This window comes from Artibeus jamaicensis, unplaced genomic scaffold (assembly GCF_021234435.1).
Source record: "Artibeus jamaicensis isolate MK-2021 breed Jamaican fruit bat unplaced genomic scaffold, CSHL_Jam_final contig_463, whole genome shotgun sequence".
Lineage (NCBI taxonomy): Eukaryota > Metazoa > Chordata > Mammalia > Chiroptera > Phyllostomidae > Artibeus > Artibeus jamaicensis.
In genome coordinates, this window is record NW_026521841.1 from 2,017,620 (window position 1) to 2,261,412 (window position 243,793).

General features: G+C 40.6%; 3 protein-coding genes, 1 non-coding gene and 1 pseudogene across 4 annotated transcripts; 3 read left to right on the forward strand and 2 right to left on the reverse strand.

Annotated features, from left to right (window-relative positions):
- Positions 1 to 11,508: 11,508 nt before the first annotated feature.
- LOC128627622 (translation initiation factor IF-2-like) lies at positions 11,509 to 18,805 on the reverse strand. Its single transcript, XM_053666548.1, has 3 exons — positions 18,778 to 18,805; positions 18,043 to 18,642; positions 11,509 to 11,949 (listed from the first exon to the last, which is right to left on the reverse strand). Exons 1-3 carry the CDS (start codon positions 18,803 to 18,805, stop codon positions 11,855 to 11,857), a joined length of 723 nt encoding a protein of 240 aa, XP_053522523.1. The 3' UTR covers positions 11,509 to 11,854.
- Positions 18,343 to 20,511, forward strand: TMEM185B (transmembrane protein 185B). Its single transcript, XM_037146244.2, has one exon. It carries the CDS (start codon positions 18,804 to 18,806, stop codon positions 19,854 to 19,856), a length of 1,053 nt encoding a protein of 350 aa, XP_037002139.1. The 5' UTR covers positions 18,343 to 18,803; the 3' UTR covers positions 19,857 to 20,511.
- Positions 20,512 to 66,136: 45,625 nt separating this feature from the next.
- Positions 66,137 to 243,432, reverse strand: EPB41L5 (erythrocyte membrane protein band 4.1 like 5). The gene is made up of 25 exons (XM_037146265.2): positions 243,271 to 243,432; positions 235,056 to 235,243; positions 220,856 to 220,960; positions 203,500 to 203,542; positions 202,469 to 202,547; positions 201,227 to 201,271; positions 200,994 to 201,046; positions 195,367 to 195,487; positions 195,144 to 195,231; positions 194,302 to 194,390; positions 191,172 to 191,241; positions 179,295 to 179,464; positions 178,172 to 178,278; positions 176,811 to 176,838; positions 173,588 to 173,621; positions 173,197 to 173,312; positions 122,390 to 122,553; positions 110,722 to 110,819; positions 105,388 to 105,516; positions 99,800 to 99,864; positions 91,635 to 91,725; positions 87,756 to 87,830; positions 78,436 to 78,477; positions 77,953 to 78,083; positions 66,137 to 70,858 (listed from the first exon to the last, which is right to left on the reverse strand). Exons 2-25 carry the CDS (start codon positions 235,233 to 235,235, stop codon positions 70,792 to 70,794), a joined length of 2,190 nt encoding a protein of 729 aa, XP_037002160.2. The 5' UTR covers positions 235,236 to 235,243; positions 243,271 to 243,432; the 3' UTR covers positions 66,137 to 70,791.
- LOC119050249 (heat shock cognate 71 kDa protein-like) lies at positions 93,906 to 95,835 on the forward strand (annotated as a pseudogene).
- Positions 234,172 to 234,355, forward strand: LOC119050256 (U2 spliceosomal RNA). The gene has a single exon (XR_005082716.2). It is a non-coding gene; the product is annotated as a U2 spliceosomal RNA (small nuclear RNA).
- Positions 243,433 to 243,793: the final 361 nt, after the last annotated feature.

Below are 243,793 nucleotides of genomic sequence, written 5' to 3' on the forward strand. Positions count from 1 at the left end.
TGTTTCCTTAGTTTTGTTCTGTTCTTTTTTTTTTAAGATCTAATTGGTTTTATTAAGAAATTCATGAATCAGGGACATCTGTCTAGCAACTGGAAGGGTTTTCCCTATTATTATTAGTTTTAATAAAATTCACCATCTCAACCATTTTTAAGTGGACAGTTCACTGACGCTTAGTACATTCGCATCGTTGTGCCACCACCACCACCCACCTCCAGAACTCTTCCTTTTCCCACACCAAAACTCGGCCCGGATTGAACCAAACACTGACTCCCCACCCCTGTCCCCCGCCCCTGATGGTCACCATTCCACTTTCCTGTCTCTGTGAATGTGACTGTCCCAGGTACCTCCAGTCAGTGGGCTCACGTAGTAATTGTCCTTTTGTGACTGGCTTCTTTAAGGTGCATCCTCACTGTTGCATATGTCGGAATTTCCTTCCTTTTTAAGGCTGAATGCTATCCCACTGTATGTACAGACCACATTTTTCTTATCCATTCATCCATCAGTGAACACTTGGTGGCTTCTACACCTTAGCTACTGTGAGTAATGCTGCTCTGGACACAGCTATGCTAATATCTCTTTGAGATCCTGCTTTCAAATATGTGGGTGTATATCCAGATGTGGGGTTGCTGGGTCACACGGCAGCTCTATTTTCTGAGGAACCTCCATACTATGTCCCACTGTAGCTATACTAGTTTATATTCCTGCCAACTGTGCACAGGAATTCCAATTTCTCTACATCCCTGCCCACACTTATTTTCCATTTTCCAATAGTAGCCATCATAATGGTGGGAGGTGACCACCTCCTCTCTCTCTAGACCCTGCTCACACCGAGCAATCTGTGGTGTTTGATTTTGTCCTGAACTTTCTCCCCTGGTGGTCAGGCTCCCTGGGAAGCAAATGGCTCTTTTCCTCCTTGTGGAGGACCTCAAGCCTTGTGATTTCCAATGACCTTTTACAACCCAGGCCACCTCCGTCCACCCTAACAGAGGGCAGCCACAGAGCATGGGGTTCTCTCTTGGCTCCTGAGGCTTTCTCTAATGGTGAGCACACCTGATAAACCCTGTCGGCTCTGACAGCCAAGGACAAACTCAGCCCTGTGACTGAGAGGAGTCAGGGGCCCTGTGGCTGCTGTTCCTTTCCGGCTACCAGCACTGACTGGTATCTGCTCCCGGTTCCCAGGAGATAGGCGTCCCTCCTCCCCCGGGGCCTGGCTCTCACCACCCCACCCACAGGCAGAGGCGGTGGCAGCCTGAAATCCCACCCTGAGGGCGATGCTTCCTGGAGGCCCCACCTCTCACCGCGGTGTCTGGAAGCTGGCCTCTCCCTGGCTCAGCCACACATGCAGTAGCAGGCATGAGTGAGGAGGCCAGGGCAAGGAAATGGTGAGTTCTGATGGAGGGGAGCGGAATGACCTAGAACAAGAGTGGGGAGGGCAGGCCTGTGTTTATTCTGCTGTTCTGCCCATCAAGGGGGATGCTTCAACATGGCTTTGGAGCCAAGAGACCTGCGTCAAATGGCAGCTCCATCAATACATGCTGTGTGACCTTGGGCAAGCCCCTTCACCTCTCTGAGCTTCTTCTATCACATGAGGATGATAACACCTGAATCACAGGGTCACCGTGCAGCTTTGTGGGCCAGTCTGGGCCTCCCTCAGCGCACTCACCTGACCGCCATTATTTAATGTGGAAACCCACCTTCTTCCATCCCTCTGCCCAGCCCCTCCTACCCCACACACACTTAGACCACCGGGTTGGAGGAACGAAACATGAGATTAAAGGACAACAGCCTTCCTTTTTCTGTCAGGAGTTGGCTTATTCATCAGGGAAAAAAACACCCTGCTCCAAACACCACCTCCACGCCATCCTTTCTTTGTGTTTGGGCTTCTAGGGAAACAACAGGCTGGTGCTGGTTTCCTTCCGGGATCCCCCACCCACCCAGAAATGCCCCAACGGCAGCCAAGCTCAGTGATAAGAAAAGTAAGCAATTTCCAGAAATAGGTCAGCACATTTCAGAGACCTGGAATGGAGGCAGCGCCTCTCCTGCGCCCCACTCCTCACCTCTGCACACAGATTTGGATCACTGGGACCACACTCGCATTAGCGCTGGACCCGGGATGCACCAAGGAGGGATATGTGGGCCAGATAAACTTTGAGGAGGATTGAGATGGTCCTTGCCTCCACTGCTTGTCACAGGTGGGGGAGGGGCATGTATTGGGCACCCACTATATACCGGGAACTTGGAGACACAGAGATTCTGGCATCCCACCCATTCACGTAACGATTCTTACTGACCACAAACCAGCCGATGGGTATTGTGCTGGGTATTAGGTCACAAGAGTGAGCAAACAATTGTGGGACGCTGGGATGGGAGCCCAAAGGAGGGCAAGGCCACCTTTCCCCACCCCCATGTTGCCGATCTTCAAAGCTCTCCACCCTCTGCTTCAAACTGCCTCAACTGGGGGAGCAGTGAAAACAGTGGGGAAAGAAACTGAAGACCCAAGTCCATGAAGGAGAACCCGCCCAGTAAAACAAACACGGTGTTCAGTGTAGAATTTGATTAAAACCACCAATGCAAGGAAGTAGGAACACACAGCGAAATGAAACCAGGGGCCCTAGGGAAGGTCCTGCCCACCTCCCTTATCCAGGCCAAGTTCAAAATAACTCCAAATAGAAAATCCAAACTTTCCACCGTTTATTCCAGGAAAAGTAATGTGAGGCTGCAGGGGTCAGAGAGGCCGGAACCAGACAGGGTCTCGAACAAAGCCTGAGTCAGGACCACCTGCAGGCGGCCTCCCCTGGGCTTGGCGCCCTCCCTCCTCCTCCCGCCCTCCAGGGTCTGCCTCTCCCAACCCACTCCACATAGAATTAAGAGCAGGTGTTTCCCCTCAACACCTTCGGTGACTTCCCCACCTCCCGGGTAGAGTCCAGGCTCTCAGCCACTGCAAGGCCCAGGCCACCAGCCTCCAGCCCAGCTGCTCCCGGACAGCACCCAGCACTCCGGCCCCTTTCCCCAGACATTTCGAACCCCCTCCTCCTTGCACCCTGCTGCCTTCCCTCACTCCTACCACCCTAGTCCCCTCAGTCGTCTCCACTTGTTCTTCAGACTCAACCAGAGCCTTCCCTGCTGCCCCACCCCCTCCCCAGAAGTAAGGTGCCCCTTCTCCCAGCTTCCTTAGACCTGAGAGGCCAGAGACTGCATCTTTTCTCCCTACCCCTGTGCCTGCAATAGAACAGGAAAAGAAGTGAAGCATTTATGGAGCATTACCTACTATGTAATTACTTACATAGTAAGTAGTAAGCATTACTACTTACCTACTAAGTAAGCATTACCTACTATGTGTTGGCCACTTTCATGAATGTCATCTCAAATAGTGTTCACAACAAATTCATAATACGGTACTGTCCCATTTTATAGCTAAGGAAAGAGCCCTCGGAAGAGAGAACTTCAGAGGACTTCAGAGCCAAGAGCCATCACAGCAGAGTGAAGCAGACAGCCAGATGTGTCCAGAGAGAGGTGGAGCTTGAACTAGGCTTTAAAACTGAAGGGGATTCTGGCAAACACAAGGTGGGAGAGAGGGAAGGAGAAGGAGGGCATTTAAGGCAGCGGGTATGGAGAGAAACAAAAGCCCAGAGTGAGGGAGCTCAAGAAGTGATTGGCAAGGCTGAATGGCACAGCTTAATAAAGGATTTGGGGGTTTATTTAGGAAAATTCATCAGGAGAAGAAAACAACAACAGGGTGAATATGAAAACCTGGCCTGCCATGGAAACAGAAGTTTCTGAGCAGGAATAGGTGGTGTTTGACAGCGGAAACCCTTATGACAGTCTCCCCGTGGCAAGCCCTTCCCAGGAGGTAGGGGGCCAGCACAAGACACCCTGGAATCTCAGCCTCCAGAAATGGCTCTGGAAAGCTAATCCACTGCCACCATCCTTCCATGCCTCGCCTCTCCTCCCCTCAAGCTGAGTACTCTTTAACCAGGCTCCCTCAGTCCCTGCTCTGGCTGGGGTCAGTGTTCCTTAGGAGAGTGTGTGCACACACACCCGCCCGTGTAAACCAAATGTGGGGCTGTTACCCTCTTTCTCTGAGGTCCACCAGAGATCTGCACAGAGTTCTGGCTCCTCAGAAGCTGGCTTGCCTAACTGGCTGCAGCAAAAGCCCCCAGAGCTCCCCAATCAGTGGGGTAACACAGGCCCTAAATCTGGAGAAGTATATTGAAGCCCTCAGGGAAATGAGGACTAGCAGCCCCATGACTGATGAGGCTCACCTGTCTTGCACTAGCTGTCAAACCATCCAAAGGAAAAACCACCCTAATGGATAGAGGAAGACCCCAGACAGTTACAATTTGAGGGCACCCCCAACTCCTACTTATAGCACTTGTTCCAGAATGATCAGAAGGATTTGTGGTCTGGCTCTGGCTCCCTGGTTCCAGGTTAGCCCCAGGGTTCCTGTGTACCCCAGAGACTGAGTCTGTGAGGAGGCCAGGCCAAAAGCTGACCACTGCCTCTGCCGGCCAAGGCTCTTCCAGGCACCTGGCTCTCACCCTGGCTGACCCCTCAGCTCTTGAATTGACCATGTGATGTGGCACTTGGAACTCCCAGCAGGCTGAAAGGGGACTGTTGCTTGATGTGCAAGAAAAGTGGGTCTGGGGGAACCTACAGAGGAGATGCTGCTGCCTCGAGGGCCCCTTGCCCCAGATGCACCCCCACTGCATTTGGGAAGGAGGACAGACTAAGTGAGAAGCACTGCTGGCGGCCCATCCTACTTGGCCACAGCCAGTGCTGAGGGGCAGACAGAGCACACTACCCGACTCTTCTATCCTAATAAGTGATTGAAGATTTCGCCAAACCACCAGTCAGGCAGATTTTCCCCTAACCCCCACATTAATTGGTTTTGGAATTCAGCAACCCAACCTGCCAAGTTGAAGCATCCCACAAGGCCTTGGATGCGGAGGCCAGGATCCTGAAGCCAATGCTATCACACCTGTGCTGCACCTGCCTGTGCAAGCAGCTGGGAAAAGCAGCTCTGGGGCCTGTGCTAGAGGTGCCCAGGCTGGCAGGCTTCTGAGCTCAGGGAGGCCCTGCAGGAGGAGCTGTCAGCCAACCATCCTGATGTCTGCTAATGAGCAGATGTGTTCCAGGTTCTCTGCCCAGAGGGACAGCTGCACTTGGGCTGGGAGAGCTGAGGTCACCTGGGGCTCTGCAGCTTCTGCCCTCTCCCTGGTATGGCTCTGCCAGGCCTAACCCCTACAGCTCCCTGTCCTATAGCTCCAGCCCAGCAGAGGAGGGCAGAGCCACCTGCTGGCCCCCTTCTCCATTTCTCCCTCTTTAATCTTCCTTGGGAAGGAGGAGTTGATCTGGGATTTAGTTATATATTCCTCCATCATGCTTGGAACATACGAGGTGCTCAATAAATGCTACTTTCTCCTCAGTTGGTGGGGGGAGGCTGCATACTGATGTTCAAAGCTGGACTCAAGGCAGTGCACCTGTGCACCCAGCTCTGCTGCTTTGTAGCTGTCTGAGCTTGAGAAGCCACTAACTGCTCTGAGCCTCAGGGTCCGCTTGTGCAAACATTTAGACAATGATCATACCGACTGTACTGTGCAGTATGTAATGTGCACCCACGTTTTTGACTCAAACTTTCATGGAAAAAAATGCTTCATTTTAATTTTTTATTCAATTATGTATTTAATTATATTTAGAAACAAAACCAATTATCATATTCCAGGGAGTTATTTTGCATACCGATACCATTATTCTAGAGTACACTTTTAATGCACAAGCGTAAGTAAAAGAATTAAAAACATTTACATAGGTACAGAATTAGTTCTACCCATGTATAATATGCATCCTTATTTTTCTCAATAATTTGGGCAAAAAAGTATGCATTATACATGACAAAATACAGTACCTCATGGCCTGTAACAATATGTGGTTCATAGTATAAGACAAATAGGTGTTCAATATTATTTATCTTGAGAGGAATCCAGCTGTGTCCAAATGAGGACTTAGGACAAAACAAAAGCTCGAATCCAATTTTAGGAGGTGGGCACACGGACCCTCTGGGCCTCCTTCCCGACCACTGCCTCTCCCCTCTCATATGCCAACTAGAGACAGAGGGCTCCTGGCTCTGAGAAGCAATCCCGGGTGTTGGCACCAGCCCTACCTCCCTGGTGGAATGCGGCAGGAAGTGTGCCTTTGTCACACAACGGTGGGCAGCTTTCAGCACAGATCCAAACAGTAGGTAACTTTTCCACTAAAGAGGCAATAAAATCATACTCCCTTCTCCAAAGCTGAATACAAAATGCTGATCTTGACAGAGGTTAGAATGCAGCTTTGGAAGACTTCTTCCTAATCCAAGAAAGAAAGGGATCGGGTTGGCGAGGAAGCATTTCAGCTGGCAGTCAGCATGCCCCAGACTTTGTCAAAGGGAATCACTGGATAAAGACAGAAAGAGTGATATAACAAAACCCCCTTCACTGGCCCTGGCTGGTGTGGCTTAGTGGTTTGAGCGCCAGCCTGCACATCGAAACGTTGCCAGTTCAATTCCCAGTCAGGGCACATGAACAATGATCTCTCAAACACTGATATTTCTCTCCCTCTCTTGTTTTTCTCCCTCCCTTCCCCTCTCTCTAGAAATGAGTAAATAAAATCTTTTTAAAAATTAAAAACGATAAATAAACCCTTTCTAAGTAGGGGAGCGGCTAACAGTCAGGGAAGGCTTTCCACCTCCCAGCACTGGTCTGCACGTCCCAGACCCTACACTCAGCCCATCACGGTGGGTTCCAGCATCACCCACTTTACAGTAAGAGAAAACAGAGGAGCACAGACCAAGCTGTATGCCTCGGCGCTCACAGCCCGTAAGCAGCAGGGGTAGGATCAGACCAGGGCTGCCCTGCAGAACGCCAAGGCTTTAACTCACGACCCTACATTGCAAACACAGGCAAGAAGCCACCACCCCCAAGGACACCAGGCCAGGAAGCAGTCTTGCCAGCAGACAAAGGGCAGGACAAGAAAACCAGGGACACAAAAACTGGACCTAAAACTGTGCCCTGCCAGCTCTGCTGAGGGCGTCTGCTCTTGCTGCGGGCCAGGGGCCTGGCCCTGAGTGGGTATGCCTTGGGCCAGCTGTAGTGTGTGGGTTCTTGATCTTGTATAGGAAAGATATTACAACATGAGTCCAGGTGACCATGAAGTTACACTTATTAAAGCTGAGGACAGTAGGACAAGGACAGGCTTAGCACAGAAGAAGCAACAGGAAAGCCCAGGCTGAGCTGCCTTAGCTCACTGGGAAGTCAGAGACAAGGAGCCCTTGAGGAGAGGTTCGTAGGATTAGCCTGGTACAAGCCGCCAGCTGCCCCTTGCCTAAGAGTTTAGGAGACTGTGCCTCCTGGAGAAAGAAGCACAGGAGAAGGGAAAGGAAACAGTGTAGGTTGCAGGTTGTCCCCAGAGAGAGTGCACACTGGGTCCTTTGTCTTGAGGCTTTCATCTCTCTTTTGCCGGCAGGAGGCTCAGGAGAGGCTTCAGGGGAGAGTTTCAGCAGAATATTCACCAGTCTTCCGGCTGTGCCCTTTGAGTGTCATGGACTCACTGATTGGTCAGTGACAGGGCAGGGGGGCCTTCAGTCATTGCAATTGGCCCTGGCATTGCCCGCCTGGTTTTGCAGCTTTTCTGGCCCTGGAGCTGAAGTACAACTGAGGCCTAGATGTCATCTCCAGGGAGGAAAGGCCAGGGGAGAAGCAGTTACCCTGGGGTGAGGTCCTGATTTCCCCAGTGCTGCCCCCTGCCAGGCACTGGGGCCTTCTGCCCTGGTGACCACCTGCACCTGGCTATAAGCTGCTCAGCCACTGTGTTCAGCTCTCTGTCTCAGTTTCCCTATTCCATTTGCCAAGGAATTTTCCTAGCTTCTCACCATCCTGTCTCACTTTTAGAGAGAAGAACTCAAAGCCCGGTACCAGCGCCTGCTGTGCACGCACAGGGAGCAGACCCGACCCCGGACAAACACCCCACTCCCTCCAGCATGTCTTGTTCGGTCTGCATGTTCCGGCGGGGAATGGAGGGAAGAAATGACTGGGTGATTACGTCCAGATTTCCGCACTGAAAGATTAGGGCAACACAGGAACTACTACAAAGCCTCGCTCCCAGAAAGTATACGGAATCTGCTGGTTAGATTTGTACTATCCATGATTTCAATGCTCTGACCAAGATCACGAGAAGAAAAACCAGATGCCCAGAGTGCGTCACCCCCTCACTGCCCTGCCGCCTGGCCACTGGCCTCACCCAACTTGCCACTCCTGGTGACTGTGATGAGTGAACAAGGCCACTGACCAGCCACATGTTCAGGGGCCACACGCTGAGGAATGGGGCAAAGTCCCCTCCAGCCATCTTTCTAAAACCCTACTCCCAGGAACTGCCTAAATCATTACATCTAAAGGGGGTTCTTATCCATCCACTTCTCCATTCACCCAAGGTCCATACACACATTTCTGTAATGGCTAGGAATGGGTGACTTCAGAAATAATTCTTTAAAACCAACTTCTAACCAGCTGTCTGGCAGAAGCCCTCCAGAGTTCTTCCTAAATGTACGTCCAAGTAGATGTCATCCCATCTCGTTCCCTGCACTATTGTGGGGACAAGGTGGTGCGGTGCAGGAACACCTGGACTCAAATCCCGGCTCTGTGACTTCGGTCAGGCACTTGGCGTCTCTGAGCCTCAGTCTCCTCCCCGTGACGTGAGCAAACCTCCCACCGCACACAGCATGCTGAATAAGCGGTGCTCTTCTTCCTGTATCATGCCATTGTCATCATTTTTCTGGTGCACACTGAAGACTGTTTTCTTGCTTCCCACTTTCAAAGTCCCTTTCAGCCCAAAGGTGGAAAATTGTGGCCTATATTTATTTCTAAATGTGGTCCTGCTTTTTGTTGTTGTTGCTGTTAATTTTTTTTTAAATCCTAGGTATTTTTCATACCTCTGCCCCACACACCCTCCCCAAACCCCCTACCCTCAGCATATAATTTATGATGCTATCTTTGCTGATACATCTGTGGTTTTGGTACTAGTGGTCACATACAATTTTTAATGAGTTTTTTAATCACCCACTTAGAAAATGTAAAGTCCAATCTCTTTCTTCAACCCCTCTGCTCTGTAAAAGCACTTGGAGTTAAGAAATGACCCGTCTTCATGGGGAAATCTGGGAATGATGGGTTTGCAACAGGATTCAGTACATGAACAGGAACTCACCACTCTGAAGGCTCCCTTTAGGCTGTGAAGTTTATTGCTGTTTCAGGCAGTTAGGAAAGAACCTCAGCAACAGTAAATAACTCTCGTGTTCGTGTAAGAGAATAATCTAAGCCTAGCAGGAACCCCACAGAATTTCACTTTCTTTCTTGGGTAAGAAGCTGCTACATAAGAAGGAAAGGATTTCTTGGTTTAGGTGTTAATCCTATACTGTATCTTTGTTTGGCCTTAAAGATTTCTTTTCAGTTTACTTCAGCTGATATGCATTGAAAAAGCATCCCAGGTCTCAAGGTTCCTCCAGAGCAGGGTACTGAACAGGTGGTGCTCAAGATTTATTCTAGACCAAGTCCCAGCTTGTGGTTTCTGATCTCATCATGAGTCAGCACCAGAGGAACCTCCTAGCTGTGGTGAAAGCAGGAGCTGAGCCCCAGACCAGACACACTCAGTAAGACGCCCCATGGCGTCACGAGGTAATCGATGGGGAAAGAAACACAGACTGTCGAGGCTACAAACTTTGTTTCTCCTTCTTTTTGTTTAAAGAAAGGGAGAGAAGCATCAATGTGTGGTTGCCTCTCGCAGCTCCCAGCCCAGGATCAAGCCCACAAGCCAGGCATGTGCCCTGACCGGGAATCGAACTGGTGACCCTTTGGCTCACAGGCCAGCACTCAATCCATTGAGCCTCAGCAGCCAGGACAGGGCTATAGGCTTTTCAGGGACCATCAGGCTGAGGGTTCTGAAGCCTGGCTACACACTGGAATTATCCAAGGAGCTTTAAAAAGTTTGCATTCCAGGTCCCAACCTCAGGGACTGTGATTTGACTGGGTTGAGGCCTGAGGACCTGCCTGTGTTTTGCCGGCAGCGCTGCATTTGGATTTGCACTTGGAGACCCCTGACCCACCCACCTCCTTAATTTATAAAGCAGAACTGGGCCCAGGGTAAAAAAAGTACCCGTCACCTGGGGCATTTATTTTAGTTATGTAACTTAAGTTCTCCTTTAGTCACAACCCATCGGATACTGATGCAGAGCCGAGGGTGACCCCACGTCCTTCCCTGACAGGCACTCCTCCCTCCTGCAGCCGGGCGGGGAGAGAGTGAGAGCAAGAAGAATTATGCCAGGCTCTACACCTCTATTACTTCATCTCTACCCTTGAAGCCGATATTATGAATCCCGTTTTACAGATGAGAAAACCTAGCTCAGAGGGGCTGAGTCATTTGGTCCAGGACACACAGCTGATGAAATGACAGTTCTAGGATTTGAATCCAGGTGGTCCCTTCCTTGGATCGTGCTTAAACACACCAAGGGACTTCTAGCACTGGTCTAGTCTGGAGTCTGTTACAGCCAATAGCCCAGCCTTCTCCCCATCACCCAGGTGGCCCAACCTTCCCCCTAGAGTTCATTTCCAATGCTGCTTTTGTCTAGTTTTTAGTTGACTTTTCATTGTTCAGTGTCCTCTGGTGTGTTCTCTTGCTCTTTCACGGTTGTTCAGTGTTTCATGTTTGTGCCCTTTGGCTGTATGCTGTGGACGGGTGTAACCAGTCCTCGGGATGGGGGGCAAGGGCCTCGCACATGCTGGGTCCCAGTAGACAGTCTGACTACAGCAGGTGAGTGATGAATGAATGTCTTGAAGCATGGCTGCAGGCCCTGAGGCTCTCTAAGTTAATATCTCTGCAATAAAAGCATCTGCCCAGGCTCACAGATCAGGAGTAGCAATGGGTCTGAGGGTGTGAGGAAAAGAAAGAGGCTGGTGTGGCCCTACAAGCCCAGCAGATGGTGAGATAAGGCCAAAAAGATGGGCTGAGGCCAGTCAACCAGGGCACTGGAGGGCGAGGGAAGGTATTTGGATTTTGTTGTAAGAAATGAGAAGCCACTGAAAATGTCGCACAAGGAGTGTCGGTGCCATGCTGTGCCGTGTCCTGCACTGCTAGCCTGACAGCCCCTGAAGGGCCAGAGTCCCGTGCTGTTCATTGGGAAACTCCAGGGCTTGGCGCTGAGTGAGGTGCAGAGGTGTTTAATTTATGTTTATTTGTTTATTTCTGTTTGCCATTTTGTACCAGTCAATAAAAGCATTAAAGGCAACTCAGAGTGAAATTAGGATTAAAATTCTACAGGTATATCTTTCTGCTCCAGTAAACTCATTCATCTACAGCAACTATCTCGAAATTCACAGAAAGATCCAGAGAAAAATCCAGAGAAAGCTGAACTGAGGATTATCTTTGTACAATAAAAAATATTTTGCTGAATTAACTAATAGTGTGAACAAGAATGGGGGAGAAAACTTAAATTCTACAGGCAAACTGCTCAAAATATTAGTAATGCCAATTTAAACACAAACAATTGATACCTGAATGCCTACCATTTGTTTAACAATACTCCACAATTCAGGAAGCTTCCCACCCATACCCACAAAAAATCAGTTTAAATTACTAATACTTAACTGTATTTGAATGCCTAAATTAATTTTTACCAGTGCTCTCTTTATGGGTCCATATTTGGAGGTTATCGTGATCGACAACAAATCAGCCACCAACTCCACAGGTGCGCCCACACACATCAAAACCAGTTCTAGGTTTTAGCTGATGTTGAGTCTCATGCAGCCTTTTTACCTTGGGCCATGTTCATCGTTCACCTTTCTGCAGGTTTCCAGACCAAAAAGCATTCACCTGGTGCTGTTGGTAGAGGCAGATTCACACCCCTAACTTGTGGCATGAACTCCATTTCTGCAAAACAACATACAAGGGGAAAAAATTGACCTCTAAAAACACTAGTCTTTTATATATCAAGTCTTTAGAATATTCATTACTTCAACCTGGTAATTCAATCTCTGGGAAATGCGCCGAAGGACTCATCTAAATAAGCAGCTGGGTGTAGTGAGAAAGCCCACAGTGCTCCTTCTCTCAGAAAAGCCCCGGAAGCACCGTAATACAGAGTGCTGGGACGGGTGAGCAAAGTACTGGACAACTCTGTGATGTACCATCGTGTGGCCACTAGGAAGAAGCTCCCAACGTGGTTATGGTAATCTGAGAAATGTTTCTAGTTGTTACTTCACCACGTTTCAGACACCTGCTAGACATGCCACTATATCACAGGTCACGAAGGAAGAGAAAGTACCCAGTGCGGGTTATCTAACACCAGGCATTTAAGCTGGGACCCCAAAGGGCTGGCCATTCCCTCCATGTAAGGTGAATGACAAGCAGCCATCAAGCAACCATCATGTCCCATCCTTGGCCCATGCAGGGCAGAAACAAAACCACCCAACAAATCTGTACTCACAGAGGCTGGAGTCTGAATTTACACTACAGATGTGTTCTCAAAATACCTCAAGTAAGTGCTATAACTGAATTTATTATTATTATTTTTAATCCTCACCCACAATTACATTTATTGATTTGTAGAGAGAGAAAGGAAGGAAGGGAGAGAGAGAGAGAAACATCAATCAGTTGCCTCCTGCATGCACTGACTGGGAATCTAACCTGTAATTTAGGCATGTGCCCTGACCAGAAATTGAACCCATAACAGTTTGGTTGTATAGGATGACGCTCCAACTTAGTGAGCCATCCATCCAGGGCTGAATTTAATTTAAATTTAATGTAAAGTCTTCTCAAGGTAGCAATATCCCAGGTGACCATCAGAAGCAGACAGGAACCTTCTTTGAAAGAGCTGAGTTTCAAAACAAGCTGGCAGCACCTGTGAAACACTAGTCATGCAGTGCAAGATCTAAAGATGTGAAAATAAGCAAATCTTAGGATTAATGTTAAGCAAAAAAAAACCAGAATAAAATATGTGGGCAATGACATGTCTTTACAGAGGCGATCAACTGGAAGAAACTACATTAAAATGTTAACAGTGATTTTCTGTAGGTGGTAAGACTAAAGATTTAATTTTTCTTTAAATGACTGCATTTACCAGATTTTCCTATAGTGAGCATGTATTTAATGGCCCTCTAAGAAACAGGGGAAATAAAATAGGGTGACATAAATAGGAACAGGGACAACTTTAGGTGAGGTGATCAAGGAAGGCATCTTGGAGGAGGTGACACTGGACCTCAGAAGGGACCAGCATGGGAGAAGCTATAAGAACTGTTCACTGCTGACAGCTGGGCCTAGGTCAGAGGGCAGATAATTGACACACATTTGCTAAATGAATAGTTGAGTTAAGGAAAAGCTGCTAAATCTCAAGGGGTCCCAACCAGAGTCTGGCTCTTCAGGGGGGCTATTTTCACTGCAGTGAGCTGGGGAACAGGGCCAGGTACCAGATAAACCAAGAGCAGGGCTCAGCTGAACATGTGTGCAGTTGTGAGTTTAGCAGAAAGCATGGCCACAGTATTAGTCCTCGTTTCATCTATTTTCCCCATTGGCGAGGTTAGTGCCTTTGTCGCCACACTCCCTCAAAGTTAGCTTCAGAATTCAGTGCTGTGAAATATGGGGCCCAGTGCAGCACGAATGGCTGGTGTGCTCTAGGTCTCCTTTCAAGCCCAGCAACACCTCCCTGCAAACCCGAGCTCTACTGCCTTTAGACAGGCTGTCCTGTCTCCAGAAACTGACCTTGCTCCACTGCTTACCATGAGAGAAAGATGCCACATCAGCTCCAACCTTTCTACCGGCCTGTGATTTTCTGGATAAGTTTACTACTAATGAGCCTGTGCCAGAACCTGCAGATGCAGAAATGAAAGAGAAGGCCCTTTCCTTGGCACAGCCGCCATGTGCCTGGCACAGCCAGAGTAGCAAACAGAGGATCACGACCCCTGAGAGAAGACAGGCTTCCTGAAAGAAGGGATGCCTGATCTACTGCCAACACAGTAACAACAGCCGCCAGCAGAACAATTGTGCATATTCTGGGTTTTCATATATTGTTTCATTTCACCCTCACAGTTGTGAGATTATCTCCATCTCACAGAGGGAACTTGAGGCTCTGTGCTTGCCAAGGTCACAGAGCTTGTAGATAGCATTCACTTGCACCTGGGCCTCGAGGACTTGGGAGACCTTGACCCTGAGCACAGTACCACACTGAGGAGTCGGGGGCATGGAGGCAAGAAGAGTGGGAAGGAGGCTACTGCAGGCAGAGGCAAGAGCCCGCTGCATTTATGGACTAGGGACCAAGAGTGACAGTGGGGGCTAAGGCTGACAGAGGGCCAGGAGAGCTGGGCTTCCTTGTGAAGAAGCTCATGGAAACAAACTGGCAACGAGGTGTAGAAGGGAAGATGTTCCTGGGCTTTCTTTTTCTTTTTTTTAATACTCACCCAGGTATGTTCTTATTGATTTTAGAGAGGCAGGGAGAGAGAAACATTGATGGGCTGCCTCCTGTATGTGTCCCAGCTGGGGCTCAAACCCACATTTTAGTGCACAGGACAACACTCCAAGTCACCCAACCAGGGCTCCCCAGGCTTTCTATACAGGTCATCCCCTTGCCCATGCTGTGCACTTACAGGACATTCAGCAAGGCAATCCGGTCTCCAGGGCCAGGGGACCATGACTGAATCCTGACTCCAGCCCAGGTTCCAGCTGCTCAGGAGAGCACCAGGATGTCACCAAGGGCAACCAGGGAACCCAGCGTTATCACCTTGGTCTGTGTGGAGGGCACTTGGCAAGTGCTCCTTCTGGAAAGCTGGGTTTTCCCAGAGAAGTGGCCCCCCCTGAAGCAGGCCGTCTCCAAGCTCAGGGTAGGGAGAACTGTGCGGGGCCTAACAGCAGCTGCTGAGCAGAATGCTAATACTACCCCGGCATTCCCACCCACCTCCCCAGGTTACTCAGTCCAACACTAACAGAGGTACTGCTGTGAGGGGACTTTGCAGATGGGATGGCGGTTACTAACAAGCTGACCTGAAAATAGATTAGCTTGGATTATCTGTCTGGGCCCAAGTACTCACATGAGCCCTTAAAAACAGAAAACACAGGAGACGCAGCCGAAGGGTCGGCTTGAGTGGTTCAAAAGCATGAGGGCTCGATCCATCACTGTGGCTTTCCAGAGGGCCAGGAAACGTGCGTGGCCGAGACTGACCCTCAGCTGATAGCAGGGAAGTGGGAAGCTCGGACCTACAACTCCAAAGAACTGAGACTCAAGCTGAGAACCAGCTGAACGACCCTGTGCTCAGACTCTCAGACTTACACAGACTGCAAGGTAATAAGTGGGCATTGTTTTTGTGGCAATTTGTCACAGCATTGATTGGAAACTGATAACTAATTCGTGAGCAGACAGATCACCCTGGCCATTGTGTGGATGATACAGGGCCTGGGATGCTGGCAGTGAGCAGACTGACTGATTCCACACTGTTCAGAGTGAGGAAGGAAGCGAACCACTGGATCTAGGATCTGGAACAGAAGTACCACAGGCATTATTAGGGTCACATGAACTCACACATTTCCTCTAGCAACATTTCTCAAGCACTTGCTATGATGAGTTCTGGTTGGATGTGTAGAACTCAAGTCTCAGAGGGAGAAAGATGGCCAAACAGACTCAACCCAGTGGAATGAGTCCCATGGGAGGTCAGTGAAGGGTCACCAGTCCACCAGATGTTGAGCAGGTTTCCCAGAGCCTGAGGCCCTGTCTTGGGTCTTGGTGGTCCAGGAAGGAGAGAGGCTAGGTAGAGACAGGCTACTCTGGAACAAACAGCAGCACCGTGCCTAGAACATTCAGAGGAAGGTTAGCAGACTGGCAGGAAAGGGACTTAGTCAGCAGGTGGACAAGGGCCAGCTTAGAAGAACCTCCTACGTTAGAAAGGGAAGTTGGGACTGAGGATGCTAAGCACTAGGGAGACATCCCAGAAGCCCATGCTCCTTGACCCTGGATACAGGCAGACCTGTGCTGGTGGATTGAAGCACCGACACCCCTACAACCCCTCTGTAACTGTGGTTTGTGTACAGCCTCGTGGGCAGCTGTGTCCGCACCTGGTACATAGTAAACAGTCCATGTGAACTTTAAAAGTAAATATAAAGACAAAGGCAGACCTCTGAGAGACTGACCACACCAGGGACAACAAAGAAGAGTGTCCAATGTACAGAACCGGGTCCAGCCTGTGGGCACGGGAAAACCAGCTGAGGAAATGGCAGACAGAAGGCCCTCTCTACCTATGGCTTTGGCACAAACCCAGAAGCCGGCTCTGACCTCCCTCAGGGGTAGGGCAGCAGGGGTAGATCACATTGTGACAGGCCACCTCACAACCCCCCTTCCTGGATGAAGATAACCAGGCATTGGTTTTAAATAGAAATCTTGGAATGAGAAAACACACCCTAAACCCCTGTCTGGCACAAAGCTGGCAGCAGAGGCCCTGAGGTTGTTTGACAGCAGAAAGGAGACTTGGGAGGATTTGTGACTGTTCCAACAGAGGACCTGGCTCTGCAGCAGCTTTCCCACGGAGCTGTAGCAGGTCCCCACCCTCCTCGGGCTTTACTTTGCCCAGTGTGGTCATATTCATTGCTCCCACTTCTGGAAATACAAAAGTGCTTTCTGTGCATTGATTCCTCTCAGCCTCAGAACAATCCTATGTCCTTTTATTAACTGTTTTCATAGTTGGGCTGAACACAGGAGTTTTTAATTTTAAATTATTTTTAGTTGGCAAATCCCTACTTGAAATAGTAAAAGAAAAATCCATATACAAAACAGACTACGGCAACTCTGGAGCAGCAGAGGGAGGAAGGCTAGAGCCTCACTTGGCTGACATTCTCCCTACGATGACTCCCAAGGGGTTCTTTGGAACCAGGGGCCCTTAAGACACGTCCACAAGATCTTAACCCTGAGGACTGGCAGGGCTCACTGAGCTGGAAGTCCCTTCCCCAGGACTACCCAACTGCCCCAAGCTAAGGTGGAAGACAATGAAGTTGTGGGGAGATCCATGAGGGCTTGGACTGTCCACCCCACATCACACTACCTGCACATCTTGCTGACGCTGGCCAAGGGAAAGCCAGCTCCTGAATCTAGACCAAGACCCCCATTTCTATCTCAGGAAGCCCTTCCTCGTTACCCCAAAGAGCCCCTGACACCAGATGTGTTCCTCTGATGGCCTCCCCCATCTGAGGCCATTACTGTTGGCATTCAACACCTACTGCAAGGAATGGGACTACATGGGACAAGTCAAGGCTGAAAGGCAGTAAGGAGAGCAGCCAGGGCTGCCCTGAGCAGGGGAGGAGTGGAGAAGAGAGGGGGTAGTTCTCCAGGGCCTGCCCTGCTGGCCAGAGTGGTGGTGCTCCACATCACAGACCTGCAGCAGCACTGTTGGCCCTTGGAAACCCCTCAGGCCAGCCCCTAATTTAACTGCCCAGCAATCGAGACCAAGACAGAAGTGGGCGAATTTGCTCAGGTTTCTCAGGTGGTTGAGTGACAAGACCTGGACTAGAACCCAAATTTCTTAACCTCTGGTCCAGTGCCCTCTTTCCAACTTTGTTCTGCTAAAATCACACTGCGGCAGGACCAAATAAGCCAAAACGAGGATTAAGGGCATAAAGTCAAAAGCCCTGAATCTGAGTCCTAATCTGCTGGGTGACCTGGGGGCAGAAAGGACCTGCTGCTCTTTCGATATAGTTCTCAACTGCTCCCCCAAACTTTACCTAGTGCCCCTTCGGGGTCTAAACACCGTCCCCCTCAACACCCACTGCCACCTCTGAGGTGAAAGGGGCTGGTATAAGTCGAGCTGCTGCCCAGGCGCTCTGCCTAAGCCATTTCATAGGCAGCATGAGCGGTCAGCTGACCCACCAAACGCAGTCCAGCCCTGGGAGCCATCTATCGCAGGCAAAGCCCCTCACCTTCCCCCTTGCATTGATTCCCCACTCTAGCCTCCCTTCTTGGCTCAGGGACAAACCCACCACCTGACTTGCACACACCTTCGGTACACCGCCCTATGCATTCCTGGTTACTCGCACCCACTGCCTCGCTCACAAACTCCCACACTCTTCCCACCAGCGAGTGAAGATTCGTGCCCACGCTGCTCCCTTCCGCAAAACCGGCGTAAGAGCCCCACCACGAGACACTGAACCCCGAGGTCTGCAGCGGCAACGGGCCGGGCAACCGAGGAGGGCCGTGCCCCCGCCAGCTTCCGGTCCTTCTCGGCCCCGCCCCCGCCTGGGCCCCGCCCCCAGGACGGCGGGGAGGATGTGAGCTCACTCCCGGCCCGGTGCTCGCGGCGCGGCCAGGAAGCGTCCGCGGGAGTCGTAACCCGCTCGCTGCCAACAGGCCGGCGGGGTAGTCAGCAGCGCGCCACGCCCCGAGCCGAAGCCGACCGGCCCGGTTCCTCCCAGCACTCCGCGCAGTAACGGCCTCCAAAGTAGGTATGGAGTGAAGGCGGACGGCAGCAGGGCAGAAGCGGCGACCCACTCTCCGGGCGCCGTCCGCGTCCCGAGGGTAGCTGGGACGGTGAGGGCGTGCATGCCGCGCCCCACTGCGCTTCCTGCCGGTCCGCGTGACCGCGTGCGCACGTGCTTCAGCTTCTCAGCCCCGCGGGCAGAAAATTCGGCCTGGCTACCCTCTGCTGCTGCCCACCTGGAGGCGAGGCGGGGAAAGCGGCGGGCCTGGGAAGCGTTGGAGCCTCACCGCCCGTCAATCAGGGCGGAGTAGCTCGCCCTGGTGGGCAAGCAGCGGCTTTGCCATGAACCCCAGGGGCCTGTTCCAAGACTTCAACCCGAGTAAGTTCCTCATCTACGCCTGCCTCCTCCTCTTCTCCGTGCTGCTGCCCCTCCGCCTAGATGGCATCATCCAGTGGAGCTACTGGGCTGTCTTCGCTCCCATATGGTTGTGGAAGCTTCTTGTCATCGCAGGTGCCTCGGTGGGTGCGGGCGTTTGGGCCCGAAACCCTCGCTACCGCACTGAGGGGGAGACTTGCGTGGAGTTCAAAGCTATGTTGATCGCTGTGGGCATCCATTTGCTGCTGCTCATGTTCGAAGTCCTGGTCTGCGACAGGGTGGAGAGAGGGACCCACTTCTGGTTGCTGGTCTTCATGCCACTCTTCTTCGTATCCCCCGTGTCCGTGGCTGCCTGCGTGTGGGGATTTCGACATGATAGGTCACTTGAGCTGGAGATACTGTGCTCTGTCAACATCTTGCAGTTCATCTTCATTGCTCTAAGGCTGGACAGGATTATCCACTGGCCGTGGTTGGTGGTGTTCGTGCCCCTCTGGATCCTCATGTCCTTCCTCTGCCTCGTCGTCCTCTATTACATTGTCTGGTCCCTCCTGTTCCTTAGATCTCTGGATGTTGTGGCCGAACAGCGGAGAACGCACATGACCATGGCCATCAGCTGGATCACTATTGTTGTGCCCCTGCTCACTTTTGAGGTTCTGCTGGTTCATAGATTGGATGGCCACAATACCTTTTCTTACATCTCCATATTTGTCCCTCTTTGGCTTTCATTGATAACTTTAATGGCCACTACATTTAGGCGAAAAGGGGGCAACCATTGGTGGTTCGGTATTCGCAGAGATTTCTGTCAGTTTCTGCTTGAAATTTTCCCATTTTTAAGAGAATATGGGAACATTTCATATGATCTACATCATGAAGATAGTGAAGATGCTGAAGAAACATCCATTCCAGATGCTCCTAAAATTGCTCCAATGTTTGGAAAGAAGGCCAGGGTAGTTATAACTCAGAGCCCAGGAAAATATGTTCCCCCACCACCCAAGTTAAATATTGATATGCCAGATTAAACTCGACTTCGAGAGTGCCCATAAGTGTTTAGAAATCAGACACACATGACCGAAACCCACCTTACTTTTGCCTTTTTTAAAAATCCATCCCAAACCTAAAACTGAAAACAGGTTCCAAACACCGTCATCTCCTGCCTTGGAGTTTGATGCCTAACGGTGACTCATCAGTATTCGCCATAGACATAGAGGGTTATATGAATATATAGTGACGTGTGAGAGAATTTGCTGTCCAGGTGGGTGCTTAAAGAGCTAGCTGGGAGCAGTAGTTTGAATTGTTTTGAGTAGTAGGTCCTGAAATGGAATAACTATACAGCTAGGATTTTGGTTTCTTTTAAAGGGGTACTACAACTTATCAAAAGTTGTTATAAAAATATTTTTATACACTGCTAGACTAAAATTGTATTTCAGATTGTGCCTGTTGTGACATAATTGATAGCAAATGTAAAGAATTCTCTCTTCATTTCTTGTTTATAAACCTCATAGTTGTTATTTTTAGTGTTCCTACTGTTAAGTTTTTTTGGTCTTTACTGATACTGGTGTTTGATAGCCTAATAGAATTTTTCTAATGCGGTGAATTCATACATATATGATATTTATATAAATATTTTAGTAATGTAATATATTATGTTGAATTATAGTTCTATACAGTACAATATATTATGTTGAAGTGTTTTTTAAGTTTACATGTGAAGATATATGTCTATTGCAGATGTTCTTAAAGGTCGCTTAAACCATTCATGTGTATCCAGTGTAGGGTCTGTCATAGTACTAGGCATGAATATAGGGATTGAAAATCCCAAGGATCTTAACAGTCAGGTGTGAGATGACTCAGTCTGCCCAGTTTTAAGTTTCCTCGTAGGAGAAGAGAGACCATCATCTTTTGGGAACAGAGGACATGCTCCCGTGTAGTGCCAGGCTCTAAAGTGACACCGAATCAGCACCTGGAATTTTCACACACAGGTGGTAACATCTGTTCAGAGACAACTGAAGTGAGCAACACATGGTGTGGCATTTCTAAGGATTTACAGTATTAATTGTCTATAATGTAAAGTGTTACTTGTTATTGGACAACTTGAGATAGTGGCCTTAACCAGACATGGCCAGCGGGGTCAGGTATTATTTTAAGGTCCAAACTTTTTGAACTGTCAGCAACAGGAAAATAATAGTTTGAGGTTTTTGTTTGTTTTTGTTTTCTGGGGGCTGTGTGTGTGTGTGTAGTAAGTTTAGTGTTTCTGTAAGTACTGGTGATACCCAGGGAGTCAGAAAGTCAAAAACCAGATCCTGGGAGAGTAATGTTCTTCTGACTGAGAACAAATAAATACTTTCAAAAGGCGATTAAAATAAAAAGATATATTGGTACTATTATGGGGAAGAAGCCTGAAGAGAATTCATTTTTATTAGCAACCTAGTAAAAATGATCTAAATTGAGCTCCATATGAATTATGTAAATAAGTTACTGGGTGAGGGGGCATGCTAGCAACAAAGTCTAGCAATAATAGTCAACCGTGGGAACCTGGGTACCTGAAAGCCTGAGGGTGCTGCAGCTCAGTGTACTCGGCTAGGACTGAGCCAAGGGCACATACGTGCACACACTGTCAGTTTACACCAGCTGTCAGAATGTGGGAAGTAGGCCTGAACTGCAGTGGATATAACATTTTGTAAGCAAAGATTCATTCATTTATTTTCTCAAATATTTGTTGAGAACCTACCTACTCTGAGCCAGACATAGTACTAGGAAGTGCAGGTACATTGGAGAGCAATGAGAATGTGGCTGCCCACATGCACAAAGTATACGGTTAAAAGTGGCAAGAAGATAGGGCCGATCACAGCTGTCTACCTGTGGAAGGTAAGCCATGAGCAGGATATGCGAAATGCATGGAAGGATGCTACTGCCTTGGGGTGACCTTCAGACCCATCTTTGTTTCCAGGAGCCCAGGATCCCTGATCACCCCTCCATCCACAAATCATATCTCAGACATGGACTTACTCTTCAGTAAGGTTTAGGAGTAGAAGAGGAGGTTGCTGGAGCAATCAGTGGGCAGATTTGGGAGCAGCATGGAATTACCAGTACCTCCTGGCCAGTGTTGTGCTAGAGGCTTACTGGGCCTGCAACACTCTCCTAACCTGACCTGCCTTACCCCCTCTACCCCAAAGTGACCTACTGTTTGAGAGCCCACGGTTGAATGTAATTACAAGCTTTCTTACTCAGGTAGGTCATCCCTTGTCAGACCCCTTTCCTGTCTCAAGAAAGTTATTCAGTCTGCAAATTAGTGCAGTTTCAGCTGTGCCTGGGCATCTACCTGATTGCCAAGCATCTCTGACTGTTCACAGTATTTAGCGTGTGTCAATTCTGTGACTAGTTTTTCCTATATGATGCTGTATTAGTCATATTTTGCTGCAAGATAACCTCAAAAATCTTAGTGGCCCACCATTACAAACTCTCGCTCCTGGGTCTACAAGTTGGCTGCAGCAGTTACACTACAGGCAGTACATCTGTAGTGTAAACTACAGCATCCCTATTCTATTCTGAGTTCCCAGTGAAGGAGTAGCACTCCCTGCAGCTTGTTCTTTCTCATAGCAGAAGCACAGATATAGCCCCTGCTCACATGTGATATGTGTTGAGTGTACTTGTTCTCTTGGCCAAAGCACAAGGCCAAGTCCAACCGTAGTGGGGTGGGCCAGTATCTACCCAAGGAACAGTAGTAGTACAGTTTGCGCAGGCATCATGAGGTCATTTTAAAGACAGGAAAGGAATCACAAAGTTTGTGGTAGGTCATGAATGATTTTTCCTTTCTGTTTTACAAACATTCTGTAATTGTTGGAAGTTAATTGTTAATTACTGTAATCATTAGAAGGGCAGGGGATAGGAAATTTGAGGCAAGGTGAGGAAGACTGCATTCAAACCCCTTGTAGACTGAAAAGGCACAGGTGCCGTACAGGAGAGTTTTGTGACAGTACCATCCCCAGGGCTGCAGGATGCCTTGGAAAGGTCAAGCCTGGGCACAGGCAGACCAGCAGGGCAGGAGGCCCTGGGACTCGAGGAAGAAGCAGTCTAGACAGGCCTGGCAGCACACTAGATGAGGGAGGCAGGCCTTTCCAGCCAGCCCTCCTCAGCAGTCAGCCAGCCCTCCACATGACATGCCCACCTTAGTAAACTGTCGGGAAGGTAGAGGTGGCTTACAGCCTGACAGGAAGGCTGGGCTCTAGGTCAGCGAGCACACGGGGATTGAGAGTTGTGCAGCCAGAAACCCGGGTAAGGTTGAACCTCGGGGACCACTGGTGGGGATGCTGCGGCTGGTGCCCCACCACTGGCCATATGACACTGCCACCTAAATAATGCCACCAGTGTCACCCCCTCCTGCCACAGTTACTCCTCATTTGTGTCTGCCATGTGAGCGCAAGATTAAAATACTACCAGGAAGGAGGATGTGATTAGGACACCTCAGGAATGCATTCATTCTGTAGCTCCTGGAACAGAAGGAGAGATTGTCCGGCTGCTTTAGCTCAAGGAGGAGGCAGACTCTTCCAGAACACACTCAGTGGGGGATTTGCCCAAAAAGAAAGGGTGTCCAGATGCTGGGTAACCAAAGAAAATGACAAAGGTGTGTTACACCGAGTCCCTTGGCTGCCTGACACACATCCTTCCCCTATTTCACATCCCAAATCCTCTCTCATCTAGCATGCAGCGACTGACCTCACCATTGAACTGTGGCTTGCCCTTCCAAAAGGGAGAAGGGAGTGTCAGGAGCTGATTCATCAATCACTTCATCCAACTCTTAATCTAGGACATTTGGAGTTGTCTCTTCCTCTTTGTGGTTCTCTCCATATATTCTACAATGTGTGGCTTAAAGCCGACCACTACAGCATCCCTCCACGGTGTGGTCCACAAACCCCTGGAGTCCTCCAAGTCCATCCCCAGCTACACTTCTGACAGAAGCCAGCTCTCTTGGTCGTCTTTAACCACGACCACATACTGCAGCAGACGGAGTGCACAAGCAGACAAGAGAATGCACCCGCTGTCTATTAAGCCAGACATTAAAGCTTTGCACAGACGTAAAACCGATGCCACTCTTCTACTCACCAATTTCTTTTATATTTGGAAAATATGGTTATTTTTAATTGTATAAAAAGTGAATATGTAATGATTTATGGGTTTTTAAATGAATTAATACATTTTTTAATGCTATTGGGTTTAATTTCTGCCATGGTAAATGTTGCTATAACTTATGTAAACAGAAGGTCATTGAGGTCCTCGGCAATTTTTATGAGTGTTGAAGGGCTCCTGCTGCCCTGTATTAAAGTGGGGAAAAGAGAGAGGAAAGGAAATGAAAATGGGGTGAAATATATTAAAATCCATATGACATACCAGGGGAGAAGAAAATAAGAGACCACCATCCTTTCTGCAAGAGATCAGAGAATGGTTTTGTCCTCAGAGAAGGTGACACTCCATTGTCCTCCACCAGCACCTTTGCTGGGTGGGTTATTTCACTCAGTGGTGTAACTCATACCTTCTTTCCTGGGGCCAGGAGCTTTTCGCTGGTCCCGCTGGTATGTCTCACTTGATTTCACCTAGAACTAAGAGGAGCCCTAGGGCCTCCTGGATTCTGGCCTTGAGCCTCCCTCCATTTTGTGGCAGCAACACTATTTTCCCTAGACAGTCCTTTGAAAAGGATGGTGGTGCTGGCTGGGTGATTGACCCTGACTACCAAGAGGAAATAGGGATAGAGAGTCACTCCCCCCCAGGGAGTGACTGTCACAGGCCACCCTCTGTATTTTCAGGATGTCCTGTCCTGTTTGCTAAATAGTTTCGCAAAAGGGCAGAGCAGGGGAAGGGAAGTGGTTTTGAAACTTCTTTCCATAACAGCAGCTCAGAGTTCTCTTGTCAGCCCCAGCGTGTATCACTGTCCTCTCGCTCTGCACCCAGCCACAGCCAGACACTCAGGGGGCTTGGGCCTCCTTCTTGGGACATAGCAACACTCATGCAGAATCTGAGGTCACATGGGCCCTCATGTCCTTTGTCCCACCCCAAGCCGTTGCTGGTCCCGTTAAAGCCTTGTCACAGGAGCCTGCCCTCCTGGTCGAGTGCCAGCCCTTACCCCCCAGAATCACCAGCCCACCTCAGGCCTCCCCTCAGCCTGAGCAGCTCTCTAGGGTCATACATGGCTGAAGTCCCTCCCCTCTTGGCCACTCTGGCATTTCAACCTGGTCTTAGTAGGCTTTAACTGAAGGTAGCGAGTAGTGTGGGAAGTTCAAAGACTCAAGGGAAACCTTTCCAGGAAGCCAGTTCCCCATCCCTGCCCCACCCATCTCAATCCCCTCCCCTGCCACACACACACACACACACACACACACACACACACACACACACACACACACACACACACACACACACACACACGCTAGATAACCAACCACCAGTGAAAACAAGGCCTAGTTCCTCCTTTTTGTGGCAATAGCCCCGGTCCTGGGCTGATACCCAGACAGGGCTGCCCTGACCTGTCACCCCAAAACCTGACCTCCCCCTTTCCAGCAAGTTTAATGACAGGACTGTCTGGTTGTGGGGTGGTGTTGTTCTGGTTGTTAAATACTTTGAACATTATTTAAGGTCCTTTCTCTACTCAAGGCTTGCTTGCCCTTCTCTCCATTCCAACTCTGCTTAGTCTCCCACTTCATCCTTGGTCCTAGATTGGCTCTTGTCCCCTGGGACAGGACACCTGAGCCTGGTCTCTGGCTTACCCTGAGAACCATGCTGGACTCTGCTCTACCCAGGGGTGCATGCTGTGACTCGCGAGGGCTCTATACACATCAGGAGCCCTCCCAAGAGCTGGCAGATCAAGGCCATGGCCACCTTGACCCAGGCCCCAGCCTTAGGAGGCCCAACAGTGTTGGAACATCCAGTCTTGGGTCATCTCCAATGGCTACCATCCTCCCAAGCTTTGGGCAGAAGTCATGAGTGGGAGGCAGGGCTTTGCCTGGGATGTCCCCGAGGCCCCACCAAGCCAGACCTTGCTTAAGGAGCCTTAGCAGGTGAGAAGAGGGCATTTCAGAACCAGCCGTGCAGGCTGCCCAGTGCTCTACTGATGGCCTGGGCCAGCCCTGGGGATCCAGAGAATGGAAAGGCCCAGGAAAGAGGGTGTCGACCCTTCCTCAGGAGGACAGCGACCCTTCCTCAGGAGGACAGCATGCCCCTGCATCACGAGGTCAGGTGACAGCCGTGTGGAAAAAACATTCTGTCAGCTTTGGCTGCCATAACAGAACCATGCACTGGGTGTGGTATTTTTGTTACCATACAAATTTATTTCTCAAAATTCTAGGGGCTGGAAGGCTGAGATGAGGGTGGTGGCATGGTCAGATTCTGGCAAGAGCTTTCTTCCGGCTCGCAGAAGGACACCGCTCACTCTGCCCTCACAGGCGAAGAGAGAGGAGCAGGCTCTCTGGCATTTCTTACAGGAGCGCTAACTCTGCAACGGGGCCGCCTTCATGGCCTCACTAGAACTGATTCCCTACCTTCCAAACACCCCATTTCCAACTACGATCACATTGGGAGGCAGGGCTTCAATTTATTAGTTTGGGAGACAGGGAGACAATTTAATCCATTGCACACAATTTAATCCATTGCACACATGAAGCACAGAAGGTCCAAAGAAAGGGAACCAAGCCTCACATTCACTCAGCTCACATGTCCCTACCACCCACTGTGTACCAAGGGTAGTGGTGGTCCCAGATGTGAGGTAACAGAAAAGATTGGTCTCCGATCTAAGCTTCTGGCCCAGGGCTCCTAAATCCCTTATAGATTCCCAAGTGATAAAGAGTACATTTCTTGTTCATTGAAGTGACCCTGGGTGGGACACTGGATGGGGGCTCATCACCAGAAGGACCAAACTATGGGTAGAAGCTTAGAATTTTCAGCCTCCACTCCCACCCTCTCGAGAGAGAAGAGAGGCTAGAAATGGGGTTCATTATTGATCATGCCTACCTGGAGAAGGCTCCGTGAACTCCCAGTAGCACGGGGTGCAGAGAGCTGTTAGGCTAGTGAGCATGCCCGCCACAGGACGGCGGTGCACCCCAGCTCCACAGGGAAGAAGTTCCAGCAGTCAGGACCCTCCCAGGCCCCCCACTGCATCTCTTCATGTGCGTCCTTCACCAACCACATTGTTTAATAAACCGGTAAGTGTGTTCCCCTGAGTTCTGTGAGCCGCTCTAGTAAATTAATTGAACCCAAGGAGGGGGTCATTAGAACCCACCACCTATAGCTGATTCACCAGAAGCATAGGCGATAACATAGAATTGCAAGTGGCATCTGAGGGGAGACTGAGCCCTTCCCCAGTGGGAGCCGGTGCTGTCTCTGGGTAGATGGTGTCAGAATTGCATTGAATTGTAGGACATCCAGCTGGTGGTGCAGAGAATTGCTTAATGTGGGGACAAACCTTCTGTTTAGTGACCGGAATTGTCAGAGCAAAGTGTTTTGTGTGAGTAGTAAAGGACACTGACAGAAAAGAAAGACAAGGACAGACTGAGGTGAGCTTTTCTGTTACATGAGGGGGCTCGCCACAAACAAGACATGGCTGCTGCCCTGGAGAAATTCCCAGTCACCCACAGGGCATCCAGGCCAGAGAGCTGACACAGAATTAGTGACACAGGAGCTAGGGAAGCAGAAAGGGATGACCTGAAACCCAGCAGTTCTCAGAGGGCGGCCCCAGGAGGCAGGAGGGGGGCAGTGCTCAAGTGGGAGCAGGGCCAGCCTGGTGAAGACATGGAGGTGTCTCAGCATGGGTGGTTCGGGGCCGTGAAGAGAGAGGAAAGATCTGTCGGAAAGCCTTGGCAGTAATTAGTAGTGTTAAACAGTAAGTTATGTCCTCAGAAATCCAGAGGTAGAATGATCATTGAACAGCATTCCCTGATCAACAGTTCACCAAGGAAGGCCGCTTTTGGTGGTTCTGCTGTGATGCCCTCACCCTCAGCTGTGTTGAGATCTGCCCCCAGGGTCCCCAGACACAGTCGCAGGTGTCACAGACAGACCAAGCGGTGGCCCATGCAGGGGAGCAGTAGTTCCCCTGTGTGTCTCTTTTTATCAAGGAAGCGAAGTTTTCCCAGGGACTCCCCTGCCATTCTGCTAGGCCAGGCGTGGGACACAGGCCCGAGCCCTGGCAAGGGCGCGCTGCCCCGGTGGGGGCGCGGAGCAGTCTGTCAGGTCCCTGAGCCTGGAGGTGAAGTTGGGGGCAGGAGAGCATTGGGGTGTTGCGGGCCCTTCCATGGCCCTTGGGAGGGACCCAGCGCTGGGGCAGGGAGCGAGCTGAGGGAAGGAAGGTGGGCAGGTCAAGACTGGCCTCGTGAGCGAGACGTTGAATATCCAAAAGGCTGTGGAAAGTGCCAAAGGATTTAAGCAGATATATGTTTTAAAGATCATTCTGTCATAGCAAAAAAAAAAGGAAAGAACCTAAATGTCCAAGAATTGAGGATTAGTTAAATACATTACCCATACAGGGGCTGGAATATTATGCTATCTCTTAAAAAGATGTTTTACAAAGGATCGTCAGTGTTTAAGAAAATTCAATATGATACTAAATTGGAGGTGAGCAGGGAAGGAAATGCCACATGCAATAATATTTAAAATATTTATAGGAAAAATGCTGGAAGGAAATAAAGCACCGCCCATGCACTTTATTGTTCTACTTTTCTGTACAGTGTGTCTAACTTGAATAATCAGAAAAGTGAGTAATTTTGAATCTTGACAAAGTCCAATTTTCCAGGGGACGGTGAGTAAAGGAGACAGGGAAAGGTATGAAATATGTTTATGTGGCCATCTGAAAGGAGCGTGGGAGGTGGGAGAAAAAGTGAGGAATTTAGGGCAGGCTGAGTTTGAGATGTGACCCAAGGGGTGAGGTGGGGGGCAGACAATTCAGGAATGCTTCCTGGTGGGGGAGGTGAAGGTATGTTCAGTCAGGGACCACCATGTGGAGGGTGGAGGGCAGCAGCAGCCCCCACAGGGACCCTCGACCCTGGGTCCCTGTCTCAGATTTCCCCTTCTGCTCCCCCACTGGCCTTCCTTCCTCTGGTTAATAAATAAATAAATAAATAAATAAATAAATAAATAAATAAATAAATAAAGCGACCGAGTCACCTGAAATGGCCAGCCTCTGGTGTCGCCTGCAGTTAGTACCTCAGAGAGAGTCTCCTCTTCACCCCCTCACTTCCAGGACCCCAAGCCCAGCCCGAACGCCCCAGATCCTCACGAGTCCTGCTGATGTCAGCCCCGCCCCAAAACACTGGTTCGGAGTCCCTGAAGCAGTTTGTTTGGGCCCCGGAAAGCATGGCCGACATGGTTCTCCGAACTCCTGAGAGTCAGGGAGTGGAGTCCGGGCACGCTGACTTGTGCTCCTCCGTTAACTTTGGCATTCGCAGGCCATGCAGGTGCAGCCATCAGAACTCACCTCTACCACTCCATCCAGTGCCACACAAAGGTCTTCCAAGACAGAAAGAACTCTGGTCAGGGGCAGGAGGACAGGGTTTAGACCCCTCTGAGATCCTCTGACCCAGGACAGGCCGCTGACTTGCCTGAGCCTTGGGGTGTGGATAAAAGGGCATCCACCTATGGAAAAGTTTTATGAGAATTGATCTGAGCCGAAATTTTGAGAATATGCCTGGTTGTAAGATCTCAATGGACGGAAGAAATGTGCCAGAGAATGGCATTTTTGCCATATAAGTTTATTTTATACATTTCATAAATTATTTAACGGATTAATCTATCCGTTGGTGATAAATTAAGGAAGAGGGAGAAAGCAAAGCAGAGCAATCTCTGAAATGAGATGAAAAGCGAAACGGAGATGGGTGGGTACAGGGTAGTTCATCATGAACATTTACAGCACACGGGCTAACAAGGGGGAAACGAGGCGTTCTGTGGTCCAATGCTTCGCTGTTCCTGTGCTCTGACGCCAGTGCTTGTGCCTGCCAAGGTTCTAACAGAGAAAACTACTCCGACCTTTCAAAGGTATGTTATCCTAGAAGTGCAAAAACAGTGAGCTGGGCTCACTGAAGGGCAGCACTGACCTTTGCTAAGGAAGCTGTAGGCCTGGGACCTGACTACCCACCCACCATGACCTGCCCCGTTAGGAACTTGAGGTCAGCCCACCCCATGTGGTTTCCTCCAGTCACCGAGCACGCCAGGCCTGCCATGTGGCCCCCCGGAGCTCACCAGCTCTATTACACGGCCCTTTTCTCATTCGGGGATCAACTTTGTAGGATCACCACAGTGGTCGCCACTGTGAGCAGTGAGCCAGGCAGCTCAGTGAGGGGGGTGGTCACTGGGAAGCCTGGTGAGCTCCCCACCAGGCACGCCCACCAGCAGGCCCTGGGCATCCCCTCCAGCAGGCTGAGACTTCGCCTGCCAGTCCAGGGCCCTCCCCAGGCAGAGCACTCCCGCACTTGTTTACAGCACCCACGTGCCTAGTTCTGGCTTAGGTCAGGGCCTCCCGGGCTTTCTCTCACTCCCACCCCCACCACCGCCAGAGTGGCAGCTGGCCTTGCCTTTGTTCAGGTCTGCACCCTACTGTGCCTGCAGCCCATTGTGCCTAGAGCCCAGTAGTTGTGCAACAAAAAATTCTTGAGTAGGAGAAAGGAACTGTTGGTGTGAGCCCCATCCTGGGGATCCAGGTGACTCTGGCAGACAGACCCCCAAAGCTGGCTACCAGGACAAGGGACAGAGGCAAGGCCAAAGGCAGCTCGCCTTAGATGTGTATTACTTTTTTGTGGTGGCTGTAACAAAATACCAAAACTGGGTGACTAAAAACAGACACTTATTCTTTCAGACACGGTTCTGGAGGCTAGAAGTCCAAAGTCAAGGTGTTGGCTGTGCTTCCTCTGAAGGCTCTAGAGAAGAATTTTCCTCACTTCTCTCCTAACTTCAGGTGGCTTCTAGCAACTGTTAGCATTCTTTGGCTTAGAGATGCATTTCTCCAATCTCTGCCTCCATCATCTTACGAGTTTCTCTGTGTTTGTATCTCCATGTCCAAACCTCCATCTCCTTTCTCTTACAAAGACCCCGAATCCATTAGGACCTCACCTTAACTTGGTTACACCTGCAAGGACCCCATTCCAAATAACACTGTAATCCCAGGCCTGGGGGTTGGGACTTGAACAGATCTGTCTGGAGGACACAATTCAGCCCCCGCAGGAAGGGTCACAGTAAGCGGCCCCATCTTCAGGGATGAGTGAGCAGCAAGATTTCTGTCAGTCTGGGGACACCATCTCTACTGGAAGAGCCACCTCTCTCCCAGCTTGTCTGGGGACCCTGCTCTCGTTTCAGGTTTCCCTCCCCAGCACGGGGCAGCAATAGGGTGAGCCAGGCTGGGCTTCTCTGCTACTTTCATCTCCCTCAAGTCCCCGGACAGCATCTGCTCACAGCACACGGAGCAGAGAGCACCTGCCTGACAGAGGATTCACTGCTGGCCCTAAACAATGGCCGTCCCCTTCACAGACGGTTTGCATTTCACCTGAGGGCCCTGCAGGTAGGACACCTTCACCTGAGGGGCACTCTGATTGGGAACCTCAGGCTCCCGGGTTGCCCTCTAGTGGAACTATGTTGGGTCAGGAGGTCTTTTTGCAAATCCCATCCAGGTAAATTCAGTCCCTATTATCAAACTGGGGCAGTGAAGAGACAGGGCTCCGGGACCAAGCAAGGCAGTCAGGTGATGGATTGCATCCTGTCTGCAGAAGTGCCAGGAGGAAGCCCTGCGTCACACGCTCACCACATCCTTCGTGGCCCGAGCAATTGGCGGAGCCGCGCTCAGAGCTCCTCTTCCAGATTGTTATCAGCCTCACCCTTTTACTAATGATGGCAACTTCCAGAATCTGGCCATGCCTACAAGGCCCAGGACAAACCTGCAGGCCTCACCCCAGTACTATCTGTTTCGGTACTACTAAAGGTCAGCAGGTGTTAGTAAGAGTCTAGCTCTTCCTTGAAGTCTCAGCTCCAGCACCACCTCCAGGAAGCTTTCCTTGGCACTCCTGCCCACTTAGAATGCATGACGCGTCTCTGGCTTCCTCCCCTCAGAGCACTTACCCTGCTACAGTCACCCAATCTGCCTCCTTCCAGGGCAGGGACCTCCTCACGTGCCTGGCTAACACTGCCATCCCTAAATCAGTTTAAGAGTAAACGGATGGGTGAAGCAGTGCACTCTGCCAGGTCCTGAGTCACCTCTGGATTGTCCAAAGGGACTAAGAAGTGAGAAGATGGAACAGAGACAAGGGGGGCCAGGGGGAGCAGGAATGGTGAGAAGCACCCAGAGTCCCCCGGCAGAAAGTCAGGCTCAGCAGGCAGGGCAGGGCAGTCACTGGGAGTGGCAACGGGAGGGCAAAGTGCGATGCCACAGGAGGAGATGGGCAAAGGCCAACCAGAGCAACAGACACCTAAGTGCCGGGCACAACCAGGTACCTCCCAGGGGTTGGAGGGTGGGATGGAGCTGCAGAGGGCTTGCTGCTTCCACCCCAAGAGGCCTACCAGAGACTGAAAGTTTGTTTCCAGGCTCCAGGGACAGAACCAAGCCCAGTGTCCTTCAGCACATTCTGGACCTTCCATTTCCATGGACTGAGAGGCCTCTGCTGTGGTACACAGACCCTTCTGGCCAGAGGGAGCTATGGTTGGGGCTGAAGCTGGGGCTGACCCTCCAGCCATAGTGGAGCTGGGCCTGGACATAAGCAGCCTACCCCTGAGTGTCCTGTCTACCTACGAGTTATGGCCAAGGCCTTCTGGACTCTCCAGACCCAGGGTGGCCGAGGCTCCTCAGCTGCCCCGCTGTGGTGAGTTGTGGCTGCACTGCACCGCCACACCTGCTGCCCCGCCCTGGAAGGCCGGCCGCCTGGGTTCCTCAAGGCTTCATCTCAGCAGCCCCCGAGGCCAGGATTGGCAGAGTGCTGCAAAGTGCCCAGTCTCAGTGCAGGGTGTGGGGACCAGGAGCAGCCCAGCAGCCCTTCCCACACCCACGTTCCCCAAAGGGGACCCGCTGCACCTCTGTCTCAGAGACCATGCTTCTGTGTCTTGATGTGCTAGTCGGGCTCAGGTCAAAGGCCTAGGAAGATCTTGGGAACGTGATGGCCACCAGGGACCTCGAGAGGGATTGTTTGCCCTGGCAAACCAGCCTGGACAGGAAGTCCCTCTGGGTCAGTGACCTCTTTCCTGCTGCCACCTGTGACGCAGGGGCTAGACTGACTTCTGGTCCCTTGGGAAAGTTCACCATAGGCCACAGGTCGCCCAGCCCTCCTACTCCAGCTGGAGAAACAGGTCAAGCCCTTGGGTGGACAGTGACCAGCACCACCTCCTGGGTGGCTTACAGACTCCAGAAATGAGACTACTCACAGGGTTTCTCTTGTTCCACCCACAAGCCCAGGGCCTATACCAACCATGATGTGCAAGGCGGGAAAGTACGTTATTACGTCAACCCCATTTTATCCTTCAGCTCTGAAACTGGAGGCCTCTCTCTTCCCCAGAGCTCCCTTTGGGAAGACGCCCCACATTTCCCCTAATCACTTGTGCAATTTCTGTCTTCCCCCAAAGTCACTCTGGGAGGGCAGGGACCAATGCTCTGGAAAGACTGGCTATGCATGAAAATTCATTTCTTTTCTGGATGAGTTCAGGAAGGACTCAAATTTTCTGCCAGAGCAGTTTCTGCCTCCTTTCTTTCTAATTGCCACGTTTCTGAATGCAGTGCCAGTTTCTCAGCTTGGAGATTTTAAATAAGATTTTGAAATGATCCATTATTCTCTCTTCTTCAGTTCGTTGTGTGTGCATTCAGTTTTCTTTTTCAACAATTTTCAAATACACTTAACCCAGCCGCATCAACTCATTTCTTCCCAACTGCCTCGGTTCATCCTCCAGGACACGCCTACCGCAGCCTCCACTCCCAGGCCCGCCCCCTACCTTCCGTTCTGGGTCCTGAGTTTGTTCACTCCTCTTCTGCTTCCACGAGAATGGGGCTTGTCCTCCAAAGCCTCTCTTTGTGTTTCTATGGCCGTTCTTTCTTCTGAGGGCGTTTGAGGGCTGTTTTGGTTGCAGCCACATGAAATGTGATGTATTTTCACTCACTCCCTCCATCTTCCTAGTAAGGTCAGCCACAGCCTTGTCTGAACATCTCCATTTCTCATCTTTCAGGTCTCTCTGAAAATTCTCTATTTTAAGCTCAATTAAATAGTCACAGTTTTGGCCCTGGCTGGTGCAGCTCAGTGGATTGAGCATGGGCCTGCAAACCAGAGGATCGTGGTTCGATTCCCAGTCAGGGCACATGCCTGGGTTGCAGGCCAGTTCCCAGCAGGGGACTCACTAGAGGCAACCATGCACTGATATTTCTCTCCCTCTCTCCTTCCCTTCCCCTCTAAAGATAAATAAATAAAATATTTTTAAAAATAGTCACAGTTTTTGAGCTCTTTATCAATTACCTTTAGTGTTTGTGTTTTCTGTGTAAAAAACAATAAGAAATTTATTATCTTACAAGACCATAAATCCCACGAAAGGACTGACTTCATAGTCTATTGGCTCACTAGCTCCACGACCACATCCAGGACCTCCGTCTTTCCATCACTGCCTTGTCAGCGCAGGTGCTGGGCGGCCACAGGGGTCCGGGTGCCAGGTGCAGAGAAACGGGAGCATCTCATCCCTCGGCTCCCTGCTAGCAACGAGGAGATGTTTTTGGAATACCAATTCTTTTTGTGTTTTTTAATCGTGCTCAATATTTATATAACATAAAATTTTCCATTTTAACAACTTTTAAGTGTACAATTTAGGAGGATTAAACACATTCACACTGTTGTGTGAAAATCAACACTATTTCCCAAACCCTTCCTCTCCCCAAATAGAAACTCTGTAGCCATCCAGCGATCACTCCCCAAACCTCGATTCTACTTGCTGCCTCTATGACATAATTTGCCAAATTTAGATATTTCAGATAAGTGGAATCATAAAGTATTTATGTTTTTGTTTCTGGCTTACTTCACTCAAGTCTTCAAGGTTCATCCATGGTATAGCATATATCATAATTTCACTCCTTTTTATGGCCAAATTTTATGTCATTATGTGGGCAGATCATACTTTGTTTATCCATTCACGTCAGTGGATGTTTAGGTTAGGTCTGCCTTTCAGGTATTGTAAATAATGCTGCAATGAACACTGGCATGGAAGTGCCTCTTCAAGTCCCTGTTTTCCATTATTTTGAGTACATACATTCCTGGGAGGAGAATTGTTAGATCATGTGATAATTCCATCATTAGCTTTTTGAGGACTGCCAAACCGTTTTCCATAGTGGCTGTGCCAGCTTACATTCCCACCAGCAGTGAGTGAGATTTCCATTTTCTCCACATCCTTGTCAACACTTTTTTTATAGCCATTCTTGTAGATGGTATCTTATTGCGGTTTTTCTTTTAATCCTCACCCGAGGACCCACCCACTGATTTTAGAGAGAGGTGAAAGGAGGGAGGGGGGAACATTGCTGTGAGAGAGAAGCATCAGTTGGCCACCCCCTGCATGTGCCCTGACCAAGGGTCAAAACTGCAGCCCAGTTGTGTGCCCGACTGGGAACCAGACTTGCGGCCGTTCAGTGTACAGGACGACACTGAATCATACCAGCCAGGGCTTATTGTAGTTTTGATCGCTTTCCTTGTGATAAAGGTATTGACATCTTTTAATGCACTCACTGGATGTTTGTGTGTTTTCTTTGGAGATATGTCTATTCAAGTCCTTTGCTCATTTTTATTTGGATTTTTTTTTATTGTTGAAGGTTAGTTCTTCACACATTCTGAATAGTAATCTCTTATCAGATATGTGATTTGCAACCCATTCTGTAGGCTTACTTTCCACTGTTGATAGTATCCTTTGATGCACAAAAGTTTTTTTTAAAGATATATTTATTTTCAGACAGAGGAGAAGGGAGGGAGAATGAGAGGAAGAGAAACATCAATGTGTGCAGTTGCCTCTCACGTACCCCAAACGGGGGACCTGGCCAGCAACCCAGGCATGTGCCCTGACTGGGAATTGAACTGGCACAGGCCTGCACTCAATCCTCTAAGCTACACCAGCCAGGGCAAAAGTTTTTATTTTTGATGAAGTTCAATTTATCTATTTTTCTTTTGTTTGCCCATGCTTTTGGAGTTGTATACAAAATTCAACTGCCAAATCCAAGGTCACGAAGGCATACACCTAAATTTCCTTTTAGGACTTTTATGGTTTAGTTATTAATAGTTCGGTCATTGACCCATCTTGAGCTGGTTTTTGTACTTACTGAGATTCAATTTTTTTCTTTTGCAAGTGAAAATCCAGTTGTCCCAGCCTCATTTGTTTAAGAGACTATCCCTTCTCCATTGATTGTTCTTAACATCCTTGTCAAATATCAAGTTCTACTGGACTGTCAATATGTTTATCCTTATGCCAACACAATACTGTTTTGATTACTCTAGTTTTTTTTTAATTAATTTATTTTTTAAATTGATTATGCTGTTACAGTTGTTCTATTCCCCCCTTCATTCCCCTCCACCCTGCCCCCCCAACCCCACCATTACCCCCCTTTAGTTTATGTCCATGTGTCTCAAGTCCTTTAGGTTCTATATTTCCCATGCTATTCTTGCCCCCCCATCTATTTTCTATCTACTGTCTATGCTACTTATTTTCTGTACCTTCTCCCCCCATCTCCTCCTCCCACTCCCCTGTTGCTAACCCTCCATGTGATCTTCATTTCTATATTTCCACTCCTGATCTAGCTGTTCTTTTAGTTTGCTTTCGTTTTAGGTGTGGTTGTTAATAACTGTGAGCTTGTTGTCCTTTCACTGTTCATGTTTCTTTAACTTCTTTTTCTTAGATAAGTCCCTTTAACATTTCATATAATAAGGGCTTGGTGATGATGAACTCCTTGAATTTGGTCTTATCTGAGAAGCAATTTATCTGTCCTTCCATTCTAAATGAAAGTTTTGCTGGATAGAGCAATCTTGGTTGTAGGTCTTTAGATTTCATGACTTGGAATATTTCTTTCCAGCCCCTTCTTGCCTGTAAGGTCTCTTTTGAGAAATCTGCTGACAGTCTGATGGGGACTCCTTTGTAGGTGATTGTCCCCTTAGCTCTTGCTGCTTCTAGGATTCTCTCCTTCATTTTAATTTTGGCTAATGTAATTATGATATGCCTTGGTGTGTTTCTTCTTGAGTCCAACTTTTTTGGTACTCTCTGGGCTTCTTGGATTTCTTGGAAGTCTATTTCCTTTGCCAGATTGGGGAAATTTTCTTTTATTATTTGTTCAAATAGTTTTTCCACTGGTGGTTGTGTCTTTCCCCCTTCTGGTACCCCTATAATTCGGATATTGGAGCGTTTAAAGATGTTCTGGAGGTTCCTAAGACTCTCCTCATTTCTTTGAATTCTTGCTCCTTGACTCTTTTTTGTTTGGCCATTATTTGGTTTCTTCTGGTCCACTCCATTGATTTGAGTCCCAGTTTCCTTTTCATCTCTATGGGTTTCCTGTGGAATTCCATTCATTTCCCTTAATTTAGCCTTCATATGTTTCTCTAATTTGTGGCTATAATCAACCAGATCTGTGAGGAAGCTGATGACCAGTGTTTTAAACTGTGCGTCTGAGAGTTTTGCTATTTCTTCATCGCTTAGATTTATCTCTGGGGCTTTGAGGTCTTCCTGCGACATTTTTGGTCTTTTCTGGCCCTTTAAATGTGAGAAACTGCGCCTTGGACTCCCAGGTCGCTGGGTTGTGACGCTGTATGTGGGGGCGTGGTCAGAGTGGGGAAATGGCGGCGCCCTCTCTCGTCGTGCAGCGGTCCAACCGCCCACTCCCTCGCTCGCTCGCAATTAGGCAACCGCAGTCAACTCGCTGCACCGCCTCCCTACTGTCTCCTCTGCAGTCGCTCACCCGGTGGGTTGTTCGGTCGCTCACTAGGTTTGGAACCCGTGTGTCTGGATTCGCGCGTCTGGATTCCGCGCCCGGGTCCGACCGAGCCCTCCTTTGCAACTCCTCACCAGACGCCGGTTTCGCCCCTTACCAGTCGGGCTGAAGAATTTGTTGTTAGCGGACTTCCGAAAAGTTCAGTTTTCCGTGTTCTGGTTGTGTTTTCTGATGCTAATATTTAGTTGTCCCTAAACTTGGTTGTGTGAGGAGGCACGGCACATCCACCTAAACCTCCATCTTGGCGGAAGTCCCTGATTACTCTAGTTTTGTAGAAACTTTTGAAATCAGTAAGTATGAATCCTATGACTTTGTCTTTCTTTTTCAACATTTTTTTTTTTTTTTTGGCCACTTGAAGGGCCTTATAATTCCTCGTGATTTTTTTCCATTTCACAAAGGGAGCTGTTGGAATTTTGTTACAGATTTTGTTGAGTTTGTAGATCTCTTTGGCTAGTATTGACATTTTAACAGTATTAAATCTCCCTACCCATGAATATATCTTTCTACTGATTTAGTTCTTCTTTAACATCTTTCAAAAATATTTTTTTAGTTTTCAGTGTAGAAATTTTCCATCTTCTCGGTTAAATTTATTCTTAGGCTTTTATTCTTTTAGATGCTATTGTAAATGGAATTGTCTTGTTAATATTTATTTTGGATTGCTTTCACAAGTTAATGGAATCATAGTGCATTTTTGTGTGTTGATCCTATGCCCCACAGATTTGCTGAATTCATCTATTAGCTCTAGTAGCTATCTTGTCAATACTTAGGATTTTCTATCTATGGGATCATGTCATCTGCAAATAGATAATTTTACTTCAATGTGTATGATGTTAATTTCTTTTTTCTTCTCTGATTTCTCTGGCAAAAACTTTCAGTATACTGTTGAATATCAGTAGTGAAACTGGCAACTTTGCCTTCTTCCTATCTTAGGAGGGAATCTTTCAGTCTTTTACCATTGAGTATGACAATAGCTGGGGTTACTACTATAAGGCTTTATCATGTTGTAAAAATTCCCTTGTACTTCTAGTTTTCTGAGTGTTTTCATCATGAAAAGGTGTTGGATTTTCTCAAATGTTTTTTTGTGTCAATTAAGATGATTATGTCTTTTTTTTCTTTCATTCTATTAATGTATCATATTACATTGAATTTAAAAAAATATTTTATTTATATAGTTTTAGAGAAAGGGGAAGGGAAGGAGAAAGAGAGGAAGAGAAGCATAGATGCACAAGAGAAACATCAATTAGTTGCCTCAACCCAGCCTGCAACTCAGCCCTGTGCCCTGACTAGGAATTAAACTGGCAACCTTTTGGTTTGCAGGACAACACCCAACCCATTGAGCTACATGATCGGGGCTACATTAATTTTTTTTTTTTTTTTAGTGTTGAACCACGCATGCATTCCTGGAATAAAACCCACCTGGTTATGATACATACTCTTTTAAATATGCTGTTATGTTCAGTTTACTGGTATTTTTATGAGAATTTTTATATTTATTAATCACGAGGGATATTGGTCTTTAATTTTCTTGTGATATCATTTTCTCTTTTTTTAAAATAAATTTCTACTTCAAAACTTTTTTATCTATTATTTAAAAGTTTTGATTCTCTTTTTTTATTTTTTTAACTTTTTTTATTGATTATGCCATTACATTTGTTCTATTCCCCCTCCGTTCCCCTCCACCCTGCACACCCCTCCCCCACCATTCCCCCCCTTTAGTTCATGAACACGTGTCTCAAGTTCTTTAGATTCTGTATTTCCCCTACTATTCTTACCCTCCCCCCTATTTTCTATCTACTGTCTGTGCTACTTATTTTCTGTACCTTCTCCCCCCTTCTCCTTCTCCCACTCCCCTGTTGCTAACCCTCCATGTGATCTTCATTTCTATGGTTCACTCCTGATCTAGCTGTCCTCTTAATTTGCTTTTGTTTTAGGTGTGGTTGTTGATAACTGTGAGTTTGCTGTCCTTTCACTGTTCATCTTTTTTTTATCTTCTTTTTCTTAGGTAAGTCCCTTTAACATTTCATATAATAAGGGCTTGGTGATGATGAACTCCTTGAATTTGGTCTTATCTGAGAAGCAATTTATCTGTCCTTCCATTCTAAATGAAAACTTTGCTGGATAGAGCAATCTTGGTTGTAGGTCTTTGGTTTTCATAACTTGGAATACTTCTTTCCAGCCCCTTCTTGCCTGTAAGGTGTCTTTTGAGAAATCCGCTGACAGTCTGATGGGAACTCCTTTGTAGGTGACAGTCTCCTTATCTCTTGCTGCTTCTAGGATTCTCTCCTTCATTTTAATCTTGGCTAATGTAATGATGATGTGCCTTGGTGTGTTCCTTCTTGGGTCCAACTTCTCTGGGACTCTCTGAGCTTCCTGGATTTCCTGGAAGTCTATTTTCTTTGCCAGAATGGGGAAGTTCTCTTTTATTATTTGTTCAAATAAGGCTTCCACTCATGACTGTTCCTCTTCCCCTCTGATACCCCTATAATTCAAATGTTGGAACGTTTAAAGATGTCCTGGAAGTTCCTAAGCCTCTCCTCATTTTTTTTAATTCTTATTTCGTCATTCTTTTCTGTTTGGTCATTTCCTTCCTTCTGGTCTACTCCCTTGATTTGAGTCCCAGTCTCCTTTCCACTACTGTTGGTTTCCTATGCATTACCATTCATTTCAATTAGTTTAGCTTTCATATATTTCTCTAATTTGTGACTAAAATCAACCAGTTCTATGAGGATCCTGATCACCAGTGTTTTGAACTATGCATCTGAAAGTTTGGCTATTTCTTCATCACTTAGATTTATTGGCTCTGGGGCTCTGAGTTGTTCTTGAGCCATTTTTGGTCTGTTTGTGCCCGTTAAGTATGAGGAGCGGAGCCTTAGTTGTTTACCAGGGCGGGGCCACTCAGGTCACTGGTTTGTGACCTCTATGTGGGGGCGGGGTCAGAGAGCAAGCAATGGCAGTCCTCTCTGCTCGCCCAGTCTGTCCTACAGCTCGCCCCGGCCTGTTTATCCGAGCAGAAATGTGCGAGCCCACCGTCCTACGTCGTACAGTCTCAACGCTCGCCTCTTCACTGGTTTATCTGCACACAAATGTGCGACCTACCCCAGACAGCCAGCTGCGCCTCTTCCCTGTGTCCGCCCGTAGATAGCCCGCACCTGGGATCTGCGCCCTCAGCTTCCTGTGCACCACCCTGGTCGGGGATCTTTTTGGCCAACCTGCTCTGCTGCTGGCTTCGCTCCTCTTATCGTTTTAGCTGAGCATTTCATTGTCTTCGGACTCCGTATTGTCGATATTCTGTGTGGTTTGACTATGTTTATTGTTGTTAAACCTTTTTTAGATTTGGTTGTGTATGGACACAAGGTGTTTCCACCTACGCCTCCATCTTGGCAGAAGTCCTTTTCTCTTTTTTTAAATTTGTTTTTATTTTTAATTACAGTTGACATAGAATATTATATTAGTTTCAGGTGTACAACATAGTGATTAGATATTTATATAACTTATGGTGAGTGATTACCCTGATAAGCATAGTACTCATCTAATACCATACATAGTTATTGAATTACTGTTGACTTCTTCACAATCTGTGCTTCTTTTTTCTAAATATATTTTACTGATTATGCTATTACAGTTGTCCCATTTCCCCTTCATTCCCCTCCACCCTGTACACTCTCTCCCACCCACATTCCCCCACGTTAGTTCATGTATCATAAGTTCTTTAGCTTCTACGTTTCCCATGCTATTCTTGCCCTACCCCTGTCTATTTTCTACCTACCATGTATGCTACTTATTCTCTGTACTTTCCCCCTCTCTGCTCCTCCCACTCCCTGGTTGATAACCTTCCGTGTGATCTCCATTTCTATGGTTCCACTCCTGTTCTAGTTGTTTGCTTAGCTTGTTTTTGTTCTAGGGGTGGTTGTTAATAATTGTGAGTTTGCTGTTATTTCACTGTACATGTTTTTTATCTTCTTTTTCTTGGACAAATCTCTTTAACATTTCATATAATAAGGGCTTGGTGGTGATGACCTCCTTGAACTTGACCTTATCTGAGAAGCACTTGATCTGCCCTTCCATTCTAAATGAAAGCTTTGCTGGATAGAGCAATCTTGGATGTAGGTCCTTGCCTTTCATGACTTGCAATACTTCTTTCCAGCCCCTTCTTGCCTGTAAGGTCTCTTCTGAGAAATCAGCTGACAGTCTGATGGGAACTCCTTTGTAGGTTACTGTCTCCTTATCCCTTGCTGCTTCTAGAATTCTCTCCTTCATTTTAATCTTGGCTAATGTAATGATGATGTGCCTTGGTGTGTTTCTTCTTGGGTCTACCTCTTTGGGACTCTCTGAGCTTCCTGGACTTCCTGGAAGTCTATTTCCTTTGCCAGATTGGGGAAGTTCTCTTTCATTATTTGTTCAAATAAGTTTTCCACTTGTTGTTCTTCCTCTTCCCCTTCTGGTACCCTTATAATTCGGATGTTGGAACATTTAAAGATATCTTTGATGTTCCTAAGCCTCTCCTCATTTTTTAAAATTCTTGTTTCTTCCTTCTTTTTTGTTTGGTTGTTTCTTTCTTCCTTCTGGTCCACTCCATTGATTTGAGTTCCCATTTCTTTCTCATCACTATTGTTTCCTTGTGTGTTTTCCTTCATTTCACTTAGTGTAGCCTTCATTTTTTCATCTAATTTGCAACCAAATTCAACCAATTCTGTGAGCATCCTGATAACCAGTGCTTTGAACTGTGCACCTGATAGGCTCGCTATCTCTTCATCGCTTAGTTACATTTGCTGTGGAGCTTTGATCTGTTCTTCCATTTGGGCCTTTTTTTTGGTCTTGTTGTGCCTGTTACGTATGAGGGGCAGAGCCTTAGGTGTTCACCAGAGCAGGGCAACCCAGTTGCTGGGTTGTGACGCTGTATGTCAGGCGGGGTCCAAGAGGGAACAATGGTGCTTGCTCCACTCTGTCAGATTACAGTCCCTTCTGCCACTTCCCCCAAGGAAACTGGGTCCTTCTGGTGCTGATTCCTGTGTAGGTGGGTTTGTGTACATCCTGGGACCCTGTGGGTCTTTCCAAGGAACTTTCCTGTGAGGCTGGGAGTTTCTCCTAGCACCTCAACCTCTGCAAGTGTTTTTAATTGGTGTTTTGAGGCTTTATTTCCCAGCGCTGGAGCCCTGGGTTGTGCGGTCTATCTTGCTCCCGAGTTTCGCCTGGCTTATCTGCACATGAATGTGGGACTGCTCAGTCAGCCAGCTGCCTTGCACTCTGTACCCCGCTTCACAGTCGCTGCCTCACTGGGTCTGCCCATTGCCACCCTGCGCCCAGGGTCTGCCAGCCACCGCCTGCACGCCCAGGGTGCACCTGCTGCCATTTTGCACACCTGGGGTCCATCAGCTACTGCCTCATGTTCCTGGTGCCACCAATTTTTTGCTGCAACCCCTCTCTACCCAGCTGTTGGATTCTGTCTTTCCTACCAGTCTGGATAAGTGTGTCTATTTTAACTCCTTGATTGTTGGACTTTCACACAGTTCAATTTTCTGTCAGTTCTGGTTGTTATTTTGTTTCTAAATTGTTGTTGTCTTTATTTTGGTTGTACGAGGAGGCACTTCTGGCATGCCTCCATCTTGGCCAGAAGTTTCTTATGGTATCTTTATCTGGTTTTGGTATCAGGGTAACATTGGTCTCATGGACTGAATTAGGAAGTATCTTCTTTTATTTTTTTGGAAGAATTTGAGAAAGATTGGCATTAATTTTTTTTTTAAATGTTTGGTAAAATTCATCAGCGAAACTGTCTGATCCTGGCCTTTTCTTTGTTGGGAGGTTTTTCATTATTGATTCAATTTCCTTACTAGTTATAGATCTATTAGATTTCTATGATTTTTTCATGATTCAGTTTTGATAGATTGTGTTTTTCTAGACATTTTCCCAATTCATCTAGGTTATTCTGTTTCTGAGCATGAAGTTTTCCATAGCATTCTTTTATAATCTTTTTTAAAATTTCTGTTAGATTGGCAGCAATATTCTGACTTTTATTTCTGATATTAGTTATTTGTGTTTTCTCTCTCTTTTTTTAGTCTAGCTCAAGTTTCTTATTAATTTTGTTGGTCTTTCAAAGACCAACTTTGATTTCATTAATTCTTTTTATTGTTTTTCGATTCTCAATTCTATTTATATCTGGTCTAATCTGTATTATTTCCTCCTTTCACAAGCTTTGGGTTTAGTTTTCACTTCTATTTCTTCTGTCTCAAGAAAGTAATTACATCTCAAGATGTAAAATAATTGATTTGAACTCTTCTTTTTTAAATATAGGTATTTACAGCTATGAAATTTCTCACAGCACTTTGTTGCAACATCAGATATGTTTGGTAGGTTGTATTTTTCTTTCATTTGTCTCCATGTTTTATTTTTTTTTTAAATCAGGACAAATAGTAATTTTTAAAAATTATGATTCAGTAATAGTAATATAGGTACATATCTACCTACTTTTCCCAAATCATTTGTCTCCATGTTTAAAAAAAATTTCACTTGTGATTTCTTTTTCACACATTGGTAGTTCAAAAATGTAGTTTAATTTTCACATATTGATAAATTTTTCAATCTTTCTTGACTGATTTCCAGCTTTGTTCCATTGTGGTAAAAGAAGATACATTTTATGCTTTCAATATTTCTAAACTTATTGAGACTTGTTTTGTTGTCTAATATATTGCAGACTCAGGAGACTGTTCCATGTACACTTAAGAAGAATGCTGCATCTGGTGCTGTCAGGTGGAATGTTGTCTGGATGTTTGTTAGGTGTAGCTGATATACAGTGTTGTCCAAGTCCTCTGTTTCCATATTGATCTCCTCTCTAGATATTCTATTTATTATCGGTATATTGAGTCATTATTTATTTAAATATCTTTCAGTCCCTTCTCTTTTTCTTCTCCTTCTGAGACTCTCATGGTATATTGAAGTCTCCAATCATTATTGCAGAACCACCAATTACTCCCTTCAATTTTTCATATGTTTTCTTTCTTTTGGGGAGGAGGTTCTGTGGCAAGGTATGTATATATTTATAACAATTGTACCTTCTTAATGCATTGACCCTTAAATTAATAAAAATATTTGTAATATCAACCTCTGTCTCTTGTACCAGTTTTTTTTTTACTTTAAAAGTCTATTTTTTTCTAATAGTAATATAACCATCATAGCTCTCTTTTGGTAAGCATTTGCATGCAATATCATTTTCTGTCATGTTAATTTTAATCTATTTGTGTCTTTAGATATAAAGTCTCTTAGAGAGAGCACATAGTTGAATCATGCTTATTTTTTAATTTATTCTTCCAATCTGCTTTTTAAAAAGTATATCTTATTGATTATACTATTACTTTTTTCAAATTTCCCTCCTTTAGCCCCTCTACCCCCCTCTACCCTGCACCCTGCACCCTCCAACCCTCCAGCATCCCCCCTCTTAGCTCATGTCCATGGGCTGTACATATAAGTTCTCTGAATTCTCTGTTTCCAATACCATTTTTGACCTCTCCCCATCCATTTTATGCCTACTAATTATGCTTTTTCTTCCCTGCACCTTCCCCCCATTCCTCCCCTCCCCACTGAAAACCCTCCATGTGATGTCCATTTATTTGATTCTGTTCCCGTTCTAGTTGTTTGCTTAGTTTTGTTTTTGTTGTTTCACTTTTTGTAGGTTCATTTGTTGATAGTTGTGACTTTTTTGTCATTTTACTGTTCATAGTTTTTTTATCTTCTTCAGTGTCTTAGATAAGCCCCTTTAACATTTCATATAATAAGGGCTTGGTGATGATGAACTCCTTTAACTTGACCTTATCTGAGAAGCACTTTATCTGCCCTTCCATTCTAAATGAAAGCTTTGCTGGATAGAGCAATCTTGGATGTAGGTTCTTGCCTTTCATTACTTGAAATACTTCTTTCCAGCCCCTTCTTGCCTGCAAGATTACTTTTGCAAAATCAGCTGAGAGTCCCATGGAAACTCCTTGGTAGGTAACTGTCTCCTTTCCTCTTGCTGCTTTCAAGATTCTCTCTTTATCTTTAACCTTGGGTAAATTAATGATGATGTGACTTGTTGTGTCCTCTTCGGGTCCAACTTTTTTGGGACTCTCTGGGTTTCCTGGGCTTTCTGGAAGTTTATTTGCTTTGCCAGATTGGGGAAGTTCTTTTTCATTATTTGTTCAAGTAAGTTTTCAGTTTCTTGCTGTTGTTCTTCTCCTTCTGGCACACCTATAATTCAGATATTCAAACATTTAAAGTTGTCCCAGAGGTTCCTAAGCTTCTCTTCATTTTTTTTTTGAATTCTTGTTTCTTTATTATGTTCTGGTTGGATGTTTACTTCTTCCTTTTGTTCCAAATTGTTGATTTGAGTCCTGGTTTCCTTCCTGTCACTGTTGGTTCCCTGAATATTTTGCTTTATTTCACATTGAGTAACCTGCATTTGTTCATTTTGTGACCAAGCTCAAACAGTTCTTTGAGCATATTGACTACCAGGGCTTTGAACTCTTCATCAGATAAGTTGGCTATCTCCTCATCACTTAGGTCTCTTTCTGGAGTTTTGCTCTGTTCTTTCATTTGGGCCATATTTCTTTGTCTCTGTGCACCTGTTATATTGTAAGGAGGGGGGCTTTAGGTATTCGCCAGGGCAGAACAACCATCCTTGCTGCGCTGTGCTGAGGTGCTGCCTATGGGGGAGGGGCCAGAGAGGAAACAATGCAGCTCACCTGCTGGGCTCTAGCCCCACTTTCCAACGAACTCTGGTACTCTGGTGTGGGACTGGGAGTTTCTCCCACCACAGCAACCTTGCCATAGTTCACAGTCAGCTCTGAGTCTCAGTGTCCCATTCAGCCAGCCCCACCCATACGATCCACTGCCTTATTGTGGGTTCTCTCCATTTGTCCATCTTACCAGTCAGGTTCATCTGGTTGACTGTTTCTCTAATTCCTTGGTTGTTGGAGTTCCATGCAGTATGATTTTCTGGCACTTCTGGTTGTTTATGGATTTTAGATTGGTTGTTCTCTTCCTTTTGGGTGTGCAAGGAAGTGAAGGATTTCTAAATATGCCTCCATCTTGGCCAGAACTCCTCCCCAGTCTGCCTTTTGATTGGAAAGTTTAAGCAGTTTACATTAAAGCAATTAATGATAAGGAAGAACTTACTTCTGACATTTTGCTATTTATTTTCAGTATGTTTAATATATTTTTGTACCTCCTTTTGTTTATCACTTTCTTTTTTTGTGTTTAGTGATTATTTGTAGTGAACCATTTGATTCTTTCTCATTTTCTTTCTCTTTTTTTTTGCATATTTTAAGATAATTTACTTGTGGTTACCATTGAGCTTACATTTAATATCTCATATTTGTAACAATCAATTTTCAGTTGAAACCAACTTAACATCAATGGCATATTAAAACCTATGCTCCTATATAGCTGCATTCTAACCATCTTTCATGTTGTTATTGCCGCAAATTTACAATGGGTGCAATTTCATTGATTTAGAACTATTTTTATGTGTCTTTTAAATATTGTAGGAAATAAAAATTAAATTACAAACAAAAAAATTATAATAACACTTGCTTTTATATTTGTTTACATATTTATCTTTACCAGAAGCCTTTATTTCTTTTTTTAAAGTATATTTTATTGATTATGCTATTACAGTTGTCCCTTCTTTCTCCCCTTTATCCCCCTCTGCCTGGTACCACCCATTCCCTCCAACATTCCCCCACTTTAGTTCATGGCCAGGGGGTGTACATATAAGTTCTTTGGCTTCTCCATTTTCTATACTATTCTTAACCTACCCTGTCTATTTTGTACTTACAATTTATGCTTCTTATTCTCTGTATGTTTACCCCCATTCTCACTCCTCCCCCTCTCTGCTAATAGCCCTCCATGTGATCTCCATTTCTGTGAATCTGTTCCTGTTCTAGTTGTTTGCTTAGTTTGTTTTTGTTTTTTAGGTTCAGTTGTTGATAGTAGGAGTTTGTTATTATTTTACTTCTCATAGTTTTGATCTTCTTCTTTTTCTTAGATTAATCCCTTTAACATTTCATGTAATAAAGGCTTGATGATGATGAACTCCTTTAACTTGACCTTATCTGAAAAGTACTTTATCTACCCTTCCATTCTAAATGATAGCTTTGCTGGATAGAATAATCTTGGATGTAGATCCTTGCCCTTCCTGCCTTTGAATTCTTCTTTCCAGCCCCTTCTTGCCTGCAAGGTTTCTTTTGAGAAATCAGTTGATAGTCTTATGGGAACTCCTTTGTAACTATTTCTCTTTTCTGGTTGCTTTTAATTTTTTTTATTTTTAATCTTGGATAATTTAATTATGATGTGTCTTGGTGTGTTCCTCTTAGGGTCCAGTTTATTTGGAACTCTGAGCTTCCTGGACTTGTATGTCTACTTCCTTCACCAAATTAGAGAAGTTCTCTATTATGTTTTCAAGTAAGTTTTTGATTTCTTGCTTTTACTTTTCTCCTTCTGACCTCTCTATGATTTAAATGTTAGAACATTTAATGTTGTCCTGGAGGTTCTTAAACCTCTTCTCACTTTTTCAAATTCTTGTTTCTTCATTTTGTTCTTGTTGAATGTTTATTTCTTCCTTTTGCTCCAAATTGTTGATTTGAGTACCAGTTTCCTTCCCTTCACTGTTGGTTCCCTGTATATTATTTATTTATTTCATTTTTTATAGTCTTCACTTTTTTCTTTATTTTGTAGCCATATGCTATCATTTCTGTGAGCATCATGATTACCAGTGTTTTGAACTCTGCATCTGATAGGTTGTCTATCTTCTTAGTTGCTTAGTTCTTTTTCTGGAGTTTTGCTTGGTTCCTTCATTTGGGCCATATTTCTTTGTCTTAGAACACCTGCTATGTTGTAAGGGGAAGAGCCTTCAGTATTTGCCGCATTAGGGCAGCCCACTTGCTGCATTGTGGCTTTGTATGTGGGAGAGGGATCATAGAGGGAACAATGCCACTTGCTTGGCTCCTGGTGGCTTTCAATCACTTCACCCACTCACCACAACCTAATTTTGCCCTTTCAGGTGCTTTCCTTGTGCTGATTCCCAGATGGGTGGGCTTGTGTACATTCTAGAACCCTGTGGGCCCCTCCAACAGACCATTCTGTGAGACTGGCAGTTTCTCCTCTGACTGCAACCCCCAGATTTTTACAGCCAAAGATTTTGATGCTTTATTTTCCCATGCTGGAACCCTGGGTTGTGTGGTCTGTCTCACTCCCCAGTTGTTCCTTCCAGTTTATCCACACTCAAATGTGAGACCACCTGATCCACCAGTGCTGTCTCACCCATGCAGTCTGCCAGCTGCTGCCTTGCCTCATGTTCTCTCTGCCCCAGCAGCCTGTTTTCACCCCTCCTACCAATCTGGATGAATCTTTCTTGTTTAACTGCTTGTTTTTCAAATTTCCATACAGTTCAGTTTTCAGTCAGTTCTGGTTATTTGTTTGTTTGGTTTTTGATTGGTTGTTGTCCTTCTTTTGGTTGTGCGAGGAAGTGAAGCAGACCTACCAATGCCTTCATCTTGGCCCGATTCTCCCTTTTATTTCTTTACATGGTTTTGAGTTACTGTCTAGCATCATTTAACCTGAAAACCCTTTTTAGAATTTATTGTAGGGAAATGTAGTGATAATGAATTCACTCAGCTTTTGTTTTTCTGAAAATATCTTAATTTCTTCTTCATTTTTGAAGGGCAGTTTTTCCAGGTAAAGAATTCTTTGTTAAAAGTTTTTCTTTCAGCACATCAGATATGTAATCCCACTATCTTCTAGCTTCCATGTTTTCTGATGAAATGTTGCCTGTTCATCTCATTGAGAATCTCTTTTGTAGTAAATTGCCTCTATTGCTGCATTCAACATTCTGTCTTTGGCTTTCAGCCATTTGATTATAAGTGTCACTGTGTGGATCTCTTTGAATTCACCCTTTTGGGTGTTCATTGAGATTTTTGGACTTGTAGATTTATGACCTTAACAAAGTTGGGGTATTTTTCAGCAATCGTTTCTTCAAATACCTTTCTCCCTTTCTCTTCTTCTTATGGAACTCTTATGCATATACTGGTCTGCTTCCTAGTGTCCCACAGCTCCCTTCAAATGTATTCACTTTTCTTCATCCTTTTTTCTTTCTATTTCTCAAATTCAATATCAATGGTCCTATCTTAGAGTCCAACGATTCTTTCTTCTACCTACTTAAATCTGTTGTCAAACCCCTCTAGTGCATCATTCGTTTCAATTATTGTATTTTCAGCTCTGGATTTTCTGTTTGGTTTCTTTTTATAATTTCTGTCTCTAAATTTATATTTTCACTTTATTCATAGATTTTCCTGACTTAATTCAGTTCTTCGTCCATGTTTTACATTAGCTCTGAGCATAGTAAAGACAATTGTTTGAAATATTTGTTTGCTGTTCTATGTATGCCCAGACACCCTCAGAAATTATTGCTGTTGACATATTTTCTTTCTTTGAATAGGCTGTACTTTTCTATTTCTTTGTATGCATTGTGGTTTTTTGTTGACAACTGGACATTTGAATATTATAATGTAGAAACTCTGGAAATCAAATTCTCTCCCCTGTCCCTAGGGTTTACTGATTTTTTAGTTGTTGAAGAATATAGTTGTTTATTTGTTTAGTAACTTTTCCAAACTATTACTATAAAGACTATTTCTTTTGGGGTATGGAAACGTGTTCAGTTAGTGTTTTTTGACAGAAATTATTTTGAATTCCAAGAACCAAAGCAAAACAAAACAAATAGCAAACAAAACAACAAACAAACAAAAACAGAAAAAGTTAAAAAGGACATCTTCCAGTCTTTTCAGATTGGCTCTGTGCTAGGGGTTCTCTTTAACAATTGAAAATAGGTTCTAAGTCTAGAATCAGCCCAAGGTGAAAGCTTGTATCTTTTCTGGGTATGTGTCTCGCCATCAGTATACATAGCTGCTTTAGAATATCCTAATTCCCCAAAGAAAAATTTTGACTTTGGGAGTCTATTGTGTTTCAACAGTGATATTTGGCCCCAGGCACCCGAGGATTGGTAATTGGGCTTGTAGCATTTTTGATCAATGCCATTCTGAATTCTGAGTTGGCTGAAATAGAAATGAGCACCTTGCATTAGTCCATTAGGTAGCCCACAGGCAGGTTATAATAGATGTACACAATACTTTGTCAGTCCTCTGGGTGAAGTAAGGCCAAAAGTCAGCAGTGGGGGCTAATGACTTCACTCTTGGGGAAACTAGGAGAAACGATCTGTGAAGTTACCCAGAATGCAGAGCATGCCTTTGGCCTCCAATCTTGCCTAATTGCTGAGACCGAAATGGGGACAGCAGTGGAGTTGGCCTCCTTGAAGATGCAATATCTTCCCACCCCTGGAGCTGGTTCCAGGGTCTACTGGTCACTCACTCCAGAGCTCCTGGATATGTCTTTCTTCCTGGGACCTCTTCAGATCTCACAATCCTAGAGTTGGGGCTCAATCAACTTCCTCCAGGGCCTGGAATGAAGCCAGTGACTTGGGCAAAGCCACACCTTACTCTGGGCCTAGACTGGACTTGATGACTCAGGTATGAAGGTGGGACTCTTTGTTTTGGAAAGCTGGGAACCATCTTGCTGTGGTAATATTTTTTTATGATGATGTCACTTTGTGGCAAAAGAATTTCATTACGGGGTAGGTCCATCTTACCTATTTTGTTATAATATGAATGTTCTTGAAATGTGCCATCCAAGTGGAAAGTACTTCTAATAGATAGAGGAGAATAGTCTGTGGGATTTATACAACAGCATGGGAGTGTCCTAAGAGGCAAGAGAGGACAAAGTGGGGAGTGTGGCTACTTAAGGACTGATTAGATACAAATATCAGGTTTCCTGTGGGTTTCGCAAACACTAGTTAAGGCAGCCAGCTCTCCTGCCCCAGCCCAGGGTCACTGTAATGATGTCACTGCCAACCATGCCCAGCTCAGGCTGATGTAAAACTTTGGTTGGAGAGCATCCATGGGCATGTCCCAGTCCTCACTAGAAATACAATTTGTCCAAAACCATATGCTTTGTGTGTCCCCTGGAGTGGGGACTCAGCAGTCTACTCCTGAGTGCAGCGTTGGCAACACGCAGTGGGAGGTGGGGCTTGTGGGACCCATGTGGCTTCTCTCCAGACATGGTGCCAGCTGGGCCTCCAGCATGACCTGTCTGAGGACACTCCTGACTCACAGGCTGGGCCAGTCTCAGCTTCCCTCAGAAAAGTGACCTCAGAGCTCCTTCTCTCTGTATCACTGCCAAACAGGCCACTGTCTTGGAACTTGGGGGAACTTCTCCCTGTACAGGGCCCTCTCTACCACCTCAGATGAGAGCACATAAGCCCCAGGACCCTGAGAGATCCAGGCTGGCCTATACCAAACTGCTCTCGGGCCTCCTTCTGTGCATCCTGACATTCAGGGCCCAAGCCTTGGGGCAAAGCAGCCCACCAACAAGCTCCCCTTTAGATTTGTGACCAGATAGGTAGTAGGAAACAAACCTCCTTACTTCTCATGGTCCTGCCCTGGTTCCCTCCCTCAGTAAGGATGGGACAGAGTATCAGGTCAATGACCCACTGTGCACCCCCAGGTGTCCAGGGTAGAGAGGAGAAACAGACATCTGATGATCCACTTGCTCTTGTGACTTAGTGACAGAGAGTGACAGGCCTTCTGGAATAACCCAGCTGCCAGGGGAGGGTGGTACTTCCCTGCAGTTTCTGCATAGTGGTCATCAAACCTGACTTTTTCATACAGCTCAGAAATAACTTCAAGCCTCCTCTGCACCCCAAGTCACAGGACATCCCCGCCCTGGGGCTTATGGTCTGATGCCCTGGGCCCTCTTCTGGGCATCCACTCAGTCCCAAGTCCTGGGTTGAAAAGAGCTCTGTTGTTCAAGTTGGGTTTGATCTCCTTATGTTAGGGTGGGTTGTGAGACTTGGGGTCGCTGGTGGAGACATGTGTAGCCCTAGCACAGGATAGCCGGGAACCTCAGAGATGCTCTATCCCTACCTGCCCAACTCAAGGAGTGACTGTACCTTGGGGTCAGAAAAGCAAAGTTCTACCTACCTGCCTTGCTGGCCAGATATAATGGGCTTCACTCTTGAGATTGTGGGAACCTGGAACACAGCGAGAAAAACAGGTCTGTCTGGGACGGCAGACCATGTAGGTCTTGGGGGCTCATCAGTTTCTCTTGGAACCTGGCCTTGTTCCCTAGCCAGGAATCCTGGAGATGGAGGTGGCCGGCATGGATGGCGAGGCCTGGAAATCCCAGGCTCCCTCTAACCCTCACTGGATGCTGGCCTTCAGTGTCAGGGGAAGGCTTCGGCTCTGTCTGTAGCTTGGGGTACACAAGGCAACGTCAGCCTGGGCTTTCTGACTTTGCTTCAAAGACAGCTAGTTCAAAGATGTCCTCACTGGGCTGGTGCTCAGCAAAAGACTGAGGTGTCTCTAGGGCAAGAAAGGGTGCACATGACCAAAACAAGGCAAGTGACGTGGGGAGGCTGACCACCAGACAGCCTGACATGATCTTGGAGCACAGGGCCTCTTCCAGACCAGCTGGAAGCTCCCAGAGCCTCAGGCAGGAACTGACCACCTGGTTCTGACAGCATTTCAGTGCTGCTAGCTGGCTGGTTGTGCTCTGAGCAGCTGGAGGATGCCGGGCCCCGGCAGATAGAAGCCTGAGCCCTGTCACCGGCAGTCTGCCAAGGCGAATGCGAAGAGCCCAGCCTACAGGCAGGGACAGATTGGGGGAGATGGTGTGAGATGAGGTAAAAAAAAGTGTCCCCATCCCCCAGAACCGCACCCCAGTCAGCCCTCCACAGGGACTCCTCCATAGGCTATCTCTGCAGCTTGGGGTCTGGGGTCACTGCCTGCAGCGCATTCTTTGTACAGTCTCAGGGGTGGGAAACGTCTGTCCTCTGAGGAAGGATTGATGTTTTGAAACAACCAAAAATCATCTGGAGCTAAGTCCAGCGAGAAAAGTGTGGGATTGAGCTGTAAAAAACTGGAGGTGACAAAACCTGGGGATAGCTACCAGCTTTACTTGAGCCTGAGGAGAAGGGAGGAGGCGAGAGGCCCAGCACTGAGCAGAACCTGGAAGGAGGCTCTGTAATATCTGGAGGTGGGCTGTCAGCCCTGTGGGGTCAGCGCAGCCTCAGGGACCACTCTGAAGGGCACTGGCGACATGGATTCTTCATGCAGACAGGACTATCATGGAGTGTGCTCACTGCTGTGTGCTAGGCACCTACTGGAGAGCCTGGCACGTGCTCAATAAACAGTTGTTGAATGAATTAATGAGCACAAACTTGAAAAGTTCAGAGAATACATCCAGTATGATTCTATCTATGTGAAGTTCAAAAACAGGCAAAACTAAACTCGCTGTGTGGGGAAGCATAGATTGTATTCCCTTTGGGGGCTGAGGAGTCTGGAAGGGAAGGAAGGTCTGGAGTCCCCAGTGTTCTATTTTCTGTCCTGCAATGTGGTCACGGGAGCATGTGCCTCATAATATGGAGTTAGATTGTGCCCTTATGCTTGTGCATATCTTGGTATTATGACATATTTAATAACAAAGTATTTAAAGCCCCTTTCTATTTAAAAAATCAGCCTTGTGACCAGACACACTATTATCTGCTGGAGACACTGTGGCCAGTGTGGATCGAAGTAGGTGCATTGTCTGCAGACCCAGTGTCTGTCCCAGTGGGAAGTTCAAGGGTTCTGAGGCCCAACAGTGCACCCCACCTAAACCTAAAGCTGGGGTAGCCCCTTGGGAGATTGAGAGGGGAAGTGGGAGAGCCCAGGCCTGGGGGTGTTGGGGGTGTCCAGGGGAAGGATTTGGGGAGAGGAAGAGCCACCAAGCCGGCTCCGGGTGTTAGAGAGAAGAATCAGAGACTAGAAAGACACAGCCCTGAGATTTGGTTGCATAAAGCAGGTGTGCAGTTCCTGGTGCTAAGGAGCCCTACCGCACACCTGGCAGAAAGGCCAGTGAATGCCTCCAGGACCCAGGGACAGCACTGTCTTGGGAGCTTTTCCTCCAGGACCTTCCCCTGGACCCCACCCCACATACCCAGCAGAGCTGGTTTTACCTCTCCATAATGGTAGATAAACTCTGGCACATTTGCGCCAATACCCAATTCTATAATATTCTCTCACTTTCCCAGTGGGCCTCACGCCCTACAAGGGCTGCGCTCCTGCAAACCGGAAGTGATTTGGAACAAGAGAACTTTCCTTCCAGCTGCACCAGGCCTTTTCAGTGATGCTGTGCCCCTCTGTGGCCCCAAGGACATCATGGCCCAGGTAGTTGTAAGGCCACCTGGTCCTGGAAGAGACCCCTGAGCATTTCTGGGCTTCTGTTCTAAGCAGCAGACTGTCAGTGGGGGGTGGAGGGGTGCAGGGCTCTTGCAGGTCAGTAGGCTCACTGCAACCCCCAGGCTCCCCGGTCAGGCCTGGAGGTGTTCATAACAGTGCCAAGTGGGCTGGCTGTGATGATCGTGACCCAAGTCCCACCCTCAGACCAGGGCACCACATCCAGTCCTCAGGAGTGGGGACGAGCTCGGGTGATGAGGGAGGTGCATTGGGTGCAACATGTAAGGAGGCACTTACTTGCCAAGTTGTGCAAGTGCAGGATGGGCTGTAGGCCCTGCCCTCATCTCACCCCAAGCTGAGCCCTGCTCAGAAAAAGAAGTCAGAGAACACTGCAAAGCCGTGTGCATTCACTCTAACGCTGAATGGCAGGGCGAGCTAGTCTTGAGTGTGTTCCACTGAGGCAGAGCTCCCCACCCTGTCCCCAGGAATGGGACTGGTGGACATGGCTGGTTAGACTGTAGGCAGCTATTGGATGACGGGAAGTGTCAAGGCAGAGGTCAGAGGACTCAGGACAAGAGATCTCAGCACCCTGAATGAGAAGGTGGCTGACAGAGAGTTCTGAGGCTAGCCCAGGTCACTCTGGCCTTCATAAGGAGCTGGGCCCTACCTGGCTCTGCTGGAGATAGGCCATGGCAGATCAGGGTTCATGCCCCGACTGTGACAAGTGCCAGTTGTGTGGTCCAGAAATGCTGCTTACCAGCAACGCCTACACACACACAAGCTTTGTTAATAGGTTACTCACTGGTATCTTAGTAATAACAGGAGAGAACCTACACACCACAGTGAGCACTGACATGCAGAAGCAAGTGACAGGAGGGCCAGCAAGTGCTTTCCTGGGAGAGCTCAGAGGCCAGAGAACAGGCCCCGGGTCTGGGGAAGCACAGGGCTGGCCAGGGCCTCCAAAGTGGACAGGCTCACCCACCGGCTGTGTGGGATGGCTTTATGGGATACACAGGTGAACCACTTATCATTTTAATAATTGTGTTTATTTACTGCACGCTAACAAAACCATAACCAGCCAATCACAACAGCGATTTACATTTTAGGATAAGGCCATGTAAAAGCAAGTTGATAAAAAGATAATGCAATGATAAATACCAACTAACTCACACAGAGATGTGGCAAAATTGTGAAGGTGGTCTGTTAATACAGTGACAAGTTGTTCCCTGGGTGCCCAGGACTGTCCTGGCTTTAGCACAGCGAGTCCCAGGTCCCAGGAACCCTCTCAGTCCCAGGGAAACCAGGACACCTGGTGACTGTGTGAATGCCTGAGGTTTGGGAAATGAATCCAGGTATCAAAACAGACCTGGAGCAGCTCCTGGCCCAACACCTACTGGCAGCCAGGCTTCCTGGCTCCTTGTGAGAACCTAGAGGTGTGGTAAGGAGAAAAATGGGAAACCGAAATTAAGGACCTGGCAGGTTCCATGGCACATAGTGATTGCTTAATCTGGCATTCATTCACCAAATATTTGAGCACCACCTGCACACCAGGCAGTGTGCCAAGTGCTCCAGAGGCAGGCAGGGACTAGCTTTCATGACCAGGGAAGACATTTACCAAGTACCTCACAAAGGGTAGTGACCGTGGAAATGGGCTGATCTTAGGATGCACACAGGACATCCGGAGGAAGTGAAGCATGATGTGAGCCCTCAGCAAGGAGCCTCAAGGTGAGGGGCCTGGGCACACCCTGGTACTGTCAGAATGAGGGGAGGCCCAGTGCAGGCCACTCTAACAAGTGGAAGCCATAGGCCATCTGGGAGCCAGCAAAGGAATTTGAATTCTGTGCCCAGGGCAGAGGAAGCCGTTAAGGCTTCAACGCAGAGGTGCATGGCTTCATTTCTAGCGACAGTTGGAAAGTGGAGTCACTCAACTGATGAATACAGGGAACCAACAGGAAGGCAGCTGCAGGAGCTCAAGGCAAATTTCAACTTGGGCATGGGGTGTAGAAATGAGAAGATATTTCAGAGACAGACCCTGGGGAACTTGAAGACTCATTGGGCACAGGACATGGGAGACAGAGGAGTGAAGGGCGAATAAATAACTCCCTGTAATCAGGATGACTGAGAAGCAGCTATTTGGGCACACGTGGGGGCACATATTGGGGTGTTTCACAGAATATTGTAAGTTTGGTAGAGTCTGGGGTGCTTGTAAAATATCCAAATAGAGCTAGGAGGGGGGGTCTAGGGAGAGATCTGGGTTGAAGACAGTGATTTTACTGTTCACTCATTTAACCTTCACCCCACCATGAAGCAGATATTAGTCTCACTCCCAGTTACAAGGACAAGGCAGAGGGGCTGATGGACAGGGTTCCAACAGGGTAGATTTATATATTATTATAATTCAGTAAGAAATCATACAAAACTGCTGGTTTGGTGCTGTGTTCTTTAATATTCTAGGTAAGAACTCTCTGCCTTCCAATCTTCAACAAATGTGCATGTCCCATGGCAGCCTGCAGCTGCCCCAACGTTCTCATCGTTGATCCAGAGCAGGGGCTTCCAACCCGAGGATTCCTAGGGGATCAGTGAGCACATGGAATTGGGTGTAAAACTGCCCATGTGTCCAGATCTGCAAGAGTCCCTAACTTAAAACCAGATTAAGAACCAGTGGCGTTACTCAACAGTATAGCTGATTATAACAGCCAAGGTGTGGAAACAACCTAAGTGTCCATCAATGAATGGGCAAAGAAAATGTGGTATATTCCAATGGAATATTATTTAGCGATGAGAATGAAGGAGATCCTGCTACTTGTGGCAACATGAGTAGATTTTGAAAGCATTATGTTCTAAGTGAGCTAAGTCAAACAGAGAAAGAGAAATACTACAAGATCTCATTTCTATGTGAGATCTGAAAAAGCTGAACGCACAAAAAGTAGAATGGAGGTTGCCAGGGGTTGATGGTTGAGGAAATGGGGAGAGGTTAGTAGGAAGGTAACAAACGTTCAGCTATAAGATAAATGTCTGAGAATCTCATGTAAAACATGATCCTTTCTTTTGAGTGTTAAAATTTTTGTACAGGAAAAAAAAAAAGAACCACTGGCAAACTGTGTGAGGGTTCCCTGGGGCATATGTAGGACTACCTACAAACACCCATCCTTTCTATTCACCAGCTGGCTGTTACTTGGAGCACTTGAAGGGATGGCACAAGGGGTTTTCAGGATCCCAGGGTGAATGTGGAGAGACCACTGTGAGATAGAAAATATTGGCTGCAACCCAATAAGAGGGAAGGGCTGTTTATTCCAGGACCTCTGCGCCTTTGAAGAATGGCAGAAATATGTGGGTCTCTCCAGATCCATGCTGTGGTTTTCTTTTTGAGAGGTTTTGCTTGAGGCCATGGAGATTTGAAATGAAGAAATTTCTCCAGTGCAAATCCTGGACCAGGAAGGAAGGGCTTCAGGGGTGCAGCAGAAAGTGTGGCTAGCCTTTGTGGTAACTCTGAGTGAGGGAAGCAACCCGGAGGATAGTCCCATGGAAGCTGAGACCTGAGTTCCTGTGCTTATAACCTGGGCCAGTGCCTTTTTCCCTTGCTGGACCTGTTTTCTCTCTTTTTAGTTGTACTTTATTGATTATGCTATTATAGTTGTCTCCATCCCCCCCCCCCATTCCCCCCTTCTACTCAGCCACCCTTACTCCCTCAGGCAATCCTCACACCATTGTCCATGTCCATGGGTCATGCACATATGGTCTTTGGCTACTGTGCTCCCTATGCTGTACTTTATATCCACACATCACTATTCTGTAACTACTTATTTGCACTTCTTAATCCCTTCATTTTTTTTTGCCCATTCCCCCATCTCCCCCTCCCATCTGGCAACCATCAAAATGTTCTCTGTATCTGTAATTCTGCTTCTGTTCTGCTTTGTTTTTTAGGTTCAATTGTTGATATATATGTATTTGTTGCCATTTTATTGTCCATATATTTGATTTTCTTAAAGAAAATACGTTAACATTTCATATAGTTCTGGTTGGGTGGTGATGTATTCCTTTAGCTTTTTCTTGTTTGGGAAGCTCTTTATCTGTCCTTTAATTTTAAATTACAGCTTTTCTGGGTAGAGAATTCTTGGTTGTAGGTCCCTGCCTTTCATCACATACAGTTATTTGTTGCCAGTCACTTCTGGCCTGCAAAATTTCTTTTGAGAAACCAGCTGTCAGTATTAAGAGGGCTCCCTCGTTGGTAACTTACTTCTTTTCTCTTACTGCTTTTAGGATTCTGTCTTAAACCTTTGGCATTTTAATTATGATGTGTCCTGGTGTGGACCTCTTTAGGTTCATCTTGTTTGGGACTCTCTGCACTTCCTGGACTTGTATGTCTATTTCCCTCACCAAGTTAGGAACTGTTATCTTTCATTATTTTTCCCCATTTTTATTTATTTATATATTTTAAAAATATATTTAATTGATTATGCCATTAGTTGTTCTATTCCCCCCTTCATTCCCTCCACCCTGCACACCCCTCCCTCACCATTCTTCCCCCTTTAGTTTATGACCAATTGTCTCAAGTTCTTCAGATTCTATATTTCCCCTACTATTCTTGCCCTCCCCCTATCTATTTTCTATCTACCATCTATGCTACTTATTTTCTGTACCTTCTCCCCCCTTCTCCTTCTCCCACTCCCCTGTTGCTAACCCTCCATGTGATCTTCATTTCTATGGTTCGCTCCTGATCTAGCTGTCCTCTTAGTTTGCTTTTGTTGGTCATTGGTTTGTGATGCAGTATGTGGGGGTGGGGCAGAGAGGGAGCAATAGTGGTCCCCTCTGCTGCTTCCCGCTGCTGGGGCCTGCCCAATCTGTCTCACTGCTCGCTCCTTCGCTGGTTTATCTGCATGCAAATGTGTGACCACAGTCAGCCTGCCGCCTTGTGCCTTCACTGGGTCCGCCTGCCACTACCCCACATCTGGGATCTGCCCTTGGCTGCCTGCGTACCTGGGTTGGGGGATCTTTTTTGCCAGACTGGCTCCACTGCTGGATCTGCCCCTCTTACTGGTCTGGCTGAGTGTTTTGTTGTTGTCGGACTCCTGTATTGTTCAATTTTGTGTGCTTTAGCTGCGTTTTTTGTTGCTAAAACTTTCTTGTTTTTAAACTTGGTTGTGCAAGAAGGCACAGTGTTTCCACTTATGCCTCCATATTTGTTTTCCCTCTTTTTTTCAAATAGGTTTCCAATTCCTTGCTTTCTCTTCTTCTTCTGGAACCCCCATGATGCAAATGTGTGTATGCTTGAAGTTGTCCCAGAGGCTCCTTACACTATCCTCATTTTTCTTATTACTTTTTCTTTTTGCTGTTCTGATTGGGTGTTTCTTTTTTTTTTTTTTGAGATTTAAAAAAATATATTTTATTATGCCATTACAGTTGCCCTATTTTCCCCCCTTCATTCCCCTCCACCCTGCACACCCCCTCCTATATTCCCCCCTTTAGTTTATGTCCACGTGTCTCAAGTTCTTTAGATTCTATATTTCCCATACTAATCTTGCCCTCCCCCATCTATTTTCTACCTACCATCTATGATACTTATTCTCTGTACCTTCTCCTCCTCCTAACCCCCTGTTGCTAAACCTCCACGTGATCTTCATTTCTATGATTCCACTCCTGATCTAGCTGTACTCTTAGTTTGCTTTTGTTTTAAGTGTGGTTGTTGATAACTGTGAGTTTGCTGTCCTTTCACTGTTCATATTTTTATCTTCTTTTTCTTAGATAAGTCCCTTTAATATTTCATATAATAAGAGCTTGGTGACGATGAACTCTTTGAATTTGTTCTTATCTGAGAAGCACTTTGTCTGCCCTTCCATTCTAAATGAAAGCTTTGCTGGATAGAGCAATCTTGGTTGTAGGTCTTTGGATTTCATGACTTGGAATACTTCTTTCCAGCTCCTTCTTGCCTGTAAGGTCTCTTCTGAGAAATCCGCTGACAGTCTGATGGGAACTCCTTTGTAGGTGACAGTCCCCTTAGCTCTTGCTGCTTCTAGGATTCTCTCCTTCATTTTAATCTTATCTAATGTAATTATGATGTGCCTTATTGTGTTCCTTCTTGGGTCCAACTTCTTTGGGACTCTCTGAGCTTCTTGGATTTCCTGGAAGTCTATTTCCTTTGCCAGATTGGGGAAGTTCTCCTTTGTTATTTGTTCAAATAAGTTTTCCACTTGCTGCTGTTCCTCTTCCCCTTCTGGTACCCCTATAATTCAGATGTTGGAACATTTATAAAGATGTCCTGAAGGTTCCTAAGCCTCTCCTAATTTTTTTTGAATTCTTGTTTCTTCATCCTTTTGTGTTTGATCATTTTTTTCTTCCTTCTGATCCACTCCCTTGATTTGAGTCCCAGTTTCCTTTCTATCACTATTGGTTTCCTGTGCATTTCCCTTCATTTCAATTAGTTTAGCCTTCATATGTTCCTCTAATTTGTGACTAAAATCAACCAGTTCTGTGAGCATCCTGATCACCAGTGTTTTGAACTGTGCATCTGATAGGTTGGCTATTTCTTGGTCGCTTAGAGTTATTGGTTCTGGGGCTTTGAGTTCTTCTTGAGCCATAATGTTTTAGTCTGGTCACATCTGTTACCTATGAGGGGCAGAGCCCTAGGTGTTCAACAGGGTGGGGCAACTCAGTCACTGGGGTGTAACGCTATATGTGGGGGTGGGGTCAGAGAGGGGCAATAGCAGTCCCCTCTGCTGCTTCCCGCTGCTGGGGCCTGCGTGGTCTGTCTCAATGCTCGCTCCTTTGCCTGGTTAATCTGTGCACGAATGTGTGACCGCAGTCAGCCTGCTGCCTTGCACCTTCACTGGGTCTGCCTGTCGCAACCCCACGCCTGGGATCTGCCAACTGCTGCTCGTGCCCCTGAATCGGTCTGGCCGAGTTTTCCTGTGAAATCCGCTCTACCAGTTGCTGGTTCTGCCCTTCTTACCAGACTGGTTGAATGGTTCATTGTTGTCGGACTTCCATATAGTTCAATTTCCTGTGTTTTGGTTGCATTTTTGTTACTAAAACTTTGTTGTCTTTAAACTTGGTTGTGAGAGGAGGCACAATGTTTCCACTTACACCTCCATCTTGGCCGGAAGTTGGGTGTTTCTTTAATTCCAAATCGCCGATTTGACTCTAAGCTTCATTCATTCTACTGTTGATTCCCTACATATTGTTCACTTTAATTAGTGTTTCTCTATTTCTTACTGGTTCTTTTTTATGGTTTCCATGCCCTTTTTTATGTTGTTGAAGTTCTCACTAAGTTTACTGAGCATCCTTATAACCAGTGTTTTGAACTCTGTATCTGGTTTGCTTGTCTCCATTTGGTATAGTTGTTTTTCTGGAGTTTTGTTCTGGTTGTTCATTTGGGCCATGTTTTTTTGTCTCATTTTTGCAGCCTCTCTGACCTGTGTTTATTTCTATGTAATAAGTAAACCTGCTATGTCTCCCAGGCTTTGTAGAGCTGCCTAATGTAGCAGGTACCCTGTAGGGTCCAGTGGTGCTGCCTCCCCAGTCACCCAAACTGCATACTAAAGGTGTGCCCACTGTGTGGGCTGTGTACATACATGCTCCTGTTACAGTTGAGCCTTGATCATTATTGGCACATCCAAGGTCAACCACGGCTTGGGTTCTGTCTGGGTTCACAGAGTGTAAGCTGCAAAGTAATCTGCAGATGGCTGCTACTTGTGCTGGGCTTGGAGGTGTTCAGGTGAGGCCAAGCTGTGAACCAAGGCCAGCTGCTGCTAGTGCTGAGCCTGGAGCAACTTACTGAGAGGTGTATATTGAGAGTTGCCTCCCAAACAAGAGAATTTTATGAAAATCTGAAACATGGGCCAAGACAAGCCATTCATATGGGAAAGTTAATGGAGTCTCAGATATGGCACCTGCCTGTTGCCTCTGTGGGGAGAGGGCTCGGTACAGAACAGTGGCTTTTGCCAGCACTTTTGTCTAGAAGAAAGCTGCTCCTCCAGCTCTTGCACTGATGCCAGACACTTCAGTTCCTCCCTGTATGTTTCTCATGCCTTTCAATCTGCTGCGCCCACACTGGAGCTCAGAGGGAGTGAGTCAGGGTAAGTCTGTGCACAGGCCCTTTAAGAGGAATTGCCAGAAGTCCAGCATTTTGTCTTCCACAGAGTCAATTCTCACTGGTTTTTACAGCCATAAGTTATGGTAACTTCTCTTCCTAGCACCAGAACCCTGGGCTGGGCTGGGACCCTTGACTCCTTAAGATGTCCTGTCCTATTCTTACCTGCCTCATGTGGGTATAGGTTCAGTCTGTTCTGTGTCTCTGCCCCTGCTACCAGTCACAGTGTAGTTTACTCTTCAATTCCATTCAGCTAAATTTCTAATGGTTCTGAATAATGGTTGTTCTATAGTTTAGTTGTAATTTTGATGTGGTTGTGCAAGGAGGCAAGCATGTTTACCTATACTGCCATCTTACATCTTGACATTTGTCAAGTCTTTTTTTCTTTTTTTTTAATTTATTTTTTTATTGATTATGCCATTTCAGTTGTTCTATTCCCCCCTTCATTCCTCTCCACCCTACCCCCCCATACCCACCATTACCCCCCCTTTAGTTTATGACCATGTATCTCAAGTTCTTTAGATTCTATATTTCCCATGCTATTCTTGCCCCCCCATCTATTTTCTATCTACTGTCTATGCTACTTATTTTCTGTACCTTCCCCTCCCTTCTCCTCCTCCCACTCCCCTATTGCTAACCCTCCTGGAGATCTTCATTTCTATGTTTCCACTCCTGATCTAGCTGTCCTTTTAGTTTGCTTTTGTTTTAGGTGTGGTTGTTAATAACTGTGAGTTTGCTGTCCTTTCACTGTTCACGTTTCTTTAACTTCTTTTTCTTAGATAAGTCCCTTTAACATTTCATATAAGGGCTTGGTGATGATGAACTCCTTGAATTTGATCTTATCTGATAAGCACTTTGTCTGCCCTTCCATTCTAAATGAAAGCTTTGCTGGATAGAGCAATCTTGGTTGTAGGTCTTTGGAGTTCATGACTTGGAATACTTCTTTCCAGCCCCTTCTTGCCTGTAAGTTCTCTTTTGAGAAATCTGCTGACAGTCTGATGGGGATTCCTTTGTAGGTGACTGTCCCCTTAACTCTTGCTGCTTCTAGGATTCTCTCCTTCATTTTAATCTTGGCTAATATAATGATGATGTGCCTTGGTGTGTTTCTGCTTGGGTCCAACTTCTTTGGGACTCTCTGAGCTTCCTGGATTTCCTCGAAGTCTATTTCCTTTGCCAGATTGGGGAAATTCTCCTTTATTATTTGTTCAAATAAGTTTTCCACTGGTGGCTGTGCCTTTCCCCCTTCTGGTACCCCTATAATTCGGATGTTGGAGCGTTTAAAGATGTCCTGGAGGTTCCCAAGACTCTCCTTATTTTTTTGAGTTCTTGCTTCTTCACTCTTTTCTGTTTGGCCATTATTTGCTTTCTTCTGGTCCACTCCATTATTTGAGTCCCAGTTTCCTTTTCATCGCTATTGGTGTCCTGTGCAATTCCATTCATTTCAATTAGTTTCGCCTTCATATATTTGTCTAATTTGTGGCTATAATCAACCAGTTCTGTGAGGATCCTGATGACCAGTGTTTTAAACTGTGCATCTGAGAGTTTTGCTATTTCTTCATCACTTAGATTTATAGGCTCTGGGGCTTTGAGATCTTCATGAGCCATTTTTGGTCTGTTCTGGCCCTTTAAGTGTGAGGAGTGAAGCCTTGGACTCCCAGGTCACTGGGTTGTGACGCTGTATGTGGGGGCGTGGTCAGAGCAGGGAAATGGCGGCCCCCTCTGGTGTTTTGTGCAGCTGGGTGAGGAGCAGAGCCTTCGGTGGTTCACCAGGGCCGGGCCACTCAGGTCGAGGGGTTATGACGCTGTATGTGGACGTGGGGTCAGAGCGGGAAAATGGTGGCGCCCTCTGCTGCCGCTTGCCGCTGGGGCTGCTGGCTCTCGTCCAATCGCCCACTCCCTTGCTTGTCTATCCACACACGAATGTGCAATCACAGTCAACCCTCAGCCCTCCTCCCTCACTGTTTCCCCGCGGTCGCTTGCTGAGTTGCCCACCAGGTCCAACTCTGCGCCTGGATTCCTCGCGCCTGAGTCCGTCTGACCGAGTTCTCCTGTGCAACCCCGCTCCACCAGCCGCTGGTTTCGCCCCTTACCGGTCAGGCTGAAGAATTTGCTGTTATCAGACTTCCGAAAAGTTCAATTTTCTGTGTTCTGGCTGTGTTTTCTGTTGCTAACATTTAGTTGTGTCTAAACTTGGTTGTGTGAGGAAGCATGGTGTCTCCACCTATGCCTCCATCTTGGCGGAAGTCCCCTTGTCAAGTCTTGACAACCAATTTAAGCAAAAAGATTTTGTTTGGTTACTGCCAAGAAAATTCTATTTAGGAGAGCTTCCAGCACAGGTGACTGAGCCCAGGTTCCTGCTTCTCCCCTCATACCTTTTCCTAAGAAAATCTCCTTGGTTTCCAAGGCCCAGTGCTGCCTGCCTTCCAGGCAGAGAGAGGAGGGGAGAGGGGAAAGATGAGACTTTCTCAGGAGCCTGGCCGACACCCCACACTGCTGACTCTGTCCAGCACAAGTCCTGAAAAACAAGCAAGCAGCACTGTCTTCATTGGGATGGTGCCATACACACCTGGAGAAGCCTGAGGGTGGGGAGGGGAGGGGGCAGGCACTGCACCATACTCTGAATGGATCACTTAGGAAAAGCTACAGAGGCACAGCTTTATTAAACACTGATCTAGTCTCAGGGCTATTAAGTTGTAGAGCCGTGTCTACTGTTCCACGCTGCTCCTGGGAATCACCACTGTGACCTCCAGGATATATTGTGTATAACCAATGAGGTTCTTAAACTGCCAAATGCCTCTATTCCCAAGTTCACAGCAAACATACTAAAATGAATACCCCAAACCATCATTCTACTTCTGTTTACTCCTTCATCTATCTTCCTATTAACAGCAACTCTGATGTAACAGTTCTGTTGAGAGAAAATGGCCAACGTGTTGGTATTACACTTCCAAGAAACAGAGATGGCTCATAAAAATGTAAAGTGTTTCAAAAAAGCTTTATTGTGGACACAGCTATAGTTGTAACTCTAGCATACAAACTCACAGTTCAGTGCAGTGCTTCTAATATATAAATCTGTGGACCCAATGAGTGAATAGTGCACTTGATGTAAAAATAAATTACACTTTAAAAGCTACTGCAAAGCTTTACACATATAAAAAGTAAACGCAAAATGGTTAGTGAGGTCCTAATTACTGTCTCTCCTATCCAGATATGACGATAAAAAGAGCCAAGGATCTGTTCTAAGATGCCTCTCGGGTAAAGAAAAATCCTTGGAATTGACTAATTGTCTCAAGCAATGTGATAAAGGGACCTGTGAGCCTCTGTATTAGAACTGGAAACAGTCATAGCTCTACCAACATGATAGCACAGCAGAGTTCAGCTCAGGGTATGTTTGTATAATCCTAACAAATTTTCTTATCCTGACTAAGAGTATGAAAATCTTTCAACTTTCTTCTGATCAGTCAAGAACCAGAGTGTTTCAAATTTTGAGGGGAGGAAAAGGACAAATTATACAGAAATAAATGTACATTCTTTAGTGTACAGAAGATTCCAGCTTTCTAAGCAATTAAAAGGCTAAGAGCAAGATGAATGAGAAACTGGTGACTCCTCGCAAAGACCCTCAGAGCTAGAGGCCCATGACTACATCTTGTTCATGTGTGAGGGAAGATCCAGCTCTAGAAATGTCAGGTGCCCCAAAAGGCAGATGATGCTGAAGAATGTATTTGAGTAACTCCCTGACTCCCAGGGAGCCACTCCACCAACCTACAAAGCTTGAGATCAGGAATCAGCACCTATTTTTGTAAATGAAATGTCTCTGGAACTCAGCGGACATTTCCATTGCTTCAGCTACTTCTGCACCAGAGCAGAGTGAATTGTAAAATGTTAACTACCCCTGCTTTCTGCAAGAACGTTCTTAGAGCAAGAACGTTCCCTGACCCTTGCTCTAAATGAGAAGACAAGAACTTTGTTACTCAAGACCCTTACCTATAGAAAAATATCAGAGATTTGTAAGTGACTGCCAAATACTTCTGCTCCAACAAGATTCCTGGGGTGACACTTGTGCTTTCATTCCAGGGCTCATCTAAGAGAGAAGGCAGAGGGCTGGTTTTAGTCAGACTGAGAAGCACATGAGGATAAGCAGTCATGATGCAGCCACCACCCAGGGCTTTCATCCTGAATTGTCCACAGAACAACTGGGATTGTGCAAAAGAAGACAAAAAGTTAGCAGACTGAAAGGAATATTATATTTCTAAAAAGAATTTTTCTTAACATAAACATTTTAGGAAAGCTGCCAGTCTAAATGTATCAAGATCAAAGGAACCTAATCATTTCTTTGTTCAGTAGTTTCCAGGAAGGCAGGAATGAAAAGAACGGTCAGCCCTCCTTTGTGCACAAAGGCGATACTCCCAACAACTAGTAAGAAACAGGATCTTCTCTTCTTCGAATTCTGAAGAAGAGTCTAGGGCAGAAAGCTGAAACCTACCAATCACACCCACAGGCCAACCCAGCCCCCCCCCCCCCTCGCCAGGCTGTAGACTAGAGTGGACTGCTCTGCGGTTCATGTCCTTCCTGCTCTGCCAGGGCTGGCTGTGGCAGAGCACTCGGTGAGTGTTCCCAGAGCAGTGCACACAGCAAACCACTAAACAGCAGTGACCGCAACACCTCACAGACCAACAAAGCAATGGCCAAAAGAACAAAAGTACCACCACTTTCTAAGCACCTGCCTAAAATCCACTCCTAGTCACAGATTATTTATTCTTAATAAGTTACCAGAGTCACATTGTTATTCTTAATCAGTTACCAGTACTGGAAAATCTGGGAAGAAAGTAACCATAGAGTAGTTGAGTCTGTGTGATATTTTGTGATTTGGCTGTCACCTCAGCTATAAATCACCTCCAAGCTGCCTTCCACTGGAGGAATTTGAATAGCTTTCTAGCTAGAGTGTTCAAGCAAGCTATTGTTCTTGCTCTTTTCAAAGATGTTCTCAATACTCCTGACTGAATTAAACGTTGCCATTATTTCTTTTTACCTACATATATTGTCTACTGAATGAGAACCTCATCTAGATACAGAAAAACTACCTGCCCAACTCAATCATTTTGAACAGTAAGTAGGGCTCTTTTCCTCACCTGAGGATCAGACCTTTATTTAGTTCATCAGGTGATATACATGTGCAGTGGGTTGTAACCTTTTGGAATGAGGCACTATGCCCAGAAGGTCAGCCTGTAAAGCCACCACAGCTGTCCCTCTTCCCACTTCAGTGTAACCAGCCTGCCCTCTTAGCCAGCATTATCTCAAACCCCCCTCTGCTGGCATCCCGTACTGAGAGAAGCCCATACTGGCTTCCCTCTCCTCAGAAACAGACTTCTCCCATCCCCTACCTGACACATTCACAGATATCCCCAGTCCTCCCCTCCGTCCTTCCATTCTCCAGTAAGCAGAACAAGATGAGCTTCACAGCAGCTCTGGGATGACAGGAACAGCAGGTATGACAGGAAAGGCACAGCTGATCTGTCAGGGCTAATTCATCATTCAAGTGTTCACTTCTGTGTTTACCACTTCATGTCAGGACATGAGACAAAATTTCCTCTTAGCTTGAGATTCACATGAATTGTAAGAAAGTTCCTATCAATATCTGGACTGGCAAGAATACAGGTACCTGAAGACACAAAGGTCATAGAATATTTCCAACAATTTAATTCCTAAACTTTAAAGTTTAAAATGAGGATGGTCTTACTTTATATATTGGATAGAAAATTTAGGCCTTCCAAGCTAGTCATGCCTTAGGTCGTTCTGTAGTTAGAATTACAATGTAAGCCTTTCAGTACATCCTAGTTGTCAGCACACTGAAAATTTGATGTCCAGTCCAGTATGTCCTGGGCCAAGCCCCGCATTCTAAGTGTCACTTGCAGCTGCAAGAAAAATTTACAATGAAGAATTGACAAGAGCTCCACCAGTGAAATCCACAAGCTTGGCATAATGGCTAAGGGGAGGCAGCCAGCAAGAAGTGCCAACTTTCTTCCCTTCAGCAAAAATGCTTTGTGTAAAAGTGGTTTCCAGTCTCTACAGATCCCTGGGAAACAGCACAGATCAAAATTCCTGAGGTTTCCAATCAGATGCTACTGTGTGCTTGCCTGAGCACATGAATAGATCAGGAAAGTCCAAACCATGAGTTTTAAAGATCATAAACTGTGTTCTTTTATGCTGAGCAGCACAAATTAGCACTTAATTACACATATTTCACAGGGTGGAAAGCTAAAAAACAAATTCCAGGAGGTACAGTTTAACATCAGTCCTTGACAACCAGGATTAACAATGACTTTACCAACATGGTTTCCACATCATCCTCATTCCCAATTGAGGTTTGCATTATGCATTCTAAGATTTAAAGCTAAACAGTGTTTTTCTAGATGTTGGAACTTCATGTGCTTATTTTTACACTTTTCTCTATTTTCTATAATGGGCATGCACCACTTTAACAGCCAGAATTGTTTTGTACAGACCAAAAGTATGAGGAAATTCTAGAGGACTTTTAAAAAACTAACATAAAATTCCTAATATGGGATGTGAGTTCTTTCAGTATGTAGTATATATTTTAGACATGGTATGTGTTCAAGGAACGAAATTCCCCCATGCCCCAATTCCCTATTTCTGTCCTGTTGTTTTGTTTCCCTTTCTTCAATTTGTAATCTCTAAACTTACTCAGTTTATATTAAAAGGAAACGGAGCGTATGTCCCAACAGGCACCTGCATGGAGCAGTAGCAGCCCAGGGAGAGCTGGGCTGCTCCTCCATCACCTGTCAGTGAGGGCTGCACTTCCCACCTGGCTCAGGAAGAGGTCTGGGGGCCTGAAGGTCAATGTCCGAGGGTTTCCTTAGTCTACTCTACCCTCTGGGCTGAACAGTTAGAGAAAATGTGTGTTGTGCACAACAGTGCTTTCTGCAGGAAGGCAGAGCTAAAAATGACAGGCACTTGATTGCTCTGTAGCTCTTCTCAAGGTGTATCTTATCTTGATGTAAACTGGAAGTACTAAGAAAGCTAATCCAATAAGAATTCAAAAGTATGGGCAACATTTGAAAACCCTCTAGCATTCTAAATTTCTTTTTAATATTGTGATAATTGTAAAAAAAAAAAGCTAGCACTTCATCTACCTACATAATTTCCTCATTAACTTCCTAAATTCTTTATTTCCAGTTAACGCACAGAAAAGCACAATTTTTCCATCAGGTTAATAACCCTCACCCTGATACTAGAGAAAGAAATAACTTTTGACTACCAGAGACTGCCGCATTACAGAGGCTTTGTGAACAATTACAACCACTAGATGGAGCTAAGAGCTTGAGGGAAAACCACAGGGAAAGTAATTCCCTTGTTTCAGGAATTTAAAACGTCAATAAAATTAAAGAAAGCAAAATACCAGATATCCTCATTTGGGGAAATATGCAGTGTAATTAAACCCTTCCAGTAGGACAAAATTGTAGCTGTTTTTTTTATGGAACTGAAGTCAAATCTAGGCAAACTTTTTTTAGGAGACAAGTAAAGGGCAACCTCCTGAATCCAATACATTCAGCAGAAATTGGTTTCTGGAGAAACTGCTGGAGAGAGCTAAACATTCCAGTTACAGGAAAGGAGGAGGCAACCCCTTAGAGCTCGGTTGTCAGTAAACACTTCTGCTTCAGGATGGGTTCTTCAGCTAAAGTTGGAGCAGAGCTGAAAGAAGAGAATGAATTAATTCAATTAAACCATTTGAAATACAAATAACATGCATTTCTTCCCAAGTGCCACATACAACATGATAAGAGTAAATTACAAACCTAAATGACTAGGTTGTAATGCCTAATTTAGCAGTGAGATATTCCACAGAAGGGAATTTTTCTAGATAACTTACACATATTTCATCCTGAAGTAAAATTTAAAGTTATTAATTTCCCTTACTTGCTTGAATAAAATATACCAGCCAGACACTTACACAGTTCTTAATGAGTCAGAATTATTACAAATATCGAGAACAGTACTGTGCTGAGCGTGGCAGCAACCTGCTCAGGAAATACCAAGTGTGCTGTTCTGTGCTTCTTTACGTCTTAGATGGCTGTGTCTCCATCCCTATGCCAGTTAATAACTTTTGTTAGAGCTATGAGAAAAACAAAAGTATATGGGCTTTGCATGAGGGCCCAAGAGTCTCTGCTGTAAGTGAGGAACATGAATTTAGGTGCAAGGATGTAACAAAAAAAAATCAAAATATAAGGTACAAAGGACATATAGTTGACCCTTGAACAATACATGGGTTAGGGGTGCCAACCCCCATGCAGTTGAAAATGTGTATATAACTTTTGACTCACCCAAAAACTTTACTACAGCCTCTCAGTGTTTATGGGGGATTGGTTCCAGGACCCCCGTAGACACCAAAATTCCACAGATGCTCAAGTCCTTTATATAAAATACTATAGAACAATGCATACAGTTGGCACTATGCATCTGTGGATTCTCAACTGCAGAAGGAAAATGCTGTTTACCATCTGCAGTTGGTTGAATCTGTGGATGAGAAACTCAGAAATATGGTTGGCTGACAGTATATTTATTTTTAAAATCTGCACATAAGTAGACTGGTGCAATTCAAATGCATGTTGTTCAAGGGTCAACTGTAGTTTAAAATATCAGAAGGAGGCAGCATTCACTTATATCACTCTCTCCATTCCTACTACTCAGAGATGAACACTTTCAACTGTATAGTTTAGACACAAAACTCTAGGTGACAAATGATTTTCCTCCAGAATTCTGAAGGCATTGCTCCATTATCTTCTAGCCTTCAGTTAAGTCTGCTGTCTTTCTGATTTCCTATCCTTTGTATGGTACTCTACCCCATCCTCGGAAGACTTATGTCCTGTCTTAACTCTGACATTCTGAAATTTTATGATGTTCCTAGGTCTATTTTTATTCTTGGTCCTGGGTACTCAGTAGGCCTGTTTAAAACTCAAGTACTTTTGTTATAGAAAATCTCGATTCCTTTCTTTGACAATTTTTTCACTTTCATTTATTCTGTTCTTCCTTCTGTATCTTTGATGACTCATACATTGGATTTCCTAGACCAATCTTCCAATTTTCTTTTTTCTGGCAGTTTTCATTTTTTCTACTTTTTGGTAGATTTCTTCAATCTTATCTTCCATGTATTTTTTAAATTTTATTTTAACATGATTTATAATTTCTAAGAATACTTTGGTTTCTGTTCCTTTTCTTTCAGATTTCCTGTTATTGTTGCATGGATGCAATATCTTTTCCCTCACAATACTATCATTTTGTGAACTTTTACTTCCTCATTTCTTTTTCATTTAGTTTACCTGTTTTGGTCCTTCCTCAAACATTTGATAATCTTTGGCTCCTGTCACATTCAAGAGGGAAGCACTGGGATGCTGTTTGGAAACTACTGATATGGGCAAAAGTGATAAACCAATGGGCTTCCAGGTAGATTAGGCAGATTTCATGGCAATTCCATCAGGAGATCCACAAACAGTCTTGTGGGCCTTTTCTCTTTCGTTGGCCAGTTTCTCTAGAATATACTCCTCTCAAATTTTCATCTGAGAAATGTATACTTAGCCAAACACACTCTGGAAGCTGAAGAAAGAAGGAAGATTGAAGGACTTCCGCCAAGATGGAGGCACAGGTGGATGTGCTGTGCCTTCTCACACAACCAAGTTTAGAGACAACTAAATATTAGCAACAGAAAACACAGCCAGAACACAGAAAATCGAACTTTTCGGAAGTCTGTTAACAACAAATTCTTCAGCCTGACCGGTAAGGGGCGAAACCAGAGGCTGGTGGAGCGGGATTGCTCAGGAAAACTCGGTCAGATGGACTCAGGCGCGCGGAATCCAGGTGCAGGTTTGGACCTAGTGAGCAACCGAGCGAGCAACCACGGGAGAGACAGCAGGGGAGCAGGGCTGCGTGTTGACTGTGGTCCTGCATTTGTGGGCGGATAGACAAGCGAGGGAGTGGGTGACTGGACCGGAACCCAGCGGGTCCCCAGAGCAGGCGGCAGGGAGGGCGCCGCCATTTCCCTGCTCTGACCCCACCTCCACATACAGCGTCATAACCCAGCGACACTGAGTGGCCCAGCCCAGGTGAACCACCTAAGGGCTGCTCCTCACCCAGGGTCACCATTTCCCCACTCTGACCACGCCCCCACATACAGTGTCACAACCCAGTGACCTGGGAGTCCAAGGCTCCACTCCTCACACTTAAAGGGCGCGAACAGACCAAAAATGGCTCATGAAGATCTCAAAGCCCCAGAGCCTATAAATCTAAGTGATGAAGAAATAGCAAAACTCTCAGATGCACAGTTTAAAACACTGGTCATCAGGATCCTCACAGAACTGGTTGATTATAGCCACAAATTAGACGAATATATGAAGGCGAAACTAACTGAAATGAATGGAAGTGCACAGGACACCAATAGCGATGAAAAGGAAACTGGGACTCAAATCAATGGAGTGGACCAGAAGAAAGCAAATAATGGCCAAACAGAAAAGAGTGAAGAAGCAAGAGTTCAAAGAAATGAGGAGAGTCTTAGGAACCTCCAGGACATCTTGAAACACTCCAACATCCGAATTATAGGGGTACCAGAAGGGGGAAAGACACAGCCACTAGTGGAAAACTTATTTGAACAAATAATAAAAGAGAATTTCCCCAATCTGGCAAAGGAAATAGACTTCCAGGAAATCCAGGAAGCTCAGAGAGTCCCAAAGAAGTTGGACCCAAGAAGGAACACACCAAGGCACATCATAATTACATTAGCCAAAATCAAAATGAAGGAGAGAATCCTAGAAGCAGCAAGAGTTAAGGGGACAGTCACCTACAAAGGAGTTCCCATCAGACTGTCAGCTGATTTCTCAAAAGAGAACTTACAGGCAAGAAGGGGCTGGAAAGAGGTATTCCAAGTCATGAAATCCAAAGACCTACAACCAAGATTGCTCTATCCAGCAAAACTTTCATTTAGAATGGAAGGACAGATAAGGTGCTTCTCAGATAAGATCAAATTCAAGGAGTTCATCATCACCAAGCCCTTATTATATGAAATGTTAAAGGGACTTATCTAAGAAAAAGAAGTTAAAGAAACGTGAACAGTGAAAGGACAGCAAACTCACAGTTATTAACAACCACACCTAAAACAAAAGCAAACTAAAAGGACAGCTAGATCAGGAGTGGAAACATAGAAATGAAGATCTCAAGGAGGGTTAGCAACAGGGGAGTGGGAGGAGGAGAAGGGGGGAGAAGGTACAGAAAATAAGTAGCATAGACAGTAGATAGAAAATAGATGGGGGGGGGCAAGAATAGCGTGGGAAATATAGAATCTAAAGAACTTGAGACACATGGTCACAAACTAAAGGGGGGGTAATGGTGGGGATGGGGGTAGGGTGGAGGGGAATGAAGGGGGGAATAGAACAACTGTAACAGCATAATCAATAAAAAAATTTAAAAAAAAGAAGAAGGAAGGTTGAATGTCTCACCTTTCAGTGTGTGAACTTTGAGTTAATATTCCTGTTTTGAGTTCAGGGCCTTATTATAAAAAGAAACACCCAAACTCAGAGCCTCTCTGGCCCAGTACCTCCAGAGGGAATTCTCCAGAATCATACTACCATAGGTAGGTGAGGGAGGGGGAGTGTTTATTTTTTTCACATTTTTTAAATTGTTGTCCAGGTCAGTTGTCTCCATTTCCCCCTCACCACTTCCCCAATTCCAGGCATCCACTCCTCCCACCCTTGATCCTATCCCCCTTTGGCTTTGTCCATGTGTCTTTTAAACATGCTCCTGACAACTGTTCCCCCATTATCCCCTCCCACCTCCCCTCTGGTTACTGTCAGTTTGTTCTTAATTTCAATGTCTCTGGTTATATTTTGCTTGCTCGTTTGTTTTGTTGATTAGGTTCCACTTATAGGCGAGATCATATGGTATTTGTCTTTCACTGCCTGGCTTATTTCACTTAGCACAATGCTCTCCAGATCCATCCATGCTGTCATGAAGGGTAGGAGCTCCTTCTTCCTTCCTGCTGCATAGTATTCCATCATGTAAATGTACCACGGTTTTTTGATTCATTCATTTTCTGATGGGTACTGAGGTTGCTTCTAGCATTTGGCTATTATAAATTGTGCTGGTATGGACATTAGGGTGCCCAGGTTCTTTTGGATTGGTGTTTCAGGGTTCTTAGAGTATAGTCCCAGCAGTGGAATTACCGAGTAAAAGGCAGTTCTATTTTTAGTTTTCTGAGGCAATTTCATACTGTTTTCCAGTCTGCAGTATGGACTAGTCTACTGCACCAGTCTGCAGTCCCACCAACAGTACCCTTTTCTCCACATCGTCTCCAATACTTGTTGTTTGTTGATTTGTTTATGATATGGTTTGTCTTTTTTATTTAATACATTTTATTTTCAGAGTTTTTAAACTGTAAAATTTACATGCAAGTATAACATGTTATATATCTCCCATATAACCAAGTTGAAGAAATAGATATTATTAGTGCCAGAAACCCCTACAAAGCACCCACTTCCCTACTGTATACATCTCTTGATTTGGCCCTTCTCCTAACAACTGTCCTATCCAAAACACAATTATATCTTTTGTGATAATCATTGAGTCCAATTTTTCTTTGTGGCAAATGCTATGCTGAAATGAGTGTGCAGCAGATTTCAGTAAAAGCTATCTCAGAACCTCCCCTTGGGAATCTTCTTCACCTTATTGACAGATAACATAATAGTAAAGCATGAAAGGAAAAGACTAATCAATGTGCAAACAAATATAAATTCTAAAAGACAGAACATTTTTATCCAACAAAGACTTCACTAAAAAACTATAATAAGGTCTACTTCATAATTTTATAGAAAATTGTTACAAAAAAAGAGAAAACTGTTCTAGTAATAGAGAAAAAGAGTTATCCAGTTTCAATTAGGTTGAATTAAGGAAGAGTTGACATTATTTCATTAATATATTTCATTTTATTTTTTCTACAACAGATGCCTAAGAACTGCAATTGAGAAAATTTCCTGAGTTCTAGCCAAGATGGAGGTGTAGGTAGAAGCCCTTCACTTCCTCGCACAACCAATCTAAAATCAATAAACAGCCAGAAGTGCCAGAACATGAAACTGAACGGAACTCCAACCACCAAGGAATTATAGAAACAGTCAACCAGACTAACCAGACTGGTAAGATAGGCGGACAGAGAGAACCTGCAGCAAGGTGACGGACCTTAGGGACGGGGCTGGCTGAATGGGAAACTGAGACTCAGTGCTGACTGTGGACTATGACAGGGGTTGCCACTGTGGGAAAAATTCCCATTCTCACACAAGGGTTCATTGAAAGTGGGGCTAGAGTACAGCAAGTGAGCTGCATTGTTCCCTCTCTTGCCCCTCCCCCACAGACAGTGCCTCAACACAGCACAGCAAGGAGGATTGCCCTGCCCTGGTGAATACCTAAGGCCCCACCCCCTTACAATTTAACAGGTGTACTGAGGCAAAGAAATAGGGCCTAAATGAAAGCACAGAGCAGAACTCCAGAAAGAGAGCTAAATGATGAGGAGATAGCCAACTTATCTGATGAAGAGTACAAAGCCCTGGTAATCAATATGCTCATAGAACTGATATGCTCACAGAGCTGTTTGAACTTGGTTGCAAAATGAAAGAACAAATGCAGGATACCCAAAGTGAAACAAAGCAAAATATTCAGGGAACCAACAGTGACAGGAAGGAAGCCAGGACTCAGATCAATGATTTGGAATAATAGGAAGAAATAAACATCCAACCGAAACAGAATGAAGAAACAAAAATTCAAAAAAAATGAAGAGAAGCTTAGGAACCTCTGGGACAACTTCAAGTGTTCCAATATCTGAATTATAGGTGTGCCAGAAGGAGAAGAACAACAGCAAGAAATTGAAAACTTACTTGAATAATGGAGAACTTTCCCAATCCGGCAAAGGAAATAAACTTCCAGGAAGCCCAGGAAACCCAGAAAGTCCCAAAGAAGTTGGACCCAAAGAAATTGGACCCAAAGAAGAACACACAAAGGCACATCATAATTAAGTTACCCAAGATTAAAGACAAAGACAGAATCTTAAAAGCAGCAAGAAGAAAGGGGACAGTTACCTACAAAAAATTGTCCATCAGACTATCAGCCAATTTCTCAAAAGAAACCTTACAGGCAAGAAGGGGCTGGAAAGAAGTATTCAAAGTCCCAAAAGACAAGGACCTATATCCAAGATTTGCTCTATACAGCAAAGCTATCATTCAGAATGGAAGGGCAGACAAAGTGCTTCTCAGATAAGGTCAAGTTAAAAGAGTTCATCACCACCAAGCCCTTATTATATGAAATGTTAAAGGGACTTATCTAAAAAATTGAAGAAGATCAAAAACTATGAACAGTAAAATCACAATATAATCACAATGATCAACAACTGAACCTAAAACAACAACAAAAACAAATACTAAGCAAACAACTAGAACAGGAACAGAATCAGAGAAATGGACATCACATGGAGGGTTTTCCATGGGGAAAGGGAGGGAAAGAATAGAGGGAGGAAGGTACAGGGTATAAGAAGCATAGTTGGTAGACATAAAATAGACAGGGAGAGTTTAAGAATGGTATAGAAAACAGAGAAGACAAAGAACTTACATGTACAACCCATGGACATGAACTAAGGGGAGGAGGGATGCTGGAGGGTTAAGGGGTACAGGGAAGATGGGGGATAAATGGGGAAAATTGGAAAAACTGTAAAGCAGAATCAATAAAATACACTAAAAAAAAAGAAAAGAAAAGTTCCTCACCTGGTCACAGCATCCACCAAGAATGGTGCTGGGGGAGAGATCAGCGAGGTTCCATCTCTATTACCATGTCCCTCACTCTCCACTAAGGACGGTCCATTTCCTGTGAGTCCATTAGAAAGAACACCACTCTGCTGAGGGAGACATACAACATGTGTGAGTAGAGGTGACTTACCCAAGGGTCAGCACTTCAGCATGACATGTGTCATCTTCCCTAATGAGTATGGTAATAAGGAAGATGATATTGATGATCATGATTGTTTTGGTCTGTCTTTAACCATCCTTCCCTTCAGATTTTTGTTTATACTTTTGTCATCATCTGTAAGCATTTAAAACAGAAAAGTTAAATCACTAGTTTGAAGCCATTAAATCAGTTAAGAGAACTTTGATAACCACCTCTGTTTTTAAAGAAATACAAGAGCCTGATAATCCTTTAGGCCTCACTCTGAAAGGGTAACCAATAGAAAATTACAAATATCAACTTACTGGCACAATCCACCGGGGTGTGATCTTGGATGTTGAAGGTACCTAAAATAAATTTTATATGTGTATTTATTTTTAGGGAACACTTGAGTTATTTTCATAATTATACTCATCACCCTTTCTTCTACTATGAAAGGGACCATTAAGACTATGAAAGGGACCATTAAGTCTTAATGGTCCCTTTGAGCTGACAGGAGCTTAATCCAAGAACCTTTCCTACAACACAGATACCATACCTCACCATTTAAAAGACTCATAATTTTGAGGCTCTCTTTAATCTAAAAATTTACTACTCTAAGAACGCTACTACTTTTAGTTCATTTATTTTTAATTATTTTATTGTTGCTCAGTTACAGTATCTGCATTTACCCCTCACCCCAGCCAAACCCACCTCCCTCCCTTGCTTTCACCCCATCCATTGGTTTTGTCCATGTGTCCTTTAAACATGCTACTCACAACCATTTCCCCTGTTATCCCCTACCACCTCCCTTCTGGTTACTGTCAGATTGTTCTTAATTTCAATGTCTCTGGTTATATTTTGCTTGCTTTTTTCTTTTGCTGATTAGGTTCCACTTAAAGGTGAAATCATAGGGTATTTGTCCCTCACTGTATGGCTTATTTTGCTTAGCATAACACTCTTCAGTTACATCCACACTGTTATAAGGGTAGAAGCTCCTTCTTTCTCTCTGCTGCATAGTACTCCACTGTGTAAATGTACCATAGTTTTCTGATCTTCTCATTTACTGATGGGCACTTAGGCTGCATCCAGCACTTGGCTATTGTAAATTGTGCTGCTATGGACATTGGGGTGCACAGGTTCTTTTGGTGTTTCAGGGCTCTTGGGACCCAGCGGTGAAACTGCTGGGTCAAAAGTTAGTTCCATTTTTAGTTTTCTGAGGAAATTCCATACTGTTTCCACAGTGGCTACACCAGTCTGCATTCCTACCAAATGTGCACCAGGGTTCCCTTTTCTCCACATCCTGTCCAACACTTGTTTATTACTTTGTTTATGATTGCCATTCTGACTGGTGTGAATGGTGTCTCACTGTGGTTTTAATTTGCATCTCTCTGATGGCTAATGATGCTGAGCATCTTTTCACATGTCTCTGGGTCCTCTGTATGTCCTCCTTGGAGAAGTGTCTGTTCAAGTCTTTTGCCCATTTTCTAATTGGGTTTTTGTCTTCGTGAAGTGGAATCATTAGCAAATATGTTTTCCCATATAGTTGGTTCTCTTTTCATTTTAATACTGTTTTCTTTAGCCATGCAGAAGCCTTTTAATTTGATGAGGTCCCATTTGTTTATTCTTTCCTTTATGTCCCTTGCTTTAGGGGACATATCAGTGAAGATGTTGCTATGTTAGAATGTCTGAGATTTTCCTGCCTATGTTTTCCTCTAGGACTTTTATGGTGTCATGGCTTATATTTAAGTCTTTTATCCATCTTAAATTTACTTTTGTGTATTGTGTAAGTTGGTGATTTTCATTTTTTTTTGCATGTAGCCGTCCAGATCTCCCAACACTACTTGTTGAAGAGGCTATTTTTACTCCATTTTATGCTTCCTCCTGCTTTGTTGAATATTAATTGACCATAGAGACTGGGGTTTATTTCTGGGCTCTCTGTTCTGTTCCATTGGTCTATGTGTCTGTTCTTATGCCCGTACCAGGCTGTTTTGATTACAGTGGCCTTGTAATCAGTATGATATCAGGAATTGTGATCCCTCCTACTTTGTTTTTCTTTCTCAAAATTGCTGAAGCTATTCAGGGTCATTTATAGTTCCATAATTTTTGAAGTGTTTGTTCTATATCTGTAAAATATGCTATTGGTACTTTAATGGGGATTGCCTTGAATCTATAAATTTCTTTGGGTAGTATGGATATTTTGATGATGCTCCTTCTTCCAATTGATGAGCATGGTACATGCTTCCATTTACTTGTGTCTTCCTTAATTCAGTGTGGTGTAGTTTTCTGAATACAGGTCTTTTACCTCCTTGGTTAGGTTTATCCTAGCTACTTTAGTTTTCTTTATGCTATAGCCAATGGGATTTTTTCCCTGATTCCTGTTTCTGATATTTCATGTTTGGTGTACAAAAGTGTCTTTGATTTCTGAATATTGACTTTGTATCCTACTCTTTTGCCAAATTCACTTATTAGGTCAAGTGGTTTTTTTGTGGAGTATATAGAATTTTCTATGTACACTATCATGTCATCTACAAACAATGACAGTTTTGCTTCATCTTTTCCAATTTAAATGGCTTTTATTTCTTTTCTTGTCTGAGTGCTGTAGCCAGAACTTCCAGTACTATGTTGAATAGGAGTGGTGAAAGTGGGCCTCCTTGTCTTATTTCTGATCTTAGTGGGAAAACTCTTAAGTTTTTGCCCATTGAGTATGATGTTTGCTGTATATGGTCTCTCATATATGGCCTTTATTACGTTGAGGAATGCTCCCTCTATTCCCACTTTGCTGAGTGTTTTTATCATGAATGGGTGTTGTACCTTATCAAATGCTTTTTCCGCATCTAATGATATAATCATGTGATTTTTGTCTTTGCTTTGTTTATGTGATGTATTACATTTATTGATTTACGAATATTGTACCATCCTTGCATTCCCTGGGATGAATCCCACTTGGTCATGATGTATGATCTTTTTAATGTATTGTTGGATGCAGTTTGCCAATATTTTGTTGAGGATTTTAGCGTCCATGTTCATCAGCGATATTGGCCTGAAGTTTTCTCTCCTTGTATCTTTATCTGGTTTTGGAATTAGAATGATGCTGGTTTCATTTTAAAAAAGTTGGGAGAGTCTTCTATCTTCTTGGATTTTTTTGAATAATCTGTGAAGGATAAGGGTCAGCCCATCCTTAAATGCTTTGTAGAATTCTCCTGTGAAACTGTCTGCTCAGGGCTTTTGTGTGTTGTCAGGAGCTTTTTTATTACTGTTCAATTTCATTTGCTGTTATTAGTCTGTCCAGGCTTTCTGCATCTTCTTCATTTAGTTTTGAAAGATTATATTTTTCTAGAAATCCGTCCATTTCACCTAGGTCTTCAAATTACTTGGCATATAGTTCTTCATAATAATTTCTTAGAATCCTTTGTATTTCTGTGGTATCAGTTGTAATCTCTTCTCTTTTGCTTCTGATTGTGTTTATTTGGGTCCTCTCTCTCTCTTTTCCTTGATGAGTCTGCTTAAAGGCTTGTTGATTTTGTTTATCTTTTCAAAAAACAGCTCCTGGATTTCTTGATTCTTAGAATTGTGCTTTTAGTGTCTATGTCATTTAATTCTGCTCTGATCTTGGTCATTTCCTTCCTTCTACTTGCTCTTGGCTATCTTTGTTGTTGTTCTTCAAGTTCTTGCAGGTGTGGGGTTAGGTTGTTTATTTGAAATGTTTCTATTTTTTTTTAGGTAGGCCTGTATAGCTAGGAACTTTCCTCTCAGGACTGTTTTTTCACTGTGTCCCATAAGTTTGGGTTGTTGTGAGTTCACTTTCATTTGTTTCCAGAAACGTTTTGATTTCTTCCTTGATCTCATTCTTGACCCATTCATTGTTTAGTAGCATGCTATTTAATCTTTATGAGTTTGAGTGTTTTTTAGCTTTTTCCTTGAGGTTGGTTTCTAGTTTCAGTCCCTTGTGGTCAGAGAAAATGCTTGTTGATATGATCTCAATTTTCTTGAATTTGTTCAGGCTTGTTTTGTGTCCTATCATGTGATCTATCTTTGAAAATGTTCCATGTGCATTTGAAAAGCATGTGTATTTTGCATCTTTGGGATGAAAGGCTCTCTCTATATTAGTTAAGTCCATTTGTTCAATGCCACAATATCTCTGTTGATATTCTGTTTGGAAGATCTATCCATTTTTGACAGTGGGGTGTTGAAATCCCCTACTATAATTATGTTGCTGTCAATATCTTTCTTAAAGTCCTCCAAGATATTCTTTATGTATTTGGGTGCATATATATTTACAATGTTTTTGTCTTCTCAATGGATTCTTCCCTTGAGTATTATAAAGTGACCTTCTGGGTCTCTTTTTATGGCCCTTGTTTTGAAGTCTGTTTTATCTGATATGAATATTGCTATCCTGGCTTTTTTTCTTATCCATTTGCTTGGAAGATTTGTTTCCAGCCCTTCACTTTCAGTCCATGTAAATTTTTTTTTCTGAGGTGGGTCTCATGTGTGGGTCATGATTTCTTATCCATTCAGCTATTCTATGTCTTTTGATTGGAGCATTTAATTCATTTATGTTAAAGGTTATTATTGATAGGTACTTATTCATTGCCATTTCAATTCCTTCATACCTGTGTTCCTCTCTGTTACACTCTCTTCCTTTTGTTAAAGCAGACCCTTTAGCATCCCTTGCAGTGCTGGTTTGGAGGAGGTGTATTCTTTGAGGCTTCTTTTGTCTGCGAAATTCCTTATTTGGCCTTTAGTTTTCATTACTTAGAATATTCCTTGTAATCTCTTCTGGCTTGGAATGTTTCCATTGAGAAGTCAGCTGCTAGCCTTATTGGGGCTCCCTTGTATGTTACTTCCTGCTTCTCCTTTGCTGCCTTCAAAATTCTCTCTGTCTTGGAATTTTGCCATTTTAATTATCATGTCTCTTGAAGTGGGCCTCTTTCAGTTCCTTTATATTAGGATTCTCTATGTTTCCTGGATTTGTGTGACCTTTTATCTCATCAAATTAGGAAAGTTTTCCATCATTACTTTTTGAAACAGGTTTCCTATCCCTTGTTCTTCTTCTTCTGGTATCCCTATAATACGGATATTATTCTGTTTCTCATTGTCTTGAATTCCCCTTCCCACCTCTTTGTTCTTTCTGAGTCTCTTTTCCTTTTCTTGCTCTTTCAGGGTGTTTTTCTCTACCTTGTCCTCCAGCTCGCTGATTCGATCCTCTGCTTTATCTAGGCTGCTTTTGATTCCTTCTACTGTGTTCTTCAATTTAGAAATTGTATTCTTCATTTCCTCTTGGCCCTTGTTGATAGTTTCTATTTACTTTTTCATGTTGATATAGTTTGCACTGAGTTCATTGTAGTTTCCCATCATTCTCTGTGAGCTCACTGAGCTTCTTAAAAACCATTGCTTTAAACTCAATATCTGATAGCTGACTTGCCTCTATTTCATTTAGCATTCTTTCTAAGGTTTCCTCCTTTCTTTTCATTTGAGGGTTCTTTGTCTTCCCATTGTTTGTGAGACTCTTCTTGTTAGCCTCTTAATTAATCTGTTCTGACTCCCTGGTTTTATGGTGTGAACTTCTATGACAGAAGACCTGTGAGATTCAGTAGTGCAGTCTCCTTGATCTCCTGAGCTTGCTTGTCTTGGGCTGTTGATTATGTTGGCTCTCCATATGTCGTTAGGTTTTGATTGCTGTTAGTGGGTCCTGCCCTCCAGGTGCTTAACTGAGGGTCACTCCATCCACCACATCCTGTATTCTGTTGTGCAGGTGTGGACAAGTTGTGTTGAAAGTGGTTCTTCTGTCTGTATGAGGTTTTGAGGCTTCTCTCTTACTATTGTTCAGTTGTTTGTTTTGGGTAATTTCTCCACCATTCAGTTGTATTTCCAGATCAGTCCTGGATGGAGGTTATTGTGGCTTCCACTCGCTCCTTCACCTTCTTCTGTTGTTATCTGTTGTTGGTTCCTTTGTTGGTGGGTTTCCTCTTCCATTAGGTATACTGGTGTTCATAGCTCCAACGTACTTTCTATTCCCATCCTGCTCCCAGCTTGGTAGTAATTTGAGGACAGTGGCATGTGGTTCTCTGTATGGGACTCTAGGTCTCCAGCTCCAGAGAGAAAGAGAGAGAGAGAGAGAGAGAGAGAGAGCGTGAGCGCAGACCTTGCTCTCTAAGTACTGAATCTGTTGGTTTTGACCAGTCTGGGGGCTGCCTCTACTTTCAGTTGTTCATTTAATAGAACTTTTCCCCACTGGAGCATCAATTTAACATTTTATTTTCTGAAATTTTAGTTCATTACAAATCATAGCCTTCTTAGTAGGATTCTGAAGAATGAGTTGTTACAAATCAAAATGAATAAAACAAAACATACATAGGAAAAAAAATCTGTTTACATATTGGTATGTGTATAGGTAACAGCAATAAGAACACCCATGTTGGTCCTGCTTCATAGGGCCCTTTTTAGATTCATTTTAATGTTTAATTTTCTAGATCTTACTTTTATTTGTAGAATTATAAGCTAATAAACTCCTCCACTTCATAGAAACTTAGACTAGACTTTGCACTGATAATCTTAATAGTCTTCTGATAAAAAAAATAAATATAAATCCAGATCTTGATGAGTTGGGTAATCATCAGAGGAATACAATTACAAAGCATGATTTTCCAAATAATATTAAGAAATGGACTTTTACCACAGGACATAAAAGAGAGAGAGAGAAAAAAATAAACAAACAAAAAATAGCCTGGCAAACATAGGTCCTATAATTACCTTACTTAAAGTAAACATAAGTGGATTAAACTCAGTCAGAGAATGCAGACTCTCAAAAATATTTTGAAAACAAGATCCAGCAAAATATTGTTCACAAAAGGTCCATTTAAAACCAAGAGATCCAGAAAGATTGAAAATAAAAGGACAGAAAACTATATATAAGGAAATACAAACTTAAAAGAAAGCTAGGGAATTCAGACTTCTGGCTAAGATGGAGGAATAGGTAGAGACACACTGTGCCTCCTCACACAACCAAAACAAGCACATCAAAAATTTAGAAACAAAAAAGCAACCAGTACTGAAAGAAAATTGAACTGTATGGAAGTCTAACAACCAAGGAGTTAAAGTAGACACACTCATCCAGACTGGTAGGACTGGTAGGAGTTGGGTGGCTGTGAGGAGAGGGGTCGCTGCAAAAAACGTGGTGGCTGGCGAACCCCAGGCCCAAGGCAGCAGCTGGCAAACCCTGGGCGCATGCGCAGCAGTGGGAGGACCCAGCAACGTGGCAGATTATAGAACATGGCACGGTGTGCAAGGTGGCTGGTGGACCATGTGGTCCCACATTCCTGTAGAGATAAACCAGGCAAAACTGGGGAGAGAGACAGACTGCACAACTTAGGGCTCCAGCATGGGGAAATAAAGCCTCAAAACACCAACTGAAAACACCTGTGGGAGTCTCTTCAGTCTCACAGGAGAATTCGTTGGAGAGACCCACAGGGTCCTAGAACATACACAAACCCACTTACACAGGAATCAGCACCAGAAGGGCCCAGTTTGCTTGGATGAAGTGGTGGAAGGAACTGAAATCTGGCAGAGAGAGGAGCAAGAACCATTGCTCCCTCTCGAACCCTTGCCCCACAGTGTCACAACCCAGCAACTGGGTTGCCCTGCCTGGGTGAACAACTAAGGCTCTGACCCTCACTACATAATAGGCACATCAAGAAAAAAAATGGCCCGAAAGAAAGAACAGATGAAAGCTCCAGAAAAAAATACAACTAAGTAATGAAGAGATAGCCAACCTATCAGATGCACAGTTTAAAGCACTGGTGATCAGGATGCTCACAGAATTGGTTGAATTTGGTTGCAAATCAGATAAAAAAATGAAGGCTATGCTAAGTGAAATGAAAAAAAAAACATACAGGGAAACAATAGTGATGAGAAGGAAACTGGGACTCAAATCAATGGAGTGGACCAGAGGGAAAGAAAGAAACAAGCAAACAGAAAAGAAGGAAGAAACAAGAATTCAAAAAAAATGAGGAGAGGCTTAGAAACCTCCAGGACATCTTTAAACACTCCAACATTTGAATTATAGGGGTACCAGAGGGGAAGAGAAACAGCAGCAAGTGGAAAATTTATTTGAACAAATAATAAAGAAGAACTTCCCCAATATGGCAAAGGAAATATACTTCCAGGACGTACATGAGGCTCAGAGAGTCCCAAAGAAGTTGGACCTGAGGAGGAACAAATGAAGGCACATCATCGTTACATTAGCCAAGATTAAAATGAAGGAGAATCCTAAAAGCAGCAAAAGAAAAGGAGACAGTTACCTGCAAAGGACTTCCCATCAGAATGTCAGCTGGTTTCTCAAAAGAGACCTTACAAGCAGGAAAGGGCTGGAAAGAAGTATTCCAAGTCATGAAAGGCAAAGATCTACATCCAAGATTACTCTATTCAGCAAAGATTTCATTTAGAATGGAAGGGCAGATAAAGTGGTTCTCAACTAAGGTCGAGCTAAAGGAGTTCATCATCACCAAGCCCTTATTACATGAAATGTTAAAGGGACTTATCTAAGAAAAAGAAGATAAAAAAATATGAACAGTAAAATGACAACAAACTTAGTTATTAACAACTGAACCTAAAAGAAAAGAAAAAAAACAAAAAACCCAAAAATTAACTAGGCAAACTACAACAGGAACAGAATTACAGAAATGGAAATCAGATGGAAGGTTACCAGCAAGGGAGTTGGAAGGGAGAGAATGGGGGGAAAGGTACAGGGAATAATAAGCATAAATTGTAGGTACAAAATAGACAGGGGTAGGTTAAGAATAGTATAGGAAATGTAGAAGCCAAAGAACTCATATGTATCAAAACCACAATTGCTATCCCTTCCCCCAACTCTCAACCTGTTCAAATGGGTTAAAATCCTAAATGTGAAAGATGTAATAAAATTATAGCTAATATAGAAAAACTAAAAGTTTCTCGGGCCCCATCCTATACTTACCAAATCAGAAACTTTGAGGGTAGAATCTAGCAATCAGTGTTTTAATTACTTGCAGGTGATTCTATTCCCTACCCAAGCTTGAGAACTAAGGATCTAAGCAAACATCCAGCACCATAAAAAGTACCATCTGTACTTCCAAACCTTTGGAATGATATCTAGTTCCTACAGGAATTCCTGTCATATTACTCATAAGGCACTAAGTGAGTTATCTGTATACCTTTCATCCAACAAGGTTTTAAGTTTCAAGGGGAAAGGAACTATTGTATTATGGTCACAGTACTGCACATGGCATCTCCCATACTGCAGCAATGATCAATATGTTCAATGCCATCCATTCTTATGCTCCCAGCTTTCTGTAAATTAAAAAAAAAATTAAACACATCCTCATTGTCTTAACTCTTTTGAAGCTGGTTTGTCACCACATTTCCTCTGTTATTTACAGTATAGTGCTGAATTACAAATAGGCTTATTGTGTGACACTGCAGAGTGCCACACACAGTCGAACTGGCAGAATTTTACAACACAGAAGGCGATGCTAAGTGGTTACTGAAATATGAGCTCTTATTATGTAAGAGGCTTTATTAAATTGTAAAAAAGGCAAAAATTGGAATATAGTGGCAACATTTTCAAAACAGAAATTCCTTTCCATTCGCTCTTTTAAAGAATATTTACCTGAGGTGTGACTGTATGGTCAATTAGGTTCTCAGTTAAAGATAAAAGCAAAGCATCCAATTCATCTGCGGCATCCTATGGAGACAAAATATATATAGTTGTTAAATGACACACTAATCAATCATCAGACAAATTTTTTCACATCCTTTCAATTTATAATTCTGACCCAGGTTTAACTGGTGCTAAACTTTAAACAAACAGGGACATTCAGGAATTAGGGTTATTATGGATTCCACTTTTGCTTGGAGGGGAACCTAGACTACAATCAGAATATTAAAAAGCTAGCTGTTATGTGAATTTGCAGATACTATTCCTTTTGGTGAGACAACACTTGGGAATGGTTGAGTGTCAGGCTCCTAAACTAGAAGAGAGAGGTAGGAAATTCAGCACAGAAGACAGGTGAGTAAGGAGATGCTTCCTCTTCTCTCTTTTTTTTAAAGGAGATGCTTCTTTATCCAGATGCCTGGGAGCTTCACTGTTTTTTGAAAAAGAGGACAATATAAACGTCTCCCATTAAACTTTAATGAACACATTTGTTCAATTATTATTTGAGGCACTTTATGGAAGATGTAGTTCTGTACTGCAGAGCGTGTGTGCACATGTGCATGTGTGTATGTGTGTTGTTTGTAGGGACAGAAAGAACTTTAAAAATACAAAAGATAAAGTTCCAATCTGGAAATAAGGGACATAAGCACCTAAAGTATAGTACATAACAAAAAAGGCCTTTCATTTATACAATTCCATTTCTATCTACTCACTTTCAGGCCATGGTGAATTTCCTGTTCATGTTTCAATGTCCAATTTTAATCACAAAATGGAAAAAGTTCTGTTTTCTTTGTCTCCCTCCTCCTATCCCATGCCCCCCACCCCGTGGCCCGGGTGAGTGTTCCAAAACAGCGTGTGCAGACTTCTACCACAATGTATTAAAATTCTCCCTCCCAGGGGACTATAAGCCAAAAAAAAAAAACAAAAAAAACAATCCATGTTTCATTCGATTTTAATTTCCAAAGCCTAGCATGATGTCTAGTATATATTACATATGCACAAATCTTTTAACTAAATGTTCTTCTCTATTCCAAAAACTCTTAGGTTCCACCTAACATTTTCAATGATCTGTCAAAGATGTCAATATATCTGTTTAGAATTCTAATTAGCAGAAAGGAAGCTCCTGGTTGTTTCATTTTTTAACCCAAAATTCTGAAAAATCATACACCTAAATGATAACTAGACTATTTTTGGGTAGTGGGAAGAATATATTGATTTCTACTTTTTTCCTTTTTTGAAATAGTTGGTAAATTTCTTTTTTTTTTCCTGTGATTGTTAAACTTTTAATGGATTAGATGCCAGTAATTTCTTATAAGCAATTATTTCTTGCCAAAAAGTACAAGTATGTGAAATTTTTTTTTTGGCTGTTTTTTTTTTAATTTTATTTAGTTATTTTTCAAGTACAGTTTTTTGTCTATTTTTCCCATCCCAGCCTCCCCCACCCCTTGCTCCCCACCTCCTTCCCATTTCCACCACCCCCCTTAGTTCTCGTCCCTGTGTCCTTCCTATTTGTTCCTCCAAATCCCTCCCCCTTTTTCCCCTTAACTTCCCTTCCTTCTCCCCTCTGGTCACTATCCCCTTGTTCTCTATTTCATTGTCTTTGTTTTTTGGGTTTTTTATTTTTTCTGCTTGCTTGTTTGTTTTGTTGTTTAGCTTCCTGTTAAAGGTGAGATCATATGGTATTTGTCTTTCAGAACCTGGCCTATTTCACTCAGCATAATGCTTTCCAGTTCCATCCATGTTGTTGCAAAGGGTAGTAGCTCCTTCTTTCTCTCTGCAGCATAGAATTCCATTGTGTATATGTACCACAATTTTTGGATCCATTCATTTACTGATGGGCACCTAGGTTGCTTCCAACTCTTGGCTATTGTAAATTGTGCTGCTATGAACATTGTGGTTTATAGGTTCTTTGACATTGATGTTTTAGGATTCTTAGGATATAATCCCAGCAGTGGAATTGCTGGGTCAAAAGGCAGGTCGATTTTTATTTTTCTGAGAAAAATCCATACTGTTTTCCATAATGGTTGTACCAGTCTGCACTCCCACCAACAGTGAACTAAGGACCCCTTTTCCCCACAACCCCTCCAACATTTGTTGTTTGTTGCTTTGTTTATGATAGCCATCCTGACTGGTGTAAAGTGGTATCTCATTGTGGTTTTAATTTGCATTTCTCTGATAGCTAATGATATTGAGCATCTCTTCATGTGTCTCTGAATGTTCTGTATGTCCTCCTTGGAGAAGTGTTTGTTCAAGTCCTTTTCCCATTTTCTAATTGGGTTGGGTGTCTTCTTAGAGTGGAGTCGTGTAAGTTCTTTGTATATTTTAGAGATTAAACCTTTGTCTGAGGTATCATTGGCAAATATGTTTTCCCATACAGTTGGTTGTCTTGCTAATTTAATACTGTTTTCTTTAGCCATGCAGAAGCTTTTTATTTTGATGAGATCCCATTTGTTTATTCTTTCCTTTACATTCCTTGCTCTAGGGGACATATCAGTAAAGAAGTTGCTGCCTGAAATATCTGAGATTTTCTTGCCAATGTTCTCCTCTAGGACTTTAATGGTATTATGACTTACATTTAAGTCTTTTATCCACCTTGAATTTATTTTGGTGTATGGTGTAAGTCTGTGCTCAAGTTTCATTTTTTTGCATGTAGCTGTCCAGTTCTCCCAACACCATTTGTTGAAGAGGCTATCTTTACTCCATTTTATGTTACTGCCCCCTTTGTCGAATATTAATTGACTGTAGAGAGTTGGGTTGATTTCTGGGCTCTCTGTTCTGTTCCACTGGTCTATGTGCCTGTTTTTATGCCAGTACCAGGCTGTTTTGATTACAGTGGCCTTGTAATACAGTTTGATATCAGGTATTGTGATCCCCCCTACTTTGTTCTTCTTTCTCAAAAGAGCAGTTGCTATTCGAGCTCGTTTATGGTTCCATATAAATTTTCGAAGTGTTTGTTCTATGTCTGTGAAATATGCCATTGGTACTTTAATAGGTATTGCATTGAATCTGTATATTGCTTTGGGTAGTATGGACATTTTGATAATGTTAATTCTGGTAAATTTCTACAATAAATGTTCTTATGCAATAAAAAAAGCATAAAGGTAACTGTTCATTTATAAGAACAATTAAAATTTTTTTTATTTATCTGCAGAAGGGAAGGGAAGGAGAGAGGGAGAGAAATATCAATGTATGGTTGCTTCTTGTGCATCCCCTGCTGGGAACTGGCCCCTGCTGGGAACTGGCTTGCAATCCAGGCATGTGCACTGATGGGGAATCGAACCGCGATCTTTTGGTTTGCAGGCCCGTGTTCAATCCATTGAGCTACACCAGCCAGGGCCCATTTACAAGAACAATTTTTCATTTAACTTGCAAATTAAAACATTCACTGGGCAGTGAACTAGGTTCTATGATGTCTGAATTGGTGAGGGTGTGGCAGCTCTGATGAGCTGGTTACACTGCAACATGATGACAGGTTGCTGCTATTTCAGAAAGTTTATTTCTGAATAATTAGTGTCTACTATGTGTCACGTACAGTTTGAGACACTAGGGAAGTACTGCCAGCATCCAAAAAACCAAAAACCAAAACAAACAAACAAACAAAGGCCGCCCCAAACCCAAAACACCAACAAATAATACAAAAACTGGAGAAAAATCCCTGACATCTCATGGTAAGGGATTTCACAACAGGACTCTCCCTAAAGAATTCAGGCTCAATGGTTTTCTCATGACTTAAGTTCTGGTGTGAATCAGAAATCACCAGATGTCCATGGTTGTACTACAGGATTCAAATCAGTATGGTCTTTGGGGAAAACCTTAAAAACTAAGCATTGTTACCTTTAGAGCAGAACCACTTCCTGCAGGTGTGGTGTGCACTGGAGCAAGAGAATCTTCAGGAAGGGGCATATGATTCTCATTTAATATGGAACTGGGAAGAAAATATAAATTCATATTATGGATGACCTATATGGGTATAAGCATTATTTTCAAAGAAAAGGTTTGGGAAAGAAGTATAACAAATTCATTGGGAGAATAAGAAATTATAATTTGTGAGGAGCATGATAACAGTCAAGGTCATACTAATATGCTTCTGTGAAACCCTTTCCCACCCACCACACAACAGTTTCAAATCCAGGTTAGACTCACTCACAGATCAATCAAAGTGTGGGCTACTTTCCCTCCTAAATCTCACTGAAACAACAAAAAAGATTTATCTTGAAAAGAAAGGCAGTTACACAAAAAAGACAGATCAATAGATTGATTTTTAAAAACTGTTACCAAAGACATGAATGAGAAAGCTCAGTGGAACAGAAATTATACAGAATACCTCAGATATGGGAGAACTGCCAGGAAATCATAAGGAGAAGCCCCCATTTAAGGACAAAGGTTGGAGACCTCTGCTGAGAAAGAAGCAACACCTAGAATGCTCTGTTACAACAGGACCAGCCAGGGGAGAAGATGCCAGAGAATGTTACTGGTAGGCTCGGTAGTAATGACAAGGGGGTCTAACCCCAGATAAGAACACGAATAGGAACAATCTTACAGACAGATTAAACACCAGGGATAAAGAGGGGAAATGTACAGCCAAAGGTCATCATCTAGCAGGAAATCCCAGTCCTCTCCAGTATCATTGAAAAGTGTCCAAACAATAGGAGCACTTCTGTCCAATCCTATTAATGAGACCGTGAAAAACAAGAGATAAATCCTAGGTTGGAAAAGTCAGACATAATTAGTGAAGTGAAAGCTAGGACTGTTGCATCCATAACACTAAGGCAAATAGAGGCAAGGAGATAAAAAGAAAGAAGGAATAGTTATGAAAAACACAGAAGATATTTCAACTAATGGATATTCAAAAAAATAATGGCTTATGATTTTCCAGAACTGAAAAAAGACACAGGTCTTCAGATTAAAAATACCAACAAGAATTTTAAAAATAAACCTATTTTTGGGCATACAGTAATGAAAATGCAGAATGTCAAGAATAAGAAGTAAAATTTAAAGGCTACCAAAGAGAAAGAATGACTTTGTGCTTTGGAAAGAACAGTTTGGACAAAATAAGTTGATGTAAGAAACAGTGGGCATTAAAAGAAGTGAAGTACGTTTTACAATGAATTCTCCCAACTCTTGGACAAAAGATTAGTCCCAAGTAATTTACACTGTTGCCAAACATGGAAGGAAGCAGAGGAAAAGCTTCTGCATCCATTCTGCTCCTAGGTACAAACCTTAAATAATCCTCATAACAGCCCTTGCCAGTGTGGCTCAGTTAGTTGGAGCACTGTGCAGCAACTGAAAGGTTGTGGTGCAGGTTCAATTCCCAGTCAGGGCACATATCTAGGTTGTGGGTTCAATCTCTGGTCTGGGTGCAGATAATCCCCAGTCCAGTATTGTACAGGAGGCAGCCAATTGATGCTTCTCTCTCGCATTGCTGTTTCTCTCTCTCTCCCTAAAAGTAATTTTAAAAATGTCCTTGGGTGAGGATAAAAAAAAATCCTCCTAACACGTGTGTATACAGAGGAACACACACAATGTTAACTTGGAACAAACATCTGTCCATCAATGAAAGAATGAATAAAGTGTGCCAATGACTTAAGTGTCATTACTCATGTAATGGCAGTTAATGTGAAGAAACCAGAGATAATTTTAAAAAATACAAATATGTAAAAATCCCCCACTGAATTTTGCACTTTATGTGGGTGAATTGCATAGTATTTGAATTATACATCCATAAAGCTGTTAGTAAAAAATGATCTGAATAGAATTTCTCAAACAAGAAAAGATATTTGATATCTTTAGTCCTTGGGTAAATGAAAATCAAAACTTTAAGGAGGCGCCACTTCATATTCACTAGAATAAATATGATTTTAAAAGTGGAGAATAATAAGCATTGGCAAGGACATGGAGAAATTGGACCCCTTGTACATTGCTGGTGGGAATGGGAAATGTAGCTGTTCTGGAAGAGAGTCTGGCAGTTCCTCAGAACATTAAACATAGAGTAATCACATGATTCAGCAATACCCCTCCTGAGTATATATTAAAAAGAACTGAACACGGGGATAGATGTTCCATCCAATCTGGGTCTTTGCAAGCCCTACGTGCACTGAAGCAACCATGTTTAAGGGAGCTGCAGTTGGTATTGACCCTGGCACCACCTACTCTTCCGTGGGTGTCTTCTAGCATGGAAAAGTAGAAATAATTGCTAACAATCAGGGCAAATGAACCACTCCAAGTTATGTCATTTTACTGATACTGGATGATTGAATCAGTGATGCTGAAAAGAATCAAGTTGCAATGAGTCCTACGAACATGTTTTTTTTGATGCCAAAAGCTTAATATGATGATGCCGTTGTCCAATCTGACATGAAGCATTGGACCTTCATGGTGGTGAATGATGCTGACAGGCCCAAGGTCCAAGTAGAATAGAAGGGAGAGACAAAAAGTTTCTATCCATAAGAGGTGTCATCTATGGTTTTGACAAAGATGAAATCACAGTAGCCTACCTTGGAATGACTGTTACCAATGCTGTCATCACAGTACCTGCCTACTTCAATGACTCAGCATAAGGCTACCAAAGATGTTGGAACTACTGCTGGTCTCAATGTACTTAGAATCATCAATGAGCCAACTGCCACTTTTGTTGCTTACAGCTTAGACAAAAAGGTTGGAGCAGGACTGGAAAGAAACATGCTGATGTTTCACTTGGGAGGTGGTACTTTCGATCTTTCAGTTCTCACAATTGAAGTTGGAATCTTTGAGGTCAAATCTGCAGCCAAGAACACTCCAGTAGAGAAGACTTTGGCAACCAAATGGTCAACTATTTTATTGCAGAGTTCAAGGGCAAGCATAAGGGAGACATCAGTGAGAACAAGAGGGCTGTTCATTGCCTTTGTACTGCTTGTGAACGTGCTAAGTGTACTCTCTCTTCTAGCAGCCAGGCCAGTATGAGATTGACTCACTCTATGAAAGAATCAACTTCTATACTTTATCACTCATGCCCGATTCGAAGAACTGAATGCTGACCTTTTCCATGGCAGCCAGGACCATGTAGAGAAAGCCCTTCAGGATGCCAAGCTTGACAAGTCCTAGGTCCATGATGTTGTCATCATGGATAATTCTACCTGTATCCCCAAGATTCAGAAATTCCTGAAGGACTTTTTTCATGGAAAATAGTTGAATAAGAGCATCAGCACTGATGAGACAGTTGCTTATGGTGCAGCTGCCCAGGCAGCCATCCTCTTTGGAGACAAATCCAAAACTACTAAAGATTTGCTGCTGTTGGATGTCACTCCTCTTTCCCTTGGCATGGAGACTGTTGGTGGAGTCATGACTGTCCTCGTCAAATGCAACAGTACCAGTCCTACGAAGCACCCACAGACCTTCACTACCTTCTCTGACAACCAGCCTAGTGAGCATGCCATGACCAAGGATAACAACTTGCTTGGCAAGTTTGAATTCACAGGCATCCTTGTGCATCTTGCAGTGTTCCTCAGACTGAAGTCACTTTTAATACTGATGCCAATGGCATCCTCAATGTCTCTGCTGTGGATAAGAGTACAGGAAAAGAGAACAAGATTACCACCACTGATGACAAGGGGCATCTGAGCAAGGAAGACATTGATCCCATGGTCCATGAAGCTGAGAAGTACAAAGCTGAAGGTGAGAAGCAGCGGAACAAGGTGTCTTCCAAGAATTCACTCAAATCTTATGCATTCAACATGGAGATGAAAAACTTCAAGGCAAGACTGATGATAAGGGCAAATAGAAGATTCTTGTATGCAGTTAAATCAGCTGGCTTGATAAGAACCAGACTACAAAAAACAAAGAATTTGAACAGCAGCAGAAAGGGCTGGAAAAAGTCTGCAACTCCGCCAGTACCAAGCGGTGTGAGAACGCAGAAGGCACCCCAGGAGGAATGCCGGGGGTGGCACGTCCTAGTGGTAGAGCCCCTCCGTCTGATGGTGCCTCCTCTGGTTCACCACTGAAGAGGCTTATGAAGCCAACCTTAAGCACAGACTTAGCACTGTTCCACACAAAACACTGAAAGTATCAAATTGTAGCAAATTCCATACCAGTTTTAGAGTTGAGCTGCTGTATAGTACATAACCTAGCATTCTTGATCCCTGAACATGGACTATATGCTTCAGAAAAGGAAATAATGCACTTTATAGTAAAGTGAAAAATGGAATGTTTTAAATAAAACAAAAATTGGCACCATTAAAAAAAGAGAACTGAACACATGTGTATAAAAATTCTTATATGTGAATGTTCAGAGTAGCTTTATTCATCATAGCCAAAAAGTGGAAACAACATAAATGTCCAAAAGATGATAACCAATGTGTTATATTTATACAATGAAATATTATTCCACTACAAAAAAGGGTGAAGTACCAATACATACTACAATATGGATGAACCTTGAAGACATTGTGTTAAATGCAAGAAACCAGACACAAAAGCCACATACTGTACGACTGCGTTTATTAGAACTGTCCAGAGTAAGCAATTCCAGTAGAGGCAGCTGATAGAACAGTGGTTGTAGGAGCCGGGGCAGGGGTGAGGGGAGAAGGAATGTGGGGAGACCAAATGGGTATGGCGTTTCTTTTACCACCAGAGGGGTGATGACAATATTATGGAATTAGACAGTGGTAATAGTTGCAAAATTCATTAGTTTAGTAAAATGCACTGAATTTTATACTTTTAAAAGATAAATTTTAAGTTTTATGGAATGAGAATTACAACTCAATAAAAAGATAAAAGAATAAATGGTCTAAATCTACAATAGCAAAATGTGAAAGTAAGATAAAGCTTGGTATTTGGTACACAGATATGTATTATATAATCTCCATAGTTTTCTCTATGACTGAAACATGCATTTCTAAAAGGAGGACACAGTAACTTTTTAAAAAGTGTGGTATGGTACAAACAAAAATACCAGTTTCACAGAAGAAGAATAGGTCTAGAAATAGACCAATGTTTAAATTAAACAAGAACTTAGTATAAATGAGTACTTATTTTAAAGGATGCATTTCGAATCCTAGCAGAAAAAGATTATTCAAAATATCAACAGCCATTCAGAAAAACAAATCTGGAAGTACATTCTATGCTCTGTCCAGCTTTAAGAGCTTGATAAAACTGGGAAGCTCTATCCCCATTATCTTTCCCTTGGCCAAAAGAAAAAAAAAGTAATGAGGTTATTCTAAAAGGCTCTGATAATAACAATAGTATTAAAAATGTTGTGGGTCAATTGGTTTACTGGAGTGAATTTAAAGGTTAAGTTGAAAATCCAGTTTTACACTGACTACTAATTAGTATGTTTGTTGAATACTAACTACAAAGTCCTGTATACAAAGCCTGCTATATTCTTAAGTGTTATATGCATTACAGTATCTGGAACCAAATATAATCAGAAAACACTCCACTGAGTAAGTTTATAATGAGGAAAAAACATCATTCATTCATTCATTCATTCATTCAACACTGTTTAGCATCAACTAAGTACAGAACACTGGATACTCAGTGATGAAACAAAATGGCATACAGCAGGGAATAAAAGCCTAGCAAGATGAATAAATAGCATAATACTCATTAAAGAAAAGAGAGACAGAATAGAGCTTTGAAAGAAAAGCAGAAAAATGTGCTCAAATATGAGAACCCATAGTCAAAGAATTTTTTTATAAGAACAAGGTCATTGTGAAGACAGGATGGCACTGAAGTTAACTACTATACTTAAGAGAAATAATACATATTCCTCCCAGGTACCTAATAAGATTAAAAATACCTGCAGCTTGGCTGGTGTGGCTCAGTGGGCTGAGTATCAGCCTGTGAACCAAAAGGTCACCAGTTTGATTCTCAGTGAGTACACATGCCTGGGTTGCAGGGCAACCAATAAATGTTTCTCTTTCTCTCTTTCTCCTTCTCTTCCCCTCTCTCTAAAAAAATAAATAAAAATCTTTAAAAAATATCTGTAAAAGATGTTTTTGCTCTGTAGTTTAAAGCAACTGAGGAGAGACTTCCGCCAAGATGGAGACGTAGGTAGAACCACCTTGCCTCTGTGCACAACCAAATCTAAGAACAACTATTTTTAACAACAATAAACACAACCAAGCCACACAGAAAATTGACAATACGGAGTCCAAAGACAACTAAATGCTCAGCTAAACCGGTAAGAGAAGCGAAGCCAGCAGCGGAGCAGGTTGGCAAGAAAAAATCCCCGGGTGGTATGCGGTGCGCAAGCAGCCGAAGGCGCTGATCGCGGGCTACCTACCGGAGCACACAGGGAAGAGGCGTGGCGGGCTGTCTGCGATCAGATAAACAGGCCCGGGGCGAGTGGTGTGACTGGACGGACTGGGCTAGCCGAGAGGACCGCCATTGCTCCCTCTCTGACCACGCCCCCACACACAGCATCACATACCAGCGACCTGGGTCGCCCCATCCTGGTAAACAACTAAGGCTTCGCTCCGCTTACTTAACGGCATGAATAGACCAAAAATGGCTCTAGGACAACTCAGAGCCCCAGAACCCACAGATCTAAGCGATGAAGAAATAGCCAGTCTTTCAGATGCACAGTTCAAAACACTGGTTATCAGGATCCTTACAGAACTGGTGGATTTTAGTCACAAATTAGAGAAACATATGGAAGCTAAACTAATTGAAATGAATGGTAATACAAAGAAAACCAATAGTAATGGAAAGGAAATTGGGACTCAAATCAAGGGAGTGGACCAGAAGGAAGAAAAAAATGATCAAACAGAAAAGAATGAAGAAATAAGAATTCAGAAAAATGAGGAGAAGCTTAGGAACCTCCAGGACATCTTTAAATGCTCCAACATCCGAATTATAGGGGTACCAGAAGGGGGAAAGGCACAGCCACCAGTGGAAAACTTATTTGAACAAATAATAAAGGAGAATTTCCCCAAGCTGGCAAAGGAAATAGACTTCCAGGAAATCCAGGAAGCTCAGAGAGTCCCAAAGAATTTGGACCCAAGAAGGAACACACCAAGGCACATCATCATTACATTAGCCAAGATGAAAATGAAGGAGAGAATCCTAGAAGTAGCAAGAGCTAAGGGGACAGTCACCTACAAAGCAGTCCCCATCAGACTGTCAGCTGATTTCTCAAAAGAGACCTTACAGGCAAGAAGGGGCTAGAAAGAAGTATTCCAAGTCATGAAAACCAAAGACCTACAACCAAGATTGCTCTACCCAGCAAAGTTTTCATTTAAAATGGAAGGACAGATAAAGTGCTTCTCAGATAAGATCAAATTCAAGGAGTTCATCATCACCAAGCCCTTATTATATGAAATGTTAAGGGGATTTACCTAAGAAAAAGAAGATAAAAAAGATGAACAGTGAAAGGACAGGAAACTCACAGTTAGTAAGAACCACACCTAAAACAAAAGCAAACTAAGAGGACAGCTAGATCAGGAGCAGAACCATAGAAATGAAGATCACATGGAGGGTTAGCAACAGGGGAGTGGGAGGAGGAGAAGGGGGGAGAAGGTATAGAAAATAAGTAGCATAAACAGTAGATAGAAAATAGATAGGGGGAGGGTAAGAATAGTAGGGGAAATACAGAATCTAAAGAATTTGAGACACGTGTTCATGAACTAAAGGGGGAAATGGTAGGGGAGGGGTATGCAGGGTGGAGGGGAATGGAGGGGGGGAATAGAACAAATGTAATGGCATAATCAATAAAAAAGTTAAAAAAATAAAAAGCAACTGAAGAAGAATGAGAATGTAGAGACTAACTAGGAGTATCTTCAAATAATCTAAAACTAGGTACTAACCAGCTGTGTAATGGAAAGAAGAGTGAATTCAAGCTGTATTTCAAACAGATATCCTGAAATATGTGGTAATAGAGTGGGAAAGAAGAAAAAAGGCCAAAAGAAAAGTTAAGAAGGATATCATTTAATTCAGTCTAATCATCTGGTGATAGACTGAAGAGGAAAAAAGGCCCCCCAAAAAGAAGGAAAAAATCATTTAATTCAGTTTAACCAAAACTGTACCTTTTTGTGGCAGCATCCTGAACATTGGTGTTTTTATGACTTAATAAGCTATCATCTCTTGTAACCTAAGAAAATGAAATAATAAATATTAAGTCTTTGTTGAGGACACTAAAGTAATAAGAAACTTATATTTCTTTCCTGTAAAAATAGAAATGTTCCAAAAGAGGTAATCATACCTTATTTACAGAAATATCAAGACTACACCTAGTGCAATCCCATCCCGTATCCATGCTTCCACTTCAATATACTAGCATACAAGTCCACACACTTTACTAGGTAGTTTTCAATGATTTAAGACATCACGATATGTTAGTCTATAGATACAGATTCCCAAAATATTCCATGCCAGAATTCTTCAAATATACATGATAAAAAGAAGAAACAGATGTTAATGTATACATTTGGCTTTTTATTTTCCCTGAATGCAAGGAATATTTTAGGAGTGAATTCTAAGAAAATTTTCTGAAGACAAAAGTTTTTTTCCTTCAACTTTATTAAGGTATCATTTATATGTAGTAAAATGCACACATTTTTAATGTGCAGTTTGATAAATTTTAAAAATATATACAGGTGCATAACCAACACTATGATGAACATATAAAACATTTTTACTATCCCCAAAATGCTCCCTTGAGGCTTCCAATGCAATCTCAAAACCCTAACACATGGTGCCCTGGCTGGTGTGGCTCAGTTGGTTGGAGCGTCATCCTGTAACTGAAAGGTTGCAGGTTTGATTCCAGGTTGGGGCACATGCCTGGGTTGTGGGTTCAATTCCCCATCTGGGCACCTATGATCACCAGTCTGGGTGCCTATGGGAGGCAAGCAGTCAATGCTTCTCTCTCACATCGCTGTTTCTTCCTCTCCCTTCCTCTCTCTCTAAAAGCAATGAAAAAATGTCCCCAGGTGAGGAAAGAAAAGGATCTTACACGTGGCAAAGAATGATCTGTACTTTCTATAGTTTCCTATAAATTAAATCATTATACCTATCTTTCATGTCTACCTCTTTAGAATAGCATGATGCTTTGGAGATTCATCCATGGTATTACACTTATCACTAATTAATTTATGTGCTAAGTAACATCCTACTGTATGTATACACCATAATCTGTTTATCTGATAATGAATATTTGGGTTGCTCCTAGTTTTTAGCTATTACTATAAAGCTCCTAGGAACTTTCCTGTACTAGTATCTGTTTGAACCTACATATTCATTTCCCTTGGATAAATACCTAAAAGTGGAACTGCTGGATGATATGGTAAGTATATGTTTAATACACTGCCAAACTCTTTTCTCAAGTACTTACTAAGCATTTCTTATTCTTATCAGCAATATACCTTGCAGGAGCTCCACCACTGACAACATACAAATGGCCAGTTTTTAATTTTAGCAGCCATTTTAGTCAAAGTATCTTTCGCATGAAGTATGATGCTAGCTGTAGATTCTTTTCAAAGATGCCCTTTGTCGGCTGAAGAAGTTCCATTCTATTCCTAGTTTGCTGAGTTTTTATTATGAAGGTAGGGTGGATTCTGTGAAATGTCTTTTCTATAGGACTTGAGAAAATTTTCTTATTTTTTAGTATGGTGAACTATACTGGTATACGAGTGACAAACCAATTTTCTTCCTGTGATAAACCCTATTTGGTCATGATGTACTACCCTTTACATAAATTGTTGAATATGATTTGTTTATATTTTGTTAAGGACTTTTGAATCTATTTTCAAGAGGGACTAGTCTATAGTTTCTTTTCTTGTAATATCTTTTTCTGGTTTTGGTACTGGGGTAATACTAGTCTCATAAAATGAGTTGGAAAGTGCTCTCTCCTACTTCCTTAAAGAGTCTCTGTAGAGTTGCTATTATATCTTCTTTAAGTGTTCAATAGATTTCAATGATAAATGCATCTTGTCCTGGATTTTTATTCATGGGAAGGTTTGTAACTATAAAATAAAATCTTTTTCATTAAGAGCTAAAAGACATCCAGTGTATAACTGAAATGTAAGGTAGTAATGACTGCTACTACCACTTGCAGTTCCAACACGACAACATGTAGTTCCAACACTGGAGATCAACACATTAAATGTTCATTGCATGCCAGGCACTATTCCATGTCTTTTACATTTATTATCCCATTTCATCCTTATAACCCACCTTAAGGTAGGTACCACTAGTATCTTTTTTAAACATAATTAAACTGAGGCTCAGAAAAATTAACTAAGTTGCTAAGTCACAAAGCTGGTAGGTGGTGGATTAAAAGTAGGATTCAAGTGCAAGTTGCCTGATTCTGGAGCCTGTACCATCATATTTTATTAGGTTGGCCAAAAAGTTAATTTAGTTTTTTCTGTAAAATAAAAGACACATTTTTCATTTTCACCAATAACTTTATTGATTTGGATATTTTGAGTATGTTGGCTGTCTCCTGCTATTGGCTTTTAGTGGGTAGAGGCCAGGGGTGGTGCTTATGCTTCCAAAGCATAAGACAGCTTTACAGCAAAGAATTATTTGGCAAAATTCACAAACCACTCTTGACACGTTCAATCAGTCACAGCACCTTCTCCATACACTGCAAAAATCTCTTTTTTGTTTCATTTTTACCTTTCTTGAAATAATAAAGCATAATATGCTGAAAACTTTGTGTATCTTCTTCCATCTTCGATATTAAAATGGCTGCCCCAAAATACACCAATTTTTATAAGTTATTTTTAATGCATGCTGATATGACAGCTGTCATGATACAACCTAATAAAATTGTTTTGAATGAAGTTAAAAACAACTAAGTGCTACTAGAGCCATTGTATGGAAGAAACTGAATGAACTTTCTGGCTAGCCCAACATATTTATTTTTATATGTAAATATTATATTTTATGCTTATATTGGGGGAAGAAGATAAATAAAAAATACAAACAATATTCTTCAAGTACTGTCAAGTTCTTTCCAAGGCTTGTGCCTGGGGACAGGATGGATAAAATACATCTTCTCAACACCGTTTTGAAAATCCTAGTTGATTTTGAAATCCTAGGTGACAACATGACTTGTGAGACAGGTTTCTGTCCTGGTTTACTATAGAGGATAAGTTTGAAAGTTAGGAAGAGCCATGGAAAAACTGATTTGGGGATCATGAATGCCATAAATTTCATGGGGGTGGTCCCACCCCAGTACACCCTTCACTATGTCACAGTCAACTCTTTCATCTTGTTACTTCCACTCCTGTTGCTAATAACATCATTATTTTGCCAAACTGGGGGTAGATTGGGAGGGTGGTGGGGAGTAGAAGATTAATGGAAAACCCCTAAAATGATAGACTTAATATTGACAGGACAGGAGCCTTATAATCTCTAGAGTTTTTGGCTATAAAAGTAGAAAAGATTAGGGATTCACTTCTGTAGAAATTTTACCTTTTAAAAAAACTTAAAACTGGAAACATTCTTGGGTCTGGTGAAGATGGAGGCATAGGTGGAAATACTGTGCCTCCTGCACAACCAAATTAAGGACAACAAAGATATAGAAACAAAAACACAACCAGAACAGACACAGGAAATTGAACTGTACTGAAGTCAGACAACCATTCAACCAGACCAGTAAGAGGGGCGGAGTCAGCAGCCGGAGGAAAGGGATCACAGCAGAAAAAGGCAGTGACTGCCAGACCCGGGAGCGTAGGCTGTGTGGGGCTGACCACGGTCACACATTCATGCTCAGATAAACTAGGCAAAAATGGGCAGCGTGACAGAGCGCACAACCCAGGGCCCAAGAGATGGGAAATAAAGCCGAAAAGCACCGATTGAAAAGGTGCTGGGAGAGACTCCCAGCCTCACAGGAGAATTTGTTGGAGAGACCCACAGGATCCTAGAACCTACACAAGTCCACCCATCCAGAAACCAGCACCAGAAGGGCCCAATTAGCTTGCAGGAAGCGGCAGAAGGGACTGAAATCTGAGAGACAGCAGAACAAGGGCCATTGTTCCCTCTCTGACACTGCCCCAACATATAGTGTCACAACCCAGTAACTGGGTTGCCCCACCCTGGCGAATACCTAAGGCTCTGCCACTCATACATAACAGGTGCAACCTGACCAAAAATTATGGCTCAAACGGAAGAACAGCTCAAAGCCCCAGGCCAATACTTTTAAGTGATGAAGAGATAGCCAACCTATCAGATGCACAGTTCAAAATACTGGTGATCAGGATCCTCACAGAACTGGTTGATTCTGGTCGCAAATTAGATGAAAAAATGAAGGCTACACCAAGTGAAATGAAGGAAAAAGCACAGGGAATTAATAGTGATGGAAGGAAAACTGGGACTAAAACCAATGGAGTTGACCAGAAGGAAGGAAGAAAAAAACAACCAAACAGAAAAGAATAAAGAAATAAGAATTCCAAATAATGAGGAGAGGCTTAGGAACCTCCAGGACATCTTTAAACATTCCAACATCCAAATTATAGGGGTGCCAGAAGGAGAAGAGGAAGAGCAACAAGTGGAAAAATTATTTGAACAAATAAATAATAAAGAAAAACTTCCCCAATCTGGCAAAGGAAATACACTTCCAGAAAGTCCAGGAAGCTCAGAGAGTCCTAAAGAAGTTGGACTCAAGAAGGAACACAATAAGGCACATCATAATTATATTACCCAAAATTAAAATGAAGGAGAAAATCCTAGAAGCAGCAAGAGATAAGGGGACTGTCACCTACAAAGGAGTTCCCATCAGACTGTCAGCTGATTTCTCAGAAGAGACCTTACAGGCAAGAAGGGACTGGAAAGAAGTATTCCAAGTCATGAAATCCAAAGACCTACAACCAAGATTGCTCTATCCAGCAAAGTTTTCATTTAGAATGGAAGGACAGATAAAGTGCTTCTCAGATAAGACCAAATTCAAGGAGTACATCATCACCAAGCCATTATTATATGAAATGTTAAAGGGACTTACCTAAGAAAAAGAAGATAAAAAAGATGAACAGTGAAAGGACAGCAAACTCACAGTTATCAACAACCACACCTAAAACAAAGCAAATTAAGAGGACAGCTAGATCAGGAGTGAACCATAGAAATGAAGATCACGTGGAGGATTAGCAACAGGGGAGTGGGAGAAGGAGAAGGGGGGATAAGGTACAGAAAATAAATAGCATAGATGGTAGGTAGAAAATAGACGGGGGGAGGGCAAGAGTAGTATGGGAAATATAGAATCTAAAGAACTTGTGACCATGGACATAAACTAAAGGGAGGGATGATGGGGAAGGGGTGTGCAGGGTGGAGAGGAATGAAGGGGTGGAAATGGGACAACTGTAATGGCATAACCAATCAAATATATTTTAAAAAATAAAATAAAATATAAAAAAAACAAAAAAAGCCTTAAACCCTTGAGTGTCTTTACTTTTACTTTTTGTCTCATGACTGTTCCCTCTTAATGTAGCTTGCATTTAAAGCCCATCTTGACCATGTTTCTTGGTACTACTCTCTATCTCTAATCACTAGCTAGGTTCTTCTTGCTTAACATTCATGTATTTTACTCATGTATTTTATTTGTTCTTCAGAAACTCTGGACTCTCAGTTTCATGTTCTTTTTACTTCAGCAGAGCTATCTCCATTAAAGGCAGCTTACCTTATGCACTGCTTCTACTTGAGCCTTCAAAATGTTACTCTTCAAGTCAGGAGGAACTCTCCTAGCATTCAATCCTGGGCTCTCAACGGCATTATTAAGACATTTCTCAGTCAACTTCACCACTTCCTCCTAGGTATTAAAAATATACTATAAGCAACTCTGATACTTATATGGAAATAGAGAAGGGACTGATGAAAGTTCATCTTTAGATAATCAGGAAATCACATGACTTAAACAATCATGTGTTTTCAAACTAATGCTCAATAATCACAATCATGAAATACAAATTCATAGGGACCTGTAGAAATCTAGGCCAATTTCCTGTCCCTAAGCAACTGAAAAACCAACTATGTTATCTGGGACAAATGCCTGAATTAACCACACATGAAGAATGTGTGTCATTCGCTGTAGGGTAGTCCTCCCTGATCCACAGAGGATATGCTCCAACAACCCCACTGAATGCCCAAAATGACAGATAGTACCAAATCCTCTATACACTATTTTTCTCCCTACATACATACCTATAATTGGGTTTAATTTATAAATTAGGCACAGTAAGAGATTAAAAATAATATCAATCATAAAATATAACAATTATAATATACTGGAATAAAAGTTACGTGAATGTGGTTATCTCAAAATACCTTACGGTAGTATATAGACCTCTTCACTTAAAGGAAGCATTTTATGTCTTTTCTTTGGTATATCTGAATTGCCAGAATCACTATTCTCGCACTTTGGGGCTATTATTAAATAAGTAAGAGTGTTCTTTGAACAGAAGCACTGGGATACCATGGCAGTTGATCTGATAACTTAAGTGACTATCAGGTAGCATATACAGCATGGATATACTGGACAAAGGCATGATTCACATCCTGGGTGTGACAGTGTGTGTGAGAGTATATCACTCTTCTCACACTGGCATGCAACTTAAAACTAATATATTGTTTATTTCTGGATTTTTCCATTTAGTATTTTTGGACTGCAGCAGACCATAAGTAACTAAAACTATGAAAAGCAAACCCACAGATATCAGAGGACTACTGAAATTAATTTCAACCTGATTTTGGCTTACCCTAATCCCTATAATTCTGGAGGTGTCACCAGGTAAATGATTATGTTTATTTTATTTTTTAAATATATTTTATTGACTATACTATTACAGTTGTCCCAATTTCCCCCCCCTTTGCTCCCCTCCATGTGGTATCCCCATTCCCTTCAGCCATACTCCACCCTTAGTTCATGTCCATGGCTAATACATATTAAGTTTCTTGGCTTCTCCATTTCCTATACTATTCTTAGTATCCCCCTATTTTGTACCTACCGACTTGTACTTCTTAATACCTGCACCTTTTCCTCCATTCTCCTTCTTCCCCTCCGCTACCGATAACCCTCTAAATGATCTCCATATCTATGATTCTGTTTCTGTTCTGCTTGTGTTGATAGATATGAATTTATTGCCATTTTAATGTTCATAGTTTTGATCTTCTTTTTCTTATATAATTCCCTTTAACATTCCATATAATAATGGCTTGGTAATGATGAACTCCTTCGGTTTTACCCTGTGTGGGAAGCACTTTATCTGCCCTTCCATTCTAGATGGTAGCTTTGCTGGACAGAATAATTTAGGTTGTAGGTCCTTGCTTTTCACAACTTTGAATACTTCTTGCCAGTCCCTTCTGGCCTGCAAAGTTCTTTTGGGAAAGCAGCTGACAGTCTCATGGAAACACCCCTGTAGATAAACCATATGCTTTTCTCTTGCTGCTTTTAAGATTCTCTCTTTATCTTTAAATTTGGCATTTTAAGCCCTGGCTGGTGTAGCTTGGTGGATTGACTGAGGGTCTGTGAACCAAACGACTGCAGTTTGATTCCCAGTCAGGGCACAGGCCTGGGTTGCAGGCCAGTTCCTAGCAGGGGCCTCACCAGAAGCAACCAATCATTGATATTTCTCCCCCTCTTTCCTTCCCTTCCTCTCTAAAGACAAATAAATTTTAAAAAATAATAAATTTGGCATTTTAATTGTATTGTATCTTGGTGTGGTCCTCTTTGGGTCCATCTTGTTTGGGACTCTCTGTGCTTCCTGAAATTGTATGTCTATTTCCATCACCAAATTAGGGAAATTTTCCTTTCATTATTTTTTCAAAGATAAATTTTCAATTTCTTGCCTCTTCTCCTGCTGGTACCCCTATTGTCCTCTTCTAATCATGGCTAGTTAACTCCATATAATCCAACAATCCCACTTCTAGGTATATACCCCAAAGGAAACAAAATCACCATCTCAAATAGATATACTCCCATGTTCACTGCAGCATTATTCGAAGTAACCAAGATATGGAAATAACCTAAGTGTACATTAAAGAATGAGTGGATAAAGAAAATACAGTGTGTAACTGTGTGTACACACACCAAATATTATTCAGCCTTTAAAAAGAAGGAACTCCTGACATTTGCAACAACATGGGTGATGCTGGAAGGCATTATGCTAAGTGAAATGTCAGATAGAAAATGGCAAATATTGCACGATATTACTTATATGTAAAATCTAAAAAAAAAAAAATTCCAACTTGTAGAAACAAACAGAGTTAGAATGATTACTGCCAGAAACTGTGTGGTAGTGGTGGGGACAGGGAGAGGGTTCAAGCTTTCAGTTGTAACATGGATAAGTTCTGAGGATCAAATGTATAGCATGGTGACTATAGTTTATTATATTGTCTGTACACTTGAAATCTGCTAAGAGAATAGATGTTAAGCATTATCACCAAAACCAAAACAAAAAATGGTAACTCTGTGAGGTGATGGATGTGTAAGAATCATTTCACAATGTGTATATGTATCAAATCACCATATCATATGCTTTAAATATTGTATATTATTAATACAATTTTATTTGTCTACTTCATTTCAATAAAGATGGAAAACTAGCTAGTTCAAATGCTCTGACATTTTCTTTTCAGAGACAGTTATGTTGTAGACTTTAGATGACTTATTAATCATATTATAGGATTCTCAGAGCAATCTGCCTCTGACATAGGCAGATATTCTTTTTCTGCCTATATTAAAAACAAAAACAATAATTTAATAAGTATATCAAAGGTAAAAGTATTAACTGTTAGCATCTTTCTGGAAGGCCATTTTGCAAAGGTACCAAAGACTTTCAAATTCTGCCTGTACTTTGACCTACCACTATACTTCTCAGGAAAAAGAAATCAATGACTGCAGATATTTATATAAGACTGTTTGTCACCACACTGATTATGACAATGAAAATTAGCAAGAATCTAAATGTCTAATAGGGGCTGAGTGAACACATTGATGACACACGCATTCAATTTAATTATTGACTGTAATGTCACTGAAATAAAGAAAGATGTTTACAACTGATAGACTTTAAAAAGCAGTGTTACTGCATTTTAATTTTTAAAAATATATCACATTAAATGTTTAAAAGGATGTACCTTAAAACTGTTAACTATAGTTACCTCTTAGTAGTAGGATAATGGAGGATTTATAATTTCCTGCTTTTTAAAATATGCTTTAGTTTTCTACAATTGTCATATCTGTGTGTGATAGGAAAAAATTACTGAAATGCAAGTGGAGTAATAGCTTTAAAATATTTTCACTTTATTTGCTTATAGTACATAACTCCAGTGGCACCTGGTTACTATGCTACTGATATATCTGTCTTGGATGGCCAAAATGTGGCAAGCAGAAGTTCAAAAAGGATTAAAAGGACACCCTGATTCCTATATACACCAAATTAGACCTAAACAGAAATGACTATGGACATTCAAACCCTCCTGTAGAGCAGTCCTTGGCTGTCAGGGTCTGCTGAGTGAGGAGCATATGTCAAGGGTTAAAGGCAATCCAAAGTCTGCTAAGTTCTCAACCAGTGTAATGGACAATCATGCTTCTTCTCCCCTCCCCAAGATGCACAAGGCTTCATTCTTTTTTAGTTTCACTCCAGTCCTCCACTAAATTTGTGTGAAATTGCTAATCATCTAGAGCTTTCATCTAAACTTTCAATTAACCCTTCTGCCTCTGACTCTGCATTCCCCTACTTTACAGAGGTAGTAAAAAAAAAACCTGACAATGTGAAAGCAAACTAACTAATGTAATTAAAAATATTGAGGGGGTTGAGAAAATAAAAGCCTTCCTGAAATCTAATCATTTTCTAAAAGACATTTCTAAGACAAAAATACATTAAGAAAAAAAGACTTGGATTCAAAAGGATAGCTTTAACAATTACTATGCAAGAAGGGGAAAAAAACACTCTCTACACACTGGTCTCCAAAAAAAAATTCCAGTTAGTTATTCAAGGATGAAAGAACTGCAGATCAGCTGTTCCCTTTCCTCTTTAAAACCAAACTAAAACAAGATTCATTGAACAGATCCTTGCTATCTGTTGTCCACATATACAGAAAATAAGGATGTCTCCAGATCATTACCTAAAATTGATTCTTCTATTTAGTGAGGACATCTGGTAGCTAATACATTTATTTTTATCTCATTCAATTGATTTTAGATATTTTATATAGAAATAACCAAAATTTTAAATAATTAACTAAAATTTAATTGGTATCCTCTCCCCCTCAATGCCTTAAAAAGTCAGTGGAAAAAGGGTGGTGAAAAATGTGAAAGACGAAGATGAAGCACCTGAAGTTCTATTCTCTTCCTTGTTTATACTATGGAGCAGTTCCTTTCAAACCAATCCTCCTACAATTTCAAAAGGCATTTGCCAAGTTCTATTAAATCAAAATCCATTGAATAGAATCAAGAGAAAGGATAGGCTGAATCAAAATAAAAGGTTAAACACCCATATCACTTTTGAATGTGTCTAAAAAATTATTGAGATGATCTTACAGTTCTTACTGTTTTGCCCAAAGTTCTACTATCTCTCTTAAACATCTACAAATTTCTTCTTCTCCTTTTTCTTCATTATTATTATTACTATTGTATTAATCCTTACCAGAGGATATTTTATTATGGATTTTAGAGAGGGAAGGGAGGGAGAAAGAGACAAAGAGAAACATCAATTTGTTGTCTCCTGGATGCACTCCAACCAGAGATCAAACCCTCAGTCTAGGTATGTGCCCTGACCAGGAATCAAAATGACAACCTTCTGGTGTACAGGATGGCGTTCCAAGCAAGTAAGCCACCTGCTTACTTGCAGGGCACATCTACAAATTTCTCCTTTTTAAAAGACAAAACAGGTTTATAAGAGTTCAGCACAGGCAGATTTATTAGCAAAAGAAAGAAAGTATTAGCTCTGGAGAAAAAGGATTTCTGAAAGGCCTGGGGGTGTGTGACAGGTATACAAAGGAGAAATCAAAATACCTGGTTATTGATGTTAACATCAACGTTGGGACATGGAGACAGCAGTGAACTGTTTTCCATCTCAAGGAATTTCAGCTTCTCTGATGTATCTTTTAGTGCTAAAAAAAATGGCAAAATAGTACCTTAGTCTGCTGTGCTCTCCATAGCTGGGTGAGGGCACCATCAATTAAAGGTAAGAATCCAGATGACCACAGAATAAATATATTTTCTTACTTTAACCAAGTAACTCTCCCTTAATTTGATTAAGACTAAACTGATAAAATAAAACCAGAGGCATGTAACCAGAGGATACATGAAACAGATGGACAGCTCTCAGAGGGGAGAGTGTAGGGGGACTGAGAAAGACTAAAGAACACATATGCACGTATGCACAGCCCATGGACACAGATGACAAAGTGGTTGAAGGCCCAGGGGTGGGCAGGGGCTGGGTAAAAGGGAGGAAAGAGGGGAAAATATCAACAATAAAAGATAAAATAATATATATATTACATTTTATAATATATATTATATTATATATTATATATAATATATATTATATATTATATTTTATATATATATAAAATGAACAGTTGTATTGGAGACTTTAACAAACCTCTCCCAGAAACCAATAAATAAATTAAACACAAATAAGAAACAATTACAATAAATAGAAACATTGGTCCGTATCTGCACTACTCCTAAAAGGGGATTTTCAGATATGGAATTTCAACAGCAGGTGTGGTTAAGGAGGCTTACTTATCAAAAAATTCAATGAAAAGGCAGAGACACCTGTGCAACATTCCTTTCTTTCATAACCATAACTCAAGCTCCTCATGCCAAACCTCAATACTTTGCCATTTTCCCTCTTGGCCTGGAATACACACAGCCTAGAACTAAATTATAGGGAGCAAATTGATGAAGCAAAGACAATTATTCATTCTCTGATTCAACACAATACATATCGGTAACATCAGGTGTGATGCAGGACAAGCATTTTGTCTTCATTATGTTCCACTTTAGCAGCAAAACACATTATAAATAAAGCCATCTAACACTGAAAAGATGATACATTAAACACAATTCAGCTTTAAACGAATTCTACTTAAATTAACCACTCTGTAATAATTTTACACGGGGACTAATTTGGTATGAGTTGGATTTTTACATGACCACATGACAAAAAAAGCTGTTGAATGCCTAATAATTCTATATAATCAGACAGAAGAAAAACTTTGAAATCATTTCCTCCTGGTCAAAGGGATCATCTAAAAGTATCCACCAGACTTCTGGTCAAGATGGAGATATAAGCAGACAAGCTTCTCCTCCTCATGCAACCACAGAAAACATTACAACCAGACCTCAAAACAAGTAACACACAAAACTCAGAAAATTGAGTTGTATGGAAGTCTGACAACCAAGGATTTAAAGAAGCCACATTCATTCAGATGGGTAGGAGGGGCAGAGTTGGGGACATGGACAGAGAGGTGTGAAGACTATAGCACAAAGAGGCAGCTGTGGTGACAGAATGGATAGTCCTACATTCACTTATGCTGGATAAAAATCAGGAGGAATACCTTGGGAGTGAGTGATCCCAACCTCAGACCAGAATGCACAGCCCAGGGTTCTAGTACCAGGAAGATAAATCTGGCTGTAAAAACTAGAGGGTGCTGGGGCAGCAGAAGAAACTGCTAAACTTTCAGGAGACTCTGTTTAAGAGGCTCAGAGGGACTTACAATATCCACAAATCTACCCACTCTGGCATTCAGTACCAGTGCAATAGGGCAACCCCAGTTGCATACAGGAAGTAGGAGAAGTGACTGGAAATGGAATGAGTACTAGGCAAACTTCCAGAATCCAGACAGCAGCACTGTTCCCTCTCTGAGACCTCCCCCAACACAGAGCCAAAAAGCAGTGAAGAGGGTTGCCCCACCCTAGCATTTACTTAAGACTCCACCCCACAAAACTTATTACAGGTGTCTTTTCTACAATAGGCCACCTATTAAGACAAGAAGTCAAAGCAGCTCTACCTAATATACAGAAACAAACACAGGAAGGTGGCCAAATTGAGGACACAAAGAAACATGGCTCAAATGAAAGACCAGAACAAAACCCCAGTACCAGGACTAAATGAAACAGATAACCAACCTATCAGATGCAGATGTCAAAACACTGCTAATGAGGATGCTCAAATAACCCACTGAGTATGGCAACAACGTAAAGGAAGAAAGAAAGCTTGCACTACATGAAATGAAGAAAAATCTTCAGGGAACCATCAGTGGAAGGGAGGAAGCCATGATACCAATAAACAATTTGGAACATGAAGAAACGAGCATTCAATGAGAACAGCAAGAAGAAACAAGAATTCAAAAAAAATGAGGATAATATAAGGACCCCCAGGAACATCTCCAAACACACCAACATCTGAATTATAGAGATGCCAGAAGGAAAAGCGGAATAGCAACAGGTTGAAAACTTATTTGAAAAAATAATATAAGAAAATTTCCTTTATTTGGCAAAGGAAATAGACATACAAGTCCAGGAAACACAGAGAGTCCCAAATAAGTCAGGCACAAAGAGGACCACACCAAAACACATCATAATTAAAACGACAAAGTTTAAAGATAAAGAAAAAATCTTAAAAGCAGCAAGAGAAAAGCAGAGAGTTACCTACATAGAAGTTCCCATAAGACTGTCAGCTATTTTTTCAAAAGAAACTTTGCAGGCTAGAAGAGACTGGCAAGAAATATTCAAAGTGATAAAAAGCAAGGACCTACAAGCTAGATTACACCAGCCAGCAAAACTATCATTTAGAATGGAAGGGCAGATAAAGTGCCTCCCATACAAGCGCCTCCCATACAAAACTGAAGTTCATCATCACCAAACCATTATTACATGAAATGTTGAAGAGACTCTTACTGAAGAAAAAGCTCAAAACTATGAACATTAAAATGGCAACAAATTCACAACTATCAACAAATGAATCTAAAAAGGTAAACTAAGCAAATAACCATAACAGGAACAGAATCACAGATATAGAGATCATTTGGAGGGTTACCAGTGGGGAGGGGGAAGGGGGAGAATAGCAAATAGGCATGGGGATTAAGAAGCGTAATTGGTGGACATAAAATAGACAGGGGGAGGTTCAGCATAATATATGAAATGGAGAAGCCAAAGAACTTCTGTGCACAACCCATAGACACAAACTAAGCAGTGAGGATTGCTGTAGGAAATGGGATATACCAGGCAGACTGGGGCAAAGGGGGGAAAACTGGGACAACTCTAATAGCATAATCAATAATATATAGATAGATGGATAGATAGATAGATAGATAGATAGATAATTTTTAAACATCCACCAATTAGATCAGTGGCTTTCTCCATTGGCTAAACATTAGAATCAAATGTGGAGCTTTTAAGTAATACTGATTTCCAGAGCTGACCTCAAACAATAATATCAGTAGTTCTGTAGGTAGTTTTCTGGCATTTGTAGATTTTAAAGTCTCGGTTTTCCGGACTTCCGCCAAGAAGGAGGCATAGGTGGAAACGCCGTGCTTTCTCACACAACCAAGTTTAGAGATAACAAAATATTAGCAACAAAAAATACAGCCAGAACACAGAAAATTGAACTTTTTGAAAGTCTGATAACAACAAATTCTTCAGCCTGACTGGTAAGAGGGGTGAAGCCAGCAGCTGGCAGAGCGGGGTTGCACAGGAAAACTCGGTGGGCAGATCCCAGGTGTGGGGTTGCAAAGGGCAGACCCAGTGGGCAATCCAGTGAGCGACCAGCAGACCCAGCAAGGGTGCAGGGCGGTGGGTTGACTGTGGACTGTGCATTTGTGTGCAGATAGACCAGCAAGAGAGTGGGCAGTGAGACAGGACGGAGCAGGCCCCAGCAGTGAGAGGCAGCAGAGGGGGCGGCCATTTCCCTGCTCTGACCCTGCCCTCACATACAGTGTCACAACCCAGCGACCTGGGTGGCCCCGGCCTGGTGAACACCTAAGGCTCCCCTCCTCATACGTAGCAGGCACAAACAAATAAAAACATGGCTCAAGAACAACTCACAACCCCAGAGCCAATAAATCTAAGCGCTAAAGAAATAGCCAAACTTTCAGATGCAGTTCAAAACACTGGTGATCAGGATGCTCACAGAACTGGTTGATTTTAGTCACAAATTAGAGAAACATATGAAAGCTAAACTAATTGAAATGAATGGTAATACAAAAGGAAACCAATAGTAATGAAAAGGAGACTGAGACTCAAATCAAGGAAGTAGACCAGAAGGAAGGAAAAAATGACCAAACAAAAAAGAATGAAGAAACAAGAATTCAAAAAAATGAGGAAAGGCTTAGGAACCTCCAGGACATCTTTAAACGTTCTAACATTCAAATTATAGGGGTACCAGGAGGGGAAGAGGAACAGTCACGAGTGGAAACCTTATTTGAACAAATAATAAAAGAGAACTTCCCCGTTCTGGCAAAGGAAATAGACTTCCAGGAAATCCAGGAAGCTCAGAGAGTCCCAAAGAAGTTGGACCCAAGAAGAAACACATCAAGGCACAACATCATTACATTAGCCAAGATTAAAATGAAGAAAAAAATCCTAGAAGCAGCAAGAGATAAGGGGACTGTCACCTACAAAGGAGTTCCCATCAGACTGTCAGAGGATTTCTCAAAAGACACCTTACAGGCAAGAAGGGGCTGGAGAGAAGTATTCCAAGTCATGAAATTCAAAGACCTACATCCAAGATTGCTCTATCAAGCAAAGCTTTCATTTAGAATGGAAGGACAGATAAAGTGCTTCTCAGATAAGATCAAATTCAAGGAGTTCATCATCACCAAGCCCTTATTATATGAAATGTTAAAGGGACTTATCTAAGAACAAGAAGATAAAAATATGAACAGTGAAAGGACAGCAAACTCACAGTTATTAACAAACACACCTAAACAAAAGCAAACACACCTAAAACAAAAGCAAATTAAGTGGACAGCTAGATCAGGAGTGAACCATAGAAATGAAGATCACGTAGAGGGTTAGCAAGAGGGGAGTGGGAGAAGGAGAAGGGGGGAGAAGGTACAGAAAATAAGTAGCATAGACAGTAGATAGAAAATAGATAAGGGGGAGGGTAAGAATAGTAGGGGAAATATAGAATCTAAAGAACTAGAGACACGTGTTCATGAATTAAAGGGGGGAATGGTAGGGGAGGGGTGTGCAGGGTGGAGGGGAACAAAGGGGGGGAAATAGAACAAATGTAATGGCATAATCAATAAAATAAAAAATATATTTTAAAAAATCAGAGCAACAAAAAGAAAATATAGGTAAGAAGAATGAAAATAGTTTAAGGGAACATTGAAACAACATAAGCATAACAGTATCCGCACCACAGGAGTACCAGAATGAGAAGAGGGACATCAAGGGATTGAGAAGCTATGACAAAAAATATGACCAAAAACTTCCCTAATGTGGTGAAGGAAAAAGACACACAAAAACCCAAAGAGTCATACCATAATTAAAAACAGTAAAGGTTAAAGACAAAGAGAGAATCTTAAAAGCAGCAAGAGAAAAGCAGGTATTTACCCACAGAGGTAGCTGTCGTAAGACTGTCAGCAGACCTCTCAACAGAAACATTTCAGGTAAGACGGGACTGGCATGAAATATTCAAAGTGATGTAAAACAAGGATCTAAAACAAAGACTACTTTACCTAGCAAGGCTATCATTTAAAATTGAAGGAGAAATAAAGAACTTTCTAAACAACAAAAAAAAGCTGAAGGAGTTTGTTACCAACAAACCATTATTACAACAAATGTTGAAGGACTTGCTTTAGGAGTAGAAGAAGGGATAAAAGGAACAGAATTAAAAGATAAAATGGCACCCTGGCTGGTGCAACTCAGTGGATTGAGTGGGGGCCTGCGAACCAAAGGGTTGCTGGTTCACTTTCCAGTCAGGGCACATGCTGGGGTTGTGGGCCAGGTCCCCAGTAGGGGATGTGCAAGGCACAATCACACACTGATGTTTCTCTCCCTCTCTCCTTCCCTGCCCCTCTCTATAAAAAATAAAAATAAAAAAGATAAAATGGCAATAAATAAATACCTATTAATAACCACTTTAAATGTAAATGGCTTAAAAGCTCAAATCAAAAGCCGTAGGGTAGCTGAATGGATAAAAAAGCAAGACCCATACATAGAGTGTAGCAAAAGTAGGTTTACAGTTGTGAGTATGCAAAATCAGAGTTTACTCTTTTGTTTTGTTTTTTAATTTTTTACTTTTTCATTGCATTTTTCCATTATCACTTTGTTCCCTTATACCTCTCTCCCCTTCTGCAATCACCACACTGTTGTCCATGTCCACGAGTTCTTTTCAGAGTATATTCTTGTACTACTATTTATTAATTATTGTATTATTTTTGCCTGTGAACAACTATAAACCTACTTTTGCCCCACCTGGTATATGCTTTCTACAAGAGACACACCTCAGAACAAAAGGTAAACAGAAACTACAAGTAAAAGGAAGGGAAAAGATATTTCATACAAATGGAAGTAAAAAAATGCTGGGATAGCAATACTTATATTTGACAAAATAGACTTTAAAACAAAGGCTATAGTAAGAGACAAAGAAGGACACTCCATAATGATAAAGGGAACAGTCCAAGAAGAGGATATAACTCTGGTTAACATTTATGCACACAAGATAACAGCATCTAAATATGTAAAGTAAATCTTGATGGACATAAAGAAAAAGATAAACAGTAGGGGATTTTAATACCCTCTCTCTGTGTCTCCCTTCCTTTTTCTAAAAATTAATAAAAACATATCCTTGGTTGAGAATTAAAAAAATAAGGAATAAAAAGATCAATGAAACCAAGAGCTGGTTCTTTGACAAGATATACAAGATTGGCAAACTTTTTTTAAAAATTAATTTATTTTTTATTGATTATGCCATTACAGTTGTTCTATTCCCCCCTTCATTCCCCTCCACCCTACCCCCATCCCCACCATTACCCCCCTTTAGTTTATGACCATGTGTCTCAAGTTCTTTAGATTCTATATTTCCCATACTATTCTTGCCCCCCCATCTATTTTCTATCTACTGTCTATGCTACTTATTTTCTGTACCTTCTCCCCCTTCTCCTCCTCCCACTCCCCTGTTGCTAACCCTCCTGAAGATCTTCATTTCTATGGTTCACTCCTGATCTAGCTGTGCTTTTAGTTTGCTTTTGTTTTAGGTGTGGTTGTTAATAACTGTGAGTTTGTTGTCCTTTCACTGTTCATGTTTTTTTAACTTCTTTTTCTTAGATAAGTCCCTTTAACACTTCATATAATAAGGGCTTGGTGATGATGAACTCCTTGAATTTGATCTTATCTGAGAAGCACTTTATCTGTCCTTCCATTCTAAATGAAAGTTTTGCTGGATAGAGCAATCTTGGTTGTAGGTCTCTGGAGTTCATGACTTGGAATACCTCTTTCCAGCCCCTTCTTGCCTGTAAGGTGTCTTTTGAGAAATCCTCTGACAGTCTGATGGGAACTCCTTTGTAGGTGACTGTCCCCTTAGCTCTTGCTGCTTCTAGGATTCTCTCCTTCATTTTAATCTTGGCTAATATAATTATGATGTGCCTTGGTGTGTTTCTTCTTGGGTCCAACTTCTTTGGGACTCTCTGAGCTTCCTGATTTCCTGGAAGTCTAGTTCCTTTGCAGATTGGGGAAATTCTCCTTTATTATTTGTTCAAATAAGTTTTCCACTGGTGGCTGTGCCTTTCCCCCTTCTGGTACCCCTATAATTCGGATGTTGGAGCATTTAAAGGTGTCCTGGAGGTTCCTAAGACTCTCCTCATTTTTTTGAATTCTTGCTTCTTCACTCTTTTCTGTTTGACCATTATTTGCTTTCTTCTGGTCCAATCCATTGATTTGAGTCCCAGTTTCCTTTCCATTACTATTGGTTTCCTGTGCAATTCCATTCATTTCAATTAGTTTCGCCTTCATATGTTTCTCTAATTTGTGGCTATAATCAACCAGTTCTGTGAGGATCCTGATCACCAGTGTTTTAAACTGTGCATCTGAGAGTTTTGCTATTTCTTCATCACTTAGATTTATAGGCTCTGGGGATTTGAGATCTTCTTGAGCCATTTTTGGTCTGTTCGTGCCCTTTAAGTGTGAGGAGCGGAGCTTTGGACTCCCAGGTCGCTGGGTTGTGACACGGAGGGGGGGCAAGCGGGGAAAGCGGCCCCCAAGAGCCTTAGGCACCAGGCCGAACACTCAGATCCACTTGTGGTCACGGGGAAATGGCAGAGCCCTCCGCTGCCGCTTGCCGCGGGGACCCACTGGGTCCCGGTAAGATTGGCAAACTTTTAACCAGACTCATGAAAGAAAAAAAGAGAGAGGATCCAATATATATAATCATAAAAAAAGTAACAACTAACACCAAATAAATACAAAGAACTATAGGAGAATGTTACAAACAACTATATGCCAACAAATTGGACAATCTGTAAGAAATGAATAAATTCCTAGAAACATACCATTTTCCAAAACTGAATCAAGAAGAATCAGAATCTGAATAGACAGATTACAACGGATGAAATTAAAACAGTAATCAAAAAACTTCCAACAAACACAAGTGCTGGACTGAATGGATTTATAGGGAAATTTTACAAAGAAGAGCTAACACCTACCCTTCTTAAACTATTCCAAAATAATTCAAAAGGAGGAAAAATGCCCAAGCTCATTTTGCGAGGCCAGCATTATCATAACTCCAAAACCAGATAATGACACCATAAAGGAAAAAAATATTGTTTTTTCAGCATTGTTCCCTCTTGGACCCCTCCCCACATACAGCACCACAACACAACAATGGTGGTTTGCACTATGTTGGTCAATACCTAAGGCTCTGCCCCTTACCATGGAACAGGCATTCCTAGACAAAGAAATATGGCCCAAATGAAAGAACAGATCAAAACTCCAAAAACAGAACTCAGTGATGAAGAGATAGCCAACTTATCAGATGCAGAGTTCAAAATACTGGTAATCAGGATGCTCACAGAAATGGTTGAGTATGATCACAAAATAGAGGAAAAAATGAAGGCTATAAAAAGTGAAAAAAAAAAAAAAGAAAATGTACAGGGAATCAACAATGACAGGAAGAAAACTGGGTCTGTAATCAACAATTTGTACCAGAAGAAAGAAATAAATATTCAGTCAAAAAAGAACGAAGAAACAAGAATTCAAAAAAAGGAGAGGCTCAGGAACCTCTGGAACCACTTTAAACATCCCAACACCCAAACCATAGGGGTGCCAGAAGTAGAAGAGGAAGAACAAGAAATTGAAAACTTATTTGAAAACATAATGAAGAAGAACTTCCCCAATCTGGCAAAGGAAATACACTTCTAGGAAGTCCAGGAAGCTTAAGAGTTCCAAACAAGTTGGACTCAAGGAAGCACACACCAAGGTACATTATCATTACATTACCTAAGATTAAATATAAGGAGAGAATCTTAAAAGCAGCAAGAGAAAAGGAGATAGTTACCAGAAAGGAGTTCCCATAAGACTATCAGCCAATTTCTCAAAAAAAACTTTACAGGCAAGAAGGGGCTGGAAGGAAGTATTCCAAGTCATGAAATGCAAGGACCTATATCCAAGATTACTCTATCCAGCAAAATTATCATTTAGAATGGGAGGGCAGATAAAGTGCTTCCCAGATAAGGTCAAGTTATAAAAGTTCATCAACACCAAGCCCTTATTTATATGAAATGTTAAATAGACTTATCTAAGAAAAAGAAGATAAAAAATATGAATAGTAAAGTGACAACAAACACAATTATCAACAACAAACCTAAAAAACAAAAACAAAAACAAAAACGAATTACACAAATAGCTAGAACAGGATCAGAATCACAGAAATGGAGATCACATGGAGGATTATCAGTGGGGAAGGGTAGGGAGGAGAACGAGAGCAAAGGTACAGGGAATGAGAAGAATAAATGGTAGGTAGAAAATAGACAGGGGGAGGTTAGGAATAATATGGGAATGAGGGTGGGAGTGGGCGTACAGGGTGGAGAGGAATAAAGGGGAGAAAAAATGGGATAGAAATAATAGCATAATCAATAAAATATATTAAATATATATTTGAAGTACTTATACAACTCAATACCAAGAAAACAAATAATCCAATTTTAAAAAATGGGTAAATGATCTGAACAGACACTTCTCCAGAGAATACATACAGCTGGCCAACAGACACATGTATAAAATGCTCAACATTACTAATCATCAGAAAGATGCAAATTAAGATCACAATCAGATATCATCTCACACCTGCTGGAATGGCCGACAACAATAAAGCAATAAACAGCAAGTGCTGTCAGAGGAGTGGAGAAAAGAGAACCCTAGTACACTGTTGTTGGGAATGCATACTGGTGCAGCTGCTGTGGGAAACAGCATGCAGTTTCCTCAAAAAATTAAAAATAAAACTGCCTTGCCCTGACTTCTGTGGCTTAGTTGGTTGGGTGTCATCCTGCATAGGAAAGTGTTGCCAGTTTGGTTCCCAGTCAGCGCACATACCTAGGTTACAGGTTTGGTCCAGGTTCGGTCCAGGACACGAACAAGAATCAAGCGGTCAATGTTTCATTCTTACATCAGTGTTTCTCTCCATCCCTTCCCACCCCCCCTTAAAAAAAAGAAAAAAGAAGCTCTCTTGACTCAGCAATCCAACTGCTGGGAATATATGCTAAGAATCCTGAAACACCAATTCTAAAGAATGTATGTACTCCTACATTAACTGTAGTATTATTTACAATAGACAAGATGTGGAAACAGCCCAGTGTCCATCAGTAGAGGAATGGATAAAAAACTGTGGTACATTTATACAATGGAATACTATGTGGCTTTAAAAATGACAGAAATCTTACCTTTTGTGACAGAATGGATGGATCTGAAGATTATTATGCTAAGTGAAAGAAGCCAGTCAGAAAAAGACAAGTACCATATAATCTCACTTATATATGGAATCTAGTGAACAAAATAGAAACAAGTAATGGACACATGGCACGGACTGACAGCTGTCCGAGGGGAACTGATGAAAGAAGGTGAAGGGATTAGCCGAAGATCATATATACATAACCCAGAGACGCAGACAACTATGTGGTGATGGCCAGAGAAAATGTGGGCTGGAGGTGGGTAGAGGTAGATAAAGAGGGAGAAAATGTGAACTCTGTAATAGTGTCAATGATTTAAAAAAATAGATAATGTATCATTTCCTTCTAATATTTAAAAAAGTAAGGAAAGAGCTTTCTTTCTGAATTATTTTTGTGGTTCTGTACAACAATAGTCCTCATTACAACAAAATATTTTCTAGGAGCTAACAGGAAGTCCTAACATGTATTCAATCCTGTGCCCTAAATATCTTTAAAGAAAAATTTTCTTTTAACTTTCACTCAAGGAGCAGTGAAAAGGCAAGTTTGAAAATTCATAAATATTTAATGATTTATAAATGATACAAATGTTTAATGGTCTCGGTTATATAATATTAAATATTTCAATGCATCCTTAAGCAGAAAAGAAGCAAGAAGGCACAACTCTTTTACATTAAATTTAAAAATTCAACTATTACATAAAATATTCTTGAAGGAACTGACTTAAATAGCTCATTTAAAAGGGAGATAAAATAAAAAGATGACACATGTTTTACAGAACATTTACTTACTTCTGCCTCCAACTTCATTTTCCTCTAATCCAGTTTGCCTGGGGGCTATGTTAATTTCATCTGGTGATTGTGAAGTTTCCAGAGTATCAGGTGTTTCATTTACAGCATCAATGGTTGCTTCCAATAAAGCTGGACTATCTAGCAAATCAATATTCAGAGGCAAGCTGTAAAGGTAAGAGAAAATTTACTTAGACCGAGAAATTTATCATAAAAAGAATTTAAAATAGTAACAAAAATCTTTGTTGGAAAAAATTTCATAAGAGTTCATATCCCAACTAGTTTATTCATTTGACAAAACATTTTGGGCAGATTTTTGTTCCAGCCAGGATGGAATAAATGGCACTGAATTTCATTTCCTATTTGAAATAATCTAATGGGTGTGGGGGTGTACTGTTTCAAGACATCAGATATCAGAAGTGATCATGAAATTTAGGAAATAAATTAGGTGATCTCTACAATGACCTTGAGAGAATTTCCATGCTGTGGTGCAGAGAGTGTGATATGAGACAGAGCAAGAGGACTCCCTTAGTCATCTTCTCAATTAAGAAGATGAAGCTAAGAGTCTAGGATCAAAGGAGCTAGAGTTCACAGAACAGAGTGCTAGTCAGGAGAAAGCACCACTTAAAAAAGGGACTTTTGGAGATTTGCAGAAGTTCCCTCTCTCAAGTATTCAGCAGAGTACTGATCAGAGAATGTATGTCAAGAAACTGAGGCTAAGGAAAGAACCATTCAAAAGGATTTCCTCCTCCCTTTTGGATGGGGAAAGCACTAGTGGCATTCATACTGGGCCACAGGGCATGTTTCTAAAAACTGTAAGAACATATAGTTCACAGGGCATCGAGTATTCAGGAAGCTCTTCCCTAAGGAGTAGAAAATAATTAACTTAGACTGAGCATGGCCACGAGCCAACCTACCACATCATAAAAGAAAGACCCCCAAAGGATCAAACTATTTCCAATAACTTAACTATATACTAAAACAAAGCTCAAGAAGATTTAGAGGAATATAAAGTTATCTAGCATCAGGCAGGAATGTTAAGTTTGTTAAGTGAAGAACTTGACAGAATGTCAAGTATTCACTCTAAGATTACCAGAAAGTAAAGAGGCAGAAAAAGACATTCCCACACCAAAGAGAATAATCAACCAATAGAAACTGAATAGAATTAGCAGAGAAGGACATTAAACAGTTATTATAACTGTATTCCATATGATAAGAAAGTTAAGCAGAGACATGCAAAATATAAAAAAAACAAATCAAAATTCTAGAGCTGAAAACTACAATATTTGAGATGTAAAATGTATTAGATGGAATTGACGACAGATTAACATTAGATAAAATACTGTATTTGAAGACATAGCAACAGAAACTATCTGAATTAAAATACAAAGAAAAAGAATCCCCCAAAACGAAAAAAGTATCACTTAGCTGTGGGACAATTTCAAGTAGACTACTGTACAGATAAATGGACCTCCAAAGTGAGACTGCAATAGAACAAATATCTAAAGAAATAATTGTTGGGGGAGGAAGAAGATGGCAGCAAAGTAGGTGGGAGCTGAGTCCACTTGTTCATGCACCTAACTGGGACACTTAGCTGATCTTGTGAAAAACAAAGAGAAGGGCCAACAGAACCTTAGCTGCTTTCAAGTTTGGAAGCCAAAGTGTGCAGAGGATGCCTCAAAACAGGCAGTAAGGAGGTTGTACAGGCAGACAAAAAAAGTCCAGGGGCCTAGCGCCAGAAACCACAGCTGTGGCAGTAAAAACATTGGAGGAGAGCAGGTCAGTGATAGCAGCCCAGTGGCTCCCTCCCCTCCCAGGGGGGGCAAATCACAGACCAGCACCGGGAATGACTTGAACATGTAAAGTCCCCAGGGAAAAACAGCACACACGCACAGAGCTGGTGGTGCACCCAAGCTGGGGCATGGGTCCCTGGCCAGGATAGTTCCAAAGAGTTGGGGAGATCCTGGCAGCACCTGGAGCTGGGAGAAGGAATGGGCAGCGACTGGCCCTGACTGAGACAGACTCTTGACTTGCCAGAGAGTTGGAGTGTGTGGAAAGCCAGGCAGTGGTTCCTAAAGGCAGAGTGCCCACAGATACTCTTTTCAAAAGGGGAATTGAGGTATGCTGGGCAGGGACCTTGTGTACACAGCTGCCCAGCCAACAAGGAGGGAGGGTTGTGGGTGCAGTTTGTTCCCACTCAATGCACCCTGTGGACTGATGAAAGGGGTGCAAAGCAGTGGCTTATCAGTGCAAGCCAGGAGGAGAGTGGAGACTGCGTGCTGCACAGTGCAGTGGGCTAGGAACTGAGCACCTGTGATTATTCCAGCTCAGACTGAGGCCTTCCTTGGAGGAACCACCGGAAAGGGAAAACTGAGGCCAACCCCCCCGCCCATTGCCTGCATGAGCTGGGAACATCTGCAAAACTGGGTGAGCAGGCTTAACAACCAACGCCGCCCCCCCCCCCCCTGTTTTGAACTCCCCACAGGGAAACAAAGTACCTGGGCCCTAGGTCCCTATTTCACTGAGGCCATCAAAACAAGAAGTTAAGAAAGCACGCAACGAGGGGGATTCACAGCATCACCCAGACTTCCCCAGCATGCAGAGCTATAGACTACACTAAGCAGGAGACAGCTGATGCTCTTACATGGATTTTCCCCCCTGCCCTGCCCGCTCCCCATTGAAACAGACAGCTATTTAGGCAGAAGCTATACATTTTTGGAAATAAACTGGAACAGATTAAGATGGGAAGAGAGAGGCAGAGGAATGCACCCACAATTTTCCCAGAAGACTGAACAGTGCCTCCTAGGTGAGACACAGACCTCCCAATTACAACAGAAGTTCCTCTAGAGGCAGAGGACTAAGATACAGGCAATGTTGCCCAAAGTTAAAACAACCCACCTGGGATCTGGAGCTGAGAGAAAACCAGAGACAGATCCAGAAAAAAGACAGAAGGCGAACACCAACAGCTGAGACAAACCGTACCTCACTCTTCGTCGGAACTTGCTTATTTTATTCTTTCTTCTTTTCTTTCTTTTAGTTTTGTCTGTTTTTGCTTTTTTTGTTTGTTTTCCTGCCTTTCATATTGCGTTTTAATTTTTCTTCTTTCACTTCACTCGTATGCCAAATAACATTACTCCTGATCTTTTCCTTTTTATTCAGATCACATATTTTTTCATATTACTGTTATTCCAAATCCCACACAGAACCCTCTTAATCCACTTCACCATCTTTCTGAGCTTTATTACTGTGGTTGTAAACTTTATTTCTCACACTGCACCATTTCCCTATCTCTGACTCTCACCATTTCTCTTCCATCTAATCTCCCATAAGTGCTCTTCTTTCTTAAGTCAGCTCACATTCTTTATCCCCTTATGAGAGTCTTATCTCCTTTCCACCTTTTATAAACAGTGGCTAGTTGGGCGAAATACCATGGTTATTGCTATACTTCTATGGAAACCCTATTTGTTCACTATTTGTTTGTATTTTAAATCCCATAGAATACTCTCCCCATCCTACTCTATTTTGCCTTCTGCCTGCCCCAGTCAGTTGAGTGAGGAATTTTATTTCATTTCTTTCCTCTTTCTACCTAGGCTTTATTCCCTATTCTTACTAGTTTGCTTTCCCCATCCTCACAAAATCATTTTTCTTTACTGTAAATATTTCATATTCACATTTCATATTTGTACAATATTCTTGTACCTGTTCCACCTTTATTAAACTTCATTCAACTGTTGTTGCATTCGACCCTGTTGTAACTTCTCTGCAATTTTGCTCCCAATGGTCCAATAACTTTTCAATTTTACTTCAAACCTCATAGTATACTCTTCCATTTTCTTATCCCATTTCTCCCATCGCCCTTCCATGTTATATGTATGTTTTAAATTTTGTTTTCTACATTTCTTCACCTCGGTTCTATCCCTACTCATCAATTTCCCTCCCTTTCCCACTCAATAACATTTTCCCCTTTTAGTCATCCCGTATTTCCATTGTCATATCTTACAATATTTGTAATGTCTCTTCACTTTTATTAATTTTTGCTCAATTGCAGTTGAGATTGCTGATGTGGTAGGGGGATTCTTTTGCTGGCATAGGTTTTGTTGTTTGGTAATCCTGCTTTGTTAACCAACACCCTGTACAACGGCATACAAGACGAGGCAGGAGTTGTGACTATTAGTAAGCCTACTGGAGGGGAGAACCCAATAACAACAGGAGAGCTGACACAAAGAGAAGAAGGGGCAACCCCAGAGCATCCAGACAAGAAAATCAAAAAGGATGTACCACTGAGTCCCACAGAACTCCACCCCACAAAGACAGGCAGGCAAAGCCTGGGGAGACATAGAAAGAACCCTCAATTGAAAAGAAAGGCGGGACCCCTGGAAAAAGAGCTAAAGGAAATCGAGGCAAGCAATCTATCAGACAGAGTTCAAAAACAATGGTGATAAGGATGCTCAAGAAACTCAGTGACAATTACAAGGAACTGAGTGGGAAATTCAACAGCATGAAAAAGGAAAGAGAAATAAACGATAAATAAGAACCAGGAAGAAATGAAGAATACAGTATCTGATATAAAAAATACAGTAGAGCCCTGGATGGTGTGGCCCAGTGGATTGAGCACCAGCCTACAAACCAAAGGGTTGCGGGTTTGATTCCCAGTCAGGGCACATGCCTGCGTTTTGGGCCAGGTCCCTAGTAGGGGTGCATGAAAGGCAACCACACATTGCTGTGTCTCTCCCTCTCTTTCTCCCTCCCTTCCCCTCTGTCTATAGATAAATAAAATCTTAAAAAAAAATACAGTAGAAGGAATTACAAGCATGCTGGATGAAACAGAGAACTAAATTAGTGACCTGGAAGACAAGGTAGAAAGAAATAACCAGGTAGAACAACAAAATGTAAAAAGACTAAAAAAGTATGAGAGTAGTTTAAAGGAATTTCAGGACAAGATGAAATGTAACAACATACATATCATAGCAATACCAGAAGGAGAAGAAAAGGAGCAAGAGTTAGAAAAACTGTTTGAAAAAATAATGACAAAAAGCTTCTCTAACTTGGAGAGGAGAAAAGCCACACAAGTTGAGAAGGCAGAGAGGGTCTCAATCAAGATGAACACAAAAAGGCCCATTCTGAGACACATCATAATTAAAATGTCAAATTATAAAGGCAAAGAGAGAACCTTACTAGCAGCAAGGGAGAAACAGGAAGAAACATACGAGGAGCCCCAATAAGGCTAGCAGCTGACTTCTCAATGGAAACACAACCAACCAGAAGGAAATGGAAACATTCCAAGTAATGAAAAGCAAAGTTCTACAACGATGACTAGTATACCCAACAAGGCTGTCATTTAAAATGGAAGACAAAATAAGGAGTATCCCAGACAAAAAAAAGTTAAAAGAATACACTTCCAGTCAAACCAGCACATCAAGGGACTGTGTTAGGAAGATGAAGAGAGAGAGAGAAAGATAGAAACACAGGTACAAAATGAAAAAATACCAATGAATAGGTATGTATCAACAGTAACTTTAAATGTAAATGGACTAAATGCTCCAATCAAAAGACACAGAATAGCTGAAAGGATGAGAAAACATGACCCACAAATATGCTGGCTACAAGAGACCCACTTCAGAACAACAGACCTATACAGACTGAAAGTAAAGGGCTGGAAACAAATATTCCAAGCAAATGGACAGGAAAGAAAACCTGGGTAGCAATACTTATATCAGACAAAATAGATTTCCAAACAAAAGCCATAACAAGAGACAAAGAAGGTCATTTCATATTTCAAAAGGGAAGAATCCATCAGGAAGCTATAAACATTGTAAACATATATGCACCCAATTTAGCACCACCCAAATATATAAGGAAAATTTTGGAGGACTTCAAGAATGAGATAGACAGCAATCGAGACAGTAGGGATTTAAACACCCTACTGTCAGTAATGGACAGATCTTCCAACAAAGAATCAACAAGGACACTGGCACTGAACAACACATTAGATTAAGTGTGCTTAACTGATATATACATAACCTTTCATCTTAAAGAAGCAAAACACATTCCTTTCAAATGCACATGGAACATTTTCAAACATAGATCACATGATAGGACATAAAACAAGCCTCAACAAATTCAAGGAAATTGAAATCGTATCAAGCATTTTCTTGGATCACAATCACTTGAAACTAGAAACCAACCACAAAAAAAAACCCCTCAAAAACACTCAAATACATGGAGACTAAATAACATGTTATTGAACAATGAATGGGTAAACAATGAGATCAAAGAAGAAATAAAAAAAGTTTCTAGAAATAAATGAAAAAGAACACACAACAACACAGCAAAGGCAGTCCTGAGCTGGAGTTAATTGCCATACAGGCACACCTAAAAAAGATAGGAAAATTTCAGTGATTTTAATTTGTATCTCTCTGATAGCTAGTGATGCTAAGCATCCTTTCATATGTCTCTGGGCCCTCTGTATGTCCTCACTGTGTGTGAGTTCTTCAAATATTTTGGAGATCAAACCCTTGTCTAGGGTACCATTGGCGAATATATTTTGTGTATGGTTGGTTCCCTTTTCATTTTGTTGATGTTTTCTTTAGCTATGCAGAAGCTTTCTAAAATCACAATGAGATACCACTTCATACCAGTCAGAATGGCCATAATAAAAAAATCAAGAAACAAAAAGTGCTGGCAAGGTTATGGAGAAAAGGGAAACCTAGTGCACTGTTCTTGGAACTGCAGACTGGTGCAGTCACTGTGGAAAACAGCATGGAATTGCCTCAAAAAACTAAAAATGGAACTGCCTTTTGACCCAGCAATCCCATTGCTGGGTTTATACCCTAAGAATCATGAAACACCAATTTAAGAAAACCTAGGCACCCCAATATTTATAGCACCAAGATTTACAATAGCCAAGTGCTGGAGGCAAACTAAGTGCCCCTCAGTAAATGAGTAGATAAAAAAAAAAACTATGCTACATTTACACAATGAAATACTATGCAGCAGAAAAAAAGAAGCAGCTCCTACCCTTCATGACAGCATGGATGGAATTGGACAACATTATGCTAAGTGAAATAAGCCAGGCAGTGAAAGACAAATACCATATGATCTCACCTACAGGTGGAAACTAGTCAACAAAACAAACAAGCAAGCAAACTATAACCAAAGACAATGAAATAAAGAACAAACTGACAGTACCCAGAGCGGAGGAGGGAGAAGGATAATGGGGTAAAGAAGGTAAAGGGTCATCAAAGAACATGTATAAAGGACACATGGTCAAAGCCAAAGGGGGTAGGATTGAGGGTATTAAGTAGGAGTGGGTGGGGGAGAGTGTAGGAAAAAATGGATACAACTGTACTTGAACAACAATAAAAAAAAAACAGATAGAATAATTTCAAACAAACAACCTAACCCTTAATCTACAAAAACCAGAGCAACAACAAAAAACAAAGCCCAGAGTAAGTAGAAGGAAGGAAATATTCAAGACCAAAGCAGAATTAAATGACATAAAGGCTAAAAGAACAATCCAAAGGATCAAGAAATCCTGGAGCTGGTTCTCTGAAAAGATAAAAAGAATCAACAAGATTTTAACCAGATTCATTCATTAAGAAAAACAGAGAGATGACCAAAATAAATAAAATCAGAAATGAAAGAGGAGATGTTACAACCAATAGCATAGAAGGGTTGTAAGAAATTACTATGAACAACTACATGCCAAGAAATTGGAAAATGTGGGCGAAATGGACAAACTTCTAGAAACATATAATTCTCCAAAACTGTGTCAAGAAGAAGTACAAACCTGCATAGACTGATAACAGCTAGTGCAATTGAAGCAGTAATCAAAAAACTCCCAGCACAAAGAAGCCTTTGGTAGAACAGATTGGCAGGAGAATTTTACCAAACACTGAGAGAAGAAGCAACTCCAATTCTTCTCCAACTATTCCAAAAAACGCAATAAGAGGGAAGACCCCCAAGCTCTTTTTATGAGGCCAATATTATTCTAATTCGAAAATCAGATAAAGACAAAAGAAAGAAAACTACAGGCCAATACCACTGATGAACATAGATACTAAAATCCTCAACAAAATATTAGCAAACTAGATCCAGCAATACATTAAAATGATCATACATCATGATCAAGTGGGATTCATCCAGGGATGCAAGGATGGTACAATATATGCAAATCAATAAACATAATACAACACATAAAATGAAAGACAAAAATCACACAATCATCTCAATAGATGCTAAAAAAGCATTTGGTAAGGTGCAGCACCCACTTATGATAAAAACACTCAGCAAAATGGGAGTAGATGGAACAGTCCTCAACATTATAGAGGCCATAAATGAGAAACTTACAGGCAATATCATATTAAATTGGCAGAAACTAAAACCTTTCCCCCTAAGATCAGGCATAGGGTATCCACTTTCACCACTTATATTCAACATGGTATTGGAAGTTCTAGCCACAGTAATCAGACAAGAAGAAATAAAATGCCTCCAGATTGGAAAGGAGGAAGTAAAGCTGTCACTGTTTGCAGATGACATGATAGTGTACATAGAAAACCCTATAGACTCCACAAAAAAAACCTGCTTGACCTAATAAGTAAATTTGGCCAAATGACAGGATACAAAGTCAATATTCAGAAATCAAAGGTATTTTTTGTACACCAACAATGAAATATCAAAAACACAGAAATTAGGAAAAAAATCTAATTTGATATAGCAACAACAAAAAAATAAAGTATCTAAGAATAAACTAGAACAAGGAGGTAAAAGACTTGTACTCAGAAACCTACAGAACACTGAAGAAAGAAATTAAAAAAGACACAAACATATGGAAGTATGTACCATGCTCGTGGATTGGAAGAAGTAGCATCATCAAAATGTCCATACTACCCAAAGAAATTTATAGATTCAATGCAATCCCTATTAAAGAACCAATGGCATATTTCACAGATATAGAACAAACACTTCAAAAATTTATATGGAACCATAAACAACACCAAGTAGCTGCAGCAATCTTGAAAAAGAAGACCAAAGTAGGAGGGATCATAACACCTGATATCAAATTGTATTACAAGGCTATGTTATCAAAACAGGCTGGTACTGGCATAAGAACAGACACATAGACCAATGGAACAGAATAGAGAGCTCAGAAATAAATCCAAATCTCTATGGTCAACTGATATTCGACAAAGTGGGCACAAGTATAAAGTGGAGTACAAACAGCCCCTTCAACAAATGGTGTTGGCCTAAAACAAAACCAAAAACAAACTAAGCAAACAACTAGAACAGGAACAGAACCACAGTAATGGAGATCACATGGAGGGTTATCAACAGGGGCATGGGAGAGGGAGAGAGGGGGAAAATGTACAAAGAATAAGTAGCATAGATGGTAGGTAGAAAATAGTAGGGGCAGGTAAGAATAGTATGGGAAATGTAGAAGCTAAAGAACTTATAAGTATGACACATGGACATGAACTAAAGTGGGGGAATGTGAATGGGAGGGGGTGTGCTGGGTGAAGGGGAGTGAAGGGGGAAAATGGGACAACTGCAATAGCAAAATCAATAAAATATATTTAAAAATGGTGTTGGAAGATCTGGACAGCTACATGCAAAATAATTAAACTCAACCACCAAATTACACCATACACAAAAATAAATTCAAGGTGCATAAAAGACTTAAATATAAGTTGTGTCACCATAAAAGTCCTAGAGGAGAACATAGGCAGGAAAATCTTAGATATTCCATGCAGCAATAGTTTCACTGATATGTTCACTAGAGCAAGGGACATAAAAGAAAGAATAAGCAAGTAGGATCTCATCAAAATAAAAAGCTTCTGCACAGCTAAGAAAAACAGCAAAATAAAAAGAAAACCAATCATATGGGGAAATATATCTGCAAATAATATCCCAGAGAAGGGTTTGATCTCCAAAATATATGAAGAACTCACATGACTCTACTCCAGGAAGACAAACAGTCCAATTAAAAATTGGGCAAAGGACCTAAACAGATACTTCTCCAGAGGGCCCAAAGATTTATCAAAGGATGCTCAGCATCACTAGGCATCAGAGAGATGCAAATTAAAACCACAATGAGATACCACTTCACACCATTGAGAATGGCCATCATAAACAAAGCAACAAAGAACAAGAGTTGGAGAGGATGTAGAGAAAAGGGAACCCCAGTGCACAGTCAGTGAAAATGCAGACTGGTGCAGTCACTGTGTAAAATAGTATGAAATTTCCTCAGAAAACTAAAAATAGAACTGACTTTTGATCTAGCAATTCCACTGCTGGGATTATATCCCAAGAACCATGAAACACCAATTCAAAAGAACCTATGCACCCCAATGTTCACAGAAGCAAAATTTACAGTAGCCAAGAGTTGGAAGCAACCTAAGTGCTCAACAGTAAATGAATGGATCAAGAAACCATAGTACATTTACACGATAGAATACTACACAGCAGAAAGAAGGAATGAGCTCCTAATCTTAGCTACAACATGGATGAAAATGGACAGCATTATGCTAAGTGAAATAAGCTAGGCTGTGAAAGACAAATACCATATGATTTCGCCTATAAGTGGAGCCTAATCAACAAAACAAACAAGCAAGCAAAACATAAGTTGACACATTGAAATTAAGAACAAACTGACAGAAACCAGAGGGAAAGTGGGAGGGGATAATGGGGGTAAAAGGGGAAGTGTTTTCAGGAACAGGTACAAAGGACACATGAACAAGTTCTGCCCAAGTTGGAGGTATAGGTAGAAACTCTTTGTTTCCTTGAACAACCAAAAGAAGGATAACAACCAATCTAAAATCAATAAACAACCAAAGTTGCCAGAAAATCAAACCCAGTGGAACTCCGGCAGCCAAGGAATTAAAGAAAAAATCAATCAGAACAACCAGACCAGTAAGGTGGACCATGCTGGCCAACTAAGAAAAACTGAGGTGGGGTGGCTGAGGGGTGGGGCTGACTGCCGACTCAGCAGTGCTGTACACGAGAGACTGACTTAAGGAGAAAACTGAGACTCAGAGCTGACTGTGGGCTAAGGCTGGGGTTGCTGTGGTGAGAGATAGTTCCAGTCTGACAAGAGAGTCTGTTGGAAAGTGGGCTACAGAGAAGCAGGCAAGCTGCATTGTTCCCTCTCTGGCCCCTCCCCCACAGACAGCACCCAAAGCAACAAAGAGGGTTGCCCTGCCCTGGTGAATATCTAAGGCCTCACCCCCTTACAACCTATTAGCTGCACCAAGACAAAGAAATACGGTCCAAATGAAAGAACACAGCAAAACCTCAGAAAGAGAACTAAGCGATGAGGAGACTGCCAACCTATCTGATGGAGAATTTAAAGCCCTGGTAATCAAAATGCTCACAGAACTGATTGAGCTTGGTCAGAAAATGAAAGAACAAATGAAAGATAAACAAAATGAAATAAATCAAGATATTCAGGAAACCAACAGTGACAAGAAGGAATCCAGGATTCAAAGCAACAATTTGGAACAAAAGGAAGAAATAAACACCCAACTGGATCAGAACAAAGAAACAAGAATCCAAAAAAATAAAGAGAGGCTAAGAATTCTCTGGGACAACCTGAAACATTCCAATATCCAAATTATAGGGGTGCCAGGAGGAGAAGAATAGCAGCAAGAAATTGAAAACTTATTTGAACAAATAATGAAGGAAAACTTCCCCAATCTGGCAAAGGAAATAGACTTCCTGGAAGTCCAGGAAGCCCAGAGAGTCCCAAAGAAGTTGGACCCAGAGAGGAACACACTAAGGCACATCATCATCAAGTTACCCAAGATTAAAGACAAAGAGAAAATCCTAAAAGCAGCAAGAGATAGGGAGACAGTTACCTACAAAGGAGTTCCCATAAGGCTATCAGCTGATTTCTCAAAAGAAACCTTACAGGCAGGAAGGGGCTGGAAAGAAGTCTTTGAAGTCATGGAAGGCAAAGAACTACATCCAAGATTACTCCACCCAGCAAAGCTTTCATTTAGAATGGAAGGGTGGATAAAGTGCTTCCCAGATAAGGTCAAGTTCAAGGAGTTCATCATCACCAACCCCTTATTATATGAAACATTAAAGAGACTTATCTAAGAAAAAGAAGATAAAAAATATGAACAGTAAAATGACAACTCACAACCATCAACAAATGAACCTAAAAGAAAAGAAAAACAATGAAAACAAAAACTAAGCAAACAACCAGAATAGGACAGAATCAGAGAAATGGACATCGTAGAGAGGGAGTTCAGTGGGGAGGGGGAAGGGAGGAATGGGGGAAAAGGTGCAGGGAAGAAAAAGCAAAATTAACAGGCATAAAATAGATGGGGAAAAACAAAAAATGGTATAGGAAACAGAGGACTCAAAGAACTTATATGTACAACCCATGGCCATGAACTAAGGGGGCAGGAATATTGGAGAATGGGGGGGGCGGGGTGGAGGGGAGATAAAGGGGGAAATATTGTGAATAGCATAATCAAAAAATACTTTAAAAAAAAGGACACATGGACAAAACCAAAGGAGGTAGGATCAAGGGTGGGAAGTGGGGATGGCTGGGGTGGGGTGGAGTGGTGGGGGTAAAGTGGAGACAAGTATACTTGAACAAAAATTTAAAAAATGTGAAAAGTAAATAAATAAACTTTAAAAAATGGGCAAAGGACCTGAACGGATACTTTTCTAAGGAGGAGATACAGAGGGCCCAGAGACACATGAAAAAATGCTCAACATCAAAAATGCTCAGCCATCAGAGAGATGCAAATTAAAACCACAATGAGGCCCTGGCTGGTGTAGCTCAGTGGATTGAGCGCGGGCCTGCCAACCAAAGCATTGCTGGTTCGATTCCCAGTCAGGGCACATGCCTGGGTTGCAGGCCAGGTCCCCAGAATGGAGTGCAACCACACATTGATGTTTCTCTCCCATTCTTTCTCCTTACCTTCTCCTCTCTCTAAAAATAAGTAAATAAAATACTTTTTTCAAAAAGTCAAGGAGCACAACTAAAAAAAAAAACACAGTGAGATTTCGCACTGGTCAGAATGGCCACCATTAAGAAATCAACAAGTGCTGGTGAGGCTGTGGAAAAGGAACCCTAGTTCACTGCTGGTGGGAATGCAGACTGGTGCAGTCACTGTGGAAAACAGTATGGAATTTCCTCAAAAAACTAAAGATGGAACTGCTTTTCGACCCAGCAATCTCAAAACTGTAACTATACCCTATGAATCCTGAATCACCCACCAACTGAGAAGGACCTAGGCACCCCAATATTCATAGCAGTGTTATCTACAATAGCCAAAGGCTGGAAAGAACCTAAATGCCCATCAATAAATGAGTGGATAAAATAACTGGTACATTTACATAATACTACGCAGCAGAAAGAAAGAACTCCTACCTTTTGTGACAGTGTGGGTAGAACAGGAGAGCATTATGCTAAGTGAAATAAGCCAGGCGGTGAAAGACAAATGCAATATAATCTCACCTAGAATGGAACCTAATCAACAAAACAAACAAAGGAGCAAAACAAAACCAAAGACTTGGAAACGAAGAACAAACTGACAGCAACCAGAGGGGAGGCAGAACGGATATAACGGGGGGAAAGAAGGGGAATGGGCAAGCAAAGGAAAACAAATAGAGGACTCTTGGGCATGGACAGTGGGGGGGTTGACTGTGGGGGCTGACTGGTGGCAATCGGGTAGGGGAGAGCAAGGGTGAAAAAAGTGGGGACAACTGTAGCTGCACAACAATTTTAAAAATTAAATTAATTTAAAAAATAATTGCTGAAGTTTTTTCAAATTTGACGAAAACCGTAAGCCCACAGACCCAAGAATCTCAACAAACCCTAAAAAAAGAACATAAAAAAAACTACAGCAAAGCATATCATAATCAAATTGCTTAAAACTAATAATAAAAAGAAAATCTTAAAGGCAGCCAAAGACATCATATGTTCAAACAAAGATAAGAATGATAGCTGACTTCCCATGAAGAACAATGCAAAGTAGAGGACAGTGAATGAACACCTTGAAAGCACTGAAAGAGCCCTGGCTGGTATGGCTCTATGGATTGAGTACTGGCCTGAGAACCAAAGGGTTGCAAGTTTGATTCCCAGTCTAGGGCACATGCCTGGGTTGTGGGCCAGGTCCCCAGTGTGTGTAGTGGAGGGAACCACGCATTGATGTTTCTCTCCCTTTCTTTCTCTCTCCTTTACCCTCTCAAAAAAAAAATTAAATCTTTAAAAAATTAAAAAAATAAAACACTGAAAGAAAAAAAAACTATCAACCAACATTTTATAGCCAGCAAAAAAATAAATAAAAGCCTTAAAAAGCAAAGAAAAACCTAGGTGTACACCAAAAAAAAAAGAAAACACACATCCACACAAAAATGTGTATATAAATGTTCATAGTAATATTATTCACAAAAGCCAAAAGTGAAAATAGCTTAAAGACACATTAAATGAGGAATGGATACATAAAATGTGGTATATCCATACAGTGCAATACTAATCAACAATAAATGGAGTGAAGTACAGATATACACCACAACATAAGTAACCCTTAATAACATATTAAGGGATGAAATCCCGACACAAAATATCACAAAACATTATATGAGTATATTTATAAATGTCCAGACTTAGAATATGCATAATGACAGAGAGTAGATTTGTGGTTGCCAAGTGCTTGAGGAGGCACAGGTGAGGAATGATTACTGACTGCTGTGCTGTAAGGTCTAAAATTAAGATTCAATATTAAGTGCTGACTTGACATCCTTCAGCCTCACAGGGTCCCCCAAAGGCCTAACCACGAGTTCCTGTGCTCTCACCAGATTATGTTCCCTCAATCCAGTGGAAGAGGTTCCCTATCGAGTTAGTTGTGCTCTCAACTGTACCAGTTGCATTATACCAGCTTTTTAACCTAGCAACTTAACTCCCTTGCCAGCCCATAAAATTATTCAAACAGGGTAATCACATCCTCTGGTAGAAACTAGGGATCACCTCCTCCTCATGTTATTATAAAGCCTGACTGCTTCAGCCCATGTTTGTCCACCTTGCTCCCAAGAGCAACACTCACGTGGCCCTATATGTTATGAGGTTTCCTCCTACCTTAAGCTATGAGTATATGTGACCAATAAACTGCAGTCTACCTCACCTGTCCAGTGTCTGGTGCCATGTGTTCCATTACCTTGCAGTATTTACGGTGGGTGGTCCCTCCCCCACCAAAAGGGTAAATAGCGGGTATTTGATGAGAACAAATGCTAGTGAGTAAGGGTTTCCCTTAGGGGAAAACAAAAATGTTGTAAAATAAAATTCTGATAAAGGTTGCACAATCCTATGAAGGTACCAAAAGTACTGACTTGTTCATTTTATTTTTTTTTAATATAAACGGTTTTTTCCTTGATACAATGTTATTATTCATCTTTATTTTTGAAAAAGATTTTATTTATTTATCTTTAGAAGGGAAGAGAAGGAGAGAAGGAAAGAAATATCAATGTATGGTTGCCTCTTGTAGGTTTGCTGCTGGGAACTGACCTGCAACACAGGCATGTGCCCTGACTGGGAATCGAACTGTGATCCTATGGTTCACGGGCCAACGTTCAATCCACTGAGCTACATCAGCCAGGGCTTGACTTGTCCATTTTAAATAGGTGACTGATATGGTATGTAAATTATATCTTAAATCAGTAAAAAAAAAAAGCTGAAATAAACACAGTTATTCATACAAAATAATTAATAACTGAAAGACCTGTATTAAGAAAATGTTCAAGAAACTGACTGGCAGAAGTAAAATGAACAATGTATTACGAGGTTTAAAACGTATAAAAAAGTAAAGTGCTTGACAAATGACAGTAAACAGCCTGGGTGAGGAGAAATGAAAATACACTACTGTAAGATTCTTACACTCATATACATGAAGTAATATAATACCTCTTGTACACATTGATGAGTTAAAGTTGTACATGCTAAAGCAAACATTAAAGTAAAATTAACAAAGAGTCAAAGCTAAGAAGTAAAGAAAGGACACATACAGAATACTTAAAAACACCTGATTAATGAAGGAGACAGAAAGAGGGCAAGACAGGAACAAGAAACATTTGGGAGAAATAGAAAACAAATAGCAAGAGACAGACTCAAACTTAGTTGTATCAATAATCCCATTAAATAAAAATGGTCTGAACACACCAATTTTTAAATAGTAACACTGTCAGTTAAAACTATGTAAGAAAAAGCCCATTATATATGGCCTATATAAAACATAAATATAAAGAAACAGAAATGGAAAATAAAGGATAGAAAAAGATATACCATGCTAACACTAGTCAAAAAAAACTAGTCAATATATTTATATCAAAGGAGAGTTTAGAAACAAAGAACAGTAATTAAAATAAAGATGATAACTGGATAAGAATAAAGGGGTCATTAAGAACACATCCGGAGAGTTCCAACCAAGACGGAGGCATAGGTAGACATACTTTGCCTCCTCACACAACCAAAAGAACAACAAATTTAAAAACAAAAAATAACTGGACTGCCAGAAAATCGAACTGTATGAAAGTCCAACAATCAAGGAATTAAAGAAGAATCATTCATCCAGACCGGTAGAAGAGGTGGAGAAGGGTGGCTGGGGTGGAGAAGATTAGTGGCAAGGTGTCAGCTGGAAGACCAGGGCAGGCAAGGAGGAGGCTGGCAAAGCAGGCAGTCCCACTTTTGTGTGCAGACAAACTGGGAGGAACAACTGGGGAGGGGGACAGACCAGGCAACCCAGGGTTCCAGTGCCAGGAAATAAAGCTTCAAAACCTCTAACTGTAAAAACCTGTATTGGCTGTAGCAGTGGGAGAACCTCCCAGCCTCATAGGAGAGTTCACTGGAGACCCACAGGGTCCTAGAATGTACACAAGCCCACCCAGCTGGGAATTAGAACCAGAAGAGCTCAATTTGATTGTGGGTACTGGGTGATGTGACTGAAAGCTGGCTGAGGGCTGAGCAAGTGGCATTGTTCTCTCTCGGACCCCTCCTCCACATACAGCACCACAACACAGCAATGGTGGGTCGCACCACCTTGGTCAATACCTAAGGCTCTGCCCCTTACCAAGCAACAGGCGTTCCTAGACAAAGAAATATAGCCCAAGTGAAAGAACAGATCAAAGCTCCAAAAACAGAACTAAGTGATGAAGAGATATCCAACTTATCAGATGCAGAGTTCAAAACACTGGTAATCAGAATGCTGACAGAAATGGTTGAGTATGGTCACAAAATCAAGGAACAAATGAAGACTATGAAAAGTGAAATAAAGGAAAACGTATAGGGAACCAACAGAGACAGGAAGGAAACCAGTACTCAAATCAACAATTTGTACCAGAAGGAAGAAATAAATATTCAATCAAAAAAGAATGAAGAAATAAGAATTTAAGAACCCCTGGGACAACTTTAAATGTCCCAACATCCAAACAATAGGGGCGCCAGAAGTAGAAGAGGAAGAACAAGAAATTGAAAACTTATTTAAAAACAAAATGAAGGAGAACTTCCCTAATCTGGCAAAGGAAATAAGGAATTATTTCCGGACTTCCGGGAAGTTCAGGAAGCTCAGAGAGTACCCCAAAATTTGGACTCAAGGAAGTATACGCCAAGGCACATCATAATTACATTACCTAAGATTAAAGATAAGGAGAGAATCTTAAAAGCAGCAAGAAAAAAGGAGACAGTTATCTACAAAGGAGTTCTCCTAAGACTACCAGCTGATTTCTCAAAAGAAACTTTGCAAACAAGAAGGGGCTGGAAAGAAATGTTGGAAGTCATGAAAGGAAAGGAAAGACCTACATCCAAGATTATTCTATCAATTATTCTATCCAGCAAAGCTATCATTTAGAATGGAAGGGCAGATAAAGTCCTTCCCAGATAAGGTCCAGTTAAGGGAGTTCATCATTACCAAGCTGTTATTATATGAAGTGTTAAAGGAACTGATCTAAGAAAAAGAAGAAAATAAAAAATGTGAACAGTAAAATGAAAACAAAATCACAACTATCAACAACTAACCTAAAATAATACAAAACCAAAAATGAACTAAATAAACAACCAGAACAGGAACAGAATCACAGAAATAGAGACCATGTGGAGAGTTATCAGCAGGGAGTGAGAGAGAGGAGAATGGGGGCAAAGGTACAGGGAATAAGAAGCACAAATGGTAGGTAGAAAATAGGGGGAGGTTAAGAATAGCATGGGAAATAGAGAAGCCAAAGAACTTACATGCATGACCCATGGATGTGAACTAAGGTGGGGGAATGACAGTAGGAGGGGGAACAGGCAAGAGGGGAATAAAGGGGAGAAAAATTGGGACAACTGTTAATACCATAATAAAAAAAATATATTTTAAAAAAGAACACAACAATCCTAAATATTTATTAACTTAATGTCAGAGCTTCAAAATACATGAAGCCAAAACTGAAAATAACTGCAAAGAGTAACAGGCAAATAAATAATTATGAAGATTTTAAAATTTCTTTCTCAATAATTGATAAAACAACATGGCAGAAAATCACCAATGATATATTAGACTTGAACAACATTAAGCATACCCTTTAATTAACAGTTATAGAACATTACACCAAAAAGAGAAAAATACACTTTCTTCTCAAAGTGGACTCAGAAAAATCACTAAAATAGACAATGTTCTGGGCCATAAAACAAAAATTATTAAATTCAAAAGCATTCAAGTTATATAAAGTATGTATATTCTTTGACCAGACCGTAATTAAATTAGAAATCCAAAATAAAAAGAGCCTTGGAAAAATCCCCAAATATTTGGAAACTATGTAAGACACTTCTAAATGGCCTCTGGATCAAAAACGATATTGAAAGGGAACTAGAAAGTTATTTTGAACTAAATGAAAATGAAAGCACAACATTAAAATTTGTAGGAAGCCATTATAATAATATTTAGAGGAATATTTATAGCACTAAACATCAATAACAGAAAAGAAGAAAGTCCTCAAATCAATGACTTAAGCTTATACCTTGATAAACTAGAAAAAGCAGAGCAAATTAAATGCAAAAAAAAAAAGGAAGCTAAGAAATAAACATCAAAGGGAAAAAACAATAAAGGAAAAGAAAATGAATTAAACCTAGAGCCACTTCTTTGAGAAGCTCAATCTAATTAACAACTCTTACTAGAGTGATAAAGAAAAAAAAGAGAAAATACATATTTACCAAATAACAGGGATGATATCTTAAAGATATTATAATTGTATAAGGAAATATAAACTTTATGCCAACAAATTCAACAATTTTTTTTTAAAGGAGAAGGTGACATTTGGTTTCCTACATCTTTTTAAAAATATTTTATTTATTTATCTTTACAGGGGAAGGGAAGGAGAGAGGGAGAGAAACATAAATGTATGGTTGCCTTTCCTGTGTCCCCTGCTGGGAACTGGCCTGCAGGGAACTGGTCTGCAACCCAGGCATGTGCCCTAACTGGGAATCGAACCACCATTGTCTGGTTCGCAGGCCCATGCTCAATCCTATTTTTTAAAAATTTTATTGATTATGCCATTACAGTTGTTCTATTCCCCCCTTCATTCCCCTTCACCCTGTAACCCCCGACCCTTACCATTCCCTCCCCCCTTTAGTTTATGACCATGTGTCTCAAGTTCGATTCTATATTTCCCATACTATTCTTGCCCTCCCCCTATCTATTTTCTACCTACCATCTATGCTACTTATTTTCTGTACCTTCTCCCCCCTTCTCCTCCCACTCCCCTGTTGCTAACCCTCCACATGATCTTCATTTCTATGGTTCTGCTCCTGATCTAGCTGTCCTTTTAGCTTGCTTTTGTTTTAGATGTGGTTGTTAATAACTGTGAGTTTGCTGTCCTTTCACTGTTCATCTTTTTTATCTTCTTTTTCTTAGGTAAGTCCCTTTAACATTTCATATAATAAGGGCTTGGTGATGATGAACTTCTTGAATTTGATCTTATCTGAGAAGCACTTTATCTGTCCTTCCATTCTAAATGAAAACTTTGCTGGATAGAGCAATCTTGGATGTAGGTCTTCAGATTTCATGACTTGGAATACCTCTTTCCAGCCCCTTCTTGCCTGTAAGGTGTCTTTTGAGAAATCCTCTGACAGTCTGATGGGAACTCCTTTGTAGGTGACTGTCCCCTTAGCTCTTTCTGCTTCTAGGATTCTCTCCTTCATTTTAATCTTGGCTAATGTAATTATGATGTGCCTTGGTGTGTTTCTTCTTGGGTCCAACTTCTTTGGGACTCTCTGAGCTTCCTGGATTTCCTGGAAGTCTAGTTCCTTTGCCAGATTGGGGAAATTCTCCTTTATTAATTTGTTCAAATAAGTTTTCCACTGGTGGCTGTTCCTTTCCCCCTTCTGGTACCCCTATAATTCGGATGTTGGAGCGTTTAAAGATGTCCTGGATGTTCCTAAGCCTCTCCTCATTTTTTTGAATTCTTGTTTCTTCATTCTTTTCTGGTTGGTCATTTTTATCCTCCTTCTGGTCCACTCCTTTGATTTGAGTCCCAGTTTCCTTTCCATTACTGTTGGTTTCCTGTGCATTGCCATTCATTTCAATTAGTTTTGCCTTCATATGTTTCTCTAGTTTGTGACTAAAATCAACCAGTTCTGTGAGAGCATCTTGATCACCAGTGTTTTGAACTGTGCATCTGAAAGTTTTACTATTTCTTCATCACTTAGATTTATGGACTCTGGGGCTTTGAGATCCTCTTGAGCCATTTTTGGTCTGTTCGCTCCCATTAAATATGAGGAGCGAAGCCTTGGGGGGGCGGGGCCTTCAGGGTGGGGTTGCTGGGTTGTGACGCTGTATGTGGGAGCAGGGTCAGAGCCGGGAAATGGTGGCCTCCCATCCCTGGGACCCACTCAGTCCTGTCTCACTGCCCACTCCCTCGCTGGTCTATCTGCACAGGAATGCGGCCAGCACAGTCAACCCACCGCCCTTCACCCTCGCCAGATCCGCCAGTCGTTCACTAGGTCATGCTCACTTGGTCGCTCACTGGGTCGGCCCTTTGCAACCCCACGCCTGGGATCCAAACGACTGAGTCCGTCTGACCGAGTTTTCCTGTGCAACCCTGCTCCGCCAGCTGCTGGTTTCACCCCTCTTACCGGTCAGGCTGAAGAATTCGTTGTTATCGGACTTCCAGAAAGTTCAATTTTCTGTGTTCTGGCTGTGTTTTCTGTTGCTAACATTTTGTTGTCTCTAAACTTGGTTGTGTGAGAAAGCACAGTGTATCCACCTATACCTCCTTCTTGGCGGAAGTCACAAATTCAACAATTTAAATGACATAGAAAAATTCCTTTGATGACAAGAACTACAAAAGATCATTCCAGAGTAAACACAAAAATCTGAATGGATCCAAAGTAAATAAACTGAGTTAGAAATTAATAATCTCCTCACAAACAAAAAGCTTTGTCAGAGATGAATATCCTGATTAATTCTCCTGAATCTAAAAGAAGAAATAATGCCAATCTTCAAAAAATTATTTCAGAAGTAGAAGAGGTGGCAACATTCCCCAAATCATTCTATGAGGCCATCATTCTGCTGATATTGGTGAGGTACCAAAGACATAGCAAATAATCAAGCAAGAATAAAAAGGACTGCCCACCATGAACAAGTGGGATTTATCCTGGAATGCAAAGTTGGTTTAACATTCCAAAATCAATTAATGTAATGTGCCATATTAAAAGAAGAAAACCATATGATCATCTTAATACATGCAGAGGAAGCTTCTGACAAATTGAACACCATTCATGGTAAACACTCTCAACAAACTAGGAACAGACAGGAACATCCTTAATCTGATAAAAGGCATTTACAGTAAACCAACAGCTAACATCAAATTTAATGATAAAGAGCTGAATGCTTTCTCCCTTAAGTCAGGAACAAGATAAGGGTGTCTATTCTTCCCGTTTCTATTCAACATTTTACTGGAGGGTCTAGCTTTTGCAAGGAAAAAAAAAAAAGGAAATGAATCAAAAAGAAAATCAAACCTCCCCATCTAAAAAAGAAAAGGTAAAAAGAGTTTTTTATGTGCAGATGACAGAATCCTGTATATAGAAAATGCAGTGGAATCCACCAAATGTTACTTGAGAATAATAACTGAGCTCAGCTGGGTTAACCAGGTAGTATACGAGATCAAGATGCAAAAACTAGTTATATCTATAGACTAGCAATTAACAATGGGGAATTGAAATTAAAACTATTTCATTCACAACAGCATCAAAAAGAACAAGAACTTTGGAATAAATTTAATAAAGGACATGCAAGACTGTACACTTAAAACAATAAAAATTTAAGGAGATCTAAATACTTGGAAATATATTTCATGTTCATTCATTGGAATACTTAGTACTGTCAAGAGGACAATTTTCCTGTAACTGATCTATAAATACAATGCATTGACCATCAAATTCCCAACAGGCTTTTTTTTTCCCCAGAAATTGACAAGCCGACCCTGAAATTTATATGGAAATACAAAGGAGCTAGAATAGTTAAAAACAGTTTTAAAACAAGAACAAAGTCAGAGAATGTACACTACTCTATGGTAGTGTACTACTTTACAGTAAGTAATTTCAAAACTTACTGTAAAGCCACAGCAACCAAGACAGTGTGGTACTGGCATAAAGACAGGTGTACAAATCAACAGAACAGAATTAAGAGTTCAGAATTCCTCACATTTATGGTTGAATTTGCCAACATAAATAATGGGGAAAACAGTCTTTTTAAGAAATGGTGCTAAGACAAGTGGATATACATGGAAAAATATTATTTTATATCCTACCTCATACCATACATAAAAATTAAATCAAAATGGGTGACAGATGTAAGCATTAAGAGCTAAACCTGTAAATATTTGAAGAATGCATAAGGACAAAAACTTTTGTGACTTTGGGTTAGCAAAATTTTCTTATATATAACACCAATGGTACCATCTATAAAAAAACTTGATAAACTGGACTTCATCATAATGAAATATTTGTGCTTCAAAAGATACTACTATGAAAAAGAAAAGGTAAGTCACAGATTAGAAGAAAATTTTTGCAAACCACGTATCTAATAAGAGACTCGTATTCAAAGTATATAAAATACTCTTAAAACAATAATAAAAAGAGCATATTAAAATGGACAAAATGTGTGAATAAACATTTCAGAGACAATATACGAATAGCTGATAACCACATGAGAAGATGCTTGCTAGCGCTCAGGAAAATGTAAATTAAAACCACAGTATACATCACTAATCACACACTATAATGGCTATAATAAGGCAGAAAATAACAGGTGATGAAGAAGATATGGAGATATTGGAATCCTCATGCATTTCCACTCTGGAAAATAGTCAATGATTTGAAAGTCAAAATACAAATTTACCATACAACTCAGCAATTCTCCTCCTAGGAATCTATTCAAAATAAATGATACCTATGTCCAACAGACACATACAGTAATATTCATAACATTATTAATAGTAACCAAAACATAGAAAACACCCAAATTTCCACCAACTGGTGAATGGACAAACAAAATGTAAAATATCCACACATGGGACTATTACTGGGTAATTAACATAAATAAACTAAGATATATAGGTGAACATCAAAACATTTTTCTAGGTGAAGCCAGATTAAAACTCTGTATTTTGATGAGTCCATTAGTATGAAATGATTAGAAAAGGCAAATTTATAGAAAATGAAAGCAGATCAGTGCTTGTAGAGGGGATGGGAGGGTAGGCGCATGACTTAACTACAGTCCAACATGAGGAAACTTTTTAGGATGATGAAAATGTTCTGAAAGTAAACTGTGGTTATGATTGTACAATTCTATATATTTCTAAAAACCATGGACTTCTATACTAACAATAGTAGATTTTATGATACATAAAAAATCTCAATAAAGTTGTTTAAAGAAAAATCTTAGAGGGTGGTATTAGCACTACAGCATGAGTGGACCCCCCAGTCTCTCCCCTTAAAGTTACAAGTTAGCTACAATTCAACAAAGGATCCCCTTTTAAACACAAACATATCCGAGTCATTGCACAGAGAGATATATAGGTGAGTGTGTCTGAGCTGGATGGGACATGGAAGGAGAAGATGTAGAGAGACAGGAGCCATGCAGCCCTGCATATGCTGTAGACCCAGTGGACACAAGAGTAGTTAAGGGCTGGGCTGCAGCTCTCACTTGGCAGACCAGACCAAAGGGGCAAGACACAGCAATCCAGCCTGGATAGCTGCTAAACACTGAGGTTGGGCAGAGTGAGGGGCAGAGAAACATGCCAAAAATACTGCAGCACTCCAAAGCCTACCAGAATCAAATAGATTCCACAGCTGGGGAATTTGCCCACACCATACCCCTGTGCCACCCGAGGGAGCAAAATCTTTTCTTGGCAGGTTGTGAAAGGGCTGAAAAATAACTTTCAAGCTTAACTGATCGGTACTCATTGCAGCTAAACCCATGAGGAACAGAACCAAGGACACCTGAACTCATTTCTCCCCACCTCCATACATGCTGCACAGCTTAGTAGTAACAGGTGGGTCCACTCAGAACAACCTGCTGTGGCTTCTGGCTATAGGAAGGCGGTACCAGGAAAACACAGGAAACACACAGCCTGCCCCTTCCAACCCATGGGAAGTGGTATTCTGAGACAGATGTCACCAGGCCTGAAAGGGGACCCCCCACCTCTGAGGAACACCAAGTGTTTTCCACAGTTGAGGTGACAGATCCTTTTGGAAAACACAGTTAAGACCTCTAGTTAGCAACAAAAATTATTTTTAAAAAGCAGCTTTCTTTTACACAAATGACAAGCAGAGAAAAAAAATCCATCAAGCACAATGAATAACCAAGATACTAAGGGAATTCTGAATGAAAATTAAAATTTTCCAGAAAATAAAGTTAAATAAAACTATGCGATTTAGATGACAGAAAAATCAAGATTGCAGTTTTGAAAAACTCAATGAGGTACAAGAAAACTCAAAAAGACAATTCAATAAACTCAGAAATAAAATCAACCAGTACTTCATCAAAGCAAGTGAAACTAGAAGGAAGAACCAAACAGAAACCCTGGAGCTGAAAAACTCAATAAAAGAAATGAATAAACTAGAGGGCTTAGGAGAGGGAGCAGACCAAATGAAGAGTTAGTGATATAAAAGAAAGAAATCTAGAAATGACTCAAGTCAAAGAAGAGAATCAATAGAAAAGAAAAAGAAACAAAGGAAGGAAGGACTCTAAAGAATGATCTGACTTTGTTAGATAAAGCAATATAAGAATAATGGATATACCAGATGAAGATCAAGAGAAGGGAACAGAGAGCCTATTTAAACAAATGATTGATGAAACCTTCCTAAAACTTGGATCCTCAGATACAATAAGCTAACAGAAAAACTGTCTCAACCCAAAAAGGCCTTCTCCAAGGCATATAATATTAAAACTGTTGAAAGTTACCAATGGCGGTAGGTAAACATGGCTCACCTCCTCACACAACTACATCAAAATTACAACTAAACTGTAGAGCAACCATTACTCATAACCATCAGAAATTGAGTAAATTGAAGTCCTACAACTACAGCATTAAAGAAGAAACCAAATCAAAACCAGTAATGGGTGGGGGGGGGGGGGGTTGCAGAAAAGACTCACCCTACACCCATGTGTGGCAGATAAAAAATCAGCAAGGGGTCCCACACTATGCTCCTCAGTACAGGGTTCCAGTGGCAAGATGATAATTATCCAAAACCAATGGGGACTGAGGCTGTGAAAGACAGAAACTGAAATCTCAGGTAGTTCCTTTTAAAGGGCCCATGCATGGATTTACTTGGACTCACTTCCTCAGAGCTCCAGCGTGGGGTTAGCAGATTGAAAGGCATCACAGACACATGAAGAACTAAATTGTCCAGCAACAGGGAGAAAGCTGTAGGGAGTAACTTTCTCCCAGAAAGAAATGCTTGCAGAGGCCATTGTTTCTTTTCAGAGCCCTTTCCTTACAGAGCCAGAGAGTCAGCACACAGGTGCCAGAGCTGAGACTCTATCAACCTGGCTCACTCTGCCCTACCCAGGTGATTCCCTGGCCCATCCAACTTTCTGGGCCCACCCAAGCTGTTTCCAATGGGTTTTCCATACGAATGGCATGTATTGGCTCATGCTTCAGATATTCCTAAATTCTCTCAGACAAGCACTGTCTGGCTTCAACAAGCCCTGTATCTCTTGCTAAGTGGTACCAGACCCAGCACTAGCAGAAGGCAGCATTGGCTTACAGCTTGGCCTTGTCTGAGCACCTCCAAGCCTAACACAAATAGAAGACATCTGCAGATTGCTTTGTAGCTTATGTTATGTGATCCTGGATAGAACACAGTCAGTGGCTGACCTTGGATGTGCCCAAAACAATCAAGGCTCAATTATAAGAGGATAGTGTAGAAAGCCCACATAGTGGGTACATCTTGAGTACCCAGTTTAGGAGAGGATGTGCTACTGGACTTTAGAGGGCACTTCCTACATTAGGCCATTCCATCACACCTAGGAGATGTGGTAGCTCTATCTAATACATAAAAACAAACACAGGGAGGCTGCCAAAATGTGACAAAGGAACATGGCCCAAATGAAAGAACAGAACAAAACTCCAGATAAAGAACTAAACAAAATGGAGATAATCAATCTACTAGATGCTGAGTTCAAAACTTAGTGAGGACCTCAACAGCGTAAAAAAAAATCAAGTCAGAAACAAAGAACACAGTAATTGAAATAAATAATTTACAGGGAATCAACAGTAGAGTAAATGAAGCCAAGGATCAAATCAGCAGTCTGGAATATAAGAGCAAAAAATCAATCAGAACAGCAAGAAGACAAAGAATTTTGAAAGTGTGGATAGTCTATGGAACCACTGGGACAACTTCAAGTGTATCAACATTCACATCATAGTGGTGTTGGAACGAGAAGAGAAATAGCATGAAATTATGAACCAGTTGAAAAAAATGATGAGAGAAATCTTCCCTAACTTGCTGAAGGAATTAGACATATAAGTCCAGGAAGTGCAGAAAGTCCCAAACAAGGAGAACCCAAAAAAGGTCCACAGCAAGACATACAATAATTAAAATGCCAAAGGTTAAAGAAAAAGAGAGAAGCTTAAAAGCACCAAAAGAAAAGGAACTAGTTATGTACAAGGGAGCCTCCATAAGGCTGTCAGCTGGTTTCTCAAAAAAAAAAGGAAAAAAAAACTTTGCAGACTTGAAGAGATTAGCAAGAAATATTCAACGTGATGAAAAGCAAGGACCTACAACAATGATTACCCATCAAAGCTATCATTTAGAATCTAAGGACAGATAAAGTGCCTCCCAGAGAGGAAAAAGCTACAGGAGCTCATCACCACTAAATCAGTATTACATGAAATGTTAAAGGGTCTTCTTTAAGAAAATAAAGAAGCTCAAAACTATGAATAAAATAGCAATAAATACACACCTATCAACGATTGATTTTAAAAAACAAAATGGAGAGAGAAGATGATGGTAAGGTATGTGGGAGCAGAGCACATTTGTGCCTAGCTGGAACACTTAGCTGATCTTCTTAGGAACAGAGTGAACAGCCAACAGAATCCCAGCTTATATGAAGTTTGGAGGCAAAAAATTGCAGAGGACATTGAAAAACAGGCAGTGAGGAGATTGCACTGGGACAGTAAGGTCCCTGGGATCTGCGTGGGGACCAAGGCTGCTGTGGCTCCTAGCCTGTCACCTTCCTCAGGACAGCAGGAGAGTTAGATCACCCGCTCCCTCCCCTACCAGAGCAGGGAGGGCACCCCAGCATCAGGAAAAACCTGGATGCTGTAAGTCACAGGGGGTGGGGGGGAGGATAGAGATGAACTGGGAGACACACAGAGGCAGTACACATCTGCTGGGGCTGTGAGCACTGGCAGCAGAGAAATTGAGATGCCAGGAGACACCTGGAGAAGGGAGGAGTTAGGCTGTGTTGGACCCTGACTCAGACAGACTCCAAACTGGCTGGAAAGTTGGGCTGTGTGAACTTGTTAAGGAGCTTGTTAAGGACGGTGGGCAGCTGCTTTGTAAGGAACTCTCAGCAGCAGCTGGCACACCCCAAGAAAGGTTTCAGCTGCATGGGCCCAGAGACTGAGTGGCTGAGCCACCATATGCACCTGGCGTGCCTTGGGCTTGGTGCCCGAGATTGACTCATGCTGTGAGCCCAAAGACTGAGTGGCTGATTTGAGCCTGGCAGCTCACAGAGGACCTGGGCCAGAGGCTGAAACCCACACCTGGTCCTCACCCTCTCAAAGCCATATGAAGAGAGAAAAGCAAAGCCCATCCCCCCTCTTCCTGTGGCATCTAGGAAGACCAGCAGAACTCGATGAACAGGTTTAAAGTCAGCAGGCTTATTATTTTTCATTTTGGATCCTCTTTCTTTTCCTTTTTTTCCCCTTACCCCAAGTGAGACAGTTAACACGTGGAGTTACTAAGGGTCCAGAGGGAAATCAACAGGGGGAACACAAGGCTAACCCCCCAAAACTGAGAAATTGAGACAAATGTCACTTTGCTATGTCACAGACCTGGCATTTTATTGTTTATGTGTATTATTATTATTATTTCATTATTTCTACCACTTTTATTTTATTAGTATTTTTTAAATTCTTCCTTATGTTTAGTTTTTGTTTTCTCTTTAATTGCATTACTTGACTTGTTTTCCTTATTCTCTCTTTATTGTATTTTAATTTTCCTTCTTTCATTTCACCCATGTTCTAATAACACACAACTCTTGATCGGGTACTTTGTATTCTGGTTACTGAAATCATTTATTACTTATCATATTATTGTTTTTCCATTACTATCATAAATAATTCTCGTTCCATACAATTGTACACACTACACAGCAACCCTTTATCTTAGCCCACTTCATTTCGATCCTGAGCATTATTATTGTTGTGGTCTCACACTATGCCTATTTTCTATCCATTAATCTCACTATATCTCATCATCTAACTTGCACAAGTGCTCTGTTTTGTGGATTCAGCTCACAGTCATCCTCCTCTCTAACAAGAGTCTATCTATTCTTTCACCTTTTACAAAAAGTGGCTAGTTGGGTAAAATATCACATTTTAACGCTCTACTTATCCAAAGAATCTCCTATCACTTCTCTACTTGTTGGTACTTTAAATCCCATATAATACTCTCCTGCTATCTAAATCCATTTTGCCTACCCCCTGCCACTGATCACACACAAGAATATGTGGGAGCTGTGAACATTACTATACCTGCTGGAGGAGAAAAACCACGAACAAAGTAACCATTAAAAGGTAAAAACCCAGGTACAATAAGAGAGCCCACACAAACAGAAGAAAGGGCAAACCTGGAGCGTCCAGACAAGGAGATCCAAGAGACCACACCACTGAATTCCATAGAATTCCTACCACAGAAGTTCACCCTACAAAGACAGCTAGCAAAGTGAAACATCAGGAAGTGCAGAAACAAACAAAGAGTCATCTAAAAAGAGGAGACAAAAAAGAATATGCAATCAAAACAAATGAAAGAATCCCTACTAAAACAGCTAAATGAAATGGAGATAACTAAACTATCAGATACAGAATTCAAAATAATGGTTACAAAGATGCTCAAGGAACTAACAGACAACTACAAGGAACTGAGTGAGAACTACATAAGCATGAAAAAGGAAATACAAACTACAGACAAAAACCAGGAAGAGACTTCCGCCAAGATGGAGAAGTAGGTGGAGGTTCCACCTCACCTCTGTGTACAACCAAATCTAAGAACAACTATTTTTAACAGCAGTCACAACCAAGCCACACGGAAAATCGACAATACGGAGTCCAAAGGACAACTAGAAACTCGGCTGGACCGGTACGAGGGAGCGAGGCCAGCAGCGGAGCAGGTTAGCAAGAAAAAATTCCCGGGGTGGACCGCGGGAGGGCTGATCGCCAGAGAGCTGGCTGCCGGAGCGCACAGGGAAGAGGCGCGGTGGCTCGGTCGGTCGCGCGCATTTACGTGTGGAGAAACCAGTGAGAAGGGAAACCCGCGCGGTGCAGCAGGCTCGCAAAATTAGGATCGATAAGCAAGCCCGAGGCATTTGAGTGACTGGATGCGCTGGGCTAGCGGAGAGGAACGCCATTACTCCCTCTCTGACCCCGCCCCCACACACAGCGTCACAAACCAGCGACCTGGGTCGCCCCGTCCTGGTAAACAACTAAGGCTCCGCTCCGCTCACTTAACAGCACGAATAGACCAAAAAATGGCTCTAGGACAACTTAGAGCCCCAGAACCGATAGACCTAAGTGATGAAGAAATAGCCAGTCTTTCAGATGCACAGTTCAAAACACTGGTTATAAAGATCCTTACAGAACTGGTGGATTTTAGTCACAAATTAGAGAAACATATGGAAGCTAAATTAATTGAAATGAATGCTGATAGACAAAAGATACCAATAGTAATGGAAAGAAAATTGGGATTCAAATCAAGGGAGAGGACCAGACGGAAAAAAAAAATGATCAAACAGAAAGGAATGAAGAAATAAGAATTCAGAAAAATGAGGAGAAGCTTAGGAACCTCCAGGACATCTTTAAACGTTCCAACATCCGAATTATAGGGGTACCAGAAGGGGGAAAGGCACAACCACCAGTTGAAAAATTATTTGAACAAATAATAAAGGAGAATTTCCCCAAGATGGCAAAGGCAATAGACTTCCGAGAAATCCAGGAAGCTCAGAGAGTCCCAAAGAAGTTGGACCCAAGGAGGAACACATCAAGGCACATCATAATTACATTAGCCAAGATTAAAATGAAGGAGAGAATCCTAGAAGCAGCAAGAGATAAGGGGACAGTCACCTACAAAGGAGTTCCCATCAGACTGTCAGCTGATTTCTCAAAAGAGACCTTACAGGCAAGAAGGGGCTGGAAAGAGGTATTCCAAGTCATGAAAACCAAAGACCTACAACCAAGATTGCTCTACCCAGCAAAACTTTCATTTAGAATGGAAGGACAGATAAAGTGCTTCTCAGATAAGACCAAATTCAAGGAGTTCATCATCACCAAGCCCTTACTATATGAAATGTTAAAGGGACTTACCTAAGAAAAAGAAGATAAAAAAGATGAACAGTGAAAGGACAGCAAACTCACAGTTATTGAGAACCACACCTAAAACAAAAGCAAACTAAGAGGACAGCTAGATCAGGAGCAGAACCATAGAAATGAAGATCTCATGGAGGGTTAGCAACAGGGGAGTGGGAGGAGGGGAAGGGGGGAGAAGGTACAGAAAATAAGTAGTATAGACAGTAGATAGAAAATAGATAGGGGGGAGGGTAAGAATAGCAGGGGAAATACAGAATCTAAAGAATTTGAGACACATGTTCATGAACTAAAGGGGGAAATGGTGGGGGAGGGGTATGCAGGGTGGAGGGGAAGGGAGGGGGGGAATAGAGCAAATGTAATGGCATAATCAATAAAAAAAAAAAAACCAGGAAGAAATCTCAGAAATAAAACAATAAAATCTCAGAAATAAAAAAACAAGGGAAGGAATGAAAAGCAGGCTGGATGAAGCAGAGGATCCAATCAGTGAGCTGGAGGACAAGGTAGAAAAAAAAGCCCAGAAGGAGCAAGAAAGGAAAAGAGACTCAGAAAGAACAAGCAGGTGGTAGGGAACTGCAAGACAACATGAAACGTAATAATATCCGTATAATAGGGATACCAGAAGGAGAAAAAGAGCAAGGGATAGAAAACCTGTTTGAAAAAGTAATGATGGAAAACTTCCTAATTTGATGAGAGAAAAAGTCAAACAAATCCAGAAAACACAGAGAGTCCCAATCAAGAGGAACCCAAAGAGGCCCACTTCAATACACATCATAATTAAAATGGCAAAATTCCGAGATAAAGAGAGAATCTTAAAGGCAGCAAGAAAGAAAAAGGAAGTAACATACAAGGGAGCCCCAATAAGGTTAGCTGCTGACGTCTCAATGGACATGCTCCAAGCAACAAGAGAATGGCAAGAAATATTCCAAGTAATGAGAACCAGGGGCCTGCAACCAAGGCTACTTTACCCAGCAAGGTTCACAATGAAGATAAAAGACCAAATAAGGAGCTCCCCAGACAAAAGAAGTCCAAAAGAAACATCGCCACAAAACCAGCTGTGCAAGAGATGCTAAGGGGACTGCTTTAAGGACAGGAAGAAAAAGACTGAGAAACACAGGTAAAAAAAAATGGCAACGAGTAAGTATCTATCAATAGTAACCTTAAATGTATATGGATTAAATGGTCCAATCAAAAGACATGGAGTAGCTGAATAAATAAGAAACTATGACCCACACATATGCTGCCTACAAGAGACCCACCTCAGGACAAAAGACCTACAGAGACTGAAAGTGAAGGACTAGAAACAAATTTTCCAAGCAAATGGACAAGAAGAAAGAGCCAGGATAACAATACTCATATCAGACAAAACAGACTTCAAAACCAGGGCCATAAAGAGACCCAGAAGGTCACTTCATAATACTCAAGGGAAGAATCCATCAAGAAGACATAAACATTATAAAAATATACGCACCCAACATAGGAGCACCCAAATACTAAGAAAATCTTGGAGGACTTCTGGAAAGATATTGATAGCAACACAATTATAGTAGAAGATTTCAACATCCCACTGTCAAAAATGGATAAATCTTCCAAAGAAAATCTCAACAGAGATGCTGTAGCACTGAACAATGCCCTAGATCAAATGGACTTAACTGATATAGGGAGGCTTCCATTACAAAGAAGCTAAATACACATTCTTTTCAAATGCACATGGAACATTTTCAAAGAAAGATCACATGATAGGACACAAAACAAGCCTCAATAAATTCAAGAAAATTGAAATCACATCAATAAGCATTTTCTCTGACCACAAGGGACTGAAACTAGAAATCAACCTCAAGGAAAAAAGCTAAAAAACACTCAAACTCATAAAGATTAAATAGCATGCTATTAAACAATGAATGGGTCAAGAATGAGATCAAGGAAGAAATCAAAACGTTTCTGGAAACAAATGAAAGTGAACTCACAACCCAAAACTTATGGGACACAGTGAAAACAGTCCTGAGAGGAAAGTTCCTAGCTATACAGGCCTACCTAAAAAAAAAACAGAAACATTTCAAATAAACAACCTAACTCCAAACCTACAAGAACTCGAAGAACAACAACAAAGATAGCCCGGAGGAAGTAGAAGAAAGGAAATGACCAAGATCAGAGCAGAATTAAATGACAGAGACTAAAAGCACAATTCTAAGGATCAATGAATCCACGTGCTGGTTTTTTGAAAAGGTAAACAAAATCAACAAGCCTTTAAGCAGACTCATCAAGGAAAAGAGAGAACAGACACACATAAACACAATCAGAAGCAAAAGAGAAGAGATTACAACTGACACCACAGAAATACAAAGGATTCTAAGAAATTACTATGAAGACCTATATGCCAAGTAATTTGAAGACCTAGGTGAAATGGACAGATTTCTAGAAAAATATAATCCTCCAAAACTCAATGAAGAAGCAGCAGAAAACCTGAACAGACCAATAACAGCAGATGAAATTGAAGCAGTAGTAAAAAAAAAATGCCAGCACACAGAAGCCCTGAACCGGACAGTTTCACAGGAGAAATCTACAAAGGATTTAAGGAAGAGCTAATCCCTAACCTTCACAGACTATTCCAAAAAACCCAAGAGATAGATGGAAGACTCCCAAACTCTTTTTTATGAAGCCAGCATCAGAAGCCACCATCATCCTAACCCAAAACCAGGTAAAGACACAACAAAGAAAGAAAACTTCAGGTCAATATCGCTGATGAACATAGACGCTAAAATCCTCAACAAAATATTGGCAAACTGCATCCAGCAATACATTAAAAAGATTATACACCATGACCAAAAGGAATTCATCCCAGAAATGCAACAATATTTGCAAATCTATAAACATAATACATCACACACAAATAACAAGTCACATGATCATAGCACTAGACATGGAAAAAGCATTTGACAAGGTACAGCACCCAATTGTGATAAAAACACTCAGCAAAGTGGGAATAGAAGGAGCATTCCTGAACAAAATATAGGCCATATATGAGACAGCTACAACCATCACACTCAGTGGGCAAAAATTAAAATCTTTCCCACTAAGATCAGGAATCAGACAAGGTTACCCACTTTCACCACTCCTATTTAACATAGTATTGGAAGCAATCAGACAAGAAAAAGATAAAAAGGCATCCAAATTGGAAAAGAGGAAACAAACTGTCATTGTTTGCAGATGACATGATACCGTACATAGAAAATCCTATAGAATCCACCAAAAAAACTGCTTGACCTAATAAATGAATTTGGAAAAATAGTGAGATACAAAGTCAATATTCAGAAAATAAAGGCATTTTTGTATACCAGCAATAAAACATCAGAAACACAAATCAGGGGGGGAAAAATCCCATTTTATATAGCAAAAAACCCCCACAAACCTAGGAATAAACCTAACCAAGGAGGTAAAAGACCTGTACTCAGAAAACTACAGAGCACTGAAGAAAAAAATCAAGGAAGACACAAACAAATGGAAACATATACCATGTTCATGGATCAGAAGAATTAACATCATCAAAATGTCCATACTACCCAAAGCAATTTATAGATTCAACAAAACACCTATAAAAGTACCAATGGCATATTTCACACATATAGAACACTTCAAAAATTTATACAGAACCAGAAACAACCCCAAATAGCTGCAGTAATTTTGAGAAAGAGCAAAGTAGGAGGATCACAATACCTGATACCAAACTGTATTAAAAGGCCACGGTAATCAAAACAGCCTGGTACTGGCATAAGAATAGACACAAAGACCAATGGAACAGAGTACAGAGCCCAGAAATGAACCCAAGACTCTACAGTCAATTAATATTCGACAAAGGGGACAGAAGCATAAAATGGAGTAAAAATAGCCTCTTCAACAAACAATGTTGGGAGAGCTGAACAACTACATGCAAAAACATTAAAATAGACCACCAACTTATACCATACACAAAAATAAACTCAAGGTGGGTTAAAGATTTAAATACAAGTCACGACACCATAAAGGTCCTAAAGGAGAACATAGGCAGGAAAATCTCAGATATTTCACACAGTAACATTTTTACTGATATGCCCCCTAGAGCAAGGGACATAAAGGAAAGAATAAACAAATGAGATCTCATGAAAATAAAAAGCTTCTGTACGGCTAAAGAAAATAGTATTAAAATAAAGAGAACCAACTGTATGGGAAAACATATTTGCCAATGATACTTCAGACAAGGGTTTAATCTCCAAAATATACAAAGAACTTACACGACTCCACTCTAAGAAGACAAGCAACCCAATTAAAAAATTGGCAAAGGACTTTAACAGACTTCTCCACGAAGCACATATAGAGGGTCCAGAGACATGAACAGATGCTCAACATCAGTAGCTAACAGAGAGATGCAAATTAATACCATGATGAGATACCACTTCACACAATTGGGAATGACCGTAATAAAGAAAGCAACAAATAAGTGTTGGAGAGATTGTGGAGAAAAGGGAACCCTAGTGCACTGTTGGTGGGAATGCAGACTTGTGCAACCACTATGAAAAACAGAATGAAATTTCCTCAAAAAACAAAAAATTGCCTTTTGACCTGGCAATTCCACTTCTGGGATTATACCCTAAGAACCCTGAATCACCAATCCAAAAGAACCTATGCACCCCAATGTTCATAGCAGCACAATTTACAATAGCCAAGTATTGGAAGCCACCTAGGTGCCCATCAGCAAATGAATGGATCAAAAAACCATGGTACATTTACGCGATGGAATACTACACAACAGAAAGAAGGAATGAGCTCCTAATCTTTGCTACAACATGGATGGAACTGGAGAGCATTATGGTAAGTGAAATAAGGCAGGCAGTGAAAGACAAATTATCATATGATCTTACTTTCTTAACAGGAACCTAATAACAAAATGAACAAGCAAGCAAAGACATTGAAATTAAGAACAGGCTGACACTGACCAGAAGGGAGAAGGGAGAGGATTATACAAGAATAGGGTGAAGGGTTTTGCAGGAACAATTACAAAGGACACATTGACAATAACAAGGTGGGGTGGATACAGGGGTGGGGAGGGCTGGGAAGAAAAGACAGAAAACTACTTGAACAACAATAAAAAATGTTAAAAAATTAAAATAAAAAACAAAAAACAAAATAAATAAGCAGAATGGAAACAGAATCATAAACAAAGGACATTTTGAAGGTTTCCAGATGGGGCAGGTAGAGGAGATGGGTGAAAAATGAAAAGGGATTGACGAGTATGAATTGGTACAGAACAGTCATGGGGATCTAAAGTACAGCATAAGAAATAGAGTAGTGAAAGAATATGTATGCTTGGTCCATGGAGACGGACAACAGTGTGGAGACTGCCTAAGGGAGAGGCAATTGCTTGAGATTGGGCATTGGATAGAGGGGGGCCAATAGAGAACAAACTGGGACAACTGTAATAGCATAAACAATAAAAATAATTTTAAACAATTATCAATAGCATATTTCACACAACTAAAATTTATATGGAACTACAAAAAGCCCAAATAGCTACAGAAAACTTGAGAAAGAACAAAATTGGAGGAATCACTATACCTCATATCAAAATATACTACAAGGCCACAGAAATCAAAACAGCCTGGTACTGGCATGAAAACAGACATATAGATATGGGACAGAATACAGAACCCAGCAATAAACACATGCCTTCATAGTCAATTAATGTTTGACAGAGGAGGGGAAAAGATAAAATGGGGTAAAGATGGTCTATTCCATAAATGGCTTAGGGAGACTGAATAGATGGATGCAAAAAAGTAAAACTAGATCACCTTCTTACATTATATGTAGGAATAAACTGAAAATGGATTAAAGACTTAAATGTTAGGCTTGAAATAATAAAAATCATTTTTAAAATAGGCAGTAAAACCTCAGACATTACTTGTAGCAATATTTTTGCCCAATATCTCTCTTTGGGTAAGGGAAACAAAAGAAAAAAAATAAACAAATGAACTACAACAAACTAAAAAGTTTTCCTTGCACAGCAAGGGACACCATAAACAAAATGAAAAGACAACCCACTGAATAAGAGAACATATTCACCAATGATAATTCTGATATGGGGTTAATCAGCAAAATTTATTTAAAAAAACTTACAAAACTCAAAACCAAAAATATCCGATTAAGAAATGGGCAGAGGACCTGAGTAAACACTTCTCCAGAGGACACAGAGATGGTAGCCATTTGAAAAGATGCTCAATGGCAGTAATCATCAGGGAAATGGAAATTAAAGCCACAATGATTTATCACCTCACACATGTCAGAATGGGTGCCATCAATAAATCAACAAGTGCTGGTAAGGCTGTGGAGAAAAGGGAACTTTCGTGCACTGTTGGTGGGAATATAGGTTGGTGCAATCACAGTTGAAAGGAGTATGGAGTTACCTCAAAAATGAAACTGCCTTATGACCCAACAATTCCACTTCTGGGAATATAGCCAAAGAAATCCAAAACACTAATCAGAAAGAATATATGCACCACTATGTTCATTGCAGCGTTATTTGCAATAGCCAAGATCTGGAAGTAGACCAAGTGCCCATTAGTAGAAGATGAGTGGATAAAAAAGCCGTGATGCATTTATACATTAGAATACTATCCAGATGTAAAAGAAAAAAAAAAAAGAAGGAAATCTTGCCCTTTGTAACAGTATAGATGGACCTGGAGAACATTATGCTAAGTGACATAAGCCAGTCAGAGATAGACAAGTAAGATATGATTTCATTCTTATGTACAATCTAATGAAAAAGTGATCAAGCAAAATAGAGACACACCCATAGACAGAGGAATGGAATGGCTAACATCTGTTGGGGAGGGGGTGTGTGTTGGAGTGGGGGAGGGGTGAAGGATTTCAATGAAAAGAAAAAAAACATGAACAATGGTGTGGGGATTGCTAGGGAAATTGTGGGGAGTGGTGGAGGAGGGTAAAGGTGAGATAAATGGTGATGAAAGAAGACTTGGGATGGTAAGCACACAATACAGTGTACAGATGATGTGTTGTGGAACTGCTCACCCAAAACATGTGTAATTTGGTTAACTAGTGTTATCCCAATAAATTAAACAAAAAGGAAAAAATTACCAAGGCAAAAAGATTTCTAAAAGCAGACAGAGAAAAGATGGTAATCTATAAAAGAAATCCCACTAGATTATCATCAGATATTTTCAGCAGAAACTACAAGCTAAGAAAGAGTAAAATCAATTATTTAAATTACTGAAAGAGAAAAATCACCAGCCAAGAATAATATATCCAGCAAAGTTATCCTTAGGAATGAAAAAGAAATAAAGACCTTTCCAGACATGCAGAAGCTGAGAGAATTTACCATGAGAGCACCATTATAGAAAATACTGAAGGAAAAAAGGACAAAAAAGATACAAAAGTATGAGCAAGATGACTGACAGATGGGGAAATTGCAACCCTTGTTCAGAACAGGGTATCAACTACTTAAATATAAGAGAAAAATTAAAGGAGCTAAAGACATTTCAAGAAGGAGAAAATAGTTACTGCAATTGAGAATTGAATGCCCAGCATAGAGGGACAGTTGTGACAAGAAAAACTTAAAAAGCGTGGAAGTAAAAGACTGAACTGGCACAGGTGAATGGAGATAAGGTGCAGGGAGAAGAAAAAGCATTACTGTATACATGAAACTTGCTTTTCCATAAACCTCACAGTAACCCCCCCCACACACACACACAATCTAGAACTGAAAGATAAAAAGAAAATGAAGAAAAAATCAGAATACCACCAAACTAAAACAGAAACACAAGGGGGAGAAAAACACAATAGACACAGAGCTACTAGAAAACTAAAGATAAAATGGCTATTGGCAATTCTCATACACCAATAATTATGCTAAGTGTAAATGGAATGAACTCACTAATTAAAAGGCAAAGTAGGAGTTTCAGCCAAGATGGAGTAGGCAGAAACACTTTGCTTCCTCGCATGCACACGCACACACACACACACACACACACACACACACACACACACAACCCCAACTAATTTAAAAATAAAGAACAATCATAACTGCCAGAAAACATTTACATGTAAGTCCAACAACCAAGGAGTTAAAAGAAACATTCACCCAGATACTAGGAGGGGCAGAGACGGATAACCTGGCTGAAAGGACATGTGGCAAGGCAGCGGCTGGAACACTGTGTGGGCAATCCCACATTTGTGCACAGACAAGCCTAGGGGAACAACAGGGGAGTGAGACAGACAGCAAAACCCACATTGTGAGCATGGGAAACTAAAGACTCAAAACCCCAGACTGTCTAAAAAATCTGGAGGGGTTGTGGGGGCAGCAGAAAGTTCCAGCCTCACAGGAGATTTTGTTGGAGAGACCCACAGAGACCTAAAACATACACAAACCTACTGAACTGCAAACCAGCACCTAAAAAGGCACAATCCACTTGTGGAAAGTGAGGGAAGTGACGGAAGTGGGACTAGAGAGCAATCAGCAGGGGATTGCCCTGGCCTGGTGAATATTTAAGGCTCCGCCCCTTACCACACAACAGGTGTGCCGAGAGAAAGAAATATGGCCCAAATTAATGAACAGATCAAAACTCATAAAACATAACTAAGCGATACAGATGTATCAGATGCAGAATTCAAATCACTGGTAATCAGGACGCTCACAAAATTGTGAAAAAAGTGAAGGCTAGGCAAAGTGAAATGAAGGAAAATATAAACGAAACCAACAGTAATGGGAAGGAAACCAGTACTCAAATCAACAATTTGGACCAGAAGGAAGAAATATTCAACTAGAATGGAACTAAGAAACAAGAATTCAAAAAAATGAGGAGAGGCTTAGGAACCTCTGGGACAACTTTACGCTTTCCAACATCCAAATCATAGGGGGGCCAGAAGGAGAAGAGGAAGACCAAGAAAATGAAAACTTATTTGAAAAAATAATAAAGGAAAACTTCCTCAATCTGTTAAAAGAAATAGACAAACAAGTCTGGGAAGCTCAGAGTCCCAAACAGGGTGGACTGAATGGAACTCACCAAGCTACATCATAATTAAATTGAGGAATATTAAAGGGAAAATTTTTTTCAGGAAATGCTTATATTTTAAAAATATATTTTATTGATTATGCCATTATAGTTGTCCTATTTACCCCCTTCATTCCCTTCCACCCCGCACACCCACTCTGCACACATTCCCCCCCTTTAGTTCATGAACACGTGTCTCAAGCTCTTTAGCTTCTACATTTCCCATACTATTCTTGCCCCCCTATGTCTATTTTGTACCTACCGTCCATGTTTAGTCTCTGTACTTTCTCCCCTTCTCCTCCTCCCACTTCCCTGTTGCTAACCCTCCATATGATTTCTATTTCCATGGTTCCGGTCCTATTTTAGGTGTCCAGTTACTTGCTTTTGTTTTAGGTAAGACTGTTAATAACTGAGTTTGCTGTCCCTTCACTGTTCATATTTTTATCTTTTTCTTAGATAAGTCCTTTCATATTTCATATAATAAGGGTTTGGTGATGGTGAATTCCTTGGACTTGACCTTATCTGAGAAGCACTTTATCTGCCCTTCCATTCTAAATGAAAGCTTTGCTGGATACAGCAGTCTTGGATGTAGGTCTTTGGATTTCATGACTTGGAATACTTTCCAAATCCTTCTTGCCTATAAGGTCTCTCTTGAGAAATCAGCTGACAGTCTGATGGGAACTCCTTTGTAGGTAACTGTCCCCTCATCTCTTGCTGCTTCTAGAATTCTCTCCTTCATTTTAATCTTGGCTAATGTAATTATGATGTGCCTTCTTGGTGTGTTCCTTCTTGGGTCCAACTTCTTTGGGACTCTCTGAGCCTCCTGGATTTCCTGGAAGTCTATTTCCTTTGCCAGATTGGGGAAGTTCTCCTTTATTTAATTTGTTCAAATAAGTTTTTCACTGGTGGCTGTTCCTCTTCCCCTTCTGGTACCCCTATAATTCGGATGTTGGAACGTTTCAAGATGTCCTGGAGGTTCCTAAGTCTCTCCTCATTGTTTTGAATTCTTGTTTCTTCACGCTTTTGTTTGGTTGTTTCTTTCTTCCTTCTGGTCCACTCCATTGATTTTAGTCTTGTTTTGTTTCCATCACTATTAATTCCCTGTGCATTTTGCTTCATTTCACTTAGTGTAGCCTTCATTCTTTCATCTAATTTGCAACTAAAATCAACCAGTTCTGTGAGCATTTCTGATCACCAGTGTTTTAAAATCCAATAGGTTGACTATCTCTTTGTCACTTAGAAGTATTAGCTCTGGGGCTTTGAGCTGTTCTGCTTGAACCATAATGTGTTGGTCTGTTCACGCCTGTTACGTACGAAGGGCAAAAGCTTAGGTGTTCACCACAGCAACCCAGGTGGCTGCACTGTGACGTATATGCAGGAGGGGTTCAAAAAGGAATGGTACCACTCGCTCTGCTCTCTGCCAGTTTCCAGTCACTTCCCCCACTACCCACAATCAAATTGGGCCCTTCTGGTGTGGATTCTGTGTGTGGGCTTCTGTATGTTCTAGGAACCTGTGGGCCTCTCCAATGAACTCTCCTGCAAGGCTGAGAGTTTCTCCCGCTGCCGCCTCAACCCCCATAGTTTTCAGTCAGAGGCTTTGAGGCTTTATTTCCCCACGGTGGAACCCTGAGTTGTGTGGTCTATCTCGCTCCCTAGTTGTTACTCCCAGTTTATTTGCACGAATGTGGGACTGCCCAGTCCACAAGCCACCACCTTGCCCAGTCCTCCAGCCAAAGCCCCGCTGCAAGTCTTCTCCACCCAGCTGCCCATCTCCGCCCCTCCTACTGGTCTGGATGAATGTTTCTTCTTTAATCCATTGGTTTTCAGACTTCCTTGCAGCTCGATTTTCTGTCAGTTCTGGTTGTTTTTTGTTTTTAAATTTGTTGTTGTCCTTGTTTTGGTTGTGCAAGGAGGCACAGTGTGTCTACCTACAACTCCACCTTGGCCAGAAGTCTGATCAGTGTTTTTAATGCACACTGGTATGACAGCTGTCACAATACAATCTAAAAACATTGTTTCGAATGACATTAAACACACCTAAGTGCCAATAAAACTAATTTATAGGGAAAAAAAAACACATGAACTTTTTGGCCAACCCAATATATAAACAGAAGATCAGAGGTTTTTATGTTCTTCAAAAAAAAAAAAAAGGGAGCTGAGGAATAATACTATAAATTCACAGAACTCACCCACATCTAGAAAGGATATGACAAATCACATTTTATACGAGACAGAGGAACACAGAGAGGGACAGAGACAGAGGTTTCCCCAACTCAAAAGCACCTTCAAATTCTCTCTCTATGTAAAAGCATCTCGTATGCAAGCATTCACAACAATTCCAGGAGCAAGGAATAATTGTTATTAAATAGTGGTATAATTTATATTAAAATATTGGAAGTTTATGGTGGTGAAAAGATTAAGTGTTAATGGTGCAAGATGATTTTGTTTTTGCAAATCCATGTATAATGCAAGCCCTACATACAAAAGGATAAAAAGAACTTGAATTTATTTTCAAACCCAATATTCAAAGCCTAAGACAAAAATTAATGGCCTTTCAAAGCAATAACTATGTTTTAGAAATTAAGAGTATGTCCGAAACAAAGCAGATAAAGTACCATGGTTCAAAGGATTACCACTTCCACCACCAAAAGATGTTGCACTAATGCGGGACAGTCATTTCCCAACTTTCTCAGTTTACGTTTGTGAATACATATGGAAGTTAAATGGATCAAAGTTCAGAAGTAGTCTTCTTATGCTTGTGAAGTCAATTGTCTCCACAACCTTCTTCCTCCTGAAACCCAAAGATACCATACTCTTCCATTCCTTACCCCCTTCATCTTTTTTCCTGTTTTCGCAAGATGGAAAGATGAAATGCATGACATATCAGGACATACAACAGTGACAAAACAAAGTTGATAATAAAAATAATTATTAGCACACTAACCAAGTAAACATGCAAAAACCTAGTAAATAATAGAAACTAAGCAAGGCTCAGCTAATTGTTTTATCCTATGAAACAAGCTGCCTCCCCACCCTATATTCAGGAGACACTTGTTTTACATCTTGACATATTTACATGGCACCTATTACACCATGAACAATTTTAACAATAAAGTTCACCCAAATGTATAACATTTTCTGGATCAACAATTTAAATAAATTAAAAAGCCTCCTCCTTCAAAAAATGATTTGAATTATACTGATACAATTTTAGAATGTTTGTATACTAGCTGCTTTTTAAGATATACACATATACATAGTAGGACAGTTTTTCTCCATGAATTCATTTAAAAGTGTATCTATAATTACCCTATCAAGGTCAGAAAGGTTAGATTATCAGAAATAGGTAAGACTGTTTAAGTGTTTTTACTAGCAAAAGAAATAATAATTTTTTTAAAAGCTTTTTTATTTTTCATGTGTGAAAGTGTGAAGGTCACTACCTTTGTTGTGTTTCTGTTAAGTTTTCCTTTCAATAACCATTAGGTTCAGACATAATCAACCTAATTTATGAAAATTAATTATGGTAAATAAAATTAGCCAAGGTATGGAAGGTGAACCACATGATCCTCAAGTTCTGTGGTGATATTTTCCTCTGATCAAAAGGGTAGTGATATTAGTTCTCTAATTAGTATGTATGATCACTGGCCTTTTAGGCACAATAAAATAGAGTACAAATAAATTGATGACCATATATTTATTTTTATTTTAAAAGATTTTATTTATTTTTTAGAGAGAAAGTAAGGGGGAGAAGAGGGAGGGAAACATCAACGTGTGGTTGCCCCGGCATGCCCCCTACTGGGGACCTGGCCTGCAACCCAAGCATGTGCCCTGACCAGAAATCAAACCAATGACCTTTTGGTTTGCAGGCAGGCGCTCAATCCACTGAGCCACCTGGCTCTCAATCCATCAGCCAAGACTGATGACTATATATTTAATTTGGGTTGAGCTACCTATTCTTCATAGCTCTAGAAACATAAATATCCACCTTGGAAATATCAGCAAGGAGAAGTATTTACAATATATGATATGAAATCTGGAGCATATGGAAACTTCTGTAATATAAACAAATTTGATTCTCCTACTACCCAGCCTTATCATTTCACTTACGCCCACCTTCTTTGGTGCCTTCTCTCTCCATCATCCCTCCAACCCAGTTTCTATTACCAGGAATTTACAAATGAACTATTATGCAATAAGGTTTTCAAAGAAAGAAAAATCATGATGTGATTTTTGAATCACTTAAATGTAACAGTATTAACTCAAATTGTAAGTATAGATATGACCACTTTCAATATAAACTGAAGATCTCATTCTTTAATTACAATCCTCCCATGTTTCCCATAGTTAGGGTTCTGCTAAGAATCCCATGAGACTGCCCTTCATATTTCAAGATTAATCTTAAAGTGAAAGAAGTCAAGCCTTGGGACTTTCTACAAGACCAAAAAAGCTGTTATTACTATGTCTCTTCCATTTCTATTATGGAAATGGTAAGTTCTTAATCATACATGAAGTCTTTTCTCGAATGGCACAAACCAAAGTTTCTATGTTTAAAATGTTATGACTCAAATTCCTTTCTTTTAAGAAATATACCACCATCAACAATACTTGACAATTGTAATCTAAGCTACATAAATTCTAAAATAACCAAAAGGGACATACATTAGTGGCCATTTAAAAAAAAAATCCTCACCTGTGGACAAGCTTATTGATTTAGAAAGAAGGGAAGAGAGAGAGGGAGAGAAAAGTACATGTGTGAGAGAAACATCGATTAGTTGCCTCTTGTATGTGCCCTGACCAGGAATCCAACCCATGACTTTTTGGTTTATGGGATGATACTCCAATCAACTGAGCCACACCAGCCAGGGCAGTGGCCATTTTTAAGTATACTAAATAATGATAGACTTATGTAGTAGGGAGCTGGGCTATTTAAGATATGGATCTGCTTATATTTAGAGGATGCACTAAAGAATGCCTTGACCAACCACGCCTTACATATATATGATAAAAACCTGCCTACAAATATTACTTAGTTCTGCTAACTTATGTCTCCTATTAACAAGTTATATTATATTTGCAACCAACAGTCCACTAATAAAGCCCTTTGAAACTTTTATTTTTACCTAGCAGAGAGTGCTGAGACTGTTGGTGAGCAGGATGATAATCTGGTTAAGCTGTTTATAATGAAGCTTCATTACCTTCAAGTGTTACGAATTCTCAAATTATATCTCTGTTGTAGACCGTTCTGCTTGGTTCTAGTAATTGTATCCCTACCCCTTGTGGCTAAGAGGGAGGGATGACCATTGGAATGCGAGCTGCAGGAGACAAAAAGCTTGTCTCTGGTAGCAAACACTGCCTCAGTTTCCTCTCCCTGCTCCCAAAGCTTGGTCAGAAGTCAGCGACAGGTAAGACCCCTCACAGCGGGAGGCAACCTAAATCAGACTCCATCACTTGGGAGGCCTTCATGGAAGGACTCAGGGGGCTGCAACAAAGAGGGAGCAATGGATTCTCACCCCACCCCGGCTTTGTCAAAGCCGGAGTCCCCATGTTCTCCGGGAGAAGTGCTTCCTGGCTCTAATCCCCTTAAGCCTGAATACCTGCGGGGGAGAGGTGCAGCTCCTTGCCTTGCTAAAGTGTGTCCTGGGGAAAAATCTGTCATCACAAAGAGTTCCTGATAAACCTGTGAAATCTGCTCTGCTAAGTGCTTTCATTCATATGTTAAGGGTTCCAGCAGGAAACCCTAAAACTGTTCCTGACAGACTCTGACTCATACTAAGCCCTCAGATTTCTTTGAAACGTTATCTACTGTTTGATCCTTATTGCCCTGTATTCCTGTGTATTGCAACCCAATAAAAGGCTATGGAGCAGGGGACTGGGGCCTTTTTCCCGATAAACTGGCCACTGCTCATGGCCTTTTTCCTCTGGGAAAATGGCCACCTCTCCTCCCTAAGCAGATCACATCATGTCTCAGTCATGATTACTCTCATCTGTGGTGGCTGGGGGGACTTTCGAGGAGAGCCACCCCCACATATCTCCAAATTACTTTACATATAGTTCAAAAATTCGAAAATTGTTAAAATTCTTAAAAACTGTAAAAAAATCAAAAGAAATACTTCCCTTATATCAATTCCCATTACATCAGAAATGTGCTTTTCATCATTAATTTGAAAGCTCTATGAATTACACTGAAGAGCTTGGATAATTACATTTTGGAGTTCATAAAGGACCCAAAATAGTAATATATACAATCCATTTAAAAGTGATATAGTTTTGGCTTCAGAATTTTATTTTAAAGGTTGTACAGGACCAGATTATGAGGCTGTTGCAAACCTGGATAATCTATCAGATGTATGAGATTAAAAAAATTAGAAAGACTAAAGTAAATACATTTTTCATTTGTACAACCATTCAATGGTCATGGAACCATTCAGTTAACCACTGGTTAACTAGAGAATTAAAAGTAACCATTCAGATTTCTCTCTCTACATGAGTCACATTACTGTGCTTTCTAGACCTTTTGGTAAGTTAAAATATTTATTTATTAAAAAAATAAGTTTTTTAATGAGACATTATATTAATTAAAAGAATAAAATCTCAGGCACTTAACTGAAATTAAGGCATGGGTCATTGTAGAAAAAATATCACTAAAGACTGCTATATTGTGACTTCTATATTGTGACTGCTATCACTAAAGACTGCCAGGATATGCTACCTTGTGAGTGCCCAATTCTTTTAACCTCAATCTATTTGGATAGCACAGAGCAGGGTGAAAATGGGGCAGCTTGTTTACAAACACATCGCTCATAAGGTGTCCAGTAGAAGGTATTCATTAACATGTTAAAATCTTGAAAAACCTTTCCAAATCACAATGATATACATACCCTTTCACACAAAATGTTTGTCATTATCATTGATAGCATGCAGCTTCTTCAGATCCTTTTCCCTTTCACAGAATTCAATTATTAAAACCATCACACAACTAGCAGCTCAATATAAAATAACTTCTCCCAAATTCTCCTAAAGTGATCAGTCCTCTATAAACACTAGAGAACATATACCATCAACTTTCATGACAAAGAGTCCCAATGCCTAAGAGGCTTAACACTCATATATCAGTCATGGCTGCATGGCTGGGAAAATGAACATCATGATGGACTCCTGCATTCTTCACACTGTGCTCATGGACAAAGACAGTGTAGTTTCTATGTACAGGCTGGGGTGGGGACAAGGCCCTTGTGTTCCACTGGTTTCCACCACGTTGACTGCAGTCACTGGCAGCAGAAAGCCTGGATGGTTGGGGAGTGGGAGGGGAGCATAGTTAGTCAACAGGAATAGGAGAAAACTGGTGTGTAAGAGGTAATAAAGGAGAAAGACAATGCGACCGGCATGCACCACTGCTACAAACAGTTATCGAGATCTCCATGCAAGCATATTCATTCACAAATAACAAAGGTGGGGAAATCCCACAAATTTACATGTAATGGAAAATGTCTACATGAAGATATGCATAGGTAACCAGTCTGTTAAGTGATTAAATAAAAAAGAAAATTTCACAGACAGCAAGACACTCATCTGTCCCTGATGTTGCTACCAAAATCAAGGCAGAAATGTTGTTTGAGGTTCTAATGAGAAGAAAATATATTATAATCTAACAATTCAAATATATTTTTCAAGATTTTATTTTATTTATTTATCTTTAGAGGGGAAGGGAAGGAGAGGAGAGAAACATCAATGCATAGTTGCCTGTAGTGTGTCCCCTGCTGGGAGCTGGCCTGCAACCCAGGCATGTGCCCTGACTGGGAATCGAGTGACTGGGAATCGAGCCGTGGTTGCTTGGTTCCCAGGCCCACGCTCAATCCACTGAACTATACCAGCCAGGGCTCACAATTTAAATATTTGATAGGACAATTTTACATAAGGACAAAGGCACATGTAAAAAAGAGCAATTGTAAAAATTACTTCCCACATTAAGTGATTTCACAAAACTGAAATCTAAGAAACAAAATTCAGAATAAGCATTTTTTTAAAGTCTACCCTCAGAGGCCATCTAATTTTATATCAGTTCCCAATTATAATAAAGAACCATTGTTCCCTCTATAATCAAATTTCACAGGAGCTCAGAATGAAATTCAACAGGTACGGATAATGTGATGACATTGTAAGCCCCCTCCAAGAGTAGCTTAGTAAGTGTATTAGATGCCTTTTAACCACAATGCTACAGAATAGGCCTATAGAACTACGAGAGTGAAACACACATACAAGCAATTCCTGGTTAGAAACTATCAGAGTCCTCCAGTAGAAAGAAAACATTTGCTAAGGTTGAGAAAATCGAGGTATTATGACATGGCAAAAGAGGCAGCACATATTTAAGATAATGACAAAAAAAATCACTTCAAGTATATAAGATGTCTAAGGATATTTAAACACAGTATTTTTCTAACTCAACCAAAACATGAATTCACTATTTTTCCTTGGGGAAACTGAAAATAATTTGCTAAAAGAATTTCTCAGAACAAACTTGGAAGCCTTTTTTACAATAAAATCATCTTTCCTGCAACTGAAATACAATTTCTTCATCAGGTCTAACCCATATAATTCATGAACCTCAAAATAGGATCACTGAAAATTTAGGACATTAAATTAAGTTTATGCTTTCTCTAATAAATACAAGATTTTCCAAATACTATTTAGTTTTGTTTTTGTTTTTATAAATGACTTAAAAGGTTAAAAAAAAAACTTTCTCAAAAGTTGATAGTTACTAGACAATTCTAAGTTACTGATATACCAAATCATTCACTGAAACAATGGTGTCATTTAGAGGATATTAGAAAGAAAACAGGGAGTAGGTTTAGGTTACTTAAAAGTTATCTGTCAGGAACAGAATAGTCCACTATTGTGCCCAACTGCTTAAACCTAGAGAACATTTCAAAATTTTATTAATGTTTCACTTTCTAAAGGAGGACTTTTATATTCACTTAAAAGTATAAGAATCAAAGCATGCAGAAAACAAAGAATGAAATGCAGAATGTATTTTAAATTAAGGCTGGGGAATCCATTAACTCTAAGACATGTTGGTTCTGCATTCAGTTCCATGCTACTGTTGACATACTGAGGCTCCTTAGGTTTTAAAGGTCACCATTTTACTCCTTTTCAGCAAGGAGGTCTCAGCACAATTACATGCAGAAAGGACACACAGTTCCAAATGTTTCATTTTCTTTTAAGTCAATACTCTCAAATTCAATATTCTTTCTTTAAAGGCTGCATTGAAGGAACTAAGTAATGCCTAACAAATCAAATTAAACAGATTTAAATATGTATCCACGGAAGTTGGAAAACTCAGTAAGGATTTAGTGTCATCATACAGGATGCAAACAAACCAGACTCTTGTTCCACATTAATATAAAAGGTAAGCACCTATTAAAGGAGTTCTTTTATAGTTGAAGTCTCAGTACTGTTTCCTTGCCAACAGACTTGGTGGTAACATCAAGGACATAAAAATCATGACTGCTTACTGGAGCTGTGTTTTCAGTAAGAAACAAGAAATTTTTAATGTTTTAAAACAATAAAGACTAAAATTTGACATTTAGAAGCCTCGCTGTTCATACTTTAAGTATGTTGCGCCCACATGCACACATGGATTCCTCCCCCAATACATACACCCACCATACTCTCAAGAGAAAAAAAGAGAAAGAAAAATAGGGTGGATCTCCTCAATTTCAGAAACTAGTCAAGTTATCTGGAACTGAAGTAAAAATATGACCAACCATCAAGAGCAAAGCACCTTGCAATTAGTTAAGCCAAAATAACGGTGAAACACAAATTACATAGAAGGACTGAAAAAGATCACCAACCACTGTTGACCCACCACCATGGAGAAGAACTGGTTGCACAGAAAGCTGACCAAAACCTTGATATCACCACACAAAGTCATTAGATTTCAGGTAGTAAACAAACTAAGAGCAAGAAAAAAAGAAAAATCCTATGAATTATTAAAGTTCATTTCATAATAGATGCAAAACTTGAACAGATGAAGCAATTAACATGACCACTCAATCACATAATTCCCAAGGAGCCCCCCAAAGCTACAATTAGTTGGGAAAGAATCAACCCACTGATTAATCCCACTAAGCCACAAAGTATCCATATTTGTACACTTACTATTACTCTAAAAACAAAAACAAAAAACCTGGAAACCTAAACAAATGAGGCATCAGATTCTCTGGCATCAGATTCTCTCTCCATCCCTCAAGTAGAGTATTTTACACTTTGTGTTACTGGACTATGGTCATGTTTCCTTTTTGGCTTTATCTTCAGTCTTTAAAGAAGAAAACACACCCAAAGCAGTAGCACCATGTTGTGCAGAATAACAATTAACAAGAATATTTCCCTTATGGATCTGGGAAAAGGTTTTACTATCACTGAAATATTTTTAAACAGAGAGCCCCAACCCCCACCACTCCCAGACCATGCTAACCAAAAATAAGGAGAGCTGTCTGACATTTGTCATTTAGACAACTGCACTCTGGAGCTTCTTCATCTATATCTCTTTTTTCCTCATCCCAATAACTGCTTAATATGATTCTTTTCAGCTTACAAATATGAATAATTTGCTTTCAATCATTTTTAAAGTACTGTATAATTATAGCTGGGCATTTAGAATATGAGTAAGCAAGCAGTATTTTATTTTGGTTTACAGAGTTAACAAACCATTTCCTGTCATGCTGGTCTGTTCCAGGACTCCTTGGAAGATTCTCTATCTCCACCAGCAGAGGACCAGAGGGAATGGAAGGAGTCACAAGCAGAGTGGATCTCACACCCCAAGCCTTTGGATACAAATTATAAAAATCATCTCTTTTGCCTAGATACAAGAATCTCTTTACCAATGAAAAGAACATTACAATGAAATACTACATGCATAGTGAGCAAATATAATGTAAACAAATGCTTTAATATTATATATCACCTTGGAGATAGATAAAAAGAAAATGTACAAAAACGTCCCTGTTATACCACTATGAAAATTCAAGTAATACTAGTTTTTGTTATAATTAACTACAATGTTCTAGTGCATTAGAAACTTAATACTAAGAAATCTTACCTGCTGGGAGCCATTAATTTGAGTTGAAGCATTACTGCAAAAAATGTATGGAGGGAAAAATCTATTAAAATATAGATTTTATATAGGGCTTTACATGGTCAGATAACAATGAAAGCTTTTGTTTTTAAGTACATTAATTTTGTTTCAAATAAAAAATTACTGTTGTTTAAAACTAAGAATATAAGATGCTCAGAAAACATTTCCTTTTATAGGCATACACTTGCTTTTCTATAATCTGCTTACTTCATATTTCCATATATTTTAATTACACTTTAATTCTATTTTAATTTTACTTTAGATGTACTAAATGTGTTTTAGATATACTGCTAATCTTGTTTAATCATTGGACAATACATGTCAAAGATGACAAAATAGGACAAATGATGCCTTAAATTCAAGGCAGTAAGCACAAACACCCACATAAACTTACCTGTCACTTCTTTTATATATTCCTACCCTCTAGAGATTTTCCAGCGTGAGCAATACCTCAGCATTTTGTAACTCAAAAGGACTTAGTATAAACTTTAAGTTAGAAACTCCTTTGTATACCTCCCCTACAAATGATTTATAAGTATTTTTTAAAACTTTAATTTAGGTTGCACTCTTTTCCACTGTCCCCCTCTCAAAGCACTTAAAACAAAAACTAAACCTATAGTATAACAAAATGAAAAATGACAACACTAACAAAAACCCCAGAACAGCTAAAAAAAGAACAAATATTCAATAAAATAAGAACTCAAAGAGGAGATAATACCACAAAAAATGAGGAAAAAATAAACATCTGACTTTAGGCCTTCTAAGCATAATCAGTATTTTGAGGTAAAGAATTCAATGGAGGCAACAAAAAATATATTCAAAGTCATCTAAAAAGTTCATTGAAAGTAAGAAAATAATGTACAGATTTAATGAGAGCACTATATTCCAGAAAAATGAGATACAGAATTAAATACATTCAGCCCCTACTGTTAAATTATTGACCTGCAAGGAAAAGGAAAGAATATTTCAGGTACCCCAAGGAGACTTAAAAGCCAATCACTGCCAATACCAGGTTGGCAGACTTTTCCATAGCAATACTCAAGAATATTATACCCAACCAAGATGTCATTTTAGTAAAAAAAAATAGGCAAAGCTTCTCAAATACAAACAAACTCTCAATGCATCCAGGAGCCTTTCTTTTTTTTTATTTTATTTTTTAATTTTATTTAGTTATTTTTCAAGTACAGTTTTTTGTCTATTTTTCCCATCCCAGCCTCCCCCGCCCCTTGCTCCCCACCTCCCTCCCATTTCCACCCCCCTTAGTTCTCGTCCCTGTGTCCTTCCTATTTGTTCCTCCAAATCTCCAGGAGCCTTTCTTAGAGGACAGCAAAACAAAAACTATCTGATGAGGAGAGAAAACCAATTAAGAAAGAACTCAAGAAAGAAGGTCTTGCTAAATAAAATGTTGGGTGATGAGGAATGAAACCATTTGATGCTATTTTTAATTAACTACATCTTTATTACAAATTAAGTCACCAAAACTTGCACTACCATTGCCTGGGTTCAAATCCAAGCCAAAGCACTAGCTCTGCTCTCAGAAATCTCAGGTTCCTCATTTGCATTAAACTGCTAGAAAGATCAAATGAACTAATAGCAGCAAAGGACAAAGAACAGTGATAAATAAAACTGACCCCTCCAAAAAACAATCTTAAAAATATATTTAACGTAGATCTGTTGGCAAGAAAAATGTAAAAAATGTACCTGCCAGGCAGCCCTGACCAATGTGGCCTGGTTGGGTTTTGTCCCGCAAAGTGAAGGGTCCCTGGTTCAATTCCCAGTCAGGGGCTGGGTTATGGGTTTGGGGCCCAATCAGGCTGCATACAAGAGGCAACTAATCGATGTTTCTCTCCCTCTTTCTCCCTCCCTTACCCTCTCTTTGAAAATAAATAAATATAATCTTAAAAATACAAACACACATATATATGTACACACACACATCTATCAGGCACCACAAGATTTCACTTATTTATCTTTAGAGGGGAAGGAAAGGAGAGAAGGAGAGAAATATCTCCTCTCCTGTCTGTCCCTCTCTCACTCATTCACTCCATCTCTCCCTCCCACCCTACCTCCTTTTTTCTCTAAAAATCAATGAACATATTCTTAGGTGAGGATTAAAAAAAAGAAAAGAAATATCGCATATCAAAAACTTCATCTTCTACTGTAAGATACTAGAAAAAGAGATCAAATTAAACCTAAAGCAAGCAGAGGAAATGAAATACCTCACAGTGGAAATGCATAAAAGAGAAAAACTGATGAAACTAAAAGCTTTTCTTTGAAAAGGCTAACAGAACTGACAAACTTTACCTACAATGACAAAGGAAAAAAAGGAGAAACTCAAATTACTAAAATAAAAAATAAATAAGGGGTCATCACTACCAATCTTACAGAAATAAAAAGGAAAAGAAAATAATATGAACAACTGTGTACTGCAAATTATATATCTTAAATGAAATGGACAAATTCTAGAAGGACAAAAACTTCCCAACTGACTCAAAATCAAAATGAAACATGAATAGACCAGTAAGAAGAAACTGAATTAGAAAATTTAAAACTTCACACAGAAAGTCCAAGCAAGATGCCTTTAATAGTGAATCCTACCATATATTTAAAAATTTCCAATTCTTTACAAACCCCTCCCCAAAAAATAGGAGAGAAGGAAATATTTCCCAACTCATTCTGTGAAACGACTATTCCTCTGATACCAAGCCAGAAGAAGACATTACAAGAAAACTGTAGGACAGTGTCTTGGATGAATACAAATGCAAATCCACAACAAGATATTAGTGAACCAAATGCAGCCACATGTATTATAAAGTAGGATTATACACCATGACAAAGTAGAATTCATCCCACAAATACAACTGCTTATGGTCAAATCAACCTTTCTTCTTTGAGATCCTTGTGTGCAAGGATAATGACTCATTTATCTCTAAATGTTCAGTCATGTGCCAATAACAAAAGTATGTCATTCTAACATAAATTGCACATCCACACCCATTCCACTCCTTATTTCTTTCAACTGCTTTATTTCTCTTTTTGTCAATTTTATCTGGCAGTATATGTTGCTGCCAAATGCTTAGAAACAGCACCTTGGTAGATTTTCAACAAACATGTTTAATTAATGACAGCAACTACATGAATTCTAAAAAATTCTATGTCAATTCCTAAGTTGCAAGGCATTACCCACCTGCGTTCTTCAGGTCCTGCTGTACTTGCTGACAGAATACAAAAAGAAAACACCCAATTAGTTTTCTCTGACATGTTAAACTGCATTGTAAAAGTAAATCTGGACTAACTGCTTTGTAAGCCATGTTTCCCAAACACAAATTTAAAAACCTTCATTTCACAAAAGTGTTCTAGGATTCACATCATTAAAGTCAATGTGACAATTACTTTTATTTTTTAAATAAAGCGGTAAATTAAGCATACATCTTTTCGAGCCGTCTAGAGTGAGCTGAGTAACAATGGAGCATTGTCAGTTCAAAGTAAGAGTTAACATAGGGTTTGAAATGATCATAAATTGAAGTGGCTTAACTAATAGCTATTACTCAACTTACAACCATACCAAAAGTAATGAAGTATAAGTCAATCATTTTAAAACATTTACGCTATTGCCCTGGCCAGGTGGCTCAGTTGGTTGGAGCTTCATCTCATACACCAGATGGTGGCAGGTTCAACCCCTGGCTCAGGGTACATACCTAGGTTTGCGGGTTTGATGCCGTCGAGGCACATGTGGGAGACGACCGATCAATGTTTCTCTCTCATGTCTGCCTGCCTGTCTCTCTCTCTCTCTCAATCTCCCCTTCCTCTGTCTCTAAGACCAATAACCATATCCTCAGGTGAGACTAAAAAAAAAAAAAAAGCTGACAATGCCAAGTATACCTGATACATGACCTCATGCTGGTTATTTCTAGACAATTGGTGACAACCCTAATATACTGGACATAGTTAAAGTTCAATCTGTATTTTAATATGAACTTAGATTTGAAATCAAACACTACTTTTGGTAAAGCATGTTTGTGATTATGTAATTAAAGTAACTCACAAGAAGTAACATTTATGAATTTGTAAATGTCAGTATAGGATATACTCTAATGATTTACATTCAGACACTGTTATGGAATTCTTAATCATATTATAATACCATATAATATAATTTTTACTTAAAATGTGTTCATTATTTATCAATGTTTTGTTAAGTTCCTAAGGGGATTTTGAAGATTTTTATGAGTAAGATCTAAAAGTCAAAGAGCGAAAGGATAATGTTGTACTACAGAATAACTATAATAATATGAACAAAAACTGAACACTAACTCAGGATAGTGTTTACATTCAGATTAACATAAAAATTATTCTCAGCAACCACATAGGCAATTATTCCCTTTGTGTTTTATTAAATTGATTATATCCAAACCAAATTCAATAAGTAAGAGTACTTTAGTTGACTGGAATACACTTAAAATTCAGACAACATCCTCTCCAGTAAATAGCAACAGCATCATGAACTGTCAAGAAAGAAGAGTCCTTTAAAAAAGTGTTGCATTTCACCTTTCATCTGTAGAGTTCGTCGAGAATATCGTTTGCTGGGCCTTCTTTCAAAGGATGTTGATCTTCTTGCTTTATTTGTTTTTGTGGTCTGATACTCAGTTTTCCCACTAAAATAAATAAGCATATTAATAGAATAAGAGCATTTATGATCTACAGTAATCAAATACATGTAAATGAGAGAAAAGTCTACACTGGGATTCTTCTTTAAAAAACCATCCTGAATTTCATCCTGAAGGAAATGCTTTTAATAACAGTCTTGACGTCTCTCTTTACCACATCATTCTTTCATCTTTAGGCTTGTGTAAAATATGCAACACAGAAAGTATATTGTTTTTTCTTAAGCGTGCATGCACCTAAGAACACATTAAATCAGTTGGAGATATTTGTGCTTTTATGGAACTTCCCTCCCCATTCATACTCCTCAATGGGAAGTATGCAATTACCTCAAGATTTAGTTACTTTTTCTAATAGTGACAGACTTTACAGAATAATTTTCCAGAAATATTTAAGACTATTGTCCCACTTGCTGTGATTTCCATTTAAATTCTGTTAAGAGAATGTCTCCCCACTTTCAATATAGATAGAAGCTCTCTTAATGACTCCCGCACAATCATCTTGCAACATTATTTCCATTCCTTCTTTATATCATATTAACTGAGTCTTATGACATGCTGAAAGGTCACAACCAATAATCTACTCTCAGGTAAACCAAAATATTCCTAACTTACCAACAAGGAGTCTGTTAAAATGAAACTTCAGGTTTAAAAAGGACCAGAAATGTTATCCAAATTAATTTCCCACACAGTGCAGGGCACCCTTTTTCTATATGCTGTTCAATCTTAGATCAAGATGCCTTCAAGTTCTTGGTATATGGATGGGGGCTAATTATTATATAGGGTAAATATCAATAGGGATACAAAATCCGTTGTACTATTATAATGTTTCCTATATATTCTGGAAATTACAATCAATAATAATAAACTATTATTTTGGCCAATGAAAAATACTGGTAAGCCACTTTATTTCTCTATGCCCTAATTACCACATCTATAAAATGAGAGAGTGGCCTAAGTTTTTTGGACTTTATGCAAAAAAGACTCAGCAGGCAGCTATTAACATCAACCTGTATCTAAATCGTGATCCTAGCCGAATAAATCCTGATCGCTGAGAACCCTTCTGGACAGGGCCTCGAAGGCGGAAGAAGGCATGATGCTCCACAGCACATTTCCATAAATGTTTGCATGCCTTTGGATGGTCCAGTCTAAAGACAAATGTATGCTCCTGCTCTTTGCCCTGAAAAAGAAAAGAATGCAAAAAGAGGTGATTATTGGGTTTAATATTCCTATCTCATTACTCAACTACAGATACAACTCCAGTGATACAAATGACTCAAATAAAGCATTTGGTTTGCTCCCTGAAACTCACACAACTTTTATAGCTACCTATATAAAAAGGAAGAGTTGAAATCCAGCTATCCATTTTCTCAAAGTAAAATTGCTCCTAAAAGGGTCCTCTCTACTTATGTAATCTAATTTCTCAGAGATACATAAAATGAGATTTTTATCTGCCACACTTTGGGATAAATGTATAATAACAATTTAAGGAATTATACAAGATCTGGCAATATGTATCAACAGACTTGAAAATGTCCATATTCTTCCTCATTGTAACCACACTCACAGGAATCTGATTATGATAGTTAACATTCATAGGCACTTTCCTATGAATTACTTCAACAAGCAGTTACTACTATTAGTCCCATTTCACAGGTAAAGAAACTAAGACTTGAGAAAGTAAACCCAAGATCACAAAGCTAGTGAGAGAGGAAACCAGAATTTGAACCTAACCCTTCAGGCTCCAAAGCCTAAGTTTATAGTATCTAAAGTATACTGGCTCTCCAAGAAAAAAGATTGTCTAGAAAAACAAAATTTACACCCAAAGATTTTATTTAGTGTCATCTGTAACAGTAAACATTGGCCATAAAATTTTAAAAACCTAACTGTCTGAAATAAAAAAAAGTAAAGAATGGTATATTTGAACTATGTCTACAAGGCTACACCTATTTTAGGTAAAAAAGTAAGCCATATTTATATATATATATATATAAATATAAAACTTATGTATATTTTAAGACTATTCTGCCCTGGCTGGTGTAGCTCAGTGGACTGAGCTCGGGCCTGCGAACCAGACAACTGCGGTTCGATTCCCAGTCAGGGCACATGCCTGGGTTGCAGGCCGGTTCCCTGCAGGCCAGTTCCCAGCAGGGGATGCGCAAAGGGCAACCACACACTGATGTTTCTCTCCCTTTCTCCTTCCCTTCCCCTCTAAAGATAAATAAATAAATTTTAAAAAAAGTTAAAAAAAAAAAAGACTATTCTACCACGTATTTATATTTGGAAAATGTTACAGAGTATGAGAATGATACCCTTCTCCAAGAGTGGTGGCCAGCTACAGGGAAGGAAAGGACAAGTTGCAGGGATTAAACCTTAGCTGTATCAAATATACTATTATTAATTTACCTATCTCTAAAAGTTAATTCAGAAGGAACAATGCCAAAAATGTTATCTAAATGAATAAAATGGATACCAGTTTTATAATTTCTTTGAACTTTTCAGTATAATTAAATATGTAACTTAAATACTTTGTCATTTTCTACTCCGGAAATGTGGACAGTCTATATTCCAGTGCCAGAAATCAGGGTTTGCACCTCTGCACATGGGACATGGCCCTGGGGGTGGCAGAGTGCAATCCCTTGCCCAGTGTCCAGGGCATTTACACTTAAAATATATTTGATCTTTTTGCCCTGGACATTTTTGTGGCTTTCCTGGCTTACCCTGAGAGGCTGCACACTGCCAATGGCACTACTAACAACTACGCTATTAACTTGGCCTGCCTTTCCTCCCCCCTTTTCCTATGCTGGATCTGTTCCTTCCTTTCCTCAAGGTATTAGCTATTAAAAACCAAGAAGGCAGTGTCTATTAGTTGGGCCATAGGAGTTTGTGGACTCTTTTGTAACTTCCAAAAGCTTTCTACAAATCTCTGGTGCTGACTGGCTAATGAAATACTGCCCCATTAATACTAGACCTTCTGGAGAGGATGGATCTAGATTAGTATATTTCCTGAATGCCTCAACCAGCCTATTACAGAACAAAGCATAATTCTCTTCCTGTCCTTGTGTTATTTTTCTGATCTTGTCATAATTTACAGTCTTTCTAATGCATCACTTCAACCGAGCTAATAAATATGAAATCATGGTGAAAAAAATATTTTATAAACTCTATATGTAGTATTTTTTTAACATTTTATTTATTTATTTTTACAAAGAAGAGAGAGGACGGAGAAAGAGAGGGAGAGAAACATCAATATGCAAGAGATACATCGATTGATTGCCTCTTACAAATCCCCAGCTGGGAACCGGGCCAACAACATAGGCATGTGCCCTGACTGGGAATTGAACCAGCAACCTTCAGGTTTGCAGGCCAGCATTCAATCCACTGAGCCACAAGCAACCAGGGCTATGTGCAGTTTCTTCATGACCTTGGTATAGGCACAAATTCTAAAATTTTAAGAAACAGAAAGTGCTGACCACAAGGAAAAAAATTTATATACTGTATATATTAAAACTGAAACCCTTTATGTATCCAAAAGATACTATTAGGGGAGCCAAAGGCAAGCCAGGTAGAAGACACTAAAAACACATATATCTGAGAAAGAATTAATATCTAAAATAAATAAAGAACTTCTGCAATGGGGAAGAAAAGCACATGATCCATCAGAAAAATGAACAAAAGACTTAAAAAGGCACTTCATAAAAGAGAATATCCAAATATCCAATAAATATATATAAATAAGTGCTATACACATACTCATGAGGAGAATGCAAATTAAAATGATTCCACTAGAGAATGGCTAAAATTAAAAAAGAGAATACCATACCATTAGCAAAAAATAAAATAAAATGAAAAATAAAACTCGGACTTGGAAGATGGTGATGGAGTAGGAGGGAGCAGATTGGACTCCCCCCTACACACAGGAGAAAAATCCTGGCCGATCTACGGAGGAACAGAGCAAACAGCCAACAGTTGCCCAGCACAAGTGAAAATAAGAGACCAGAAATTGTAGCGGACACTGAAAAATGAGAAGGTAAGGAGACTGCTGCAGGACAATAAGGTCCCAGGGACCAGCACAGGGAACAAGTTGGCTGTAGCCCCAGGCCTGGCGCTGGGTCTACAACAGACTCCTTGGGGGCCATGGGACTGCCACAGAGACCTTGGGAGAGAGCAGGGTCAGCCGCTCCCTCCCTCCCCAGCCAAGCAGGGTTTGAGCAGCACCGGGAGAGACCTGGGTGCTTGAAGTTGCCAAGAGGAGAATAAGGAAAGAGGCAAACACACAAGGGTCGTGATCACCCGTGGAGTCTGTGGTAGCCAGCTGTGGAGAATTGAGAACCCCGCAGTGACGTGCACTGACCCTGATAGTCACCAGTCTGGCAGGAGAATTGGGTTGTATTGAGCAGCAGGCTTGAGTAGGAGGAATTTCTCAAAAACTAAAACTGTTTGGGGGATTCTCCAGTGACAGCTGCTCAGCTTACTCCCCACTGAGTTGGGCAGCAATCCTGAGGCTGTGTGGAAGGCCCTGCTTTCCCCCATAGTACTGCAAAGGGTTCACACCCAAACCCGGGGGATGCAGGCAGCCTGGCTGGGCGTGCACACACACCCAGCCAACAGCGATGACCCCCTGGGAAACAGTTCAGAAGAAGACCTGGATCACCCACGAAACATGCCCAAGAAAGGCGCCACTCTAACTCTTGGGAGAGTGCTTGCAAGACTGGCTGAGCATACATCGGGAAGAGAGAAAAGCCACACCTATCGCCCCTCAGCCTGCTGCAGCCAGTGAGACCAGAAATACCAGAGTGGCCAGTTTAACACCAGCAAGAGGTATTTTCTTTAAAGTAATCTTTTTTTTTTTAAATTTTTTTTTTAAGATTTTATTTATTTATCTTTAGAGGGGAAGGGAAGGAGAGAGGGAGAGAAACATCAATGTGTGGTTGCCTTTCATGCGTCCCCTGCTGGGAATTGGCCTGCAGGGAACTGGTCTGCAACCCAGGCATGTGCCCTGACTGAGAATCGAACCGCGATTGTCTGGTTCGCAGGCCTGCGCTCAATCCACTGAGCTACACCAGCCAGGACTTATTTTTTTAATTTTTATTATTGTTTTATCTTTAATACCTTTTTCCTCTCTTTCCTATTTTCTTCTTTTATTCTTCCTTCAATTCTTTCCAATTTTATCTCTTCCTCCTCCCTTCTACTGCCCTTTTTTTAATTCCCACAAGTGAAACAAAAAACGTGGAACTGTGAAAAGACCAGAGTTGGACCCAAAGAGAAGGCATTCCAATAGTTGAGACAGTGAGACAAATTTCACTTTGCTATTGCAGAGAAACCACAAGCTACTGCATATTTGTATTATTATTTTTTCATTATTCTTACATCTTTTATTTTAATAGTATATTTGTATTCCTCTTCTTTCTGTATAGTCTTCTTTGCTAGGCTGGTTATGTTGCATCATTTGACAGGTTTCCCCGTTCTCTCTTCCATGGTGTAATGCTAATTTACAATCCTTCATGTCACTTCTGTTCCTTTAGCACACTATTCAAAGTTCTATACACCCTATTCATGTTATCCAGATCACACAGATTCTGTCATATGATGTTGCTCTAATATTATTGTAAATAGTAGCGGTTCCATACAGTTGTAAATACTTCACAACACGCCTCCTGGATCTTAGCCCACTTCACAGTTTCATGAACTCTATTACTGTAGTGGTTAACTCTATTCTCTCACACACTACACCTATTTACTATCCTTTACTCTCACCTTACCTCAGAATCTGATTTCCCACAACCTCACTGCTTCCTAGATCCAACTCACAATTCTTCCCACCTCAAGAGTCTAATCTTCTTTCCATCCTTTCTTAAACATGTCTAGTTGGGGTGACGGTAATGGTTAACACTATTCATAGCCAAAGGATGTCCTATCTCTTCTCTACTTGCTACTACTGTAAATATCATAGGATACTCTCCTGCTGTCATGAACCATTTTGAATTCCCCTGCAACTGATCTCTCTCTCTCTCTCACACACACACACACACACACACACACACACACACAAGAGTAGGTAGAAGCAGTGAACACCAGGATACTCACTGGAAGAGGAAACCCAACAACAAAGGAGCCACCAAAAGATAACAACAGAAGAAGGTGAAGGACAAAGTGGAAACCACACAAACGTCAACCAACTACCCATCTGGAAATACAACTAAATAATGGAGAAACTACCCGGTACAAAAACCTGAACAAAAGCAAAAGACAATCCTCAAAACCTTGTACATACAGAAGAACTAGCTCAACACAACCTGCCCTGACTAGTACAACAAATTACAAGAGGTGGTAAACACAGTAACCCTCAGTTAACCAGCTGGTGGGAAAGACCCACAAAAGAAAGAACTGAAAAACAATCAAAACCCAAAGACAAACTCAGAGCTAAATTAAAGGACAGCCCAAGACCAGTGATCTCAGGAGATCAAGGAGACTACATCACTAAATCTCACAGGTATTCTACCACAGAAGTTCACACCATAAACCCAGGGAGCCAGAACAGATCAATTTAAGAACCTAAAGCTAACAAGAAGAGTCTTACAAACAATAAGAAGACAAAGAAACAATCCCCAAATGAAAGGAAAGGAGGAAGCCTCAGAAAGAATGCTAAATGAAATAGAGTCAAGTCAGCTATCAGATATTGAATTCAAAGCACTGGTTATCAGGAAGTTCAAAGAGCTCACAATGAGCTACCAGAAACTACATGGGAACTACAATGAACTCACGGAAAACTGTATCAACATGAAAAAGGAAATAGAAACTATCAACAAAGGCCAAGAGAAAATGAAGAATGCAAATTTTGAACTGAAGAACACAGTGGAAGGAATCAAAACCAGGATCGATGAACCAGAAGATCAAATCAGCAAGCTGGAGGACAAAGTAGAAAAAAACACCCAGTAAGAGCAAAAAAAGGAAAACAGGCTCAGAAAGAATGAAGAGGGGTTAAAAGAAATGAAAGACAATATGAAACATAATAATATCTGAATAATAAGGATACCAGAAGAACAGCAAGGGATAGAAAATCTATTTGAAAAAGTAAAAATGGAAAACTTCCCTAATTTGATGAGAAAAAGTCACACAAATCCAGGAAACACAGAGAGTCCCAATCAAGAGGAACCCAAAGAAGCCCACTTCAAGACACATCAACATTAAAATGGCAAAATTCCAAGACAAAGAGAGAATCTTAAAGGCAGCGAGAGAGCCCCAATAAGGTTAGCTGCAGATTTCTCAATTAAAACGCTCCAAGCAAGAAGAAAATGACAAGAAATAATCCAAGTAATGAGAACCAGAGGCTTGCAACCAAAGCTACTTTACCCAGCAATGTTCTCAATCAAGATGGAAAGCCAAATAAAGAGCTTCCAAGACAAAAGAAGTCTAAAAGATTCCACCTCCACCAATCCAGCTCTGCAAGAGATGCGAAAAGGAATGCTTTAAGGAAAAGAAGAAAAAGAGAGAGATAGAGAGCAACAAAGGTACAAAAATGGCAATGAGTAAGTACCTATCAATAATAACCTTAAACGTAAATGGATTAAATGTTCCAATCAAAAGACACAGAATACCTGAATGAGTAAGAAAGAATGACCCACACATATGCTGTCTACAAGAGACCAAGCTCAGGACAAAAGACCTACACGGAGTGAAGGTGAAGGGCTAGAAACAAATTGTCCAAGAAAACAAAAGACAAAAGTGGGGGTAGCAATTCTCATTTGAGACAAAAAAGAATTAAAAAAAAAAGACCATAAACAGAGACCCAGAAGGTCACTTCATAATACTCAAGGGAAGAATCCATCGAGAAGAAATAAACATTGTAAACATATATGCACCCAACATAGGATCAACCAAATATATAAAAAAAAATCTTAGAGGACTTCAAGAAAGATATTGACAGCAACACAATTAAAGTAGGGGATTTTAACACTTCACTGTCAAAAATGGACAGATCTTCCAAACAAAAATATCAACAAAGATATTGTGGCATTGAACAACGCTCTACACAAAATAGACTTAACTGGTATGTATATATAGGGCCGTTCATCCCAAACAAACTAAATACACATTCTTTTCAAATGCACCTGGAACATTTTCAAAGATAGAACACATGATAGGACACAAAACAAGCCTCAACGAATTCAAGAAAATTGAAATCATACCAAGCATTTTCCCCAACCACAACGGATTGAAACTAGAAACCAAACCCAAGGGAAAAACCCAAAACACTCAAAATCGTGGAGATTGAATAGCATGCTGTTAAACAACGAGTGGGTCAAGAATGAAATTAGAGAAGAAATGAAAAAGTTTCTGAAAACAAATGAAAATGAACTCACAACAACCCAAAACTTATGGGACACAGCGAAGGCAGTCCTGAGAGGGAAGTTCATAGCAATACAGGCCTGCCTAAAAAAGACAGAAATATTTCAAACAAACAACCTAACCCTACACCTACAAGAACTTGAGGAACAACAACAAAGAGAGCCTACAGCAAGTAGAAGGAAGGAAATAACCAAGATCAGAGCAGAATTAAATGACATAGAGACAAAAAGCACAATTCTAAGGATCGATGAATCCAGGAGCTGGTGTTTTGAAAAGATAAACAAAACTGACAAGCCATTAAGTAGGCTCATCAAGAAAAGAAGGGACAGAACACAAATAAACTCAATCAGAAATGAAAGAGGAGAGATTACAACTGACACCACAGAAATAGAAGGGATTATAAGAAATTACTATGAAGAAATATGAGAAATTTGAAAACCTAGGTGAAATGGACAAATTTCTACAAAAATATAATCTTCCAAAACTCAATGAAGAAGAAGTAGAAAGCCTAAACAGACCAATAACAGCTGATGAAATTGAAGCAGTAATCAAAACACTCCCAAACACACAAAAGCCGTGGACCAGATGGTTTCACAGAAGAATTCTGCAAAGCATTTAAATAAGAGCTAACCCCTATCCTTCACAGACTATTCCAAAAAATTCAAAATGATGGAAGACTCCCAAACTCTTTTTATGAAGCCAACATGATCCTAATCCCCAAACCAGATAAAAACAAAACAAAGAAAGAAAACTTCAGGCCAATATCACTGATGAACATATACACTAAAATCCTCAACAAAATATTGGCCAATTGCATCCAACAATGCATTAAAAAGATCATACACCATGACCAAGAGGGATTCATCCCAGGGATGCAAGGATGGTTCAATATTCACAAATCAGTAAATGTAATACAACACACAAACAAAGCAAAGACAAAAATCACATGATCATATAAATACATACCGAAAAAGCATTTGAAAAGGTACAGCACCCATTTATGATAAAAGCACTCAGCAAAATGAGAATAGAAAAAGCTGTCCTCAAAATAATAAAGGCCATATATGAGAGACCTACAGCCAACATCATACTCAGTGGGCAAAAACTAAAATCTTTCCCACTAAGATCAGGAACGAGACAAGGTTGTCCACTTTTACCATTTCTATTCAACATATTATTGAAAGTAACAGCCAGAGGAATCAGACAAGAAAAGGAAATAAAAGGCATCTAAATCAGAAAGGAGGAAACAAAACTGTCATTGTTTGCAGATGACATGATAGTATACATGGAAAATCCTATACACCCAACCCCAAAACTACTCTACCTGATTAATGAATCTCGCAAAACAGCAGGATACAAAGTCAATATCCAGAAATCAAAGGCATTTTTTACATTAACGATAAAACATCAGAAGCAGAAATCAAGGAAAAAATCCCATTGAATACAGCAAAAACAAAAATAAAATATCTGGGAATAAACCTCACTAAGGAGGTAAAATATCTGTAGGCAGAAAACTACAGAACACTGAAGAAAGAAATCAAGGAAGACACAAATGGAAACATATACCGTGTTCCTGGATTGGAAGAATTAACATCATCAAAATGTCCATATTACACAAAGCAATTCATAGATCCAATGCAATACCTATTAAAGTACCAATGGCATATTTCACAGACATAGAACAAACACTTCAAAAATCTCTATGGAGCCATAAATGACCCCGAATAGCAGCTGCAATTTTGAGAAAAAAGAACGAAGTAGGAGGGATTACATTACCTGATATCAAACTGTATTACAAGGCCACTATAATCAAAACAGCCTGGTACTGGCATAAAAACAGGCACATAGACCAATGGAACAGAACAGAGAGCCCAGAAATAAACCCAACTCTCTACAGTAAATTAATATTCGACAAAGGGGGCAGTAACATACAATGGAGTAAAGATAGCCTCTTCAACAAATGGTGTTGGGAGAACTGGACAGCTACATGCAAAAAAATGAAACATAAGCACCAACTTACACCATACACCAAAATAAATTCAAGGTGGATAAAAGACTTAAATATAAGCCTTGAAACCATTAAAAGTCCTAGAGGAGAACATTGGCAGGAAAATCTCAGATATTTCACGCAGCAACATTTTGACTGATATGTCCCCTAGAGCAAGGAATATAAAGGAAAGAATAAACAAATGGGATCTCATCAAAATAAAAAGTTTCTGTGTGGCTAAAGAAAACAGTATTAAATTAAAAAGACAACCAACTGTAAGGGAAAACATTTTTGCCAATGATACCTCAGACAAAGGTTTAATCTCCAAAATATACAAAGAACTGGGCCCTGGCTGGTGTAGCTCAGTGGATTGAGCGCCTGCAAACCAGACAATCGCGGTTCGAATCCCAGTCAGGTCACATACCGGGGTTGCAGGCAGGTTCCCTGCAGGCCAGTTCCTAGCAGGGGACGCACAAAAGGCAACCATACATTGATGTTTCTCTCCCTCTCTCCTTCCCTTCCCCTCTAAAGATAAATAAATAAAATTAAAAAAACAAAACAAAATATACAAAGAACTTACACGACTCCCGCTCTAAGCAGACAACCAACCCAATTAAAAAATGGGAAAAGGACTTGAACAGACACTTCTCCAAGGAGGACATACAGAAGATCCAGAGACACATGAAGAAATGCTCAATATCGCTAGCTATCAGAGAGATGCAAATTAAAACCACAATGAGATACCACTTTACACCAGTCAGGATGGCTATCATAAACAAAGCAACCAACAACAAATGTTGGAGAGGTTGTGGGGAAAAGGGGTCCTTAGTTCACTGTTGGTGGGATTGCAGACTGGTACAACCATTATGGAAAACAGTATGGAATTTTCTCAGAAAAATAAAAATCGACCTGCCTTTTGATTCAGCAATTCCACTGCTAGGATTATATCCTAAGAACCCTAAAACATCAACTTCAAAGACCCTATGCACCACAATGTTCATAGCAGCACAATTTACAATAGCCAAGAGCTGGAAGCAACCTAGATGCCCATCAGTAAATGAATGGATCAAAAAATTGTGGTACATACACACAATGGAATTCTATGCAGCAAAGAGAAAGAAGGAACTACTACCCTTTGCAACAACAGGGATGGAGCTGGAAAGCATTATGCTGAGTGAAATAAGCCAGGGGTTGAAAGACACATACCATATGATCTCACCTTTAACAGGAAGCTAAACAACAAAACAGACAAGCAAGCAGAATAAAAACAAAGACACTGAAATAGAGAATGGGCTGACAGTGACCAGAGGGGAGAGGGGAGGGAATTTAAGGCGAAAAAATGGGAGGGATTTCGAGGAACAAGTACAAAGGACACAGGGACAATAACTAAGGGGGGGGGAAATGGGAGGGAGGTGGGGTGCATGGGGCAGGGTGGGCTGGGATGGGAGAAATAAACAGAAAACTGTACTTGAAAAATAACAACAACAAAAAAACATGCAACACCTGAGTATTTAGTCCCAGGCATTGACCCCTTTTCCCTTAGATTGTCAAATAGAAAAAAAAGACAAAAGCCAACAAAACAATAAGTGTTTGGTATGAATAAACCAAAATACTACCTCTTTTTGTTTGTCAGATTGGTAAAAAAATATATTTCTTTGTATGCTGAAGAATTTTGGTAATTTGTATGTGCCATGAGATTTAAAAAAGGTGAAAAATAGTAGCCACCACCAAAATTAGGATACATATTGGTTCTCTCATTCCCCAAAATTCACTGTGCTGTCCTTCACTATACCTAGTCCCAAACAATCAGTGATCTAATCTCCATTTCTACAGGTTTCCCATTCCCAGATTGTCACATAAATAAACTCATATAGTCATGATCTTTTGAGTCTGGCCTTTTTCACTCAGCATAATGCATCTGAAATGAACCCATGTCATTGTGTGTATCAGTTAGGAACTACATTTAACTGGAAAAAAAACAAAAGCAATCCTTAGTTTAGAAAACTTTATTTATAGATATTAATTATTAGGTAGAACTTCTTGATTAATCTTTTCAATCGGGTACTAAAGAATAGTTACTTAAGTTTAATTTGTACACACATGAGATAATTATCAATGAAGAAAAAAGAATATTCTTTTAAATTGCCTTTAATCTTAGGGGCAGAAAAACCATATTTTTAATATGGTGTGACCTGAAACAAGAAATTATTTAATTAACTTATCAATTATATTAAACTCTATGGCTCTATAAAACAAGGAACATTTTCTTCTTTTAGAAATTTAAGCCCTGCCTGGTGTAGCTCAGTAGATTGAGCACAGGCTGCAAACCAAAGGGTTGCTGGTTTAATTCCTGTCAGGGCACACGCCTGAGTTTCAGGCCAGGTGTCCAGTGGGGGGCACGTGAGAGGCAACCATGCATTGATGTTTCTCTCCCTCTCTTTCTCCTTCCCTTCCCCTCTCTCTAAAAATAAATAAAATCTTTAAAAAAAAAGAAATGTAAATTACCACATAACAAAGTCATTGTTAATAAGCAATGAAATGCAGTTCCCACCTGATCATCATCTTCTACCACCACCAGGGTCAATTTAGTCTTCTTAAAATCCAATCTGGTTATCTTAGGCCTGTAACAATATGAGAATAATAGCTAGATTTCAAATAAATGTCAAAAAAAATGTTGTTGTTAGTTCAAACACATTAATCATCTAATTTCTGAACTGAACCCTGGTAAGGGTAAATATAACCTGCACTGCCCATCAAGAAGGCCGCCAATCAAAATAGTTAATAGGAGAAAAAAGTTTCAAAAGCAATTAACTCTAGCAAATTAATGCTGCACATTTATCAGGCATTAAAAATATTAAGGAGCCCTGGCCCAGTGGCTTAGTTGGCTGTAGCACTGTAGCACTGTCCTGTGAAACAAGAGGTTGTGGGTTTGATTCCTAGTCAGGGCACATAAGTAGGTTGAGGGTTCAATCCCCAGCCAGGGCATGTACGAGAGGCAACTATTCAGTGTTTCTCTCTTACATCAATATTTCCCTCTCCCTCTCTTCCCCTCCCTCTCTGTCTAAAATCAATAAACATGTCCCTGATGAGGCTTTAAAAATGTTAAGGAAAAACAAATGAAGAAATCCATATAAATATTTCAAAGGCTCCTGCCCTGGCGTGTGTGTGTCAGCAGGTTGAGAGCAGGCCTGCAAACTGTAGGGTCACCAGTGCGATTCCCAGTCAGGGCGCACGCCTGGGTCGCGGGCCAGGTCCCCAGTAGTGGGTGTGCGAGAGGCAACCACACATTGATGTTCCTCTCCCTTTCTTTCTCCTTCACTTTCCTTCTCTCTACAAACAAAATCTCAAAAACACTTCATAGGCTCCCAGTTACAGCATAAGGGACCCTCAGGTTTAGTGGCAAAGCAGCAACCCAGGAACTGGATACAGGAAAGACTATAAAGCTTTTTAAAAAGCATAGAGGAAAACAAATGATCAATTAGGGTCTTCAACTCTATTTCCTACAGCAATTTTGGTTTGAGGAAATACATCTTTAATTAAAAACATAAAATTTTAACCTCACTTTATGGCCTACTTTCCAACTCTATCTCCTGTACTAAAACCCTAAACAACCTATCACATTTGAACTTTCCACTTCTGGGAACTATAAAATGCCAAAACAATGAAATTCTTACTGATTTTCAACATAACCTACATAGAATATAACTGTAAATGAAAGCTGTTTACAAGAGCTGTACTAAAACAGTGAGTGAGCGTAATAGGTGGAAGAGGGGTATCTATCACTTATTTAAGTGTAACAAATACTTACATAATGCCTACTGAGTATCAAGTAGTCTTCTAAGTGTTTTATATGCATTAATTCAATTCATTCTAACAATAATCTATAAAAATGCTTTATTTCTCTTTCTAGAGAGCATTTTCTGACGATGAAGCATCTCCCATTAACCCACTGGGCAAGCGAAATGTCAGCGAATTAACACTCAAGGACTGGGTAAATAAACATCGCAGCTACCTCTCCCAGCAAGGGAGGGTAATGAAGGTGCTCTGCTCAAGTCTCTCAGGAAAGTCCCTAGCAGGGACACCTGGATGCAGAAACAAATGAAATACTATTCTCAACTTAAGGGGGAATACTTTTCGACCTAAAATTCCATTCTTGCCTCAATTATCAAGAAAGCATTAAGAGAAAAACATACCATTTTAAGGCATCCAAGAACTCAAATATTTTACCTCCTACACCCTTTTCGCAAGGCAGTTACTTGAGAAAATATATATAAAATTAGAAAAAACAAAAGCACAGAGAGGAAAATAAGGAAGAAAACACAGGATCCTGACTGCAAAACAGAAAATTGGAAGTCCCAAGATAAAAACTATAGAGCATCTTACACAGCAAACAGGTCACAATGAAATAGAAGAATCATTTCATGTAACTGTTGAGAATTTTAAAGTTGAGAACACAAAAAAGCAGGTATTTTAAAGGGATGTGTGTGGTGCTGTGTAAGACACTGGGGGAGGGGGAACCAAGAACATTAGTAAACACAAAAAGCTATAGTAAAGAAAGGTAATCCAAGTTGGGATTTCAAGGATTTTGGAATTGGGGATACATCAGGAAAAAGAGACAGAAGTATTCCACAATGAGCGTTTATTGAGAGGTGCTTGGAGGAGGTTGCACAAGAGGGAAAGTCTTTCACAGGCAGAGAACATCCAGAGACAAATGGCACAGGACACCACCTAGAAAGAGAAGAAATGGGAACTGCCAGAAAGAAGGGGAATCAGAGAGGGGCCTTACATGTCTACGCAATGGCATTCAGCAACAAGGGGGATGTCTCTCGGTCAGAGAGCTCTGAAGGGCATTAGTGGTTTGGAGTCTTACATAGCTGAAAGATTTGTTTTATCTATTGCTAGCAGTTTACAGTAGGATATGAGAAAAAGACAGGCTCTAAATGGCTAAAAATACACTCACTGGGCTATATGTAAAGCAAACAGATGTGTAAGAATCTGAGTTTTATGCTGGCGACTTTGAGATAAATAACAGTCCTCACATCCTCACATCGGGGCCAAAATACAGGGCCATCTTTAGTCCACATGTACAACACCAGTATACTACTAAAGTCCGTTACACTGCTGACACAGATATAGTAATGTAAACACTTTCTTGATTTTCAGCTTTTAAAACCAACCAGACAAAACCTGAAAATCTTAACTATGGTTATACATCTATCCTTGATGTAAAACATAAATATAATTTAAAAGTTTGGATAACAGAAGTGGGGACACAGAAGAGAAGCATAGCTTAAAAAGAGATGTGAAAGTATTAATATCTTCCTCTCACACAATAAGGAGTAGGTAGTAAAAAGGCTGTGAAAAAAAGTACTAAATATACTGACACAATTACATGACAAGAGTAAGTGCCCATGTGAACGTTTAATACATAGAGAAATATGCAATATTTTTATTAAAACATAAATTTTGACATACCTTGAAACTAATGAAAAATGCGGGCGGGAGAGTTTTACTGGGACTAAAGATGGGCAAGAGTATGAGAGGAGAGTTTCAATTCATTTAGAAGCTTTTCAGAACAATTTGATTTTCCAGTACTATTTTATGTATTACCTTCATATAAATGTTTTTCCACATTAAAAAACAAAATAACAATATGAATCTTTGACATTAACTCTGCTTACCAAAAAAATAAGCCAATTTTGGTTTCTCCTTCAAAAACGAGAACTCCAGTTGGGGTTAGTCCCAAGCTATAGTCATTCCCATCTCTAGCCTAATTTAATGAAAGCAAAATGTGTTACCTTTATTTGCATAAAATAAGTTTCACAATTTTACACAACTTTAATTTTATAGTCATGGTGAATTATATTAATTATATACCAGTAGTGTTAATTCACAAGGTGTTTTCAACAACTAGAGTATCCAAAACAACATTCAGGAAAATTAGTATGTACATTTAGTTCATTGAAATGCTATAGTTTTATGGTATGTCTTCATTGGAAATAGTTACACTCGCACTACACCAAAAGCTCTTTCCAGATTCTCCCCATATTCTATTCACAACTTAAATCAAAAATTTTGAAAAAAACTGTTTCTGGGAATTTTTAGCTACTTAAACTAGAAATATCTTAAATCATACATAAACTATACTACAGCTTACCAAAATCCTCTAAAGTTACAGATTTTCAACTTTGCTTCCTACATTTACAGAACCTGCTTAGGTTACATGATATAAGATGATATGAATATGAAGTGAAAGAATAAAAAGCGATTTTTAAACACTAAAAAAAAAGCTTCAAAGAGAAGATATACTTTTTGGAAATCTTGTTTGTCTTCTTTCTTATAATTAACCTGTATGTGAGATTCTTATCATTCAAGTATTTAATCTCAGCCTTTATAACCCACTCATCTAAAGTACCCACTGCTATCCTATGCACACCTGACGGTCTTTCTCAGCTTTAAAAATTTCATAGCTTGAATCTCGAAGGAATACATTTTTTCAAAAGCATCACAACACAGTGATTACCTTGACCACATGCATATCAACCCCATACATTTCTAGCCATTTGGCTTTATTCAGATAATTGGTTTCAGCTTGTGCTGGTGTCTGACCTCTGAAATTAGAAAAATATGGTTTTTTAAATAATAATAAATGTAAACCAAATTATATACCAAGTATAGAAATAGAAGAAAACAAATATCAGATTATTACAGTGATGTTAAAGAAAGTATGACAAAATGTCAAGTACCTGTATTCCTTCCATTTCTCAAAAATAGCCAGCTCCATCTCTTCAGTCTGAATGGGCAGGAACCTGAACTCAGATACAAGTTCAGGACTATGCTCAGCAAGATCATAGTCACCAAGTTCAGCTACAAATGTAAGTTTCACAAAGTTATATTTTGCTAATAAGTTTATTTCCTTCTGAATCTCCCTCCACAACCAATTTTACTAATAAATATTGCCAGGACTATAAAGATTCTTAAATCATCAAGTATTGTCAAAACCCAAACATTCCCAAAAATTAACCTAGTTTACACTGATTTCTTTTATTTATTCTTTACTTGTATTTTACATTTTATTTTCTTAAGTATATTTTATTGATTATGCTATTATAGTTGTACCATTCCCCCGCCTTTATTACCCTCCACCCTGCACACCCCCTCCCACCCACATTCCCCTTTTAGTTCATGTCCATGGGTCATAGATTAAGTTCTTTGGCTTCTAAATTTCCTATACTATTCTTAACCTCCCCGTCTATTTTCTACCTACCATTTATGCTGCTTATTCTCCGTAACTTTTCCCTCTCCCTCCCACTCCCCTGCTGATAACTCTCCATGGGATCTCCATTTCTGTGATTCTCTTGCTGTTCTAATTGTTTGCTTTGTTTTTCTTTTAGGTGTGGTTGTTAACAGCTGTGACATTGTTGTCATGTTACTGTTCATATTTTTTATCATCTTTTCCTTAGATAAATCCCTTTCACATTTCATATAGTAAGGGCTTAGTCAGGACAAACTCCTTCAACTCGACCTTATCTGGGAAGCACTTTATCTGCCTTTCCATTCTAAATGATAGTGTTGCTGAATAGAGCAATCTTGGATGTAGGTCCTTGCATTTCATGACTTGGAATACTTCTTTCCAGCCCCTTCTTGCCTCCAAGGTCTCTTCTGAGAAATCAGCTGACAGTCTGATGGGAACTCCTTTATAGACAACTGTCTCCTTTTCTCTTGCTGCTTTGCAGATTCTCTCCATCTCTTTCATCTTGGATAATGTAATTATAATGTGCTTTGGTGTGTTCCTCCTTGGGTCCAACTTCTTTGGGACTCTCTGAGCTTCCTGGACTTCCTGGAAGTATATTTCCTTTGCCAGATTGGGGAAGTTCTCCATTATTATTTGTTCAAATAAGTTTTCCACTTATTGCTCTTCCTCTTCTCCTTCTGGTACCCCTGTAACTCAGATGTTGGAACATTTGAAGATGTCCTGGAGGTTCCTAAGTCTCTCATTTATGGTCAATTGTTTTTTCATTCTGTTCTGGTTGAATGTTTCTTCCTTCTGGTCCACACTGTTGATTTGAGTCCCAGTTTCCTTCCTGTCACTGTTGGTTCCCTGTACATTTTCCTTTATTTCACTCAGCATAGCCTTCATTTGTTCATCTAATTTGCAACCAAATTCAACCACTTCTGTCAGCATCCTGATTGCCAGTGTTTTGAACTGTGCGTCTGATAAGTTGGCTATCTCTTCATTGCTTAGTTGTATTTTTTCTGGAGCTTTGATCTGTTCTTTCATTTGGGCCATTGTTTTTTGTCTCAACGCGCCTGTTTTTTGCCTGAACCACAGTGTCTTTAAGGAACTCCAAACCAAATCTGCTACATAATGTAGTAAGAGGCGGACCCTGTTATGTAGTAAGGGTGGTGCGACCCACCTGGCTGGGGTTGTGATGCTGTATGTGGGGGCAGAGGGTCCGAGAGGGGACAGTGGCACTTGATCAGCTTTCTGACAGTTTTCAGTCACTTACCCTGCTACCCACAATCAAACTGGGCCCTTCTGGTGCTGATTCTCAGGTGGGTGGGTGGGTGGGCTTGTGTACATTCTAGGACCCTGTGGATCTCTCCAAAGAACTCTTCTGTGAGGCTGAGAGTTTCTCCCACTGCCACCTTAACCCCCACAACTGTTTCCAAGCAGTGGTTTGAAGATTTATTTCCCAGCGCTGGGACCCAGGCTTGCGCCATCTGTCTCGCTCCCCAGTTATTCCTCCTGGTTTATCTGTACACAAACATGGGACTGCATGCTCCACCAGCTGCCACCTTGCCAGGTCCGCCAGCTGCTGCCTTGCCATGAGTCCTCTCTGCCCAGCTGCCCATCTCCACCGCTCCTAACGTCTGGACGAATGTTTCTTTATCTCCTTTGTTGTTGGGCTCCCATACAGTTTGATTTTGTCAGTTCTCGTTGTTTGCGTTTAAATTGTTGTCTTTCTTTTGTATAAGGAGGCACAGTGTGTCTACCTACGCCTCAGTCTTGGCCGGAAGCTGATGACTTCCTTTTTATACACATAAATGACATTGTGTGGTTGATGGTATATTTCTAATTAAATATCTTTTAAATAAATTTGTATCTTATGTTTCACTTTTGTGTGACAAACCCTTCCTAGACTTCCACAGGGAAATAATTTTTGACTTTATAATGAATAAATAAAAATATTTAGCAATCCCTAACAACTAGCTGGTATCTGTTAAGAATCTAATACGCAAAGAATGCATCAGCATATACCACTGTAAGATGTTGTCCTAGAATTCTGAATTATTAATTCTAAAGATAGTCTTGCTAAAATATATTTGAGCAGGAAGGCAGCAGAAAAGAACTGAACAATGCGCAAACATTTATATACTTACCTGTGGCTATCTCTAAACTATAGGTTTGGGCAAGAAGGGAAAACATTCTAATTTTCTATACTTTATATTTTTTCCTTTAAAAATATAATCCTGTGCATTAAAATATTTCCATTTTTATAAAAATGTAGCTGTCAACAGAAAAATACTACATTGAGATAATCATAAAAATAGTAACATTTCTTAAAAGATTTTATTTCTTGTTTTTAGAGAGAGGGGAGGCAAGAGAGAGCGGGAAACATTGATGTGAAAGAGAAAAATCAATCAGTTGCTTCCTGTACACACTGTGACAGGGGACCAAGCGCACAACCCAGGCATGTGTGTCCTGACCAGTGACCTTCTGCTTTACAGGACGACACCTAGACAACTGAGCCACACAAGTCAGGGTGATAATAACATTATTTACTGAGCACCTACTCTACGCACTAGAGATAATACAGATGTACTGTCTGTTAACTTCACAATAACCTTAAAGAATACTATCACGGCCCTTCACCGGTAAAGAAATTGCTCTTTTGCCTGAACCACAGTGTCTTTAAGGAACTCCAAACCAAATCTGCTATATAATGTTGTTCAGAATATATATACTGAAATGATTGAGAAAAGTGAACCTGAGAATATGAGAAAAAGCTAATAAAAGTTCTTTTTATGAAGATAAGTGTAATACTTCAGCATGTTTATTCTTAAGGACCTTAAGAACTAATAGGATTTGGTAAAACACTAGACAGGGGACAAAGTGATGCATAAGACATAACATGAAATTTGGAGGAATCCAAAATAATGGTGCCATGGATGAAAAGATCAAGTAAAAATTTTATTTTAAAATAAGTAGGGTTAAGAAATAATATAACAGTCACATGTATAAATCAAACAGTATTTAGTGAGCACTATTCTTAAGTGTTTTGTTAAATACGCCAAAATGTATAAAAACTGTATTTTTAATTCAGACTATATAACAAAATTAATGGTATAACAGATATTGAAAATGACAGCTTTTGGCCCTGGCTGGTGTAGATCAGTGGACTGAGCACAGGCGGTTTGATTCCCAGTCAAGGCACATGCCTAGGTTGCAGGCCAATTCCCAGCAGGGGACACACAAGAGGCAACCATATATTAATATTTCTATCCCTCCCCCTCTTAAGATAAATAAATAAAATGTTAAAAAAAGAAACATTTAGAAAATGACAGCTTTTGAGTAGATTAAAGAATTTTAGAATTAACAACTTTACACAGGAATTAATAAAATGTAAAAAATGTGCTTTTAGAGATTCATGTAATTATATACTTCTTATTATTACAGTGCTAGAGGCACAGCATTTCCAGACTAGTATCTAGTTGATATTCTGCAAATCAGAAAAGTTTTAATTTGCAGATGGGTTAGGACAGTAGATGGAGACAAGCAGATTAACAGTTTATACTGGTTGCAAATTTCTAAAGTACAGAAATTTCCTCCATTCATCAATCCCTCTATCAACAGGAATATATGATTTCTTAAATACTGGAAGCACAAAATAAGTAAAATATTAGGTGTAACATAAAACATTAACAATTTAGCCTTATCTACAGAATAGCAATTATTGGGGATAAATATGGAATCAGCACCTCCCCAAAAAAGCATGAAATTATAATCAGAAAGTTCTTTCCATTCTGTGAACAACAGAAATTATAGTTTTATTAAAATGTCAATTTTTCAGCAGGGAATTCCTAAGTTTAACAGTATATGATCAGTTAAGGTAAAAAATTTGAGGTTTTCTTTATTCTCATTTACTGGAAAACATTTTTATACTCAAAATAACTATCAGAAACTTTTAAATACACTCTAAGTAATTCCTTAATGGATTCATTTTTAAGAGTAAGATTGTTGGGAACCGCTCTGCCTGGCTTCCGGAGTTGTAACTGCCCCCCATGGCTAAGGCTGAGTGAGCGACCTCTGGACTGTGAGCCACTAAGGAGACAAAGCTTATCTCTGGCAGCAGCACTGCTTCTGCTTCATCCCCTGCCCCCAACACTTGGTCAGTTAGTCAGAGAGGGATAAGACCCCTCAGAGTGGGGGCAACCTAAGCCAGACACAATCACTTGGGAGGCCCTTGGGGGTGCTGAAACAAAGAGGGAGTGATGGACCCTCGTTCTCTGGCTATTGTGACATAGCCTGAGTCCCCATTTCCTCTGGGAGAAGCGCTTCCTGGCTCTAATCCACTTAAGCCTAAAAACCTATAATGGGGAAGGTGGTGCATCCTTTTGCCAGCTAGAGCAGCAGGTTCTGGATGATCAGGCATAAAAAAGAGTTCCTAAAGTCCTGTGAAACCTGCTTTGCTAAGAGTGCTTTCATTCATATGGTAAGGGTCTGAGCAGGAAATGACTATGTCTGCCAAAGTTTTTGCAACTCCCTTACCTGATAGACACTGACTCAGACTGAGCCCTCAGATCTCTTTGAAATGTTATCTATTGTTTGATCCTTGCTGCCTGACATTGATTGGTGAGCTTTACCTGTATTCCTGTGTATTAGAACCTAATAAAAGCCGTTGAAGAAGAGGTTCTTGGTCTTTCTCCTCTGAGAGATTGACCATCTCTCCTCCCCAAGCAGATCACGACTTGGTAGTTTCACTTTCATCCATGGTGGATGGGGGGGCTTGCTGGCAAAGCTGCCTCCACATAAGACTAAACTAAACCATATGCCAAAAGCAAGTTACTAATATATAATTGTACTCAAGAAAAAATTAGCTGAGTGTCAATTATAACATTTACCAAATTATCAAGTAGACTACGACTTTTGTTTGAAAACACTATTGACAGAAAAAAAGCAAAAGAGGAAAAATAGAGGGCAAGGTTCTAAAACAAGTGAAAATAAAGTCAGAGTTAGATACTGATACAAATTTGCACAAAAACAGTCCTGGTTTTCTTCTTGCACATGAATTTAAATCTTTTAAAATTTTCTAACACACAATGAAAAAATGACGCTTAACTCCTAATAGTCAACATGAGAATCGTTTACCTTGCAGATTATAAGCTGCCAACTGAACTGCTGTATCAAAGGGACACTCCAATCTGAGACCAAACAGAAAATTGGTTGAACAAGTCAATTTCACAAACCTTCATTTTAAGAGAAACAGAAATACATACTTTATCTTGACTGTTTCTTATTCATAATTAATTACAGTCTATTTTTCAAAAACATTTTTCAGCTACTCAAGAAAAAGCTGTTTACCTTATGCAACTAATACTCACTTTCCACTGAGAATATCTTGTTTTAATTGAAGAACAAATAAATATCTAAGAAAAACAAAAGGCACAAATTTAACTAAACAGAACAGTCTACTGTAAAAATAATCTTACCCTTCTAATTTGAGAAGAAACAATCTTAATTACAGAATTTTACCCACACTAAAATCCATAAAAGAAAAAAAATAAGAAAAAAGTGGCAATAAGCACCAGGAAATGGTAGCACTTGTGCAAGATAACTGCAAGAAAAAAGGCAGGCACAGAATACTATAGTAAAGAGAAAAGGTTTAAGGCAAATTACTGAGAATAAACTGTGAGATGATTTAATTTTCTTCTGACACTTCATTATGTGAAGGGATACAGTACAAATATAACTGTGGATAACAGCTATAATCTCACTGGCGAAGTAGTCAAGAGGAAACCCCTTTGGAAGGTACTCAGCAACTCAATTTTTCACTTAATAGTATGTGGAGTGAGTCATGGATTTGCTGTATCATCAATGAGTAATACCAAGAGTGCAGGAAAAAAGTAAAGTAAGTATATATAACCTAGTTAAGGTTTATTCAAAACCATTCAAACCAAATTAAATCTAACATTTTTTATTAATAACGGCATTTCAATAGGTAAAGAAAACCAGGAGCTAACTTGAATAAACTCCCTGTGGCCAAAGACAGATCATTTTGAACATCAATAAACATGGCAATGTTTTGAAACATATCTACCCTGATTAAAATACATGAATTGATAATGATACTTAAAGAAATGAACTCACTAGTGCCCTGGCTGGGTGACTCAGTAGCTTTGAGCGTGGTTGGTACACAAAAAGATGGTGGGTTCGATTTCCAGTCAGGGCACATACCTAGGTTGCAGGTTTGATCCCCGGTAGGGGCACATACTGGAGGCAACTGATCAACGTTTCTCTCTCACATCGATGTTTTTCTCTCTTCTCTCTCTCTCTAGTCAATAAGCATATCCTCAGGTGAGGATTTAAAAAAAGAGAAGAACTCACTAGTTATCTTTGAAGGATGCTAGGAAATCATTTCATCTTTATTTTGAAAACTAATAAAGGAAAATAACTCTACAGTTAAAAAGCACTTTTCCAAAACAAATTCTATTGTCTGAGGCCTTGTTATGAGGAGCAAGGAATTCACTGCATTAGCTGGAAAGAATTATGGATAATTATCCAACATTTTGGTTAGCCTGACCAAACTTTACCCATGTACATACAACTCTGGAAAGTAGTCTTACCGGGTGAGCTCTTCACGAAGATTATTTGGTTCTGAGGAATAAAACTTAACTCGAAAATGCAGACAATAGGGTGAACCGACTGCCATTAAAAAAAGAACGAAAAAAGCTTTAATTGTTTTATAATTGTTTAAACAGTAAGAATTTACAGTCATTAAATCTGTCAAAATCCACTGAACTGGAGCCAAAAGATAACAGGTTGTGGCAACACTTCAGTTTACACTAGAGGCTTGATTAAACACAAAAAGATAAATCAACAGTTTTTTAACTGTATTAATAGTTGTACAATATAATCATAATCATGCATCCTCTGAAGAATAGATGCCTGTAAATTCTAACAGTTCAGGGCCAAATACATCAAATAAAAATGTTTTGACTGTGTGACCTGACAGCCCTAAAAATCTGCAGAGCTGTGTTTCTCCAGAGTACAGAAGAATGTCTGTTATTAATTATTCCTGGCAAATCCTCCGCACACTTTCCAATTCACTTATTTAACCTGCTTCATTAACTTCTCTATTCTAATGGTTCCCTTACTTTGTAAAGACTAGAGTTGAGGTGCCCTGAAATCTGTTACTATGCAGGACAAGATGTATTATGAATTGAACACTGGTATTTTCCCAACTATTGATAGGAACAATACTGATGTTTTATGTGAATTGCTTCCAGCTATTTTTAATTTTTTAAGAAGTTACTGCTTTAAATTCTCAAAACATTTTCCACAGCTGGGCAGATACAAAACAAGAAAAGTCCAACATAAGAGGTTACTAAATAAAAGTTAAGCATCTCAGGGAACTCACTCTCATTTGCGAGGTGCAAGACTTTCTCCTGGAAACAAACTGTAAGGCACTCGAATCTAATTACCATCAACCCAATATAACTTAAGACCAGTATATCAAATTGAAATTATTTTTAGACAGTAGAGATGGTAAGAAATTCATCTGAAACATGATTTCTTATGTCCCTACTATTAGAAATCAGTTACTAACATATAATTATATAATTCAATTTTTATTTCACAATTTTTCAACACTTACTTTTTACTTGCTTTTTAATACTCTTTGTACCATCCAACCAATGCTGAAAACAAAAACAAAAATTAAACTGTCAAGCAGATGACTGAACTTAACATTTTAATTACTAAAAGTTAATTTTCACCATGCTTTTAGTGATACCCACAATGAAATACAGGGTCCATCACAAATAAAAAAGATTTTGTAATAAAAAGGGCCTTACCCTTTTATTACAAAATCATAAGCATGTAATTCTGTAACATAACAATATCATACTCAAGCACACCATATATTTTAGGTGAAATGTTCAAACTAAAACTATAAATTATCACACCTGCATTATTACCCTACCAACCACACTCAAGCAGGCCTTACTTCTGCCAGACCCTGTATTTCACAAGGAACAAAAAACTAAAATTAGGAGCCCTGGCTGGTGCGGCTCAGTGGATTGAGTGCATGCAGGCCTGCAAACCAAAGGGTCGTAGGTTTGATTCCCAGTCAGGGCGCCAGTGTGGGCCAGGTCTCTGGTTGAGGGTGTGTGGGAGGCAACCACACATTGTTGTCTCTCTCCCTCTCTTCCCCTTTCTCAAAAATATAAATAAAAAAGAACAAAAATGAGAGGACTATCTACCCAAAATCCACAGCAGGTTTATGATACAGATGAGAATAAAAGACCTAAAATCAGATGTGACTACTTACAGTACCTTTATTCTCTCAGTAACAAAAATATTCTAAATTTTCCCCTTAGTTCTCAAAAATAATAATAAATGACTTGCAACTGTTAAAATCAGATAGAAAAGAATCTTTATATTCCATATTCTTATAATAAAAATTTAAGATTAACAGATAACCCCAAATTAGGTGAAATAAAAATGCCACTTATATTTTATAAAACAGATACTACTCAGAAGAGCCTGCAAAATAAAACCAGATTTTTCTCATAACTAAGGTGATATGAAATGAAGCAGTCTTTGCTCCTTTAACAAATAGTGTTAACATTGTGACTAGCATTTCTATAACCTCTTCACTCTGAAATGTCCATAATACAAACAGACCTAAAAACCAATTCCAGAGACTTCAGTTGATAAACCATTCCCAGCTCACTTCTCTTTTTTATTTTACTGATTATGCTTTTACAGTTGTCCCATTTCCCCCTTCACTCCCCTCTACCCTCCCCACATTCCCTCCTTTAGTTCATGTCCATGTGTCATACTTAAAAGTTCCTTACCTTCTACACTTCCCATACTATTCTTACCCTCCCCCTATTTTCTACCTACCATCTATGCTTACTTATTCTCTGTACCTTTTCCCCCTCCCACTCCCACACTGATAACCCTCCACGTGATCTCCCTTTCTGTGATTCTGTTCCTGTTCTAGTTGTTTGCTTAGTTTGTTGTTTGGGGTTTTTTTTTAGGTTTCATTGTTGATCGTTGTGAGTTTGTTGTAATTTTATTATTTGTATTTTTGATCTTCTTTTTAGATAAATCCCTTTAACATTTCATATAGTAAGGGCTTGGTGATGATGACCTCCTCTAACTTGACCTTATCTAAGAAGCACTTTACCTGTCTGCCCTTCCATTCGAAATGATAGCTTTGCTGGATAGTGATCTTGGATATAGGTCCTTGCATTTCATGACTTGGAATACTTCTTTCCAGTCCCTTCTTGCCTGCATGGTCTCTTTTGAGAAATCAACTGACAGTCTGATGGGAACTCCTTAGGAGACAACTGTCCTCTTTCTCTCTTGCTGCTTTTAAGATTCTCTCCATCTCTTACATCTTGGGTAATGTGATTATGATGTGCCTTGGTGTGTTCCTCCTTAGGTCCAACTTCTTTGGGACTGACTCTCTGAGCTTCCTGGACTTTCTGGAAGTCTATTTTCTTTGCCAGACTGAGGAAGTTCTCCTTTCTTATTTGTTCAAGTAAGTTTTCCACTTGTTATTCTCCCTCTTCTCCTTCTGGTGCCCCTATAATTCGGATGTTGGAACATTTAAAGATGTCCTGGAAGTTCCTAAGCCTCTCCATTTTTTTTTGAATTCTTGCTTCTTCACTCTTTTCTGATTGGATGTTTCTTTCTGGTCCACTCCATTGATTTGAGTCCCAGTATCTTTCCCATCACTATTGGTTCCCTGTACATTTTCCTTTATTTCACTTAGTGTAGCCTTCATTTTTTCATCTAATTTGCAACCAAATTCAACCAATTCTGTGAGCATCCTGATTACCAGTGTTTTGAACTATGCATCTAATAGGTTGGCTATCTCTTCATTGCTTAGTTGTATTTTTTCTGGAGCTTTGATCTGTTCTTTCATTTGGCCTTTTTTTTTTTTTGTCTCAGTGTGCCTGTTACATATAAGGGGCAGAGCCTTAGGTGTTTACCAGGATGGGGCAACCCACGTTATATGTGGGGGAGGGGTCCGAGAGGGAACTACGGCACTTGCTGCACTCTCTGACACATTTCAGTTACTTCAGCAGCTTCTCCCAAGCAGGCTGGGCCTTTCTGGTGCTGATCCCAGGTGGGTAGGTGGGCTTGTGTACCTTCTAGGACACAGTGGGTCTCCCCAACAAACTCTCCTGTGAGGCTGGAAGTTTCTCCCAGCACCTCAACCCCCACAGGTATTTTTAATAGGTGTTTTGAGACTTTATTTCCCCGCACTGGCACCCTGGGTTGCGCTCGCTCCCCAGTTTCTCCTGGTTTATGTGAGTGTGAATGTGGGACCATCTGGTCCGCCAGCCACCTTGTGCGTTGCACCCCTCTACAATCCACTGCCTCATTGTGTCTGCTGCCTTGCCAGGACCCCCCTCCATCCAGCTGCCGGATTCAACCTGTCCTACTGGTCTGGATGAATATGTCTACTTTAACTCCTTGGTTGTCAGACTTCCATACAGTTCAATTTTTTGATGGTACTGGTTGTTTTTGTTTCTAAATTGTTGTTGTCCTTATTTTGGTTGTGCAAGGAGGCACAGTGTGTCTTCCTACGCCTCCATCTTGGCCAGAAGTCCTCACTCCTCTTTATTAATCCTTTTACACCACATCAAGTCCTAACAGTGACAGGATACACTTATCCAACTAAGATACACATAACTGTGTTCTCTTCTGCATACTTACAATTCCAAGCACCCTAAACTAGAAGAGTGCTCTTGTGCTAACCAGTTCACAGAGCTAAGGAATCCAGTTTCAGAAATGCAGATAGGCAAAGAGTGGGTAAACAAGGCTGCATTGTAAATAGACTTGTAACCACTTGCTTTTCTTGCCGATTATGTGCCCTAACCTCTTCTCATTCTCTCACAAGATCCAAAAGTAAAATTCACAAAACTACCAGTATGCCAGCAAAGTAGCTCTGGACAATGACATCAGATGGTCAGTAAATATTCCAAGGCAATTAAAACTGTAATATTTTCCTTGGATTACTTAGTCAGCCATCTCTCATCTTTTAATAAATTCAGTTGGATATTCACTTATAAGCATATTTCAATCTAAAAACTGTTCAGTTTACACAGACCCACATTAATAGACTGCTAGGTCAGCCAGTAGGCAGAATACAACTCAATCTATTTGCAGAAAAGATTTCAATCTAGGACAGCAAAAATCCTATCCATCTTGGCCAAGCCCAACAATCCAATATCCAAAAATCCTAGGTTTAACTGTAAAAATACCTACCATAGCCTGGTATCAATTACATACAGTATATAAGAGAAAATTAGTTTTATGACCCAGACTGTTCTCTCCCCACAACCATGGGTCTAGAAGTTGCCCCATCTTCAGGTTTTACCTATTATACTGCATTAAATTAACGATTTTATAGCTGGTCACCTGGGCAGTTTCTTGTAGCCATGCTTAGGGAGACTCTCATACACCACAATGGGTGCAAATGAGCACAACCCTTACAGGAGGTAATCTGACAATGCCTTAAGTACAAATCATTATGGATATGTGCTCATTTACCTAGAAGGAATTATACTACATCAGAAAAAGGTAAGACAATCTATATGTCCAACAATAGTAAACTGTCTAAACAAAGAATAAATATGAAAGAGTACCACACAATAATTGAAATGAATGAAAGCAAATACTTAAAAAACTGGGAAATTACTTACAATATATTGTTAAATTTTAAAAGGTAGGTTATAAAATATCATAAAATATTTTGTCAAAAGGCACAACTTGTATAAACATGCATTTTCTTTTGGACTGAGACACTCTAACAAAACAGTAACAGATATTATCTAGGTGGTTGAGATTACTGGTGGTAATTCTTCATTATTTCCTTTATTTTCAACTTACTCTACCAAAAGAACATTATTATTTAAAACAATAATCATGAACTACCTCATTTTAATATTTTATATAGCCAATATATTTATATAGTTTAATTTTTGGTAATATTACAAGGTATATGGTCAACAGTCCCTTCAATCCCTGCAGTAGGCCACCCCCCCCATATACCCAATTTCTATAATTTACAAACATACCCCACAAGGTGTTATGGGTTTCCAGATTCTTTTCAGAGTTTTGTTCAAACAGGAAAGAAAGAAAAAAAAAGTGTGTGCTGGGACAGAGTAAAGAACAACAGACCAAAACCAAACAGGCTAAATAAAAATTTTGACAAAATAAACTTTCAGGAATATAAAGGAAACATTAATACAAGACAGAAGACAGATGACTTACTATTTCAAGAACAACCTAAAGTCCTCTTAGACTAAACTTAAATTTCATTCAGTTTAAGAAATGTAGGGGCCCTGGCTGGTATAGCTCAGTGGATTGAGCACAGGCCTGGAAACCAAGCAACCACGGTTCGATTCCCAATCAGGGCACATGCCAGGGTTGCAGGCCAATTCCCAGCAGAGGACGCATGAGAGGCAACCATACATTGATATTTCTATCCCTCTCTCCTTCACTTTCCCTCTAAAGATAAATAAATAAAATCTTTAAAAAAAAAAAAAGAAATTTAGGGGTAGTCTCATAAATTTTCCTTAAATCTCTAGTTTGTTCTCTGTTATTCTAAGAAGCATATTAAACACAAAATCATCCCAGTGAATTAAAGGATCAGAAGTTTGTCACAAGTAGGCATTTTAGTCTCTTTTCTACCTGCATATAATTAATAACTTTCTAATATTTGGTATGACCCTAAGACAACCCAAAATTCAGATGAAGCATCAAGCATTTTAAAGTGAAATTTAGTAGCTGGGGGAGTTCTGGGTTTTTCTGGGGAAGGTCTGAGCTCATGTTTGTATATCCTCAAGTCTGTTTTCTTTCATCTCCTCCACATTCCAAGTCCAGAGACTGGAAAATTCAGAGCTCAAAGACAGGATCCTTGGGAGTTGAGTTAAAATTACATTAGAAGATACAGGTGAAAGCATACAGATAGATTCTTGGTTATTTAGTGTGAAACTAACATGGTTCTCTTTCCTTATGGTAAATTAAAAAGAAACTTCCTTTTAATTTTCTACTTCTAAAGGTTGGTTGATAAACATATTTATCAAATGATGTGGAAAGCTACATTTCTTTCCATGCTATTAAGCTGGGCATGAAAGAACACTTAGTATTTACTTGTATGTCTTAAAATATAAGTAACATATAATCACAAACATAATATACATTAACTAAACCAAACAAATTAGCTAAGGAGCTTCCAAAAGACTAACATACATACACCTTCATCCCAGGCCCTAATGCCGAATAGTCTATAAACAGCTTTTCATATAAATCTGATTTCTAATGACCTACATTACTCTACTAAAGAAAAGCACCACTTTTGCTCGAAAACCCAAGACCTTAAGGCAGATAAATGTTAGTCATTTTTCAAAACAATTGCCTCTACAAAAAATATTCCTCTTCTGAGAAGTACAAGCTTATGTTCTGAATTATAGAATTGGATTAAAGCAAATTTTAACACAGTTAACAAAATGTTTTTAAAAATCTATATACACTATGAAAACAGAGGACAAATATTTTGCATTGCTGTACTAACTGAAAGCACTTCAATTTAGTCTAGATTCCATTATAAATTTTTCTAGATTATTTATTTACTTTTTAAGATTTTATTTATTTACCTTTAGAGAAGAAGGGAAGGAGAGAAGGAGAGAAACTTCAATGTGTGGTTGCCTCTCATGAGTCCCCTGCTGGGAACTGGCCTGCAACCTAGGCATGTGCAGCAATCAGTGTGGGAGTAGAACAGCGATCGTGTGGTTAGCAGGCCCGCGCTCAATCCACTGAGCTACACCAGCCAGGACTAGATAATTAGTTTTTTTGGCAATAACAGTCTGCATTACGAGACATCCTAAAATGAAACTTAAATGTGCCATTAAAATATATTTTCCACTGTGCCTTTCTTATATTACTAGTATACTCTTGGGATTCTTGTGGAAATGAAGGCAAATTAGGTAAAATATACAGTCACTCTCTAGAAGTAGAGCAAAGTCTACTTTGCTCTACTTTGCTCAAAGACTTCCAAAGTCTACTTTGGAAATACCTTTCCTTACAGCTCCTCCTTATTTATTAAATGTATGTTACAATATGCACATATACAAGGTCTGTCCAGAAGGTATCCAGCCATGTAATATGAAAAATAGAGACATTTATTAAAGAAGTTATAAGAAACATTGTACACAGGACGATGGCACATCAGTCCCCTTCAAAGTAGGCACCTGGGGACCTCACAGAGTTCTTCTAATCACCATCAGCAATCCTGTTGTATTTTCCTGAATCATACTGATGGTCTGAAATCTCTTCCTTTTAAAAAGTGATGGCAGTTTTCAGAAAAACCAGAAGTCACAGGGTGCCAAATATGGGCTGTAGGGGGAGGGAAGGAGGGAGCTTAGTGACTTGGGTGATTTGATGTTTCACAAAAATATTCTGCACAAGATGTGATGCATGAGTGGATGCACTGTTGTGATGAAGCTGCCAATCACCAGTGTCCACAGCTGCAGCCTCCTGAATCATCCAAATAGTTTCCACAGAGGAATGTTCAAGCTTAACGTAAAATTTGGTGCAGATTCGTTGCTCTACTCACTCAGTCATTTTGAATGCATGGCCACACAGTACTCAGGCCCAGTCAACAGTACCAATGGCCCTCAACGAACAGTACAGTGAAGTCAGCACTGTTCACACATGCTCAATCCAGGCCACTATCCTTGGCTGCCATGTTACATTAATATAATGCTGATATAACAAGTGACAAATACAAGGCCTGCAGGCTGAATCCAGCCCTCCACCTTGTTTAATCTGGCCCAGCACCTTGTTTCTACCCAGGGGCAGCACCGAGCTCTCACTTAACTGTGAAGGAGTAGTTACATTTATACAGTCCTAAAATTACATGCAGCCCTTTGAAGGCAACCACAAGGCTGATGTGACCCCCACTCCATGAAAATGAGTTTGGCATTCCTGAATTATAGCGCAAACAGTTCTCGCTGTATTAACAGTGGCTGGACTTTTTCTGGACAGATGTATATTTAACACATACATATTTATTTCTATATATTTTTACCTTCCCACTATTTTATTGCATCTTATTGTTTGTGTTTTCAGTTACAATCCAATCACTTTCTAACAAGGAGCGTTTCACCTCCTCCTTTCTAACTAACCTTTATAACTTCAATAGCTGCATTTGTTGGTATTACTATTATGAAATTAAACAGCAGTAGTAATAATGGGCATCCTTGTCACCTTTCTGTCTTTAGTATGCTTCTAATGTTTCTTTATTAATCTACTGTTATGTTTTTAAAATAATTAAATTTAAAAATCAGAACCACTGAGCAACCACGGGGTCTGTTCTCCATAGGTGCTGCCTGTCGGGCCACCTGCTTGCTACCCAGCACCCACCACCACCCCTGAATATGGGCACACCTTTCAAAGGTTCGCTAGACCTACACAGAAATGTCAACTCCATACAGTCCAAAGTCCATTAGGTTTATCCAAGGTGGTAGTAGACTAGGAAGAAGAGGCTTAACAGGCCACCAAGAAAAAAAAAAAGATAGGAATTCTAGAGTAGAATATTATTATCTGCCCAACCTTCAATGAGTGAGGTCAGCAAGCCAAACTGGCAGCTTACCACATCATGCGTACAGTACCTGAAATAGCTGAAAATTCTAAAAATTTTACAAGAATTGCCTCTTACTTTAGCTCACTGATCTTGGACTTGCCCTGGAGGGAATTTACTGTTGCAGCATCCAGGTGTGCACTTACAAAACATTTACTCAGTGTTCCACTAGACAATTTAGTTTTTTCTAGTTCTCTGCTTTGGATCTAACATCTCCATTTCTATCTGTGTTAAATTTTGTCTTTAAACTAAAAGCCATAAACTTCAACTAATCAAATCCATCACTTTTCTTTTGTGGTGAAGATTTTAGTTTCAATCTTGTTGAAGATTGAAACTAAATTGGCACGCATCACATCAATTCACATTCCATTGCCAAAAGCTAGTCACACGGCCAAAACTGGTATTAATTGAGCAAGAAACTATAATCCCCTCATCAGCAAAGGCAAGAATCTCATAATATACCAAGTATAATAAATTATATACTGAATCATCTTTGCATTTCTGAGAATAAACTCCATCTGACTATAATCTATTATTTATATTTTCATTAGGCTGCTGACATTTTATTCAGGATTTTTTTCATAGAGAACAAGGGAAGTTTAAAATACACATATAAAACAAACCAATACAAGCTATCAAATCAATCTGAGAAAAAGGCAAAATATATTTACTATGACACGTTAAGTTCTTTTTCCTTCTTTCTAGGTATTAGGAGAAATGCCACCTATGTTTCCCTTTTCTGAGTAAGTGTCTACAATCTAGGTATTGCATTCTTCTTTAAAAACCAGCAAGATTGGATAGCTAAAATTCTAATCTCTAAATATGAACTTAGAAAAACTTTACCAAGCAGAGGTCACAAACATATAGGTCAGAGGGTTGAATCTTGGCCCACAGACATGTTTTGTTTAGCTCACACTATATTTTTCTTATTACTTTGAAAGTAATTTTATTATGAAACATCACAAAAAGTTGCAATAGCAAGAGGTCTTGTGGACCCTTCTCCCACTTTCTGCCAATACTTACATCTTACATAACTATAATATGCTATTAAAATCAAGTGACATTGGTACAACATGCATACAATAAGTCCTCGCTGCAACTTTAAGCACAATGACATATAATGAAAACCAATTTTACCATAAGCTGATTGATATAAACAAGAGTTAAGCTCTTAACAGAATATTTCTGGCCATAAAAACGCCAATCTCCTAAATAAAGACCCAAAACACTTCTAATATTAAACATTAAAATAAATGTGAGCTATACATACATTTACAAAGATAAATAAAAACATGTAAGATAATCATTTTCCAAATGCTTATTTCCAGTTCAGGGTCGCAGGTGGCTGGAGTCTGTCCTGGCAGCTCAAGGTGGAAACCCGCCTGAACAGAACATGCTCACACACATCCCGCACGCACTCAGATGGGGACGATGTCCACACACCAGTTCACCCAACTCCAATTTACCCAACTCACACATCTTTGGGTTGTGGGAGTTAACAAGCATCCCAGGAGAAAACCCATGCAGACATGCGCAGGTCATGCACACAATGCCCTGGCTGGCAACTGTCACTTTTTTTCCTCATTAATGTTAGAACAAAACAACGTTGAACGAAATGACTTTATTCAAGGACCTGCTGTATGCAGTTCTATGCCACTTATCACACATTTAGATTTCTGTAACTAAGACCACAATCAAAAGAAATATCCCGTTATCACAAAGAGCTCTCTCATACTACTCCTTTATAGTCATACCCATCTCCTATGTCTACTAATCTTACATCTTGGCAACCCTTAATTTCATCTCATCTGTATAATTTTGTCAATTCAAGAAATGTTATATAGTCCTGACTGGTGTGTCTCAGTGGACAGAGCACCAGCCTATGAACCAAAGGGTTGCCAGTTCAATTCCCAATCATGGCACATGCCTGGGCTGTAGGCCAGGTCCCAGTAGAGGGTGTGCTAGGGGCAACCACACAATGATGTCTCTCTCCCTTTCTCCCTCCCTTCCCTTCTCTCTACATATAAATAAGTAATTTTTTAAGAAAAAAGGACGTTATATAAATGGAACCATACAGTATGTGACCTTTAGAGATTGGCTGTTTTCACTAAGCATAATATTCTTGAAATCTGTCCAAGCTGTCTATCAATAGATTTTTCTTTTCTATTGCTGATTAGTATTCCATGGTATAAATGTGCCAGTTTGGGGCAGGGCAGGGTGGGCTGGGATGGGAGAAATAGACAGAAAACTGTACTTGAAAAATAAATAAATAAAAATATAATTTAAAAAAAGGAAGAAATGTGCCAGTTTGTTTAATTATTAACCTACTGTAAGACATTTTATTTTTCTCAAGTCTTGTCTATTACAAATAAAATTGCTATCATCAATCATGCACAGGTTTTAGTGAGAAAATAAGCCTTTATTTCTCTGGGATAAAAAGCCAGGCGTACAACTGCTGAGTCACATGGTATGTGTATGTTCAGTTTTTTGAGAGACTGCTAGACAATTTTCCACAGAGGCTGTACCATTTTCACATCCCCCAAACCATTATGAGATCCAGTTTCTCCACATCCTCACCAGTACTGAGTTGTCACTATTTTTTTATTTTAGCTGTTCTTTTTTTTTTTAATTTATTTTTTTAAATTGATTATGCTGTTACAGTTGTTCTATTCCCCCCTTCATTCCCCTCCACCCTGCCCCCCCCATCCCCACCATTACCCCCCTTTAGTTTATGTCCATGTGTCTCAAGTCCTTTAGGTTCTATATTTCCCATGCTATTCTTGCCCCCCCATCTATTTTCTATCTACTGTCTATGCTACTTATTTTCTGTACCTTCTGCCCCCTTCTCCTCTTCCCACTCCCCTGTTGCTAACCATCCTTGAGATCTTCATTTCTATATTTCCACTCCTGATCTAGCTGTTCTTTTAGTTTGCTTTCATTTTAGGTGTGGTTGTTAATAACTGTGAACTTGTTCTTTCACTGTTCATGTTTCTTTAACTTCTTTTTCTTAGATAAGTCCCTTTAACATTTCATATAATAAGGGCTTGGTGATGATGAACTCCTTGAATTTGATCTTATCTGAGAAGCACCTTATCTGTCCTTCCATTCTAAATGAAAGTTTTGCTGGATAGAGCAATCTTGGTTGTAGGTCTTTAGATTTCATGACTTGGAATATTTCTTTCCAGCCCCTTCTTGCCTGTAAGGTCTCTTTTGAGAAATCTGCTGACAGTCTGATGGGGACTCCTTGGTAGGTGATTGTCCCCTTAGCTCTTGCTGCTTCTAGGATTCTCTCCTTCATTTTAATTTTGGCTAATGTAATTATGATATGCCTTGGTGTGTTTCTTCTTGAGTCCAACTTTTTTGGTACTCTCTGAGCTTCTTGGATTTCTTGGAAGTCTATTTCCTTTGCCAGATTGGGGAAATTTTCTTTTATTATTTGTTCAAATAGTTTTTCCACTGGTGGTTGTGTCTTTCCCCCTTCTGGTACCCCTATAATTCGGATATTGGAGCGTTTAAAGATGTCCTGGAGGTTCCTAAGACTCTCCTCATTTCTTTGAATTCTTGCTCCTTGACTCTTCTGTTTGGCCATTATTTGCTTTCTTCTGGTCCACTCCATTGATTTGAGTCCCAGTTTCCTTTTCATCTCTATGGGTTTCCTGTGGAATTCCATTCATTTCCCTTAGTTTAGCCTTCATATGTTTCTCTAATTTGTGGCTATAATCAACCAGATCTGTGAGGAACCTGATGAGCAGTGTTTTAAACTGTGCGTCTGAGAGTTTTGCTATTTCTTCGTCGCTTAGATTTATCTCTGGGGCTTTGAGGTCTTCCTGCGACATTTTTGGTCTGTTCTGGCCCTTTAAATGTGAGAAGCGGCGCCTTGGACTCCCAGGTCGCTGGGTTGTGACGCTGTATGTGGGGGCGTGGTCAGAGCGGGGAAATGGCGGCGCCCTCTACTGCCGCATGCCATGGGGACCGCCGGCCCGGTCCAACCGCCCACTCCCTCGCCTGTCCGCTCGCCCGCTCGCCCGCAGATAGGCAACCGCAGTCAACACGCAGCACCGCCTCCCCACTGTCTCCTCAGCAGTCGCTCACCCGGTGGGTTGCTTGGTCACTCACTAGGTCCAATCCTGGGTTTGGAACCCGTGCGTCTGGATTCGCGCATCTGGATTCCGCGCCTGGGTCCGTCCGACCGGAGTCCTCCTGTGCAACCCCTCACGAGACACCGGTTTCGCCCCTTACCGGTCGGGCTGAAGAATTTGTTGTTAACGGACTTCCGAAAAGTTCAATTTTCCGTGTTCTGGTTGTGTTTTCTGATGCTAATATTTAGTTGTCCCTAAACTTGGTTGTGTGAGAAGGCACGGCACATCCGCCTATACCTCCATCTTGGCGGAAGTCCCCTATTTTAGCTGTTCTAATAGGTGTGTAGTGCTGATGTCTCATCAAGATCTTAAATTTGCAGTTCCCTTTTGTCTAGTGATGTTTAACATCTTTTCATGTGTTCACTTGTCATCTGCATATCCTCTAATCCTACTTTAAAACTCTGGAGATAACTGCAGAACACTATCTGCAAAGAAGTGCCAACATTTATGAAGCAATTGGAATATCAGAAGTTGAATAAGACCCTCCTCTTCCCAAATAGTTCAGTCCAGAAGTAATTAGGTGGTTCCAACAAGGTCAGCATCAGTGCAGAGATGCTGAGGATAGCGACAAATTCCATACAAAGTAATCAGTCAAGTAAATACTATACTGATGATAATCAAAGCCTGATTGTAGAAGAGAACTACAAGTATGGAAAAGAAAAACTGCAGTAAGTCCTGTGGTTTTGAATTAAAATCAAAGAGTTATTGGTGTGAAGTCATGGTATTCTATATGAGAGTGAGAGCAAGAGTGAAAGAGTGGCCCTGGCTGGTGTAGCTCATTGCATTGAGCGTGGGCCTGTGAACGTGGTTTGATTCCCAGTCAGGGCACATGCCTCGGTTGCAGGCCAGTTCCCAGCAGGGGACTCATGAGAGGCAGCCACACATTGATATTTCTCTCCCTATCTCCTTCCCTTCCCCTCTAAAAATAAATAAATTAAATCTTAAAAAAAAAAAAGAGTGAGAGAGTGAGAGAAATCTAGCCACAAACCTCATTGGAAAACTGGCAAAGTCCAGGACTGGAAAAGGGAAATACAAGATGAATATCTTCTTGGGGCACAAGTCAGGAAATTCCCCAAAAATGATGTGTGCATCTTAAACAATAGAGCCACCTTGAAGTGGCTCCCACCACCAAACCAGGGGAAATTTGAGCATCAAAATAAATGAATAGTTAACAGATTATGACCCACTGAATAAAACACGAATCCAGCCCTGGCTGGTGTAGTTCAGCAGAGTGCGTGCGGGCCTTTGAACGAAAGGGTTGCAGGTTCAATTCCCAGTCAGGGCACATGCCTGGGTTGTGGGCCAGGACCCCAGTAGAGTGTGTGCGAGAGGCAACCACACACTGATGTTTCTCTCCCTTTCTCCTTCCCTTCCCCTCTTAAAGTAAATTAATAAAATCTTTAAGAAAAGAAAAACAGAAATCCATTGGTTAATAAATAAAGTTTGATGAGAAACAGTAAGTAACTGTCCACACAAAAAAAATTAATTACAAAGACTAAAATAACTTTATAACAGAGAGAACCTGTCAGATACCACCTTAATCAAGGGGTCAGAATTAGGTAATATCACCAGTAAGGGGAAAAAGTGAAATTAAATGTCACGTGACAGGATGGAATGAGAACACAGGATCACTTCTCTGTTATGTCTGCCAAAGTTATCTAAGATTAACCTACTTTACAAGGAAACAGCAGACAAACCCAAATTGAGCGACAGCCTCCAAAATAACTGGCCTATATCTTCGAAAGTGTAACAGTCATGAAAGTCAAGGAGAGACTGAGAAACTGTGATATTCTAGTTTAAAGACCAATAAAAAGACATGCCAACTGAATGTAAAGTGTGACTCTGAACTGGACCCTATGGCTATGAAGAACACTCAAGGACCAATTGCTCTAACTTGAAGAGATGGCAGTAATATCACAATGTTAAATTAGCTTCCTAGTTTTGATGGTTGTACTGAGTTATACAAGAAAATATGCTTGTTTGTGGGAAACAGACACTGAAGAATTCAGGGGTGTTAACACATCTTACTTCACCTGTCTCTTAGATGGTTCCAGAAAAATATTGAGAGTGTATGCAACTTTGCTGTAAATATCAGATTTGCTGTAAATATCAGATTGTTTCAATTATAAAATTAAATATGAACACAGTCACATGTTCACATAAAATAGGCTATTATAAGCAAAGGTAAATAACTTTAAAAATAGCAAAAAATCATGTATATGATTACATACATATTAATCAGAGCAAACTCAAATTATGTAATACAAGGAAGAAAAGTAAACTATGGACTCATCAATTTACTAATTTTGGTTACCTCTACAATAAATGCATAATTCTAGTCATACATATGTTGGACTGATTTAAAATGGCCAATAAATAAAACTTTAACACACTAACTAGTTTTACATATATGGACACTCCATATGCTCAAGGTAAAACTGTAGCCTGTTAATTCCTTGGTCATTTTCTTATCCTGCATCGCCCCCTTTAGATAATCCTGCTGGTATTATCTATAATTCTGTCAACCCAGCAAATATGACAAAGAAATATGGAAATAATTGGCTTAACATAGTTTACACAGATGATACTGGTTGGGAAATCCACTGGACCTATCATGTCCCTATCTTCACCAATAAATTAAAGTATTTTATAAAGTTTCAATTTTGCTTCATTCTGGGGTTAAATCTGGCCACACAACAAATAACTGAAAAGTCTTCTCTCTGTTCGCTTAATATCATAAGTAAGACTGTTATGGAATCAAGTGAGTTAGTACTTTCAGAATATTTAAAATGGTATCGAGAATGTTTTTAATAGTTTTCATCTACCAATTATTGTTCTTTCAGCTTAACTCACAGTTTAGAGCAGCGATTTTCAGCCAGTATGCCACAAAAATTTTTAAGACATGCAATACCTGAATATTTTTTTAGTCAGGGACACTGAGCTCTTTTCCCTTAGATTATCAAACAAAATGTAACAGCTGACATAACAAAGGCTGTCTAGTGTGAATGAATTAAAATTCATCCATGTCAGATCTGGTAAAAATATAATACAGTATAGTTTTTGATATGTCACAGACTGTTAGTAATTAGTTTATGTGTGCCATGAGATGAAAACAGTTGAAAATCACTGGTTTAGAGTATTTTTAGTGACAGCAAAAATAGAAAATAAGTAAGTCTATAAGTTTAATCTTAATGACTATAGTCTTGGGTATTAAAAAGGGTAAATAAAACTAAAAAGAGTAGAGGTTAGCTCTGGCTGGTGTAGCTCAGTGGACTGAACACAGAATGCAAACCAAAGGGTCGCTGGTTTGATTCCCAGTCAGGACACAAGCCTCAGTTGTGGGCCAGGTCCCCAGTTGGGAGCATGCAAGAGGCAACCACACAATGATGTTTCTCTCTCTCTCTTTTCCCTTCCCTTCCCCTCCCTCTAGAAGTAAATAAATAAAATTTAAAAAATATTGCTTCCTCTTAAAAAAAAAGAGTAGAGATTAAAGCAAGAAAAGCACTATATCAAATAAAAGGGGAAATAATCATTTTAGGATCTGGTAATTCAATGATTGCTGGTATTGGCAAAGAGCGCATAATACAACTTAGCAATGATTCTATGTCTATTTCTTTCCACAATTACTTAAATATTTTAAGTACCTGAAACCTAACATTGGCATATTTCTACCTCTTTTCCTCTTCAACCCCCAAGAAACAACACACTATGAATTAACTGTCTACCCCTAAAGTAACTCATTTTTTCATCTGACTGGAAGACTAAATTTAATCCCTTATTCTACAGGTGAGAGTTGAATGATATTAAACTAAACAGTCAACCAAGCCTTTATCAAACTAAGTAGCAGACCAGAACTAAATTCAGTAAATGTTTTGTGTGCCTACCATAGGCTGGGCAACTGAAGTAAGACTCATTCCCTGCCCTTAGTGCATTTAGTCTAGTAAAAGAGAAAAAACATTAAAAAGGAAAAGAAAGGAAACACCTGCTATACAAAATTCACCCAGAGATCAGAACTCTAAAACTGGGAAATAGCTCTGCAACTTTTTTCCATGTATGTGTGTGTGCGTATATCCAGATTTTTTAAAATAGAAACTTTAATTATACTGTTTCTTTCCACTGTTTATATCACTCTATGTCAATTAGTATTCTTGAAATTCACCATTTTCAATGAGCTACAGTGCATGACAACTGTAATAAAAATGGTATTTGTGTATCGAAACATATCCGAACATATAAAAAGTACAGTAAAAGCATGCCATAAAAGAGAACAAATGGCTACACCTGTAGCACTTACCATGAATGGGGCTTGCAGGACTAGAAGTTGCTCTAGGTGAGTCGGTGAGGCAGTGGTGAGTGAATGTGAAGGTCTAAGATATTACGGTACAGTACTATAGACTTTATAAACACTATACACTTAGGCTACACCAAATTTATTTAAAACAGCTTAACACTGAACTACTACATGACCAGAAGATAGGAACTGTTCAGTTCCATTATAATCTTATGGAACTGCTGTCATTTATGTGGTCCGTTAGTGACTGATACTGTACTGTGGTGTATTACTTTATTCAACACTTTTGGTATTCGATTTAGATGATGATCAGCACTAATTCACTGTCCAATCTTACCTACTCCTTTGTTTAAATATCCTCAAGTTAAATCCTAGTATTATGCAACACTCAATTTTTTGAAAGCCTCCAACTTCCTACCGTACTACACATGCTGTTCTCTCATCTGAAATGCACACATCGAAGAACATCTATTTATCCAGAATCATAGATCTGGAAGAAATCTCAGGGAAGAATATGCTAATTTACTCACCTTAATTTGCAAGTTAGAAACTTCTGTCACTTACCTATAAAAGTTTGCCATTCTTTCCACTACGGAGTGCTTCTCAAAGTCTATATGACCACAAACCAACCCACTGGTTATTAAAAAAAGATTTCCAAGCCTCATCCACAAAAGGCATGCTCTAATAGTTTGTGTTAGGAGTAGACCTTTTTTTTTAAACAAGCAAATCATGTTATTCTGAAGCAAGGAGTCAACACTTCTGACTTTAACAGCAAAACCACAGGAAAGAAAGAACACATTACGAATATGAAGCCTTTTAAACAAATTTAGAGTATGTAACCTTGTAGCACTTAGCATGTCATTTGAAATTTTCCATTTCTGCCCCCATATTAACCTCCAAAAAACCAGCTACTCACTGCTACTTGTGCAGAATCCATAAATCTCAGTCCAAAATAGTCACTTTCAATGAGATCCAAGTGGTATGTAATCTGATCAAACAGCTCTTGACCTTTGGCTTTCCTCTGAAATGGCAAGAAAATAAATGAATCAGTATGTGGCTTGCAAGGTGAACAAGCCTGTATTGAAGATGGCTTTACTTATATAAGATCTCTTTACAGTGGTAGGAAGGAGATTATTAAAAGGGAGGGGAGTACAGGGCAGAGGGTGACAAAGGGGGAAAAATTGGATAACTGTAATAGCATAATCAATAAAAAGTATTTTTAAAAACATATCTTAAAAAAAACATTACCTGTAACACCAAAAGTATTACCAGGTAGTAATACTTTTCCACTAAACTATTTAAGGCCAAAAGAGAATCTGTGATCTCTATGTGTTTTCCTGGAAAATATTACTTCCTATCAACCAACGAATATTACTTTGTACCTAACACTATGGAAAGAAAAATTCTTGTTTTGTCTGGCCAAGTTTTTTTTTTTTTTTTTTTTAAATTAAATTTATTTATTTTTTTGAATTGATTATGCTGTTACAGTTGTTCTATTCCCCCCTCCATTTCCCTCCACCCTACCCCCCCCCAACCCCTCCATTACCCCCCTTTAGTTTATGTCCATGCGTCTCAAGTCCTTTAGGTTCTATATTTCCCAAACTATTCTCGCCCCCCATCTATTTTCTATCTACTGTCTATGCTACCTGTTTTCTGTACCTTCTCCCCCCATCTCCTCCTCCCATTCCCCTGTTGCTAACCCTCCTTGAGATCTTCATTTCTATGTTTCCACTCCTGCTCTAGCTGTCCTTTTAGTTTGCTTTCGTTTTAGGTGTGGTTGTTAATAACTGTGGGTTTGTTGTCCTTTCACTGTTCATGTTTCTTTATCTTCTTTTTCTTAGATAAGTCCCTTTAACATTTCATATAATAAGGGCTTGGTGATGATGAACTCCTTGAATTTGGTCTTATCTGAGAAGCACCTTATCTGTCCTTCCGTTCTAAATGAAAGTTTTGCTGGGTAGAGCAATCTTGGTTGTAGGTTTTTAGATTTCATGACTTGGAATATTTCTTTCCAGCCCCTTCTTGCCTGTAAGGTCTCTTTTGAGAAATCTGCTGACAGCCTGATGGGGACTCCTTTGTAGGTGATTGTCCCCTTAGCTCTTGCTGCTTCCAGGATTCTTTCCTTCATTTTAATTTTGGCTAATGTAATTATAATATGCCTTGGTGTGTTTCTTCTTGAGTCCAACTTTTTTGGTACTCTCTGGGCTTCTTGGATTTCTTGGAAGTCTATTTCCTTTGCCAGATTGGGGAAATTTTCTTTTATTATTTGTTCAAATAGTTTTTCCACTGGTGGTTGTGTCTTTCCCCCTTCTGGTACCCCTATAATTCGGATATTGGAGCGTTTAAAGATGTCCTGGAGGTTCCTAAGACTCTCCTCATTTCTTTGAATTCTTGCTCCTTGACTCTTTTCTGCTTGTCCATTATTTGCTTTCTTCTGGACCACTGCATTGATTTGAGTCCCAGTTTCCTTTTCATCTCTATGGGATTCCTGTGGAATTCCATTCATTTCCCTTAATTTAGCCTCCATATGTTTCTCTAATTTGTGGCTGTAATCCACCAAATCTGTGAGAAAGGTGATGACCAGTGTTTTAAACTGTGCGTCTGAGAGTTTTGCTATTTCTTCGTCATTTAGATTTATCTCTGGGGCTTTGAGTTCTGCCTGCGACATTTTTGGTCTGTTCTGGCCCTTTAAGTGGGACAAGCGGCGCCTTGGAGTCCCAGGTCGCTGGGTTGTGACGCTGTATGTGGGGGCGTGGTCAGAGCGGGAAATGGCGCGCCGCCTCCGCTGCCACCGCAGCTGCCGCCGCCGCTGCCGCCGCCGGGCTGGTTCAACCGCTCACTCCCTCACTCGCGCGCAACCAGGCCACCGCCTCCCCACTGTGTCGCTCCCCCGGTGGGCTGCTCGGCGGCTCACCAGGTCCAATCCTGGGTTTGGAACCCGCGTGACTGGATTCGCGCGCCGGTCCGACCGAGCCCTCCTTTGTAAGTCCTCACCGGACACTGGTTTCGCCCCCTTACCGGTCAGGCTGAAGAATTTGTTGTTAGCGGACTTCCGAAAAGTTCAGTTTTCCGTGTTCTGGTTGTGTTTTGTGATGCTAATATTTAGTTGTCCCTAAACTTGGTTGTGTGAGGAGGCAGGCACATCCAGCTAAACCTCCATCTTGGCGGAAGTCCTCCTCTGGCCAAGTTTTAGAGTCCATACTGTGTAAAGGAAGTTTATAACGTAACTGGAGACAGCAAACACACAAATGTAAACATATAAATCATGTGGAATGAACTACATTTGCCAATAAATTTCAGAAAATATGAGAATCAGAGACTAGAACTATCAGTGAAGACTTAAAAGATCAATTTAAAACTAAAGAATAATAAGGTAGGACGTAAAAAAAGGAAGGTGGGAGGAAATATGGGAAAATGAAAAACTATTGTAATTACTGCACGCACCCCCCAAAAAAACCCCACCAAATTGGAGAGGGACTATAGCAAAGAAACCCGTATAGAAAAATTAGTTGTCAAAGTGTGACCCCTGGGCATTCTCCAGTTTCAAAAGATCCACAAGGCCCTAGGACTCTTCTCATGTACCTTAATCACAACAAATATTGCAACAGAGTGAATGCAGAAGCAGATGAGAGACTCTGTTTTCTTTCTTTTTTTTTAAAGTATTTTATTTATTTATTTTTTGACAGAGGGGAAGGGAAGGAGAAAGAGTGGGAGAGAAATATCAATGTATGGTTGCCTCTCATGCGTCCCCTGCTGGGAACTGGCCTGCAACCCAGGCATGTGCCCTGACTGGAAATTGAACTGCGATACTCCGGTTCGCAGGCCCAAGCTCAATCCACTGGGCCATGCCAGCCAGGGCGAGACTCTGTTTTCTTAAATCAGACATTTAGAGAGATTTGTGAAAGTGCATAAATGATCCCCTCTCACTAAATTCTTTGTTGGTTAGGCAATAGTTATTTTTCATTAAAATGTTACTTATGTTAACATACAAGCGGTATGTCATTGCTATTTTTAAATTAATAAAAATTTTAAAATTTTTCAGTTTTAATTTCTAATATGGTAACTATCAATAAATATAACCCCCATAAGTAAATGTTTTGTTAGGATCCTCAATTTTCAAATATTTTCATATACATCCAATCCATGTTCCTCCCCTCATATAATTTTAAATTATGATTTAAGATATTTCTTACAAATAAACATAGTTGGATTTTTTATTGAATCAATCTCTGCCTTTTAACTGACTTTATTTCAATGTGTCCATTGCTTTTTCTGCACTTCTTTTTACATTATTTTTTAAAAGATTTTATTTACTTTTTAGACAAAGGGAAAGGAAAAGAAACATCGATATGCAAGAGAGAGATACATTGATCAGTTGTCTCTTACTTGCCCCCAACTGGGGAACCTGGCCCTCAACCCAGACATGTGCCTTCACTGAGAATCCAACTGACAACCTTTTTTTGCTTTGCAGGCCAGCACGCAAGGCATCGAGCCACGCCGGCCAGGGCTATTTCTTTTTGATGAAAATGTTATCTCGTTATTAAGACAAGAACTTTACCATGCCCTCGTGTCCTGGCCTCCTCTCCACCCAATCGTCATCATGTTTTACAAATATACTTCCTGTTTCTTTTTATTTGGTTATACCTAATTTTTTAAAGACAACAATCTTTGGTACTTATTCTTTATGTGTCTTACATGTATAAATTATACATCTAGTAGCGTCTGCTAGATTTGTCTGTTCATCTGAGTTCTTCCTCAGCAATGATCACCATGTTGGACTCTGCATGGCTGATCTTTAATATTTAATAGTCTTTTATGTTTGAGAATAGGTTAATCATGCCTATCTGAACAACAGTTGGCTGGAGATAAAATTCAAGGCTCAAAGTTATTTTCTTTCAATAACCTCTTCAATACACAAAATATATTATTCTATCATCTTCTTAAAGTCTATACTGCTGTTGAAAAGTGTGATGTCAATTTGAATCTTGTTCTTTGAAATTATTTATTCTCTTGGGTAAGCTTTAGACTTTTCTCTCTCTCTGAGAGTCTTATATTTCACTACAGTGTGTACAGGTATGGGTTTTTCCTTAACTCTACTTCGTATTCTATTGGGTCTTTTTAATCTGAGATCTTTCTTTTTAATTCTGGGAAATCAAGCTATTATTTCCTCAAATATTTTTCTCCTATTTTTGTCATTTTAAAGTTTTCTACCTAAGTGCTGATACTTCAAGATTTTTCTATTTCTATTTATTTATTTTTTTAAAGATTTTATTTATTTTTAGAGAGAGAGGAAAGGAGGAGAAAGAGGGAGAGAAACATCCATGTGACAGAGATACATCGATTGGTTGCCTCTCAACAACCCCTAACTGGGTACCTGACCAGCAACCCAGGCATGTGCTGTGCCTGGGAATTGAACCAGTGACCTGGTAAGTGGTCAATCCACTGAACCAAGCCAGCAAGTGCTGAAGATTTTTTGTTTGGTGTTTGTTTGTTTTTAATTTTTTCTTCTTTTTTTTCAAAAACATATTTTATTTATTAAGCCATTACAGTTGTCCCATTTCCACCCCTTCATTCCCCTCCACCCTGCACATCCCCTCCCCCATCATTCCCCTTTAGTTTATGTCCATGTGTCACAAGTTCTTTAGATTCTATATTTCCCACATTACTCTTGCCCTCCACCTATTTTCTACCTACTGTCTGTGCTACTTATTCTCTGTACCTTCTCCCCCCTTCTCCTTCTCCCACTCCCCTGTTGCTAACACTCCATGTGATCTCCATTTCTATGGTTCTGCTCCTGATCTAGCTGTCCTCTTAGTTTGCTTTTGTTTTAGGTGTGGTTTTAGTAACTGTGAGTTTGCTGTATTTTCACTATTCATGTTCTATCTTCTTTTTCTTAGATAAGTCCCTTTAACATTTCATATAATAAGAGCTTGGTGATGATGAACTTCTTGAATTCAACCTTATCAGAGAAGCACTTTATCTGCCCTTCCATTCTAAATGAAAGTTTTGCTGGATAGAGCAATGTTGGATGTAGGTCTTTGAATTTCATGACTTAGAATACTTTTTTCCAGACCCTTCTTGCCTGTAAGATCTCTCTTGAGAAATCAGCTGACAGTCTGATGGGAACTCTTTTGTAGGTGACTGTCCTCTTGTCTCTTGCTGCTTCTAGAATTCTCTTCTTCATTTTAATCTTGGCTAATGTAATTATGATGTGCCTTTGTGTGTTCCTCCTTGGGTCCAACTTCTTTGGGACTCTCTGAGCTGTCTGGATTTCCTGGAAGTCTATTTCCTCTGCCAGAATGGGGAAGTTCTCTTTTATTATTTGCTCAAATAAGTTTTCCACTTGTTGCTGTTCCTCTTCCCCTTCTGGTACCCCTACAATTCGGAGGTTGGAACGTTTCAAGATGTCCTGGAGGTTCTTAAGCCTCTTCTCATTTTTTGAATTCTTGTCTCTTCATTCTTTTGTTTGGTCATTTTTTTCCTCCTTCTGGTCCACTCCTTTGATTTGAGTTCCAGTTTCCTTTCCATCACTATTGGTTTCCTGTGCATTTCCCTTCATTTCAATTAGTTTAGCCTTCATTTGTTCCTCTAATTTGTGACTAAAATCAACCAGTTCTGTGAGCATCCTGATCACCAGTGTTTTGAACTGTGCATCTGATAGGTTGGCTATCTCTTGGTTGCTTAGAAGTATTGGCTCTGGGGTTTGAGCTGTTCTTCTTGAGCCATAATGTTTTGGTCTGTTAGCACCTGTTGCTAGTGAGGGGTGGAGGCTTAGGTGTTCACCAGGGCTGGGCGACCCAGTTGGCTGGGTTGTGATGCTGTATGTGGGGGTGGGGTCAGAGAGGGGCAGCTGTGTTTTTTATGCTCTCTCTCAGATTTTGGTTCCCTCTGCTGCTTCCCTCAAGCAAACCAGGCCCCCACTGGTGCTGGCTCCCAGGTGTGTGGGCCCGTGCCAGGACCCTGTGGGTCTCTCTATCAAACTTTCTGTGAGCCCGGGAGCTTCTCCCGGCACCTGGACCCCAAAAGTTTTTCCAATTGGTGCTTTTAGGCTTTAATTCCCATCACTGGGGCCCTAGCCTTCACAGTCTGTCTCACTGCTTGCTCCTTCACCTGGTTTATCTGAGAATGAATGTGTGACTGTGGTCAGCCAGCTGCCTTGAGCCCCCAGTGGGTCCACCCATTGCCACCCTACACCTGGGATCTGCCAACCACCGCCTGCACGCCTGGGTTGGACCAGTGCTTTTTACTGTGTGACCCCTCTCCACCAGCCACTGTCTCTGCCCCTTTTAACGGTCTGGATGAATGGTTTGTTGTTGTCAGACTTCTGAACAGTAAAATTTTCTGTGTTTTGGTTGCGTTTTTGTTACTAAAACTTTGTTGTCTTTAAACCTGGTTGTGCAAGGAGGCACAGTGTTTCCGCCTATGCCTCCATCGTGGCTGGAAGTCCCTCTTTCCAGTTATTTAAATAATCTTTCATTTTTCTCATCAATGTTTTGTCGTTTTCAGTGTACAGGCCTATCTCAGAGGTATGGTTCCAGACCATTACATTAAAGCTGAATATCACAAAGCAAGTCAATGAATTTTTGTGGTTTGTCACTGCATATAAAGGTTATGTTTACACTACACTGTGTTTATTTATTAAGTGTGTAATAACATTATATCTATCTAAAAATGTACATTCCTTAATTAAAAAACACTTTATTTCTAAAATATGCTAACCATCATCTCAGCCTTCAATGAATCATACTCTTTTTGCTGGTGCAGGGTCTTACCTTCATTTGTAAAAAATAGCACTATTGCAAAGTGCAATAAAATGAAGTAGAATAAAATAAGGTATGCCTATACTATACAAGTTTTTTGCCTCCTCAGTTAAATTTATTCCTAAGTATTTATTCTCCTTGATGCTGTTGGAAATAAATTTTCTTAATTTCAGTTTTGAATTGTTCAGTTAGTGTACAGAAGTACACTGATTTTTGTTGATTTTGTATCCTGAAATATTGCTAGATTTATCAGCCCTAATAGCTTATTTGTTTGTTTTGTATATGGAATCTTCAGGGTATCCTACTTTTAAGATCATGTAATCTCAAACGGAAATAATTTTATTTTTTCCTTTAGAATCTGGATGCCTATTATTTCTTTTTCTGCCTAACCTGCTCTGGCTAGAATTTCCAATTCTATGCCAAACAGAAGTGGTGAAAGCATGCATCCTTGTCTTATTCTTTATCTTAAGGAAAAAAGAACTTCTACTCTTATCTTCCATTTCATAACTTATCTTTTATGCCTCCAAATTCTGTAGTTTCTTTCCTCCAAGAGCGGTCCCTATATATGATCTGCATACTCACTGACTTGTACTTTACCTTAATTCATTTTAGTTTTGTCCCACTGATTGTGTTCTTCATACTTTTCATACTTAATTTTTCTATTGAGTCCTTTTAAGTTTTCATTCTTCTTTCATATTTCTAATATTGTCCTTATCTTTTAGAAAACTTTTTAGACTTTCATTTTTTCCATCTGCCTTTGCATCCAGTGCTATTTGTAATACTGTTTGATGTATTTTGTCATTTGAACTTTGAAATGCTTATGCTTACTTATCTCCTTATTTTGGCCATAGTCACTGGGAATGAGTTACTTTCTGTAAATCACATATAACAAAAGAAATCTCAATCTAAGTCTGTATCAGCTTCATTAAAGTGAGAAATCAGTGGGGATATAAGGAAGTCCTGAGGAGGAGAGAGCCCCAAGAACCAAAAAAAAGTTCATCATTATCACATTTCCTGGAACAACTCCTCAGGTCAGTGATTCACTCCCACTCCCACAGGAAAAGTTAAGTCGCATTGGGAAGGAGACATTCCTTTCATTATAATTCACCACTTCCTAAGAGTTTGATGAAAGAGAGGTATAAAATTTGAATAAGAGAATTTTAGAGGTGAGAAATTTTAGAGGCAGGATACTTCAGGCTGTCATGATTTATCTTTGAGGACACTTGCACCCACTATATGAGATACTGCTATCACACCAGTCAGTTAGGGGCCAGATACTAATTATCAAGCAAATAAAGGGTAAGGATCAAGACCTGATGAGATGGCAATCCTCCCTCCAAGTTCTACTTTACAGTCCCGCTAACCTACCGCAGCCACCATTCGACTACAAGCACCATTCCCAGTGCACGTGCAAGTGCACGCGCGCGTGCACACACACACCAACACCTCCTCCCTGGAGCTAATTATTCTTTTTATTTCTTAGATTTTTAAAATCTTTCCTTCAGGGGTTAATCTTGGGGGACAAGGTTAGCATCTGGCTGACTCCAAGAGCAACAAGTTCAGTGGCTAAAGCCAAGTGAACAAGAGCAAAAATGTCCAACAATGGGAGAGAAATCAGCAAAAGACCATGAAATCTTAAATCTACATGGGCAAGTAAAAGAAACTCAATTTAATATTTGAACATATTTATCTATTAACTTAATTAAAAAGAGAAATGTGGACTAAGGAAGGGAAAAAACAGGCTGTTGTTACTGAAAATGATGAAGAAAACAATTTTATTAATTTTGAAAAATGTTAAAATTTATTAACAATAATTACCATCACATAATTAATTCAACTACTTGTTTATTTTACATGACAACACCTTCACTAGACTGAATGCTCAAGAATTTGATGTGATCTGCTATTCAGCATATCCCTATCCAAATTTGAGATCTGCTGTATCTTCCACCAGGCATCAGCAAGGAACTGTCACCTAACTGTGGAAACACAAACATTCAAAATGCATTTGCCAAGTGTTCCTTTTTGGGAAACAACAACACAGCTTTCACAGGCACACATCTGTACCTTTTAAAAAATGAGCAGTATCATAGATGGAACCTAACTGTCAAATTTTAAAAGCAAAATTCACCTCTATTTCTTGGGCACACTTTACTTATACACAAACCTAGACACTGTTCTCAATACATTTGATAAATGTGCAAAAATTGGGTGATACTGAATCATGCTTTTCCATCTTTCTGTTTTGACCCTTGTACCCTACTCAATAGTGTTAAAAGGTCATTTTTCTTTATAATTAAGTATTCAGGTTTAATGTGTGTGGGGAAAACTTGATTTGAAATCTTACTTATAATAACTAAGTCACAAAGCATTGCTAAGTTAAACAGCAAATACTAATTACATAAAACTTTGCAAATGGCAATGACCTTAAAAGGAACACAAAATATTTCTGAATTATAACAGAAAGAGCTACAGAAATCACCTGCAGCATTTATTCATCTGATATGAAACTTATGGTGATGCTTTCGTTACCTTAATTCTAAGGTACAGTTCTAGAATCAATTTCATATTCCATCAACATTCTTTATTTGCTTCAAAGACCAGAAGGAAGCACAACTAAAAAAATAAATAAATAACTCTCATCATTATTCTGTCAAAGCATCATTTGCCAGCCTCTTAAAACGTGACAGATGTGTTCAGAAATAACACAGAATGTACTTCTGCTAACTGGATGAATAGCTGCCTCCTCACAATAAAAAACCTCCTTAAGGGTATGTACTGAGCCCTTAACAGGGGCTATCTGAAGGCCAACCAACAGTGAACACAAGGTACTTGCAGGTTCCTAATGTTAATAATGCTCAATCTAACCGAAATCTGACCTCTCGAAAAAGAATCTCTCAAAACACTTGAGGAACTAACTGCCAGACTGTTTTCCAAAGCAGCTGCACTCCTTTATATTCCTGACAAAAAATGGGAACAGAGTTCAGATTTCTCCACAATCTCACCAACACTTGCTATTATATACTAGCATAAAGTGTATGCAAATACTTTCCCCTATTTTGTGAGTCTTTTCACTTTCTTGATGGTATCCCTTGAGGTGCAAAAGTTTTAATTTTGATAAAGTCCAATTTACTTTTCCTTTATTGTTCATGTATCTGGTGACATATCTAAGAAACTGGTGCCACATCCAAGGTCATTAAGATTTATTCCTATATTTTCTTCTAAGAATTATATTCTCTTAGCTCTTATGTCTAAGTCTTTGCTCAATTCTGAGTAAATTTTTATATATGGTACATGAGGTGAGGTTGCAACTTCATTCTTTTGCATCTGGCTATCCAGTTCTCCCAGCATCACTTGCTGAAAAAAATTATTTTTGCCCCATGAATGGTTCTGGTACCCCTGCCAAATATCAAATGATCACAGTTGTATGGATTTATCTGGGGTCTCTATTCTGTTCCACTGATCTGTGTGTGTCCATCCTTATACCAGTAGCACACCAATGTTGATTACTATTGCTTACAGTAAATCTTAAAACTGAGAAGTATGAGTCCTACTACATTTTTAAAATTTATTTATTTGTTTATTTAGAGGGGAAGGGAAGGAGAAAGGGGGGGGGAACATCAATATATGGTTGCCTCTCACACATCCCCTACTGGGAACCTGGCCCACAACCCAGGCATGTGCCCTGATTGGGAATCAAACCAGAGACTCTTCAGTTCACAGGCTGGCACTCAGTCCACTGAGCCACACCAGCCAGGGCTACTTTGTTCTTTTTCAATGTTGTTTTGGCTATTATTGGTCCTTTGCAATGCCATATGAATTTTAAAGTCAACTATCAGTTTCTACAAATAAGTCATCTAGTATGCTGGTGGGGATTATGTGGAATTCGTAGATCAGTTTTGAGTATATTGCTATCTTAACAATGTTACGTCAGTTTGTGCACATGAGATGCTTTCTCACTTATTAAAAGGTATAACAATATATGGTCTACATAAAGACTTGAACAAAGTCTTTATACATCAACAAAGTCGGTACATAAAATTATCTACTGGTTAATCAAATATTTCCTATTAATTTAAAACTTAGGAGATACTAAGTTTTGAAAGACAGGCTATTTACAAAACAATAATCAACTCAAAAATCAAAAGAGTTACTGTGGCATTTCCAAAGAGAAAATTTCTAAATCAGATAGAAATTTCCATTTAATGCCTTTATCATTCACTGAAAGGCCTTAACACTGTATTAGCTCTTCAAAAAAAGAAAAGGAAAGGAAGAAATTATTTAAATAAATCCCTCTCCTCTCAATAAATTTGAGACAAAAGGAGAGCAGAAAGAAGAAAACGACCATTACTACTTATATATTTGACATCCATAGATTTGAATTATTCTATTTAATCGCTGATAATCCTTTTTTTTTTTTTAAAGATTTTATTTATCCATCTTTAGAGGGGAAGGGAAGGAGAGAGGGAGAGAAATATCAATGTACGGTTGCCTCTCATGTGCCCCCTGCTGGGAACTGGCCTGCAACCCAGGCATGTGCCCTGACTGGGAGTCGAACTGCGATACTCTGGTTCACAGGCCCGTGCTCAATCCACTGAGCTAAACCAGCCAGGGCTAATCGCTGATAATCCTTAATAATATTTCCTGGGCAATCATCTTAGTTGCATGGTGGGTAGCAACAATCACTAGTGACCCTAATCTTAATAGGAAATGAGTATGTGTTTCCTTTAATTTCCAAAATCAATTCTAGCCCTTCTTTTAAAATCATACTAGACTGGTTGCGAAACTAAATCAGAAAAAGGAAAGACCTTTTCTTGTCAGAAATTAATATTCCTCTGGCCTTTTCTCCTTTAGTAATAAAGCAGTTTAGCTGGCAGGCCAATGCCCATTTTATAATCCATGCAACTATCTAGAGTTAGTTTACTAACTCTAGGATTTCACCTACAAAGCTGAAAAGGCAATTGTTCTAGTTCCACAAAGAGTCAAATCTAAAATTCTTGGCTTTTTCATTACACTTGTCTGCATGAGAAGCAAGCTTGCATTTCTAGCTTTGGTCAAGAATCACATATACCCTCCTGAGCGTACCAAGCATAGGAAACCATTCTATACCAGTCACTAGCCATCCACTCTATTACTTTAAAACCTAGTGCTGTTTTCCCTCCATAATACACTGCCTTTTATAAAAGCTCCTACAAATTCTACTTTCCTAGTACCAGCCTCTCCATCAACAATCCTGAGACTTCATACTTCAAACATTAGGTAATAAGAAACTTCTTTCCGGTCTCTTACACAACAATCTCAAGCTTTTCACCACATACCTAATATTTTAGTAGACTAATACATACAAATATTAAAATACTTAACAAATAAGAAATGAATAAGAAAATTTTTCTCACAAAGCATCATATATTGGAACATCTGACAAACCCTCAAGAAGCCCTTATAACAAAGGTGGCAAACACAAGGCCCATGGGCTGAATCTAGCTCTCTACCTTGTTTTATCCAGCCCAGCACCCTCTTCCTACCTGGTGGTAGCACCAAGCTCTCGCTTAACTGTTGTAATGACTTTAAAACACTTTAAGAAATGCTGGCCCTGGATGGTGTGGCTCAGTGGATTAAGCACCAGACTGCAAACTGAAGGGCTGCTGGTTCCATTTCCAGTCAGGGCACATACCTGGATTGTGGGCCAGGTTCCTGGTTGGGGGTGTGCAAGAGACAACCAACTGATTGATGTTCCTCTTGCACATCACCATTTCTCTTCCTCTTATTTATAAATAAATAAATAAATAAATAAATAAATAAATAAATAAAATCTTTTTAAAAAACAACCTCTTCAGCCCTGGCTGGTGCGGCTCAGTGGATTGAGCAACAGCCTGCAAAGCAAAGGGTTACCAGATTGATTCCCAGGCAGAACACCTGCCTGGGTTGTGGGTCAGGTCACCAGTAGGGGGCATGTGAGAGACAACCATACATTGATGTTTCTCCCCCCCCTTTCTCCTCCTCCCCCCGTCCTAAAAATAAATAAATAAAACCTTAAAAGAAAAATACCTCTTTTACAAAAGCACAGAAATCCTGTCTTTAATTTTATATTGCATTATTTTGAAAAAGTATAAGGTACATACTTAGTATATTCTAAATTATTTAACAATCACAACATTCATTTGAATAAACTATCCAAATCCTTAAAGCTCTTACTCCGTAAGTTAATGGCTTTTCACAGCTTATTCAACTAATGTTGCAGCAACCAGAATATCACATCTCACAAAGACTCTTATTTTTATTGTATTTTGGGTAAATAAGTGTGTACTAAAAAGAGTTTGTGAGGAAGAAAGACATCGTGAAATATCCAATGATGTTCACATCAAATCACACATTTTACAGCTTAATTAGGTAAATCTTTTGACCTAATTAAGCAGAATAAAGATAAGAGAAAGATTTGGCATTAGTAAAAAAAACAAAACAGGAAAGAACAGTCACTTCCAGGCCTTTTAGCTAAGATCAAGTGTAGTATCTGTTCTTATCAGTTTAATATCTGATTCGTCCTCTATCCAAGGATATTATATTAAATGGATTTTTGGAGCTAGGAGATAGAATTGCTTCCTTCACTCTGCGCATTGACCCACTATTGCACTACTTCCGGGAACAGTGGGCCAGAAAAAAAAATGCCTGTAAAGAGTAGTTAATGCCTTTCAAATGTATTGAACTGATTCACACTCTGACTTAGGATTACTTATAACCTTAAAAAAATCGATCCAAAATCTGAATATAATAACAAATGTCCTGTGTTGAAATAAAGAGCAGTATATGAAAAACCTCCCCCACAAAAGACTATGGGAGCAAAGAGACAGTCAGAGCTGAGGAATATAATGAAAATCCCTTTTCTCACTTCATTTCACTAAAATTTCTGCAAGCATGCCAAACTGTGGAGGAAGTATTTGTTTTGAGGAAGGTAAGGAATGTTTTGAAAACTGCAGAAAACTACAGAAAAATAAGTCTTACAGTATACATGGAAGTATCATTCTGGTTGCCAAAGATTTGTACTACTGTAATGACTGTTCGACAGCTACTGTGTGAAATCCATCAGAGTGCACTATGTACTGCCATTGTGAAGTATGCACACACAGATTACCTGCATCAATAACTTAAATATTATTTAAATGTTTAGGTAATGGCCACTAATTCCAGAGAAATCTATCATACCAGGATCCTAAAGTTACCTGATTCATGTACCTGTATGTTTCAGTGCCTGATCCACACTAACCCTTATCACCTACTCCCCCAGGAAGTTATCAAGTAGAAAGCTCATAAGAAAAAAAATGATCTCATATACTCTTCACGTCGGCAAGACCTACTTACCGGCAAGTCTACGCTAACATCAGTACCGTCTAGAAGAGACACCCGACATGTGATGATGGACTTAGAATCTCCAGCCGCAGGAATGTGTGTGGCAGCTCGCTGAGCTTCTCGGAGTCGTTCCTTCTCAGCATGTTTACGCATCGACCGACGCCCAAGTGTTCTACGAAAGAAGCTCAGCATTTTTGTCACTATAAAATGGGAAAGAAAAATCTATCAGAAGACTCTTGAATTTGCAATTAGAAAAATGATGTGATTTAATATAGCCCTGTGGACATTAATAGATATGTAATTTAAACGGGCTCCCAGTGAAGTAAATTTGAACAAAATAATTAAAACCAGCCACTTCAATTCAAAGTTTTTAAAGACTACATAAAATAGAACTATGGCTTACAGTATTTCTAAACATAGAGGACTATTTTATGAAGACCTTATCTGATAGGAAAAGGAAAACATTTATAAAGTTCATCAGGTCTTTGAATCAATAAATTATATGTACAAAAACCATATATCCCCACAAACATTAGGGAGACATACCATATAAGAAGCTATTCTTTGCTGATAATAATCCTAAGAAGTTCCATTTCTCTTCTGAACTTTCATAACAAAATACAAAAATAATCACCTATTTCAACTAAAATACATATATTTCAAATATAAGTTTTTATCAAACAGTCTACTATTACTTCCAGGTTTTAAATTGCTACTTAATATAAATAATTCTTTATAATATCAAATTAATGTTACTTTGTTCCTTACCTCTGTTATGAACATTAAGGATAAACCAAATAATTAAAATGGGTATTAGAGATTTTAAAAATATAACACACAAAATGGAAATGACACAAAAACTACTTTGCTAACCTCATGTTTGAATTTTCAAAATAAGCACATATGACTATGCCAACAAACAAAAACAAGGCAATTATTCATTCCAGAGAACAAAAAGTTGTCAAGAAAAGGGAAAGTAATCACAGTACACTATATGACTCAGTTAATAGTTTATACTATAAATACTAAATATTGACCTAGCTATAACCATATAATGCTATAAATACGAAGCTCTGACTTAACCATAATTACACATATATACACACACATATATATCCATAACTAATTGAATGAAGGGGATAATAGAGGCAGGAGTGGATGGAGAGCTAATTTATCATCTTATGCAGCAGGAACTCAATAGATAATTCCTAAAACTAAAAATGAAGTAGTAGCAATAACAGCATGTTATTTTTTAAATATATTTTATTGATCATGCCATTACAACTGTCCCATTCCCCCACTTCATTCCCCTCCACCCTGCACATCCCCTCCCCCATCATTCCCTCCTTTAAGTTTATGTCCATGTGTCACAAGTTCTTTAGATTCTCTATTTCCCATACTATTGTTGCCCCCCCCCATTTTCTACCTACTGTCTGTGCTACTTATTTTCTGCACCTTCTCCCCCCTTCTCCTCCTCCCACTCCCCTGTTGCTAACACTCCATGTGATCTCCATTTCTATGGTTCTGCTCCTGATCTAGCTGTCCTCTTAGTTTGCTTTTGTTTTAGGTGTGGTTTTAGTAACTGTGAGTTTGCTGTATTTTCACTATTCATGTTCTATCTTCTTTTTCTTAGATAAGTCCCTTTAACATTTCATATAGTAAGGGCTTGGTGATGATGAACTTCTTGAATTCAACCTTATCAGAGAAGCACTTTATCTGCCCTTCCATTCTAAATGAAAGTTTTGCTGGATAGAGCAATGTTGGATGTAGGTCTTTGAATTTCATGACTTAGAATACTTCTTTCCAGACCCTTCTTGCCTGTAAGATCTCTCTTGAGAAATCAGCTGACAGTCTGATGGGAACTCCTTTGTAGGTGACTGTCCTCTTGTCTCTTGCTGCTTCTAGGATCCTCTCCTTCATTTTAATCTTGGCTAATGTAATGATGATGTGCCTTGGTGTGTTCCTCCTTGGGTCCAACTTCTTTGGGACTCTCTGAGCTGCCTGGACTTCCTGGAAGTCTATTTCCTCTGCCAGAATGGGGGAAGTTCTCTTTTATTATTTGCTCAAATAAGTTTTCCACTTGTTGCTGTTCCTCTTCCCCTTCTGGTACCCCTACAATTCAGAGGTTGGAACGTTTCAAGATGTCCTGGAGGTTCTTAAGCCTCTTCTCATTTTTTGAATTCTTGTCTCTTCATTCTTTTGTTTGGTCATTTTTTTCCTCCTTCTGGTCCACTCCTTTGATTTGAGTTCCAGTTTCCTTTCCATCATTATTGGTTTCCTGTGCATTTCCCTTCATTTCAATTAGTTTAGCCTTCATTTGTTCCTCTAATTTGTGACTAAAATCAACCAGTTCTGTGAGCATCCTGATCACTAGTGTTTTGAACTGCGCATCTGATAGGTCGGCTATCTCTTGGTTGCTTTGAAGTATTGGCTCTGGGGTTTGAGCTGTTCTTCTTGAGCCATAATGTTTTGGTCTGTTAGCACCTGTTGCTAGTGAGGGGTGGAGGCTTAGGTGTTCACCAGGGCTGGGCAACCCAGTTGGCTGGGTTGTGATGCTGTATGTGGGGGTGGGGTCAGAGAGGGGCAGCTCTGTTTTTTATGCTCTCTCTCAGATTTTGGTTCCCTCTGCTGTTTCCCTCAAGCAACCCGGGCCCCCACTGGTGCTGGCTCCCAGGTGTGTGGGCCCGTGCCAGGACCCTGTGGGTCTCTCTATCAAACTTTCTGTGAGCCCGGGAGCTTCTCCCGGCACCTGGACCCCAAAAGTTTTTCCAATTGGTGCTTTTAGGCTTTAATTCCCATCACTGGGGCCCTAGCCTTCACAGTCTGTCTCACTGCTTGCTCCTTCACCTGGTTTATCTGAGAGTGAATGTGTGACCGTGGTCGGCCAGCTGCCTTGAGCCCTCAGTGGGTCCACCCATTGCCACCCTACACCTGGGATCTGCCAACCACCGCCTGCACGCCTGGGTTGGACCAGTGCTTTTTACTGTGTGACCCCTCTCCACCAGCCACTGTCTCTGCCCCTTTTAACGGTCTGGATGAATGGTTTGTTGTTGTCAGACTTCTGAACAGTAAAATTTTCTGTGTTTTGGTTGCGTTTTTGTTACTAAAACTTTGTTGTCTTTAAACCTGGTTGTGCAAGGAGGCACAGTGTTTCCGCCTATGCCTCCATCTTGGCCGGAAGTCTCAGCATGTTATTTAAAATGTGATGGTGGTTGACCTAGAAGGAAGTAAATTCAGGAGAGTGCTGATTTTCAAAAGAAGCCTTCCCATTAGATGACTCGTTCAACTAGATATACTTATAAACTTGATAAAAATAAAAGCTAGTTTTAAATAAATACAGTCATACTAAAAAATAAGTCCCTCCCTCCCCCCCCTTCCTAAAAGCAATGAAAAAATGTCCTTGTGTGAGGGGGGAAAAAAACTGCCTAGCTCTGGCGGTGGCTCGGTTGGTTGGAGTGTTGTCCCATATACAAAAAGGTTGTGGGTTCAGTCCCTCGTCAGGGCACATACCTAGATTATGGGTTTGATCCCCAGTATGGGTGGGAACTGATGGATGTTCCTCACATTGATGTTTCTCTGTCCCTCACTGTCACTCTAAAATCCATAAACACTCTCAGTTGAAGATTAAAAAAATAAATGCTATAAATTAAAGGTTATCATATACGTATTACAAGCATAGATATTCCTACATAATTAGGTGAACTGAAAAAACCATGATACTTGTCATTTATATATTCAACTGCTTAGAATAACTAAAATTTTAGATAGCTTTCAAGTTTACAAAGCATTCACATAGTAACATCTGGCTCCAGTCACCATCTCTCCAGGTTTTTTTCAGGCAGCACTCCCTCTGCATCTTATTATCCAGTTTCATTTCAGCTGCCTGTGAAAAGTTGTGCTGTGCCTGTTATCCCAGACTTCTGTCAGAGAGTCTCTCCTTATTCCTATTAACTCAACAACTCCACCTGTATCTTCCTGGAAAGACAAGTTAGGTCTGAACCCTGAAAATATTTTACTACTTCATTAATCAGATTTTAATTATTCATTTGTAAGCCCATCTCCTTTATTGTAAGTCCCTTGAGGAAATGATTCCTACTTTGAACAGCAAGCCACCCAGCACATTTCATCATCATTTCCAATATAACAAATGTTTGGTAAATACTCTTACTTGGTCCTCAAATAAACTCTTCAAAGTACTGTCTTATTTTCATGAATAAACTAAGAGTCAGAAATATTAAACCACTGGCCAAGTAGTCCATTATTTAGTAAATAGTGGAGACAGGGGCTCTAACTCTAATTTTCTGATTTCAAATCTTGTTCTTTCTTTCTACTACATCATAACAACATTCAAGAAAAGCCTCATTTTAGAGATAAGAAATTGTCAAAAACCACAGCTAAAAAGAAGCTGAATGAAAATACAACAAAACATACATTATAAATTTATTTTAAAAAAATTAATTCAGCTTATTCAACAAATAGCAAGGGAAAAAGCAAAAGATACACAGGAAAGTACAGATTAAAAGAGACTTAATATACACATCAAACAATCACAATGTGTGGACCTGTTTTAGATCGTAATTCAAAAAATTTTTTTGAAGTTGTCCAATGTTATCATTTGGGAAAGCTAGGTAAAAGATATATAAATCTCTCTGCTAATGTTCTACATAAGTCTGAAATTATTTCAAAATTTAAAAATTTTAAGAAATATTTGTTATTTATATAAAATTAACAAATCTTGCATAACTCGTTGATGCTTTAAATTAGATGCATTTGTAAACGTGATAAATATAAAAGCTGAACCATTAACATGAACACCAACATTAAAAATAATTCAATAGCTATAAATTGAGCATTACGTACTCCTTTTACAAGAATGAGTACTCCTAGGTAATTATGTAAACTGGCAAAGCCATTGACTCAATTGTTTATGATAATCAAGAAATTACTATCTGTTTTAGATAAAACAGTGGTGTTATCCTATGTTAAAAAAAAAGTGCTTATCTTTTTTTAACCTCCAAAAATATGTCCTCCTTAATGTTAATGAGAATTCTATACACAGTAGAGACATAATTTATACATATTGTTTTGATCTGGGTTTACATATTACATTTTTAATTACTAAGAATGTTATTTCAAAGTTATACTGTCCTCAGGAAAATGTAAAAAAGATACGGATACATTTTCCATGATGTTTATGCCACAAACCACTGTTTAGTACATTATTTAATATGAAACAATTACACTCATATGTCCTGTTCCATTTTCCCACTGGACAGAAATACAACTTTATAAATCTTCTTAGAATAATCTGAATGACTATATTTGAGTCTTTATTACTTCAAAATACATGCCAATATATTTATAGAAGAAATGATGTAATATCTAGTATTTGCATTAAAATAATACAAGAAAGGGAGCTGGAAATAGAGATACAACAAACTGGCCAGACAACTGGCCATAACTGTTGAAGCTGGATGATGGGTACACAGGGTTTATTATATTCTTCTGACTACTCCTGTATATGTTGAACTTTTCCATAATAAAAGTTTTTTAAGGAAAAAATTGTTCAAAATGCACAACTTTGAGTTTCCTGGAAAGCAAATGAATTATAAAACAAACATGTTTTTTGGCTGTCACTTATCCTACACCTAGAAAATAAAAACTCACTATGCAGAGTTAACCTGTTAAGAAAAAACACAGCTTCTTTCAGATTTAGAATTTATAACTATATATTTTGCACTATGAAACCCAATTCCACACATAACAAGTCCTTTTTACAAAAATATGAAAGCAACTTATGTGAAATAAATCACAAACTAAAGACTAAAAATGAAAGAAATGAATACTAGAAGGAAGCAAATAGTTATTAAAGTGAGCTTTTAAAAATTTTTCTGCAGAAAAATTTTTTGAAGGATTAACATGCAGTTTAAGAGCTATCACAGATCATTAAGATATACAACCCAACAGAAAAACAAATGGGCAACATATGAAGAAACAAGCTCTAAAAGGTAATATGCAATGAAAATATTCATTAAAAAGATGTTCAACCTCAACATTAACCAAGAAAATCCAAATAAAAAAAAACTTTAAATATGTCCATCCACATGCAAGTAGTTAAATTATGGTACATACAATAGCACACAACACAGCTGTTTTAAAAATACAGTTGACACAAATGAAATTATTAGGGAAAAATGAAATCAAGAGAAAAATGAATATAGTTTTATCCCACACTGAGGTGGAATCCACACATACATATTTACTTATATCTTATACACACCAAAGGACTAGAAGGACATGCAAACTTAAGTGGGGTTATCTCGAGAGGGTCTTGAGATGGCAGTTAAATCTTCTATAAGAATATATAAACATGTAAAAAGTGTTTCAAAATTTTTGTTAAAAAATGTGTCCCCATATTCACTCTTTTCCCACCCTATCTACATTCATGCTGCAGCAGTGGATTTTCTGCAACCACAAATCAAATTCCTGTTTAATAATTTTCCTTGCTCTGGCTTCCTACACCTGGCCTGACCCTTCTTGGCAGCACACTGCCAAATGCTCACTCTGCTCTAGTACCCTTTCTGCTCAGTTCAAGAGTCTTACTTTTATTTTTATCTGTTTCATCTCTCTGGAACGCTTTTCCACCTCTCTCACACTCCCCCACCCTCTCCTACTTCACATGGCTAATTTCAGATTTCTGGTTGAAATGTCTTTTCCTCAGAGAGGCATTCCTGACTCCTGAGTCTAAATTAGGTGCTCCCTTTAGTACCCTCAGCCTTTTCTTTACAACCTGAAAGAAACTGTAATTAAACATCGACCTGTTTAATTACTTGTTTTGGCGGGCACTTCCCCCACTAAGACACGAGGACAAGGACCTACTCTGGTTTAACAAGATGACCCAGTTAGCACAACAATATGCATATTAGGCACTTAATGAAGAATCTGTCTGACAAATGATAAAGTGGAATTTTTGGATGGCAGAGTCTTACAGGTTTTTTTAAAAATACTTGTTTTCAGTCTGTTGTTGCTAATTCTTTCGGCAGTGAACTAACAAGGGTTTCCTTTACAATCATAAAAATACAAATTGCCATTACTACCTAAACTAACTTAAGCTTTTTTATACATATCTAAAACTCAAAAGTTTGTTATGAAATGTGTAGACTCTCATACATGACTGGTGGCCACAATCTTTGGTAAGCAATTTGTTTAATAAAGAATTACACCAATATACAGCAAGTACCATAAAGATATTAATATCTTTTGTCCCCATAATCCCAAAATACTTTCCTGTAAGAGAAATTTTTATCTGTAAGAGAATAATTCAACAAATGTTATAATGTTCGTATCGTCTTCTAACCAAGTTTATTTATAAAAAGAAAACCCTGCCAATCAGATGATACGCACAAATAATACATTGTATTACACAGGGTTCAACAACGTGCTCGTTGTGTTACAAATCCAGTTATGAGTAATTTCCCCCCCTAAATCTTAAAAAAATTGTTTTTGGTATTAATTTAAAATGATTTCGAACGGCTTAAAAGACTTAGGTCTCCTACTCTTTAGAATTCACGAGACTTGGTAACCATAAAGATAGTGAGAAATACAATTCATGTTTACACGCCAAAGAACCCATCGTTAACTCGCCCAATGCCACCTCGGGTGCGGGCAGGGTCCTCCAGACCCCGTCATTCCAAAGACCATACCTGCCTCACAATTTCCAAGTAGCTGAAGTTTTTAGTCAAACACAAATTCTTTCCAAAAGTGCCCTCGGATTTTTGTCACAAGACACTGACAAACTCGAGTTGTGTTTTTTATCTGACCAGCCACACAGCTCCCCAGCCGGGCCGACTCCGAGGTGAAGGGCATCCCCGCCCCCACCAGGCCCGGGACCCCCGCCCCCGGCTGCCCTGGAACCAGGCTCCGCGGGCCAGTGAGGCGGTCTTGGCCACATTAACCGGCTTCGCCTGGGGCACTCCGCTCCCGCCGCACCTTCTCGCCCGAAACTCCGCGGCCAAGCCCCATTGGCCGCCGCCACCCCTCCCCTCTCCGCGGGTTTAATTCTTCACAGGCCAGGTAGGGAAGCCGAGGGCAGCTACAGAGTCCCGGGGCGAGGCCGCAGCACCGTCGCGAGCGCAGACCACCAGCGCCAGCGCAGGGGCCGCGGGGCTTTGAGGGGAGTGGGACGTGGACAAGGCGGGCGCGGGCGCCAGGCTCTGCGCTCGCTTACCTGGGCTGGAACGACGGCGCAGCGGCCAGCGAGGGAGGCTGAGGACCGCACAGTCCCCCACGAGTGACCAACAAATGGCGGCCTGAGGAGCAAAGACACACCACGCTAATCCCCAGAAAGACCCGGGTAGCCAGCCGGCCAGCCCCTAAAGTCTCCCCTAAGCTCCGCCCACGCGCTGCTCCTAAATGGGCAGTGACACCGCCCCGGAAATTGCGTGGCTGGTCAAGACCCAGATTAAAAGGGCGATGGCAGACCGTGAGGACCTAGAACCAGCGATCTGGCCGGGCACTGCTGCTAGTGGCTGGTTTAAAGGGGCGCTGCCTAGCCCTGGATGGTGAGGTTCACTTGGTTGGGCGTCATACTGTCAGGAGAAGGTCGTTGGGTAGATTCCTGGTCAGGGCACATGCCAGGTTTGCAGGTTATTCCCGGGTCATGGGGCATAGAAGAAGCTAGGCGCATAGAAGAAGCAATCGATCCATGCTCTTCTCTCACCTCGATGTTTTTCTCTTTCTTTCTCCCTCCC

Coding starts and splice junctions, on each gene's coding strand:
- TMEM185B (XM_037146244.2), top strand. CDS start 18,804: ATGAACCCCAGGGGCCTGTTCCAAGACTTCAACCCGAGTAAGTTCCTC.
- LOC128627622 (XM_053666548.1), bottom strand. CDS start 18,805: ATGGCAAAGCCGCTGCTTGCCCACCAGG. Junction 18,643..18,777: donor GCCGCTGCTTGCCCACCAGG/GCGAGCTACTCC, acceptor GGGGCTGAGAAG/CTGAAGCACGTGCGCACGCG. Junction 11,950..18,042: donor CATAGGGCGGTGTACCGAAG/GTGTGTGCAAGT, acceptor GTTGTTTTGCAG/AAATGGAGTTCATGCCACAA.
- EPB41L5 (XM_037146265.2), bottom strand. CDS start 235,235: ATGCTGAGCTTCTTTCGTAGAACACTTGGGCGTCGGTCGATGCGTAAA. Junction 195,488..200,993: donor GGCAGCTTATAATCTGCAAG/GTAAACGATTCT, acceptor TTACATTTGTAG/CTGAACTTGGTGACTATGAT. Junction 176,839..178,171: donor ACGAACTCTACAGATGAAAG/GTGAAATGCAAC, acceptor GTATTCTGTCAG/CAAGTACAGCAGGACCTGAA.